General features: G+C 42.8%; 1 protein-coding gene and 1 long non-coding RNA gene across 5 annotated transcripts; one reads left to right on the forward strand and one right to left on the reverse strand.

Annotated features, from left to right (window-relative positions):
• The first annotated feature begins 8,809 nt into the window (after nucleotides 1–8,809).
• On the forward strand, nucleotides 8,810–116,802 carry LOC140198945 (E3 ubiquitin-protein ligase DZIP3-like). 3 transcript variants are annotated; one of them, XM_072260242.1, is made up of 32 exons: nucleotides 8,810–9,656; nucleotides 28,638–28,732; nucleotides 32,190–32,330; nucleotides 38,736–38,816; nucleotides 41,518–41,642; nucleotides 44,165–44,285; nucleotides 45,865–45,987; nucleotides 48,637–48,738; nucleotides 52,901–52,993; nucleotides 55,279–55,322; nucleotides 56,445–56,551; nucleotides 57,614–57,889; nucleotides 58,907–59,218; nucleotides 61,240–61,896; nucleotides 63,485–63,523; nucleotides 64,030–64,112; nucleotides 77,796–77,852; nucleotides 79,198–79,253; nucleotides 80,739–81,009; nucleotides 83,902–84,024; nucleotides 84,199–84,317; nucleotides 85,808–85,876; nucleotides 88,025–88,121; nucleotides 94,356–94,459; nucleotides 100,556–100,643; nucleotides 102,092–102,193; nucleotides 104,439–104,576; nucleotides 105,878–106,029; nucleotides 106,198–106,318; nucleotides 106,426–106,521; nucleotides 115,435–115,524; nucleotides 116,543–116,802. In XM_072260242.1, the coding sequence occupies exons 1-32, from the start codon at nucleotides 9,644–9,646 to the stop codon at nucleotides 116,651–116,653; spliced, it is 4,206 nt and encodes a 1,401-aa protein (XP_072116343.1). In that variant the 5' UTR covers nucleotides 8,810–9,643; the 3' UTR covers nucleotides 116,654–116,802. The 3 variants fall into 3 exon arrangements, with proteins under 3 accessions (XP_072116343.1, XP_072116345.1, XP_072116344.1); XM_072260244.1 differs by lacking the exon at nucleotides 61,240–61,896 and having other exon boundaries at nucleotides 8,814–9,656; XM_072260243.1 differs by lacking the exons at nucleotides 8,810–9,656; nucleotides 28,638–28,732; nucleotides 32,190–32,330; nucleotides 41,518–41,642 and having other exon boundaries at nucleotides 38,735–38,816.
• Nucleotides 14,910–194,369, reverse strand: LOC140198947 (uncharacterized). Of its 2 annotated transcripts, none has more exons than XR_011886296.1 (2): nucleotides 194,312–194,369; nucleotides 14,910–16,080 (listed from the first exon to the last, which is right to left on the reverse strand). It is a non-coding gene; the product is annotated as an uncharacterized lncRNA (long non-coding RNA). The 2 variants fall into 2 exon arrangements; XR_011886295.1 differs by having other exon boundaries at nucleotides 194,277–194,346.
• Between the last annotated feature and the right edge of the window lie 92,260 nt (nucleotides 194,370–286,629).

Here is a 286,629-nt window from a genome sequence, read left to right on the forward strand (position 1 = left end):
GATGTAACTAGTAGAGTGGATAGGGGAGAACCAGTGGATGTGGTATACTTGGATTTTCAAAAGGCTTTTGACAAGGTCCCACACAGGAGATTAGTGTGCAAACTTAAAGCACACGGTATTGGGGGTAAGGTATTGGTGTGGGTGGAGAATTGGTTAGCAGACAGGAAGCAAAGAGTGGGAATAAACGGGACCTTTTCAGAATGGCAGGCGGTGACTAGTGGGGTACCGCAAGGCTCAGTGCTGGGACCCCAGTTGTTTACAATATATATTAATGACTTGGATGAGGGAATTAAATGCAGCATCTCCAAGTTTGCGGATGACACGAAGCTGGGTGGCAGTGTTAGCTGTGAGGAGGATGCTAAGAGGATGCAGGGTGACTTGGATAGGTTGGGTGAGCGGGCAAATTCATGGCAGATGCAATTTAATGTGGATAAATGTGAAGTTATCCACTTTGGTGGCAAAAATAGGAAAACAGATTATTATCTGAATGGTGGCCGATTAGGAAAAGGGGAGGTGCAACGAGACCTGGGTGTCATTATACACCAGTCATTGAAAGTGGGCATGCAGGTACAGCAGGCAGTGAAAAAGGCGAATGGTATGCTGGCATTTATAGCGAGAGGATTCGAGTACAGGAGCAGGGAGGTACTACTGCAGTTGTACAAGGCCTTGGTGAGACCACACCTGGAGTATTGTGTGCAGTTTTGGTCCCCTAATCTGAGGAAAGACATCCTTGCCATAGAGGGAGTACAAAGAAGGTTCACCAGATTGATTCCTGGGATGGCAGGACTTTCATATGAAGAAAGACTGGATGAACTGGGCTTGTACTCATTGGAATTTAGAAGATTGAGGGGGGATCTGATTGAAACGTATAAGATCCTAAAGGGATTGGACAGGCTAGATGCAGGAAGATTGTTCCCGATGTTGGGTAAGTCCAGAACGAGGGGCCACAGTTTGAGGATAGAGGGGAAGCCTTTTAGGACTGAGGTTAGGAAAAACCTCTTCACACAGAGAGTGGTGAATCTGTGGAATCCTCTGCCACAGGAAACAGTTGAGGCCAGTTCATTGGCTATATTTAAGAGGGAGTTAGATATGGCCCTTGTGGCTACGGGGGTCAGGGGGTATGGAGGGAAGGCTGGGGCGGGGTTCTGAGTTGGATGATCAGCCATGATCATAATAAATGGCGGTGCAGGCTCGAAGGGCCGAATGGCCTACTCCTGCACCTATTTTCTATGTTTCTAAGAACGTTCGCTTGGAGACAGAAGAAATACTTCTCCCTTGTTGCTCGTCATATTCTTGTTTCAGTCACTATTTGGATAGTTGAATTCACCCATTATCACATCTCTGTAATTTCCCTGCAAATCTCCTCAATAGTCTTCCTGTAAATTGATGAATTTATGTAACAATCTCAGTAGTGTAGTTACACCTCTATTGTCTCCAAACTCTAAACAGCTTTATTTAACCTTTGGTCATTACCTCCCTAAAGCACTACAAAATTCTTCCGCATTAATTTGCCAGTCATCCTTCATTTCTTCCCATGTATACTTATACTTTTTCTGAACTCCTCATATCAGGAACATTTAGCACATATTTCTGCCCATTTTAAATACAGATCTGATATTGCCACATCATAATTCTATTGCTAATTGTGTCCTCATATCAGTGAACCTATAATACACTTTAGTGTTTAAGCACACATCTACAGTATTAGTTTTTTCTCAATATGGACCAGCTATAAACTCTGGACAGATCCCATACCCTCAGAACTGGTCCCAGTACCTCAAGAATTAAGACCCTGACTCCTGCAGTCACAATTTTATGATTTTTCCCCAACTCATCTGCACTCACTTGCCTGTGACAGAGTGACTAATCTTGTCAACACATGTGCTTAGGGTATACTCTGGAGTTAGGGTATATAGCTAACACTATAAACAACACTGAGGCTGTCTACAAGAAGGGTCAGAGCCGTCTCTATTTCCTGAGGAGACTGAGGTCCTTTAACATCTGTTGGACGATGCTGAGGATGTTCTACAAGACTGTGGTGGCCAGTGCGATCAGTGCGATCATGTTTGCTGTTGTGTGCTGGGGCAGCAGGCTGAGGGTAGCAGACACCAACAGAATCAACAAACTCATTCGTAAGGCCAGTGATGTTGTGGGGATGGAAATGGACTTTCTGACGGTGGTGTCAGAAAAGAGGATGCTGTCCAAGTTGCATGCCATCTTGGACAATGTCTCCCATCCACTACATAATGTACTGGGTGGGCACAGGAGTACATTCAGCCAGAGACTCATTCCACCGAGATGCAACACAGAGCGTTATAGGAAGTCATTCCTGCCTGTGGCCATCAAACTTTACTCCTCCCTTAGAGGGTCAGACACCCTGAGCCAATAGGCTGGTCCTGGACTTATTTCCTGGCATAATTTACATATTACTATTTAATTATTTATGGTTTTATTACTATTTAATTATTTATGGTGCAACTGTAACGAAAACCAATTTCCCTCGGGATCAATAAAGTATGACTATGACTATGACTATGCCCAAATATTAACTTCAGCAAACAATCTTCAGACCTGAATGTGGATTGTAGATTAAATTTAAAATGCAGCGCTAGGCAATAGTTTTCTTGAGCTACGGAGAGCAGTTAACTGAAGACCAGACAATACTGATTGACACGCACTTGGGAGGTCTGGAGTGTAGTTGCGAAGAAGGAGGTGTGAAACTATATGTAATTCAAAGGAAGCTTTGTAGGTACATTATAACTATAGAATTGTCTAGCTCTGCCTTTGATCTTTAGCACCTAAAAATGTCATGTAATATTGGGTCAAACAGGCCTCTTCCTCCGAGGGTGTCTCATGTTGTTGAATAAAGCTCTTCTGTATCCAACAGCCTCAGTGTCTCTCCAGTGAATTTATTCATGTTACAACAACACCTGAACTGCTGGAGGAACTCAGCAAATCAGGCAGTATCTACGGAAATGAATAAACAGTCGACGTTACGGACCAAAGACACTTAGTTTCCAGGACTGGAAAGAAAGGGAGAAGATGCCAGAATAAAAAGGTGAAGGGAGGGGAAGGAGGATTAGCTAGAACTAGGGTCTCAAACTTTTTTATGTCATGGACCCCTACCATTAACCGGGGGGGGGGCATGTTTCCAGGCTGGGGACCCCTGAGCTAGAAGGTGATAGTTGAAGCCAGGTGGGTGGGAAAGGTAAAGGACTGGAGAAGAAGGAATCTGTTAGGAGAGGAAGGTGGACCACGGGAGCAAGGGAAGAAAAAGGGGCACCAGGGGGAAGTGGGCAGAAGAAATCAGAGGCCAGAGTGGGGAATAGAAGAAGAGAAAGGAGGAAAGAAAAAAAAATTATTGAAAGGAGAAACTAATATTCATGCCATCAGGTTGGAGGCTACCTATGAGATGCTGCTCCCCCATCCTGTGGGTGGCCTCATGGCAGAACATGAATGGGGATGGGAATTAAAATGTTTGGCCATCAGGAAATACTGCTTTTGGCAGATGGAATGGGGATGCGCAACAAAGTTGTCCCCCAATTTACATCGGGACTCACCGATGTAGAGGAGGCCGCATCAGGAGCCCTAGATGACCCCAATGGATTCACAGGTGAAGTACTGCCTCACCTGAAAGGTTTGGGGCCTTGAATTTAGGTAAGGGAAGAGGTAAATGGGCAAGTATAGCATATCTGTCACTTACAAGGTATGTTCCAAGAGAGAGATTAGTGGGGACGAACAAATGGACAAGGGAATCACAGAGGGAGAAATCCCTTAAGAAAACTGCTACAAGGACCTACCCCCTCGTAATAATGATCAGGGAGGCACAGAGAGAATATGTAATTACTGACAAGTACTGTACCTTTATTGTCTCAACTGAAGTACATGTGAATTTACACAACCTCTGTGCACACCTACTAAGTTTTCCTGACCCTCCAACCAACAGAAAAGGTAATACCAGTAAAAAGGAGTCCCTGCTGGCCATGGACCCGTTCCAAAACTCCACATTTCTGTGGGACATGCCACATCCAGGATGGTGAGAGAGTCGTCACTGCCAGTGCACCTGAAACGCCTGCTGTTGTATTCATTCCTTACCAACTCAAATGTTGCATTTCAGTGCTATTGGTGAAGCATCATCTGACTGACCTTTAACACCACCTTACTGGTTCTGATCCAGACCAGCCCTACTTTCCACAAGTGACAACTGGTAATTTATGGCTCTTTGTTCTCAATCAGTAACCAGCTCAAATTACTCAGGGCAGACACGGCCCCTAACATTCACAAACCTGCATGAAATACCCAACCAAACAACACCTCACAAATAACTTTTTGAAAGTCATCTCTGGTTCAACAGGTTACCTGAAGCATCATTGTGTCCACTTTAAAACACTAAATAAGCAACTTCGGTTTATGAAGTGGCAGCCTCTATCTCCTTTGAACTCATGGCTAGAACAGAGACAATTGGTCTGTCTGCTTCCACTATCCTTGATTCATTCAAATTCACTGATTCGTAGACTGTAGTTCTTCCTGGCCAACAAAGCAGAGAATACGGGTGAGGGGGACAGGAGGTAAAGATGTGCTTGGTGGCAGAATCATGTTGAAGGTGGTGGACGTTGTGGAGAATGATGTGTTGGATACAGAGGCTCATGGCGTGATAGGTGAAAACAAGAAGAACTCTATCCCTGTTAAGGTGGCAGGAAGATGGAGTAACCACAGATGTCCAGGAAACAGAGATGTGGACGAGGGCAGCATCAATGGTGGCGGAAGAGAACCCGGTTCTTCGAAGGAGGACATCCCTGATGTCCTGGAAAGGAAAGTCATTATCCTTGGAAAAGCTGTGGCTGAGATAAAGGAACTGAGAAAAGAGAATAGCATTTTTACAGGAGACAGAATGGGAGAGTTATAGTAAAAATAGCAGTGGGAATCTGTAGGTTCATAAAGGATGTCAGTAGATAGTTTGTCTTTGGAAATGGAGAGAGAGATGAAGAAGGTGTCAGAGATGGACCAAGTGAATTTAAGGGTAGGGTGGAAATTGTAAGCAAAGCTGATGAAATTGACAAGCTCAGCATGGATGTGCGAAACAACACTAATGCAGTCATCAATGTAGCACAGGACGAATTGGGGAGAAATACCAGTTTGGACATGTGTTTTGAGAGGTTGGTGATAAAACATATCAGCTCCAGCCTGAGAGGGGCCTTGTATCTGCTCCATTTTGCCTTCCAGAGCAATAGGTCCACAGCAGATGCCATCTCATTGACTCCTCACTCAACCTTGGAACATCTGGACAGCAAAGATGCATACATCAGGATGCTCTTTATTGATTAAAGCATTTAATATCATCATCCCCTCAAAACTTATCAATAAGCTCCAAGACCTTGGCTTCAACACCTCCTTGTGCAACTGGATCCTGAATTTCCTCACTTGTAGACCCCTGTCAATTTGGAGTGGCAAAACAAAAACACCTCCTCCATGATCTCTATCAGCACAGGTGTACTACAAGGCTGTGTGCTTAGTCCACTGCTCTGCACACTTTACACCTATGACAAGCACAGCTCCAGTACCATAAACAACAGCAATTCTGCAGATGCTGGAAATTCAAGCAACACACATCAAAGTTGCTGGTGAACGCAGCAGGCCAGGCAGCATCTCTAGGAAGAGATACAGTTGACATTTCAGGCCCAGACCCTTCGTCAGGACTAACTGAAGGAAGGGTTAGTAAGAGATTTGAAAGTGGGAGGGGGAGGGGGAGATCCAAAATGATAGGAGAAGACAGGAGGGGGGAGGGATGGAGCCAAGAGCTGGACAGGTGATTGGCAAAGGGGATATGAGAGGATCATGGGACAGGAGGTCCGGGGAAAAAGACTGGGGGGGGGGAACCCAGAGGATGGGCAAGAGGTATACTCAGAGGGACAGAGGGAGAAAAAGGAGAGAGAGAGAAAGAATGTGTGTATATAAATAAATAACGGATGGGGTACAAGGGGGAGATGGGGTATTAGCGGAAGTTAGAGAAGTCAATGTTCATGCCATCAGGTTGGAGGCTACCCAGACGGAATATAAGGTGTTGTTCCTCCAACCTGAGTGTGGCTTCGTCTTTACAGTAGAGGAGGCCGTGGATAGACATGTCAGAATGCGAATGGGATGTGGAATTAAAATGTGTGGCCACTGGGAGATCCTGCTTTCTCTGGCGGTCAGAGTGTAGGTGTTCAGCAAAACAGTCTCCCAGTTTGCGTTGGGTCTCGCCAATATATAGAAGGCCACATCGGGCGCACCGGACGCAGTATATCACCCCAGCCGACTCACAGGTGAAGTGTCGCCTCACCTGGAAGGACTGTCTGGGGCCCTGAATGGTGGTGAGGGAGGAAGTGTACGGGCATGTGTAGCACTTGTTCCACTTAGAGGGATAAGTGCCAGGAGGGAGATCAGTGGGGAGGGATGGGGGGGACGAATGGACAAGGGAGTCGCGTAGGGAGTGATCCTTGCGGAAAGCGGGGGGGGGGAGGGAAAGACGTGCTTAGTGGTGGGATCCCGTTGGAGGTGGCGGAAGTTACAGAGAATAATATGTTGGACCCGGAGGCTGGTGGGGTGGTAGGTGAGGACCAGGGGAACCCTATTCCTAGTGGGGTGGCAGGAGGATGGAGTGAGAGCAGATGTGCGTGAAATGGGGGAGATGCGTTTGAGAGCAGAGTTGATGGTGGAGGAAGGGAAGCCCCTTTCTTTAAAAAAGGACATCTCCCTTGTCCTAGAATGAAAAGCCTCATCCTGAGAGCAGATGTGGTGGAGATGGAGGAATTGCGAGAAGGGGATGGCATTTTTGCAAGAGACAGGGTGAGAAGAGGAATAGTCCAGATAGCTGTGAGAGTCAGTAGGCTTATAGTAGACATCAGTGGATAAGCTGTCTCCAGAGATAGAGACAGAAAGATCTAGAAAGGGGAGGGAGGTGTCAGAAATGGACCAGGTAAACTTGAGGGCAGGGTGAAAGTTGGAGGCAAAGTTAATAAAGGCAACGAGCTCAGCATGCGTGCAGGAAGCAGCGCCAATGCAGTCGTCGATGTAGCGAAGGAAAAGTGGGGGACAGATACCAGAATAGGTATGGAATATAGATTGTTCCACAAAGCCAACAAAAAGGCAGGCATAGCTAGGACCCATACGGGTGCCCATAGCTACACCTTTAGTTTGGAGGAAGTGAGAGGAGCAAAAGGAGAAATCAGTTCCCCTCTACCACCACTCTGCTCTGTCTAGCGGAATTAGTCCTTACTCTTAATAATTTCTCCTTCTGAAAAGGATGCTTGTTGACAAAAATTGAGTGCCTTGGAAAACAGTTTAAAGAATGGAGGAAATTATTCCAAAGTTATAAAAGGAAAAAGGAATTGTAGCAAAGTGAATGATTTACATTCATTTTATTAAATGAAAACATGGAAACAAATTTAAAAGTTAAGCATGCAATAATTAATATTCTTAAATAAGAAGATTTTAGTCTTACAAATGATGCAGATGAAATCAATGTAATTGAGGTGATGCAATTACTTGACAACCATGTGATAAAAATTAGGGAGAACAGCAGTTTGTGACACTGCTCTCTAATGAGGAATTGCAATTACAGAGTGAAACAAATAGAGATATGTAGGTGGAACTAGGTTGTCTAAAGTAGGTTGGAAAGCGATTGAAAATAGAACTTACTACAAAATTCCAAAAGGAAAAGGTATTGTGGTAAAGTGAATTATCTACCTTCAGGTTGCAAAATGAAAACATGGAAGCAAATGAAGAAGAACTTCAAGATCTCAGTAAACCACGAGAGACTATGATTCAAAGGAAAACTTAGAAACAGCAGATAGATTTGAAAAACAGCAATTTTAAATGTTAAGCATGCGAAAATTAATATTCTTAAACAAGAAGCTTTTAGTTTTACAAATAATGCAGATAAAACTAAAAATGTAATTACTTGAAAACCATGTGACAAAATTAGGGAAGAAAAGCCGTCTGCGGCACCGCTATCTAATGAGCGTATACAGCACTCGCAAAAGGAATTGCAATTACAGAGCGACGTAAATAGAGATCTGCAGGCTGAACTAGATTGTTTAAAGCAGAGTACTCCAGGACCTATTTGGTTGAAGACGGAAGCCTAGCAGGTGGCGGTAATGCACCTTAAGGCTGGTTTGCCAACCGCCATTAATAGAAGCAGTGGTAGGGGGAAACACACAAAAAGACGAAGTTCAACTGGAGGTACTGACAACTTCATCCTGAGAGCAGATGCAGCAGAGACGGAGGAACTGAGAGAAGGGGTTGGGGATTTTACAAGTAACACGGTGGAAAGAGGTATAGTTTAGGTAGCTGTGAGAATCAATGGGTTTATAATAGACGTCAGTAGATAAACTGTTTCTAGAGATGGAGAGACCACACTCAGATTGGAGGAGCAACACATTATATTCTGTTTGGGTCGCGTGGTGCCTCTCTCCTTTTTCTTTCTTCCGTGGCCTTCTGTCCTATCCTATTAGATTCCCCATTCTCCAGCCTTGTATCTCCTTCAACAAACAACTTACCAGCTCGTTACTCCACCCCTCCCGGTTTCACCTATCACCTTGTGGTTCTTCCTGGCCTCCTCCCACTTTCTTACTCTGACTCATCTTTTTTCCAGTACTGATGCCGAGGTCTCGGCCCGAAACGCCGATTGTATTCCTTTTCCATAAATCCTGTCTAGCCTGCTGAGTTCCTCCAGCATTGTGGGTGGGTTGCTTTGGATTTCCCCATAAACAGATTTTTCTCTTGATTGTGATGGTCCTATTTTGTCTAGTCTGGCGATCACCAACCTCCGTCACTATCCAGTTTAAAAAAAAGTTTCCATCAATCACCTATTGACTGCTTCACCCTCCCTCTCACTTCCCTTCCCAGTCCCGAGGCAGGGGCACACAGCAAAATATGGACCCTACCAAAATGCCGGAGGAACTCGGCAGACCAGTCGGCATCGGCGTAGGATTAAAGACTCGGCTCTTCCATAATTGCAGCCCGACCTGCTGAGTAGCTCCGACATTTTGTGGGAGTTTCTCTGGGTTTCCCGCATCGGCAGTTTCCTCTTTACATAGACCGCCCTCCGCTCGACCCGCTGAATTCCTGTCGCGGTTTCCAGCCCCAGCGGCCGCTGGTGTAGCTGATCCCGATGGAGGGTCTCGGCCCGAAATGTCCACTTGTTTGCTCTTTTCCATCGCTGCTGAGTTCCTCCAGTAATCTGCGTGTGTAGCTCTTCCCTCTGCTTACTCGCGGGAGAGCCGCCCTTCCTGCACATCGCTACGCGAAGTGAATTGAAACTAATTGAACCTCGAAAGAACTCGATTCCATAATTCTGTAAAGAAAAACTACTTCCCCCCCCCCAATCCTTTCAGTTTGATTCTTACATAAAGCTTCAATCTACCACAAGCTTTAGAAGATCTTATTACAGTCGGGCTTTGCATCTGTGCTAGTGCAAAATTCCCCATGATATGCCGCTTTTCAATACCATATATCTGCGGGGCGGCTCAGTTTACATAAAACATGACTGGCTGTTGGGTTTGCGGCTCTTTCGCATTCGTTGTTCATGAGTCAAACGGGAAGCAAGAGTAACCCGGAAACAGTGGTTTGCTAACACTCTCTACGAAGGTCTCCGAGAGGAGTTATGGCTCGAGAAGGTAATAGCTTTCCGTCTTCTGTCGTAATTTTCCCGTGTACTTTTGTGTCAAATGGCGAGGTTTAACTTGCATAGTAACTGAATTGTTTACATGAGCTTCCTCTAACTCAACCAATAGCTAGTTGCAATTCGAATTAAGTATTTCTGCCTATATTTGGCAACTCAGCAACATCGGGGATGAATCACCCAACAAGGAAAAAATCTGCAGAGGCTGGAAATCAAAGTAATACAGTACACTCAAAATGCCGGAGGAGCTCAGCAGGCCAGGCAGACTCTATGGAAAAGTATAAACGGCGTTTCGCGCCGAGACCCTTCAGCAGGATCCAGTTTTGAAATTAATATGGAGGCTGGCCTTCAATTCTTGGAAGCGATCCAGGTTCCGCAAGGAGATCCTTTGTTCTCATCCGAACAGGAGCTTTCTGTTTCCAGGCTTGAAACTCTTCTTAAGCACCGTTATTGTACCGCTGGCGGCCAGAATCTTAAAAAGAAATAACTAAACATGTAGTTTAGTTTGCGGTGCTTCCGATTTAGCTCCCTTCTGAATGAAGAATAAAATAACTGGAGTATTTCCATATGATTTTGTTGATTATTTTGGTTCGTTAAAACAGTGCCGTTCCACCATAACTCCCACCCTTTCCCCCATTTACTTTTCCTATAATTCCCCCCCCACACATTACCATCAAGTGCACATCCTTCCCCCACCCCCCTTCCATTCTACCATTTGCCTGCGTGCAAGGAGCAATTTCCAGTGACGTTAATCAACCCACCAGCCCACATCCTTGTGGTATGACAGTAAAATCCACGTGGTCGCAGGGAGAGCTATCTGAATCTAGGTCGTCTGAATTGTCTGGTGGAAGCAGATCATTGGGGCACCACGGTAGAGCAACAGTGCAATTGCAGCTCGGGGCATTGGAGTTCAATTCTGGCGCCCTCTGTAAGAAAGTTATGCATTCTTCCCATGTGTGCGTGGGTTTCCATGTCAATGATTCAAGTGTTTGTCCAGAGGCTTTTTATGTGTTACCAGGGGTTGTACCCCCTATCATCCCTGTCATGTGGCTATTCACAGCAACCACCCCCCCCACCCCAACCACCACCACCTAGAATACTACCTCAGTTTTAATTTGCACCAGCCAAGGTGCAGCTGGATTTGTAGGTGGAAAGTACTATCCCAGCCCATGAGGATAATGCACAAATTATGCATCGGTGGTGACACCTCCCTGAGTAATAAGAAGATACAGATTCAACCAGAACCTAATGTAACCCAGACTGATGATTTAGTGTAGCTATGTGGAAGTGACTTTTAAAAGCCGTTCTCAGTTTTGAATTCAGTGTAGAGAAAGGTAGATCGTCTACATTTGAGATACTGGGCCAGTGAGCAATAATATGCTGTTTCCACGAACTGTGCTTTTATTTGATTTCATCACTCGCTTAATAAGTGTTATTTAACTTCCTTTGTAGTTAGTGGGAAATGGAAGATTAAAAAAAGGCGTAACCAAAAAAAAACCCCAGGAAGTACTGAAAATGCTCAGTAAGTAAAGCATCAGACGTGGATAGGGAAACAGAGTTAACATTTCAGACTGATGACCTTGCATCACCCGAGTAGTATTAGTGCGATCACTCAACCCAAGTAGTTGTCAATGGAGAATGCCTGTGCATGGCTTTGTTTAACGTGGGGGTCAGGGTCCAGCAGCATGAAATGCAAGATGTCTGTGGACCCTTCACTGCGGTAGTCTTCTGCTGCCATTCTAATGTGTAATCATCTTCGAGGGCTTGGTTGGATTGATCTTTGCTGAGAACCGCCTCCTTGACTTCATTGTTACCAGGTGCTAAGTGCCAGATGGCTGAACTCCAGACGGTATTGCTCTTGCAGTCTTGGGGACTCGCAATCTCAGAGACTCAGAAGTCTCCTCGCCACAACAAGAGGACGATCCTTTGAGAGGGTCTTCAGAACAGTGATTTTTGGCTGATCTGAGTTTTTACGATATCTTCTATTCCCTTGAATGATGGTAATTCAACAAGAAAATAAATCAGAGGCAGGACCTAGATGAAGTATAAGTAACAGTAGTGGAGTAATTATCCGTTACAGAGTAGACGAATGGAAAATATTTCTGCAATGCAGAGGGATCTGTGTGTCCTTGTACACGTTTTGCAGATACAGAGAGCTAACAGAATATATTGTGTATAGCTGGTGAAACTGAACTTCAGTGTGCTCCAGTTATATGGAGTATTTTTGATCCCACCCCTGAAATACACTGAAGTATCGATCTTCTTAAAGACGTTAACATTTAGGAAGTTCAGAGGTTTGCCACCCTGATGACTGAGGTGGTCAAGTTGCCTCCAAGCACAGACTCGATTTGTATCCATTAGAATTTAGATGACTGAGAGTGACTTGATTGAAATATCCAAGAATCTGAGGGGTCTTCGCAAACTGAAGGTGGATGTTTCTTGTGGGAGAATCAAGAACAAGAGGTCACTGTTTAAAAGTAAGGTATTGCCCATTTAAGATACAGCAGAAGTGATTTCTCTACCTCCCCTTCAACAGTGAGGCTTTAGAACTCGTCCTCAAAGGGCAGTGGAGGCAGTATCTTTGAGTTTTTAAGGTACTGTTAGTGAATTGATTGGTGGTGGGGGGGGAGAATTTTACTGGGGTAGATGGGAATGTGTTGAGGTTATGAACAGCTCAGACCTGATCTTTTTAAATGCTGGAGTGTGCTTGAGGGCCAGGTACCAGATTCCTACCATTATATGATTATATTATTGTTTATATGATTTTAATCTGAAATTATTGAATTCAGTGTTACAGCTGAATGTCTGTAGAAAGAGCTGAATTAACACAGTTTTGGAGACTATAGACGAAGGTTACAGTGGGGCATAATATTAAAACATCTGGAAAGACACTTAAAAACCCAATGGAAATTTTCCCCCTAGAAATTATGGAGTCTGTGTTTAGTCTCTAACACAGAGCAGACTATTGTGAGCGGTGAACACAGTACATGAAATGAAAAGTTCAAGTCCTGATAAACTTGAAACACTGACTGTTCATTTCCCTCCATATATGCTGCCCGAGCCGCTGAGTTTCTCCAGCATTTTGTGTGTGTGTGTATGTCTGAAAAGTACAAGGAAGTGACCAATTGGAGGGATGTTTTGGAGACTAAGTGGAGTAAGGGAAAGGTTTTACACCTTTTCTCTTGCTATGGGACGATGATGTATTTTTGCAGATCATTTGAAGTGTGAACTGTGGGTTAGGGAAGGTTCAGTCCCCTTTCTGAGTTTTTGGAGGGAAAGCGTTGGATGAAAATAAAGTGCATAAAATTGACAAATACAGAATAATTGTAAATGGGTGCCTCATAATGGACTTGGTGGCTTCAAAGGCCCATTTTTGTGCTGTGAGACTGAAGAGTCTGACTGTACAAATCCAGAAAAGAGATACTGCCAGATCTGTTAACGATTGTGGAGAATGGAAAAAAAGATCTGGTTAGAGTAAAATGAAGCATTACTTGGAAGGTAATGTCACTAATACACCTTAGACAGAAAAAAAAAAACACAACATAGTGGTTAGCGTGATGCTATTACAGCCTAGGACATTGGAGTTTGGAGGTCAATCTGAAACAGAACTGCAATGTTCCCTTCTGTTCAAAATTCACAGAAAATACAAATCAGAATTTTTAAAAAAGCTACGGAAAATACTCAGGACAGATAGCTTCAGTGGAGGGTGGAACAAGAGACTTTCCGTAAAAGAGTTATCAAAAAAATTAAAATGTAGAAAATTTAAAAAGGGCTGGAAAGAACAAAAGGAAAGCTCTGTGACACATGACTGTATGAATATAAGGGCAGTATTGTAATGACAATTTCTTCTGTTTGTATTTGCACAATTTATTATTTTTTGTAGATTGGTTGTTTGTCGTGTGTAGTTTATCATTGATTCTATTGTGTTTCAGTGTATTTACTGTGAATGCCTTGGGATAGGACATAGCGACATGTGTACTTTGATAATAAAATTGATTTGAACTTTTGATGATTAAAAACACAATGATAGAAGATGGTCACGAGCAGCGATTTCCAACCTGGGGTCCACAGACCCCTTGCTTAATGGAATTAGTCCACAGCATAAAAAAGGTTGGAAACCCCTGGCCCAGAGCAAGTTTGAAGGAAAAGCAGGTTGTATACTGAACTGAGTTTAGAAAGTCAAAATGCCTTTGCTGAAAGATTAAGTATGTTTCCTCAAACTTGCGTCAGACTTCGATGGAAGATTGCAGAAAGTGCACTTTGTGACTGAACACCACCCTGAGACAATAATTGCTTATTATTGTGGGTTCAAACTAAGATGAGGAGGAATTTATTTAGTCAGAGGGTGGTGAATCTGTGGAACTCATTGCCTCAGATGGCTGTGCCAAGTCATTGGGCATATTTAAGGTGGAGGTTGATAGATTCTTGATTAGTGAGGGTGTGAAGATTACGGAGAGAAGGCAGGTGAGTGAGTTGAGAAGGAAACTAAATCAGTCATGATTAAATGGTGGAGCAGACTTGATGGGCTGAATGGCCTAATTCTGCTCCTATATCTTATGATCATGAATGACCTAATCAATTTTATTTCGACCATCTCTATGGACAATGACTTCTAGGTCCTACCTAATATCTGGTTAAAAAGTAAAAGTTATCCTTTTATTCCCATTATATCTTTCCAGGAAAATTTCAAATGTGTCCCTGCAGTGATGGAGTCATACACTTATGGAATAATTCGTCACCATTTTATCTGATCTAAAACTAGTTAGATTTTGTACACTTTACCAAATCACCTTTCATCTCTCTGATCTATGGAGAACAGATCTCTGCTTGTCTAATCTGAAAGCTAATTTTCCTCATTGTATCTGCACTCTCTTGGACCCCTGTGTGAGAAACACTGAACACAGTATTTCCCATGTGGCTACACTGAGTTTTGTATATAGACTCAACCAAAATTTCCCAGGTGCTATGCATTTTTGCCCCAACATGTAGTAAAATTGAAAATGTTCATTATGAACTAGTACTTTCAAGATTTAATGTAAATACGCATATAGGCCCTGGTTTTCTGCACTGTTGTTAAATAATATGCCTTTTGCTTTATGTAGTTTCTCCTCCTTGTACCAAAGAGGATCTCTTCACAATTCTCCGTATTAACGTTCATTTGTCACTCATCTGTCTCCTCAGCCAACCTAAGGAGACTGCCTTTTCACAGTCTGTTGCTATGCTTAGTACACATTTGACTTTACTTCAGTTGTAAATTTTGGAAATTTTACTTTGTGCATCCATTTAAATTATTAATGACAATCAAAACACTCAAAATTTCCAGCACTGATCCCTGGGGAACATCAACATCAATCTTAGTTTGAGCAAACAACCATTCGCAATCACTCTGGTTATTTGACTTTGAGTCACTTCTCTGGTTGTGCAATAAAAATACGTTAGAAATACTCAGCAGGTCAGGCATTGACAGTTGAGAGTGAGCAGGTTCACATTTCAGATCATTATCCTCTCATCAAAGCTAGGAAAATTAGAAAGGAAATAGGAATAGGAGGCGGGGAAATGAAATGAGTGTAGTGGGAGAATGTGTGGTACCTCTGGGAGATCAGAAGATGAGAGAAAGGAACAATAAATCAAAGTTGGGCCAGTGAAAGTGAGAGGAGGATGAAGGTGAGAGGAGGTGTGGATAGGGTAAATGCAAGCAGGCTTTTTCCACAGAGGTTGGGTGGTACTGCAACTAGAGGTCATGGATTAAGGGTGAAAGATGAAAAGTTTACCGGGAATGTGAGGGGAAGGTCCCTGAAGTGTGGGACAAAATACCAGCGCAAGTGATGCACACGAGCTTGTTTTCAATGCGTAAGAGACACTTGGATAGGTACATGGATGGTAGGGGTATGGAGGGCTATGGTCCTTGTGCAGGCAGATGGGAGTAGGCCGTTTTAGTACTTTGGCATGGACTAGATGGACCAAAGGGCCTGTTTCTGTGCTTTTCTATGACTCTGTAAGTTACACACAAATTTAACCAGAAAGAACTGTAATGCAAAGTAGTCACAGTGTTGATGTAGAGAAGTAGTGATTAATGTTGTACAGACTGGTTCTGGATGTACAGAAGTTTGAAATTCCACACTTGGTGACATGGAACTTCAAGCTTTAGTATCTTCTGTCCAATGTTAACTGCAGGAAGATGGCATGGTCCCGATGATGGGGATCTAGGTGACAGATGTTGCCTTCTTGCAGAAGTACCTCAAAGACATTAGAGATGAAGGGGAAGGATACATATTGGCTGAGTCTACTCCATGAAGCTTCTTACATTCATGTGCATTGGAATACCTGTACCAGACCACGATGCAATTAGTCAGGATACTTTCAACAGTACATCTGTAGAAGTTCGTAGAGTGTTTGCTGACATGCTGAACGTCCTTAATCTAAAAAAGAAAAGATTTGTAACAGCTTTGTTGTGATTGCATCTACTAAATGTGCTGTGCCCAGACAGGTCATTTGATATGCTAATGCCCAAGAATTTAAAGCTGCTGACACTCTCCATTGCTGAACTACCAATATGGATTGGCACATTTACCCTCTTTCCTGAAGTCAACAATCCGTTCTTTAGTTCTACTGATAACTGAGCAAAAGGTGGTTGTTGTTACATCTCTTAAACCAGGTGTCCCATCTCACTCTTGTATGTGAGGCGTCACGACTTGTGGCTCATACACCAACACTGACGAGTTGTGAAAAAGTGTAGGAGGTGGCATTGAAACATTCATTTTCTTACTGAGAAATGGGATGAGAAAAAAGGGCCTGAATAGGACTGAAAGAAGAAATATTCTCACAGTCATGCACTTGATTTGGGGGAGGTGAATGGAATGTGAGATAAAGTAGTTTGGCATGAAAACAAGTTCAGCCAGGTAAATGGAGCTGGTGGTGGAGTGAACTGGTTGCGCCTGTTTGAGGAAAGGCCCTTAAGCTAACCTGCTGATGGGATGGTGGTGCAGAGGGATTCAATCTCCATGGTGAAAATAAGCCGACTGGAACTGGGAAAATGGTTAAAGTGAGGACAGTATCAGAAATGTAACTGAGAATTGGCTCAGAGGAACATTGTAGCCCTCAATAATGAGAAGGCATTTCACTGAACAGTTTAATTGATATGGACAGATTGGGTTCATTGTTTGTTCTAAAAGTTATAGACATCTCTCCTTTCAATTGTCTACCAATTTGTTGCCTGAGTACCGACCTTTCTATTAGAAGCATTGGATTATTTCTAACCTGTCTAAACATGCTTTTTCTTCCTGTCAACTATTTAAATTTTTATGAATTTTATATTTTACAACTAAATTTTTTTCTCAGCCTCCTCTGTTCTGAAGCAGACACCCCAGGCTAACCAGTCTTTCGTCATATCTACATTTTTAAATCCAGACTACACCTTTGTAAATGTCGTTGGTATCTTGTTTACGCAATCACAAGCTTTGTGAGATGTGTCAGATCAGACTTGTATGCAATATCCCAGTACTGGTCAAATTCGTGTTGTATATGTTTCTGTGTTTGCCAAATAAAGAAACCTTTTCCCCTTTTGTAACCACCTTATTGGTTATTCCCAATTTAGATGAACAGTTTCAATGATTGAAGTCAGATGGTCCTGAAAATGTTTATGTAATGGAGGGGAGGGGATGCTGGGCACTTGTTCTTGGAACCAAGAGGGCAATAACCCAAAAAGTTTGGGAACCACTTGCCTTAGCTTGAGCTCGACAATTTTACCAAAATTTCTTAGCAAAATCTATTTTTTCTTAATTTTTCTTGTGATTTTTCCATTATGTCTATTCTAGTTCTCAGACCGTTTCCATTAGTTTCCTTCCCCTACTTATTCAAAGTCGTAGTCAAGTTTATTGTTAATATGCCCAAGTACGGTGTATGCACAGGTACATTGCAAAACTTACTTGCAGGATCATAGGCACATAGCATCATTCTCAAGAAAAAACATAAAATTTTACAAGAACACAACGATAACAAAAAACAAAGTTTAAATTTTCAGTGCAAAATTATCAAAATGGTCCCAGTATTTCTAAACTGTACTGATTACAGTTGTGCCAGTTTGTTGAATGGAAGCAGCTGCTGTTGAATCTGTGGTGGGGGACTTCAGGTTTCTGTACATCTGGCCCTCCCTCTAAGCTACACTTCTGATTCGCCAGCCTTTTATCAATGGTTGAGGCAAGTTATAACAGCCATTTAATTTGCCAGCACAGCTTTGGGATCAGGGAAGCAGGTTGAGCACATGAGAGAAACCATAATGGTAGAATGCACAATCTCCACACATACACAGCAGTGGAGTTCAAACCTTTTCCACTGGCTGTGAGACAGTGGCACTCTCTGAAGCCGGCAGAGAGGGATTGAGTTAAAGGTCAACATCGTATAGCCACATACATAAAGAACATCTATGCCTCCTTAAGGAAAGGCAAGTTGACGGTGAAGAAGTGATAACTTTCCCCTTGGTTGCTCATTTACTGATTAACAATTTCTTGTGGTTTATTTTTATAAATCAGTATTGTCAATTTTATTATGAAATGTAGAAACGCATAATCAGAATCGGGTTTATTATCACTGACACGTCATGAAATATTGTTGTTTTGCAGCAGATTATTCTAAGTGATTGGAACAAATTAAACCAATAATTTTGAAGAATGTATTACGGCAGGCTGATTCAGATGATTGAAATATATGGGATCCACAGTGACTTGGTAGTTTGGGTACGCAGTTGGCAGGAGGTCTATGACTGCAGGGATAAGTGCTATGTTGTTTCTGAGATGTAGTGTGTTAAAAATACACATGGACTGAGATGTTAACTGTCTTGTCCTATCACCAGTGGGATCATCAGTTGATCTGCCACCTGTCTTCAGGAGTTTCGGCCCGCTTATGATCAAGACTCCCTCGAGGTGGTGGGCCAGCAGTACTAAAGCACCACCTCCTACTGGTGAGCTTAAAAACTTGACATCTGCCTCTATCAGAGTTGTTGGTCACTTCCATCCAACAGGTAGTCTGCTCTTCGGGTGTCTATGCAACTAATTGAAGGGTTTGCAAAAGATGTATACACTGTCTGACTATCTGCCCCTCTGGACATACTTGGTCCACACCCATGCTGATCCTTTCTCTGCTGCCTCAGCTACAGCCCTGCTGGTTGACTTGATCTCTCTTCTAGTGATGCCAAGGTCACGTAGCCACTTCTGGAGAGTGAAAGCAATAAACCCACGGCAGCCTACTTCGAATGGATAGCACGAGACCTTCCACCCTCTGTCCCTGCATTCTGATCTTAATTCTGCATACTTGGTTAACTTGCGCTCATGGGCTTCATTGATGTTGTCTTCCCAGGGGACTGTGAGTTCACCAATAACCGCTTCTGTGCTGGTGTCAGACCATACGATTATATCTGGATGCAATGTGGTGAAAGCTATTTGCTCCGGGAAACTGCTTTTCCTGTCCAGGTCAGCCTTGACACACCAATCATTGGCTGAAGAAAGTATGCTTGATCGTGAGCCTGCACTGTACACCCTTGACTTGGAGCCTTCTTTCACAAATGATATGTGATGTTCTGTGCAGCATGGGGCATGAGATAAGTTGTGCTGCAGTACTCTCTGCTCAACTGCTTCTGTTACAACTTTGAGAACGTTGTTATGTCTCCAGGTGTACATGCTGCTGGAGAGATTGACTCTGCATACACTCAAATTATGTTGAAGTGTTCCCTTCTCGTCACAAGCAGCACACCTGTCTGTCTTATCTTCATACCAGGTGCTGAGGTTGGCAGGTGTTGGGAGCAGATTGTACGCTGCTCTGCATAGAAAAGAAATGCAGAGCGGTTCCACCTGCCACAGAACATTCCAAGATAGATGTCGTTGTTCAGTACTTTCCCACCAGGTCCAAGCCCCTTGTTTGGCCAGGCCAGCTGTTCTAGCTAACCTCTTCTCCTCTTCTACCTCTCGTATTTCTTGTGTTACAAGCTCATGGCGCTCCTTACCTGTAAAAGATGACCACCACTTGTGGGTTGTCAATCCAAGTCCCTGGCGGCCTAGCCTGATAGTCTCAACCGTCTCCTTGTGCTTCAATTTAGACTCTGCCTCATCAACTGCTACACAGGCTGACCACTTCCTGCCTGATCTCACATCTGGCTGGGTGTTCTTGATGACAGGGTCTTTTGAGTCTCGAAGCATCAAGAATGATCTTACTTTGGCTACCTTGACCTCTTTCACAAGGAATTGCACTGGGATGGTAAGCTTTGTCTGGCTACTGTGGATTGCAACATTGGTGAGGCTGCTTGGTACTCCAAGCCACTTCTTCACATACTTCTTGATCTTCCATTCCATTGCCTCAACGTGGGACATTGCCACTTCATAGACAGTTAGTGGCCACATTATCCGTGGCATCAGTCCATACTGCAATGCACCGCAACTTCAACTTTCCAGGCAAGCCACTCTTGTCAACAGACATCAGACCTCTGCTGATCTGTTCTCCTGTCTCTTGAACCCTCTTGGTGTCTCTCAGCTCCTCTGTGTACCATTGCCCAAGGCTCTTAACTGATTGATCCTCAATGGATAGAATCTCCTCTCCACAAAGGGTGAAATGAAAGTCAACCAGCTTTCCCCTCCAAAGAACAAGGCTCCTTGACTTCTTGGTCTTGAACTTCATTCTTCCCCAATCCATTAGCTCCTTGAGTCTAGATAGTACATTTTCCACTGCCTCCGTGCTGGGACCCAAAAGGGTGAGATCGTCCATGAACGCTCGTATTGGTGGTAACTCCCCTCTGCCATCAAGTGCGACACCTGGTCCCACTGATTCTGCAGCCCTCACAATGACCTCCATGGCTAACACAAAAAGGATGGCTGAAATCGCACATCCCATTGGGATTCCAACATCCAAGCTCTGTCACCTAGTTGTAAACTGCTGAGTGGAAAACCTCATCCGGAAATCGTTGTAGTACTGCATAACAAAGTTCTTCACCTTAGCAGGAATCCATAGGAATTCCATCGCAAACTCATTTCGGACATGGAGAACAGAACCATATGCATTTGCCAGATCAAGCCAAACTACAGCCAGATTTCTTCTCAACCTTTTCGACTCCTGGATGGTATGCCATATCATACTAGAATGTTTAAGGCATCCTGGGAAGCCTGGTATTCCTGCCTTCTGCACAGATGTATTTACCAATCCATTCTCTGTCACAAATGAAGATATTGTTTCTGCCAGAATGCCAAATATAATCTTCCCCTCTACATTCAGGAGTGAAGTTGGTCGGAACTGATTCAATGTAGAAGAATTCTCTTCCTTCAGGATGTATACTCCTTCAGCCTCACTCCATGACAAAAGAACAACACCTTGTCTCCACACCACCTTTAACAATCTCCACAAGTATTTCCTCAGCTCTTCACACTTCTTGAACACCTTATACGGCACTCCATTAGGTCCTGGCACTGAGCCTGACCTTGCCTTTCTGATGAACCATTCAACTTCTGCCAATTTGGGCTCTGACAGATGGAACTTCACTCCTGGCTTGGTAGGCTTCACAAGCCTTGAAATGTCAAGTAAAGGAGCCTCCCGCTGTTCGTTAGAGTAAGTGCTTGCCAGGTGATCCTTAAGTTCTTGTTGAGAGATGTTAAGCTGCCCACTCTTACTTTGTTCAAACAGTTTCTTTGTGAACTCGTGAGAGTTCTCAAAGAACGACTTTCTTGCCTTCTCTCTCTTCTTTCTCTTTTTACGTTGTGACTCTGCACGACGGAGTGATGCTAACTTGATTCGAAAATGCTCTCGGAGATCAGCAAGCCCTGGCTTGTCACCCTCACTTGCTACCTTCCACCTCTGTCTCAATGATCTAAGCTCTCTCCTCAACCTACTAATCTCATTCTGGCACCTGCTTGGTTGCTGTGTAGGCTTTGCTTTTTTCAACTCAACCAAACCAAACCTGTGCTTTCCAACGTCGTAAATCATATCGCCTATCACTTCCAACTTTCTCTTTGATGTTTCCCTGAGCGTGTTCTCCAACATCATACTGATATCCCCATCAAATACACGCCAAGCCTTCTCATCTGCCATTGCTGGCCACTTGACCTTCCTCTTCTTCTCTACCTCCTCACCACCGCCATCATGCGAAGGATCTACCTGGGTACCGTGGTCTGAAACCTGACCTGGGTTATCTCTCGTCTGACCTGGAGTATGATGACTCTCTCCAGAGCCAATCGCTGTGGCTTGTGAATCAGTGGTTGAAAAGACCACATCATCTGTGCTTAGTGAAGTAATCTCATCTTCATCCACTGGGATGGAATAGCACCTCAACTTTGCTTGGTGGACTCATAAACCTTTAATGCTGGAAAATGCTCTCCCACACCAACACACTGGACACTCAGAGCCTCTTATCCTAGCTCTTGGTTGTAGTTGTTCCCTGTAATTAACTGTATCCGTTCGATTGGGTCCATCATTCTCCCTCCCTCTCGGAGGACCCCGAGGGTATGTTTCTCCATGTAAACTAGAAGCTTCAAGAGGTGGGTGCTCTTCTGAGCTGGTGCCCGGAATGCCAATCCTGACACCCCCGGTGCCAGTCTTTCCTGGCTGTCCACTGTCTATCCATGCTGTCACCGGACTATTCCGGTGACATTCCGGTATATATATAAATGACAAGGATGAAACTGATAGGTGGGTTGGATTACTGATTTTCTAGACACAACAATTGCTATAGTTATGGATAGTTTAGCGGGCTATCGAAGGATGCAGATCAGTTACAGTCAAATAAATGGGCAGAGAAATGGCTGACGGGGTCTGAGGCATTGCACCTTAGAGGTCAAATGTAAGTGGAACATGTACCGTCAATGACAGGACCTTTAACAGCATTCACACATACGCACAAATGCCGCAGGAACTCAGCAGGCCAGGCAGCATCCATGGAAAAGAGCAAAGAGTCGACGTTTCAGGCTGAGAGTCTTCATCAGGACTGGAATGGAAGGAGAGATATCAGAATAAGAAGGTGGGGGGAGGGGAGGAAGAAGTACAAAGTGGCAGGTGATAGGGGAACCGGGAGAAGGGGAGGGAGTAAAGTAAGGAGCTGGGAAGTTGATTGGTAAAGAGATAAAAGGCTGGAGAAGAGGGACCCTGACAGGAGAGAACAGGAGACCATGGAAGTGAGGAAAGGGGGAGGAGCACCAGAGGGAGGAGATGGACAGGTAAGGAGATAAGGTGAGAGAGGGAAACAGGAATGGGGAATGGTGAAAGGGGGGCAGTTTCCTGAAGTTTGAGAAATCGATGTTCATGCCATCAGGCTAGAGGCTACGCAGATGGAATATAAGGTGTTGCTCCTCCAATCTGAGTGTGGCCTCAATCCTGGTAGTACAGGAGGCCATGGACCGACCAACATGTCGCAATGGGAATGGGAAGTAGAATTGAAATGGGTGGCCACTGGGATATCTCGCCTTTTATAGGTGCTTCCCAATCTACATCGAGTCTCATAGATATACAGGAGGCCACATGGGGAGCACCGGATGCCGTAGATGACACCAACAGACTCGCAGGTGAAGTGTCACATCATCTGGAAGGACTGATAGGGGTCCCTGAAAGTTGCTGGGATAAGTGCCAGGAGGGAGATCAGTGGGGAGGGACAAGTGGATAAGGGAGTCGCATAGGAAGTGATCCCTGCAGAAGCAGAAAATGGGGGAGGAGGGAAAGTTTTGCCTGGTGGTGAGATCCCATTGGTGATGGTGAAAGTTAAGGAGAATTACATGTTGGACGTGGAGGCTAGTGGGGTGGTAGGTGAGGACAAGAGGAACCCTATCCCTGGTGTGGCAGCAGGAGGATGGGATGGAATGATAGCAGACGTGTGAAATGGAAGAGATGCAGGTGAGAGCAGCATTGATAGTAGAAGAAGGGAAGCCCTCTTCTTTGAAGAAAGAGGACATCACAGTTGTTCTGGAATGAAAAGCCTCAACCTGAGAACAGATACAGCAGAGATGGAGGAACTGAGAAAAGGGAATCGTATTTTTATAAGTAGCAGGGTGAGATGAGATATAGTGCAGATAGCTGTGAGATTCAGTGGATTTATAAAAGAGATTGGTAGATAAACTATCTCCAGAGATGGAGACAGAAATCGAGAAAGGGGAGAGAGGTGTCAGAAATGGACCAGGTAAATTTGAGGGCAGGGTGGAGGCTGGAGGCAAAGTTGATGAAATTGGTGAGCTCAGCACAGGTGCAGGAAGCCACACAAATGCAGTTATCAATGTAACCTAGGCAGAACTGGGGAGCAATGCAGGTGTAGGCTTGGAACATGGACTGTTCCACATAGCAGTCGAAAAGGCAGGCATAGCTGGGACCCATGTGAGTGCCCATGGCTACGCCTTGGCTTTGAAGCAAGTGGGAGAACCTGAAGGAGAAATTGCTGAGGTTAAGGATCGTTTCCAAAATACGGAGGAGAGCAGCGGTGGAGGGGAATTGCTTGGGTCTATTGTCCAGAAGGAAACAAGAGCTTTAAGGTCCTCCTGATGGGGAATAGAAGTGTATAGGAACTGGACATCCATAGAGAAAATGAGACAATCGGGACCAGGGAACTTAAAGAGATTGAAAAAATCGAGAGTGCTTGAAGTGTGGAGGAGGGTTGAAGACGGGAGAAGGGGTCATCAGTGCAGACAGAACGGTCTTTGCCAAAGAAGAAGGCATGGAGTTTGATGTCTTAGCAGGCGCAGAACTCGCTAAGGTGCAGACATGGGGACAAAGATAAGGCCCTTACTGATGACAAAACGTTCTGCCTCAGAAAGGGGAAGGTTAGAGGGAATTGTGTGAAGACCCGGCATGGATGAGAACTGGGATCAGAAGGGGGAAGATGATTGGTTGTTTTTCTGAGGAGAGAGGTGTGTTGGGTGTTCAGGGAAGGTGGGGTAGGAAGACGGTGGAGGCTCTGAGGACGCAAGAGCTGACGGTGGGGCCTGAGAGACACGGGATTGCAGGTTGATGGTGGGGTAAGGGGAGATTTGGGTTCCAGCAACAGCATATAAAGTCTCAACCTGGAGGCGCTGTCGGTGAAGGTCCAGGCTGGAGCCAGAGTTAGAGGTTACGCAATTAGCAGTTTGAAGGTGTCCTGGGTCGCAGGGACTGGCTTTGATGGCGGTGGAATCCAGGTTCTGAATCTGCTCAGAATCACTGGAACCGGTGTTGGCGATGGTAGTGTCACCACTACAGAGGTGTCTAGAGCTGTTGGGCTGGGGATATATTCAGAGAGATTTGTAATCTGGGTGCACTTGATGGAATTGAGGTCTAAGCGTGAGGCAGTAGGGATTGTGGAATGGAGACATTGAGGGCCACTGGAGTTGGAGGCAGGATCTGGAGGCTGGAGACAAGCAATCTTCCGATCCTTGCTGGACGTGAGGAAGGTGAAGTACCAGCAGTGAATCCGGCAGAGGATAAAGTATTGGAGAGGCCCATTGCATTTCGTTTAACAGAATTGATATACAAAGTGGTTTTGGGGTTCAAGTCACTAAAAGCAGCCACGCAAGCAGACAAGGTGGTAAGGAAGGCTTATGGCATGCTCGTCTTCATAGGTTAGGGCACTGACTACAAGAGTAAGGAAGTCATGTTGCAGCTGTAAAACTCTGAGGCCACATTTCAAGAATTCTTTGCAATTCTAGTTACCCGTTTCATGAAGGATGTGGAGGCTTTCGAAAGGGTGCAGGAAAGGGTTACCAGGGTGCTGCTTGGTTTCGAGAGCATTAGCTATAAAGAGAGGTTGGACAAACTTGGCTATTTTCTCTAGAGTACATCCAACTTCAGCATGGCACCAGCAATCATTGGCAACATTGGGTTGCACAAAATTGTTCCAGATTTCCTCTTTATACTTCTTTTGAATTACTTTTGCTGCAATTTGTAGCATGTAAAATTCCTCTTAACAATGGGCTTTCAAATTATCTCAATGATCTTCATATCTCACGATCAACTGAAGAACCTGGACCAGTCAGGTACAGTGTCTTTAAGGCTCATCACCATGGCTAAAAGCATGGCAGGAGATAGGGAATCCAGGCTAGGCTGAAATACAGAGGTGATGAGGCTCCTCTATCCAGCACCTTGTTGTTGAATGTGCAGATGCTGGAGAATAAAACTTGACAATCTGAAGGAAAGACTGTTGTATCAGGGGTACATGAGAAACATTTCAGTTGTTTGCCATATCGAAACTTGGTTAACTGCTGTCACAGTGGATGCAGCAGTCAAACCAGAGTGTATTTTATGGGCAGTTCTCGTTGGTGCTCTGACATGGCGGTTTTGTCAAACGCGTATTCCCCCAACTTGGAACACCTAATGGTCAAATATAGACCATTCTATTTGCCTCAGGAGTTCTCTTCTGTGATCCTGATCGCAGCTTATTTACTGCCAGCGGCTGACTATAAGTAATCACTCAAGACACTACATAATGTCGTCTGCAGACAAGAAACAGCTCATTCTGATGCATTTCAAATTATAGTCGGAGACTTCAACCAGGTTTGTGAAGAAAACCCTGCCTATTTATCACCATCACATAATCTGTAGCATCAGAGCTCCCAACATACTACATCACTGCTATACTAAGATAAGCAATGGCTACCATTCCTTGCCCAGACCGCATTTTGGTAACTCGGATCACTTGGCTATCCTCCTCCTACCTGCTTACAAGCAGAGCCTGAAAAGCAAGGCCGCAGACATTAGGACAACTAAGAAGTGGTCGCGGGAGGCAGAGCAACGATACAGGATTGCTTTGTGTCAGTGGACAGGGCCATGTTCAAACACTCATTGAGAGATCTGAATGAATACACCATGGTTGTAATGGACTTTATTAAAACAGCTATAGATGAGTGTGTCCTACAAACTTAAATCAAGCGATATGGAAGACAGCAGGGCTTCACTTCCAGATGAGCTCAATGCCTTCTCTGCTGGTTTTGACCATCACAACATGGAGGAACCATCACAAACCCCCACATGTCCTGAGGATCCTTTGATCTCAGTATCTGAAGCAGGCTGCCTTCAGGAGCGTGAAGCTAGGGAAAACATCCAGACTGGACGAGGTACCTGGCCGTGTACTAACTGACTAGTGCCCAAGAAAAGTGTGGTGAGCTGCCTCAATGACTATGGCCCCACTTGCACTCACATCCACAGTGATGAAGTGTTTTGAGACGCTGGTGATGAAGCACATCAACTCCTGTCTGAGTAGCGACTTGGATCCGCTCCAATTTGCCTACCGGAACAACAGGCCCACAGTAGATGCCTTCTCATTGGCTCTTCACTTTAAAGCCCTCCCAACCATTGAGTACATTTACTTGAAATGCTGTTGTAGGAAAGTAGTATCCATTATCAGAGATTCTCAACACCTAGGCCGTGCTCTTTCCTCACTGCTTCCATCAGGCAGAAGTGATAAAAGCTTCAGGACACGCATCACCAAGTTCAAGAACAGTTACTACCCCTCAACCATCAGGTTCTTGAACAAAGGGGATAACGACACTCACTTGCCCATCCATTGAGATGGTCCTACACCATAATCTCACTTTAAGCACTCTTTATCTTGTTATCACAAGTTCTCGTTATTTATTGCTATTTACTTATATTTGCATTTGCACAGTTTGTTGTCTTCTGCACTTTGGTTGATCTTTCATTGGTCCTGTTATATTACTGTTTCTATAGATTTGCTGAGTATGCCCACACAAAAATGAATCTCAGGGTTATATATGATAGTAAATATGCACTTTGATAATAACATTTACTTTGAACTTCGAAGCTAAGGGGAGACCTGATAGAAATATATAAAATTATGAAGGGGATAGATAGGGTAGATAGGAAAACCTTTTTTCCCGGAGTAGAAAATACCCTTTGTCTTTGGGAAACACGGAGAGGAGTAGATGTTGCCGAGGGTGGTACTGGAATGAGGTACAACAGTGATAATTATGAGGCTTTAGGATAGACACATAAATATAGGGGAGTGGAGGGATAGGGATCATGTACAGGCAAAAGAAATTTGCTTTGTAAAGGGAGTTTAATTTGGCATTATGTTTGGCACACCCATCATAGCTCAACAGGCCTATCCCTGTGCAGTACTGTTTTATGTTCTATGAAAAGGCAGGAGGAGAAGATGGCGACGCGACACAGCTCGCAGTGGCCACTCTGGTGGTGATATCTGTTATCTGTCAAGTAGGGTTCTGTGCACAATCCTGATTTGATGGAGACAGACATGAGAGCATGGAGGAACATCTGGTGAAACTTCTGAAATGCCTGCTTCACTGCCGCTGCTGCTGTGTAATCCAGAATCTCCGGAGGAGAAGGCCCCGAGTCCTCGGCTTTGCTTGTTGCTCGGCGGCCGGGACAGGGTCGAAGCGCTCGGCAGAGGATGGCAGTCGGTGTCGGAGGGCTGGTCGGGGGCTCGAAGTTTTCGGATGGACTCAGAGTCCGCTGCGGTCAGGTGCTTCCAATGGTGTGGCATCGGCAAGTTTGCAGCGCTTGGAGGTTCATGGCAGGGAGAATTTCTGCTTTCTACCGTCTGCATGAGATGATGAGGCCATCGGAACCTTGAGACTTTTTTTTACCGTGCCCATGGTCTGCTCTTTATCAAATTATGGCGTTGCTTTGCACTGTTGTAACTATATGTTATAATTATGTGTGTTTGTCAGTTTTAGTCTTGTGTTTCTGTGATATCACTCTGGAGGAACATTGTATCATTTTTTAATGTGTGCATTTCTAAATGACAATAAAAGAGGACTGAGTGTCCTCATGATCTAAATAAATAAATAAATGTTTTCTCGGTGACTAAGACCGAAATTTCCATGGGAAGAATTGCATTTGTTTATAAAGTATAAGTCTTGCGCACCAAGTCAATTCAATGGAAATGTGGAAGCAAATTTGCTTGTGGATTTGTGTTCTGCTGCAGAATGTCCTCCTGCCTATAGAAAGGTATTTCTGCTAGTCAGAACTGTAGAACTGAATTAAATTTTCACCAGACTAATTAATATCTTAACAGATTGCACAGAGTTTCTGAATGACGATGGTGCCACATTCAGACAAGGATCAAGTGCAGAGTATCAACCTGAAGATGCGGATTCATTTGGTTTTGAAGTAGGTCTCTTTTTTTTTTGCACCACAAACATTTTACAGTTAAATTGCAAAATATAAATGGAAGGTACAGGGCAAGACAGTTGGAAATCTAGAAAGAATGATATAATTAAGTATTTATAGTTTCAGTAGCTAACTGACAGTACATATGGTTTCCTTTATAGCTGCTAAATTTTTAACTGTCAATTCCAGCATGTTCTGTGCTTTTGTGATTCAGATTTGCAAATATTAATTTCTTACTTTACAAGTTCAATTGTTAGTGTTCACGAAACCATTTAATATGCCTGCTGCAGATCTAGCCATACGTTCTTCTATCCTGCAAATAGTACACTGTACTTAATAACTTTGTTCTGTTCTGCAGCCTGTCATGAATTCTGCCCCTTGGCTGCTCTTCGCTTTTTTCCCCTGAGTTCCCTTGCCCTTTGAGGTTCCTCAGTCAGTCTATTTTCAGCTGGACCAGGTACTGCTGCTTCTGCCATTTGGTGTCTTCATCCTGTCTCCCTGCAGTTATATCTTTCAGTACTCTTGTCTGCAATGATCCTGTTGATTATTTTCATTTTTATGTTCACTATTCTTGTTCATTGGACTTCACCCCCATTACATCGCACTTCTGTGCTGTCATTACTGATTGGCTAGCAAAACTGATCGTTTTGGGGATGCTTAGCGCAAACTAACCGTGGATTAATTGTGCCTGCTTTTCCACTGGGCTGCGTTTAGCGCAGAGGTTCTCAAGCTGGGGTCCACGGACCCTTCCGTTGGGGTCCATGGCATAAAAAAGTTTGGGAAACCCTGATTTAGCGCAATGTCTTGAAATGTTCTTTCTGATTTTACTTCCATTTCCCAGTCACCTTCAAAGTACACAGATTAATTTTTTCAAAGCCAAACTGACTTTTCATTGTCTGTGGGTCATTCCTGCACTCCACAGGACCTCAGATTTAAATCTGAACTCTGTCCTGGTTTTTCCCTTAATTGTACAGCCCTCATTACAAAAATGGAATGGCTTCACTGATCCAGATTGCCTTCATGCAATCCCATCATTATATCCTTCATGTTTGTTTACTTTTCCTTTACATACTCCAATGCTGTTTGCCTCAGTTATTCCCTGTGGCAGTGAATTCTTTTTTAAATGATTAGGTAGGTAAATGAACTACTTCCAAGTTCTCCTTAAATTTATTAGTAATCCCTGATCTCTTTCCATTTCCAGACAAGTTATAATAAAAGGTTAGGCTTTTCTGAAGGCAGCTTGCTTAACTATTTGAACATTTATTCTGTTGGTTATGCTATAATCTTTGTGAATTTTATTTTAACCCTTCCAGAAAGCTTCTATCTTTCTTTTATTATGGGTATAAGAAATTTTTTGTCATACTGTGACTGTGAGCTAGCCAGTATAGGTTTCACATAAGCTCTCTGCTTTTAAATCTATTTGTTTCTCCCTACCAAATTCTGATCTGAACTCCCTCTGCGTCTATCTTGAACAGCTAACAATAACCACACAAAATGCTGGAGGAACTCAGCAAGCCAGGCAGCATCTATGGAAAAGAGTAATCAACGTTCTCGGCCTGAAACGTCGACTACACTCTTTTCCATAGCTGCTGCCTGGCCTGCTGAGTTCCTCCAGCATTTTGTGTGAGTGCTGCTTGAATTTTCAGCACCTGCAGACTTTCTCTTGTTTGTGATTAGCTAACAGTTACCTTTGGTTTCTTCCGCTTTATCTGTGTTCATTACATGTAACCCCTGCCTCTCCCAAACATACTTTTATCTCAAATCTATTTGCCACTATTACTGATACTATTAGCCCAGCTGCCTCTATGACAATCTGTCTTACTTGCCTTGTCTGTAGGTGTTTCACTGATTGTTTTTGTACTCTCTCCCCCCACGAAGTCTCAGTTATGTTCTTGGCTCTTGAGCTCCACCGCTTCTTCTATTCCGAATATGCCACAAACAACCAGTTTCTGTTCTTATCCATAGTTCTGGACAAAACGGTAAATAATATCCACATCTCGGGAACTGTTTAATAATCTTTTCAAGAATTCAGTAGAAAACTCTGTCCCTTGGTAAAATCTAATTCTCAGTTATTATTCTGCACTCAGGGCCCTGCATCCATTATTTGTCCTCAACATTTCCATTTTAAAATTCTTATCATTGTATTCAAATCTCTTCACGGCACCACCCATCTCTCTGCAACTAACCCTCTCTATTCTGACTATTCCACAAACTGCTTTCCTCCAACTGGTGGTTTCTTATTTTTTCTACTCCTGCCTACCATTGTTGGTCACACCTTCAGCAGTTAGGCCCCGAACCTCACAATTTTCTCTCCATATATCTCTGCTACTCCACTGTCTGTCCTCCCCTATCAGATTCCTTCTTCTTCAGCCTTTTGCCTCTTCCACCTATCACCTCCCAGCTACTCACATCATTTCCTTTCAACCTCCCTCCCAACCCACTTACATACCTTCTATCTGTCTCCTGGACTCACCAGTTCATTGTGCTGTTTCCCCTCTTCCTACTGTCTTATACTGGCTTATCCTCCTTCCTTTCCAGTCCTGATGATACGTCTCAGCCTAATATGGCAACTCTTTATTCCTCTCCATAGGTGTTGCCTGATTTACTGAATTCCCTTAGCATTCTGTGTGTGTTGCTCCAGATTTCCAGCATCTGCAGAATTTCATGTGTCTCCATGAGTTCTTCCAAAAATTCAGTCCCGCTAACCAAGATACTGGTTCTTCATCCTAGTATTCCTAATTGGATTTGTTTGAATTTTAAAAAAGTAGCAAGATAATTAAAAGTCTTGGTTACATTAAAGCCCATCAGAATGCCAGCACTAGATGGTTTATATTTCCAGTACTGCAATAACACATGCTGTTTAAAATTGAAAGGGTGGTTTTCAATTTGATTCTAATGAAGATGTTAGTCATCTAACATGCCTTTAAGCAAGGCAGGAAGTCCTAGAGAGGGTACAGAAAAGATTTACAGAATAGTTCAAGACATGAGGCATTTTAATCGGTTTAGATCGGACAAATTTCTTATGTTCTCCTTGGGGTAAAGTTTAAGATGAGACTTAAAAGTTGCACAAGATCAAATTGGTTTAATTGGGATAAATAGAGAGGAACTGTCCCATTAGCAAACGGTTCAAGGACTATTTGGGGAGATATTTTTGAGTAAAGCATGTTTGAGGGAACTTCTTTTAACTCAAAGTAGTTACAAGCTGGAATGTGCGGTTTCCTCAACCCAATGTAAACAGTTATTTGGAGCTTTTAAAAGGGAATTGAAAGGTAGTTGAGAGAGAATTTGTTGGGCATTGGGGATAGAACTATGGGAAGGATTTGGCAGGATTGTTGTATTAGGAATTAAGATAATGAGCTAAATCCTGCTGTGCTGCCATTTTGTTTCTAATTAAAACCTGCTGAATCTCATTGACTGTGCAACCTTTTGATTCTGTTACTTGATGCTTGTTTCACAGCTGGAAGGTAAGAATGTTGAAGAAATAATGAATAATCCACTGAACATAAACAAGACACTTGGTATCTTCCCGTCCATGAGTACAGATAGACAAATTCAACAGTTCCAAGTTTTTCTCACAGCTGTAGTGAAAAATGATTTGGTGAGTATTAATCTAATATAAAAGGAGTTTTTTTCAGTTTAGTGCTCCCAAAATGAAGTGAATAATTTATCAATGTAATGGGAATCTATTTCTAAGTTTACAGTATTTTATCATCTTAATGTTAACTCATAGGCAACAAATATTAACTAATTAATGAGTGAAGTGTGGGCACGTGGCCAAGTGGTTAAGTCATTGGACTCGCGACCTGAAGGTCGTGAGTTCGAGCCCCAGCCGAGGCAACGTGTTGTGTCCTTGAGCAAGGCACTTAATCACACATTGCTCTGCGACGACACTGGTGCCAAGCTATATGGGTCCTAATGCCCTTCCCTTGGACAACATTGGTGTTGTGGAGACGGGAGACTTGCAGCACAGGCAACTGCTGGTCTTCCACACAACCTTGCCCAGGCCTGCGCCCTTTCCAGGCGCAGATCTATGGTCTCGCAAGACTAACGGATGCCTTTAATGAGTGAAACAGCGCAGAGTTGGCCCTTTGAGCCATGCCGCCCCAGCAATCACTGACAAACCTATTTAGTTCCAACTTTTCCATCACTCCGAAGCCGTCTCTTGTGGACAGTGCCCTAGTTCTCCTAGAGGCTCACTGTCAACCTCTATTGTCAGGGGTATTGTTATGCAGTAGGAGCTGATTGGGAGCGGATGTTTGTAGATGTTTAGCATGGGTCTCTTTTACGCTTCCCAGTACATATTTATGGTCACTTAAAGCTTGATTTATGGATATAATGCACAAGCATCATGTGCATAATGCAACAGAAGGTTGAAATACCTCCGTTCAGTCTAAATATGGTTACGGAATCTTGGTCTTAATGTCAAGGTACTTTTTAAATGTATGAGCACATCCACCACCACTCAGGAAATGTGCTTCAGATTGTGTATAGTTTTTGACACCTCTGCTTTGAAGTAAAATTTCCTATTTTCTACCCTAAATCTGCCCTGTCCTACAAGCATCTTCTTCATCACTGACTTTAGACTCACAGACCCATTATTACCTGGCTTATCCTTGGTGCTCCTCTTGAACAGCGGTACTACCTTTGCTGTCTTCCAGTCATCTTGGCTGTGGTCAGTGATGAATTAAAATGTTGTTGCGTTCTCAGCATTTAGCATCTTAGGATAAATCTCATCAAACTATGGAGATCTATTCATGATAAAGCCTGCTCAGACATCTAATACTTTTAATAGTTATATGATCATTGATTGTATCTGATCATTGTTTATTATATTTGGCTTGCAAAGCTATAACCATTGGCAAAATTGTAGAAGTTTTGGAAGTTTTTGGTCTAGAAACTTGAGATCTGCAACAGGAACCTCAGGACTCACACCACCAGGTTCAGGAACAGTTATTACCCCTCAACCATCATGTTCATGAACCAAGGGGAATAACTTCACTGAACTGTTCCCACAACATATGGACTCACCTTCAAGGACTCTTCATCTCATGTTCTTGAGATTTATTGCTAATTTATTTTTTTTTCTCTTTGTATTTGCTCAGTTTGTTGTCTTTTGCACAGTGGTGTTTGTCAGTCTTGTAGTGTGCAGTCTTTCATTCATCTTATTGTGCTTATTTGTATTTACTGTGAATGCCCCCAAGAAAATGTAACTCAGGGTTGTATATGGAGACGTATATGTACTTTGATAATAAATTTACTTTGAATTTAGAAGTTCAGGTATAATGTCAGACAGAGGTTCTATCTGCACTTTGAGATGGGTGTGAAATCCCCATTGCATTACTCAAAGATAGACCAGACAGCTCATTTCTACTATGATTAGATTAGATTATGAGGACACTCAGTTCTCGTTTATTGTCATTTAGTAATGCATGCTTAAAAAAATGATACTATGTTACGCTGGTGTGATGTCACAGAAACACAAGACAGACCAAGACTAAGATTGGCAAAAACCACAAAATTATAACATCTAGTTACAACGGTGCAAAGCAATACTGTAATTTGATAAGAGCAGACCGTGGGCACGGGAAAAAAAAGTCTCTCAGTCCCGATAGCCCATCATCTCACGCAGACTGTAGAAGGGAGAAACTCTCCCTGTCATGAGTTTCCGGTGCCGCAAACTTGCTGATGCAACGTCCTGGAAGCACCACAGTCCAACTCTGAGTCCGTCTGAAAACTTGGAGCCTCCGACACCGAGCACCGAACACCACCTCTGCTGAGTGCTTCGACCCCGGCCCCGGCCGCCAAGCAACAGGCAAAGCCGAGAATTCGGGGCCTACCCCTCCGGAGATTTCGGATCACACAGTAGCGGCGGCAGCAAAGCAGGCATTTCAGAAGTTTCACCAGATGTTCCTCCGTGCTCTCACGTCTGCTTCCATCAAATCGGAATTGTGCACGGCCTCCTACTTGACAAATAACAGATATTCATCACCGGAGAGGCCGTGCACGCTGCGTCGCGCCGCCATCTTCTCCTCCCAACATCTTCTCCTCCCTCCATCTTCAACAAGCGATTACCAATACAACTACCAATTTTGTTCACAAATACAAATTAGTAGTAATTTGTCTTGTGGACTTTCTGAGAATTCTCTGCACATATAGGCAGAAGCCTTTTATTATTATAAGACCATACGACCACAATATATAGGAACAGAGTTAGGCTATCTGGCCCATTGCCTCTGCTCCGCCATTTCATGATGGCTGATCCATTTTTCCTCTCAGTCCCAATCTCCTGCCTTTTTTCCATATCCCTTAATGCCTGACCACTCAAGAATGTATCAACCTCTGCCTTAAATATACTCAGTGACTTGGCCTCCACAGCCGTCTGTGGCAACAAATTCCGCAAATTCGCGACTCTCTGGCTAAAGAAATCTCTCCTCATCTCTGTTCTAGGAGGATGCCCGTCTATTCTGAGGCTGAGTTCTCTGTTCTTAGACTTCCCCACTCTAGGAAACATCCTCTCCACATCCACTCTATCAAGGTTTTTCAGCATTCAATAGGTTTCAATGAGGTTACCCCTTGTTCTTCGGAATTCCAGTGAGTACAGGTCCAATGTTATCAAATGCTCTTCATATGACAAGCTTTTCGTTGTGGGAATCATTTTCATGAACCTCCTTTGAACTCTGTCCAATGTCAGCATATCCTTTCTTAGGCAAGGGTCCAAAACTGCTTACAACACACCAAGTGAGGCCTCACCAGTGCCTTATAAAGACTCAAAATTACATCCTTGCTTTTATAATCTAGTTCTCTTGAAATGAATGCTAACATCACATTTGCATTCCTCACCACAGACTCGACCTCCAAATTAACCTTTAGGGGATACTGCACAAGGACTCCTGAGCCCCTCTGCGTCTCCGATTTTTGAATTTTTTTTCACCATTTAGAAAGTACTCAAACCTTTAATTTCTTTTTACCAAAGTGCATGGCCATACATTTCATGACATTATATTCCATCTGCCTCTTCTTTGCCCATTCTCCCGATCTGTTTTTTCTGTAGCCTGTCTACGTCCTGAAAACGACTTGCCCATCCACCTATATTTGTACCGTCTGCAAACTTCGTCACAAAGCTATCAATTCCATCATCCAAGTCATTTACATATAACATAAAAAGAATCAGTCCCAACACAGAGCCCTGTGCAGCACCACCAGTCACCAGGAGACACCATCAGAAAAGGTTCCCTTTATTCCCATTCTTTACCTCCTGCCAGTTATACACTTATTATCCATGCTAGTATCTTTCCTGTAATACTTAAATCGTTAACCTGTTAAACAGCCTCATTTGTGGCACCTTGTAAGAGGCTTCTGAAAATCCTAGTAAACTCCATCCACTGATTCTTCTTTGTCTATCCTGCTTGTTATTTCTACAAAGTGTTCCAACAGATTTGACAGACAGGTTTTCCCCTGAGGAAACCATGCTGACTATGGCCTATTTTATCTTGTGCCTTCAAGTACCCCAAAACCACATCCTTAACAACAACTTCCCAAACACTGGCTAACTGGCCTATAATTTATTTTCTTCTGCGTCTCTCCCTTCTTGGAGTGACATTTGCAATTTTCCATTCCTCTGGAATCATGCCAGAATCAATTGATTCTTGAAAGATCATAGCTAATGCCTCCACAATCTCTTCAGCAACCTCTTTCAGAACCCTGGTGTATATACCATCTGGTCCAGGTGACATTGTGTGGGCATTGTGGTTAAGGCATTGGACTAGCTATATGAAGGTCATGAGTTCGAGCCCCAGCCAAGGGAACGTGTTGTGTCCTTGAGCAAGGCATTTATTCACACATTGCTCTGTGATGACACTGGTGCCAAGCTGTATGGGTCCTAATGCCCTTCCCTTGGACAACATTGGTGTCGTGGAGAGGGGAGACTTGCTGCATGGGCAATTGCTGCTCTTCCATACAACCTTGCCCAGGCCTGCGCCCTGGAGAGTGAAGACTTTCCAGGCGCAGATCCATGGTCTCGCAAGACTAACGGATGCCTTTAAACCAGGTGACATCTACCTTCAGATCTTTCAGTTTTCCAAGAACCTTCTCCCTAGTAATAGCAACTTCACACACTTCTGTCCCAACACTTTCGAACTTCCAGTCTACCGCTAGTGTCTTCTACAGTGAAGACTGATGCAAAATACTTATTCAGTTCGTCCACCGTTCATTATTTTCCATTACAGGTTTCCCCTGCTATCCGAAGGTAGAGCGTTCCTATGAAACAGTTCGTAAGCTGGAATGTCGTAAAGTGAATAAGCAATTACCATTTATTAATATGGGAAAAATTTTTGAGCATTCCCAGACCCAAAAAATAACCTACAATTCATGCCAAATAACACATAAAATCTAAAATAACAGTAACATATAGTAAAAGCAGGAATAATATGATAAATACACAGCCTATATAAAGTAGAAATACTTTTCTGCAGCACTGTCTAGCGCAGCGAAAATCTCACGGAAGCGCTCTCGGCAGAAACACTCTCTCCAGTAACCTTTAAGCTATGAAGCTGCCAAATCGTTCCAAATAACACATAAAAATACACAGCCTATATAAAGTAGAAATAATATATGTACAGTGTGGTTTCACTTACGGGAATCGGGAAGACTCTAATAAACTGCAGTTTCGTCACAGTTAAACACTTGCTTATACGAATAACCACCTGACGCAATGGCCTCTGATCTGGGCCGACATTTACATGCCGGGCGGCACCTAATTAATTAGCTTGTTTATTTCAGCTTTTTTCTTAAAGATGTGCTGGGTGCTTTCCAACTACCGCTGCACCGCTGCATTCTTCACGGCAATGTATCGGTCCGCGGCCCAGAGGTTGGGGACCACTGCTTAAACTATGAAGCTGCCCTCACCTCAGAAACCGATCAAACCACCCATGACTACCTTTAAATTCCACTTTCACAACACTTTCATCACCATCGTCCGGTGCTTTCTGTTTCAGCTTATTAAAAAGACTGACTGATTTCTCCTCAAGTATAAGAAAACTTAATGGAACACTACGCTTTCTACAACCATCAATCCATTCAAGCAATAGACTTTCCATTTATCCATTATTGGATGCCGACTGAGAGAGACCACTTTGCTACGAGCAGAACCAACAGAAACATCGGCAGTTTTCAAAATTCTTTCTCTCTGCGTATAAATAGTGTGAATGGTGGACACAGGCAAGTTCAACCCGTGGACAATGTCCTTACTTCGTTCACCATGATCGAAACGCTTAATTATATCTAGTTTTACGCTAAATGTAACACCCTTACAAGCTCTTTTAGGCTTTTCCGATACCTTAGAACTCATCTTGCTAACGGATATACAAAATAAATCGAGATAAAGCACATGTTTAAGCAATGCCGGGTAGAATACAGTTCCGAGGGAAGAGCTTGGCTGCTCGGGGCGCGCGCTGCCTTTTTTCCTAATAGTAAAAACACCTTCTGTTAGCCAAAACAGGGTACTAATGTAGGTCTTTCGTAACAGTGAGGTGTCGTAAAGCGAACGTTCGGAAAACGGGGGCCACCTGTACTACGTCTCCAGCATTATTTTCCTGCAGCCCAATATCCACTCTTGCCTCTCCTTTACACTTTATGCATTGGAAGAAACTTTTGGTATCCTCTTCAACATTTGCGTATTCCATCTTTTCCTTCTTTAGGACTTTTTTAGTTGCTGTCTGTTGGTTTTTAAAAGCTTCCTGATCCTTTAACTTCCCACTAATTTTTGCTTTATTATATGCCCCCTCTTTGGCTTTTATGAGGGCTTTGACTTCTCTTGCAAGTCATGGTTGTGTCATCTTGCCTTTAGAATTATGAAAACAACTTTAAAATATAAATGCACTTAATTGGCTTTAATCTGTTTTGGGATATTCTTTGCTATCAAAGTATAAATTATTTTGTGTAGTGGAAGCTTATTCAAAGGCAAAGTGTAAATGCGATTAAATGACTTGACCTCTCTTGCTCCTAGGTATGTCGAATAAGTCAAGTGCAGTACCTGTTGTTGCTGCACTACTTTGTTATGGCACTCTGCTCCAGAAGCAAGGCACAGGTACCATTTTTCTGGTAGTTCTATTTGTAATCTTAAAAAAAAATGTTTGAAGGTATTGTGGCTTTTATTAAACTGATCAACATGCTTTTGCTTCTTAATCCAAATGATTTGTTCCATCAATTTTACAAAGCTTTACGAATGGTTTGATAGAGACCTGCTGTTTAGTGCATTGATGTGGCATTTTGAATTGAACTGACTTTATTTCTTACATCCTTCTTATACATGAGGAATAAAAATCTTTACGTTACATCTCCATCTGAATGTACAATGTGCAATCATAGTAATTTATAATAAATACAACAGTCAATGTAATATAGAGTATACTCAAGTCAGCGTGAATTCATCACTCTGATGGCCTGGTGGAAGAAGCTGTCCTGGAGCCTGTTGGTCCTGGCTTTTATACTGCGGTACCGCTTCCTGGGTGGTAGCAGCTGGAATAGATTGTGGTTAGGATGGCTTGGGTCCCCAGTGATCCTACAGGCCCTTTTTACACACATGTCCTTGTAAATGTCCTGAATCATGGGAAATTCACAGCTACAGATGTGCTGAAAAGTGCTGCATTCAAAATAGCATCGGGGCAACAACAAGCATGCAAACTTCTCTATTTGTGTGGAAAAATTTCCAGGGTACTTCACAATGAATACAAGTGAATGCTGTACCAAACAAGACGATACTAAATTCAACGATGAAATTCTGATGTGGATCTTAAAAAGGGAGTTATTTGAAGAGAGGAATCTCAAGGGGACTTGACAGACTTGGGCTTTATTCCTTGGAGTGCAGGACACACAAAGCTGATGTTGTAGAAGTTTAGAGAATCATGAGGAGCAGAGATAGGATGAAAGCAATTCACCTTTTTCCCAGGTTTGGTGAATCAAGAACTAGAGAGCATAGGTTAAGGAGGGAGGGGAAAGATTTAAGAGGAACTTGAGGGGTAACCTTTTTACACAAAGGGTGCTATCTATGTGCAATGAGTTGCCAGAGGAAGTGATTGAGGCAGCTACAATTACATCTTTTAAAAGTGAGTGGACAGGTACATGGACTGGAAAGGCTCAGAAGGTTATGGAGAAATGCTGGAAAATAGGACTAGCTTGGGTAGGATATTCTGGTCACCTTGGACCAAGGGACCTGCTTCCGTGCTACTTGACTAGATGCTCCTAAATACATGTAGCTTTGATATGTGGAACTGTGCTTGTTTCAGACTTATTCAGCCCCTTCATATTTTCCGCCCCAGGAGCATTGACTAATGTATTGATGATGCTCCCTGCACAAAACTTGAAAATTTCATAACTTAGCTGTTACTTTCCAACCTGCTCCCACTGATGCACAATCCATCTCTGATTTCCCCTCCCCTTCCTTCACCCTGCTCCCAGTTGCATACAGTCTATTTCTGATTCTCCTTCCCTTTCTCTATCCTGCTCCCACTGACACACAGTCCATCTCTGATTCTCCTTCCCTTTCTTCACTTTATTATCATGTTAGATTGGTGTCCAATATCTATTCCATGCTCTGGGATTCCCACAGCTAACCCTCCTTTGCTTGATCCCTTTTCCTGCTGCTGTATTTATTATCCATCCTATACTTCACTGGAGCAATGTGGTGACAAGTAGTCAGTTCAGCTAACCTGCATGCTGTACATTTGTTTCTTGTGCCAGAAGCTGCTGGGTCTGAACCATGAATATCAAAATGAGAACTTATTCTATTTATATTTCTTCATCAGTGCTGAGGTGGAATTCCTGAATTTCCCACTAAACATTAACTTGAATACACTATTGCAAGCAGTAAATCAACTTTCAGGTTAACTAAGAAACAACAATTAAGAAGTTCTTGCAATGCATTCTGTATGCTTGGAGCAAATGATAAAAGGAACCAGGCACGTGGCGTAGAGTTTTACGTTAATATGCTATCTGGATGACAGACTTGAGTGGAGCACCAACACAGAGGCTGTGTACAAGAAGGGCCAGAGTCACCTCTACTTCCTGAGGAGACTGAGGTCCCTTGGAGTATGCAGGCCTCTCGTTCAAGTGTTCTACCAGTCTGTTGTTGCCAGTCCAATCTTCTAAGCGATGTTGATCTGGGGCGATGGCATCAACACGGGTGATGCCAACAGATTCAAAAAACTGATTAGAAAGGCTGGCTCTGTTATAGGAGTCAAACTGGACACACTGGGGGCTGTGTTAGAACAAAGGACCCCACAGAAAATCCTGGCGATTCTGGACTATATTTCTCACCCTCTACATGCCACCTTTGCTGAACAGAGGAGCATTTTTAATAATAGACAACTGAGTTGCTCCAAAGAGTGCTCTATGAGGTTATTCTTACGCTCAGTCTCTATAATGAGTCAACCTATAGCCGGAGAAGTGAGGACCCCTTCCTGTTAGACTATTTGAGGTAACTTTTTTAAAATTCTTTCTTACTTCTCTTCTACTATTTGTATATCTGTGCACTTGTAATGCTACTGTGACACTGTAATTTCTTTTGGGATAAATAAAGTATCTGTCTATCTAAAGGAGCAAAGTAACTGGGAGAGAACATGACGGTAAGCTTGACTCTGCTGGGTATGTAATCTTGTGTGCTTTCTGACCACTTGTTTCGAAATAGGGTGCAGTTTACATGTTCCGAGGTCCGGTCGAAGACGTAGTTTCTAAAGACTTGGTGTTGTTTGTCCTGCAGCTATTTTACACTCTTTATACTGTATCTCTAGGATCTGGCTGAAGCCAAAAAGCAAGTTAAAACAATTGAGAAAATGACTAAGGAGAAAGCTGAATGCCAGGATTTTTTGTATGTGGCCTATCACACTTTAGGCTGTTTATACTACAAGCAAAATAGGTAAGGAACCTCAGCTTGAAAGTGAATATGAAAAATTAAATAGTCTTTAGAACAATTTAAATTACATTGGAAATAAATGTTCAGTGATTATGGGACAACCTGTGTTTGCATTCAGTTTTGCTCTGTTAGTTACTGTTATAGACAGCCATCCTCCATTGCAACATGAACTGTGCAGTCTCCTGATGAACAAGTAAACAAGAGAGGAATTGTTTTATGATCACCATTACTCATACTCCTCTTTATTCCAAGAAATAATTTAAACAGCTAAATCCCCTTCCAGTGTGGACTTTGGACGCCCATCACCCAGGACATGCCTTCTACTCATTGCTAACATCAGGAAGGAGGTGGAGGAGCCTGAAAGCACACACTCAATGATTCAGGAACAGCTTCTACCCCTCTGCCATCCGGTTCCTGAATAGACATTGAACCCATGAACACTGCCCCACTTCCTTCTTTTTCTCTTTTTGCACTATTTAATTTAACTTACAGGTATACTTACTGTAAATTAGTTTTTTATTAATATATATTACAATGTACTGCTGCATAACAACAAATATCATGGCATAATGCCACTGATATTAAACCTGATTTTGATCCTGGAATCTTAGTCCAGGTCCAGGTGGTACGTATGTTTAGATGATAGCTAAACTCTATATCAGTCTGGACCTTAATCTTAGTCTTGTATTACTTTATCACAATAGTGCACACTGTTAAAAGCAAAAAAAAAATGTCTAGGATTTCCAGGAATTTAAAAAGTACGAAAAAGTCATTCCATTCATTTAATCATAGTTCTATATTATATGAATGGATATTTTGTTCAAATTCATATTTCAAATATTTAAGTTAATGAAGCAAAAGTAGAACAGTGATAAGTGTTGTTAAAAACCTTGGGCCAGGTGTAGGGTAGATAGTTTATTTGTGTGAATTACCTTTTTAATATGAATCTCAGTACTTGTAGCATTTAAAAAGACAAGTATGACAAGACATCAAGAAACCTAATTTTGTGGAGGAAGTTCATGATTTCAAGATGGCGCAGAACATTGATTGTGTGATACACTGTTAAGAAATGCTGTGGTGTTAGAGATACTGAAAGAAAGTGGAGCTGTCAAGACCACCCTGCTTTAAAACTTTGAAATACAGGAGGTTGAAATTATTCCACTGTCCAAATAACCTAATGTGGCATTGTCACCATTTCTTAAATTTCATTTTTTCTGATTATTGTAGATGGTTCCAGCAACTAATTTGCAGTCTCTCTCTCCTTTCCTTTTGCCTGTCATTTGCTTTCTCTCTCTATATTAGATTATAAGAACAAAAGAGATGAGTTCTTGAAAGTGAGTCCATAGGTTGTAGGAATAGTTTGGTGATGGTGAGTGAAGTTACCCTCCCTGGTTCAAGGGCCTGATGTTTGAGGGGTAATAACTGTTCTTGAACCTGGTGGTGGAGTCCTGAGGCTCCTGTACCTTCTTCCTGAAGGTAGCAGTGAGAAGAGAGCATGGCCTGGATGGTGGGGGTCCTTGATGATGGACGTTGTGTTTTTTGCAACAGCACTCTTGTGCGGATATGCTCAACGGTGGGGAGGGCTTTATCCATAATGGACTTGGCTGTATCCACGACTTTTCATGGATTTTTCTGTACAAGGGCATTGGCGTTTCCATACCAGATCACGATGCGATCAGTTAGTATGCTCCCCACCACACACCTATAGAAGTTTGCCAGTGTTTTAGATGACATGCCAAATCTTCGCAAACCTCTAAGAAACTAAAACTCCTGCCATGCTTTCTTCATGATGTCACTTACGTCCTAGATCCAGGACACTCCTCTGAAATGATAACAACAAGGAAATTAAAGTTGCTGACCCCCTCCACCTCTGATCCTCCAATGAGAACTGGCTCATGGACTCCACCTGAGGTCAATAATCAGCTCCTTGGTCTTGTTGACATTGAGTAAGAGGGTATTATTGTGGCACCACCCAGCCAGATTTTCAATTTCCCTCCTATATGCTGATTTGTTTCCATCTTTGATTTAGCCAACACCAGTGGTGTTGGTGGCAAACTTAAATATGGCATTGGAGCTGTGCTTAGCCTTACAGTCATTAGTATAAAGCAAGTAGAGCAGGGGGCTAAGCACACAGCCTTTGTCCCTGTGCTGTTGGTAATTGTGGAGGTGTTGTGGCCAATGCAGACTGACTGGAGTCTGCAAGTGAGGAAATCGAGGATCCGGCGGAACAAGAAGGTCTTGAGGCCTAGGACTTGAAGCTTATTGATAAACATTTGATAGTTTATCACCATTTTAACAAAAAGGAAAGATTTTGAATGGTTGATTAATAAAAGGAATAAGTGATCCAAATTCAACTCAAAATTTGCAATTCTTAGTTCATGACGAGAACTGTTATTTTAAATTTCCTTATGGATATATTTCACAAGTTTGATCTATCCTTTCGATTATGTTACAGGTTTTCTGTCTCCATTCAAGCCAAGTATTATAAAAATAGCTCATAACGAGATTTTAAAATCTTTCTGCAGGTTTGAAGATGCCATGCAGTGGTTTCAAAAATCTAAACAAGAGTTCGCAGAAAACCCCCCAAACATAGAATGGAGCAATGTGATACTAAAAGCAGAAGAGATTATACCAGAATATTTTGAAGTAAGAATTTTATCTCAAATACTAAGAATAAGTCACTCAATATGGTTAAACAAATTTTTATCTTAGAAGCATAATAGGAAAACAAATGTGTAAGAGATATATTCGGGGAGTGGGTGGTAGTGCAAGATATATTCTGAAATGTTTCATGTTTTTAAGGTAATTCTTTTGCTTACGTAATAGTGGTTTTGATAGCTTTGTAATAAGAAACATTAATTTTTTTCACATTTTTTTTGGGTGGTAACAGTGGCACTTCAAATTTATGCCATTTACCTTTCTTTGCACTACCCAGAGATCCGATGTATTAGACGTTAATAGTCTTTTGGGAACACTACAAATATTAAAATTCAGTTCATGTTTCATTCATCCATTGTGGCAGATCTCTAGATTTTAAATGTAATTAATTCAAGCTCCAGAATATGTGTGACCAAAACTGACTTCCTGCACGAAACCCACACAGTAGGCAAAAGTCCTCATGCTGTTGGGATTTTTCAGAAAATTAATTCAAGTCATATCAAGTTCTTGGTATGCAAATTATTGGCCATCTTCTTTAAATTTAGTGTTTAGTTGTCAGATTTTCCGATACCAGAAAGATGAATGTTGCCTCAGGCATAATCTGAATTTAGGTTCCATTGATTTTTGCTGTAAGTAACTGATGAACTAGAAACATAGAAAACCTACAGCACTATACAGGCCCTTCAGCCTACAACACTGTGCTGAACACGTATTGACTTTAGAAATTACCTAGGATTACGCATAGCCCTCTATTTTTCTAAGTTTCATGTACCTGTCCAAGAGACTGTTAAAAGACCCTATCGTATCTGCCTCAACCACCATCGCCGGCAGCCCATTCCATGCACTCACCGCTCTCTGTGTAAAAAAACTTAACCCTGACATCTCCTCTGTACCTACTTCCAAGCACCTTGAAACTATGCTCTCTCGTGATAGCCATTTCAGCCCTGGGAAAAAGCCTCTGACTATCCACACGATCAATGCTTCTCATCACCTTATACACCTCTACCAGGTCACCTGTCATCCCCTGTGGCTCCAAGGAAAAAAGGCCAAGTTCATTCAACCTATTCTCATAAGGCATGCTCTCCAATGCAGGCATCATCCTTGTAAATCTCCTCTGCACCCTTTCTATGGTTTCCTTCCTGTAGTGAGGTGACCAGAACTGAGCACAGTACTCCAAGTGGGGTCTGACCAGGCTCCTACACAGCTGCAACATTACCTCACGGCTCTTAAACTCAATTCCACAGTTGATGAAGGCCAATGCACTGTATGCCTTCTTAATCACAGAGTCAACCCGTGCAGCAATTTTGAGCGTCCTATGTAGTAACTGTTCTTGAACCTGGTGGTTAATTGGCTAAACTTGCAGTTTGTTATAGAAGTGCAGAACCCAGATGACATACAAGGCAATTCAGCCCACCAAATCTTTTGTGATTTTTTTTTTTTTTACAGCTTTTGTTCCCTCACTCTTTCCCTCAGCCCAGTAGATTATTTTTCGTCACATGCCTATCAAACTGATCAGCCAAAACCGAAATGATGTTCATGTCATTACTCTGCCTTTCTCATCCTTTAGGTGAAAATAAATGAATATATTGAAAAGTGCACTGATCCTCCTGACCCCATAGCAACCTGCCAACATTTAAATTGTCAAGGATACTACAAGAAGGAAATCTATCCATCTGACCCTGATTACAAGGTATGGCTTCATACATGTAGAATGCTTACATGCAATGAGCCAAACTTAAAATATCTCTTCTGTCAGTTGATGCTTGTTTTTGACTTGCTAATAAGGATTGTTGCCAGATAATCTCATTAATCCGATGGAAGTAGTAATGGGATGCTGTTTCTGAATGTAAGGAAGCAATTTTCATGTAAGGATTAAACTGGAATTTAGACTAGATTGCAAGCAAGAATTGGTAATTTTATTTGGGCATTAATTCTTGTTCACTGTTGAAGAACTAATTCCAGATGGAAACTGAGCATTTTGATTGTCTAAACACGAGATCCTGCAGACGCTGGAAATCCAGAGTATCACACTCAAAATTCTGGAGGAACTCAGCATCTATGGAAAGGAATAAAGAGTGATGAAGGGTCTTGGTCTGAAACACCGACTCTTTATTCCTCTCCATAGATGCTGCCTGATCTGCTGAGTTCCTTCTGCATTTTTGTGTGATATTTTGATTGTCTGGTAATTTTCCAGTTGTTTTGATCACCTAGTGAGGATTTGATTGTCTCAAAAAGCATATTAGTTTAAGTATATGTTTATGTATAATAATGTGATTCACGCTGCTTTCTGTCTGATTTATTCTCCACCCAGTTAACCTAAGTTTTGGTATTGATTCTGAATGGACCCACCCAGTTACCCTCCACCACCACTCTTTGTCTGGCGGAACTGGTCCTCACTCAATAATTTATCTTTCGGCTCATCCCACTTCCTCGAAACCAAAGGTGTAGCCATGGGCACTGGCATGCGTCCCAGCTATCCCTGCCTTTTTGTCCGCTACGTGGAACAGTCCATGTTCCAAGCAGACAGCAGTATTGCTCCCCAACTCTTCCTACGCTACACCGACTGCATTGGTTCTGCTTCCTGCACCCATGTTGAGCTTGTCAACTTCATCAGCTCTGCCTCCAACTTCCAACCTGCCCTCAAATTTACCTGATCTATTTCTGAGAGCTCTCTCTCCTTTCTCGATCTTTCTGTCTCCAGAGGTGGAGACAATCTATCTATTGATATCTTTTATAAACCCACTGATTCTCACAGCTACATGGACTATACCCTGTCACTTGTAAAAATTTCATTTCCTTTCTTAGTTCTTCCATCTCCACTGCATCTGCTCTCAGGATGAGGCTTTTCATTCCAGAACTAATGAGGTGTCCTCCTTCTGCAAAGAAAGCGGCTTCCCTTCCACCAGCATTAACGCTGCCCTCACCCGCATCTCTTCCATTTCACACACATCTGCTCTCACCCCATCCTCCTGCCGCCACACCAGGGACACGGTTCCTCTGGTCCTTACCTATCATCCCACTAGCCTCCACATCAGTACATAATTCTCCTTAATTTCCGCCATCTCCAGCGGGATCCCACCACCAGGCAAAACTTTCGCTCCTCCCCACTTCCCACTTCCACAGGGATCGCTTCCTACGCAGCTCCCTAGTCCACTCGTCCCTCCCCACTGATCTCCCTTCTGGCACTTATCCTTGCAAGCGGAGCCAGTGCTACCTCTGCCTCTACATCTCCTCCCTCACTACCAGTCAGGGTCCCAGACAATCCTTCCAGGTGACACCACACCACTTGCAGGGTCTCTTGGGGTCACTTATTATACCTGGTGCCACCAGTGTGGCCTCCTGGCTATCAGTGAGACCCGATGTACTGTAGATTGAGAGACTGCTTTGCCAAGCACCACTCCTCCAGAAAAAGCAGACTCTCCCTGTAGCCATCCATTTTAATTCCATTTCTCATTCCCATTCCAATGTGTCAACTGGCATGATGAGGCCTCACTCAGGTTGGAGGAGCAACACCTTGTATTCCATCTGGTGGCACGAACATTGATTTCTTGAACTTCCAGTAATTGCCTACCCCCTTCACCATTCCCCGTTCCTGTTTCTCTCTCTCAGCTTTTGTCCTTATCAGCCCATCACCTCCCGCTCGTGCTCCCCCCTTTTCCTTTCTTCCATGGTCTTCTATCCTTTTCTATCAGATTCCCACTCCTCCAGCCATTTATCTCTTTCACCAATCTACTTCCCGGCTCTTTACTTCGCCCCTCTCCCTGTTTCACCTATCACCTGCCACCTTGTACTTCTTCCTCCTCTCCCCTACCTTCTTTGACTTCTCCCCTTCCTTTCTAATCCTGAAGAAGGGTCTCGGCCTGAAACGTTGACTGTTTACTCTTTTCCATAGATCCTGCCTGGCCTGCTGAGTTCCTCCAGCATTTCTGTGTGTGTTGCTTAGATTGCCAGCATCTACAGATTTTCTCTTGTTTATGATTTAAAGTAATTAATTATGCATGCTTTTCTTCCTCAACCACCTGTTCTTCCCATCCCTGGTAGATGTGCCTTGTTCCCATTTCGTCTCCTGTCAACTAAATATACCCTGTTCTTGGAATGAGGACAAGGAAGTGAAGGCGTTGAGGCTTCATCAGTGTAGGTGTCCCTATAGAGTGGTGCACAGAGCCAGGCATATCAAGGGATGGTGTCTCAAAGAGCCACTTTGAATTAGTTGCACTGCATGCTGCAGGGACACTGCAAAGGACCTTTCTATGCATTCTATTATAAATGAGATAAGAAAATGTAGTATTTATTCTATGAAATTTCAGAGGTCTGTACCTGCAATTTTGTTACCTTTCAGGGTTATGTCGAACTTTCTTGTGACAATAATTGCGTCATGCAATATCATACGACCTGCTGGAAAAAGTTGAGGGATTCTAACTACCAGGGGCAATCGAATCAGGTGAGATATATTCTGATCGCTCACTCCTCTTATTTCCTCTTTCCCTACCCCATCTTGTCATCTTCCTTATTTTGATGAATTTTCCATACTATCGCTTTCTATTTATTGTTAAACAGATGAAGAGAGGAAACCCAATGCTTCTGTTATATTTATTCTATAAAACAAAAATATCCATAAGATTGAAAGAGTGCAGAGAAAATTTACAAGGATGTTGCCAAACTTGAGGACCTGAGTTATAAGGAAAGGTTTAAAAAAGTTAGCACTTTATTCCCTCGAGAGTAGGAGATGTGATAGAGACATACGACATTATGAGGGGTTTTGATAGGGTAAGTCTAAGCAAACTTTTCCCACTTAGGTTGGGTGAAACTAGAACTAGAGGTCATGGATTAAGGGTGAAAGGTTAAATATTTAAGGCGAACAATGAGGGGGAATCATTTCACTCAGAGGGTGGTTAGACTGCGGAACGAGCTGCCAGTGGATATAGTGGATGTGGATTTGATTTCAACGTTTAAGAAATGTTTGGATGTGAGAGATATGGAGGGTCTACTGGTTCCCCTCTTCCTGCCTCCTTCCCACTCTCAGTCTGCAATAGAGACTCAGGTTGGAGGAACAACACCTTATATTCCACTTGGGTAGCCTCCAACCTGATGGCATGAACATTGACTTCTCTACCTTCCGCTAATGCCTCACCTCCCCCCCCACCCCCGTACCCCATCCGTTATTTATTTATATACACAGTCTTTCTCTCTCTCTCCTTTCTCCCTCTGTCCCTCTCACTATACCCCTTGCCCATCCTCTGGGTTTTTCCCCCCCTCCCCCTTTTCCTTCTCCCTGGGCCTCCTGTCCCATGATCCTCTCCTATCCCTTTTGCCAATCAGCTGTCCAGCTCGGCTCCATCCCTCCCCCTCCCACTTTCAAATCTCTTACTAACTCTTCTTTCAGTTAGTCCTGACGAAGGGTCTCGGCCCGAAACATCGACTGTACCTCTTCCTAGAGATGCTGCTTGGCCTGCTGCTTTCATCAGCAACTTTGATGTGTGTTGCTTGAATTTTCAGCATCTGCAGAATTCCTCGTGTTTACGTTTTTAAAGCCACACATTTTAATTCCCCATCCCATTCCCATTCTGACATGTCTATCCACGGCCTCCTCTACTGTAAAGATGAAGCCACACTCAGGTTGGAGGAACAACACCTTATATTCCGTCTGGGTAGCCTCCAACCTGATGGCATGAACATTGACTTCTCTAACTTCCGCTAATGCCCCACCTCCCCCTCGTACTCCATCTGTTATTTATTTATATACACACAGTCTTTCTGTCTCTCTCTCCTTTTTCTCCCTCTGTCCCTCTGACTATACTCCTTGCCCATCCTCTGGGTATTCCCCTGCTACACCTTTTCCTTCTCCCTGGGCCTCCTGTCCCTTGATCCTCTCGTATCCCTTTTACCAATCACCTGTCCAGCTCTCGGCTCCATCCCTCCCCCTCCTGTCTTCTCCTATCATTTTGGATCTCCCCCTCCGCCTCCCACTTTCAAATCTCTTATTAACTCTTCCTTCAGTTAGTCCTGATGAAGGGTCTTGGCCTGAAACATCAACTGCACCTCTTCCTAGAGATGCTGCCTGGCCTGCTGCGTTCACCAGCAACTTTGATGTGTGTTACCCATACCAAAATCTGGTTTATCATCACTCACATACGTCATGAATTTTTTTTTTTTGCAGCAACCGTACTCTTTACCACAGTACTCTGCAAAAATCTTTGGCACCCTAGCTATATATACTGTATATACCTAAGAATTTTGTACAGTACTGTATGTTGATGGACTATATCTGACACCATCTATATTTGCAGATGTTCTTTATCTACTCGGTAAATGAAATGAGGTTCACTTTTAAAAAGCAGCATGTGGATCAGTAATCAGTGACACTTTAAATCACTCCTGGTACTGCGTGTAACAATATTTGGAGCGTCAAATAAAATAGGGACTGCAGAATATACTGAACAATTCTGAAATAACTATAGAGAAAGAGGCAGAGTTAATGTATCAGGTTGACAGTCCTTCATCAGAACTGTGAAAAGTTAGAACTGAAATTGTAAGTTGTAGAGAAGGGGAATAGAGACTGAATGAATTACATAGTGGTGATACAAATCGAAAGAAAATCCATTCACAAGAAGATAATCAAGTGGAAATAAGGAAAACTGAAATACTAGTGAAGGAGAAATGAGAAATACTGAAAGCTGGATACTCTTAACGTTGAGTCTGACTGCACTTGTAATGCTGTGAGCAGTTTTGATCTTATCTAAGAAAAAGATGTATTGGTATTGGTGACAGTCCAGAGGAGGTTCACAAGAATGCTCCAGGAATGAAAGGGTATGCTAACCATTTGATGGCCCTGGATCTGAACTCACTGGAATTTAGGAGAGTGAGGGGGAATCACATTGAAACCTATCAAACATTGGAAGGTCCAGTTAGAGTGGATGTGGAAAAGACGCGTCCTGTAGTGCAGGGGTTCCCAACCTTTTTTGCAACGCGGACCGGTTTATTATTGACAATATTCTTGTGGACCGACCGACCTGGGGGTGGGGGAGGGGGGAAGTAGGGTTGCCAACGGACAAGAGTAGCAGTCAAATACGTTTTTAACCCCAGGAAAAACTACAATGACCATGAAGCCTTGCGCGGGTGCCAGTGTGCATGCGTGACTTACGTATGCGTGTAAGTGCCGATTTTTTTCTGCAAATCGTTTTTGGCGATTCTGTCCAGGGAGGGGGTGGTGTTAATCACGACCGGAATATAGGTGATAAGTAGCTAATACGCTCAATTTCATTTCTAAAAGGGTTTATCTAATGAATTTAATATTAAACACACAGCGCATATTTTCCTCGCATGAATATAGTGATAATTCAATTATCAGGGGAGCTTGAAGTAAGTGTTGAACGAACTTCCAGTAGAAGTGGTAGAGGCAGGTTCGATATTATCATTTAAAGAAAAATTGGATAGCTATATGGACAGGAAAGGAATGGAGGGTTATGGGCTGTGTGCAGGTCGGTGGGACTAGGTGAGAGTAGCGTTCGGCACGGACTAGAAGGGCAGAGATGGCCTGTTTCCCTGCTGTAATTGTTATATGGTTATATAAGTAAGTCAATAGCATCATAACATATTAAGTAACGTTTGGATATTAAACACACAGCACATATTTTCCCCGTATGAACATATAAAGTCATTGCAACATACCAATATCGCCGAATTAGTGGGAGCCCTGGGCTGAATACTTGTTTCCCTGCAACAAGACGGTCCTATCGAGGGGTGATGGGAGACAGCGATACTCGAAGGAGGTTCCTTATGTCCAGTCTATTCCACAATTTAGTTTTCGTTGCATTCATTGCAGGGATATGTTGGAAATGGAAGCAACATTTTCAGTGCCTTTGTGGCTATCTCGGGATATTTAGCCTTGACTTTGATCTAGAATGCCGGCAGAGATGTTATGTCAAACTTACTTTTCAGCCCGCCGTCACTTGCAAGCTTGAGGAGTTGATCTTCTTCCCGCGCTGACATGGATGACGCGCGGATAATGACCTCGCGTGCGTTCAAGCTCAACAGTGCGTGACAGGGAATGGGGAAAGGTGCAGCTGACTCATATCGCCAAATCATATCGTTTCCTTGCAGCCCAGTAGCACATGCTCTGCGGCCCAGTGGTTGGGGACCGCTGCTGTAGTGGGAGGGTCTAGGATGAGGAGGAAATTCTTAAGCCAGAGGGTAATGGATCTGTGGAATTCATTGCCGTGGAGACCAGGTTACTGGATATATTTAAAGCAGCGGCTGATAGGTTCTTGGTTAGGTAGGATGTTAAAGATTAGTGGAGAAGGCAGGAGAATGGGGTTGAAAGGGATAGTAAGTCAGCCATGATGGAATGGCGGACCCTTTGGATCGAATGGCATAACTCTGCTGCTTTGCCTTATGGCTGTGGCCCAGGTTTAGGGTCGATGGGCCTAGGCAGAATAATAGTTTGGCATGAACTAGGAGGGCCCAAGGACCTGTTTCTGTACTGTAGTGTTCTGCGATTCCTCTTCCAGATTTTTGTAGACCATATCTAGTAAAGGGTGAAAATGTATGTCACATTTGTTTGATAAACTGTATATTCAAATCAATGTGTTTTTCTTTCTCCACAGGATTTCTGTTCAATGAATTGTATAAACAGTGGTTGTAAAGGGATAATCATAAAACTTACGATACACAGTGCTGCAGGAAGCACACAAACAGAGGTAATTACCAGCAATATTGCAGTGTATTTTCGACTGTTATGGCCAGAGTGGTGTGGATGTGTTTTGAGCATTGACCTTTGGCATTTTTTAAACACTATGAACCACATTATTTGTGGTGGGAAAGCTGTTGGAAAAGATTCTTAGAGATAGGATCTATGCGCATTTAGAGAATCATGGTCTGATCAGGGACAGTCAGCATAGCTTGTGAAGGGCAGATCGTGTCTAACAAGCCTGATAGAGTTCTTAGAGGGGGTGACCAGGCATATAGATGGGGGTAGTGCAGTGGATGTGATCTATATGGATTTTAGTAAGGCACTTGACAAGGTTCCACACGGTAGGCTTATTCAGAAAGTCAGAAGGCATGGGATCCAGGGAAGTTTGGCCAGGTGGATTCAGAATTTTCTTCCCTGCAGAAGGCAGAGGGTCGTGGTGGAGGGAGTACATTCAGATTGGAGGGTTGTGACTAGTGGTGTCCCACAAGGATCGGTTCTGGGATCTCTACTTTTCGTGATTTTATTAACGACCTGGATGTGGGTGTAGAAGGGTGGGTTGGCAAGTTTACAGACAACACAAAGGTTGGTGGTGTTGTAGATAGTGTAGAGGATTGTCGAAGATTGCAGAGAGACATTGATAGGTTGCAGAAGTGGGCTGAGAAGTGGCAGATGGAGTTCAACCCGGAGGAGTGTGTGGTGGTACATTTTGGAAGGACAAACTCCAAGGCAGAGTACAAAGTAAATGGCAGGATACTTGGTAGTGTGGAGGAGCAGAGGGATCTGGGGGTACATGTCCACAGATCCCTGAAAGTTGCCTCACAGGTAGATCGGGTAGTTAAGAAAGCTTATGGGGTGTTAGCTTTCATAAGTCGAGGGATAGAGTTTAAGAGACGGGATGTAATGATGCAGCTCTATAAAACTCTGGTTAGGCTGCGCTTGGAGTACTGTGTCCGGTTCTGGTCGCCTCGCTATAGGAAGGATGTGGAAGCATTGGAAAGGGTCCAGAGGAGATTTACCCGGATGCTGCCTGGTTTAGAGAGTATGGATTATGATCAGAGATTCAGGGAGCTAGGGCTTTACTCTTTGGAGAGAAGGAAGATGAGAGGAGACATGATAGAGGTGTACAAGATAATAAGAGGAATAGATAAGAGTGGATAGCCAGCACCTCTTCCCCAGGGCACCACTTCTCAATACAAGAGGACATGGCTTTAAGGTAAGGGATGGGAAGTTAATGGGAGATATTAGAGGAAGGTTTTTTATTCAGAGAATGGTTGATGCGTGGAATGCACTGCCTGAGTCAGTGGTGGAGGCAGATACACTAGTGAAGTTTAAGAGACTACTAGACAGGTATATGGAGGAATTTAAGCTGGAGGGTTATATGGGAGGCAGGGTTTGAGGGTCGGCACAACATTGTGGGCTGAAGGGCCTGTAATGTGCTGTACTTTTCTATGTTCTATGTTATTAGCTAGTGCAAGAGAGTTTTATGGCATTGCTAACCCTGCTTTGGTCATGTGCTTCCCTGTATGGTTGCATTAAATCTTGAGATATGTAAGGTTGAAGGAATGGTGAGATTGTTATCATGCAATGTTCTTTGCTGAATCCTATAGACTGGATTGTACTCGACCTCACTCAAGTCTTGCTTTCACCACCTCCGCCCTTTCCTGGCCTTTGCAGTTTTCACAGCCACACAATTCCAGCAGAATTCCGTGAGGCAGGGCAGTCCCTAAGCAACAGCCCGGCCCCAGGTAGCAGATCCTGGGTCCTCACTCACAGTCTACCGTGCAAGGATCAGAAACGTTTATTTCCATCTCTTGATATTTGATTGTTTAAATCTTACTCTTCCTGACTTGTCCTTCAAAGCCTTTTGCTGTAGGATAACTCATTTATCTAACTCCTGTCCCAGTCTCTTATTAACCACCTTTTATCACTACTCATGAATCAAATTCATGATCCTCATTGTCACAATCATTCACTGTCTATCTCCATCCTTTAGCACCTTCCAGACAGCCTTTTCTTTTCAAACTAGATTAAAACCGATCTAACTTCATCTTTTGATCTACTGTAGATAATCAGTTACAATTAAATGCTTCGAAAATAGAAAGATTAATGTCAGCACAAGTTATCATATTACTAATTTGTGATCTTTTAATAGCTATTAGTTCCTTATCTGAGCTTGGCTTTCATATTTTTTGACAGATTCCTTGCTGTGTAATGTCAAATTATTGTAGTCGTTGAGGTGAAGGTCTTTATTTTTAAATACACCTGTTTTTTTTTCTCAATGTTTTCTTACAGTTTGAAGTGAAGATTCCAGCTCAGCAACCACAACTTTCCACTATGTAAGTATTTAAAAATATTTAAAAGCATCTGTACTTAGTTTATTATAATAAACTTCCCTGGGGAACTTCATATGCTGAAAAAAAGTTTGCAAGTTAAGATAATTTGAATAAGTGGCTTGAAGCACAGTTGTTTGGTTAAATTTTGTAGAGATTTTGCAAGTCTTAGGATGTAGCAGAATGTTTAAGTTATTGGAATAAAAGACGTATGCAGTACTCGTGACATTATTTTCAAACTTGGTGCGTCACCCGGGGAAACTACACTAAAGCTGGAATAATAAAAAAGCACTTCACTCTAATATAATCAGAGAAACTGCCATACTAATATGAATTTTATTTTAGTTCACTAATATTAAATGAAGAAATGAATGCTTGATTTGTCTGGTTTGTATATGACTGTAAACCCACCAGAGTTGTCTCTGTCTTCTGAACTGATCTAACATGCCACACATTGGAGGGAGGTACGGATCATAAGTCATAAGATCCATACAGCACAGAGAGATGCCCTTTTAATCACTACGTCTATGCTGTCTGTTGTCCCTATCAACACTAATCCCATACCACCACTTTGAGCTTTGCCCTCTGTGCCTTGGTGACTTCTGAAAAGTAATGAGTATCTGCTTCCATTGCCACATTCCAGAATCCAACCCACCTGACTACAAACTGCTAAAGAGACAAACAGCATCAGGAGTCCTACATGCAGCTCTGCATTCCGTATTTAAGAAAGAATTTATGAGTCGGGGCACTTCATAGCAGGGTTATGAGGGTAACTCCAAGAATGAAAGATTTTCCTATAAGGAAAGGTGGAGCAATTTGGCTCTGTGCTTATTGTAGTTAAGAAGAATGAGAGGTGAATTTATCAAAACATATATGATTGAGGAGACATGACAGGATAAATGCTGAGAGAATGTTTCCTCTGGAGAAATCTATGACAAGTTTCAAATGAGGAATCACCTTTTTAACATAATAGGGAGGAACCTCATCTGAGAGAGTTATGAATTTTCCCCATAGATAGTAAGTATGACTGAGATGAAGCGATAATAGGCAGATCAGATCTATGATCTTATTGAATGGTTGATCAGGCTCAAGCATCCACATGACTTACTGCTGCTCCTAATTCTAAAGGAAGAATAAAACAAAGGATACCGATATTCCTGAAGAATCGAGTAAGTGCCCCGAGGAGAAGAATACTGAGATGGCAAAGGAAGGACTACATCCATTTTGTTCGACAGGTTTGTTTGGGTTGTTAGTTGTCTGCCCGTCTGTCTCTAACAACCCTGTTTTTATCTCTACAAATAATGCCCCGTGAGCTACAAATTCTCAGATTTTGTTTGGTGGGATTTTTTCCTCTCTCTGTACAGAGCACCCTTGTTGTACAGATTACCATGAAATTCTAAATTAAAGTTGAACAATGCTCATCATATTATGTATATTTATTTTGTTTGTTCATTATGTGTCATGTCGTATGACATGGTGATCGTGATTGTCCTCAGCAAATTTTTCGACGGAGGTGGTTTTCCATGGCCACCTTCTGGCCAGTGTCTTTACAAGACAGGTGACCCCAGCCATTATCAATACCTTTCAGAAATTGCATAACCAGGACTTATGATATAGACGAGCTGCTCATACAACCATCCACCACCTGCTCCCATGGATTCACGTGCCCCTGATCAGGGTGGAAGGCTAATCAGGTGCTACACCTTACTCAAGGGTGACAGGCAGGCTAGTGAAAGGAAGGAGTTCCTTACACCTCCTTTGGTGGAGACGTATCTCCACCCTGCCACCCACAAACATTTTACAGCTTGTATGTGCACATTTGGTCACATTTTAATCCTTTGAAATATGACACCACAAGGTTATGAATTTGTTTATTATTTTCTAAAAATAATGCCCATCCAAATCACTGGAGCATAATACTTGTTAGAGCATAACACTCATTCCAGATCTTGTTGGGTCCAAAACTAATAGCTGACCTCTGCCAATTTCAGCTTGAAGACTTGTACCTGAGCCTGATGAAGCCCCCCGGTTTTGGCTCCAGTCATGATTGGCTGACTGGCTTCTGCAGTAGATCAAGTAGGGAGCCCTTCCTATGCTACCTACATTCCCCTGGCTTTTTCAGCTGGTCCTACACAGCCCAGCCTGATCTAAGCTGAGCCCAGGGAATTATAAATATAACTTTGTTGGGGTTCTCTTGGGATTCTATTAGCCGATCTCTTCTTGATGGAAAGGAATGTTAAATTACAGGCTACCTTTATTTTTATGTTTATGAAATCTTGTATTTTTTTTCCTAACAGTCAAATGTCGCCTATTTCAAGAAATAGCTAAGAACAGAAAGCTGATTGAAAATGCAATCTGTGAAATTGAAAACGTGTCAGAACTGTTAACGTTGTGTAACTTGAAAGAAGTACTTGCCGAGAAGAGCAATAAGATTTCCGCTGAAATCATTGTAGACCGTATTTTGGAATGGAACTGCAATATTAAGATGCGCCACTTCCTAAGTGTGCTTAGGAATCAGGATATCGCTAAACACCCAGAACTCTTGGAGTGGCTAAAGCTCATCTTGGAATTGAGTAAGATTTGGACTTTAATTTGCACTGAATTATCACCGCAGACAGATTATACCACAAACATTTGGAGATACAGATAGCATTCATCGACTTTAATTCATAAATTAACTCTTGAAATATTTTTCTGGACCTCGGGTTGACTCAAGTGTTCAGGACTTTGCAGAAGTTGGGCAGTAGGAGACAACTTGTGATTCCACATAATCTTGGGGGCATTTACATTTTGCTCAACTGTCACAAAACCAGATTTATAAAAAAAATCCATTGATATAAGACACTTTAATTTTCCAGCTCTCTTCATTATCACAACGTGTTTAATTACAGGTTGACCTTCACTAATCCGACCAACTACCTGTAATCCGGTTCCTTCGATAATCCGGCACTGATTATGCTTAATGTGATCCTTCTGTAATTCGGCATTTTCACTAATCCGGCACTCCTCAGGTCCCAATGGTGCCGGATTAGTGAAGGTCGACCTGTACTAGCTTTAGAGCTGGGTTCTTTCCTATTCATGTATGAACATTTTTAATTTCCATTATTTTCACAATTTGAGTTCTCTTTATCATTGCTATGAACTCCCTTTCATCAACTCCCCTACTCATGTTCTCAGTATTATTTATTCACTTGTTTTTTTCGTTTGTCTCCTTTTGCACATTAGTTGCTTGTCAGTCTTTGTGTGTGGATTTTCACTGATTCTATTTAATTTCATTGTTCTACAGTGAATGTCCTCAAGAAATGAATCTCAGGGTAGTATATGGTGTCATATATGAACTTTGATAATAAATTTACTTTGAACTTTGATTTAAGTTGTTTTGATTGTCTTTCCATTATTTTCATGGTAATGACACAGCCTGATATTTTAGTGCACTTTTCAAACACTACAGAGCTTATCCATATTTTAAAATGATAACAAAACTTGTAGATTAACCAGCAAGGTCTAAAACTGAATCCACTGTTTTATGTCTGAATGAGATTTTCTTCTCAATTATATACAAGTATTGCGTGTTTGTTTTCTCCTTTCAGGTGACCAGTGCAGTTTGTACTTCTTATTTAGTTATAAGAAAATCTTAATTCAAGTCCTTAATGAAGCAGGAGATCTCGTTATCAACATTGCTGTAAAGCTGCTGTCTAGGAAAGCTATAAGTCAACAGGAACTGAAGATATTGACTGTAACTGTGCCTGACCAAAGATCACATACTTTGATGGAGCAAATGATCACCAGTAAGATGCTTTGGCAAATTGGTGAGCTAGTGTTTCTTCTGGCTGAAGAGCAAGATGCAATTCCAAAACTGAAGCCTTTATTTGAAGAGTTTAACCAGGAGTTTGATAAGTTCAGTAAGTTGGAGTTATTTTAGTTTGGTACATTTATTCAAACAAATGCAATTTCAGTTTTAAAAATGTCAAAAGCAGCACATGAGGACACTTTTACTTCTGTGGAGGTTCAGGTGATACCAGCTACCGATGGACATCTGACAGTTCTTTCTTTCAAGCAAATTGGTTCTTGTCTCCAAACTTCCCTGCAAACTGCACGCCTTTTTTGGTGAACAAAATTTTAAGAATGGTTTGCATAGTGAATTGGAATCATCAAAATGCTCCCTTTACGCTTGACTTAGCCAGGAGGGAAATAGTGCTGGAGTTAGCCTGAGTGACTTTATCTTTGCATTGTAAAGAATGATTCCCCAGTTGAAAAAAAGTTGTAACTGTAACTTATTTGTGGAATTTAGAGGGCTTGCTTATATAAAAACAAAATGGAGTCTAACCTGTGTCCAGTCTAAGTTGCAAACACAAGAAAATCTGCAGATACTGGAAATTCAAGCAATGCACACAAAATGCTGGTGGAATCTGATGCAACATCCAACCTGATGGCATGAACATTGATTTCTCTAACTTCCGTTAATGCCCCTCCTCCCCTTCTTACCCCATCCCTTATTTATTTTATCCCCTCCATTTTTTTTCCTCTCTCTCTGTCCCTCTCACAATCACTGTTTGCCTGCTCTGTATCTTCCTCTGGGCTCCCCTCCCCTTTTCTTTCTCCCTAGGCCTCCCGTCCCATGATCCTCTCCCTTCTCCAACTCTGTACCCCTTTTGCCAATCAACTTTCCAGCTCTTAGCTCTATCTCTCCCCATCCTGTCTTCTCCTATCGTTTCAGATCTCCCCCTCCCCCTCCCACGTTCAAATCTCTTACTGTCTCTTCTTTCAGTTAGTCCTGATAAAGGGTCTCAGCCCGAAACGTTGACTGTACCTCTTCCTAGAGATGCTGCCTGGCCTGCTGTGTTCCACTAGCATTTTTTTGTGTGTTGCTCCAGTCTGGTGCTTGCTTCACCCTCTTTTTTGTACAGATGTTGTATTACTCCTACCCTATGACAGGTGGTACTGCAATTGACTGCCCTTGCAACTCCTCTGAGTATGTCCTGATCCTGGCCATATTTCTCGCTTAGCATAATATTGCAACTGAAGGACATTTGGACAACTTTCTCCAATTGATGAGATGTGCTGCTACACTCTTGACAGTATAAAGCCATCCCTATCTGCTCAGAATCTCTCTCAATCAGTCTTGCAGCTCTGGATGTCAATGCCTGACAGATCCTGAGTCCAGTAGCTTAGGCTTTCAAATGGAATTTTATAATGTGGCCAGCCTGAGGTAGTGGAAGACCAAATTCAGCAAAATACCGAGTCGCATTCTGGTTCTACCAGTCTGCACTAAATCTGGGGGTAGAGTGGGCGGGGAGAAATTATAAGACTGACAGTCCAATGATGCTGCTTTAAGAATTGTAAGGATACACATACTATATTATAAATTGCGGTCACCGTAATTTATGATCTGGGCAAGCAGCAGTACTATGATTTGCGGGTTCTAATCTATTTTATTCATGGGACAACCAACAGATCTTATATGGATGAATGTAACAACAGTAACTTGTTTAATTACCTAAATAACTGGGATTTATAACAAAAATAACAGCATGTTTATAGCCATTCCTGTAGGATTTAATTTCCGAACAAGTAAATGATAAAAATAGAAAATGCTGGAAATAAAAATGATTGATTATGAAAGGTCATTGTCCTGAGTGTTGAATCTTTCTCTCTCTGTGGCCACTGCCTGATATGCTGATTACTTCCAGCATTACTTCATTCAAATTGACATCTCTGGCAATCTTCTGTAGATACAGATAAATTAACAGTTTAAAATGGTACAATTTCAAGCTAAAATTATGGATTTGTTAATGATCTTTTCATGGTTGCAGATTTGTAATTATGCTTTTAATAAAACTAGTGTTTTGTATGTGTAAGATATTTTACAGTTAACTACAGATTATATACACAGTAGCATTAACAATTATGTGTTGACTTTTAGACAAAGGCAGTGTCCCTAATTTTGGAAATGCTTTGCCCATGGATTCCTTTTCCAAGGACCTGGATTATTCATTATTTTACCGCCTTCTTCATCTGCTCATAATAAAGGGCACTGAAGTCGTTTTACAGATATTTGATCGGGCACTACCACCTCAAGTATTAAAGAGGGAATTACTTAAAAATAAACGCATTTTAGAACCTTACCATAAAGGTACCTCAAAGGCCATGGTAAACACAGGTGAATGGAGTTTACTTTTTCCACCTAACAACGAGCAACCCAACTCACAGAGATTTGACATCACGTTGCTGGCCTCACTTATTAGACACTTGAAGATCCTTCCCTCCCCCCGTAGAGGGTGGGATACTGAGCCTGCGAGTAATGACCACAGCAAAAGTGCAGCTATAATACACCTCTGCAACCTCCGAAACAAGCTTCTTTTCGAAACTCTGAACACTGGAATTAATGAATCTGAATTTACTGTGATGTGGGACAGAATGACAGAAATCCTTGTGAACCTTGGGGCAGATAAGCAAGAGTTACAGGAGCTGAGGAGTTTTCCTGTTGAAAAACTGTGGGAGGATCACCATCGACTGGCCGGTTATCTGGGAAAACCTGTGGCAGATGTCATGCAGCTGCTCTTGTCATTTGTTCAACAAGGTACACGTCAACAGAAGCAGAATACTCTATTTTTGTAACAGAAAGTATCGTAGCATATTTTGCACCTGTCAAGTACTAAGTGTTGCTGAATAGCCCCAATAATTACTATGGCGGAGATCATTAAATCTTTTGTTTCTTTGATTTCTACTCAAAACTTTCTTCTATTCATCCTGTTCCAATGAATAATTAACTTTTTTAAAAATAGTGTTGGTCTTTTCACTATAAACTTCTCTGTTTATTCTATTAACCTTGCTAGAGGAAACATTCTTTTAAACTAGTCATTAATACAGGCTGAGTACCCCTTATCTGAAATTCCAAAGTGCAAAAACCTCCAAAGTCATAAATCTTTTTGAGCACTGCCACAATGTCATAAATGGGAAATTCCATAAGCTGCTGGGCAGGTTCCCTGGCACTGCACATGTCTCTGGGCACCTCGGACAGTTCTGAGAAGTGACCTTGTGTAATAAACAGAAATTAATGAAAAATAGAAAAATACTGCATAAAGTGAAAAACTAAGATCTCGATCATGTATGGTAACAATGGATTCGGCCGAGTCAGGGTGAAAACATGCTGATTATGAAACAAGCTAAGATCTATCATGACAAACTGAAAATTGAAGGTAATTGTGAATATTTAGCAGGCTAGTTGCAGAAATTTAAGAAAAGGCATAGCATTAAATTTTTAAAGATTTAAAAAGTTTTAAAGACAAAGCATCTACTGATCACGAAGAAGCAGAGAAATTCATTGGAGTTTGTGAAGACCTAACATCAGAACAAGTCTACAATGCTGATTGTTCTTATACCTTACATAAAACCTGAAAGAAATTTAAAATACAAGTACAGAAAACTGCATTGTAGGTTGAGACTGAAAGCCTGCCGTTGGTTGCTGTTGTTCAACAGCTGATTCAGGTATTCTCTCGATGCTGCTTTCGTTACCCTACACACAAAGACTGCTTACCAGTGGCATAAGTTCAGAGTTGGAAATGATGGCGATCCCAAGCTAGTTTATAATTTATTCCAGAATCTGAAAAATTTTTAAATCTGAAACACTCTGGCCCCAAGCGTTCAACCTGTATTTATAAATTCATGATGTTGTCGAACCAGATGCAGATTCCAAACTAGTCTAAATTGAGCAGTCTAAGCTAAGATTCTTTCAAATGCCCTTTGCAAGCACATTAATTAACATTGCACTTACATTTTCTTTGTTATAGTAAATAGAATAAAGGATTGGGAAAGTGATACTTGTATTTAAACTAAAGCCACAATTACATAAAGAAGTAAAATGGATTTGGTCCTTGAGCCAGCTGACTTGAAGTATTGTAGGACAAGTCTCCTATCCAAACTGAATATGGGCTTTGTTGTTCTGTTGGTGTTTAGGGTGTTCAGTAACTAATCTCTTTGGATAACTCGGTGATATCAAGCAGTTAATTTAAATGTCCAAACTAAGTACAGAACTAAAAAGTAACTTGTGGAATCCAATGTTAACAATTAATTCAAGAACACTGATGTGACTTGTCGGCCATTATTCATCTAGATAACACTGTACAACCCATCAAACTTAAAACTCACTCATCCCTTTCCTTCTATAGGAATGACTGTACAATCAAAAGAAGCAGCATCGACAAACTGTAAGTAAATTGGTTACACTGATACATTTTGGAATAACATGAATTTGCCAATTTTAAAATATTCAGTATAGGTATTGAAACAAAGTATTTGAGATTCGATAAAACTGCCATCAGTTTCAGGCTGTGTTCACATTCACTTTGAATTTTATTTTCTACTAATGCTATTCAAGATGTATTTTAAAATGAGTGCAACCTTAATGCCGACTAATTCTCTCTTGATTACTGCCTACCAAAGAAACTCCTGGAAGAAAGCTGTTGTCCCTAAGTAATTTTTTGGACAAGGTGTTAAATGGAAGTCCTGCACACTTTCAAAGGACTGGGGTACAGCAGTCAACAATGCAACTCAGAGCCCTATAACCCATTGCTGTCATGCAGAAATGAACAGCATGATGCAAGTTAGTCACTCTTACCCTAGTCTAAGGGTGGGAAATTGGCAATCAGTAGGCGGTCTATCTCACTATGATTTTAAAAAAGTAATGTTAACCAATGTCTATTTCTGTTACCAGCTGTTTTACCTGCACTTCCTCCTCCACAAGAGATAAAAGAAAAAATAATGGAGTCAGAAGATCTAATTGATGATCACTCAGTGGTAAGAACATCTGCTTGCAAACTATCATTAATTTTGGAGACTATATAGACCAGTCTTTAATAATGAATGATATGTTTCTTTCCACTCCTAGGATCCAGAAAAAGAGATGGAATGTTTTTAACAGTTGCCAAAGCCACTTTTCCAATTTGGTTGCGTTGGTTAGGACTTTCCTGCTGGCTTAATACCAATTAACACATTTTTTTTGCAATGCTGGTGAAGCTGATAATGTGAACAAATGCTTCACAGACACCATTCCTCATTGCATTCATTCATGCAATACCAATCTGCAAAATATCTTTATATAAACCTTCCATCATTCAGATATTTAATCAGGTGCAGTGATCAAAACCTGAATTTCTATCTTTGCATTGTTCACACTTTTTGTTAATCCTTGTAATGCCCAGTTTGCTGCTCAGTGCGATATGAACATCACCTTGCTTATTGTTAAGTAAGTTGTTTGTAAAAGAAACATTTCGGAGGTCCATTTAGAGGATCATATAACAGGTGAAAGGTTTATGAAATTGTTTACGCCATGGAAGTAGGCACTCGCCCATGCTGACCAAAAGCTTGTCTACACTAATCCCATTTTATTGCATTAGGCCCATATCCCTTTACTCCTTTTCCAAACAGGTACCTGTCCAAATACCGTGACTATAACAACCTCCACCACCTCCTCTGGCAGCTCGTTCCATATACCCATCAACCTCTGTGTCGGAAAAACTTAACTCCCAAATCTCTTTTAAGTATTTCCCTTCTCATGATAAATCTATCCTCTCTAGTTCTTCCTCTACTTTTGTTGGGTGGGGGGAGGGGAGACTATGACCACCCACCCTATCTATGCCTTTCATAATTTTATAAGGCCATCCCTGAAATTCTGACATTCCATTCAGATCATCCCAGCCCATTGGATATCTCCTTGTAACTACAGTCCTTTATGACAGGCCTCATCCTGGTGAATCTCTTCTGCACCTTTCATAGTGCACCTACATCCTTTCTATAGAAGAATGGGATTGGGGGGGGATTCAAAGTCTAGGTAAATTTATTATCAAAGTCCTGATATGTCACCATGTACTAACCTGAGGTTCATTTTCTTGCGGGCATTCACAGTAAATACAAAGAAACACAGCAGAGTCATTGAAGAACTGCACACAACAAAGTCGGATAAATGACTAATGTGCAAAAGATGACAAATTATGCAAGTACAAACAATTAAAAACAAACTAATAATAATAAATATTGAGAACATGAGTTGTATGGTCCTTGAAAGTGAAGTCCATTGGTTGTGGAATCAGTTCAATGTTTGGGTGAGTGAAGCTATCCACTCTGATTCAAGAGCCTGATGATTGAGGGTTCTTGTTGATGGCCAAGGGAGGATCTCATTGAAACCTACCAGATACTGAAGGCCTGGATAAAGTGGATGTGGAGAGGATATTTCCATTAGTAGGAGAGTCTTGGAACCCTGGGCACAGCCTCAGAATAAAGGGACATCCCTTTATAAATGAGATGGGGGATATTTTTAATTCAGGGGGTAAATCTGTGGAATTTGTTGCCACAGAGGGCTGTGTAGGCCAATTGTTGACTCTTTATTGATAAAGAGATTGAGGGCTATGGGGTGAAGGCAGAGAATGTGGTAGAATGAGAGAGCAATCTCTAAGCCTAATGGCCTAATTCTACTTGAATATCTTGTGGTATATATCAATGGCTCTCAAATTGGGTGATATCATGTCCCCCTCCCGAAAGCTGAGGGAGTAAGTAGAGGGGGCGCTCGGTAGCAAGCAGGGCAGTTGAGGAATTACAGGCTTATTTTAAGAAAACTACCTATTTTGAGCATTTGATCCTCAGTGCCTTATAAATGATTACATTAACCATGTAATTCCACCCCGCTCTGGTCTTCTGCCTGCTCTGGATCTCTTTATCGCTAATTGCCGATGGGACATCAACCGTCTCGACTTCACCGCACCTTGTCCCCATTCCAACCTCACTCCTTCGGAACGCTCTGCTCTCCACTTCCTCCACACTAATCCTAACCTTATTATTAAACCCGCCAATAAGGGGGGTGCTGTTGTAGTCTGGCGTACTGACCTCTACCTTGCCGAGGCACAGCGACAACTCGCGGATACCTCCTCTTATTTACCCCTCGATCATGACCCCACTAAGCACCAGGCCATTGTCCCCCACACCATCACCGACTTTATCCGCTCAGGGGATCTCCCATCCACTGCTACCAACCTTATAGTTCCCACACCCCGCACTTCCCGTTTCTACCTCCTACCCAAGATCCACAAACCTGCCTGTCCTGGCCAACCTATTGTCTCAGCTTGTTCCTGCCCCACCGAACTCATTTCTGCATACCTCGACACTGTTTTATCACCCCTTGTTCAATCCCTTCCGACCTATGTTCGTGACACTTCTCACGCTGTTAAACTTTTCGATGATTTTAAGTTCCCTGGCCCTCACCGCTTTATTTTCACCATGGATGTCCAGTCCTTATATACTTCCATCCCCCATCAGGAAGGTTTCAAAGCTCTACGCTTCTTTTTGGATTCCAGACCTAATCAGTTCCCCTCTACCACCACTCTGCTCCATCTAGTGGAATTAGTCCTTACTCTTAATAATTTCTCCTTTGGCTCCTCCCACTTCCTCCAAACTAAAGGTGTAGCTATGGGCACCCGTATGGGTCCTAGCTATGCCTGCCTTTTTGTTGGGTTTGTGGAACTATCTGTGTTCCGTGCCTATTCTGGTATCTGTCCCCCACTTTTCCTTCGCTACATCGACGACTGCATTGGCGCTGCTTCCTGCATGCATGCAGAATTCGTTGACTTTATTAACCTTGCCTCCAACTTTCACCCTGTCCTCAAGTTTACCTGGTCCATTTCCGACTCCTCCCTCCCCTTTCTAGATCTTTCTGTCTCTGTCTCTGGAGACAGCTTATCCACTGATGCCTACTATAAGCCTACTGACTCTCACAGCTATCTGGACTATTCCTCTTCTCACCCTGTCTCTTGCAAAAACGCCATCCCCTTCTCGCAATTCCTCCGTCTCCGCCGCATCTGCTCTCAGGATGAGGCTTTTCATTCTAGGACGAGGGAGATGTCTTCCTTTTTTAAAGAAAGGGGCTTCCCTTCCTCCACTATCAACTCTGCTCTTAAACGCATTTCCCCCATGTCACGTACATCTGCTCTCACTCCATCCTCTCGCCACCCCACTAGGAATAGGGTTCCCCTGGTCCTCACCTACCACCCCACCAGCCTCCGGGTCCAACATATTATTCTCCGTAACTTCCGCCACCTCCAACGGGATCCCACCACTAAGCACATCTTTCCCTCCCCCCCTCTCTCTGCATTCCGCAGGGATCGCTCCCTACACAACTCCCTTGTCCATTTGTCCCCCCCATCCCTCCCCACTGATCTCCCTCCTGGCACTTATCCGTGTAAGTGGAACAAGTGCTACACATGCCCTTACACTTCCTCCCTTACCACCATTCAGGGCCCCAAACAGTCCTTCCAGGTGAGGCAACACTTCACCTGTGAGTCGACTGGGGTGATATACTGCGTCCGGTGCTCCCGATGTGGCCTTTTATATATTGGCGAGACCCGACGCAGACTGGGAGACCGCTTTGCTGAACATCTACGCTCTGTCCGCCAGAGAAAGCAGGATCTCCCAGTGGCCACACATTTTAATTCCACATCCCATTCCCATTCTGACATGTCTATCCACGGCCTCCTCTACTGTAAAGATGAAGCCACACTCAGGTTGGAGGAACAACACCTTATATTCCGTCTGGGTAGCCTCCAACCTGATGGCATGAACATCGACTTCTCTAATTTCCGCTAGTCCCCACCTCCCCCTCGTACCCCATCTGTTACTTATTTTTATGCACATATTCTTTCTCTCACTCTCCTTTTTCTCCCTCTGTCCCTCTGAATATACCTCTTGCCCATCCTCTGGGTCCCCCCCCCCTTGTCTTTCTTCCCGGACCTCCTGTCCCATGATCCTCTCGTATCCCCTTTTGCCAATCACCTGTCCAGCTCTTGGCTCCATCCCTCCCCCTCCTGTCTTCTCCTATCATCTTGGCTCCATCCCTCCCCCTCGAACTTTCAAATCCCTTACTCACTCTTCCTTCAGTTAGTCCTGATGAAGGGTCTCGGCCTGAAACGTCAACTGCACCTCTTCCTAAGAATGCTGCCTGGCCTGCTGCGTTCACCAGCAACTTTGATGTGTGTTACATTAACCATGTAATCGCCTCATCTCTTGGTAATCTACCATTCTCTTGTCTTTGCTCAAAGCAATATGTCGAAAAGCGATGTGACACTTCTGTATCTAGCATATCGTGAGAAATCTGGACTGAAGAAGTCGTGTTATTTCCGGGCTCAGCCCATGCATTATTGCCATTCACTACTATAGGGTATAGTGTTAGCTAGTACCATGCCCATATTCCAATCATGCAGTTATGCCATTCCTGTGAATTAGGGTATGCTGTTTAATGGGGTAAAGTTCAGAATTTGCTCTTTTAGACCATAAGATATAGGAACAGAATTGGGCCATTTGGCCCATTGAGTCTGCTCTGCCATTTCATCATGGCTGATCCAATTTTCCTGTCATCCTCAATCTCCTGCCTTCTCCCCATATCCCTTCATGTCCTGACCAATCGAGAATCTATTACCCTCTGCCTTAAATATAAACAAGGACTTGGCCTCCACAACTGCTTGCAGCAAAAAATTCCACAGATTCATCCCTCCCCGACTAAAGCAATTCCTCCTCATGTCCGTTCTAAAAGGATTCCCATCCAGTCTGTGTCCTCTGGTCTTAGACTCTCTCACCATAAGAAACATCCTCTCCACATCCACTGTATCAAGGGCTTTTCACCATTCAATAGTTTTCAATGAGGCCCACCTTCATTCTCCTGAATTCCAGAGAACACTGGCCCAGTGCCATCAAATGCTCTTCATGTGACAAGCTCTTCAATCCTGGAATCATTTTCGTGAGCCTCCTTTGAACCCTCTCCAGTTTCAGCACATCCTTTCTTAGATAAGGGGCCCACAACTGCTCACAATACTTCAAGTGAGGCCTTGTCAGTGCTTTATAAGGTCTCAACATTACATCCTTGCTTTTTTTTCTAGTCCTCTTTAAATGAATGCTAACATTGTATTAGCCTTCCTCCCCACAGACTCAAACTGCAAGTTAGCCTTTAGGGAATCCTGCACAAGAACTCTCAAGTCCCTTTGCACCTCAGGTTTTTGTATTTTCTCTCCACTTAGAAAATAGTCAACCTTTTCATTTCTTCTACCAAAGTGCATAACCATATGCTTCCTGACATTGTACTCTATCTGCCATTTTTTTGCCATTTTCCTAATCAATCTAAGCACTTCAGTTAGTCCTGACGAAAGGTCTCGGCCTGAAACGTCGACTGTACCTCTTCCTAGAGATGCTGCCTGGCCTGCTGCGTTCACCAGCAACTTTGATGTGTGTTGCTTGAATTTCCAGCATCTGCAGAATTCCTGTTGTAAGCACTTCTGTAGCTTACTTCCTCAAACCTATCTGTCCCTCCAACTATTTTCATATTGTCTGCAATTCCATCATCCATATCATTGAATTGGTCCCAACACAACCTCTGTGGAATACCACTTGTCACTGGCAGCCAAGCAGAAAAGGCTCCCTTTATTCCTGGTCTTTGCCTCCTGTGAATCAGCTATGGCTTTAGCCATGCCAGAATCTTTCTTGTAATACCATGGGCTCGTAGCTTGTTGAGCAGCCTTATGTGTGGCACTTTGTCAAAGGCCTTCTGAAAATCCAAGTACACAACATCACCCAATTCTCCTTTGTCTATCCAGCTTGTTATTTCTTCAAAGAATTCCAACAGATTTCTCAGGCAAGATTTTCCCTTGAGAAAACCATGGTTTATTTTATCAAATCCCTCCAAGTGCCCTGAGAACTCATCCTTAATAATGGACTCCAACGTCTTCACAACCACTGACGTCAGACTAACTGGCTTATAGATTTCTTTCTTCTGCCTCACCCCCTTCTTGAATTGTGGAGTGATATTTGCAATTTTCCAGTCTTCCGGAAATATTCCAGAATCTAGTGACTCTTGAAAGATCATTTTTAATGCCCACATGATCTCTTTAGCCACCTCTTCAAAACACCATCTGGTCCGTGTGATTTATCTACCTTCAGACCTATCAGTTTCCCAAGAACCTTCTCTCTAGTAATGGTAACTTCACACACTTCATGACCTCTGACCTGGAACTTCCACCATACCGCTAGTGTATTCCACAGTGAAGACCGAAGCAAAATACTTATTCAGTGTTTGCCATTTCGTTGTCTCCCATTACTACCTCTCCAGCATCATTTTCCAGTGGTCCAATATCCACTCTCGTCTCTCTCTTACACTTTATGTATCTCAAGAAACTTTTGGTATCCGCTTTAATACTATTGGCTACCTTACTTTTGTACTCCAGCTTTACTTTCTTAATGACTTTTTTAGTTGCCTTCTGTTGGCTTTTAAGAGCTTTCCAATCCTCTAACTTCACGCTAAATTTTGCTCTATTATATTCCCTCTCTTTGGCTTTTATGTTGTCTTTAACTTCTCTTATTAGCCATGGTTGTGTCATATTTCTTCCTCTTCGGGATGTATATATCCTGTGCCTTCCGAATCGCTTCCAGCCATTGCTGCTCTGCTGTCATCCCTGCCAGTGTTCTTTTCCAATCAATTCTGGCCAACTCCTCTCTCATGCCTCAGTAATTTCCTTACTCCACTGTAATACTGATACATCTGACTTTAGCTTCTCCTTCTCAAATTTCAGAGTGAATTTGATCATATTTTGATCACTTTCCCCTAAGGGTTCTTTTACCTTGAGTTCTCTAATCAATTCTGGTTCTTGCACAACACTCAACCCAGAATGGCTGATCCCCTGGCAGGCTCAACCACAAGCTGCTCTAAAAAGCCATCTCGTAGGCAATCTAGAAACTCCCCCTCCCGGAATCCAGCACCAGCCTGATTTTCCCCATCTACCTGCATATTGAAATCCCGCATGACTATTATAACATTGTCACTTTGGCATGCATTTTCTACCTCCCATTGTAATTTGTAGAACACATCCTTACTACTGTATACAACTCCCATCAAGGTTTTTTTTACCCTTGCAGTTCCTTAACTCTTATCTTCAATGAGTCAACAGCTTCCTACCCTATGTCACTTCTTCCTAATGATTTGATTTCACTTTTTATGAACAGAGCAACACCTCCCCCTCTGCCTTCCTGTCTGTCCTTTTGATACACTGTGTATCCTTGGACATTAAGTTCCCAGCTATAATCCTCTTTCAGCCATGATTTAGTGATGCCTACAACATACTTGCCAATCTGCAACTGCGCTGCAAGTTCACCTACGTTATTTCACATACTGTGCGCATTCAAATATAACATGTTTTGCTAGTACTGAGATATCGCTGTCCCACTTTAAGTACTTTCAAGTAGAGAGTCAAGTTTTGCTGGAGCTATGATGATGTCATAATTTTCGACTTTATTGAATGCAGCGCTTGAGGTTGGACTTAGACTACAGGCAATTGACCATGGTCAGTAATCTATAACAAAAATGACAGTAGCAGACCAAATGAAAAAGAAATTTAGACAATATAGTGTGAAGTATAGATTTATGCCAGTACCAAGCAACAAATGTGTCTGTTGTGTGGAAAAGGTTTTTTCAAATGAGGCAATGAAATCGCCCAGGCTTCATAAAAATTTGAAGAGAATACACTCTACAAAAGCAAACAAGAACTTAGCTTATTTTCAATCACTTTGTGGAAACTTTCAAAACAGAAAACATGTCAAAACATGTTTGCCAGCGCTTCACAACAAAACAGTTTTGGTTTGCGTGTTTCATATATTTCTTTGCTCATTGCTAAGTCTAGGAAACCCCATACAATTGGAGAAGAACTGATTCTGCCAGTAGTAAGGGTGGTTCTGAGTATGATTTTGCTTAAGTCCTCAGTCCAAATAATTAAAGCGATACTGCTCAGTGACAATTCTGTTCAAAAACGAATAGAAGGAATGTCTGAGAATGTGGAAGGTACATTGTGCAACATGCTTAGGACAACAGAATTTGCTCTACAGTTGGATGAGTCAACTTTGCCAGGCAATGAATCTTTGCTTCTTGGTTATATTCATTTCATAAAAGATGAAAGCATGATTCAAGAGTTGTTATTTGCAAGGGGACTAGAAACAAGTATGAAGGGAGAGTCAATATTTTGGGTGGTTGAGCAATATTTCAAAAAGAAGGACAATCTGCTCACCAATATTCTTGCTCATTCAACGGATGGGGAACCATCAAAGACTGGACGCCAACGTGGGATTATTACTTTCTTGAAAAAAGCTGTACCTAACATACTTACCATTCACTATGTAATTCACAGACAACATCTTGTCACAAAAATCTAAGTGATTGGCTGCAGAAATCATTAAATATTGTTATCACAGCGGTAAATGAAATCAGGTCCCAATTATCGACAATTTCGAGATCTTTGTATTGAGAATGATGAACAATTTGAACATTTGCTGTTGCACGCAGATGTCAGGTGGCTCTTTAAAGAGATGATTTTATGTGCTTTTTGAAACTGTGATAAAGTTATTTGAAGACAATGGTGTTTCGTTCCATAAACAATTCAAGAATGTTTGGCAAGATATTCCTTATTTGTCAGAATTATTTGCAAAGCTTAATGAAATCAGACTTCAATTGCAAGGAAATTATGTGAATCATATCAAAATCAAATTAGTCATCTCCACATTTCTGTTCAGGTTAACCCTATTTAAATGCAACATTGGCTGTTGCGGCCTTTTCCAATTTCCGCGCCTCTCTGAGTTGGAAGAGGAAGAAAGAATACCAGATGATGATCTTCAAGTATACTGCGCCCACCTGGGTGAGCTGTATGTGAAAGAGATTTCAGACTCTTTCCTCGATCCAAATTCCACATTGGGTAATAAATCCATTCCTGAACACTTGTAATGAAGAATTCACAGGAAGGATGGAGAAAGAACTGATCGCGCTGCAAAATGACTTTGCACTGAAGCCAAGGTGCAAAAAAATCATTTCAAGACTTCGGGTTGCAGAAAGAAATTTCTAAATGCCATCCTGCACTGTGGATAAAGGTCAAGATGTTCTTTATTGGCTTACCAACATCATACTTAGTGGAGTTCAGTTTCAGTAAGTCGCCCAGCAACTTTCAAAGCAACCAAACAGACTGCCAATTACTGAATGTGGGGATCTGAGGTTCCTTCTGAGTGACACTCAGCCCGATGTTGAGAAGCTGATCTCACTGCACCAAGCCCATCCATCTCATTGAAAGGTGAAAAAGCAATGAAGGATCGATAATTGGCCTACTCTAAAATTTTATGCTCTAAAATTGTTGATAAAAATCCTTTTTACTTTAATTAAATAGTTTTATTTGTACCTTTTAAATAGATTTAAATCTGCTTGGATTTTTGCAATTTGTCACTGATTCCAATTTGCACTTCCTATTTTCTTTCACTGTGCATCGTAAATCAAGGTTCTTTATAGTTGTTATGCAATGACTAAAAAGAGAGAGAGGGGTGCTGAGAGCCAGGTGAAGGTAACCCAGAAAAGCTTGGGAACCACTTGTCTGTAATATGGTGACCAGAACAGCACACGATTTTGCTTCTTCATTTTCCTATCCACTTGTATTGCCATTTTCAGCGAGCTGTGAATTTGCACACCATGGTCCCTCTATATATCAATGTTCCAATGTCCCTCCACTTACTGTATATAACCAGCCACTGTTAGATCAGTATCAGATTTAATATCACCAGCACGTGTTGTGAATTTTGTTAACTTAATGGCAGAGTACAATGAAATACATGATAAATAAATATAGAGGGAAAAAACTGAGTTAAGTAAGTGTATGTATGTATGTATGCACATATATATAAAATAATGCGAGGGGTGATTGATAAGTTTGTGGCCTAAGGTGGAAGGAGATGAGTTATTAACTTCAAACTTTCTGCATAACCACTCAAAGAGTTGAACTGCATGTGCATGTAACGAGAGCTGTATAACTCATCTCCTTCTACCTTAGACCATGAATTTATCAATCACCCCTCGTATACACGCACACAAATATATACACATACACATGTATATCTACTAACTGGGTAGGATCCTTAATGATGGATGCTGCCTTCCTAAGGCACCGCTCCTTGAAGATGTCTTGGATACTATGGAGGCTGGTACCCACGACAGAACTGACTAATTTTACAAGTTTCTGCAACTTATTTTGATCTTGTGTTGTAGTCTTGTTGTTGTTAAGTGCCATCGAGTCATCGTCGACTCTTGGCGACCCTGTGGATAATTGCCCTAGAGTTTTGATCCTTACAAAGGCGGCTCATTGTTAATACACTGTGTTCATAGCTGTCCTTACTGTGTCCATCCATCTGATTGTTGGCCTTCCACCGAGCATGATATCCTTTTCCAGGCAGATGTTTTTTCCCATGGTGTGCCCAAAGTACGGAGTCTTGTCATTTCAGCCTCCAGTGGGAGATTTGGTTTGATCTCCTTGACGATTCGTTTGTTCTCTGAGAAGTCCTTGAGATGTATAGCATTTTTCTCCAGCACCACAGTTCAAAGGCGTCAATAAGCTTCCTATCCTGCTTTACCGTGTGACTTTCACATCCACATAATGTCGTTGACAACACCATCGCCTGCACAAGTCGAATCTCTGTATGTAGAGCTAGATTCCTGTTTCTGAGGCTCTTCTCTAGCTCCTTCATGGCTGCTCTAGGGTGATTCTTTGTTGGATTTCTTGACTGCTGACCCCTTTGGTTTTAATTATTGATCCAAGTAAGCTGAAACTGTAAATCACCTTAATTTCCTCTCCATTGAAATTAAAATTGGGAGTGCTGCCAGTAGTCATAATGTTAGTCTTCTCCAGGTTAAGGTGCAGGCCCATCTTAAAACTAAGTTCCTTGATGTTGGTTAGCAGTTGCTTCAGGTCTTCTTCGTTTGCAGCCAGTATTGTCATGTCATCAGCGTAACGAAGATTACTGATGATTCTGCCACCAATTCTCACCCCTCGTATACGCCTGCTTCTTTGAAGATTTGTTTGGTGTACAAACTAAACAGGCGGGGGAGAGAATGCAGCCTTGTTGTACCCCTTCACGGATGCCGAACATTCTGTTTCTCCTCGTTCCATTGGCACTGCTGCTTCTTAATTGATGTAAAGATTGCGCACACGAACGGTCCAGTATTCTGGTACAGCCACGTGTCTTCATGTGTCATGATCGACGCAAAGGCCTTGCTGTAGTCAATCAAGCACATATAGATGTCCTTCTTGTATTCTTTTGTCTTCTTGAGAATCCATCTCCCATCTGCAATGTCTCCTCTTCTCCCCCTTCTTTCATGAAACCTGCTTGCACTTTTGGAAGCTCCCGCTCTACATAAGTATGAAGTCTTTTCTAAATGATCTTTAGTAAATCTTGCTGGTGTGAGGAATGAGGGCAATTGTATGATAATTTCCGAACTCCATTGGACCACCTTTCTTCAATATTGGTAAAAACACTGATTTCCTCCATTCACTTGGCTATGGCATTGTCTTCCAGATCAGCTGACAGAGCCTCATCAATATTGCAACAGCTGCATCTGATTGCTGTAGTATTTCAATTGGAAATACTCTTCTTCATCCTACCTTTCCTGAAGTCCACAATCAGCTCTTTGATCTTGCTAGGTTGTTGCTGCGATACCACTCTACTGGCAGGTATATCTCGATCCTCTACGCCTTTTCGTCACCATCTGAAATTCTGCCAATAGTAGTTGCATCCTCAGCAGGTTTACCATAATACACTACCTCTCAACTCAATATGTTCATTTAATGTCAGAGAAATGTATACAATATACATCCTAAAATACTTTTTCTTCACAAACATCCACAAAAACAGAGTGCCCATAAGAATGAATGACAGTTAAATGTTAGAACCCCAAAGCTCCCCCTTCCCACGCATAAGCAGCAGCAAGTCAACAATCCCCCCCACCAGCAAAAAGCATCAGCGCCATCCGCCGAACACTCAAGCGTGCAGCAAAGCATCATTAAAGACACAGACTTGCAGTACCCCAAAGACTACTTGTTCATACAGTAATTCAACATAATTCGAGAGGCTCTTTCTCTCTTCCCCGAATAAGGGGAAAAGAGTTGTCTCTGTTTCACAGCGAGAGGGGAGACATAACAAACAACTCGCTGATTTATGATGTTAAAATTCAGTTGCGTCGCTTTTTCCGAGTTCTGTGCCCCGAGCTTTAGCTCGAGACACATAGCTCCCGATGTTCTTTGTTCTCCCGCAACGCTTCAATCGGGGACACCGGCCTTGAATCAGCCCGTCTCCAGAGCCACAAAAATCTGGCACCCTGAAGGCGCGCTACTCTTCCAGGCTGTATCGTTGACATATCAAAAAGCAGCTGGTTGTGAGGCCCTGAGAGTGGGTCCCATTTCCGCAAAGAACTGAAGTCAACGTGTAACTCCAGGTCAGGGTCTTCCAAAGAACCTTGAAAAGGGGAAAAAGGAGATATCAAAGACAGAAATGGAGCTATTTCCAAAGATGCAAGCAAAGGAGCGGCTGTTTAGTGCCATCTTAACTTTGCACCGCCCTCCAATTTTGGATTGATTTCCAGCTAATCTACTACATAATCCATATGTATCTTTAAGCACACGGCCCTCACTATCAACAATTCCATCAATCTTCATGCTGTCAGCAGACTTACTAATCTACTATATAATCCATATGTATCTTTAAGCAAACGGCCTCACGATCTACAATTCTGCCAGTCTTCATACTAACCAGACCACATTCTTTCTCTACAGGTTTTCCCTGTGCTACAGTCTTATGGGAAATTCACCCTTACAGAATTCACCAGTCACCATAGAAAAACCTGAGATACAGAATGAAATTCACTCGATATTCATGTGGAGAAAGGTTTTTCATTTATTTAGAGATACAGCACAGAACAGGCCCTCTCAGCCCAACGTGCCGCACTACCCGGCATTCAACCAAGTTAACCCTGGCCTAATCACATTACAATTTACAATAACCTATTGACCTACTAACTGGTATGCCTTTCGACTGTGGGAGGAAACCCACACTCACCTGGGGAGGATGTGCAAAACTCCTTACGTTGGACTCCAGAATTTAATTAGGAACTCCGACACCTCGACCTGTAATAATATCAGGTGAACCGCTGTGCTACTGTGGCGTTTATTTCTTTTCAACTCACATTTCTTGACGCAAGTGCAGAAAGTGCAACTTTGCATTTTCTAGTAACCAGTTGCATCTCTGTGCTCACAGATTTCCGATCAGAAAAACGAAACTGCCACTGCTTCCCTCTGCCTCTACTCACCAAGCCAAGTTTTTATCCAATTTCACCTTCCACCCCAAATGCCCTTTGTTGCCGGAAGTTTTCTTCAGCCCATCTATACAATGTCTACTGCCTGGCCTTCATCTGTTTTCTTAGAGATGTGTGAAGCAGGGATTCCCCTACACAAAACCACCCCGACTCTACCTAATTAGTCCCTGCTTTTCTGATTGATCACAAATCTAGGTCCTTCATAATTCTGGTAAATATTAAAATTATATTCAATTCTAATTAATATTAAAATTACATTTAAAAGGTTTATTTTCTTTTCATTGCAGATGCTGAAAGCCAAAACAAAGTCTAAGAAGAAAAAGAAAAAGACTAAAAGTAAAAAAGTAAGCTAATGTTACAGTATACTGATTTGGGGGCCCAAAAGAGATATATTTTTTAATCAAAAATTCAAAATCCCAATCAATTATAAATATTGTTACGTTAGCTGCTGATGCAAGGGGCCAGCATTTAGTTGTGCTGGGAATGCTTGTGTAAAGCCCTATCTGTGTAGAGAGAAGCTCCCTGCATGTGCTGCCTGACCTGTTAAGTATTTCCAATAATTTCTCAGACTGAATTAATTTTACTGAGAAATCCATTGCAGTGAGACATAGAATACAGTAAACAGTGAGGCAGAATCTCACGATCAACATCTGGTTAGCATCAATGTGAGAAAGTAGACATCGCACTGTGAGCTGGTCCTGAGCACAGAGCAAACTGGTGAGGATGTGCTGAGACAGACAAATACTGAGATGTGTAATATCAGCCTGATAAATTGTGAAAAACCACAATGGACTCTGAAATTTCAGAATGTATGGTCTGGAACAGAGTAACACACACAGAGATGATGTTTTGGGCCAAGACCCTCGGTTCCAGCATCAAGCATATCTTGATTCAGGGATCTAGCCAGGTTCACCTAGAGTCCAAGCATTAAGTTTTTGGAATTATTTGAAACCAAATAGTGATTTTTGGTATTGTTTAAAACTAATAGCAATTAATAAAGTAACATGGTTGTTAGGCTATAGACGTGCTCAGCCCTGAGACGCCAGGCAAGGTCACTTGATTCCAAACAATTGGTTTATTGATCATTACAGGAAGTCTCTCCTTTCCCCTTTTTCCAACCATGATGGCTCCTTTCCACTCTCAGTCCACAATGGAGACCCATATCAGAATCAGGCTTACCATCACTCAATTTGTGATAAAATTTGTTTTTGTTTGCAGCAGCAACAGTACAGTGCAATACATAACAGTACTGTGCAAAAGTCATAGCTATGCATATGTGCCAAAGACTAGCACAGTGCTATAGATGGTGACGTTTGATATGTGCTTAGTCATACAGTCATGTACGTTAGCAGTGCACCTTGTGATCTGAAACAGCAGTAGCAAAAGATAAACCAATAATGGACAGAATACAGGAACTATGAAGCAATTCTGGAAAGTCACCTATAATTAAGTGGTGTGAAGCACATGGCAATGCAATAACTAATCAGAAGCACAAGTACGTGCAAAATAATTAAATGCACTTGCTTAAACTGCTACTGGTCGGATAGAAAGAAGCCCAAGGGTGCAACGTTATCAACTTAGGTCACTGAATTTTATTAAAGATGTCATACTACTTTGATGGAAAATAAGAGAAAATTTACCAGGCATCAGATTCACATGAAATTTCCTGAAATAATTTTCTGTTTCCAGGATATAGGTACTGAGGACGATCATCAAACAATGCAAGTTGCAGTTCCTAAAAGATAGTAAGTTCTTTTTCTATAAACAAAACTTATTTGCAGGTCCCTTGATTCACAGACTACCTGTACTGACCATCAAGCATACGTTGAGACTATTCCTATACGTCACATTTTATTCCTCCACCCAGTTCTGCCACACTCAGGAGAATTATCTTGCCAGTCTTCATGTCCCTGGGATGTGGTTGGAAACCGAGGCACTCTAAAGAAATGCATCAGGAGAAAGTGCAAACTGAACACACACACACAGCATAGGAGGAGGTGGTGTGTGTAAGGATCAAACCGGGAGCTGGGACCTCCACCACCTGCACTAGTTGTTGCATCATTGAATGAGCAGCTTCACTTTCAGCTTCTATGCCATGGGATAGAAGCGTACTTAGACCTGTTAATATTATACCTTAATCTCATTTCCAATAATTGCTTCACTTGTGTATCCTGCTTTTATCCATGCCTATTCATGCATCAGTCTGTTGCTAAGGACTAACGTTTGCTAATGTATTATAAAGCTATATGTATAGAAATCTAAGGGAATACATTTGTGAACTTGCAGTGAGCATGTCAAATTGAAATATATGGCAAAGTTTCTAAACACTCCTTAGTTTGTAGATCTGTATCTTATTTTTTGAGCATTTCAAGTTTCCTGTGCTGGTCTCAGGGTGCAGCGATCTCATGAGCACCGGAACAGATGTGGGGAGACAAAAAAGTGGTTCATTGTAGAACTGTGGGAGACTGGAGGTGGTAAACTTAGCATTTGCAAGAGTAGTTAAATATGGGTTCATGAGTTCTTCAGTTCTTCCTGGCTGTAGAATCTGAATAATTTATCATTCATTACTTGTTGCAAACGTTTTGTTGGATTGAACAAGGATGAACCAATCTTGCAGCAGGTTTTGAACCCCTTAGTCTTATGTGCATCCTGCATGTTTTGGAATTTGGGACTAAAATCTGGGGTACTTTTGCACATCTCGAGGTATTAATAATCCAGTCTTCAGTATTTGGAAAAGATTCACTGTGATTACAGAAGCTATGCAATATTAAACTTGTGTTGGGAGAAAAGAAGTTAGAGAATTTCCATACTCATGTTATCAGGGGCGTATACAGATATAGTCATTTTAGAATCTTTCTGTAAAACAAAACATAATGCACTGAACATTGCAAGATAGATTCCAGTTTGCCATTTCTTATTCATTGACTTTTCTGGCACCTGTGCGTACATTTACTTTGCAAAGACTGAAAGTAAAGAAGAGCACAATGTCTTTATCTACAATATATGTTAGGACATTTAGATAACCCATCTGAAACTTCAGGGTCTACGGTACAAAGTACATAATTACGAGCCTTTGATTCTTCTGATAATCATATTTGCCAGTTTGAATGATTTTAGTAAAGCTTCTGTAAAGTTTAGTCCTTGGCAAATTCAAGGAAACTTCACAATTATCTCTATACTGCATACTAATTTTAGTCACATGTTTAATTGAGCATTTATTTCTGTAACAGTGAGGTGCTGTCAATTCCTGTGCAAGAAAACCAATCAAATAAGAATGAGGGAAGTGAGCTTATGGCAAATACCATCTGTAACGTTTCTACATTTGGAGTCATTCCCCCAGACTCTTCGTTATCGGTTTTGCACACTGCAACTGATGGCAGTCATACTGCACCCCTTTTTACAAGTCATGAAGTTAACCAATCAGCTGATTTGCCTGATCTGACCTATCAGAGTGACGGAGAACTGGATGACATTGATTTCATCATCAAAGATTCCAATGTAGTAAGTTTGAATTTCCTTTTTTTTTCCCCCAGAGGTACTATTGTATAAATAAAATAAATTGAAATCAACTTTGCTTCTGAGTATTTGTATTCGTTGCAACTGTTCAGTTCTGGTTATTTTTTACAGGAAGAATGTGAAAACCTTGGGTAGAGTAGGAACAGAAAATATTCATTTCAGGAACCAATTCTGTAAACATTTTATGGTTCTATGAAAATGTCAATCATTGCTTTCTGCTTCGATGACTGAGATGCTAACTTTCTCCTAAATATGTCCTTTTATGGTAGTACGTGACTGGACCCATTCTGGTCTTTACCTCAAAATGAAATATTTGCCTTTTAACTATCCATGATGAGTTGAAACACATAGGCTGGACCTGAACCTAGCAACTGTGACTGGAAATTATTACATCAGCTCTTCAGACATCGGTGAATAGCTAAATAATGCATACTGGTACAGATCTGAAGTACCTACAGTGGACTTGTCAATCTTCACTACTGTTTGGAACACTCGGACAACCTCACACTCTTACAACTACCTCAGACTGCTTACCCAATGATGTTGTAAGATATTGCAAAGTCTTATCAACTAGTAAAGTCAAACGTTCTTTCCCCATACCCCTTCAACGTATCTTAAAGTCATACGAGGCCTTAGAATCTTTGCCTTTAAATTTTGACAGTGCTGCAAATTATCAAAGACCCACTGTAAAAGATCCCTTGGTTTGTTCTTCAGTGCAGCTGATGAGTAAAACAATAAACCTCACTTATACGAACCACAAGAGATATTTGATGCACAACTGGGAAGTTTGAAAACTCTCTGCCTGCAGGTATTGTTACCCAGAGAATGTAGCTTCAGGCTCATAAATATGGAAACTTCGATAGACATCTACGGAATATTGAAAGGCATAGGTAGAGTGGATATGAGAGGATGTTCCCAATAGTGGCAGAGTCTAGGATCAGAGGGCACAACTTCAGAATACAAGGCGTCCCTTTAGAACAGAGATGAGGAAGAATTTCTTTAGCCAGGGAGTGTTGAATCTGTGGAATTCATTGCCTCAGAAGGCTGAGGAGGACGGTAATGGGTGTATTTAAAGCGGAGGCTGATAGGTTATTGATTAGTAAGGGCACCCATCAGGGGTCCCCAACTTTTTTTACGCCATGGTCCCCAACCATTAACTGATGGGTCCACGAACCCAGGTTGGGAATCCCCTGTTGCCAATGGTTACGGGAAGAAGGCAGGATAATGGAGGTGAGAGGGAAAATAATCAACCATGATTGATCGGCAGAGCAGTTTCAATCCAAATGCCCTAAATCTGCTTCTATGTCCTATTGCCTTATGGAGATATCACAGCCATTCATTCTGTTTCCAACTAAGTTGTCCAGCCCAATCATCTGAATGTATGGTTTAGTAAGCTGTTAGGTTCAAGTGATGAGAAACACCTTTGACTTTTACAGTCCCTTGAAAAACTGTGCAAATAATACTGTTGGTTCTATATTTTTATAAAAATGGTTACAGAATCTAAATGCAGCAATAGATTATTTTCAGCTGTGCTTTCAAAAATAATATTAATTAAGTTCTCTTCTAGCAACTGAATCTCTTGGGCCAGATATAATTATTGAAAAGCTTGGACATAACGAGGAACATAAAGGGTATAAATCAGAACAAACTCTGGAAGAATGGGTCGATGGAGAGTATGAAAAGACTTCGTGATGGTGGAGGCAGCGGCATGACTGTTGAATGAAATATGCACTTTGCATTTGCCCAAGTGAAAGAGAGCAAGGTTAAAACAGGATGAAATTAGAGTGGATAGATCAAAGGCACTCAGAAATGACTTGCTGTAACCTAAGAAACTGAGAGACATTAGAAAGGCTCCAGAAATGTCCATAATCAATTTTTCCTGGGTGTGGGTTTGGTGGCAGAAGTTGGGCACTTCTGTTTAAAACAGGGAAAAGATAATTAAGCAATTACAAAATCATTTTAAAAAATGTGGACTGATAAATGAAGGTTAGTATGAATTCATTAAAAATATAATTACTAAATCCTTTATTCAAGTAATAGAGAAACTTGTGTATATTGACTTTCAAAGGGCCACTGAAAAAGTTCCACATAAATGGTGATAACAAAATTAAAACCCATCAGATTGAAGAGAGAATGATTGTTTGGATATGATATTGACCAAGGAACAGAATAGGGATGTTTTCGGGCTCCACGGTTCCAAGCAATATCTCTCTGGTGTCATTAATAGAACTGCTCTTTTTGATGTATATTAATGACCCAAACTTGGAAAATACAGGCCATAATATGTGTTTACGAATGATAGAAGTGTGATAGGGTGGTCAATGGTCTCAGCCAGTTTTAAACTAGTGAAATGACAGATACAGAGCAAATGAAGTTCAACTACAATAAGTAAAAGGCGAGGCAGTATGAACTAAGTGGTACATTTAAAGGGGTTATAGGGCAAGTGGCAGAACAGGTTGAGCTGGTTCTAAAAGCACCAGTGCGTGGAATTGCACTTACTGAGACAAGAACCTATCACATTCATTAGGCCTCTGCTAAAATATAGCTTAATTCTGTCCACAATTTTAAAAAAAAAAGATGCCAAAGCCTTGGAGTAAGTGCAAAGGTATTTTCAACCCTGGATCAGTTTTAACTTTTTGAGCTATGGAACATCACTGCTTTTGGCACATTTAGAAAAGCCTTTAAATAATGAGGGCAAGCAAATTGCATACAAAGCTGGATCACTGTCTACTAAGGATTTTAGCTCTTTTGGCGAGAATATTTGTTCTGAATGGACAGTGTGGTGTTATATTCTGAACTACCAAAGGACAGTAATGGAGTCAAATATTTCAGTACAGGAAAAATCCTTGATGGTTTGATGTTTGATTTTCTTCATAGGATTTGTATTCTTCCCCATTGGAAGCTGATGGAGCCACCAAAGCACAGGAGTACGTTTGTCAAAATAGCAAAGGAGATTCTGAATTCAGGCAGAAATTGATTGATCTTGAAACTGAAAACAAAGTAAGTGTTTAAAAATTACCTTTAAATCATAGTAAACCCTAGTGTAATGTGACCTTAGTCTTTTGGTGTAATATGGGTATTTTCAATGGTTGCAGTTTGCAAAGTTAAGTTTCAGGTTTCAATACACAAAATTTTATTTTGATAATGATTTGTAAATACTTCAATTTTTTTCAGGTTCTTAAGAAAAACTCAGAACTTTTGATGATTCAATTCAAGAAAGAGCAACAACGGAGAATTGATGCAGAAAGCCTGATTTCAAAACAGCAAGAACATTATCATCAGGAAATAACCCGGTATGCCTATATTTAGAAGTGCAATGTACATTCAGGTTCAAATCTCTAATAATCATACAGGAACAGGCCCTTTGGTCCACAATATCAGGGCCTGTAGATGATGCCAAATTATGCTAATTCTTCTCTGCCTGTGTTTGATCCAAATCCCTACATGTCTTGCATATTCCAGCGTCTAACCGCCTTGTAAATACCTTTATCGTATCTGTTGCCACTGGCAGCACATTCCTGGCACCTGCCACTGTCTTTCTTTATTAAACAAAACGTTTTCTCTCCCCCCACCCCCAATTCTTAAATGCAAAGCCAGGAAAAAGCTTCAAATTGTCTACCGTATCTATACCTCTAATAGTTTTATCAGGTCTCCTCTTGGCTTCTGACACTTCAGATAAGACAACCCAAGTTTGTCCAATCTTGTCTTATGGGTCATAACCTCTCATCTAGGCAGCATCCTAGTATCCCTCTTCTGTACCTTCTCCAAAGCTTTATCACCTTCCTGTAAAGGGGTGATAAGAATTGCACACAGTACTCCAGTTGTGACCTTACCAAAGTTTTGCATAGCTGCAATACCTCTCTTGTTCTCAATGCCTCAGACAATAAAGGCAAGCGTGCCATACGTTGCCATTACTTATCCTATCTACTTGTGTGACCACTTTCATGGACTTGGACCCCAAGGTCCCTTTGCACATCAGTACTGTTAAGGGTCCTGCCATTAACTCTATTCTTGCCTCTTCGTTAGGCCTCCATGGTATAACAGCTCACATTTGCTTGGATTAAACTCCTTAGAATCAGAATTAAGTTTATTATCACTACCTTAATTATTTCTGAATTATTTGGGCAGAGATTTGCTTTGTTATTGGCCATCAATATGTCAAACAATAAATTTGATATCACTACCTTATGTGATATCAAATTTATTGTTCCGTGGCAGCAGTACAAAGGCATAAAATTATTATAAATCACAAAATAAATAAACAGTGCACAAATAAAGGAATAATGAGGTAGTGTTCGTGGGTTTATGGACTTCAGAAATCTGATGGTACAGGGGAAGGAATTATTTTTGAATTGTGAGTGTGTGTCAATATAATACACGTCATTAATTATCATTGAGAAGATGGGTGGTGTGCCAGAATCCTGACCCACTGCAGTGCATTTGTTGACAGCTTTCTTACAGTATTGTGACGTATTTCCAACTTCTGTTGGCATATGAAGAGGGGGAGTTTGCAATTGGTTAAATTCTCAATAGTATGCTGTCCTTAATAGTCCAGGAGGTAAAGGCAAAAGTTTTGGGATTTTTGTTTCTGACTGAGCAAACTGTATCACTTTTGTTAATTTAATGCAACCAAGATGCTTTATTTCAAAGTTAAAAATCTCTGTAGTTGGGGACAGAAAATGTTGATATGTGGATAATTTGGCATTTTAATTTGTTTATGTATCACAAGTCTAAGAAATTAGATTGTGCTTTGCTTTACAAACAACTGTACTTTTGCCCTTAGATTAAAGCGACAACTTCAAAGGAAAGAAGACGAGATAAAGAAGGTTACCACACAATATGCAAATGAGAGGTATGTTCTCCAATAAATCACAGGTTCAGAACAATGTTTGATTAACAGATACTCAGATCTAATAGGCTATGAAAACAAAGGATCAGTCTAGAGACAATTTGTCTCAAATATTAACGTAAAGGATTAGCATCTCAAATGTTCTCAGAAAGATGAAGTAAAAGGCTTATAATTTGTATTCAATGATGAATACAAATGGTCACCACTGGCCTATATTTAAAATAATAACTTGCCTTGTGCAGCCCTATGGATAGGAAACTGCTGAGAGAAGTTGGCTGCAACGCCCCCTGTTATGACAGGACCATCCACAACATCATCACCAATTTGGCTGTCAACACTGCCAAAACATCTGAATGTTTCATTTTTCTGAATTATTTGGGCAGGGATTTGCTTTGTTATTGGCCATCAATATGTCGAGCTAAAATACCTTTTAATAATACTAGGTAATTAAAAATATTTAAAATAAAGTATGTAGTTGTTTTATTGACAGTGTGAATGCTCAGGTGTTCAAGTTTATCAGCACCCAGTCTATGAGAATCCGTTACTGGTGGTTCAATGTAGCATCTCAAGCTACATTTCAATATCCAAAATAAAAAATATTCATCAAATGATCAATATCATACTCATCTAATTCTGGGCTGAGTTCGACAGAAGCACAAACTTTAATGTTAATGAAACTTTACCTGAAATGAACAAACATCAGTAATTATTATCAACAAAGTGCCTGATTCTTGGGTGGCTACTTCCTACATTACAGATCCTCACCTCAATACAGCCTTGCCACGTGGACCATTGAGTCACATGGAACTATAATCTAAAAGCTACAGAATAAAATGCCAACTATTATAGCTGTTACTTAATATTCATTTTGAAGTATAACGATACTATCTACTACTGGCAACACAGAGCTGGTCCACCAACATTGAGGTCTTATTTCTGATTTTAGGTGCCTGTCATAGACTGCTTAAGCTTAACATTTGTGATAATGATTTCAAGTCAACTTCTTGGTTGAAGGGCTGTCTCCTCCTAGTGTATGAATATATATGGAAGGTAAAGTCTTGTTACTTGGACTGCAGGGGAAAAGCAACTCGCCGAAGACGCTGAAACAGCTATAGGTGCCGAATGTCAGATGTTACCTGATGGTCAGCACCCAGCAACTGGAGAGGTCCTCATAAATCACTGAAAATCACTGATATTATGTTGAGGACAAGTTGATAGTTTGAAAAAGAACAACATCTTCCCCAGAATTTAACAGTAATTTCTTGACTACTGAGAACCAACCAACAAACTGGAACCTTGAGTGTGACTTGACCCAAACTTTTCATCAGGAAAGTTGCGAGGCCTGGCCAGGCGTAGCTGAGGTGTATTGAAACCCGATGCTAGTAATTATCACCGATGTACATATGAACTGAGAGTGTTTTAGTGGGTGAAAAGACCTCATAACTGTTTCAGTGTTGGTGACTAATGCTTCCATGCTACTGTTTAACTTTTTGTGTGAGCTCCCCAAATCAGGCTTGGCAGAATTCGATTTTTTAAAATAAATTTAACGGAAAAAGTGTTTAGTTTTTAAAAATCTGAATACATAGAATTATCCAACATTATGGGATTTGGAGAATTCAGTTTATCAGTGGAAGCTGCAAGTTTCATTCTGTCTATTTTAAAGCTAAATAGTCTACCTGCTTCAACCACTGATATACTGGAAGACAGGGTTTGAGGGAGATATGGAAAGTATAATGGAATTTCCCGTTGCTGGACCTTGGCGATTCTTATCCTCTACTGGGTGAGATAGAAAGCCTTGTCTGCATCAGTGGAGAGGTCTCTTCCTCATCGCTACACCAGGAAATACTGAGTGTCTCTTTTTTGGACACACTAACACTGTGATTCTGGCCAAGCAGTTTATCGTGGCCCAGCTCTCTGCATGCAGCAAAGCTCTGCTGTTGCATTGGCCTGCATTTTGTGGAGGTGCTGATCAGTTTGAAAAGTCGAGATAAAATCTGCACTTAGCAACATTTGCTTGCTGAAAAATCGTTTTTACCAAGCCTAAGTAAAACTAACTGCATTTGATTGAATCCTCATACTACAAAATTGTTAAAGTTTACACAGAACATTGGTTCAGTTTGTGATATGGATCTGTTACTAATCCTATGGCAGGATGCTGTGGAATAAGGATAAAGCTAAACTCGAGGACGTAACTGCAAAGAACATTGTGAAGTTGGTAGAGGCAACAAAGCGAGCTGTTGCTGCTGAGGTAATCTATGAGTAACAAAAACTTGTTAGATGCACTCAAACTTTCATATTTGCAAAGGTTCAAAGTACATATATATGGTAAATCCTATGGTGATACAGTCCATGCATTAATATTGTCTTGTTTATTTGAAAGATATTGTAGAAATTTTGACTGACTGGGGGAAGAAAATATATCCAGTCTCATGGAAAACATGCATCTATTTTGTGTGCTGATAACTTTAATCAGAAATAGCATGTTTTAATTTACAGAAAATTTTCGAAGTTCAAGTTAAACCCATTTTTACTTGAGAAACAAAATGACCAACCACAATTGAAAAGACAATTTATTGATTTAAAGACTAGCATCAAATTAGTTAGCAGAATTTAAAACCATTCAAAATGAGAATAACAGAATTGAAATGTTGAGCACATACTTCATTAGCTTAATTGATTACGGACCTTTTTGTACCACTCATATTTGAAAATTATGCTAAAATAAATTCAAAATCAATACTCTAGAGCACAACCTATTGAATCACCCAGTATTAATCCAGAACTACGTGTATAACTGTAGTCACTGGAGAAATGTGATAAATTCTCAGCCTGAATTGAAAATGCATTTTGTGGTTAATTATTCTTACATTTACAGATAGCAAGAGGTTACAGATTTTAAAAAACTGTCACGAAAATTAGAAACTGCTAGAAATGCTCAGTAGGTCAGGCAGCATCTGTGGAGAGGGGAACAGAGTAAACAATTAGAGTGGTTGACTTTTCATTAGAACTCTTAAATTGGCATATGACAATGTGTACCTGAAGAAAATGTGGGGAGGGGAGAATCAAAGGGCAGTTCTGTGGCAGGGTGAGTTGCAGCTGAGGTTATGTAAATAATGCTATGATAATTAAAGAAAGATATTAGTGACACCAAGAAGAAATGTGTAAGAGACCAAAGTAAAATTATTAACTGAAACTGCTGAATTCATTGTTGTAATATGTCCGGACAAAACATGAGCTGGTAATTTTGATCACAATGGAACTATTTATGAGACAACACACAGAGAGGCCAGAGTGGGAATGGATTAAAGTGACTTAGATAACTCAATACTGAGTTTAACTTACGAACTGTGTAGAGATGGTACCCAAAAAGAAAGTGACCTGGTCCAATGAAGAGACGTCATCAGCTATAAGTACAATTTTCTAAGTTGAAAAAGGACTAAGTAAATCACTACGTGAGCTGGAAAATGTGTTTGGAGTCCTGGAAAACTGAAATAAAAATGCCGAGAGGGCAGGTATCAATAGATAGATACCTTATTGATGCCAAAGGAAATTACAGATGTTGCCACTCTTGTGGTTGTATGGAAGGAGAGGAGCCAGTGATGGAAGATGACACTTGTCCGTCAGCAAGGCTGTATAATCGGGATCAGCTGTGCTTTTACAGATTTATTCAGATTTCTTCCAAATGTACAGGATCAAGGATGTTTCAGAATTACAAACTTGTGTAGCAAAAATTTCCCCATGTCTGTTAGTTGTAGGGATATCCTAACCATCAATATTCACTCCTGGAGGGGATAGTAAACCAAAACAATTACTCTATTTCCCACAATTATCTATATAAACTATTACTTTGGATGTAATTGTAGGAAAACTCTTCAGCGTGTCAATGCAGGTTTGCCCATGGTTTTTATATTAAAGTGTCCAGGACTCTGATGTAGACTGTTGTCTTTTTGCATTAACTCACTGGCTGTGCTGACTGGATGAGAAATAAAAGCAACCTTTAGCTTTTCTCCAGAATTGCCATATACACACCTTTGGGAAAGAATTACTTAATTTTGCAGAATTTTGTTGTACAGAATACTTTCTCAAAAGTATCTAATTAAGTGCTGGGGGAATTCAATGAAGTCTCTGCTCTGCTACTGGAGAGGGAAAGGCCCGCTGATGTGCCTGGAGAATGTTACCCAGCTTTTCTGCATTTTGGTTAGGGACTTTTTTTTCCAGTCTTATAGTTTTTCACTCTTTCTCTCGTTTTGTGCATGAGGGAGGGTGATCTGGGGGGTCAATGTGCCTTTTCCATTTTTGTTCGTTTTTTTGTGCAGGGAGGAGAGATTTGGCATCGATGATCATGCTGCCATTCTTTTCTTTCTTGGTTTCATGGCTATCTAGAGAAGAAGAATTTCAGAGTTGTATAGTTTGATAATAAATGAACCTTTAAAACGAGAGTGTACTTTCAAACTGAAGGCCAATAAGCCTAACATCGGTGTTGGAAAATTTACAGGAGTGAGTTCTCGGAGACAGGATCTACCAGGATTGGGCAAGGCAGGGATTGATAAGGAATAGTCAGCATAGCCTTGTGTGTGGGAAATTCCTGTGATTTTTTTTTTTGAGTTTTAGAAGAGGAATAATGAGGGCAGTATGGTAGATGTTGTCTACATGGACTTTGGCAAGGACTTTGACAAGGTTCCAGGTGGTAAACTGTTCTGGAAGGTTGGATCACATGGGATCCAGGGTAAGCCAACTGGATATAAGATTGGCTTAGTGGAAGAAGTCACTGGATATTAGTGGAAAGTTGTTGTTTTGAAAGGAAGAGAGTGATCAGTGATGTGCCACAGGGATCGGTACCAGGTCCACTGTAGTTTATTATTTAAGTGATGGATATAATGTTGGCAATGTCATTAGTAAGTTTGCAGATGATGCAATATTGGTGCAGGAGACAGTGAAGATGTTTTAACCAAGAATACAACAGGATCTCCATGAATGGGAGAAGGAAGGCAAGGAATTTATCTCTGTCAAGTGCAGTAAGTTGCATTTTGATCAGTTAAACTAGAGCAGGACTTCCAGAGTAAATGATCTGGATGAAGTCAATGCTACGTGCTCATTCCCACCCATATGAAGAGGTTCAAACCATTCTCCAGTGATTTTCAATGATTGTTCCTCTAAGCAATGAATGGCTACTGGAAAATCATCACATCAACATCCATTTTGTGCACAAGTAAAAACCAAGGGTAGAAGAAACCAATGGTTTCTGACACATCCATGCTCGCAATGAGCTAGTGGATGTAGGCTCAATCATCAGTAGAAGCTTCAGCAAGCCAGACTAAATTGAAGGGGTATATGTTTCCTCCATCCAGTATCTTGTTTGCAAATGCATAGTTGCTGGAGAGCAATACTGAAGACTTAAGGGCGAGATTGCTATATCAGAGGGAAATGAGAAATTGCTGTGTTCTGTGTTTCATGGAGACATGGCTCACTACGGACACACCAGATTCGGTGATTAGACCTGCGGGCTTCTCGATACACAGGATGGACCAGTCTGCTGATTTGGAGAAGGCAGAAGGTGGGAGTTTGTGTTTCATGATAAACTCTTTGTTCCTCCGATCTGGAACATTTAGTGATTAAGTGCTGACCATTCTATTTACCAGGAGAGTTCTCTTCATTCCCCCAAAGGCCAATGTTAAGTAGTCCCTCGCAGTAATAACTGCCACCATCAGCAAACAAGAAACAGCCTATCTTGATGGCCTTCAAGTAATTGTCAGGGACTTCAATCAGGCTTGATTGAAGAAATCTCTGCCCAGTTATCACCAGCATATCACCAGCAACACCAAGGGTTGTAACACACTCAATCACTTGCTACTATGATGAGGAATGCCGACTGTTCCATCCGTAGAGTGCATCTCGGGATTCTGATCACTTGGCACTCCTCCTCCTACCTGCATACAGGAGTGGTCGCAGGAGGCAGAGGAGTAGCTAGTTGGACGGGCCGTGTCCAAGGACTCATTGGAGAATCAAAATGAATACACCATGGTTGCCATGGACTTTATAAAAACAATCATAGATGACTGTGTCCCCACAAACTCATTCAGAGTCTTCCCCATTCGCAGCGCGCATGGCCTCTCTGGTGAATGATATCTGTAATCTGTCAAGTAGGGGACCATGCACAATTCTGATTTGATGGAGACAGACATGAGAGTACGGAGCAACATCTGGAAAACTTCTGAAATGCCCGCTTTGCTGCCACTGCTACTGTGTGGTAACCGGAATCTCCGGAGCAGAAGGCCCCGAATCCTCGGCTTTGCTTGTTTCAGTGGCCGGGGCTAGGTCAAAGGCGCTCGGGAGGCTGTATTGGAGGGGCTGGTCAGAGGCTCGAAGTTTTAGGATGGATGGACTCAGTGTCGGCTGTGGTCGGCTGCTTCCAAGGCATCGGCAAGTTGACGGTGCCTGGAGGTTTATGGCAGGGAGTTTCTCCCTTTTGCCGCCTGCTATCGGGGACTCGGGAGTCGATCGACTCGGGGACTTTGAGACTTTTTTTACCGTGCCCATGGTTTGTTCTTCATCAAATTATGGTATTGCTTCACACTGCTGTAATTATACGTTATAATTATGTGGTTCTGTCAGTGTTAGACTTTGGTTTGTCCTGTTTTCTGTGATATCACTCCGGAGAAACATTGTATCATTTCTTAATGCATGATGCATTTCTAAATGACAATAAAAGAGGACTGAGTGTTCTCATAATCTAAGCCCTGGATGAACCATGAGATCTGCAATCTGTTTAGGACCCGACCAATTGCATTCAGGTCTGGTGACCAAATAAGATACAAGAGGTCCAGGCACAATCTTCGGAAAGCCATCTCACAGGCGAAGTGGCAACTGCAGACTGCAAGATGCTTGACAGCTGTGGCAGGCCTTGAATGCAAGCACTTCCTACAAGGTGAAACCAAGTGACGTAGGTGACAAGATTTCACTCCCAGATGCCTTTATGCTCTCTTTTACTGTCAAAACATGGAGGCACCTTCGTGAACTCCCACTGCCTCCGATTTTTGATTTCAGTCTCTGAGGCCAACGTGAGAGTATTCTTCAAGAGGGTTAACCCAACGAAAGCATCCAGCCCAGATGGGGTACCTGGCAAGTACTAAAGCCCTGTGTTGATTAACTGACTGGAGTATTTGCCAATATATTTCACCTCTTGCATTGGCAATCTGAGGTACTCAGTAGCTTCAAGCAAGCTCCAATTATACTGGTGCCTACAAAGAATACGGGAACCTGCCTTAAGTATGGTCGTCCAGTAGCACTTACAACCACTGTGATGAAGTGCTTTGAGCGGTTAGTGATAAAACATTTCAACTCCTGTCTGCGAAGTAACTTGGATCTGTTCCAATTTGCATACCATTACAATAGGTCAACAGCATATGCAATTTCATCAGCTCTTCACTCAACCCTGGAAAATCTGGGCAGTGAAGATGCATACATCAGGGTGCTCTTTAGTGACTACAGTTTGGCATTCCATACTATCATCCTCTCTAAACTAATCACTAAGCTTCAAGACCTAGGTCTCAATACCTTTTTGTGCAACTGGATCCTCGATTTCCTCACTTGCCGACCCCAGTCAGTTCAGATTGGTAACAATTCTCTTCCTCAAACTCCATCAGCACAAGTACACCAGAAGGCTGCGTGCTTAGCCCCCTGCTAATGCTTTATAAATAATGAGGACAAACAGACTCAGCCTTTTTACCAAGATTAGAGAGTCTAAAACTTCTGGGCATGATTTTAAGGTTGGAGGGGAAAGATTTAAAAGGGATCCAAGGGGATGACTTTTTCCACACAGAGGATGGCGGGTATGCAGAATGAACGGGGAGAGGAAGTTGAACAAAACAGGTGCATTAATAACATTTCGAAGATATACACACAACCAATCTTCCGTCCTCGGACTCACTTTACACCGCACGCTGTCGGAGCAGTGCTGCCAGGATAATCAAGGACACGACCCACCCAGCCAACACACTTTTCGTCTTTCTTCCCTCCGGGAGAAGGCTTAGGAGCTTGAAGACTCGTACTGCCAGATTTGGGAACAGCTTCTTTCCAACTGTGATAAGACTGCTGAACGGATCCTGACCCAGATCTGGGCCGTACCCTCCAAATATCCGGACCTGCCTCTCGATTTTTTTTACACTACCTTACTTTCCATTTTCTATTTCCTATTTATGATTTATAATTTAAATTTTTAATATTAACTATCGATTTGTACTCCAGGAAGCACGAAGCGCAGAATCAAATATCGCTGTGATGATTGTACGTTCTAGTATCAATTGTTTGGCGACAATGAAGTATAAAGTATATATGCACAGGTACATGGATAGAAAAGACCTAGATGCATATTGTGCACTTGCAAGCAAATGGGACAAGCTCAGATAAACAGCATTGTCAAGTTGGGTTGAAGAGTCTGTTTCTGTGCAAAACTATAACACTTCTTGTGCACTGCTTATCTCAGGTTTTGGTTCTGGAGTGTCGGAGGGATAATGGTCTCTTCCAGCTCCAGCAGGCCGAACAGGATTGTACAGTGCACCTTAAGGCAGCAGAAGAGAATATGGGGAGGTGAGTGGATTTAACATACAGAATGTTGGATTTGTATTTTGGCACAGTTTTATCATCACTATTTATGTAATTACACTTCAGTGCCATGTTATAATTATAAAGGGGTGGGCTCCCTGGCCTCTGACGTTGGTACACACGTGCAATGTTCCCTCTGAGGTGCATGCACAAACACATCTTTTGCTGCTGGCACCCGAAGGAATTTAAACTGCGCACAAAAGGTAGTCACCCTCTACCTCATTGGCACGTTAAGTTATTTCCCCTACAATTGTACACCATCACATTTTGTTTTCCAGTTTCTGGTGTGAACGGTGTTAACAACATGAAGTTTGCAATGATTTGTCTGCAGATTTTAGAACTGGCTTTTATTATACTTTTTTTTAATTGAAGAAATTATTCAGTGCGTACATGTTGATGTCACTGGGTGAAAAATTGCGCAGCACAAGATTTTGCACCCACTGGTCATTTCGCATTAGGGGGAATGAATGTTGTACACATGACTCAGCCAGGATCTATTGAGGAGCTGGGATGCACTCCTGTGCAGCAGCCTCAGCTGCTTCAGTGAAAATTTATTTCCGAGGACTCAGTACAGTCACTTTTAGTGGGAAGTTAGTCTATTCTGCTGAAATCTGAATACAATTATAGTCAGTTTACCATTGAAACAGCAACTCAAATCTTATTCATTTTATTTATTTAGTGATACAGCCCGGAGTAGACCCTTCTGCCCTTTTGAGCCGTGCTGCCCCAGCAACCCCACGGCCTTCACTTAATAACGGGACAGTTTACAATGTCCAACTAACCGACTAACCAGTACATCTTAAGACTGTGGGAGGAAACCAGAGCACACAGGGAAAACCCAGGCATTCTACAGGGAGGACATACAGGGACCCCTTACAGAGAATGCCGGGACTGAACTCTCAACTCCAATGTCCCAAGCTGTAATAGTGTCACACTAACCGCTACGCTACTGTGGCACCCAATTTTCAATTACGTAGAACATAGAAATGTACAGCGCATTACAGGCCCTTCGGCCCACAATGTTGTGCCGACCATGTAACCTACTCTAGAGACTGCCTAGAATTTCCCTGGCGCGTAGCCCTCCATTTTTCTAAGCATTCAGTGAATACGCAAGTCTCTGCCACACACAGTCCCTGATACAAGAAAAATGCGAACTACTACAGAAAAAGCCCTTGATAACAACCGCCTTCACTTGTAACACCATTATTGTCCATATGAATGGTAGTAAGAGGGTTTTCACCAAAGCTTTGACAAATTTTTCTCTGGAGCTCACAGTCACAACAGGCAAGATTTATACATGTGATTATTTTTTGAAAAATTCTGTATCTTCCGACCACAGCAACATATCCACTATGAGCTCTGTTTTTTTGCTGAGGTACTTTCCATTTCTGTTCATTATATTCAGTTTTATTTTCTTTAGTCACAAACTTATTTCCACCATGACTGTTTGTAAACTAATAAAGAAAATAAATGTTCCACTTTAATTTCCCACTCTTTTGTCATTAGTCACGTGTTGGTCTTGTTTTTAGTTCTTGGAAAAATCTGTTTCACTTTGTTTTCCAGCCAGTAAAAGGGGGACCTCTCGGTGGCCACCCATATTAGTTCCACTTCCCATTCCCACTCCCATTCCGATATGTCCATCCATGGCCTCCTGCACTATCGTGATGAGGCCACATTGAGGTGGAGGAACAACACCTTTTATTCTGTTTGGATAGCCTCCAATCTGATAACATGAACATCAACTTCTCGAACTTCTGGTAATGCCCCCCCACCCCCCTTCACCGATTCCCACGTCCTTTTCTCTCTCTCACCTTATATCCTTGCCCACCCATCACCTTCCTCTGGTGCTCCTTCCCCCTTTTCTTTCTTCCATGGCCTTCTGTCTCTTTCACCAATGAACTTCTCTTTACTTCATATTTCCCCTATCACCTTGTGCTTCTCTCTCCCCTCTCCCCACCTTTTAAATCTACTCCTCAGCTTTTTACTCCAGTCCTGCCGAGGGGTTTCGGCCCGAAATGTTGACTTCTCTTTTCGTAGATGCTGCCTGGCCTGCTGAGTTCCTCTGGCATTTTGTGTGTGTTGTTCACTTGCTTGTGTTTAACATTGCTGCACCAACTTTTCCTTTCTTCACCACTGTGTTGTTTGCTCTTTAATTAAAGAGCCGATATGTAGAAAACTGATCATTTTTTTTTACTAGGATCATATAAACTTGTTTCATAGGTTTGTCTGCAAATTTGGAAACTCGTTTAGTTAAATAAAACTTTTTGAACACTGTATTTTCAAAAAAAAGTTATTTAACAGTTATTTAATATGTCCTCTTTCTTCTAAAATATATCATTTCAATTGAACTTAGTCGGACATATCATCCCTAACAGTAATCTGGTCATTTGTCCAAATTTGTCTGCTGCTCTTGACACAGAGTCGTAGTGTACTATAGCACAGGTAAAGGCCACTAGGCTCATCTAGTCCTTGCCAAATTGTAATTCTGCCTAGTCCCATCAACTCACAACTGGAGCATGGACCTCCGAACCTCTCCCATCCAAACTTCTTTTAAATGCTGCCGATGAATCCACAATCACCATTTCCACTGGCAGCTTCTTCCACTTTTTACCCTTAACCTATGACCTCTAATTCTAGTCTCACCTGTGGCCGATTTTGCTCACTCTCCCAAGATTTTCACTCTTCGCTCCATGTTGCTGAGGCTGTGAGACTGCCCTGGCTGCCGGGGTTAGTCTCTACAAGCTTCGTGGCAATTTGCCCCGCTAATAGGATGAACTCAGACTCAGGCTTTGGGCCTACACCGGCTACTCTGCAGATTCGGATCCAAGGACACACTTTGGTTCAGAATACTGTTGCTCGCTTTTTATTGTTTCATGATGTGTTTTTCTTTTCTCTCTCTGCGCATAGAGCATTGGTCTTTTTTTCTTAAATTGGGTTCTTTTGGGTTTCTTGCTTTGTGGCTACGTGTAAGCATACAAGGAGCTGAGGGCAATACAGAGGGACCTGAAAGCCAGGATCAGGGAGGCTAAAGACAGGTACAGGAGGAAGCTTGAGTGGAAACTCCAGCAGAACAACATGAGAGAGGTCTGGATGGGGATGAGGACCATCACTGGGTTTTGGCAAACTAGCAACAGAGGAGCTGAAGGCGGTGAGGACAGAGCCAACGAACTTAACCTGCTCTTTAACAGATTTGACATTGTGACCCCTGCCCATCCCCCACATGAGCCATCTGTTGTCGGCCCCCAACCAACCCATATTCCACTCTCCCCTCCTACCCCTCCTCACAGCCCCCCACCCTGCTCTCATGACTATACCCCTTCCCCACACGAAACCACCATGGTGGACTTCACGGCTGAACAGGTGAGAAGACAGCTGAAACGTCTCAACCCAAGCAAGGCTGCAGGACCGGATGGTGTCAGTACCAGGGTGCTCAAAGCCTGTGCCCCTCAGCTATGTGGAGTACTTCACCATGTATTCAACATGAGCCTGAGGCTCCGGAGGGTTCCTGTGCTGTGGAAGACGTCCTGCCTCATCCCTGTGCCGAAGACGCCACGCCCCAACGGCCTCAATGACTACAGACCAGTGGCATTGACCTCCCACATCATGAAGACCCTGGAGAGACTTGTTCTGGAGCTGCTCCGGCCTATGGTCAGGCCACACTTAGATCCCCTCCAGTTCACCTACCAGCCCCGACTAGGAGTTGAGGATGCCATCGTCTACCTGCTGAACCATGTCTACGCCCACCTGGACAAGCCAGCGAGCACTGTGAGGGTCATGTTTTTTGACTTCTCCAGTGTGTTCAACACCATCCACCCTGCTCTGCTGGGGGAGAAGCTGACAGCGATGCAGGTGGATGCTTCCCTGGTATCATGGATTCTTGATTACCTGACTGGTAGACCACAGTACGTGTGCTTGCAACACTGTGTCCGACAGAGTGATCAGCAGCACTGGGGCTCCACAGGGGACTGTCTTGTCTCCCTTTCTCTTCACTATTTACACCTCGGACTTCCAACTACTACACAGAGTCTTGTCATCTTCAGAAGTTTTCGGATGACTCTGCCATAGCTGGATGCATCAGCAAGGGAGATGAGGTTGAGTACAGGGCTACGGTAGGAAACTTTGTCACATGGTGTGAGCAGAATTATCTGCAGCTTAATGTGAAAAAGACTAAGGAGCTGGTGGTAGACCTGAGGAGAGCTAAGGCACCGGTGATCCCTGTTTCCATCCAGGAGGTCAGTGTGGACATGGTGGAGGATTACAAATACCTGGGGATACGAATTAACAATAAACTGGACTGGTCTAAGAACACTGAGGCTGTCTACAAGAAGGGTCAGAGCTGTCTCTATTTCCTGAGGAGACTGAGGTCCTTTAACATCTGCCGGACGATGCTGAGGATGTTCTACGAGTCTGTGATGGCCAGTGCTATCATGTTTGCTGTTGTGTGCTGGGGCAGCAGGCTGAGGGTAGCAGACACCAACAGAATCAACAAACTTTTTCGTAAGGCCAGTGATGTTGTGGGAATGGAACTGGACTCTCTGACGGTGGTGTCTGAAAAGAGGATGCTATCCAAGTTGCATGCCATCTTGGACAATGTCTCCCATCCACTACATAATGTACTGGGTGGGCACAGGAGTACATTCAGCCAGGGACTCATTCCTCCGAGATGCAGCACAGAGCGTCATAGGAAGTCATTCCTGCCTGTGGCCATCAAACTTTACAACTCCTCCCTTGGAGGGTCAGACACCCTGAGCCAATAGGCTGGTCCTGGACTTATTTCATAATTTACTGGCATAATTTACATATTACTATTTAACTATTTACGGTTCTATTACTATTTATTATTTATGGTGCAACTGTAACGAAAACCAATTTCCCCCGGGATCAACAAAGTATGACTATGACTACTATGACAAATCTCAAGGCTGCATAATTTATACACTCTTTGATAATAAATGTTCTTTGACTTTGGACAAAGCCTATCGTCATTGTCGATTAACTTGACTCTGAAAACTTGCACTCAGTCCTCAATCGCACTTTATTTACTTGTACACCAGGAGAACAGCACGGCCTGTCACCAAATTGTTCAAAAGTTTGAACAAAGAAATGCCATTATTTTATACAGAAGTTGACTAATTGGACACACATTAACCAATTGGTAACTTTGTGGATGTTCAAATTCCTTATTCGCATAATCAGTCACACCACGATAATATAGGTATTAATAGCCAATGGAATCTGCACGTTAAAGGCCAATAATACTTCATAATTAGTAAAGTAACTGACCAATAGTAAGTGTCAAACTAGAATCCTTAGTTTGCATCTTTATCTTGCCTTTGTATGCCAAATGGCTCCGGTCCCCTGCTCTGCAAAGTGAAGCTATGCTTTTCAAAGACCTCTGTTGCCTGGGTTGACTGCACACCATCTGTAAACTATTCTTGCCTGGACATTACCTTAACCCTTGCCTTGCCAGAACTTCCATGCTGTATGCCTTTATCCTATCTACACCCTCTCACAATTTTGTATACCTCTATCAATTCTCCCCTCATTCTCCTACTCCCAGGGAGCAGAGTCCTAACCTATTCAACCTTTCCCTACAACTCAGGTCCTCAAATCATGGCAACATCCTTCTGAGTTTTCTCTGTTCTCTTTCAATCTTTAAAGTATGTAAGTCACCAGAAAACTAGATACAGTTAAACAATTTCTCTATTTCAGTCATGGGAAATTTTATGACAATTTCCCCCTGTACAAACTGAGAAAAACAGGGAACAATGCTAACGTTTCAAAAATAATTTGTCCATTAACCAGTTTCTCTATACTATACTGCCAATTTTTATTTTACTCTACAAGTTGTAATTTAAACTTGCTTGCTCAATCACCACTTGCATTTTCACTTGTGATGGTGTTCTCTATGACTTTTATCTTTTACGGCCTCTAGAAATTTGGCCACCATCTTTCTGAAGTCTGTTTATTCAATGTCCCAATGTGGACAAGTTTTCCATCCAGCAAGAGCTATTTTGACTTTCTGATCACTTTAATAGGCACTGTTTGTTTTTTATCTAACAAAATATTTTTGGTGTCTAGGAATCCTACATCTGCTTCTGCCTGTGCAACAGTTGATGGTTGGCAAGCAATTGTGGCTGATATAAGAAACAAAATTGATTTTACAAAGGTGAGGTAAATGTGTTTGTGCAAGTTAAATACAAGGACCTGTGTTAAGCTTGAAATCAGTATTTGTCTGATATGTAGATGTGTCTGATTTTTAAATTGCTGAGCTAATGGTGTGGTCTTCGAATAACTCTTTCCTCAACAACTGCAGATTTAAACAAAAAAAACTGGTACAATTAAATAGAAATATCAATTGCTGGAAACACCACGTAGGGATGACACAGTCTACAGATAGAAGTTATATGAAAACGTTTTGGCTGTGGGACGATGACTACTGAAACCTGATTGAGGTCATTTCTAGTCCAGGAGGCAAAGGGGATTAGAAGATCTCAATGTGTTGTAGACTTGGAAAATCACATACAGCAATCAGAAATCTGTCACTACGAGTAAATATGGTCCTGGTCTTGTCAATGCACAGACCAAAGCTGTCCTCAGTGAGAAAATGGAAAGAACGAGAGGAGTAAAATGGTAAAACCCAGTTTGTGTGGGGCAGGTGGGCAATGACCTGAAATGGGAAAAGCTGGGGAAATTTTAATCAGTCTTCCCTTTCTAAAAAAAAATAAAAGTAGTTCAAACAAACGTACATAATTCAGCACTGTTAAGTCTTCTGTCATGAGCGTTTTCACCTGAAGAAACATTTTGCTTCCTTTCCCTTTGCACCAAATATGCAACAGACATTACTCACAAGGAAACAAGAGATGCATGTGGGATATTCATAATATTCACAAAGCTCTGCTGAGCATAGGAACTCTAGTGTCTGCCTCCAAAAGGCTAAAGTTTCCCTGGAAGCACAGCTTTCACCTAGAAGGATATCCTTTTCCTTTTTAACCCTGAGATACATGGGCCACTGGGAAGTTTGATTCTTGGCTTGTGATGAGTTGCCCCAATCTTCAGTAGGTGTTGTAATTGCCCATGGTGTTCATGGCAGTGGAGGGGAAGTTTAGTTACTGCTTTATGAACCTTCCCTCATTTTGTACTGGCCACTGGTCATGACAGACTAATCTTTTAATCATTCCCTCTGTGATCATTGTTGTCTGATTAACTCTGAAAAAACATAATTTGCACATAATTCTATTTTTTAAAGTGCTGTATAAATGCAAGAATTTTGTACATATCAATTAGTTCATGTTGAGGATGAATGTTACGGAGTGTGACTTGTGCCTATGGAATCATAGTTGTGTCCACCGAGTGCTTGAATCTTTGTGACCTGTATGAAAGGATGGAATTGCTTCATTCAAATCAAGTACAACACTTATGGTTTGATTCAACATTCTTCCTTTCAATTTTCCTTTTCCATCAGAAAGAAAATGCTTTGTAGGAGAAGAAACTAGTACAAGAAACTTGCACAATATATGTATTGTTATTGACAAGACTTGTTTGCATGTGAAGTGCCAACGTAAGTTCCCGATGATCTGAGTTCAGTAATAATTTAGACTTTTTTCTTCTTCTTAGAATCAATTTGATGAACAGATAGCTTTGTTGAAAAGTGGAACTAAGCTGAGCATACTTCCACAAATAAAGGTCCCACCACCGCCTCCACATCCTAATGCAGTGGTATGTTCTTTCAATTATACTTGTTTTACACATTTACTGCTATATTCATTTTGCTCTGAAATCATAGGCTTGTGATCATAGATGGCATCCTATACAAATTGCCCAATATTGCAAGAAATTGCAGAGATATGAACACAGTCCAATGGATCACAGAGATCAGCCTTCCCTCCATAGACTGCATCTACACTACATAATCTGTGAACCCTCACACCCCAGTTATTTTCTCTTCTCTTCCCCCCCCCCCCCCCCCCAGTTAGGCAGAATATACAAATGCTTGAGAACACGTGCCACTGGATTCAAGGGCAGCTGCTATCCCTCTTATTCAGCATCATCATCAGGTACCATGCCCAGATTGAGCTTTGACTGCCATGGCCCACACACTCCTGTTTCGGGTCAAGTGGATCAATTCATTGGTATTCATTTCCAGTTCTCTGGCTGCTGTCTCCATCATCATTTGTCTTTGTCTTCCTCTTGCTTTCTTCCCTTCAATCTTTCCCATAATTACCGTGCATTCTAACTCCTCTTTCCTAATCACATGTCCAATGAAGTTACGTTGCCTTTTCATGATCTCATACATTATTTCTCTTTTTGAGTTTGCTCTGTTCATGACATCCTCATTAGATATTCATTTTGTCCATGATATTCTTTGCATCCTTCTCAAAAACCACATCTCTGCTGTTCAATTTGTTTCCTCATGTTACTAGATATTGTCCAGCATTCTGAGCCATATAACATAAATGGATAAACGTAACATTTCAGTACTCTGAGGCGGGTTGTCATGCCTAGTTTAGTGTTGGACAGTATACTCTTCATTCTCGTAAAGCTGTCTTTTGCCATCCCTATTCTTCTTTTGATGTCCATGTCGCACCTGCCATCTGATATCACCCAGCATCCTAAGTAGCAAAAGTTCTGTACTTGTTTTATGTCTTCCCCATTTATTCTCAGCCTGCAGATAGGATTCTCCTTCTTTTTGGATATCACCATACATTGTCTTTTTGCGATTGATAGACAGACCCATTTTTGCACTTGTCTTCAACAACTATATCAATTAAGTTTTGTAGTTCTTCCTCCATACTTGCAATTAACACAGTGTCATCTGCATATCTGAAATTATTGATGTTTTCACCGCCAGCTTTGATTCCCAAGATGTCTCTTATTTTTTGTAATATTGTTTCACTGTACACATTAAATAAATCAGGGGAGAAAACACACCCTTGTCTAACGCCTCTCTTGATTTTCGTGAACTGACTCACTTCTCCATCTATTCTTACAGTGGCAGTTTGTTCTCAGTACAGATTTCTGATTAGGCGGAGGTCTTTCGAATCTAGATCTAGAGTTTTCTGTAATATTTCATTTAACTTATTGTGCTTCACTTTATCAAATGCTTTTGTGTAGTCGATAAAACAAACAAATCTTTTTGCACTTGAATAGCTCGTTCTGATAGTATCTTTAACATCAATATTGCGTTTCTTGTACCTTTGTCGTTCACAAAACCACATTGTTCTTTACCTATTTCAGCTTGTATCTTACTTTTAGCTCTTGTCATCAAAATTCTTAGAAGTGTCTTGGTGATATGACTCATTAAACTTATGGTCCTATGTAATTCACATTCTATTGCTCCAGGTTTCTTAGGAAGACTGATGATTACTGATGTTTTATCTCTTCTGGTATTATTCCAGTCTCATAAATCCTTATTAGGCTCTTGAAATGAATCATTCATATGTTAACCATTGATCTCCCAGTTTACATTGTAAAGGCATCTGGACTTCGTGTTGCCTGCACTGTACTTTCTCAGTGACTATAACACAATAATCTGCATTCTTATAGAGTTGCAGAGTCATACACAATGGAAGCAGGGCATTCAGCCCAACTAGTCAATGCTATCCAAGATTCTTATCTAAACTGGACACATTTTTCCATGTTTTGCTTATATTCTTTTAAACCAGGGGTTCCCAACCTGGCGACCACGGACCCCTCAGTTAATAGTAGGGGTTCATGGTGTAAAAAACACTGGAGGCCTTTGCTTTAAACCTTTTCTACCCACATGTCTGTGTAAGTACCTTGTAAGTGTTGTTAATGTGTCTGCTATTCTATTTTCACTTTTCACTATCTTGATGTATTTATATATGGGATAATCTGTCTGGATGGCATGTAATGTAAGCTTTTCACTGCTTCTTGGTAATGTGACAATAATATACTAAAGATTCAGTGAAACCTCAAGTGCTGTTTTTCTTCTGATTTTCAGATGAAGCACTTTCTGGAACAACATTTACAAATGAAATCAAACTATTGGCAGGCTGGATCTGGACAATCCAGTTCTGCTAATGGAAGGTCCACAGTTGTCAAGGCACAGCCAGAAGTTTCTATGTCTGGACAGGAACAGGTGTGCATGTTACCCTCATGATGATGGAAAAACTCTGCAAATATTCTTATGGTCTTTAAAGCAGTTGGTGGCAAATGACCCACTGACATTTTTCTCTAAGTTATATCCTGCCATGGTTAACAGTCTTCCAGAAGTGTCTCCAACAGGTCCTTAATAATAAACACAAGAAAGTCTGCAGATGCTGGAAATCCAAAGGAAAAAAAACAAAAAAATGCAACAGGTCGGGCAGCATCTGTGGAAATAAACTAACAGTTGGTGTTTTAGGCCAAGACCCTTTCTCAAGACTTAGGAAGGGTCTTGGCCCAAAACGTTAACTGTTTATTCAGTTCCATAGAGGATGCCTGACCTGCTGAGTTCCTCCAGCATTTTGTGTGAGATCTTCAGTAATGTCTTTTACTTAAATTTTAGCAGAATGCTTCTGATCCTGACTGATGTGCATGCCATGGATACTTCGGTGTGTGACGAATGTTTGAGATTTACTGCAGCAAGTAACCTCTAGTTTCAGTGGCACTACCTGGATGACAACACTGAAGTAATAGGCTTGAAAAGAGGGGAGGGTAATCTCATACATTCAATAGTTTAGTTAACATATATGCAGGTTACTTTTGTTAATCCTGTGAACAGCCTGCTTGGTGCAGAGATGGTGATGGTTTAGAGCTTCGAGTTCCTAGGCATAAACGTTAACAACAGCTTGAGCTGACCCAGTTATTTAGACAGTTGGACCAAGAAGGTACACCACTACTTCGATTTGCTCAGAAAGCTGAGGGAATTCAGCATGTCCCTGTTGACCACCAGAGCTCGGTTTTGCAACTGTTCTGCCCAAGACTGCAAGAAATTGCAGTAAGTTGTGGACACAGTTCAGTCCATCGCAGTAATCAATCTCTCTTCCATGGACCCTGTCGACACTTCCCACTGCCTTGGACATTTTCACCCTGGACATCCTCTCTTCTCCCTCCTTCCACGGGGCAGAAGGTAATAAAAGTTTATAAGCACGCACCACCAGGCTCAAGGATGGTTCCTATCCCATTGTTATAAGATTATTGACTGGACCACAATAAAGATGAACTCTTGACATCACAATTCTACCTCAGCATGGCCCTTACACCTTATTGTCAACCTGGAAGGCATTTTCTCGGTAGCAATAGCACTATGTTCTGCATCCCGTTTTTTTCCTTAGTACTACCTTCATGTACTTCATGTTTTGAAATAATCTGTATAGATGGAATGCAAAGCAGTGAAGTTTTTACTCTATCTCGGGACATGTCACAATACTATTAACTACCAATTACATGAATCTGTAGATTCAAGTGACTGCCCCAGCATCCAATCAAGTTGTAGCTTGGCACACCGGAGGAGCAGCAAGGGACGTTGCATCAGCAGGAGGAATCCGTGGGAAAAACAGCTTTGAAAGAATTATGGAGAAACTCTCAACATATTACCCACAATTTACAAGGTAAGTATCAGAGGCAAAACTGCGAAGTTCAGAGAATTGCATCATAATAGTTTCAACAAATATTTACTTTACTCCCACCACTGCACATTCGATTCTAGCCAGCGGTACATTGTTTGTGTTTTATCTCAGAAACTTGCAAAATTATTTAATTTTGTGTTTGTGTTTTAGAAATTCACTGACAGATTATCTAAAGGAAGTGAGGCTGTCGAATGGTGGATCCCTGTCTGGATTATCATATGATGAAATTATAAATAAAGTAGCCCGATTAGTGGAGTCAAAACTGTCTGAGGTAACTGTGTGATTGCTATTGAGGCAACAGTGGAGTAATATACATCTTTATTTTATTTATTTAAAGAATTAACATTTATCTTTATCCTTTGTCTTTCTGCATTTCAGAGGAGTAACAGAGGTCAGAATAACCCCTCTAAGACATCTGTTTGGCATTCATCTAGACAGCAGGGATTTAAGCCCTGGGAAGGAGCTGCAGCCTTGGTAATCTGCTAAATGCTGTGTTTATAAAGTTAATTTCCACCCCCCCCCCCCCAAAATATAACCTTTCTTTAAATAAAGTTTTTACTATTCTCCTCGCCTTTCCACATAAAAAAAGGTTTCTATTGAAAATCCCACCAATGCCAGTTTTAGCAATAAGAATTCCAAAAATTTATATTAAAGTAAAGGATGAAGGAAACCCACAGGGTGCAAATATAAATTCTAATCTGTACTCATGGAGAACAAGGTTAATCACCTGCATGAATTGTTTTACAAATTACAAAGCTTAAAGTGAATTTGATGCATCAGAGACTATGCATAGATGTGAGTTCATGTGACTGAGCAGGATTGCCACAAGTGATTTCATCCTCTCCCCTTCCCCCAGCAGCCCTGTAATTCTCATGAGTTCTGTCTGGCAGTGCTGATGCTGTGCTTAACGGGTGCACATGCTCAGTGAGAGAGTTTTCATGTTGGGGGATGGGGAACAGTGCTGGCTCCTGCAAAGTGGCTAGTTGATCGATTTCATTGCGCAATGCCATTGTGAGCTTATTGTGACAAATGTATTTGTGAACATTTGTGATTGTGAAGGAGGATGTGAATTCCTGTATTTTGGTTTTGTGTAATTGTTCCAGACCCACATCGCCGCATTCCAAAGAATGGTCTATCCCTTTTTTTCCTAAAGTAAGGAGATTCCTTCTTAAAGTTTCTTGTGAGTGAGAGAGAGAGCGAGTGAGTAAGAGAGAGAGCGATGCATTACTTCAGACTGATGTTTTGCAGCTGAAGTCCTAAAGGTCTGATTCTCTGTATCTGTACTTTCTCTTTTGCCATTTTTTTTATTGTACTTATGTTTTCCACCTCTTGCACACAATAAACACCTTTGCATTGAATGTGCTATTGTGGCCTGTCAGCTGATTTTTTTTTAAGTCCACACCTTTGTAAGGGCACGCGGCCCTCTCTAAAACCCAACGGCGTGATAGCTGATGCAGTGGTGGGATGGTAAACCGCAAGAAAATGAGGGTGTTTTTTTAATAAAAAAGGACTGGTTTGCGCTCACAGACAACAGCTCCTTTTTCAGCCAGGCGTGAAGGATCTGATGACGAGCGACGGGATCCCGCGGAGTCAGAAAGAGAGGAGCATGCAGCCTCAGGTGCTGGCCCACGACTCTCTTGGATAGATTCCTGATTGACCAGCAGGAACGGCTGATTGAGGGGTTCTGGGAGCTGAAAACCCATCTAATGATGCCACCCCAGCCAGAGGAGGGCGAAGAGAATTGGTACAGTTCTTGCTATGGGGAACACCCAGCGTTCACTCACGAACTGCAGAAAGTTCCAGCCCAAGGCTACCCCTACCAGCTCCCAAGTACCCTCTCCAGGCAGGTGAAGGAGGCCTACTCTGCGATGGACGAGGAGGCGTCCAACCAGTATCCTCAACTGAAGGAAGCTCTCCTTGCCAAGCTTGACGTCCATCTGTAAACCTACCAGTTGAAGTTCCGAGCTTGGTCGACACCACCGAGGGAGTCACCGAAGGAGACCTACCATCGCCTGAAGAGACTGTATCGCCGGTGGGTGAAGTCAGGGCCCAGGACCAAGGATGACATCAGAGAGGGAGGTCATCGTGCTAGAGTAGCTGCTACATGTCCTGCCAGGAGATGTCTGTATATGGTAAAGGAACATGAACCTGTGAATGGTTTAGCCGTGGCCCACCTGTACATGAATGCCTGGCGAGAGTTGGTCTAGCCAGTTTCGATCCAGCCACGGAAGGAGAGTACAGCTGCTGTGAGTAAAGCTACTCTGGGACCTACGAAAGTTACACCTGTGTCTACACAAGAGAAAGACAGTGGGAAGACTGAGCCTTTGATTTGCTGCTTCTGTCAACAGCCAGGCCACAAAGATTCTTCTTGTCCCCTTAAGCACTCAACCATCTACATTGCCTTCAACCACATCTCTTCCATTTCATACATGTCTGCCTTCTCCCTTCCTCCTGCCACCACACTAGGGATAGGGTTTCTCTTGTCCTCATCTACCACCCCACAAGCCTCCGTGTCCAGCACATCATTCTCCATGAAGTTCAACCACTTCTCCAACAGGATCCCACCACCAGGCACATCTTTCCCTCCCCTTCATTTTCCGCAGGGATCACTCCTTATGCGACTCTCTTGTCCATTCGTCCCTCCCCACTGATCTCCCTCCTGGTACTTATCCTTGCAAGCAGAACAACCTCCTCTCTCAACACTATTCAGGGTCCCAAAACACTCCTTCCAGGTGAGACAACACTTCACCTGTGAGTCTTCTGGGTCATCTGCTGTATCTGGTCCTCCCAGTGTGGCCTCCTCTATATCGGTGAGACCTGACGTAGACTGGGAGACAGCTTCGCTGAACACCTAAGCTCCATCTGCCAGAAAAAGTGGGATCTCCATGTAGCCACACATTTCAATTCCACTTCCCATTCCCATTCTGGGAGGTCAGTCCATGGCCTCCTCTACTGCCATGATGTGGCCACATTCAGGTTGGAGGAGCAACACCTTGTATTGTGTCTGGGTAGCCTCCAGCCTGATGGCATGAACATCAATTTCTCGAACTTCTGGTAATAGCCATCCCCCACCCCTTCACCATTCCCCATTCCTGTTTCCCCTTCTATCCTCATCTCCTTACCTGTTCATCATCTCCCACTGATGCCCCTCCCCTTCCCTTCCATAATCTTCCAGCCTCTCCTGTCAGATTCCCCATCCTCTAGCCCTTTATCTCTTTCACTAATCAACTTCCCAGCTCTTTACTTCACCCCTCCTTGTTTCACCTATCACCTTCCACCTTGTACTTCTTCCTCCCTTCCCTCCACCTTCTTCATCTGACTTTTTTTTTTCTTTCATGATGAAGGGTCTCAGCTTGAAACGTGGACTGTACTCTTTTCTGTTGATGCTGCCTGGCCTGAGTTCCTTCAGTATTTTGTGTGTGTTGCTTTGGATTTCCAGCATCTGCAGACTTCCTGGTGTATATGACTGTCAAAATACTGTTATGTTCCTCAAGAGGGGGAAGAAACAGAGCTGGAGGCTTGTGAACACTCTAAGGGGAAGGGAGAGTATATGAAGGAAAATGAACTTTCTGTGGAAGTAACACACATCAAAGTTGCTGGAGAACGCAGCAGGCCAGGCAGCATCTCTAGGAAGAGGTACAGTCGACGTTTCAGGCCGAGACCCTTCGTCAGGACTAACTGAAGGAAGAGTGAGTAAGAGATTTGAAAGTGGGAGATCCGAAATGATAGGAGAAGGCAGGAGGGGGAGGGAGGGATGGAGCCAAGAGCTGGACAGGTGATAGGCAAAAGGGATACAAGAGGATCATGGGACAGGAGGTCCGGGAAGAAAGATGGGGGGGGGGGGGGAGACCCAGAGGATGGGCAAGGGGTATATTCAGAGGGACAGAAGGAGAAAAAGGAGAGTGAGAGAAAGAATGTGTGTATAAAAATAAGTAACAGATGGGGTACGAGGGGGAGGTGGGGCATTAGCGGAAGTTAAAGAAGTCGATGTTCATGCCATCAGGTTGGAGGCTACCCAGATGGAATATAAGGTGTTGTTCCTCCAACCTGAGTGTGGCTTCATCTTTACAGTAGAGGAGGCCGTGGATAGACATGTCAGAATGGGAATGGGATGTGGAATTAAAATGTGTGGCCACTGGGAGATCCTGCTTTCTCTGGCAGACAGAGCGTAGGTGTTCAGCAAAGCGGTCTCCCAGTCTGCGTCGGGTCTCGCCAATATATAAAAGGCCACATCGGGAGCACCGGACGCAGTATATCACCCCAGCCGACTCACAGGTGAAGTGTCGCCTCACCTGGAAGGACTGTTTGGGGCCCTGAATGGTGGTAAGGGAGGAAGTGTAAGGGCATGTGTAGCACTTGTTCCGCTTACACAGGTAAGTGCCAGGAGGGCGGTGAGTGGGGAGGGATGGGGGGGACGAGTGGACAAGGGAGTCGCGTAGGGAGCGATCCCTGCGGAAAGCGGGGGGGGGGGAGGGAAAGATGTGCTTAGTGGTGGGATCCCGTTGGAGGTGGCGGAAGTTACGGAGAATAATATGTTGGACCCGGAGGCTGGTGGGGTAGTAGGTGAGGTCCAGGGGAACCCTATTCCTAGTGGGGTGGCGGGAGGATGGAGTGAGAGCAGATGTACGTGAAATGGGGGAGATGCGTTTAAGAGCAGAGTTGATAGTGGAGGAAGGGAAGCCCCTTTCTTTAAAAAAGGAGAACATCTCCCTCGTCCTAGAATGAAAAGCCTCATCCTGAGAGCAGATGCAGTGGAGACAGAGGAATTGCGAGAAGGGGATGGCGTTTTTGCAAGAGACAGGGTGAGAAGAGGAATAGTCCAGATAGCTGTGAGAGTCAGTAGGCTTATAGTAGACATCAGTGGATAAGCTGTCTCCAGAGATAGAGACAGAAAGATCTAGAAAGGGGAGGGAGGTGTCGGAAATGGACCAGGTAAACTTGAGGGCAGGGTGAAAGTTGGAGGCAAAGTTAATAAAGTCAACGAGCTCAGCATGCGTGCAGGAAGCAACGCCAATGCAGTCGTCGATGTAGCGAAGGAAAAGTGGGGGACAGATACCAGAATAGGCACGGAACATAGATTGTTCCACAAAGTCAACAAAAAGGCAGGCATAGCTAGGACCCATACGGGTGCCCATAGCTACACCTTTAGTTTGGAGGAAGTGGGAGGAGCCAAAGGAGAAATTATTAAGGACTAATTCCACTAGACGGAGCAGAGTGGTGGTAGAGGGGAACTGATTAGGTCTGGAATCCAAAAAGAAGCGTAGAGCTTTGAGACCTTCCTGATGGGGGATGGAAGTATATAGGGACTGGACATCCATGGTGAAAATAAAGCGGTGGGGGCCAGGGAACTTAAAATCATCGAAAAGTTTAAGAGCGTGAGAAGTGTCACGAACATAGGTCGGAAGGGATTGAACAAGGGGGGATAAAACCGTGTCGAGGTATGCAGAAACGAGTTCGGTGGGGCAGGAGCAAGCTGAGACAATAGGTTGACCAGGACAGGCAGGTTTGTGGATCTTGGGTAGGAGGTAGAAACGGGATGTGCGGGGTGTGGGAACTATAAGGTTGGTAGTAGTGGATGGGAGATCTCCTGAGCGGATAAAGTCTGTGATGGTGTGGGAGACAATGGCCTGGTGCTCCTTAGTGGGGTCACGATCGAGGGGTAAATAAGAGGAGGTATCCGCGAGTTGTCGCTGTGCCTCGGCAAGGTAGAGGTCAGTGCGCCAGACTACAACAGCACAGCCCCTTATCGGCGGGTTTAATAATAAGGTTAGGATTAGTGCGGAGGGAGTGGAGAGCAGAGCGTTCCGAAGGAGTGAGGTTGGAATGGGGACAAGGTGCGGTGAAGTCGAGACGGTTGATGTCCCGTCGGCAGTTAGCGATAAAGAGATCCAGAGCAGGCAGAAGACCAGAGCAGGGTGTAAATGATTTTGCCAATCACCTGTCCAGCTCTTGGCTCCATCCCTCCCCCTCCTGTCTTCTCATTTTGGATCTCCCCCTCCCCCTTTCAAATCTCTTACTCACTCTTCCTTCAGTTAGTCCTGACGAAGGGTCTCGGCCTGAAACGTCGACTGCACTTCTTCCTAGAGATGCTGCCTGGCCTGCTGCGTTCACCAGCAACTTTGATGTGTGTTGCTTGAATTTCCAGCATCTGCAGAATTCCTGTTGTTTCTGTGGAAGTAAAGGGGCAAACTGTTTAGGCATTATTGGTCACTGGGAGTGTAATTAGGAGAGAGTTAGTTTTCCCTGACAATGTTAACTACTCTAAATGTGTGAAAGTGGAATGTGTGTCTGGGGATGTTAAGCTATATCCTACCACAGATCTTACCCTTGGCTTTGATGATCAGGTCTTTCTTTTGTGGGTGGGAGTGGTTAGCAAATTGCCAAAAGTTATGTTCCTTGGGTGGAATTTGCCTGTGTTGTCCGACTTTTTGCAGAAAACTGAACCTGGTAGCACCGTGAAGCTTTCAAGAGAGCTCAGACCAAGGCAGGGTTTGACCGCAGGCTTCTTTTACCCATCTCCAGCAACAAGTAGCTGGCCAGATGATAAGATCCTTGAGGTTTTGAGGAAGATAGGTCCTATGTCTTACAAAGTGTCCTATCCAAAGAGGGGCTAAATGTCCCAGGTCTACCCTCTTAACCTCTTGAAGGAATGGAAGGAGAGGGAGGAGGCTTAGATGTTCCTGATGATCCCAACTTGTTTAAACTACAACCTGGACGTACCAACTTGATCAAACACACCATCCATATAAAGGATGACTAATCCATTCGTCAGAGACCATACAGAGTTGCCACAAGTAATTTCTTCCTCCCCACCCCTTGTAGCCCCATAGTTCTCATGATCTCTGTCTGGCAGTGTTGACGTTGTGCTCGTTGGATGCACATGCTCAGTCGAAGAGCTCATTTCGGGGAATGGGCAAGAGTGCTGGCTCCTGGAAAATGGTTCATTGTTGATTGATCTTATTGTGCAATCTCATTGTGATGAATGTATTTGTGGACATCTGTGACTGTGAAGAAGGATGTATCCACATTTACAACACAGTCAGAATGGATGAGCTTTTCTCTCCTAGAGGGAGGCGATTCCTTCTTAAAGTGAAGAGCGAGTGAGTGTGGTGAGGTGTATTACTTCAGACTGATGTTTTGGAACTGTAGTCTTCGAGGTCTGATGCTCTATATCTCTATTTTCTCATGTCATTTTTGCTAGTTCACCCTTTTTTTGCACTATAAATATTTTTGTACTTTCCTAAAAGTTTTCCACGTCTCGCACACAATAAACACCTTTGCAGTGAATGTGACTTGTTTTTTTTTAAGTCCACACTTTCAGAAGGGCACGACCCTCACCAAAACCCAATGGTGCAACAGTTCCTATTCAGACTGAGTTATCTCCCACTCTGAAATGACATGGGAATTTGGTTTCCCCAATACTTGGGCACTCAACAAAGACGGTGTTCCTCATCTTCCATTTGGGCAGATAAAATATTTCTGTATCTAGTAAATAATTAGAAAGGCAAATGGAATTTTGGCCTTTATTGCAAAGAGAACAGAACGTAAAAATTACTAGAAGTGTACAAAGAATTGTAACACCATGCCTGGAACATAGAAATTGAAGAGATTTCAGTGAATAATCGCAAAGCTCAGTGTCTTACCGGATTTCTAATCTAATATTATTTGGCTTCTGGGTGATGGGGCTATTTGAGGAGAAGTGAAACAGGTCATTGGAATTTATTTAAGAAAAGGGAATTGATTGTTTTGAAATGTAAGGTTTTGGAGGGAGTTTGATAGGATAAATACTGATAGGGTGTGTCATATCACGGGAGAGTCATTTCAGAGTAAGGAGACATCCACTTAAACCAAACTGAGTGATAAGTTCCTGGTTGTGCTGAATTTTTGGAATTCTTATTACCAAACCTGCCATAGAACGGGAACTGAGCCTATAAACGATATTAGATCAGCATTGAAAAGTTGGTGGTGGAAATGTGAAGTGAAAACAGAAACTGCTAGAAGCAATCAGCAAGTCAAGCAGCACTTGCAGAAAGAGGGCGGATTAGTTAATGTTTCAGAACTGAAATGATAACTGTGTTTCTCTCTCCACAAATGTTGTCTAACCTGCTGAAAGTTTCCAACATTTTTCTGTTTTTATTTGGATGAGTTATGACTGCTTTGAATTAGCTGTTGAGCCCTCTCCTACTTCTGTAGAGTTTAGGTGGTGGGGGGGCAGGGAAGGAAGAGGATAAACCAGCAGTTATAGCCAAATAGAATCAGCTGATGACGCAGTTATTGAGAACTAGAAGAAATCTGTCATCTAGATATTATGCACTACCTAACTAAAGGGAGATAACAGAATGACAACTTTATTAGTGAAGGCCATCATATCAGTGTAAAAGTATCTTGAAGTCTGTAGTCTTTTTCAAGTGGCAAGAAGAAAGCTGAGAGCACAAAACTCCAGCTTGTGAAATAGGTTTTCACTATTTTTTTTCCAATCCAAACCTGAAAGAGCAATGTTTAGAACAGGACTAATACATGACGAAAATTCATCTGTTTCATGTGACCACAGGGCATTGTGATGCAAGTACGATCGCAATTTCCCAAAAGCTTGAGCAAACAACAAAATGCTGGAGGAACTCGGCAGGTCAGGCAGCATCTATGGAAAAGAGCAAACAGTCGACGTTCCAGGCCAAGACCTTTCCATAGGACATTTCTTTCCACTGATGCTGCCAAGTTTCACCAGCACCTACAGTCTCCCAAAAACTTGCTTCATTCATATCTACCAAACGTAAAGCCATTCCTCTGCAGTTCTACATTAGCAATTCACTGAATAAACCAAGGTTCTTATTATTGTCAAAGTATGCATGCATAATACAACTCTGATATTTGTCTACTGAAGACAGCCATTAAATACAGAAAAGACCATAGGCGGTGCTGATAGAAAAGACATCAACTATCCCCCAACCAGCATGAAAAGAAGAAACAAAACTCGCAGACACCAAAATTCCCCCCTCACCCACAGCAAAAAGCAACCACAAATACAACAATCCTCTATACATAACAATCCTCTATACATAACAATCCCCAACTCATTCACTCGCAGAAAAGTGACAGTAGCACCAAACCCCCAAACCCCACTTACACGCAAAAAAATTAATAGATCACTCACCCGCCAATCGACCACAAAAAGAAAACACCAAAAAACTGAAGGACCAATATGAAGCACAGTCCAGTAATCTCATTATATTGGCTTCCTGTATATTCACTGCTCTGTATATAATAGTGCTATCGAATGGCACCTCATCTTATAATTTTAATTTCTAATACTGAACTACTAGTCTGTTACCAAGTACAATTATTAGGGATAGAGAGCTTTTTGTAATGCAAAATCCTTCTATTTTCTAGAGTGAAGAAGATCCTTGTGTGATCTGTCATGAAGAACTCACTGCAGAATCCATGCTTATTTTACCGTGTGCTCATAAGTTCCACTCACAGGTACTATAAAGAAATTTATTTTTATTCATGTTTTGTTTTCCTACTACAGCAAATGAAGACTGAGTCAATACATTCAAAGCAAAGTGCCATTGAACAAGACTGTATCCATGGTAGAATAAATCTTTATAGCAGTAAATTGCATTCCCAACAGCGTTGCTGAATATACAAAATAAAATTCTAGTTAATAGAACATAAAACAGTACAGCACAGGCCCTTCAGCCCACAATGTTGTGCTAGTATAAACCTACTCCTCCATCAATCTAACCCTTTGTACTTGTTTTACTGTTGTGTAATATGGAAAAAGTTTCTATACATCACTGAATGACAGAATATTTCGAAACTATTCTAATACATGCCAGGGAACCAAATGAACAAAAAGACTATGGTAGCTGACAAAGCGTGTATTAAAGATATTGAGCTCATCCAGGAATGATGAGTCATTGCCACGTAGGAAGTTGCATTGTGCAAGCCCTGTCACAGCTGTCAAGCGTCCAACTATTATTTCAGTTCAGTCTGAAATTGTCTCTTTGTGCTCACGATGACCCAGCAGATGTCAAATGTGGACTTCTTGTATAACTCAGTGTTGTTAACCCTAAACTCTTTAATGGTTGCATTAAAGATGGATTTAGAGTATTACAAGATCACTCCATATTTGAGATTTTCAGATTCTTAGAGTCTGGAAATCCCACCTCTAAACAGTTCACAAATACTTTGCACCTCCCTTTTATCAATTCAATGATCAGGATTTCACTATGTCCCATACACTGTGACACTTAAAGCATTTCCCTTTTCATAGTCCGGAATCTATCCAGAAATTGTGCTTTTCTTGTAGAAAAGAAACGAACTAATCAAGTAAGTTCTTCTGTGCACAGTACAGAATTCACCAATGAAATATGGCTGTATTTTAAGTGTGGATATTAAAATTGCAAAACACCTTGTTCATACAAGTAATTTTAGTTATAGACTTAAAGCACTGATTAAAGCAAATTGATTGTTAATTTATTTTTTCCCTGTATAGTGCATTGAACCATGGCTGAATGAACAGAGAACCTGTCCGACTTGCAGACTTCATGTTGTACTACCGCGAGAATTTCCAGACCTTCCCAGTCGGAAAATTCCTCCATTGTAGTGAGGAGAGGAGAAGATGGCATGACGCAGTGCGCACGGCTGATCTGAAATGATATTTGTATTTGTACGTGGGTACCATGTACAATCCTGATTTGATGGTGTCACGTACCCCGTGATGGGAATAAAGAACCAGCAGAAATAGAAAATACTTTGGAGTCCAGTATTGCTATTAACTAATAATACTTATTAGTAACTACGCAATCCGTTAGTCTTGCGAGACCATGGATCTGCGCCTGGAAAGTCTTCACTCTCCAGGGCACAGGCCTGGACAAGATTGTATGGAAGACCAGCAGTTGCCCATGCTGCAAGTCTCCTCTCTCCACGACACCAATGTTGTCCAAGGGAAGGGCATTAGGACCCGTACAGTTTGGCGCCAGTGTCGTCGCAGAGCAATGTGTGATTAAGTGCCTTGCTCAAGGACACAACACCTTCCCTCGGCTGGGGCTCGAACTCATGACCTTCAGGTCGTTAGTCCAATGCCTTAACCACTTGGCTATGCAATACAGTAATAAATGTAAATTACAGAGTTTGAAACAATACAGGTGAAATCATCAGATGACAGAGCAAAAATGTGTACAATTTCCAACTTGATATCTGGATAACTAATCAGCTATAATATTGTCAGTACCTTTCACATGTTTGATTTTTAAGTCACATTCTTGCAATAGCAGACTCCAATTTAACAACCTTCGATTCTTATTCTTTATCTTAATTAGGAACACCCACGGATTAAACCCCATGTAAACCACAAGTGGTCTCTGAGCAACAGAGAGATTTTGAGGTCTCTGAACATAGACCTTAAAATGTTGTAAAGCCAGAATAAGTGCTAGTAATTCCTTTTCAACAGTTAAACAATTTTTCTGGTGCACATTAAATTTCTTTGAGAAATAAGCTACTGGGTGCTCAATATCATCCACACCCTTCTGTAACAGTACTGCCCCAGCAGCTTCGTCACTAGCGTCGGTTGCTATCGAGAATGGTTTTGAAAAATCAGGTGCTTTGAGCACAGGATGATAACACAGGATGGTTTTCAGACATTCAAATGCCTCCTGGCAAAGGTCATTCCATATAAATCTTTCACCCTTCCCTAGGAGTTTTGTTAGGGGGAGAGCGATGTCAGCAAAGTTCTTATATAACTTATGACAGAGGTCCCCAACCTTTATCGCACTGCGGACCGGCCGAAGGTGGGGGGCGGGGGGGTTGAGACTACAATGACCATGAAGCCTTGCACGGGCACCAGTGCGCATGCATGTACGTGCCGATTTTTCTCTACAAATCGTTTTTGGAGATTCAGTTCAGGGGTGGGGGGGTGTTAATCACAAACACAATATAGGTGATAAGTGGCTAATACACTTAATTTCGTTTCTAAAAGGGTTTATCTAACGAATTTAATATTAAACACACAGCGCATATTTTCCTCGCATGAACATGGTGATAAGTCAATTCTCTGCCACAGGAAACAGTTGAGGCCAGTTCATTGGCTATATTTAAGAGGGAGTTAGATATGGCCCTTGTGGCTACGGGGATCAGGGGGTATGGAGGGAAGGCTGGGGCGGGGTTCTGAGTTGGATGATCTGCCATGATCATAATAAATGGCGGTGCAGGCTCGAAGGGCCGAATGGCCTACTCCTGCACCTATTTTCTATGTATGTTTCTATCAGGGGAGCTTGAAGTAAGTGTTGAACGAACTTCCAGTAGAAGTGGTAGAGGCAGGTTCGATATTATCATTGAAAGAAAAATTGGATAGTTATATGGACAGGAAAGGAATGCAGGGTTATGGGCTGAGTGCAGGTCGGTGGGACTAGGTGAGAGTAGCGTTCAGCATGGACTAGAAGGGCAGAGATCGCCTGTTTCCATGCTGTAATTGTTATATAGTTATATAAGTCACTTATAAGTCAATAGCATCATAACATTTTAAGTAACGTTTGGATATTAAACACACCACATATTTTCCCCATATGAACATATAAAATCATTGCAACACACCAATATCGCTGAATCAGTGGGAGCCCTGGGCTTGTTTTCCTGCAACAACACGGTCCTATGGAGGGGTGAGGGGAGACAGCGATACTCAAAGGAGGTTCTTTATGTCCAGTCTATTCCGCAATTTAGTTTTCGTTGCATTCATTGCAGAGATATGTTGGAAATGGAAGCAACGTTTTCAGTGCTTTCGTGGCTACCTCAGGATATTTAGCCTTGACTTTGATCCAGAATGCCGGCAGAGATGTTATGTCAAACATGCGTTTCAGCCCACCGTCATTTGCAAGCTCGAGGAGTTGATCTCCTTCCCACGCTGACATGGATGACGCGTGTGTAATGACCTCGCGTGTGTTCAAGCTCAACAGTGGACATGACAGGGAATGAGGAAAAGTGCAGCTGACTCCTATTGCCAAATCATATCGTTTCCTCGCGGCCCAGTAGCAAATGCTTTTCGGCCCGGTACCGGTCCGCGGCCCAGTGGTTGGGGACCGCTGACTTATGATAAGACCCAACCATTCCTAAAAACCTTCTCAAAGCTTCCTTGCTGGTCAGAACAGGAACTTCAGCAATAGCTTGAACATTGGCCTGTACAGGAGCCAGGTAGCCCTGGCCTACTACGTAACCCAGATATGTAACTGTGGCATGGCCAAACTCACTTTTAGCGAGGTTCACAGTAAGGTTGGCCTTAGAAAGTCTGTCAAACAGTTTTTCTACTGCTGAATTATGCTCTTCCCACGTGTCATTCCAGACCACTAAGTCATCAGTATAAGCCCCTATGTTTTCTAAACCTCTAATCACAGAATTGTTCATTCTTTGAAATGTCCCTGGTGTACTTTTCACCCCGAAGGGTAAAACATTGTATTCATACAGTCCTGAAGGTGTGACAAATGCTGAGATTTCTCTGGCCCTGTCAGTCAATGGAACACACCAATACCCTTTTAACAGATCACTCTTTGTGAGGTACTTAGCCTTTCCCACTTTATCAACACAATCATCCACTCTGGGGATAGGATAAGCATCTGTCTTGGTTATAGCATTAATTTTCCTGTAGTCAGTACAGAATCTCATGCTACCGTCCGGTTTAGGGACAAGGACGCAGGGCGACGACTAGTCAGAGGTAGATGGCCTAATAATACTGGTTGCTAGCATGTAGCTAATCTCTTTTTCAACCTCTTTGTTTTTCTCAAAGTTCGTTGTGTAAGGATGCTGTTTGATAGGCTGGGCTGAACTTATAACGATGTGATGGACGACACCTCTGCACCATTTCAAAAGGTCAATGAGTCCTTTCATTTGTTTTTGCGGTCTAGGGTCCAACTGATGGACCTTATCAGTAACATTTTCCAGAACAATGGAATTCTGACGTCTTGGTGAGACTAGATTCAGTGGGTAACCATGTTTCTTCACTCCATTATCAGATTCCACGACTCCATTTTGTTCCATAACAATTCCCCCAGCTGTAATTCTAGCAAACAAGTGTTTTATTTTTATTTGACCATTTTGTAAACTTCCCTTGGAAAGGACACAAAGCCTATTAAATCTTTCCCAGAATTTTAACATACTTAAACACACTGACACATTTTTCTAAATCAGACCATAGTTCTCTGAGTAGGGTCAAAGGTTCTTTTGGCCTGTAACTGAATACAGGTTTCAACAAACTACCCTCCAATGCCTTCTGAATCGTATCTCCAACAATAAATAAGAGGAGGGGAAACTCCTCATCCCAATTTTTCTTATTTCTCACACCATATGCTTTAATCATGGTCCGTATATGGCAAGTCCTGTTACACTTCACAACATCCTTCCTTAAACTAGGCCAGTAAGATTCCTTCATAATCCTGTCCACTGTCTTTCTCACTCCATGAGGTCCACCTAAAGTCATACTGTAAGCCATGTTTAAAATTTCAGCCCCGTAAACTTTCAGAACCACCACGTGACTTGCAGGCGTAGTGGCTGGTCTCCACTTCCTCATCTACACCCCATCTTTAAGGTAATATCCCACTGATCCTCTCTGAACCTCCTCTCCTGTGAGACCTATTTCCTTTAAAGCCACCATTTCAGAATCTCACTTCTGTTCCTCTATAAATTCCTTCCTCAATCAAGACAAATCTTTCTCATACACCTTACTCTTACCAACTGTACTACCCTCTAAGTCCTGCTGAAATCTGGAAGGTAGAAAAGTCTGTGACACATCCTCATATTTTAAACCTCTGGTTTTGCTATCATAGGCCTCAACAGCAGCTTTGCTCATACATTGAACAGCTATACCAACCTTACCTTGGAGAGGTGTCAACATGCCTCCATTGTTTACTAAACTTAGCACCATCATCAGGCTTATAAGAACCATGTGTACATTATGGAAGAGACCAAACAATCCCTTTATCAACTTTTTCCGACCTTCTCTTCGACTTTCTTCCATAACATTACACTGAATAACATGATGATGGCCTTGCAGGTGCTTTTCTCCAAATATCCAAACAAAATTCAACAGAGTAGCACATCCTTTCCCAGCAGTCCTTTGTCCTGCAAGCAGGGTCAAAGGTTGTGCAAACAATCCAGTCTTTTCCAGCACTTTTGCCATTATTTTCAGCAACACTGACCTCACCAATTTCCACCCCATCACCAACTTTTAAAACACAGTCTAATACAAGTGACTGAGAATCCTTACGTTCCACTGGTACCAAGGATAACCCCTTATTCACTAAACCAAGATCATCTGACACAAAAAAAACTCCATTCCTTTTCAACCAAGTCAGATACTTCAGGCTTTAACTGAGTCTCAACACAAGGTTCCGATCCCTGTGAATTCACGGGTACTTCCACAACCTGAACACATTCAATCAGAACAGCTGCCTCTTCTGGGCTGTCATCACTTGTCCCAGTTTCAAATTCAAGGTCATCCCGAACCTCCCAGCTATTCTCTGGCAAACTCTCATCTGGAGTAAACTCAACCTCGTGGGTTAAAACCTCTGGGTATGCCCTTACATCATCAGGAACACACCTTTTAAATTCATCACACAAAACAAGCCCTTCCGAGCTGCATAAATCATCAGGGTCTGAAACTAAACTTCTTTGCTGCAACTTCTCTATCTTTTCCAGCTCGAACCACCTCTGCTTGTCTGCCACGTGATCTTCACGTTGTCATTTCTCCCTCTCGAGCTGTCTCTGTCTTTGTCTCTTCTCTCTGTTTTGCTGCCTCTCTAGCCTCTCTCTTGAACTGCTTAAATTTCAATTCATGCTCCATTCTTAATTTTGCTCAGCCTCAGTAGGTTTACCTTCTGCAAACATATTCAACACATCCTCAGTAAATTCTTTCGTCGAAACATAATATTCAACTATTTTTCTTTGAATTTCTACCTTAGTCATACCCTTATTTACCGTCGTAAGCTTTAATTCCTTAACAATGTCCCGCAACTCATACTTTCCAGCTTTCTTCAAGGACGCGGGGTCTGGCAATTCCAGAAATTCCGCAACATCCATTTCTGCTGATTTTCCGAACAACCAAATCAAAAGGGATTTTCCCCAATCAATTCAAACAAGCCTCCCAACCAATTTATTCATATCACGGACGCAGGCCCCAATTTTGTCACATACCCCGTGACGGAAATAAAGAATCAGCAGAAATAGGAAACACTTTGGAGTCCAGTATTGTATACACTAATAATGTTTATTAGTAACTATGCAATACAGTAATATAAATGTAAATAAATCAAATGGGTTAGCAATGATTATATAAAAGTAAGTGTGGAATATATATGTATGGAAAAAAACCAAGCTTCTTTAAGTCTAGGGGTAAAAAGGTAGTCTTACGATGATGAGTAAAGTTCAGTTCAGTTCATTTCGTGGTATTGAGTTGAGTAGTGATGGAGAGAGAGAGGGAGAGATTTGAATCTTCAGGTGAGCTGACGCCGTCGATCTTCTCGTTGTCCTTCAAAATCCTTTAAAAGTCACCGACTGTGACTTTAACAAAGGGGACCGGTTTTCTGTGGTGGAGCTATCCCCCAGGCAAGGGTGGACACATGGACAACTCCCCACCAGTCAACCCCTTTTCCATTCCACTGCAAGAGTGACGGATCGATCCGCCTGATCGATCCTCTAAAACCTGCTTTTCCTGCGGGCACAACAATGCTCATTCATTGTCCAAACATATGTCCGAGGTCTATCATCTGACCTCCTATTTTATCTTTCTGTGCTGAGCATCAACTGTCATTCAAATAACTCTTCCTTCCTCTCTCTAAGAAAATCACAAGCAGGCAAACTGTCCTTGAGAAGTTTCAACACACTGCTGAAAATCATAACATTGAGTGTCCATCCAATAATGCCCTCAGTCACCATAGCAACTTACGAGCTGCTCGGTGCTGTCTCCAACTCAGCAGAAAGCCGAAAGTTACATCCAGTGCCTTAAAGTGACAGTCCAACAGTTCATCTCTCTCTCTCGCTTTCTCTCTCTCTTCAAAACACAGTTAATAGGGGGTAAATGAGCACAGTTCATAGGGGTAATTCAGGACCCTGTCACAATGGAGACAGACGTGAGAAGCACAGAGGAACATCTGGAGAAACTTCTGAAATGCCCGCTTCGCTGCCGCTGCTACTGTGCGATCGAGAATCTCTGGAGGGAAAGGCCCCAAGTCCTCGGCTTTGCCTATTCCGTGTTGCTGGGGCCGGGGTCAAAGCGCTCGGCAGAGGTGGTTCTCGGTGCTTGGTGTAGGAGGGCTGGTCGGAGGCTCGAAGTTTTTGGACAAACTCAAGGGTCGACTGTGGTCGGGTGCTTCCAGGGTGCTGCATCGGCAAGTTTGCGGTGCTGGAAGCTCATGGCAAGGAGATTTTTTCTTCCTTCTACTGTCTGCGTGAGATGATGGTATTTTCGAGAGACTTTAAGACTTTTTTTTTTACCGTGCCCATGGTCTGTTCTTTATCAAATTACGGTATTGCTTTGCACTGTTGTAACTATATGTTATAATTATGTGGCTTTTGTCAGTTTTTCAGTCTTGGTTTGTCTTGTATTTCTGTGATATCATTCTGGAGGAACATTGTATCATTTCTTAATGCATGCATTACTAAATGACAATAAGAGAGGACTGCATGTCCCCATAATCTAATCTAATTGGCTGGATAATCTTCCTGGCTGATTAACTATCATAGATGCTACAGAATTATATTTAGAATTAAAACCTGGTGAACGTAGCAGGCCAGGCAGCATCTCTAGGAAGCGGTACAGTTGATGTTTCAGGCCGAGACCCTTCGTCAGGACTAACTGAAGGAAGAGTTAGTAAGAGATTTGAAAGTGGGAGGGGGAGGGGGAGATCCAAAATGATAGGAGAAGACAGGAGGGGGAGGGATGGAGCCAAGAGCTGGACAGGTGATTGGCAAAAGGGATACGAGAGGATCATGGGACAGGAGGTCCGGGAAGAAAGACAAGGGGTGGGGGAAACCCAGAGGATGGGCAAGGGGTATAGTCAGAAGGACAGAGGGAGAAAAAGGAGAGTGAGAGAAAGAATGTGTGTATAAAAATAAATAACAGATGGGGTATGACGGGGAGGTGGGGCATTAGCAGAAGTTAGAGAAGTCGATGTTCATGCCATCAGGTTGGAGGCTACCCAGACGGAATATAAGGTGTTGTTCCTCCAACCTGAGTGTGGCTTCATCTTTACAGTAGAGGAGGCCGTGGATAGACATGTCAGAATGGGAATGGGATGTGGAATTAAAATGTGTGGCCACTGGGAGATCCTGCTTTCTCTGGTGGACAGAGCGTAGGTGTTCAGCAAAGCGGTCTCTCAGTCTGCGTGGGGTCTCGCCAATATATAGAAGGCCACATCGGCAGCCTTGCCAATATATAGAAGGCCACATCGGGAGCCTCGCCAGTATATAGAAGGCCACATCGGGAGCCTCGCCAGTATATAGAAGGCCACATCGGGAGCCTCGCCAGTATATAGAAGGCCACATCGGGAGCCTCGCCAGTATATAGAAGGCCACATCGGGAGCCTCGCCAATATATAGGATATATATATATTACTGTAAAGATGAAGCCGGACTCAGGTTGGAGGAACAACACCTTATATTCTGTCTGGGTAGCCTCCAACCTGATGGCATGAACATCGACTTCTCTAACTTCCGCTAATTCCCCACCTCCCCCTCGTACCCCATCCGTTATTTATTTTTATACACACATTCTTTCTCTCACTCTTTTTCTCCCTCTGTCCCTCTGACTATACCCCTTGCCCATCCTCTGGGTTTCCCCCAGCTTGTCTTTCACACCGGACCTCCTGTCCCATGATCCTCTCATATCCCCTTTGCCATTCACCTGTCCAGCTCTTGGCTCCATCCCCCCCTCCTCCTGTCTTCTCCTATCATTTTGGATCTCCCCCTCCCCCTCCCACTTTCAAATCTCTTACTAACTCTTTCTTCAGTTAGTCCTGACGAAGGGTGTCAGCCTGAAATGTCGAATGTACCTCTTCCAAGAGATGCTGCCTGGCCTGCTGCATTCACCAGCAACTTTGATGTGTGTTGCTTGAATTTCCAGCATCTGCAGAATTCTTGTTGTTAGAATTAAAACCTGATCAATTAATTTCATCTGACTGTGAGAATAATGTTAGAAGATAACTAATGAACAAAAAGAGTGCTTGTGCATGAGAGAGCTGTTTTGTGTAACTACTTATCAAGGATGCCTGGCAACAATCACAGGATGTATGCGATAATGAATGTTTAACAAGCAGCACCAGATAGTTCTTGGGGCTCACTCGAGCGCAGATTTTCCCAGGCTCTATGAGCGGTGGCTCTGTTGTGTCAACTGAGATGCAAGCTTGCTAACAAATAGTATGTCATTTTAAGTAAATAGTGTTTGACAGTTAGTCCCTTGGTCTGAACCTAAAGTCCTCTGGTAGAGAGGCAGATCGACAGTGCAAGAGGTGTAATTTGGTGTTTGGTGACAGCGCTTCTGGTCTTTAGATTTTTTTCTGCATCTTAAGTGCAAAATCAAGCATGAGATTTTCTTGAGTTTCTCTTAATACACCGTCCACCCAGCTGTGTGGAACATTTGAGACAGCTTTCTCAAGTGTAAACTTGATGTATAAGAGGTCCTTTAAATTGAATAATAAGAACAGACACAGCAGAGGAATTAGGGCATTGAGTCTGCTCTACCATTTCATCATGGCTGATCCATTTCCCTAATAACTCTATTCTCCTGCCTTCTCCCTAATAACCTTTCACACCCAGATTAATCAAGAACCCAGCAATCTCCGCCTTAATTGCATCCAGTGATCTGGCCTCCGTAGCCGCTAGTGGCAACATATTCCATAGGTTGACCACCCACTGGCTAAAGGAAGTTCTCATCGCTGTTCTAAATGGACATCCCTCTACTTTGAGGCTGTGCTCTCTGGCCCTAGGCTCTTCTACCAAAGGAAACATCCACCAGGCCTTTGACTTCCGACAATGTTGAACAATGGTCATAAAGTACGAAAAATAACTGAAAGGAGAATGGAAGTTGTCAAGTTGGGCAACTTTGTAAATCTAAATTAGGCAGCTATTAGTTTTTTTTAAATAAATGTCTTGGAACGATTTTACACCTTTTGAATTAAGTAACTTATTTGTAGGTGCCGCCACCATTTCATTAAAGTCAAAGTCCTTGCAGCTTCTCACACCTGGCACCAGATCTTTAGATGAGCAGAGGCCATTAAAGAACATAGAACATAGAATAGTACAGTACAGGCCCTTCGGCCCACAATGTTGTGCCAACCCTCAAACCCTGCCTCCCATAAACCTTCCTCTAATATCTCCCTTGAACTTCCCACCCCCTACCTTAAAGCCATGTCCTCATGTATTGAGCAGTGGTGCCCTGGGGAAGAGGTGCTGGCTATCCACTCTATCTATTCCTCTTATTATCTTGTACACCTCTATCATGTTTCCACTCATCCTCCTCCTCTCCAAAGAGTAAAGCCCTAGCTCCCTTAATCTCTGATCATAATCCATACTCTCTAAACCAGGCAGCATCCTGGTAAATCTCCTCTGTACCCTTTCCAATGCTTCCACATCCTTCCTATAGTGAGGCAACCAGAACTGGACACAGTACTCCAAGTGTGGCCTAACCAGAGTTTAATAGAGCTGCATTATTACATCGCGACTCTTAAACTCTATGCCTCCACTTATGAAAGCTAACACCCCATAAGCTTTCTTAACTACACTATCCACCTGTGAGGCAACTTTCAGGGATCTGTGGACATGTACCCCCAGATCCCTCTGCTCCTCCACATTACCAAGTATCCTGTCATTTACTTTGTACTCTGCCTTGGAGTTTGTCCTTCCAAAGTGTACCACCTCACACTTCTCCAGGTTGAACTCCATCTGCCACTTCTCAGCCCACTTCTGCATCCTATCAATGTCTCTCTACAATCTTTGACAATCCTCTACACTATCTACAACACCACCAACCTTTGCGTCGTCTGCAAACTTGCCAACCCACCCTTCTACACCCACATCCAGGTCGTTAATAAAAATCACGAAAAGTAGAGATCCCAGAACAGATCCTTGTGGGACACCACTAGTCACAATCCTCCAATCTGAATGTACTCCCTCCACTACGACCCTCTGCCTTCTGCAGGCAAGCCAATTCTGAATCCACCTGGCCAAACTTCCCTGGATCCCATGCCTTCTGACTTTCTGAATAAGCCTACTGTGTGGAACCTTGTCAAATGCCTTACTAAAATCCATATAGATCACATCCACTGCACTACCCTCATCTATATGCCTGGTCACCCCCTCAAAGAACTCTATCAAGCTTGTTAGACATGATCTGCCCTTCACAAAGCCATGCTGACTGTCCCTGATCAGACCATGATTCTCTAAATGCCCATAGATCCTATCTCTAAAAATCTTTTCCAACAGCTTTCCCACCACAGATGTAAGGCTCACTCGTCTATAATTACCCAGACTGTCCCTACTACCTTTTTTGAACAAGGGGACAACATTTGCCTCCCTCCAATCCTCCGGTACCATTCTCGTGGACAACGAGGACATAAAGATCCTAGCCAGAGGCTCAGCAATCTCTTCCCTCGCCTCGTGGAGCAGCCTGGGGAATATTCCGTCAGGCCCCGGGGACTTATCCTTCCTAATGTATTTTAACAACTCCAAAACCTCCTCTCCCTTAATATCAACATGTTCCAGAACATTAACCTGACTCATATTGTCCTCACCATCATCAAGTTCCCTCTCATTGGTGAATACCAAAGAGAAGTATTCATTGAGGACCTCACTCACTTCCATAGCCTCCAGGCACATCTTCCCACCTTTATCTCTAATCGGTCCTTCCTTCACTCCTGTCATCCTTTTTTTTCTTCACATAATTGAAGAATGCCTTGGGGTTTTCCTTTACCCTACTCTCCAAGGCCTTCTCATTCCCCCTTCTTGCTCTTCTCAGCCCCTTCTTAAGCTCCTTTCTTGCTTCCCTATATTCCTCAATAGACCCATCTGATCCTTGCTTCCTAAACCTCATATATGCTGCCTTCTTCCACCTGACTAGATTTTCCACCTCACTTGTCACCCATGGTTCCTTCACCCTACCATTCTTTATCTTCCTCACCGGGATAAATTTATCCCTAACATCCTGCAAGAGATCTCTAAATATCAACCACATGTCCATCGTACATTTCCCTGCAAAAACATCATCCCAATTCTCACCTGCAAGTTCTAGCCTTATAGCCTCATAATTTGCCCTTCCCCAATTAAAAATTTTCCTGTCCTCTATGATTCTATCCTTTTCCATGATAATGCTAAAGGCCAGGGAGCGGTGGTCACTGTCCCCCAGATGCTCAACCACTGAGAGATCTGTGACCTGACCCGATTCATTACCAAGTACTAGATCTAGTATCGCATTCCCCCTAGTCAGCCTATCCACATACCATGACAGGAATCCGTCCTGGACATATTTAACAAACTCTGCCCCATCTAAACCCTTGGAACTAATCAGGTGCCAATCAATATGAGGGAAGTTAAAGTCACCCATGATAACAACCCTGTTATTTTTGCACCTTTCCAAAATCTGCCTCCCAATCTGCTCCTCAGTATCTCTGCTGCTACCAGGGGGCCTATGGAATACCCCCAATAGAGTAACTGCTCCCTTCCTGTTCCTGACTTCCACCCATACTGACTCAAAAGAGGATCCTGCTACATTACCCACCCTTTCTGTAGCTGTAATAGTATCCCTGACCAGTAATGCCACCCCTCCTCCCCTTTTTCCGCCCTCTCTATCCCTTTTAAAGCACTGAAATCCAGGAATATTGAGAATCCATTCCTGCCCTGGTGCCAGCCAAGTCTCCGTAATGGCCATTTCATCATAATTCCATGTATGTATCCAAGCTCTCAGTTCATCACCTTTCTTCTTGATGCTTCTTGCATTGAGGTACACACATTTCAGCCCTTCTACCTTATTGTCTTCATACCGTTTATTCTACTTCTCTTTCCTCAAAGCCTTTCTATATGTTAGATCTGGCTTTACTCCATGCACTTCTTTCACTGCTCTATCGCTCTGGGTCCCATCCCCCTTGCAAATTAGTTTAAGCCCTCCCGAACCATGCTAGCAAACCTACCTGCAAGGATATTGCTCCCCCTCGAGTTCAGGTGCAACCCATCCAATCTGTACAGGTCCCACCTTCCCCAGAAGAGATCTCAATAATCTAAAAATCTAAAACCCCGCTCCCTGCACCAACTCCTCAGCCACACATTCAACTGCCATCTCCTCCAATTCTTACCATCACTGTCACGTAGCACTGGCAGCAATCCTGAGAACGCCACCCTTGAGGTCCTGTTCTTCAGCCTTCTGCCTAGTTCTCAAAACCCACACTTCAGGACCTCATTCCTCTTCCTGCCTATGTCGTTGGTCCCTACATGTATCACGACTTCTGGTTGCTTTCCCTCTCGTACCAGGATGTCGTGCACCCAGTCAGAGACATCCCGGACCCTGGCACCCGGAAAGCAACAAACCATGCGGGTGTCCTTCTCACGTCCACAAAATCTCCTGTCTGCTCCCCTGACTATAGAGTCTCCAATGACATCAGCTGTCCTCTTCTCCGTCCCACCCTTCTGCACCACAGGGTCAGACTCAGTGCCGGAGGCCCTGCCACCGTGGCTCACACCTGGTCGGTCATCCCTGCCAACAGTATCCAGGATGGTAAACTTATTATTCAGGGGAATGGTTACAGGGGTGCTCTGCACTACCTGTCTGCTCACTTTTGCTTTCCCCCTTCTGACTGTCACCCAACGACCTGCTTCCGACAGCCTAGATGTGACTACCTCCCTGTAGCTCTCATCTATGACTGCCTCTTTCTCCCTTATGAGTCGAAGGTCATCCAGCTGCTGCTCCAGATTCCTTACATGGTCTTGCAGATCACCCAGCCGTATACACTTCTGGCAGATGTGACTCTGCAGGGGAGGGGCGTTTCCCCCAAGACTGCCACATCTCACATAACAGGCACATCACCATCTCAGGAGGCATTGTGAAGACTGACTGTGAGCAAGCTTGTCATCTGCCTCTTCTCATCGAAGCCTCTCGAGTCAAAGCTCCACTCCTTCACTGGCCGCTTTGCTTGAGCTCTCCCCCTATTTATCTGTTTGAGCTTTTCAAAATGCTTGGTCACCTGACCTCGATTGCCCAATCAGTCGCTTTCTGTTGAGTCTAAGCTATTCAAATCTTGATTGTCTAATCAACGGCTTTCTGCTGATCTATTCAAACCTTGATTGACTTGATTGCACAGACCAAATCATTGGCCATTAGCCCGTCTCAGTCTCTCTTTCACTGAATTTTGCATTACAGACGGCAAATGCAGCCACCTAATGGGTATTGCTGGAATTCCATGTTTGAGCATGTGCACATAGAAATCCCAAAGCAGATTTCCAGGAGTGTATTGTGGAAGCAGATTCACAGGTTCGGTGAGTGAGACAGAAAACAGTGACTATAAATGAACGTATTAATCATTTAGTTACAAACAGTAAAAAAAAATCGACCAAACATTTAAGTTGCACAAGCTACAGAACTAAATAATTCAACCAATAGATATTTAGCTAAGAGTTCACGCGGAGCATACCTTCCCGGTGGTTTTGTGTAGCATGCTCTGGGAACAAACGAAAGAGGGAGAGAGCAGAGCTCCTACACGTGCTATTTTATCCCCCAACGAGGTGCCCGGAACCAGAAATTGATGCTGTGGTGCGCAAGCCAATCAACGGGAAAGGGAAGATGTAGCGTTTAAACTGACCAATCAATGATCAACAAGGCAGAAGTGGCTTTTGACTGACAAATATGCCACAGCCCCACCTACAAGGAGTGATGGCAACCAATAGTGGACTTCCTGCTGTCTTCGTTGCCACAAAATCCAGGCATTGCCGCTGACAAATCAGAGTTGTGAAAGAATTTGGAGGCTCTTTGAGGACTCATGAAGTTCATGGGCATGTTCAAAAGAATGAAGGAAGCTGCCTGTATTTCACTGGTCTCTCTACTTTTCACTCAATGCTGCCAGAGGATGGTGCCAGAGCCTTAGGCCTTGGGAAAGGTTTAATCGGAATGGTTTGGTGGATTGGACTCTGCAGTTCACGTTATGATATGTTCCTGGTTACTTTTTTTTATTGCCATTTTGTGTGATTTTGATGGGGGTGGACTGGCTCTGGGGCCTGGAGTCACAGCTCCAAATTGAACTGAACTGAACGTTCCCAGTCTGTTTCAATGTCTCTGATTTGATGTTTTATGTTCTGTGTTGTTGCTGGTTTTTTTTTTTTGCGCGTTTGGTGTTTGATGTTTTCTTTGGACAAGTGCCATGGTTTTGTTTCGTGGCTGTCTGTGGGAAGACGAATACTGCATACATATTTTGATTAAAAAAATGTACTATGAAAAGTAATCAAAAAGATAGAATGCAAAATTGACCTTTAATCACAAGAGAGCAGGAATACAGAGGAAATCATGGTATTCCTTACTTACTAATTCTTAAGAATATTATGTTCAGTTATGGTAGATTCTACTGACCTCCCAAAGGTCTCCCAAATAATATTTTGATTAAAAGTATTAAACAAGAGGTCAGCTTGAAAATTGAGGTGTGATCGATGATTTAATTCAGAAAACTGACAAAGATTACATAGTGTGCATTAAAAAGATACCATTTTCTCAAATGAGGACTTAAAATAAATTAAGTAATTAAGTATATTTCTTTAAGAAGTTAAAGTAAAATAATGAGATACATTTCAGACAATGTACTGGAAATCTGAAACTGTCCCACCTCCACACGCCCCCCCCAATAAAAAAAGACTCCGGGGTAGCCTAGACTTTACCTTTTGGTTGGGTAAACTTACAAAAGCTAAGTAACAATGATGAACAAAATGAGGTTGTAAAGAAAAAGCAGATGGCTTACAGATGATCAGTGATCATTTCGAATGGGCACATAGAACAGAGTAGACCATTTGAAATGGATGCTAAAAAATAACAATGATAGAAAGTGCAAATGTATAATTGTTAGTACTCTTAACATGCAGTACTGTGCAAAAGTCTTAGGCACATATACCGTTTGTATATAGCTAGGATGTCCAAAACTTTTGCACAGTACTGTATTTGTCAATGTGGAGTAGAGAGAGAGTTTGTAAATCTGGTGGGTGTAAAGGCTGTTGGGAGTGGTGAGGGTGGAGCACCCCACCATGGGAGGGGTGTGGGGTGAATAGCAGAGAAGTAGTGCCAGGGCTGGTAGGTGGTACATTTGCAAATACACACACCCCTGAGACATGAGACAAGGACACTTGATTTCAAATAATTGGTGAACTGATCATTACAGGATGTCTCTCCAGTGTTTCCCACTCCCTTCCCCCTTTCCCAATCATGATTCCCCTCTCCCTGCCCCCTTCCCACTCTCAGTCCGCAATGAAACCTCATATCAGAATCAGGTTTATCATTAACATATGTCATGAAATGTGTTTTTTTATGTAGCACATAGTACAGTGCAATACATGAAATTACTGCAGTACCATGCAAAAATCTTTGGCACCCCAGGGCTAATATATATAAACTGATACATTTTACCCCTCATTTTCACCATTTTCTAAAGCAAAACAATAAATTGAGGTTATTAGCCATTATTAATGTTTAAAATTATTGCTTCAACAATGTCGGGATGGGTATTGGGACTGGTTCTTTTCATGTTCTACTGTATATCAGTGATTTGGATGACAAAATTGATGGCTTTGTTGCCAAGTTTGTGGATGATATGATAGAACCAATAAAGGCATAGACTATTTTCTAAATGGGGAACAAGTTCAGAAGTCAGAATGCATGGGGACTTGGGAAACCATGTGTAGGGCAGTGTCTAGTTAACCTACAGGTTGAGGCGATGGTGAGGAAGGCAAATGCAATGTTAGCATTCATTTCTAGAGAATGAAAGATAGTTTCATTCATTTCTAGAAATGAATGAAACTATCTTTCGAGAGGAGACATGATAGAGGTATACAAGATATTAAGTGGAATAGACAGAGTGGATAGCCAGCACCTCTTCCCCAGGGCACCACTGCTCAATACAAGAGGACATGGCTTTAAGGTAAGGGGTGGGAAGTTCAAGGGGGATATTAGAGGAAGGTTTTTTACTCAGAGAGTGGTTGGTGCGTGGAATGCACTGCCTGAGTCAGTGGTGGAGGCAGATACACTAGTGAAGTTTAAGAGACTGCTAGACAGGTATATGGAGGAATTTAAGGTGGGGGGCTAAATGGGAGGCAGGGTTTAAGGGTTGGCACAACATTGTGGGCCGAAGGGCCTGTACTGTGCTGTACTATTCTATGTTCTATTAATATAAAAGCAAGGATGTAATGCTGAGGCTTTATAAGGCATTGGTCAGACCACACTTGAGAGTAGCGTGAGCAGTTTTGGGCCCCAGTATCTAAGGAAGGACATGCTGGCATTGGAGAAGGTTCAGAGGAGGTGTCATCGCAGGTTAACTGGACTCTGAACACATGCACTCGTTTCTCAGTCAACTGTCTCATACTCCTGCACAAGGAGAACAGCACGGCCCTTGTCACCGCACTGTTCTGAAGTTGGGACAGAAAATGCTATTTTTATACAGTATTGACTAGAAGTTAAGGATATTTGACTATTTGGTAAACTGTATGTTTGAATTCCTTACTTGCAAGGTCAATTGCTATTCACAATAGAGGTGTTAAAAGTCAATAGAAACTACAAGCTAACAACCAATGATCATCTGAAGTTTGTAAAGCACTTGCCTATAGTTGGTTCCTGGCCTTCCATATCCTTCCATTATATTTTTTCTTATCCTCTCTCCAGTAAATGAAAATGGCTCTGGCAATCTGCTCTGTAAAGGGGAAATATGCTCTTCCAAGACATTTCTTGACTGGGCTGTCTGCACTATTTGTAATCTATTCTTGTCCTGACATTGTTAACCCTTGCCTTGCCACAATTGCCACAGAGAATCATGAGAATTAGCCTGCAAATGAAATGGTTAACATATGAGGAGCACTTGACGCCCTGACCCTGTACTCTCTGGAGTTTAGAAGAATGAAGGAGAAGTCACATTGAAATCTATCAAATATTGAAAAACCTAGAAAGAGTGGACATGGAGATTATGTTTCCTATGATGTAGCCTCAGAATAGAAGGATGTCCTTTTAGAATAGAGATGAGAAAGAATTTCTCCAGCCAGGGAGTGGTGAATCTAGGGAATTCATTGCCACAGATGGCTGTGGAGGTCAAGTAATTGCATGTATTTAAAGTGGAGGTTGATTGGTTCTTGATTAGTAAGGATGTCAAAGGTTATCAGGAGAATGGGGTTGAGAGGGATAATGAATGAGACATGATGGGATGACAGAGTAGACTCAATGGGCCAAAAGGCATAATTCTGTTCCTATGTCTTATGGTCTAACTCTTCCAAACCCAAACACTCAACTTGGTTTCCTTCTCCAACAACCCTAACTGCAGTGCATGGGAAGTAATGGGTTTGTCTTTAAAAGAGACCAGTACTACCTCGCTAAAGTGCATTTTAAGTGACATTGCACATTATTTGATGGAGTGGAAAGTATCTGAAGTACCAGGTAGACTGGACGTGATTTTTATTTAAGAACGAGTAGGACTGGACAATAGGGAAATGACTTTGAGGGAAAAAAAACGTATAAGAATTCATAATTAATAAAATATCTAACCTTACCTAGAATACCATTTTTAATCTAAGCCTCAATAAACTGCAGGATTGCCTCATTTCTGATAACGTGTCCAACTGGTTAGACAATATGTTTCTAAAATATTAAGTAAAAATTTTTGCCAACAGACACATTTCTATGACAAGAAGGCTTAGGCTACTAAAATGTTACATCTGGTCAATCTTGCTGTATGCTTCCACTATAACACCAGAACTCCAAAGAAACTTAGAAGCAACAGAAATGGGGTTTCTTAGAAGAATGCTGAAAATATCACATAGAGATAGGGTAACTAATGAGACAGTAATCCAACGTGCCCATACAAAAAGATCTTTAATGAAAACATTAAATGAGAGGAAACTTAAATTCCTGGGCCATGTCATCAGAAAGGGAGAAATAGAATGCCCTACATTACAAGGCAATATGCATGGGAAATGCGGAAGAGGAAGGCAAAGGAGAAAATATCAGGACACTGAAAGAACTAACAGATCTAAGTGTGCGAGATATCATTGACGCTGCAAGGGATTGTTCGATGTGGAGAGCCATGATCGCCCAAGCGTGTAATGCACAAGGCACATGAAGAGGAGAAGATGTAAAAATGACCTATATTAATAAAATATACTTATAAAATTATGTTCATTTGTGGTTAAATATAAAATATTTAACTTCTCTGCATTACATGTTGTTCTGGCTCTTTGTCACACTGGGTTGCAAATGAGGATGGAAATTTCTTTATTCTCCAAATCAAATTTGCATAATGTTGGACCGTGTTTAGGCATATTATAACTAAAAACACAATGCACTTCAGTGAAGTACATCTACAACTGGTGATTTCCACTCTGAAAAGCCACGGTAGACCATTAGACACAAGCTTGAAACTCAAAGCAGTTGGAACATATTCCATGGCCTATACATAGAACATAGACATTGACAGCACATTACAGGCCCTTCAGCCCACCTAGCCCTTGTGGCTACGGGGGTCAGGGGGTATGGAGGGAAGGCTGGGGCGGGGTTCTGAGTTGGATGATCAGTCATGATCATAATAAATGGCGGTGCAGGCTCGAAGGGCCGAATGGCCTACTCCTGCACCTATTTTCTATGTTTCTATGTCTACTCAAGAAAATGTCTAAAATTTCCCTGCTGCATTGCCCTCTATTTTTCTAAGCTCCATATACCAATCTAAGAGTCTCTTAAAAGACCCTATTGCATTCACCTCCACTACTGTCACTGGCAGTGTATTCCATACACCCATCACTCTCTGTGTGAAAAACTTACCTCTGACATCCCCTCTGTACTTACTTCCAAGTACTTTAAAACTATGCCCCCTTGTGTTACCCATTTCAGCCCTAGGAAAAGGGCTCTGACTATCCACACGATCAATGCCTCTTATCATCTTATACACCTCTATCAAGTCATCTCTCATCCTCCGTCACTCCAAGGAGAAAAAGCCAAGTTCACTCAACCTATTTTCATACGGCATGCTCTACAATCCAGGCAACATCCTTGTAAATCTCCTCTGCACTCTTTCTATAGTATCCACATCCTTCCTGTAGTGAGGTGACCAGAACTGAGCACAGTACTCCAAGCAGAGTCTACCAAGTCTTATATAACTGTAACATTACCTCACAGCTCTTGAACTCAAACCCACGGTTGATGAAGGCCATCACACCATACGCCTTCTCAAGAACACTGTCAACCTGCACAGCAGCTTTGAGTGCCCTATGGACATGGACCCCAAGATCTCTCTGAACCTCTATACTGCTAAAGTCTTACCATTTTCTGTCTTACTATTTTCTGTCTTCAAATTTGACCTACCAAAATGAACCACTTCATATTTATCTGGGTTGAACTCCATCTGCCACTTTACAGCCCAGTTCTACATCCTACTGATTTCCTGCTGCAACCTCTGACAACACTCCAGACAATCCACAACACCCCCAACTTTTGTGTCATCAGCAAACTTACTAACCCACCCTTCTACTTCTTCATCCAGGTTATATATAAAAATCACAAAGTGGGGCGGCGGGGGGGTGGGTGGGGGGGAGTCCTTTGCCTCCTAACTTTCTCAATAAGCCTTGCATAGGGAACCTTATCAAATGCCTTACTGATATCTATATACACTACATTCACTGCTCTACCTTCAATGTGTTTTGTTACATCCACAAAGAATTCAATCAGGCTCGTAAGGCATGACCTGCCATTGACAAAGCCACACTGACTATCCCTAATCAGATTATGTCTCTCCAAATGCTCATAAATCCTGCCTCTCAGGATCTTCTCCATCAACTTGCCCACCACTGAAGTAAGATTCACTGGTCTATAATTGTCTGGGTTATCTCTACTCCCTTTCTTGAACAAGGGAACAACATTCGCTACCCTCCAATCTTCTGGTACTTCTCCTGTCTCTATTGATGCTGCAAAGATCATCGCCAGAGGCTCAGCAATCTTCTCCCTTGCTTCCCACAGTAGCCTGGGATATATCTCATTTGGACCCAGTGCCTCATCTAACGTAATGCTTTTCAAAAGGTCCAGCACATCCTCTTTCTTAATGTCTATATGCGCAAGCGTTTCCATCGCTACAAGTCATCTGCACAATTGCCAAGTTCTTTTTCCCTGGTGAATACTGAAGCAAAGTATTCATTAAGTACCTCCGCTACCTCCTCTGACTCCATGCACACATTTCCACTATCACACCTGATTGGCTCCTTTCTCACACGGATCATCCTCTTGCTCTTCACATAATTGTAGAATGCCTTCAGGATTTCCTTAATCCTGTCCGCCAAGGCCAACCCTTCTAGCTCTCCTAATTTCATTTTTAAGCTCCTTCCTGGCAACCTTGTAATTTTCTATATCGTTTGTACACCATGTTATTTTATCATATCATTCTTTCCCTGCTCAACGGAAACTACCTATGCAGAGCGCCGTGCAAATGTTCCCCGAACACTTGTCACATTTCTGCCATGCATTTCCCTGAGAACATCTCCCAATTTATGCTCCCAAGTTCCTGCCTAATAGCAACATCATATTTCCCCCAACCGAATTAAATGTTTTCCCAAATTGTCTGCTCCTCTCTCTCTCTCTACTGCTGTGGCAAAGGAGATCGAGTTTGATCACTATCTCCAAAATACTCTCCCACCAAGAGATCTGACACCTGACCAGGTTCATTTCCTGATACTAGATCAAGTACAGCACTCCTCTAGCTGGCTTATCTACACATTGTGTGAGGAAACCTTCCTGAACACACCTAACAAACATCTAAACCCCTGGCTCTGAGGAAATACCAGTCAGCATTAGGAAAGTTAAAATCACCCTTCACAACAACTCTATTATTATTGCACCATTCCAGAATCTGCCTCCCTACCTGCTCCTCGATGTCTCTGTTACTATTGGGAAATCTATAAGAAACACTAGTAGAGTTATTACCCCTTTCTTGCTTCTGACTTCCATCCATACTGACTTGGTAGACAATCCCTCCATGGCTTACACCTTTTTGGCAGTTGTGATACTATCTATGATTAGTAATGCCACGTCCCCACATCTTTTGCCTCCCTCCCTGTCCTTTTTGAAACATCTAAAGCTCAGTACACTCAGCACCTATTCCTGCCCGAGACATCCAAGACTCTGTAATGGCCACAACATCATAGTTCCACGTATTGATCCATGCTCTAAGTTCATCCAACTTGTTTATGATACCCCTTACATTAAAATGAAACCATACAGCTGAGTGCATCTTTGCTCTATCATCTGCCTATCCTTCCTCACAAACTCTCTACTTGTGCACCAACCACCTCATCCTCTGCCTCTTCACTTTGATTCCCACCCCCCTGCAAATCTAGTTTAAACCCTCCCCAATAGCAAACCACCCCTCCCAGGATATTGGTTCCCCTCCACAGGTGCAACCCGGCCCGCTTGTACAGGTCACCCCTTCCCCAGAAAAGGTTCCAATGATCCAAGAACTTGAAACCCTGCTCCCTTCACCATCTCGTCAGCCACTCATTCGTCTGCGCTATCGTCCTGTTCTGATCTTCACTAGCTCGTGGCACCGGGAGTAATCCAGAGAATACCATGTTCAAGATCCTGCTCTTCAGTCTCCTTCCTAATTCCCTAAACTTATTGCGCAGGACCTCTACCCCTCTCCTACCTATGTCATTGGCACCAACATGTACCACGACCTCCGGCTGCTCACCCTCTGCAACTACTCAGAGACATCCTGGACCCTAGCACCCTAGCAACACACTATCCTGGTTTCTCTTTTGCTGCTGCAGAATCTCCTATCTGTCCTCCTAACTATTGAGACCCCTATGACTATTGCTCCATCTGACTTCACCCTACCCTTCTGAGGCTCAGAGCTGACCACAATGCTATTGGTTTGGCTACTGCTGCCTTGCCCAGATAGGCCATCCCCCTGAGCAGTATCCAAAGGGGTCTGCCTGTGGCTGAGGGGAATGGCCACAGGGGGACCCTGCACTGACTTCCTTCTCCCTTTTCCTCTCTCGGTCTTCACCCATCTACTCCCTGAATTCTGCACTCTGGGTGTAACCACCTGCTCCAAAGTCTTATCTATCAATTGCTCTTCCCCCTGGATGATCCTCAGTTCAACCAATTCCAACTCCAGCTCCTTAATGCCGTCTTTCATGAGCTGGAGTTGGCTGCACTTCCTGCAGGTGTAGTCATCTGGGAGACCATCAGGTTCCATAAATTCCCACATCCTACAGGAGGAGAATTCCACTGCCATGTCTGCCATCCTGTCTGCACTGTACAATGGGCAACCAAGACCAAATCAGCAATAACGAAAGGAAAAACCTACCCTTCTTACCTGTTTCTTTGGCCTCAGCCTCTTTTCATGCAAGCCTTTTGAGTCAAAGCCTCGAAGTTCCCACTCTGACTGTAGCCACTCCGCTAGACCCTCTTTCTCTTTAATGGTTAAAAAAATAAGAAAAGCCACCACACAAGGAGAAAGAACTCATCGCATTTGGTGGTGCTTTGCCTGCCTTCCACTGCCTCTGACATTTCCTGTGTACAATCAGCTTTCTATAAATTGACAGAATTTTTAGAATGTTTTGTGAGATCCACAAGGTTTGAAATGGAATTGTGAAGGTAATCACTGATTTAGTATAGCAATTTTTCATTAAGGATAAATGAGACATGGCTGGCTATGACAAACAAAGAGTTTCCTGACAGTTATTTACAAATATGTGAGACTTGGCTCCTGTGGAACTTCCAGCCAACAAAAGGAATTGTAAACAATAAGGGCATGAGATATAGGAGCAGAATTAGGCCATCTGGCCCATCGAGTCTGCTTTGCCATTTCTTCATGGTCGATCCAATTTTCCTCTCAGTCCCAATCTCCTGCCTTCTCCCCGTATCCCTTCATGCCCTGACTCAATCAAGAATCTATCAACCTCTGCCTTTAAATATACATAAAGAATTGGCCTCCACAGCTGCCTGTAGCAAAGAATTCCACAGATTCACCAGCCTCTTGCTAAAGAAATTCCTCCTCATCTCCATTCTAAAAGGATGCCTCTCTATTCTGAGGCTGTTTCCTCTGGTCTTGGACTTCCTCATCTCTCTTTTATACTTTCTGTATCTGAAAATACTTTTGGTTTCCTCTATAATATTATTGGTTAGTCTACTTTCATATTCCATCATTAATATTAATGACTTTTTAATTTGCTTTTTGTTGGTTTTTAAAAGCTTCCCAATCCTCTAACTTCCCCACTAATTTTTGCTCTATTATATGCCCTCTCTTTGGATTTTATGTTGGCATTGACTTCACTTGTCAGCCATAGCTGTGTCATCCGGCCTTAAGAATACTTCTTCCTCTTTGGGATGTATCAATCCTGCACCTTCAGAATTGTTCCCAGAATTTCCAGCCATTGCTCTGCCGTCAACCCTGCTTGTGGTTTTTCTAAATTCTCCCTCCTATAAACCAGTACCAACCTGATCTTACCAATCTACCTGCATATTGAAATCACCCATGACTATCGTAACATTGCCCTTTTGGCATGCATTTTGAATCTCCTGTTGTAACTTGTAGACCACATTCTTAATACTGTTTGGGGCTCTATATAAAACTGCAGCCTCTTTTTACCCTTGCAGTTCCTTAGCTCTATCCACAATGATTCAACACCTTCCGATCTTATGCCACCACCTTCTAATGATTTGATTTGATCTTTTACCAGCAGAGCAATGCCGTCCCCTCTGCCTTCCTGCCCATCCTTTCAATACAGTGCGTACCCTTGAACATTAAGCTCCCAGCTATAATCTTTCACCATGATTCTGTGATACCTGCAACATCATACCTGCCAATCTGCAACTGTGTTGAAAGTTCATCTACCTTATTCCATTGAGGACAAATCGGCCATGAACGGAGCATAAAACGTAATTATTTCCTCACCAATAAACTTAAATATAGGAACTTGCTCAGCAACATTTTTTTGTCATGCACAACACAAAAAACCCAAAGAACAGCACTAATTTGAGAAAGTGTTTAATGCAATTTGTGGTATAGACCTATTAGGAACATGAATCTGTTTAAAATATAACTACACTTTGATCAGTTATGTTTAGACCGTAAGACCATAAGACAAAGGAGCAGAAGTCGGCCCTTCGGCCTATCGAGTCTGCTCCACCAGTTTATCATGAGCTGATCCAATTCTCCCATTTAGTCCCACTCCCCCGCCTTCTCACCATAACCTTTGATGCCCTGGCTACTCAGATACCTATCAATCTCTGCCTTAAATACACCAAATGACTTGGCCTCCACTGCCGTCCATGGCAACAAATTCCATAGATTCACCACCCTCTGGCTAAAAAAATCTCTTCGCATCTCTGTTCTGAATGGGCACCCTTCAATCCTTAAGTCATGCCCTCTCGTACTAGACTCCCCCATCATGGGAAACAACTTTGCCACATCCACTCTGTCCATGCCTTTCAACATTCGAAATATTTCTATAAGGTCTCCCCTCATTCTTCTAAACTCCAAGGAATACAGTCCATGAGCAGACAAACGTTCCTCATATGCTAACCCTCTCATTCCCGGAATCATTCCAGTGAATCTTCTCTGTACCCTCTCCAACGTCAGCACATCCTTTCTTAAGTAAGGAGACCAAAACTGCACACAGTACTCCAAGTGAGGTCTCACCAGCGCCTTATAGAGCCTCAACATCACATTCCTGCTCCTATACTCTATTCTTCTAGAAATGAATGCCAACATTGCATTCGCCTTCTTCACCACCGACTCAACCTGGAGGTTAACCTTAAGGGTATCCTGTACAAGGATTTCCAAGTCCCATTGCATCTCAGAACTTTGAATCCTCTCCCCATTTAAATAATAGTCTGCCCATTTATTTCTTCTGCCAAAGTGCATAACCATACACTTTCCAACATTGTATTTCATTTGCCACTTCTTTACCCATTCTTCCATTCTATCCAGGTCTCTCTGCAGACTCTCTGTACCCTCAGCACTACCGGCCCCTCCACCTATCTTCGTATCGTCAGCAAACTTAGCCACAAAGCCATCTATTCCATAATCCAAATTGTTGATGTACAATGTAAAATGAAGCGGCCCCAACACGGACCCCTGTGGAACACCACTGGTAACCGGCAGCCAACCAGAATAGGATCCCTTTATTCCCACTCTCTGTTTCCTGCCAATCAGCCAACACTCTATCCACATATGTAACTTTCCTGTAATTCCATGGGCTCTTATCTTGTTAAGTAGCCTCATGTGTGGCACCTTGTCAAAGGCCTTCTGAAAATCCAAATATACAACAACCACTGTATCTCCCTTGTCTAGCCTACTTGTAATTTCCTCAAAAAATTGTAATAGGTTTGTCAGGCAGGATTTTCCTTTAAGGAATCCATGTTGAGTTCTGCTTATCTTGTCTTATGCCTCCAGGTACTCTGTAACCTCATCCTTGACAATCGACTCCAACAACTTCCCAACCACCAATGTCAAGCTAACAGGTGTATAATTTTCTTTTTGCTTCCTTGCCCCCTTCTTAAATAGCAGAGTGACATTTGCAATCTTCCAGTCCTCCGGAACCATGCCAGAATATATCGACTTTTGAAAGATCATCGCTAATACCTCCGCAATCTCCACAGCTACCTCCTTCAGAACACGCGGGTGCATTCTATCTGGTCCAGGAAATTTATCTACCTTTAGATTATTCAGCTTCCTGAGTACTTTCTCTGTCGTAATTGTGACTGCGCACACCTCTCTTCCCTGCCACCCTTGAGTGTCCGGTATACTGCTGATGTCTTCCTCAGTGAAGACTGATGCAAAGTACTCGTTCAGTTCCTCCGCCATCTCCTTATCTCCCATTACAATTTCTCCAGCATCATTTTCTATCGGTCCTATATCTACTCTCACCTGTCTTTTACTCTTTATATACTTGAAGAAGCTTTTAGTATCCTCTTTGATATTATTTGCTAGCTTCCTTTCATAGTTAATCTTTTCCCTCTTAATGACCTTCTTAGTTTCCTTTTGTAAGCTTTTAAAACCTTCCCAATCCTCTGTCTTCCCACTAATTTTTGCTTCCTTGTATGCCCTCTCCTTTGCTTTAACTTTGGATTTGACTTCTCTTGTCAGCCACGGTTGCATCCTTTTTCCATTCGAAAATTTCTTCTTTTTTGGAATATACCCGACTTGCACCTTCCTCACTTCTCGCATAAACTCCAGCCACTGCTGCTCTGCCGTCCTTCCTGCCAGTGTTCCTTTCCAGTCAACTTTGGCCAGTTCCTCTCTCATGCCACTATAATTTCCTTTACTCCACTGAAATACCGACACATCAGATTTCGGCTTCTCTTTTTCAAATTTCACGGTGAACTCAATCATGTTATGATCACTGCCTCTTAAGAGTTCCTTCACCTCAATCTCTCTAATCACCGCCGATTCATTAACAATACCCAATCCAGTACAGCTGATCCCCTAGTGGGCTCAACAACAAGCTGTTCTAAAAAGCCATCTTGCAGACATTCTACAAATTCTCTCTCTTGAGATCCAGTGCCGACCTGATTTTCCCAATCCACTCGCATGTTAAAATCCCCCATAATTATCATAACACTGCCCTTCTGACAAGCCTTTTCTATTTCCAGTTGTAATTTGTAGTCCACATCCCTGCAGCTGTTTGGAGGCCTATAAATAACTGCCGTCAGGGTCCTTTTACCCCTGCTATTCCTTAGCTTCCGATACACCGTGTATCCTTGGATGTTCAGCTCCCAGAGACATGCATCCTTTAGCCAGGTCTCAGTGATGGCCACAATATCATACCTGCCAATCTGTAGCTGTACGACAAGATCATCCACATTATTCCTTATGCTGCGTGCATTTAAGTATAACACCTTAAGACCAGTATTTGGTACTTTTCGCTTTGATTTCACTGCAACTTTATTTCACTGCAACTCATCCCAATGGCTAGAAATTTGCCCCATCACCTTTAATAATATTCTGATGAGTTAGATGAGCTAGTCTTTTCCTGCTGAGATTACAACCCTCTTGCTTTTCTTGGAGCCTCCAAGAATTATACATTCATGCACAAATAACTAGAACTTTTAAAATAGTATTTTTTTTAAATCCCTGCTCATTGCATTAACTGGTGCTAACCCCAGTCAATTTCAGAATCTAAAAATGCTCACTCTTGTTTTCAAATCCCTCATGGCCTACTTTCAAATTTAAAACTCAATTTTTGCTTATTTCTTGATCATGCCAGACTTAATTGAGAGCAATACCTTCAGCTGCCTAGGACGCAAGTACTGCACTGGAATTCTCCCCCTAAACCACTGTTTCTCCCTTTTTGAGATATTTATTAGCCTTTGGCCAAGCTAATGAGATCTGGTGTCAAATTGTATTCAACAATGCTCTCCTTAAGTTTGTATTTTGAACCTGCTCTGCTTTTCAATACAGCCATGGCTGATGCTTTCAATACCACATTCCCACTCTGTTACCGTACCTCTTGAAGTTGTTAGTGCCAAGACATTTATGTACCTCTTCCTTAGATATACCCAGCAATTTACCTTTGACCACCTTCTCTACCAGACAATTCCACGGGTTTGCCAGAATTAACAAGTTTTTACCTCCCTTTAGTCCTAAATGTCTCACCATAGCTGATTATCTAGATCCATCCCCGGCTAAGGGAAGCATCCTCTCCACGTCCAGTCTGTCTAAGCGTGAAACTATTTTGTACATTTTAATAATAACATTTTAGAGCGTCTGAAAAGCATTAAGTTAGATAAGTCACCGGGAGCAGACGAGATGTAGCCCAGGCTACTGTGGAAAGCGAGGGAGGAGATTGCTGGGCCTCTGGCGATGATCTCTGCAGCATCAATAGAGATGGGAGAAGTACCAGGGAAGAGGAGGATTGCAAATGTTGTTCCCTCGTTCAAGAAAGGTAGTAGAGATAACCCAAGAAATTATAGACCAGTGAGTCATATTTCAGTGGTGGGGAAGATGTTGAAGAAGATTCTGAGAGGCAGGATTTATGAGCATGCGGAGAGACATAATCTGATTAGGGATAGTCAGCATGGCTTTGTCAAGGGCAGGTTGAGGTTGTGCCCTTTAGTTCTGGATACCCCCATCCTAGGAAACATTCTCTCCACATCCACCTTATCCAGTCCTTTCAACATTCAGTAGGGGATCTACTGTAGGGGATCATTTATCAATAAGATCCCCATGCATTCTTCTAAATTCCAGTGTGTACAGGCCCAAGGCTACCAAACGCTCCTCACATGTTAACCCTTTCTTTCCCAGAATCATTTTTGTGAACCGCCTCTGGACTCCCTCCAAAGACAATGCATCCTTTCTGAGATATGAACATAGAACATAAAAATCTACAGCACATTACAGACCCATTGGCACAAAATGTTATCCTGACCACGTAACCTACTCTAGAAACTGCCTAGAATTTTTCTACCGCATATAGCCCTCTATTTTTCTAAGCTCCATGTACCTATCTATGAGACTCTTAAAAGATCCCATTGTATCCACCTCCACTACTGTCGCCAGCAGTGTATTTCATGCACCCACCACTCTCTGTGTGAAGAACTTACCCCTGACATCCCCTCTGAAACTACTTCCAAGCACCTTAAAACTATGCCCCCTCATGCTAGCCATTTCAGCCCTTGGGAAAAGCCTCTGGTTATCCACACAATCAGTGCCTCTCATCATTTTATACACCTCTATCAAGTCACCTCTCACCCTCTGTCACTCCAAGGAGAAAAAGCCAAGTTCACTCAACCTATTCTCATAAGGCACACTATCCAATCTAGGTAAATCTCCTCTGCACTCTCTGTATAGTATCCACATCCTTCCTGTAGTGAGGTGACCAGAACTGAACACAGTACTCCATGTAGGGTCCACCAAGATCTTATCTAGCTGTAACATTACCTCATGGCTCTTTGTTACATGCTCAAGGAGATCTGTATTTTTTTTTGTGAGAATGACGTAATGGTCTTTTGGAGGTCACCTGATGTGATTTTCCCACCGATGTGAGGTCACGTGATGACATGTGCCCCGTGACTATATAAGGGTCGACCCAGGTGACGCAGGGTTTTTTTCTTAGTTTGTAGATTTCCAGGTAGAACGTGCTGTATCTCCGTTTCTGTTGCGTGTTTGTTTTTGGTGACGCAGTTTCATTTTTAAAACGGAGTGTGTGTTCTGTTGCAAAATACCATATTATTTGGACCGGAAATTTTTGCTAGATGTGTTGATTTACTCAAATCCAACATTAGAAGGGAGAGTGAAGAAATTATCAAAGTTACAGGATCGAAGGATCAAGAGAAGTCGGCATCGTCTGGCAGTTTAATGAAGGATTGACTTATTGAGTCTTCGTTGGAGGAGTAGCTACCTGCATCTTGCCAAAAAGAGAAAGGAGTTCATGCAAAAAGGTGCTCTCCCTCTCTAAAGGAATTTAAGGTCAGTTGATTTAAACTGTTTACTTTTGGCATCGTGAATCCTGTGGACAGAACCAGCAGTAAAGTTACGTCTGTGAAGAAATCCTTCTCCAGAGAAGTCTCTCCCAATTGAACTTGTAAATCTGTTGGACTTTCAAAGTTAGTGCTTTAAGAACTATATCTGACTGTATCACTTTAAGAACTGTTTTCGCATTTAATGCTTTAAGAACCAGAGCCGAGTGACGAGGTGTTGAATGGCTGCATATCTGTTAACTTCCGGTTAAAGTTTTCGTTTGTTTTTTTTTCTTATCGTTTATCTGTGTTTAATAAATGTTTGGTTGTTTTTATATAACCTGTCTCGATTGATATTCATTGTTGTCATTTACGTAACACTCTTGAACTCAATTCCATGGTTGATGAATACCAACACACCATTCCCCTTCTTAACAACACTGTCAGCTTTGAGTGTAGATCTCTCTGATCCTCCACACTGCCAAGAGTCTTGCCATTAACACTATATTCGGTCTTCAAATTTGACCTACCAAAATGAACCACTTCACACTTATAGGGATGAAGTCCATCTACCACTTCTCAGCCCCATCTGCATCATATCGATGTCACGCTGTAACCTCTGACAACCCTTCAGACTATCCACAACACCTCCAACCCTTGTTTCATCAGTAAACATACTAACCCACCCTTCTGCTTATTCATCCAGGTCATTTTTGAAAATTACAAAGAAGAGAGGTCCCAGAACAGTTCCCTGCTAAACACCACTGGTCACCAACCTCCATGCAAAATACAAACCATCTACAACCACACTTGTCCTTCTGTGGGCAAGCCAATTCTGGATCCTCAAAGCAAGGTCTCCTTGAATCCCTTGCTTCCGTACTTTCTGAATGAGCCTTGCATGTGGAACCTTATCAAAAGCCTTACTGAAATCCATATAAACCACATCTACTACTCTATATTCATCAATGTGTTTTGTTACATCCTCAAAGAATTCAGTCAGGTTTGTAAGGCATGATCTGCCCTTGACAAAGCCATGCTGACTATCCCTATTCAGATTATGGCTCTCCAAATGCTCATAAATCCTGCCTCTAACGATCTTCTCCAACAACTTGCCCATCGCTGAAATAAGACTCACTGGGGTATAATTTCTACTCCCTTTCTTGAACAAGGGAACAACATTTGCAAATCTCCAGTCCTCCAGTACTTCTCCTGTCCCCACTGATGCTGCAAAGATCATTGCCAGAGGCTCGGCAATCTCCTCCCTTGCTTTCCACAGTAGCCTGGGCTATATGGGGCCCAAAATTGTTGACAATACTCTAAGTGTGGCCTGACTATAGTCTTATAAATCCTCAGCATTATCTCCTTGCTTTTATATTCTATTCCCCTTGAAATAAATGCCAACATTGCATTTGCCTTCTTTACAGCATTACATCCACTTTTCTCACAGCCAACTCTTTGGTTTTTGGAATGCAGTTTATCAAATATTTATTTTCTATTAATTTATTTAGCACTAAATAGTTTTGAACAAAATTGTCATTTGACTTTTTGTTCCTTATGTTTCTGGAAAGTTACTTGTGTACTCTTCCCTAAAGACAGGGCCAAAGTATTTGTTTAAAAAATTTCCAGGTTTCTGACTCAGGAATACACATTAGACTATACATTTTCTTTTTACTTAGTTTTGAATCTTTTACAGTACATATTTCCCAAGGCATAACAGAAAGCCATTCATTTCATTGTGTGTAACAGCTGTGAGACTATATCTGGAGAACAATAGATTGCAATGGTCTCCTTAGTTAAGAAATAATTTAAATATTGGATGATGTTCAAAAGTTCACAGGATTAGTACGTGGAATGAACAAGATGCAAAAAGATTGGATAGGCTAGCCTTGTACTGGTTAGAATTTAAAAGGACAAGAGGGGACTTCATTGAAATACTAAAGATCCTGATACTTCTTAACACAGTGCAAGTAGAGATAAAATTTGGTAGATACAGTATGCATATGGAAATGCATTTCCTTTGCACTCCCCATTTAAAACTGAGTTGAGGAGACTGTTTTTCCCTCTCAAGACCAAATTTTTGGGACACTCCCTCAAAGGGCAGTGGAAGCAGAGTTTTCTTCTAATGTCTTTTAACTGGAGGGAGATGTAGCGTTGATAAGGAAGCAGGTGAAGGGTTTTGATCAGATCAGCCATGACGTTACATTGATTGCTGTTCAAATACAACAGAAACTGATTACAGTCAAACTCTGATAATCCAACGTCTCCATCTTCAGAAATCATGGCTTTCCGCATCTGCCTCATCAGGCAGATGTTTCCTGTGCTCTGTTGAAACCTTCTGGGTTCACTTCAAATGTTATCAGTATCAGGCTGAGTAGTCAAAAAAATGAACTAAACTTGTGCTGAGGTACCAAATGGGGTATCGTACACTTGTCTGGAAAATCCACCAGTCCGGAGTGTACCAGATTATCGGAGTATAAGAAATCACTGCCATCTAATGGTCATTGACATATATCTGACATTATTTTTTTATCTTCTGCCAGCGTTGCTGCTGGAGTACTGACTGAAATTTATTTTCTATACACACTGTGAAGCAACAGTGAACCCAAACGCCCAGCTCCAATAATTCTACAGTAATTCATTCTGCAGTGCTTCACATTAACATTGTATCTTGTCCTTTGGTTCTTTCTACGCGCCCCCCCCCCCCAAACTCAGTTCTCTTCCTACAAAATATAAACAAGGACCCTTTTTACACAATTCCATGTCAGGAGAGGTGTTGCTTCCACTGTTGTATCTGACATCATTCAAGGGTAACTGATTAGCCAGCAAAGAGACAGATTAATAAAAATAAATTAGACTAAGTAAAGGCATCCGTTAGTCTTGCGAGACCATGGATCTGCGCCTGGAAAGTCTTCACTCTCCAGGGCGCAGGCCTGGGCAAGGTTGTATGGAAGCTCATACTGCAAGTCTCCCCTCTCCACGACACCAATGTTGTCCAAGGGAAGGGCATTAGGACCCATACAGCTTGGCACCAGTGTCGTTGCAGAGCAACGTGTGATTAAGTGTCTTGCTCAAGGACACAACACGTTCCCTCGGCTGGGGCTCGAACTCACGACCTTCAGGTAGCTAGTCCAATGCCTTAACCACTTGGCCCACACAAATTAGACTATTTACTAAATTAAAAATGAGTTGATCGATTCCTTCCAATTTCCAAAGGGAGGATTAGATGATTACTCCTCCAGCACAATGGTAAGAGTAAAGACAGAATTAACAATTAACCTATAATTGTCAACGCTACCTAACAGTGGTTGATTAAAAAGCAGAAATGAAAAAGTAGCTTTAGCAAGTTGAGGCTGACCTGTTTATGTATTTATTTTCTACATATAATTGTTGAGGCACAGAATGACACCATTCAGGTCTGTGTCAGCTTCTTGTAGTGCAGTCCCATCAATGCTGCTCCCTGTTCTTTCCCCATAGCCCTCTACGAGACATTAACTCAAGTGCTTAACTCAACTCCTTTAAAGATCAGGAAGAGAAAAGCAGTTATTATTTTCAGTCATTGCCCTTTCTTCAAAGATTCACATGAAACACACAAATTGCAAATCTTAACTGTTTCTCTCAGCGTATTTGACCTGCTGAGCATTTCAAGCATATATTGAAGGGTCTCGGCCCAAAACATTGACTGCTAATTCCCGTTCATACAGTAGATGCCGCCTGATTGCTGAGCTCCTCCAGCACATTGTCCTTTTTCAGCTTGCGAGTATTTTGTCTTTGAAGGCACTGACTGGTTCCGTTTCCACCAGCCCCAGCATAACTTCAAAACTATATTAGTCTGCCAAATGACATTTTGCTAATATTGCGTTAAATCAACAGTTGTTTCCCATGTGCCAACTTAAACTTCTGTCTCTCAGCTGCTGCCAGAAGCCGAGGGCCTCACAGAGATACAGCATCTCGCCCTGTGGCCACACAACTCTGGCGATCTGTGTTAGGTTCTGATTTTAGAGACGGCCTGTAGAGTTTGTAGGTTTTCACTATGGACGTGCCAATTTGCTCTGGTATCACAATCCGTCGCAGAAGTGTGCTGGTTGGTTAAGTGGCTACTGAGAGTTAATGCCCCCCATATAGATGGACAGCAGGAAATCAGTGGCTGTCAATGGACATCGGAAGGTACAAGTTACAGGGAAATAAGTATGGGAATGGGATTGTCAGGAAAGAACTGAAAGGCAAATGGATATTTTTATGTCAGAAAATATGAAAACCTTCCTCCGTAATTTGCTGGGTCATTAATTCCATCAAGCTTTAGATGAGATTCTTGTCCTATTCTGCCAAAATTAAATTTAATACTCTCTCTTCAAAATACCCATGTCAGGATGCTGTTTATTTACGACAGCTCAACATTTAAAGTTCTGATTGAAAAGCTCCAGAACCTGGGCCTCTGTATCTCCCTCTGTAACTGGATCCTCGACTGCCAAACTAGATGACCACAATCTGTGCAGATTGGAAATAACATCTCCACCTCACTGATAATCAACACTGGCACACCACAGGGATGTGTGCTTAGCCCACTGCTCTATACTCTCTACACACATGACTGTGCAGGTAGGCACAGCTCAAATGCCTTCAGATGCCCACGAGAGGGCTTACAGGAGCGGGATATATCAGCTAGTTGAGTGGTGTTGCAACAACAACCTTGCTTTCCATGTCAGTAAGACCAAAGAACTCATTGTGAACCTTAGAAATGGTAAGATGAATGACAACAGTCCTCAGAGGGATCGGAAGTGGACAGAGTGAGTAGTCTCCAAGTTCCAGGGTCTCAGCATCTCTGAGGACCTGACCGGGACCCAATATATCAATGCAGCTATAAAGAAGGCAAGACAGCAGCTGCAGAAAGTTGTAAAATTAGCCGGCTCCATCTTGGGCATTAGCCTCTGTAGTACCCAGGATATCTTCAAGGAATGGTGGCCCAAAAAGGCTGTGTCCATCATTAAGGTCCCCCACTACCCAGGACATCTCCTTGCTACCATCAGGAAGGAGGTACAGAAGCATGAAGGCACACACTTAATGATTCAGGAACCGCCTCTTCCACTCTGCCATCCAATTTCTGAATTGACACTGAAACCATGAACACTCCTTCATGATGTTTTCTTAATTTCTATTTTTTGCTAAATATTAATTTAGTCTTTTTCACTCTATTATCATGTATTGCATTGTCCTGCTACTGCAAAGTTAACAAATGTCACAACATATTCTGATGATATTAAATCTGACCCTGACTCTGAGAAAGTGTTTGAACTGTTTGCACGAGGAGTCTGCCACAAAGGACAGTTTGGGACAGGAGCACACCACGAGCAAATTTCAGCTTCCATCTCAATTTCCATGCAGGCCTCCGTTTATCAAGCAGATGGGAACCTTAAAAAGCCCATTATTCACAAAGGTAATGATTACTGGGTTAAGGTTGAGTCACAAGTTATTATTACCACAAGTATAAACTTTGATGCAAGCCCTACAAATTCTACACTGCATATCCTGTGACTCTGTGTCGCTTAAAAAAGTTGTGGTTAACCTCTCTGACTACATCAAATTTCCACCTTATATTTGTAAGTGGAAACATTTCATACAAAACAAACCTGCTCTTGGTGATCTCATAAGAAATGATGTACAAGTGGTAAAACCCCATGGTGACAAGGATATCACTTTTTTTTGACCAGCTACTTGATCACTAAGCCACGCTCAGTGATAAAAAGGAAGATAAGTATATTGTTTAAATGAAAAGTACTACATAATCCTGCAACAATATTATGTGGGGGGGGTGGAGTGGGGGGAGGAGATAGGGTGGAGGGAAGAGGGTGGAAGGGAGAGGGGGAGAGGGGGAGAGGGGGAGAGGGGGAGAGGGGGAGAGGGGGAGAGGGGGAGAGGGGAGAGGGGGGAAGGGGAGAGGGGGGAAGGGGAGAGGGGGGAAGGGGAGGGGGGGAAGGGGAGGGGGGGAAGGGGGAGAGGGGGGAAGGGGGAAGAGGGAAGGGGGAAGAGGGAAGGGGGAAGAGGGAAGGGGGAAGAGGGAGGGAAGAGGGAGGGAAGAGGGAGGGAAGAGGGAGGGAAGAGGGAGGGAAGAGGGAGGGAAGAGGGAGGGAAGAGGGAGGGAAGAGGGAGGGAAGAGGGAAGGGGGAAGGAGGTAGTGCAAGAGAGGGATGGGCAAGAGATATAGCTGCTGTCATGCTTTCTTTGTAACTGCATCAATATGTCGAACTCAGGCGAGATCCTCAGAGATATTTGTTATAGTCGGAAACATTTAGATAACTTTTTCTTCTAGTTAGTGTTTTGAGTTATTGTTCTGCGGTAATCATTAAAATGCTCAATAATAAGAAACCCACTGCTCAGCTTTCATTATGAATGTACAGAGTTTCAAAATCTTTTTCCAAATTAAAAAAAAAATCAATCTTCATACTGACACAGATGAGCTGCAAAAAAGTGCATTTCCTTTGTTGAGCTGGTTTACCACAGGATATGAAGATGTTGTTTATGAAAAGAATTCTGGGCAGAATTTCATGTTATCTGATGTAGGAGCCATGCACCTGTTTTCTATCTGCATTGTACTCTGGGGTTGCACGTTTATCAAATAACTAGCCATATGAGTGGGAGCATGGTAAAAGTGAAGGGAGTGAGTTAGGTATTCGTGCTTTGTTCTGGGCAGTTTAGTTTTCATACTGGGGACCGACAGGTGTCATATCTTTTGTTTGTCACTCCACTGCATCGCTTCAAGAGTGTACATTTTGCTAGCTACAAGTAAAATATCAAACATAGTTCTTTGACTTTCTGGAACATTATTATTGGTTTGATTAGAGGGTGTATCATACAATGATAACAGCCCATGCTAGGTCACCAGCAGTGGCATTCATTGGTTTCTTAGAATAGCCCCTACATTCTGTCAACAAGAGATTTCGACAGTTATACCAAGTGAACATCAGCATTTGGACGTGCCTGCAAAATGAGAAGCACCACAACTAGGAGCAGCTTGTGACAAGTAATGACCTTCTGTTGATTCACGCTATGTGATCAGGATTGGAACATAGTTTGGAATGGTCATCGCTGACTGTAGTGTGGTGTTCGGTACCTGGTTCTGTTGACATACTGAAATATTTCAATTACCAACATCTGATTTGAGTGTCATTGTTTTCCCTGGTCCATGCACTTGGAAAACAACATGAGTCAAGCTGGAAGCAGTGACCTTCAAGTTAGGACTAAAAGAGAAATTAAACTTACTGGCAAAGTTTTATCATCTAGAATTGGTGATGTTTATAAGGAATATAATAACATTGTTAAGAAGATTAATGACTTTATACCATTAATTGAGAGTTTCCAGGTACCAGAAGAGCAAGATGTCTTGCAAGTGCAGTCTCATTTGGACAATTTTAAAAAACCTTTGTGAAGATGTTGCCAAGTAACATAACTTGCTGTTGTCTTTAATGCCTATTTCAGAGCAAGATAAACAAACCAAAAACTTTGCAAATATTCAGACGCTTATTAATACTGTCACAACAGAAGATAAACAATGGTTGAAACAAACACGTGATGTTGAAGGCCAAGCTGCTGGCGTAAATGAAAATATTTATAAAGCCACAGAGCATGCTTTGACTGATGATTTTCAGGATGACGTATACTCTGAAGAAAGTGCTTCTAACGTGCATGCAGCAGGTTCTTTAGCTAGCAGAACATCTTGTGTGTCTTGATACTTCTTCGGCACGCATTAAAACAGAGGCTGATTTAGCTGCGTTATGCACAAGGCAACAACAGGATGGAAGAACAGCTTCAGAGAAATGAGGAGCAACTTCAGAGAGGAAAGGAGCATCTACAAAGAAAGATAGAGTAGCTTACTTTGCAGGAGGAAATTGCAGTCAAGATGGTCAAGGCAAAAATGCTGAAGGTTTCAAAAGCTGTGGGTGCTACAGATGCTCCAGCAGGGCGATTCTATGGTGAGAGTTCCAATGTCGACATGGCACAGAGAAAATCAACATACTCAATGTCAGTGTGGATACAGTTATTCCTCAAATATCTATGAGCCACAAGTTTGGACCCGAAAGGTCAGTTCAGGGTGTTCACTCTCAGCCTGCACCTAGGGGGCACTCTGAACTGATGCCATATCCAAATTGCTTCCGAGGACATTGACTTACAGCATATTGACACTCGTGTTCCACATTATAGAACTCTAAATTCTGCGCTGGAGGCCATAGGACGCAAAAGGAAATAGCAAGCTTAGTGGCGTGGTAACAATGCACTATGTCTCTGCCTAAAAGAGAGATTCAAATCTTTGATAGCAATCCATTGCAGTATCATCTACATATGAGGGCTTTCCAAAATAACGTTGAAGGCAAGACGGATGATTATGGCGACTGGCTATATTTTCTCAAACAGTTCACTGGAGGTTATCCTAGAGAGTTTGTCAAAAGTTGCCAGCAAGCCAGCCTGGAGCAGGGATATCTAAAGGCCAAAGCTTTACTACAGGAACATTTTGGTGATGAGCAGAAACTTGCTGCATCCTACATGGATTACATTCCGACACGTCTCATTGGCAGGGCAGAGCATGGTCGCATTGTTTATTCCAGGGACCAGTGGACACCCCAGCTGAAATCTGGAGGAAAACACATAGCGGATGCAGAGGGGGATCACAAAGGCGAGGAAAGAGGACCAGGTCGAGACAGCAGAGACTTATGGAGAAGAGGAGTTCGGTGGGTAATAAAATGGACGAGTTCACAGCGCTAGCCAGGCATCAGAGAACATTTCGGGAGTGCAGTGTTATGTGTTTTCCTGGAACGGGGCTGCACGAGGACATACCTGATCAAAACTTTTCCATGGACGGCTTCCAGACCAGAAGTGCACTGACAGCGGTAAGCGTAAAGGAGTTGGGTGCTTACTGTTCTGGTTAACAACGAATGGTGCAATTTGGGTCATATTACGATTGAGGAATGTGTTTGTAGACCGGATATTGAACTTTTTGCTGTTGGTCTCTGGCCATATTCCACCGAGATACAACACTGGGCGTCACGGGAGATTGCTCCTGCCTGCGGCCATCGAACTTTGCAGCTCCTCCCGCAGAAGGTCAGACACCCTGAGTCAATAGGCTGGTCCTGGACTTATTTCCATCTGTCATAGTTTGCATTTTGTTGTTTGATTGTTTGTGGTTTTTGTATTGCTATATTTACGCTCTATTCTTGGTTGGTGCGGCTGTAACGAAACCCAATTTCCCTCGGGATCAATAAAGTATATCTATCTATCTATCTATGGAAAAGGCTTTTTCCTTGGCCGCATATCAAATCAGAAGACATGAAAGCTCTTCAAGACTACAGTCTACTGCTTAGAGGCTGTTGCAATGCCATGAAAGTAGTACAGAACATGTTAATATGACGATTGTTGTAAAGAAATGCCCCATAAACTGAGAGGAAAATGGAGGTTGGTAAACCACAAGGAATGCACAACCATAAGTTTACTTTCACTGATATTCATAAAAGTTGCTGGTGAACACAGCAGGCCAGGCAGCATCTCTAGGAAGAGGTACAGTTGACGTTTCAGGCCAAGACCCTTCGTCAGGACTAACTGAAAGAAGAGCTAGTAAGAGATTTGAAAGTGGGAGGGGGAGGGGGAGATCCAAAATGATAGGAGAAGACAGGAGGGGGAGGGATGGAGCCAAGAGCTGGACAGGTGATTGACGAAAGGGATACGAGAGGATCATGGGACAGGAGGCCCAGGGAGAAAGAAAAGGGGGCGGGGGGAAGCCCAGAGGATGGGCAAGGGGTATAGTGAGAGGGACAGAGGGAGAAAAAGGAGTGAGAGAAAAAGAATGTGTGTATATAAATAAATAACGGATAGGGTACGAGGGGGAGGTGGAACATTAGCAGAAGGTTGAGAAGTCAATGTTCGTGCCATCAGGTTGGAGGCTACCCAGATGGAATATAAGGTGTTGTTCCTCCAACCTGAGTGTGGCTTCATCTTTACAGTAGAGGAGGCCGTGGATAGACATATCAGAATGGGAATGGTCTTTACAGTAGAGGAGGCCTCTCATATCCCTTTTGCCAATCAACTGTCCAGCTCCTGGCTCCATCCCTCCCCCTCCTGTCTTCTCCTATCATTTCGGATCTCCCCCTCCCCCTCACACTTCCAAATCTTTTACCAACTCTTCTTTCCGTTAGTCCTGACGAAGGGTCTTGGCCTGAAACGTCAACTGTACCTCTTCCTAGAGATGCTGCCTGGCCTGCTGCGTTCACCAGCGGCTTTTATGTGTGTTGCCAGAAATTCCAGCATCTGCAGATTTCCTCGTGTTTGCGTTTCACTGATATTGTTGATTTTATTGAAAGACAAGTAAAGATTTTCACACACCCAGTGTTTGGGAATGTATATGATGCTACATCACCAGCAATAAGCAAAACTGTGAACAAGACTATATCACAAATTTTTTCCAAAGCTAAGGGAAACAAGCTTTGCTACTACTGTGGCTACTGTGAAAAGTGAAGTTAAAACTGAGCTCGGAACTGATGAAAAGGGTACAGCTTCAAACTGGTTAGGTCTGGAATCCAAAAAGAAGCGGAGAGCTTTGAGACCTTCCTGATGGGGGATGGAAGTATATAGGGACTGGACATCCATAGTGAAAATAAAGCCTCACCAGTTTCCCTCTACCACCACTCTGCTCCGTCTAGCGGAATTAGTCCTTACTCTTAATAATTTCTCCTTTGGCTCCTCCCATTTCCTCCAACCTAAAGGTGTAGCTATGGGCACCCGTATGGGTCCTGCCTATGCCTGCCTTTTTGTTGACTTTGTGGAACAATCTATGTTCCAAACCTATTCTGGTTTCTATCTCCCACTTTTCCTTCGCTACATCGATGACTGCATTGGCGCTGCTTCCTGCATGCATGCTGAGCTCGTGACTTCATTAACTTTGCTTCCAACTTTCATCCTGCCCTCAAGTTTACCTGGTCCATTTCCGACACCTCCCTCCCCTTTCTAGATCTTCCTGTCTCTCTCTGGAGACAGCTTATCTACTGATGTCTACTATAAACCTACTGACTCTCACAGCTATCTGGACTATTCCTCTTCTCACTCTGTCTCTTGCAAAAATGCCATCCCCTTCTTGCAATTCCTCTGTCTCCGCCGCATCTGCTCTCAGGATGAGGCTTTTCATTCCAGGATGAGGGAGATGTCCTCCTTTTTTAAAGAAAGGGGCTTCCTTTCCTCCACCATCAACTCTGCTCTTAAACGCATCTCCCCCATTTCACATACATCTGCTCTCACTCTGTCCTCCCGCCACTCCACTAGGAATAGGGTTTCCCTTGCCGTCACCTACCACCCCACCAGCCTCCGGGTCCAACATATAATTCTCCATAACTTCCACCACCTCCAACGGGATCCCACCACTAAGCACATCTTTCCCACCCCCACCTCTCTCTGCTTTCCGTAGGGATCGCTCCCTACGCGACTCCCTTGTCCATTCGTACCCCCCATCCCTCCCCACTGATCTCCCTCCTGGCACTTATCCGTGTAAGCGGAACAAGTGCTACACCTGCCCTTACACTTCCTCCCCTACCACCATTCAGGGCCCCAAACAGTCCTTCCAGGTGAGGCGACACTTCACCTGTGAGTCAGCTGGGGTGATATACTGCGTCCGGTGCTCCCGATGTGGCCTTTTATATATTGGCGAGACCTGACGCAGACTGGGAGATCGTTTTGCTGAACACCTACGCTCTGTCCGCCAGAGAAAGCAGGATCTCCCAGTGGCCACACATTTTAATTCCATGTCCCATTCCCATTCTGATATGTCTATCCATGGCCCCCTCTACTGTGAAGATGAAGCCACATTCAGGTTGGAGGAACAACACCTTATATTCCGTCTGGGTAGCCTCCAACCTGATGGCAAGAGCACTGACTTCTCAAACTTCTGCTAATGCCCCACCTCCCCCTCGTACCCCATCCGTTATTTATTTTTATACTCACAATTCTTTCTCTCTCTCTTCTTTTTCTCCCTCTGTCCCTTTCACTATACCCCTTGTCCATCCTCTGGGTTTTTTTCCCCACTCCCCCTTTTCCTTCTCCCCGGGCCTCCTGTCCCGTGATTGTCTCATATCCCCTTTGCCAATCACCTGTCCAGCTCTTGGATCCATCCCTCCCCCTCCTGTCTTCTCCTATCATTTCGGATCTCCCCCTCCGCCTCCCACTTTCAAAACTCTTACTAACTCTTCTTTCAGTTAGTCCTGACGAGGGGTCTTGGCCCGAAACGTCGACTGTACCTCTTCCTAGAGATGCTGCCTGGCCTGCTGCGTTCACCAGCAACTTTCATGTGTGATGCTTGAAATTCCAGCATCTGCAGATTTCCTCGTGTTTGAGTTAAGTAATCTAATGGGCTTATGGGGGCTGGTGATCATGATAGCAGTTCCAGTTGCAGTTCAGGTGAAGTCTAAGAAAAGTAACTAGACAGTGTGTTACTTATGGTTTCCAGGATCAAGGAAGTACAGCAGTGTTCTGCACAGTGAGCCTCATGAACAAGCTCAACCTAACAGAAAAAAGAACATGCATTCTCTTACACACCATGGTTTAAAGGAACATTGTGAGTAGCTACGTCGTTTCAGGATTGGAAATGGATGATTTAGATAGTGAATGCTACTGTGAACTCCCTAACATCGACACGCAGAACCCTACTCCTGTCTACAAAGGGGACATTCCACGACTGAGAGATCTTCAGGAATGGTCTCACCTGAAGCATATTCATTCGCTGGTAATTGAGCTGCTGATAGGAGTGAATGTGCCTAAAGCATTAGAGCCGTTGTAAGTGATTTACAGTGTGTTAATGATACCACTGCGCAATCAGAACAGTGCTGGGTTGGACTGTTAATGGATCATTGAAAGGAGACCGTGGTGGTGGAAGAGACTAAGCTCAGCCATATGGTGAAAGTTAACAGGATTTCAATGTTGAAATTTGATGAGCTTCTGCAGCAGAAATTGAAGACATATTTTCCTGTTTGGAGTCAGGAGGAACAACCTGGTTTGTCAAGAGAAGATCACGATCCAAGATAAATTGCTTACCAGAAAGAGGACATTTGTGTGAATGTTAAGATTTCATGTTTCCTGTGTTTTGGTAGTATGTAGTTGTAATTACTCTAGTATAATAATTAGGGAGCTGGGCTGTAGGAGCTTTGTATTCTTTGTTGTGCATTTATTATGGTAACTAGTCACGTGAGTGGGGGTGTGGTAAAAGTGAAGGAATTAAGTTATATGTTCGTGTTTTGTTCTGGGTAATTTAGTTGTAGTATTGCGCACCGATCGACAGATGTCATATCTTCTGTTGACCACTTCAAAATTGTATGTTTTGCTAGTTGCTGACAAAAGATTGAATACAGTTCTTTGGCCTTTTTGGAACATTATTATTAAATTGATCAGAGGGCATGTCATACATCGATAACAATCTGTGCTAGGTCACCAGCAGTGGCATTGGTTTGTTCAAGTTGCTACTACATCTGATGAAAGCAGCATTTGTGGTTTTGCCTTGAATTTGATACCGACCAGTATTACGAGCATCTGCTAGATTGTACTATGCTACCACACTACATGATGTGCAAGCTAAACATACAGCAATCAGGAAATGTCATTTGACAACTAATCTCTGTATAAAATGACTACTTAATTTCAAAAATTACTACAGTTGATTGGCAAACTGAGAAAAGTTGTGTTTCTTTAATAATGAGAGGGAAAGTGGTGTTCTGTTTACATCACTGAGCTGGTCATTTTTATCACCATCTGGGACATACTCTTTTCTCATTACTGCCATCGGGAAGGAGATACAGGAGCCCGAAGACCCACCTCAACTTTCCAGGAACAGCTTCCCCTCTGACATCAGATTTCTTAATCGTACATGAACGCTACCTCATTATTCCTCTTTTGCACGACTCAATGCAGAAAAACATGCAGACATGTCAAGAGGTTAACAGGTTATTCACACCTAACATCAGAATAGGAAAGAAATGTGACCTAAGTGATGTTGACAGTGAAATGACTGTTGGTGCCAGTTGGGGTGATTTGAGTATCTCAGAAACTGCTGATCTCCTGGAATAAAGAGTCATAATGGGGTTGCTAAGCCATATTCAAAATATTATCTTTTTAAAAATTGTGTGTTTATGATTTTAATTAACAGTTGCTTTCTGTATTTATTTTTCAATACTTTGCTACAGGCAGCTGTGGGGGCCAATTCAATACTTATGCATTTTAATAATGTTTACATTTTAAAGCACCTCTGATAATCACAGTGGTTTGTGGGCCAGACCTTATACTATGTGGTTTACAGCCCAGTTGCTACATGCCATGTTGTTCATGTCACAATACTACCAGGAGTAATGACAGCAGGAGCTTAGGAGCCACATGACTGTAATAGGTTAATATGGTCACAGGGTGACCATCCAGTGCAGGCAGGGTTAATACAATCTGACCCAGTAATTGCTCCAACACCTGAATAGAATATCTAATGTTCAAGTTTAATTGTCCTTCAACCATACATGAATATCCAGGAATACAGTGTTACTCTGGGGCCAAGGTGCAAAACGTAGGACCAACAGAAACACAGCATGAGGCACATATAGCACATATAAGATATCAGTAACATACAGTCAACACACACAAAATGCTGGAGGAACTCAGCAGGCCGGGCAACATCTATGGAAAAGAGTATAGTCGACATTTCGAGCCGAGACCCTTTGGGTCGAGTATGATGTTCCCTTGTGGCAGGGGTTCCCAACTATTTTTATGCCATGGACCAATACCTTTAAACAAGGGGTCATTGGTCCCAGGCTGGGAACCCCTGGCCTAAGGGGTTGTCTACTGGTGGATCCTTGGGTAGCTGTAGAGGCTGATCTGGTGTCCCCAAATCTTGGTGCAGTGTGAGCAAGAGTAGGTGGTGGCTGTGGTTAGTGGTTGGGTGTTTTGGTTGTTCAGTCGCTCCTTTCACAGCTGCTGTTTATGTCCTCCCAGTTTTTTGATGTAAGGTTGTATTTCTTCAGGCTGATTTTGATATTATCTGTGAAGCATTTCCTTTGTCCACCAGCGGCTCACTAACCTTCCTTCAGCTGAGAATAAAGGACCTATTCCGGGAGATACGAGTTAGACATGATCTACATATAGGAGTTGGTGCTGCTTAATCATGGTGGAAATACTGATAATGTTGGCCTCTGGCAGTATGCTGGTGTTAGTGCATCTGTCCTTCCAGCTGATCCTCAAGATCTTTCACAAGGATCTTTGGTGTATTATTCCAGGACTTTCAGATGCCTACTATAGATAGTCCATGATTCAGCTCCTTAGGAAGGTTGACTGCTCCATAGACCAAAAGTTTTATTTGGACCTGTAAGTTGCAGTCTTCAAAGACACTTTGCCTTAACCTTACATCGGCTCCACAAGCTCTATTCAGCTGGTGGTTGCTCTCTGAATTGATGACTGCTTTTGAGGAAAGAATGCTCCCATATGGGGAAATGGTCTACATTTTCAAGGGCAATATTGTCAACTTTTGCAGAGGGCTAGGAAAATAGGACCTCGAGGGATATCCAGTGACTTACTTCAGTCCCCATAAATGTTCCATACACAGTCATGTCTACTTATGCCTATTGACCAATCAAATTCATTATCTGACTCGCCTGGGTCCTGAATCAATCTGACCACAGAGTTCATTCCCCACCTCTCCACTCCCCCCCTCCCAACCCAACGACTTTATGCTTTACAATGCAATGCACAGATGGACACCCTCAAGATTGATGTCGTCGTTTGAGATGTCACTGGCCTACACTGACCTCCCAGGTTACCAACCCAATCAAATACGGTTTTGATCAACTCAATTCGATGAGGTTCATATTCATTTACTATTCAGCTTGTATTAACTAATTGGTTTGCCTACAAGCTTTGTATTTAATATATTTTCTCAAATTGTTTAACTGACAATTAATTAAACTGACACTAATATTGTTTAACTGACAGGAGAGAAATTAGGCCTCACGTGCCCAAGTCTGGTCATACCCTCTCTGAGTTTTTTTAAGCAACTTCTGGCTATTCCCTTCTATCTGCTCCAGGTCTCCCTCAGACAACTATGATCTCCCAGCTGCCTACTTTCTTTTGTTACCTTCTCCAATTCTGAGTCACGTCTCTTATCTCACAGTACATACTCAGCTCTTGGGGTTTCCTGTTCCTTCTTTTGGGCCTGTTCCATCCTCTAGCTTTCATCGGTTCATTCTCTCTCTCTCCCACTCTCTCCTCAGTCCTCCCCACTGTCCTTTTTGGACTACTCTCATTATCTCTCACTGTGCTCTCAGCTCCCTCTATCTCCTCATCTCTTATGGACATCTCCTTTCTCTCAGCTCCATGCCTTTGCCTGTCATTTTCTTCTGTTCTTTTGGCTTTTTTTTAAAAACCAGTCTGAAATCTTCTTTCTTGCTTTCTATAATTTTAAGGAACTGCCATTGTCTCCGTGCCTCATGTTCTCGGTAGGTGAGGCCTGTCTCCCACTCTTGGGTTCCTTTATCTCTGCTTCATCCTCTGAGCAATGACGACTTTCACCATCTCAGTAGACACACTATACAATGGTAATTGACTCCTTGACTCCACAACAAAGTGCCTACTAAAATCCCTCAAAACCGCATAACCCTCTCAATCCCAACACATTTCAAATCATAGTCAGCGACTTCAACCAGACTTATTTGAAAAAAAATGCCCAATTACCATCAGTATATAACCTGTAGCAGCATAGGTCCCAAAACGCTAGGCCACTGTTATACTAAAATAAGGAATGCCTACCGCTCCATGCCCAGAGCACATTTCGATAAATCAGATCACCTGGCTGTCTTTCTCCTACCTGCATACATGAGCTAAGGAGCAAAACTCCAGAGATTAGGACAACAAAGAGGTGGTCACGTTCACCTGTGGATCTGAATGAATACAGCAAGACTGTCGTGGATTTGTTTAAAGCAGCTGTTGACGAGTGTGTCATTCAGAGTCTTCCCAAACCAGAAGCGCTGGATGAACCATGAGATCCAGAATCTGCTGACAGCCACATCAGAGGCATTCAGGTCTGGTGACCAAAAAAGTTACAAGTAGTTCAGGTACGATCTCTGGAAGGCCATTTTATAGGCAAGGTGGTAATTCTGGACTAAACCCATATCAACGAAGGATGCTCAACAGTTATGGCAGGGCTCGAAAACTATCACCTCTTATAAAGTTAAATCAAGTGACATAGGCGACAGCAGGTCTTCGCATTCAGATGAGCTCAATGCCTTCTATGCTCGCTTTGCTCATGAAAATATGGAGGCACCATCACAATCTCCCACAGCACCTGATGATCCTTCGATTTCAGCTTCTCAGGCCAATGTGCAAGCAGCTTTCAGAAGGGTGAACCCACGAAAAACATCTGGCCCAGACAGGGTACCTGGACAAGTACTAAACACCAGTGCTGATCAACTGACTGGAGAATTCACTGAGATCTTTAACCTCTCACCTGCTTCAAGCAGGCTTTAATTACACCAGTGCCCAAGAAGAATGTGTTGACCTGCCTCAAAGACTATCGTCTAGTGGCACTTCCATCCACAGTGATGAAGTGTTTTGAGGGAATGGGGAAGAAACATGTCAACTCCTGCCTGAGAAGCACCTTAGATCTGGTCCATTTTGTCTACCAGAGCAACAGATCCACAGCAGATGACTCCGCATCGGCTCTTCACTCAACCCTGGAACATCTGGACAGCAAAGATGCATACATCAGGATGCTCTCGACTACAGCTCAACATTCAATACCATCATGCCCTCAAAACTAATCAATAAGCTCCTAGACATTGGCCCCAATACCTCCTCATGCAATTAGATCCTTGATTTTCTCAATTGCAGACCTCAGAGAACTTGGATTGGCAGCAACATCTCCTTTTACGATCTCCATCAGCACAGGTGCACCACAAGGCTGTTTGCTTGGCCCCTGCTCTACTAACTTTACACTTATGACTGTGTAGCTAAACACAGCTCTAATGCCATATTCAAGTTTGCTGATGACATCGCTGCAGCAGGCTGAATCAAAGGTGGTGATGAATCAACATATCGGAGGGAGATTGAAAATCTAGCTGAGTGTTGCCACAACAACACCTCTTACTCAATGTCAGCAAGACCAAGGAGCTGATTATTGACTTCAGGGAAAGGAAACCAGAGGCCCATGTGCCAGTCCTCATTGGAAGATCAGAGGTAGAGAAGGCCAGCAACTTTAAATTCCTCGGTGTTATTATTTTGCAGGACCCGTCCTGGGCCCAGCACACAAGTACAATTACAAAGAAAGCACGGCAGCGCCTCTACTTCCTTAGGAGTTTGCAAAGATTCACCATGACATCTAAACTTTGACAAGCTTCTATAGATGTGCAGTGGAGAGTATATTGACTGCCTGAACCACCATCTAGTATGAAAACAATGATGCCCTTGAATGGAAAATCTACAAAAAGTAGCGGATATGGCCCAGTCTGTCACAAGTAAAGTTCTCCCAGCCATTGAGCTTATCTACATGGAACACTGTCACAGGAAAGCAGCATCCATCATCAGGGACCCCCACCACCCAGGACATACTCTCTTCTCTCATTTGCCATCAGGAAGAAGGCACAGGGGCTGTGGGGCTCATACCATCAGGTTCAGGAACAGTTATTACCCCTCAACCATCAGGCTCTTGAACCAAAGAGGATAACGTCACGCAACTTCACTTGCCCCATCATTGAAATGTTCCCACAACCAATGGACTTACTTTCAGGAACCCTTCATCTCATATTCTTGATATTTGTTACTTAATTATTTATTATTATAATTTCTTTTTATGTTTGCACAGTCTGTTGCCCTTTGCTTTTTACTGGTTGAACACCCAAGTTTGTGCGGTCTTTTATTAATTCTAGTATGGTTATTATTCTATAGGTTTATTGAGTATGCCCGCAAGAAAATGAATCTGAGGGTTGTATATGGTGACATATATGTACTTTGATAATAAACTTACCTTGAACTTTTGAACTAGAACCTTCCTGAGACCTTCAGCTTTTCACACATGCCCTTTGCTTGATTTGAAGATTGAAAGGATTTAGAAGGAGTGGATTGGGACAATTTATTTTATGGGAAGGATGTAACAGAGAAATGGAGGTCATTTAAAGGTGAAATTTTGAGGGTACAGGATCTTTATGTTCCTGTTAGGTTGAAAGGAAAGGTTAAAAGTTTGAGAGAGCCATGGTTTTCAAGAGATATTGGAAACTTGGTTCAGAAAAAGAGAGGGATCTTCAATAAATATAGGAAGCCTGGAGTTAATGAGGTACTCGAGCAACATAAAGAATGTAAAAAGAATCTTAAGAAAGAAATTAGAAAAGCTAAAAGAAAATACGAGGCTGCTTTGGCAAGTGAGGTGAAAATAAATCCAAAGGGTTTCTACAGTTATGTTAGTGGCAAAAGGATAGTGAGGAATAAAATTAGTCCCTTAGAGAATCAGAGTGGACGGCTATGTGCAGAGCCAAAAGAGATGGGGGGAGATTTTGAACAATTTCTTTTCTTCGGTATTCTCTAAGGAGAAGGATATTGAATTGTGTAAGGTGAAGGAAACAAGAAGGGTAGTTATGGAAAGTATGACAATTAAAGAAGAGGAAGTACTGGAGCTTTTAAGGAATATAAAAGTGGATAAGTCTTTGGGTCCAGACAAGATATTCCCTAGGACCTTAAGGGAAGCTAGTGTAAAAATAGCAGGGGCTCTGACAGAGATATTTCAAATGTCATTAGAAACGGGGATGGTGCCGGAGGATTGGTGTATTGCTCATGTGGTTCCATAATTTAAAAAGGGTTCTAAGAGTAAACCTAGCAATTATCGGCCTGTGAGTTTGACGTCAATGGTGGGTAAACTGATGGAAAATATTCTTAGAGATGGTATATATAATTATCTGGATAGACAGGGTCTGATTAGGAACAGTCAATATGGATTTGTGTGTGGAAGGTCATATTTGACAAATCTTATTGAATTTTTTGATGAGGTTACTAAGAAAGTTGACGAGGGTAAAATGGTGGATGTTGTCTATATGAACTTCAGTAAGGCCTTTGACAAGGTTCCACACGGAAGGTTAGTTAGGAAGGTTCAATCATTAGGCATTAATAAGGAAGTAGTAAAATGGATTCAGCAGTGGCTAGATGGGAGAGGCCAGAGAGTAGTGGTGGATAACTGTGTGTCACATTGGAGGACGGTGTGTAGCGGTGTGCCTCAGGGATCTGTACTGGGTCCAATGTTGTTTGTCATATATATTAATGATCTGGATGATGGGGTGGTAAATTGGATTAGTAAGTATGCAGATGATACTAAGATAGGAGGTGTTGTGGATGATGAGGTAGGTTTTCAAAGCTTGCAGACAGATTGAGGACAGTTAAAAGAGCGGGCTGAAAGATGGCAGATGGAGTTTAATGCTGAAAAATGTGAGGTGCTACATTTTGGTAGGACTAATCAAAATAGGACATACATGGTAAATGGTAGGGCATTGAAGAATGCAGTAAAGCAGAGGGATCTAGGAATAATGGTGCATAGTTCCCTGAAGGTAGAATCTCATGTGGATAGGGTGGTGAAGAAAGCTTTTGGTATGCTGGCCTTTATTAAACAAAGCGTTGAGTATAGGAGTTGGAATGTAATGTTGAAATTGTATAAGGCATTGGTAAGGCCAAATTTGGAGTACTGTGTATAGTTCTGGTCACTGAATTATAGGAAAGATGTCAATAAAATTGAGAGAGTACAGAGGAGGTTTACTAAAATGTTGCCTGGGTTTCATCTCCTAAGTTACAGAGAAAGGTTGAACAAGTTAGGTCTTTATTCTTTGGAGCATAGAAGGTTGAGGGGGGACTTGATAGAGGTATTTAAAATTATGAGGGGGATTGACAGAGTTGACGTGGATAGGCTTTTTCCATTGAGAGTGGGGAAGATTCAAACAAGAGGACATGAGTTGAGTTAAAGGACAAAAGTTTAGGGGTAGCATGAGGGGGAACTTCTTTACTCAGGGCGTGGTGGCTGTGTGGAATGAGCTTCCAGCAGAAGTGGTTGAGGCAGGTACGATGTTGTCGTTTAAGATTAAATTGGATAGATATATGGACAGGAAAGGAATGGAGGGTTATGGGCTGAGTGCAGGTCAGTGGGACTAGATGAGATTAAGAGTTCAGCATAGACTAGAAGGGCCAAGGTGGCCTGTTTCCGTGCTGTAATTGTTATATTGTTATATGGTTATATGGTTAAACCAAAATATAATGAATTCAAGCAAAAAGGACAGTAATTATGGCAGAAATCTGTCATCATATGGATTGGAGTTGGGGGGTTGGGGAAGTGGAAGTATGGAACGGGGCAGATTATTGTATCAGATAATCCATCATACAGCAAAGTTAACATACTGAAGAGATATGTTCTTTAAAGAGCAGAGGGAGTGATGTCCCTTAAACATGATTGATGTATAGGTACTTTGTGGTTGTAGTACAGTGTAGTCTGATAAGGTTCAAATTCAAGCTTAATTATCACTCAACCATAAATGAATATAGCCAACGAAACAGCATTCCTCCAGGGCCCAAGGTGCAACACACATTACCAGCAGCGCACTGCACGTATCACAAATAGTACCTATGGTTATTATTTCAGAAAAAAATACAGTCACAAAAAAAAATCGTCCTAGTCCCTGAGTGGCACGACTGTAGAATTGATGGTAAGTTGTCCTGGTCCTGCTTTTTCTTCCACTGAGCGAACACTGGAGGGCAGCACAGACGGGCGAGGCCAGCCCCTAACCCAAGTACAGATTCCATCACGCCCCACAGAGGATCTCCCAACCTGCCTCAGCACCAGTGATCCCTGTCTTGGAGGCAGACATCAAATTGTCTTTCAAGACGGCGAACCCACTCAAGACGTCTGGCCCCAATATCTTCCCATATTCCCGTAGATGTGCTGACAAGTTAACTTTCTAATGCAACACAAGCCAAGGCCCTTCCTGAAGAAGGGACTTGGCCCAAAATGTCGACTGTTTATTCATTTCCATAGATGTTGCCCGACCTGCTGAGTTCCTCCAGCATTCTGTGTATCTTGTGTTGGATTTCGAGCATCTGCAGACTTGCTAGTTAATTTTCTATTACATATTATCCTAGATGTATGTAAGCAGCTGAAATAATCAAAGGTGGAGATGCTGAGCATGCAAGACACAATAACTTGTAGGGCTAGAGGGGAAGTAGAAGGGAAGTGGGACTGATAGGTTCGCTCTGCTTCCACCTGCATTGTAATGAATCAGTAAATTAGTTGATATTATTCCGCTGCATGTGGGGCAGTGGGTGCACACTCACAAGCTTGAAGTCTAAGATGAGTCTAATCTACATGGTTAGCCTCCTGCTCAGACAATAAGAACAGTGGTGTACAATTCTTTCATGTGGAAAATCCATATTGACATGCAAAGTAATTTCACTGGTCACTCAAGTGAATTGTGCTTTAGTTCAATCACATCCAGTCAGACACTGGTACTTTTCTAAAAAGGCAAATGCAAGAATTTAGTAATTACTTAGTTGTTGTTCAAACTGCCAAAAATAAACGGCAGCAATCTAATACAGAAACCTTATCTAAAATGTGTGGAATTATGTTGTGTGATTTTATGTATTTGCTTAAAGTTTTTTTCCAGCCTTTACAAGTCCTGGTGACACAACAGTACTTGACATCAACTTCATAATGGCATCCCATCGCCAATGCAAACATTCACTGCTTTACAATTAAAATTTAGATTATTAAAACAATAAAATGTCAACATCCTCCTACTCAAAATGCCTGCACATTATTTTCATCTCTTACCCAAAAACGCCTGCACGCCATTTCCACATTCTTGTCACTATTAGCTCACACTTCATGGTTTTTAGAAATAGTCCATTGATCTTACAACAGGTTAAGAGGGCATTTAGTGCCCATTGCGTATGCACAGGCCAACTACACGCATTGAGACAGCAGAACATCAGTGGACTTGCAGGTCCAAAGGACATCACAAAACACAGCACAGTACAGGAACAAGTCCTTCAGCCCATAATGATGTCAAATTATACGAATCCCATTTGCCACAATGCAATCTATATACTTCCATCCTTGAGAATTCATGTGCCAATCATAAAAAGAGTGTCTTAAAGGCTATTATCCGATCTGCTTCCACCACCAACACTCATGGAAGTGCACTCCAGGAACTCACCACTCTGTGTAAAAAACATTTGCCTTGCACATCTCCTTTAAACTTTCCCTTTCTCACCTTAAACCAATGTCCTCTTGTGTTTGACCTTTTAACCCTGGGCAAATGCTTCTGACCTCCTACCCTACCTAACTTCTCATAATTGTGTACACCTCAATCAGGTTACACCTCAGCCTCCGACACTCCAGGGAAAACAATCCTAATCTGTCCAATTTCTCCAGATAGCTAATACTCTCTAATCCAAGCAGCAGCATCCTGGTAAAACTGTTCTGCACCCTGCCCATAGCCTCCACACCCCTCCTGTAATGGGGCAAGCAGAACAGTACACAATACTCAAAGTGAGGCCTGACCAGTTCTACAAGATTTCCTCACTTTCCTGACCAATGAAGCAGACCACACACCTTCTCTACCACTCTAACTACTTTCAGGGAGGTAGAGACTTGGACTCAAGATTCCTCTGTACATCAAATGCTGAAATGGCCCTTCCACTCACTGTCTACTTCCCTTTACATTTGATCTCCCAAAGTACAACACCTCATACTTATCCAGATCTTACTACATCTCTCTCTTTAGAAAACCCTCTTCTGCAAACTTACGAACAACCCAACTCAAATTTAGTCCAACTCAATTATTTATGTTACAAACAACAGAGGCCCAAACAATGATCCCTACAGAGGACCACTGGTCATAGACCTCCAACCAGAATAACAGCTTTCTACCACTACCACCTGTCTTCTTATGTCACCATACCACATCTTAAATTTCTGCATCAGTCTACCATGAGGGACCAAGTCAAAAACCTTACTAACATCCAGGCAGACAACATCCATTGCCCTACCCTCACCAACCACCTCTGTCACCTCCTCAAAAAGCCTCCATCAAGTTAATAATCATTAAAAAAAGATGGCGCCGGTAACTGGCGACTTCGTGCGTGCTCTCCTGAGCAAACTGCCCTCTCCACTATCCTATACCCAAGAAACCCTTCTAAACCTCCAACTTAGCAAGATAAAGATCAACAACACCCTGGCGAAGCTACTGACCCAGCTAGAGACCACTGCGCCAGAACTGCTTCTTAAACTCCGGACCGCACCTAGACCCGACCAACGAGACACACCATGTTTCCGGAGACCCGCGGTCTGCTACCGTGCCGGAGCGCTTGGAGACATGGCCCATTCCAACCAGCACCTCTCCGGAGCAGACGATCACACAGAAGTGACGGCGGAGACCTCAAGGTGCCCCAGACGCTTCCCCGGAGAGACCACCGTAAAGCCCCGTTGGTGGCCATCCACAGTTGCTAGAAGTGAGGCCTCTGCTGCCGACCTCGGAAATCGAGCCTGAGGCTCGGCTGGAGCGGAGGCCTCTGCAACCATGACTCGGTTTACCGACTTGTTTCAGCAAGGGGCCCGGCCATCCGGGATTAAGTGTCGGCTTCGAGGCCCAACCCAATCGACAGCCTGGGCCCCCAGCAGCTGGAAGTGGCAGCGGAGCCTCCCCAGTTACTTGGCCCAACCCAGAGTGCACGACGACGCGACCTGAAAAGATGCACTACTTACCAAGGAAGCGTGGGAAAAGAGCTGGGCTGCTGGTCAGATTGAAGCTGAGGGGCTTCAGGGTACCTATGCTCACCATCCTGCTAGCTAATGTGCAAGCCATAGAGAATAAGGTGGATGATCTTAAAGGGAGACTCACCTACTGCAGGGAGCTGCAGAACTGCTGTGTATTCTGTTTCACCGAGACCTGGCTCTCCCCTGCCACCCCCGACTGTGCCATCCGACCGGAGGGATTTTCGATCCATCAGATGGACCGCACAGCGTCTTCGGGCAAGACGAGGGGAGGTGGTGTCTGCCTACTGATCAACACTGGGTGGTGCTCGGACACAGTGGCACTGACAAGCTCCTGCAGCCCGGACCTGGAACACCTGTGGGTGAAGTGTCGTCCCTACTATCTGCCACGGGAATTCACCTTGGTTATGCTGACAGTGGTCTACATTCCCCCCCAGGCGGACATGGAGTGTGCTCTGAACATACTGTATGCCAACATCAGTGAACTTGAGACCAGGTATCCGGAGGCTTTGCTCATTACAGCCGGGGACTTTAACCAGGCCAACCTCAGAAAGGCGCTGCCAAAGTTATACCAGCATGTCTCCTGCCCCACTAGAGGCCCGAATATACTTGACCACTGCTACACAGCAGTCAAGGATGCCTACCGTTCCATCCCACGACCTCACTTCGGAAAATCGGACCATCAGGCTTACATCAGACTCCTCCTCCCGGCTTACAAACAGAAACTGAAGCGGGAGGTCACGGTGTCAAAAGCAGTGTCGCGTTGGACGGAGGAAATGGATGAGGTCCTCCGTGACTGCTTTGAATCGGTGGACTGGTTAGTATTCAAGGACTCGGCAGCTAACCTCGATGAGTATGCCTCAGCTGTCACGGACTTTATTTGGAAATGCACGGAGGACTGTGTGTCTCTCAAGACGATCCGGGTATTCCCTAACCAGAAACCTTGGATGAATTATGAGGTCAAGTCCATTTTAAAGATTAGAGCTGCCTTTTAGGTCCAGGGATACCAGTCGCTACACGGAATCCAGGCGTGAACTCCGGAAAGCCAGTGAGGGCGCCAAGAGGCAATATCGAGCCAAATTGGAAGCCCAGGCTAACCAGAGGGATACCAGTAGACTATTGCAGAGTCTAAATGAGATCACTGGGCGCAAAGAAAAGGCTGGGAATATCAATAACTGTGACGCTTCTCTTCCTGACGAACTTAACGTATTCTATGCAAGATTCGAAAAGAAGAGGAGCGTACCACTCCCTCCGGATGAACCGAACCTGGTGGTGTCAAGATTCATTGTCACCGAGGAGGACATTAGAAGGGCCTTCCTGAAGATAAATCCAAGGAAGGCAACGGGCCCAGATGGCATCCCAGGACTGGTTCTCCGGGCCTGTGCAAGCGAGCTAGCTGGAGTGTTTGCTGACATCTTCAACTGCTCCTTGCTTCAGTCTAAGATCCCCTCGTGTTTTAAGAAGGCAACGATAATCCCAGTGCCAAAGAAGAGCAAGGTGGCATGCCTGAATGACTATCGACCTGTGGCTCTGACATCAATTGCTATGAAGTGCTTCGAGAGATTGGTTATGGCACACATCAACCACAGCCTACCAGTCAACCTCGACGTTTTGCAATTCACCTACCAGAGCAACAGGTCAATGGCAGATGCCATCTCTCTGGCCCTACAATCCTCCTTAGAACACCTGGAGAATAAAGACGCATACGTAAGGCTCCTTTTCATTGACTACAGCTCTGCCTTTAATACCATCATTCCAAATAAACTGATTCCTAAGCTCCGGAACCTGGCCTTAGCACTCAGATCTGCAGCTGGATCTTCAACTTCCTCACAGACAGGACCCAGGCTGTAAAAATAGGGGACAAGCTCTCCTCTACAATCACTCTGAGCACCGGTGCCCCACAAGGCTGTGTACTCAGCCCCCTGCTGTACTCACTGTACACCCATGATTGTGTAGCCAAGTTTCCATCAAACTCAATATATAAGTTTGCTGATGACACAATTGTAGGCTATATCTCGGGTAATGACGAGTTTGAGTACAGAGAGGAAATTAAGAACCTGGTGGCATGGTGCGAAGACAATAACCTATACCTCAATGTCAGCAAGACGAAGGAATTGGTTGTTGACTTCAGAAGGAGTAGCGGACCGCACGACCCAACTTACATCGGTAGTGCGCAAGTGGAACAGGTCAAAAGCTTTAAGTTACTCGGGGTCAATATCACAAATGAACTGACTTGGTCCAACCAAGCAGAGTTCACTGCCGAGAAGGCCCACCAGCGCCTTTACTTCCCGAGAAAACTAAAGAAATTTGGCCTGTCCCCTAAAACCCTCACTAATTTTTATAGATGCACTGTAGAAAGCATTCTCCTAGGGTGAATCACAACCTGGTATGGAAGTTGTCCTGTCCAAGACCGAAAGAAGCTGCAGAAGATCGTGAACACAGCGCAGCGCGTCACACAAACCAATCTTCTGCCCGTGGACTCACTTTACACCGCATGCTGTCGGAGCAGTGCTGCCAGGATAATCAAGGACACGACCCACCCAGCCAACACACTTTTCGTCCCTCTTCCCTCCGGGAGAAGGTTCAGGAGCTTGAAGACTTGTACGGCCAGATCTGGGAACAGCTTCTTTCCAACTGTGATAAGATTGCTGAATGGATCCTGACCCAGATCTGGGCCATACCCTCCAAATATCCAGACCTGCCTCTCGGTTTTTTTGCACTACCTTACTTACCATTTTTCTGTTTTTAATTTATGATTTATAATTTAAATTTTTAATATTTACTAATTTTAACTATTTTTAATATTTTTAATATTTGATATTTGTAATCCAGGGAGTGTGAAGCGCAGAATCAAATATCGCTGTCATGATTGTACGTTCTAGTACCAATTGTTTGGTGACAATAAAGTATAAAAGTAAAAGTAATATACACAGCCTTCCACTACAAAGACATGCTGAGTGTCCCTAATTAGCAGATACTTTTCCAAGGTAGGACACATACTTTAATAAACAGATGGAGCTTCTTTTCAGATCAACAATCCCCTGGACCTCTCCCGGGACACACAATGACCTTGTGGGGAAACCTATAGGTGTGATTAATAATGTGTGCAGCATATCAAGCAAAAGTAAATTTGTAAATTCAGCTGACAGCACACAGCCAAAATGAAAGAAACCTCCCACCCATTGCACCCTCTCTCCATGCACCCAACTAATTCCCAATATAACAATAGCACCCAGCATTACTGTCTGAATAGTGTGTGAAGGACCCAAGACCAGATGAAACCTTCCCAGTTACAGAATCTGTGAAGAGGGTAAAATGGTATTTTATTAATCTTAACTTATCTAACTCTCCTCACACTTAAAAACAAACATTCAATGACCAATCTACCTGGTGAGGTGCTAATGAAGGGCAAGGATCCATCAGCAGCATGGTCTGTTGTGTCTCGGTGGACGAGCTAGAGTTATTCAGCAGAGAATCTGACAAGGTACGGACATCATGAGGTCACTGGCTAAATTTTTTGGAGTGGTCTAAGTACTTCAATACAACAATGATAACGATTGCTGCTGGCAGATTCAATTAACTACGGTGCCTTGAATACGCAACACCATCTTCACATTTTCCTGTCTTACCTTCTAAATTTAAAATATATTGAAGTAGGATTTTTGAGCTAACTTAAAATACATTGTGCATCATGTCAACCCAAAACCTGTCAAAATTAACTAAAATTAAAAACCAAAATTGTGAAGCTGGAAAAGTATTCACCTCCTTTGTGATTACTACACTATCTTCTCTCAGGTGCAACATCCTGCATTACCTTACCAGCTCACCCAATTAGGTGTATAGAATTGAAGGATCACATGTTTACAATGAATTCTTAAGAATAAATACCGCCTCTCGCTGTAACATCCAACATTATGGTAGATTTTCAACAACCAAACCAAAATGAAGACAAAAGAGCATTCAAGACAAGTCAGTGAAATGACGATAGAGAAGCACAAGCTCAAGGCCATCACAAAGGCACTGAACGTACCTCGGAGCTCAGTGCAGTCCATCGTGAAAAAAAATTGGAAAGATATGAAACCACAGCCACACTGCCTAGTGCACCCCTCTAAACTTAGTTGCCAGAGAAGAATGGAACTTTTAAGAGAGGCTACTGTGACACCAACAGTCACTCTGAATGAGCTGCAGAAGTCAGAGGCTGCAACTGGAGATGAGGTTCATAGCTCCACAATCTCTAAGGCCCTGCACAATAAGGGTATTTATGGAAGAATTTTTGGCCTCAACACTAAGTGATACCTGTGGCATAAATCTCATACCACACATCAGCTAGGTAACACCATCCCTCCTGTAAACTATGGTGGAGGAAGCATCATGCTATGGGGAAGCTTTTCAGCAGCACAGACTGGAAATCTGGTCAGGTCCGATGGGAGATGAACGCTGTTAAATACGGAGAGATTCTGGATAAAAACCTGCCAGCCTCTGCCAGGAAGCTTAAACTGTGGAGGAAGCTCATCGTTCAGCAGGACAACAACTCAAAGCGCACTGCCAGAGCAATAATGGGGGCAGCCTCAAATGAAAAAATCGATGTCCTTGAGCGGCTCAATCAGAATCCTGACCTTAACCTAATCAAACATCTCTGTCGAGACCTCAAGATTGCTGTCCACCACTGCTCCCCAATTAACCTGGCGCGACTTCAGCAATTTTGCAAGAAGGAATGGGAAAATCTTTCTCTGTCACGGTGTGAAATGCTAATAGAGACTTATCCAAAAAGACTACGGGTTATAATAGCTGCGGGAAGTGGTACAACTAAGTACTGAGCGGGGGCGGGGTGTGAAATGAACACTTTTGAACTGGCTGACACTTCAGGTTTTGAATTTTTAGATTTTCATGCTTTATGATTCTCCCTGTGCTCTGGGCTTTACTGTGAAAACAGCAGCATGCGATTCACAAGTAAAACTGTTTCCCATGGGTTCAGGTGCAAGTGATACATCACTGAAGATTAAAAGAAAGTTACTAAACTCTAATTGCCCAGGTCAATTTTGTAAAATTAGTTCATTTTTATTTGTCAAAGCAATTTTGCATAAATATTTAATTTCAATTTCAAGCAATGAGGATTAGTAAAGGATATAAAGCTGGTAATATGGAAATCATTATTTATCTAATTTATGTAACTGCCCCATTTTTACTTAATATGAATCATTTTGATGAAAACCATTACTTGTTGGGTAAAAATCCAACAAAAAAAACTCTCTGATACTTTGTGGTTTTCTTGAAATATGAAGAGTTTCAAATAGGAAGTTCAAAATAATGACTGGCAATGAAATGATTAAGAGACAGCAAGTAGCACACAGGATGGGGAAAGAATCTGACAATAATTTCAGAGAATATTAATTGTGATAGTGTGGCACAGCGCCCGTCAGATCTGAAAAGTTTGTGGTGAAATGTTAATTTCCTTTTTTTCCTGAGAATCTGATAAACTTTACAGGGTGAAAAACACAAATGTTTACTGTATGTCCAGTCATACATTCAGTTTGGTAAGTGGTACCATGAGAATCTTTGCAAGCTAGCAAGTTTATGTTACTTATTTCTTCATGGACACCACCAAACTATTCAGCATTTTAACAAATCGTTTGCACAACTAACCTGCCACAATGCATATTGGACAGCAGATCTCGTCTCTGGAGCAAGATCTGCAAGAAGAACATGCAGCCAGCAAGGGAGAGTCAATTCTTCCACCACCACAGAGGTACAAGGTTAACAGGGCATTTAGTGCCATTGAGTACGCACAGGCCAACCACACACAACATCGAGACAGCAAAACACCAGTGGACTTGCAGGTCTAAAGGACATCACAAAATAGCACAGTACAGGAACAAGTCCTTCAGCCCATAATGATCACGAGATCACAAGACAGAAGAGCAGAAGTAGGCCATTCAGCCCATCGAGTCTGCTCTGCCACTCCACCATGAGCTAAACTATTCTCCCATCTAGTTCCAATTTCCGGCTTTTCCCCCATATCGCTTGATAACCTGACTAATTAGATACCTATCAATCTCCTCCTTAAACACCCTCAATGATCAGGCCTCCACAGCTGTATGTGGCAACGAATTCCATAAATCCACGACCCTCTGGCTAAAAAAAATTTCTCCTCATCTCTGTTTTAAATGGGTACCCTCTAATTCTAAGACTGTGGCCTCTTGTCCTGGACTCACCCACCAAGGGAAACAGCCTTTCCACATCTACTCTGCCCAACCCTTTCAACATTCGAAATGTTTCTGTGAGATCCCTTCTCATTCTTCTATACTCTAATGAATACAGTCCAAGAGCTGACAAACGCTCCTCATATGTTAGCCCCTGCATTCCAGGAATCATCCTCGTAAATCTTCTCTGAACTCTCTCCAACCTCAGAACATCCTTTCTGAGATAGGGGGCCCAAAACTGCACACAGTATTCTAAATGAGGTCTCACTAGTGCCCCATAGAGCCTCATCAACACCTCCTTACTCTTATACACTATTCCTCTTGAAATGAATACCAACATAGCATTCACTTTCCTTACCGCCGATCCAACCTGGTGGTTAACCTTTAGGGTATCCTGCACGAGGACCCCCAAGTCCCTTTGCACTTCTGATTTTTGAATTTTCTCCCCATCTAAATAATAATCTGCCTGATTATTTCTTCTTCCAAAATGTACAACCGTACATTTCTCAACATTGTATCTCATCTGCCATTTCTTTGCCCACTCTCTTAAACTGACCAAGCCTCTCTGCAACTTTTCCACTTCTTCAACACTTCCTGCTCCTCCACCTATCTTGGTGTCATCCGCAAACTTAACCACAAAACCATTTAATCCATAATCTACATCATCGATATACATTGTAAAAAGAAGCGGCCCCAACACCGACCCCTGCGGAACACCACTAGACAAATTATACTAATCCCATTTGCTACAATGCAATCTATATACTTCCATTCCTCTGTATTCATGTACCAATCATAAAAAAGTGTCTTAAAGGCTATTATCCGATCTGCTTCCACCACCAACACTCATGGAAGTGCACTCCAGGAACTCAACACTCTGTGTAAAAAACATTTGCCTTGCACATCTCCTTTAAACTTTCCCCTTCTCACCTTAAACCGATGTCCTCTTGTGTTTGACCTTTTAACCCTGGGCAAATGCTTCTGACCTCCTACCCTACCTAACTTCTCATAATTGTGTACACCTCAATCAGGTTACACCTCAGCCTCCGACACTCCAGGGAAAACAATCCTAATCTGTCCAACTTCTCCAGATAGCTAATACTCTCTAATCCAAGCAGCAGCATCCTGGTAAAACTGTTCTGCACCCTGCCCATAGCCTCCACACCCCTCCTGTAATGGGGCAAGCAGAACAGTACACAATACTCAAAGTGAGGTCTGACCAGTTTTACAGGATTTCCTCACTTTCCTGACCAATGAAGCAGACCACACACCTTCTTTACCACTCTATCTACTTTCAGGGAGGTAGAGACTTGGACCCAAGATTCCTCTGTACATCAAATGCTGTTAAGGGCCCTTCCAGTAACTCTCTACTTTCCCATTACATTTGATCTCCCAAAGTACAACACCTTACACTTACCCAGATCCTACTACATCTCTCCCCTTAGAAAACCCTCTTCTGCAAACCTACTAACAACCCAACTCAAATTTAGTCCAACTCAATTACTGTATATATGTTACAAACCGCAGAGGCCCGAGCAATGATCCCTGCAGAGTACCACTGGCTGTAGACCTCCAACCAGAATAACAGCTTTCTATCACTACCCCCTGTCTTCTGGCCAATTCTGAATCTAAACTACTTCGTTACCATACCACATCTTAAATTTCTGCATCAGTCTACCACGAGGGACCAAGTCAAAGACCTTATTAACATCCAGGCAGACAACATCCATTGACCTACCCTCACCAACCACCGCTGTCACCACCTCAAAAAGCCTCTATCAAGTTAATATACACAGCCTTCCGCTACAAAGACATGCTGAGTGTCCCTAATTAGCAAATACTTTTCCAAGGTAGGACACATACTTTAATAAACAGATGGAGCTTCTTTTCAGATCAACAATCCCCTGGACCTCTCCCGGGACACACAATGACCTTGTGGGGAAACCTATAGGTGTGATTAATAATGTGTGCAGCATATCAAGCAAAAGTAAATTTGTAAATTCAGCTGACAGCACACAGCCAAAATGAAAGAAACCTCCCACCCATTGCACCCTCTCTCCATGCACCCAACTAATTCCCAATATAACAATAGTACCCAGCATTACTGTCTGAATCGTGTGTGAAGGACCCGAGAGCAGATGAAACCTTCCCAGTTACAGGATCTGTGAAGAGGGTAAAATGGCATTTTGTTAATCTTAATTTATCTAACTATCCCCACATTTAAAAACAAACATTCAATGACCAATCTACCTGGTGAGGTGCTAATGAAGGGCAAGGATCCATCAGCAGCATGGTCTGTTGTGTCTCGGTGGACGAGCTAGAGTTATTCAGCAGAGAATCTGACAAGGTACGGACATTATGAGGTCACTGGCTAAGTCTTTTTGGAGTGGTCTAAGTACTTCAAAACAACAATGATAACGATTGCTGCTGGCAGATTCAATTAACTACGGTGCCTTGAATACGCAACACCATCTTCACATTTTACTGTCTTACCTTCTAAGTTGAAAATATATTGAAGTAGGGTTTTTTGAGCTAATTCAAAATACATTGTGCATCATGTCAACCCAAAACCTGTCAAAAATTAACTAAAAATTAAAAACCAAAATTGTGAAGCTGGAAAAGTATTCACCCCCTTTGTGATTACTACACTATCTTCTCTCAGGTGCAACATCCTGCATTACCTTACCAGCTCACCCAATTAGGCGTATAGAATTGAAGGATCACATGTTTACAATGAATTCTTAAGAATAAATACCGCCTCTCGCTGTAACATCCAACATTATGGTAGATTTTCAACAACCAAACCAAAATGAAGACAAAAGAACATTCAAGACAAGTCAGTGAAATGACGATAGAGAAGCACAAGCTCAAGGCCATCACAAAGGCACTGAACGTACCTCGGAGCTCAGTGCAGTCCATCGTGAAAAAAAATTGGAAAGATATGAAACCACAGCCACACTGCCTAGTGCACCCCTCTAAACTTAGTTGCCAGAGAAGAATGGAACTTTTAAGAGAGGCTACTGTGACACCAACAGTCACTCTGAATGAGCTGCAGAAGTCAGAGGCTGCAACTGGAGATGAGGTTCATAGCTCCACAATCTCTAAGGCCCTGCACAATAAGGGTATTTATGGAAGAATTTTTGGCCTCAACACTAAGTGATACCTGTGGCATAAATCTCATACCACACATCAGCTAGGTAACACCATCCCTCCTGTAAACTATGGTGGAGGAAGCATCATGCTATGGGGAAGCTTTTCAGCAGCACAGACTGGAAATCTGGTCAGGTCCGATGGGAGATGAACGCTGTTAAATACGGAGAGATTCTGGATAAAAACCTGCCAGCCTCTGCCAGGAAGCTTAAACTGTGGAGGAAGCTCATCGTTCAGCAGGACAACAACTCAAAGCGCACTGCCAGAGCAATAATGGGGGCAGCCTCAAATGAAAAAATCGATGTCCTTGAGCGGCTCAATCAGAATCCTGACCTTAACCTAATCAAACATCTCTGTCGAGACCTCAAGATTGCTGTCCACCACTGCTCCCCAATTAACCTGGCGCGACTTCAGCAATTTTGCAAGAAGGAATGGGAAAATCTTTCTCTGTCACGGTGTGAAATGCTAATAGAGACTTATCCAAAAAGACTACGGGTTATAATAGCTGCGGGAAGTGGTACAACTAAGTACTGAGCGGGGGCGGGGTGTGAAATGAACACTTTTGAACTGGCTGACACTTCAGGTTTTGAATTTTTAGATTTTCATGCTTTATGATTCTCCCTGTGCTCTGGGCTTTACTGTGAAAACAGCAGCATGCGATTCACAAGTAAAACTGTTTCCCATGGGCTCAGGTGCAAGTGATACATCACTGAAGATTAAAAGAAAGTTACTAAACTCTAATTGTGCAGATCAATTTTATAAAATTAGTTCATTTTTATTTTCAAAGCAATTTTGCATAAATATTTAATTTCAGTTTCAAGCAATGAGGATTAGTAAAGGATATAAAGCTGGTAATATGGAAATCATTATTTATCTAATTTTATGCAACTGCCCCATTTTTACTTATTTTGAATCATTTTGATGAAAACTGTTACTTGTTGGGTAAAATTCCAACAAAAAAAACTCTGATACTTTGTGTTTCTCTTGAAATATGAATAATTTTGAATAGGAAGCTCAAAATAATGACTGGAAATGAAATGATTAAGAGACAGAAAATAGCACACAGAATAGGGAAAGAATGTAAGTATCTGACAATAATTTCAGAGAATATTAACTGCGATAGTGTGGCATAGCACCAGTCAGATCTGAAATGTTTGTGGTGAAATGTTAGTCTCCTTTTTTCCCTGAGAATCTGATGAACTTTACAGGGTTTCCTTTCTTAAAGGTGTGAAAAACACAAATGTTTACTGTATGTCCAGTCATACATTCAGTTTGGTAAGTAGTACCATGAGAATCTTTGCAGGCTAGCAAGTTTATGTTACTTTTTTCTTCATGGACACCACCAAACTATTCAGCATTTTAACAAATCGTTTGCACAACTAACCTGCCACAATGCATATCGGACAGCAGATCTCGTCTCTGGAGCAAGATCTGCAAGAAGAACACGCAGCCAACAAGGGAGAGTCGATTCTTCCATCACCACAGAGGTACAGGGTGTAGCTTATGGTAAGGGCAGTATAGAGTTAACAGAAAGGTGGCTCCTTGAAGATAGTGAGTGACTACATCTCTCTGGATTTTCAGGGAAGATCTCAAAATGCACTGTGCAATCAGTTCACAGAAGGAGTAGTCCTCAGTTTAATTTGGACTGATCACATATTAAGACTTCCTTAAAATAGAATTTTACTGCCAAAACTGGATCTCTGCCAAATCCATTGAGATGTGGCATTGTGGATTGCAACAAACTAACATGCTAAACCAGGGTGTGGACGACTCCCAAAAACGTTTCTCGCCGGCCCCCCCTCCCCCGATGTTTTACTGGTGATGCACTATCAATTGCTCCAAAGGACTGAAAGTAGAGTAAATACTGAAAGGCTTTTATTAGCAGTAAAATGTGACCTTGACCATGCTGAGTATCTGCCCTGGACTGAGAGGAGGAGCAGTGGCACAATCACCTTTATACAGGACTCTGTGGGAGGAGCCACAGGGGCAGTCAGCAGAGGGGCGTGTCCAGACAGGTAACCCAGTTACAACATATATATATATATATATATATATATATATGGTTTACCACATTCACCCCTCCTTTTTTAAAAAGATTCCCACGGGATGAAGTGACTGACAATATTTAAAACAAGTATATTTACAGGTCAAGTCTATCAGGTGGTCGAGTCCGTCGCTGTGATCTATGTAGCACCGGTGGTGATTGCACCGGCGAAGGCGGTTGTGCTGGCTCCGGCCTGACTTGAGGTGTTAGCACGTTAGGCATTGTTAATCCCTCATGCGTGTGCGTCGCGCCCGGCATGGGAGTGTCGTGTGGTGTCTGTATAGGGCTTGGAGTGCGCGGTGTCTGGTGGGTACATACATCGGTGGGTACAGGGTTAATAGTAACCACGGAGTGTTCAGGGTAGGGGCCCGGAGCTCCTGCGGGCGCCAGGTCGTGGATGGAGACCGTGTCCTCCTGCCCATCAGATAAAACCATGTAGGCATACTGGGGGTTCGCATGAAATAAGTGAACCCTCTCGACCATCGGGGAGTATTTATTGCTCCTCGCATGTTTCCGGAGCAGCACTAGCCCCAGGGACGTCAGCCAAGTTGGTAGGGTGGTTCCAGTGGTCAACTTTCTGGTAAAAGAAAAGAGCCGCTCATGAGGGTTGGCATTGGTGGCTGTGCATAACAGGGAGCGGATGGAGTGGAGTGCCTCGGGAAGGACCTCCTGCCAGCGGGAGACCGGCAGTCCCTTTGACCTGAGGGCTAAGAGTGTGGTTTTCCACACCGTGCTATTCTCCTTCTCCACCTGTCCATTCCCCCGGAGATTATAGCTCATGGTCCTACTGGTTGCAATTCCCCTAGCCAGTAAGTATTGGCGCAGCTCGTCACTCATAAACGAGGACCCTCTGTCACTGTGGATATAGCATGGTTATCCGAACAGAGTGAAGAGCTTGCGCAGGGCTTTTATAACTGACGTGGTAGTGGTATTGGGGCAGGGGATGGTGAAAGGGAACCGCGAGTACACGTCGATTACGTTAAGAAAGTACACATTGCGGTTGGTGGAGGGAAGGGGGCCCTTAAAGTCAACACTCAGTCGCTCAAAGGGGCAAGTGGCCTTGATGAGTGGTGCCTTTTCGGGTCGGTAGAAGTGCAGTTTGCACTCTGCGCAGATTTGGCAGTCCCTGGTCATCACCCTGATCTCCTCAAGGGAGTAAGGCAGGTTCCGGGCTTTCACGAAGTGGAAAAACCGGGTGATCCCCGGGTGGCAAAGATCTGCATGTAGGGCGTATAGTCGGTCGACCTGCGCGCTGGTGCACATTCCCCAGGATAGGGCATCGGAGGGCTCATTGAGCTTCCCAGGCCTGTACATGATGTCATAGTTGTAGGTGGGGAGTTCGATTCTCCACCTCAGAATTTTATCATTTTTGATTTTGCCCCGCTGCTGGTTACTAAACATGAATGCGACTGAGTGCTGGTCAGTCAGCAGGGTGAACTTTTTGCCAGCGAGATGGTGCCTCCAATGCCTAATAACTTCCACTATGGCCTGGGCCTCTTTCTCCACCGGGGAGTGCCGAATTTCAGGGCCTTGAAGAGTACGGGAGAAGAACGCCACTGGTCTTCCTGCCTGGTTGAGGGTAGCAGCCAGCGCGAAGTCGGAGGCATCACTCCCTACTTGGAAGGGAATGGCCTCATCCACCGCATGCATTGCTGCTTTGGCAATGTCCCCTTTAATGCAGCTGAAGGCCGCGCGGGCCTTGGCTGAGAGGGGGAATGTGGTGGACTTGACCGGGGGCGGGCCTTGTCTGCGTAGTTAGAGACCCATTGGGCGTAATATGAAAAGAAGCCCAGGCATCTTTTGAGGGCTCTGAGTGTGTTGGGAAGAGGGAGTTCCAACAGGGGGCGCATACGGTCGGGGTCAGGGCCAATGAGTCCGTTCTCCACGACACACCCAAGGATAGCAAGTCGGGTGATTCCGAACACACACTTGTCCTTGTTATAGGTGAGATTGAAAGCTTTGGCCGCTTGGAAAAAATTTTGGAGGTTGTTGTCGTGATTCTGCCAGTCGTGACCGCAGATGGTGATGTTATCCAGATATGGGAACATGGCCTTCAGTTGGCACTGGTCCATCATCCGGTCCATTGCCCTCTGGAAGACAGATACACCATTCGTGACACCAAAGGGGGCGCGCAGGAAGTGATAAAGCCTGCTGTCTGCCTCGAAGGCGGTGTAAGGGTGGTCCTCCCGGCAGATGGGGAGCTGATGATAAGCGGATTTTAGGTCTATGGTCGAGTACACCTTGTACTGTGCTATCTGATTGACCATATCCGCGATGCGGGGTAGAGGGTACGCGTCGAGTTGCGTGAACCTATTGATGGTCTGGCTATAGTCTACGGCCATCCTATTCTTCTCCCCATTCTGAACAACGACCACCTACGCCCTCCAAGGACTTGTGCTCGCCTCAAAGACCCCCTTCCTAAGCAGCCGCTGCACCTCTGACTTAATGAAGGCTCTTTCCCCCGCGCTGTACCTCCTGCTTTTAGTTGCCACAGGTTTACAGTCGGGGGTCAGGTTGGCGAACAGCGGTGGGTGAGGGATCTTGAGGGTGGAGAGGCCACAAGTGGTGTCGGTAGTGCGGCAGTTGGCATGGTGTTGGGTGGGATGTGCGGGTCGGTGTGTGTGTGTGGTCAGTAGCCGGGTACGTGGCATATCTCTACAAAACTGGGGATTTACGACAGTGATTGGTGGGAGGGGCCCGTCATACTCCATTGTCACGCTTTTCAGGTGGTTCTGGAAGTCGAGCCCCAATAGAACAGGGGCACACAGTTGAGGCATGAGCAGTAATGTAAAGTCTCGATATTCTGTGCCCTGCACCACTAGCGTCACTACACAACCGCCCCGGGTGTCTGTTGTATGCGACCCGGAAACCATGGCGACCCTCTGACTTACCAGCCGTATCATGAGTCCACAACACTGCACCGTGTCCGGGTGGATGAAACTCTCTGTGCTGCCCGTATCAAACAGGCAGCTTGTCCTGCACCCCTCCACCAGGATGTCCATCATTAACATTGCGAACTGGTGGGGAGCGCTTTGGTCGAGGGTCACGGAGGCCAGAGTTGAGTCGCTGTCTTGGTCCGGCGCCGTGGGGTGCCTCGTGAGCACCCGTGGGTCGTAGGCGGTGCGAGGTGGCGCCAACCAAGATGGCTGCCCCCATGTCTCACACGTGGTGACAGCGTGCAGGCAAGACGGCAACCCCCTATGCCTCGCAAGTGGCGCTGCTCAATCCCGCTCGCGGTTTGGACTTACAGGCCTTGGCGAAGTGGCCCTTCTTTCCACAGCTGGAGCAGGTAGCTTCTCGGGCCAGGCAGCGTTTCCGGGGGTGCTTCTCAAGTCCGCAGAAGTAGCACTTTGCGGACTCGCGACTGGCAGCAGCTGTGGTCGATTCGCCGGTGGGTTGCGGGGTCTGCTGCATCCACGAGGCAGTCGGGAGATCGCGTGCCTGGAGAGTGTCAGAGTTGTGCAGAGCGGCCTCCAGCGTGTCGGCCAGCTCAATCGCCGAACGTAAGGTAAGATCGGCCTGTTCCAGCAGCCGCTGGCACACATACACTGACCTGGTCCCTGTGACGAAGGCGTCTCTGACTAGGAGCTCCGAATGCTCTTTGGCCATCAGCTCCCGGCAATCACAGGTCCACACGAGTGTCTGTAGGGCCCGGATGAACTCAGCATTCATCTCTCCGGGCTGCTGCTGCCGCGTTGCTAAGTAATGTCGTGCATAGACAGTGTTTACCGGCCGCAGGTATTGTCATCTGAGTGTGCTCATCGCGCCGTTGTAGCTCGGCTGGTCTCTGATCATCCAGTAGACCCGTGGACTGACCCTGGAGAGGAGAACTCTGCGCTTCGCAGTGGGCTCGGTCACTTCAATCTCCTCCAGGTATGATTTGAAGCAGGCCAGCCAGAATTCGAAAGCATTTCTGGCTTCAGGTGTTTGCGGGTCGAGGTCTAGCTTGTCGGGTCTCAGGACGTGTTCCATGCTTTAAAATTACTGCTAATAAAATTGATGCACTATCAATCACTCCAAAAGACTGGAAGTAGAGTAAATACTGAAAGGCTTTAATTAGCAGTAAAATGTGACCTCGACCATGCTGAGTATCTGCCCTGGACTGAGAGGGGGAGCTGTGGCCCAATCGCCTTTATTCAGGGGTCCCTGGGAGGAGCCACAGGGGCAGTCAGCAGAGGGGCGTGTCCAGACAGGTAACCCAGTTACAACATATATATATGGTTTACCACAACTGGGCAGCAGACAGAAAAGGGAGCTAGCTCTTAACAACAAACTTTTCATGAGAATGTCACGGCAACACCACATATCTAGCATGAAGTCCACAGAGGCTGAAGGGAAAAGAGAAAGAGTTCCCTTCACTCAGAAAGCTACACAAGTTCCCCACCAGAAAGGAACTCTGTGTGCCAGGTCATAGTCATAGTCATACTTTATTGATCCCGGGGGAAATTGGTTTTTGTTACAGTTGCACCATAAATAATAAATAGTAATAAAACCATAAATAGTTAAATAGTAATATGCAAATTATGCCAGGAAATAAGTCCAGGACCCGCCTATTGGCTCAGGGTGTCTGACCCTCCAAGGGAGGAGTTGTAAAGTTTGATGGCCACAGGCAGGAATGACTTCCTATGACGCTCTGTGTTGCATCTCGGTGGAATGAGTCTCTGGCTGAATGTACTCCTGTGCCCACCCAGTACATTATGTAGTGGATGGGAGACATTGACCAAGATGGCATGCAACTTGGACAGCATCTTCTTTTCAGACACCACCGTCAGAGAGTCCAGTTCCATCCCCACAACATCACTGGCCTTACGAATGAGTTTGTTGATTCTGTTGGTGTCTGCTACCCTCAGCCTGCTGCCCCAGCACACAACAGCAAACCTGATAGCACAATTAAGTCACAGCTTAATTCCCCAGTTCTCTTTGGGAGAAGCTGTGATCAGAAAATGTTTTAGTCTGAGGTTCGGTCATTTTACCTGGCCATAATATCAAACATTATCTCCTTGGTACTCACTGTGCTGGATTTAAATCTGAGATCCACCTATCTACACTTACTAAGCTCCATCGTACATTTGCCAAATGACTGAACCGAACGCAATGCTTGGGGCTCAGTGTCTCTTCACGCTTCTCCACAAAGCAACACATTCAACTAGCAATGTGAAAGTGGCACATTGTGAGAAGCTGTTATATTAGGCATGCAATGTTTAAATGCAATTTAAATTGTTTATTCTGGAAATGTTCTCAAGGGTGGGGTGTTTTGTTAAGACCAACCCTCACAGTACAAAAATGGGAAGGAGGATTGGAAAGGATGGCGGAAAGGATGGCAGAAAGATGCACTGGGACTATTCAGACCTGGTCTTGGTCTGAGCAGCCCACAGAGAGTCTCTGCCCCCTCCTGTGAAAGTGAGCGATTAATAAAAGGAAACGTGAAAACCTTCTGTATCAGTAATTCTTTTTATTCTAAGCAGCTTGCTGCTGCCATACTTTTACCCCCTCCGCAAATCAGTGACCAAAGTCCTGGTCACGTAGTAGAAGCAGAAAAATGTCAGACATTGATTAGCTTCTACCTCAAATATTTCTCCATGGATTGTACTGTGGAAACAATTACACTATTTATGTCTTGCCTTAGATGTTTGGGTGTCATGTTTTAATCTGTGTACTGTGTACTGTAATCGATGTAAGCACGTGCCCTGTCTGACCAGGCAATGACAATCAATTGTGTGGGCAGAAGGTAGAATACCCACAGAGCCCTACGTCACACTGGTTATGCCTACAAATATCTATTTTCTGTCAATTACATTTAGCAATCAAGTGGTGACAAATCAGTGAGCACGAAACATCTTTTGCTCTGTTTTCCTTTTAACTGTATCTTCTCATGTTAACTGCAGTGAGAGAGAAGCGCACAGAATCTTCATATTTTATAATGGAAATGAGGATCTCAAATGTCAATGACAAACTAAGCTCTTTTTGTGTTGTACAAGTGGCAAAAATAACTCAGACACACCCACAAAACTTTTACATCACTGGGAACCCTTTCCTGTCCTTCCAGAAAAGTAAATTCATCATTTTTAAAGGTAAGACAGAGCAAAAGTTTTGGGTTAAAATTGATGCAAACTGCTGGAAGAACTTAATATTTTGTGTGTGTTGCTTGGATTTCCAGCATCTGCAGGTTTTCCTTTGTTTGGGGCTGAAATTTATTTTTTTCTTTTCGGTGAACTGTCACTAAGAAGCTATGTGCTAAAGTCTGAAATAGTTCAGAAGATTCACCTGAAGTCTGTGTCATCCCTCCTTTAATTCGTTGGTATGTATCCATCCTGTGCCTCCCAAAATTGCTCTCAGAAACTCTAGACATTGCTGTTCTGCCATCATCCCTGCTGGTGTCACCTTCTGATCAATTTTAGCCAGATGTTCTCTCAAAAATCTCTCATGCACAACAGTCTCTAGGGTTTACAGAGCATCGTGTGAGAAACAGAAAAACAACCAGTGAGTGGCAGTTCTTTGGGTGAAGGTGCCTGTTAAAAAGAGTGGCCAGACTCGCTCAAGCTGACAGGAAGATGACAGTAACTCAAATAACCACATGTTACAACTGCGGTGTGCAGGAGAGCGTCTCTGAACGCACAACACACCGGACCATGAAGAGTAGGGGCAATAGCAGCAAAAGACCATGAATATATACTTAGTGGCCACTTTATTAGGTATAGGAGGCCCCAGCATTCAAATGTTCTCACAATCTGTGAACTCACTTTCAAGGGCCCTTCATCTCATGCTTTTGATATTTATTATTTCTTTCCTTTTGTATTTGTAGAGTTTGCCTTTTGCCCACTGGGTGAACACCCACCTTGGTGCGGTCTTTCATCGATTCTGTTATGGTTATTATTCTATTATGGATTTACTGAGTATCCCATAAGAAAATGACTCCCAGCATTGTATATGGTAACATATATGTACTTTGGTAATAAATCTACTTTGAACTTTGATTTTCAGAGACTGAAAACCTTACCGGAGAATGAGATAAATAAAATGAACGACAGGTTTACACATTTTAAATGCCTTCATCCATTAAGATAATAGGATGAGATAACAGTATCATTCAACATAAAAACGTAGCATTGATAGTGGATCCATGCAGCAGCTTTATTGACGAAGAGATTCGTTCTTCTCATTGTGAAGAATCCCAGCCTGAAACTGTCATACATGCTCAGTTCTTAGAAATTCTTTCTAACTAAATTCCACCTAAGCCTTCAAGATGCTGGCTTGGGTGAACACTACAAAAGGAGGAGAATATATGGTCCCTTATTTCCAGTTAAGTAAAAATATGACCAATTTGATCTTGGACATATTATTTTTCCTTGATTTCACTGCAATCCATTTCACCTCTGAAATGCACCCTCAGCAATACAGCTCTCCAAAGTAGAGAAATCGAAAGAATCACAGCCTTCTGAGAGAAGAATTTCCACTTTACCAATATCTTAAATGTTCCAAACTTTATCTCAAGAGAAGACGCCCCTTGGGTTTAGATTGTCTCCTCGAGAGAAACATCAATGCATCTACCCTGTCAAGAAACTTCCCCACCCGAACAGAATTCACTGCAATGAGCTCATCTCATTTTTTTTTTACATCAGTGAATATCAGCCCAATTGGCTTCATCTTTCCTCTTAAAACAACAGCCTCATCCCAGGAATTGATCTAGTGAAGCTTCACTGCATTGCTTCTGCAATATCCCTTAACTAAGGGAAACAAAACTATTTGTAGTGTTCCAGCCCTGATTTTGGAAACAAACCCCCTTAAAGCACAGGCTGAACAAAGGAGCATACACTTCATCTGCTTTGTCTTTAGGATCTTGATATGCAACACTTAATTATCAATATGATATAACAATACTGTGCCTTGTAATAGGTGCTTCGATTATAACCTTACTCGCATTAGCTTGTTGGCATCATCTTGGATGAAGATACTAAGAACATACTAATTGAGAGCAAGTATTTTATTTCGAGATAGAGCGCAGAAAAGGCCTCGCTGCCCAGCAACCCATCTATTTATCCTTAGCTTAATCACAGGACAATTTACAATGACCATTTAACCTCCAAACCGGCACATCTTGTCAAACTGCCATCAGGGTGATGCAACAAGTCCATCGCCACCAGGACTGCACACCATCTCTGAAGCTTCTTTCTTGCAGCTAGCCAGCTTCTCAAAAATATTCACTCAGGCGTAATACCCTATCTGACCCTGCACAACACCTATTAAATGTTCTTTCCTGCTCTCCTTGTTCTGCTGATAGTTATTTAACCCTCTCAGGTTTTCAGACTTACTTAAGTTTGGTTATTGACATCGTGCATGTTACCGTACTGCTGTCTGTTGATTGTGCTCATGGCTATTTGCACTATTGTAAGTTGTTGGTTGCCTGCTATGGTATTGTCCTGGTGTTTTACGGTTGGCACCAAACCACAATCAATTCTGGTATGTCTCACATATTGGCAGCAAAGCGATTCTGATTCGGATACTGATTCAAATCATGATCCAGAGTTTGCACATCAGTCATTATTCTCTTCACATAGACATGTAATATATAAAGAAATATCCGTTACTCTGTGGCTTCTAATATGTTACTAAGGCCATATTTTTCAATATGATGACTAAAGCTGTGCATCTCTGATCAACATTAGAGGAAATTCATGTGGTCACGGAGAGAAAGTACAGATAACGGCTGGGATTGAATTTAGGTAGCCAGCTCTGTAATAGTGTTATGCTAACAGCTACACCACAACTAGTCCCCAGTTTATATTGCACCCATTTGATTTGCCAGGAGGGTTGATTATTGTCAGGTCACTAATTTCCCCATTCTCTTCTATGTAATTTTCTTCAGTATGGAACATGTATCACAAATGATTCAATTTATAGTTATCAAACGATAATTATTTTCGGGCGTGCTCCTTAATGGCAAAGCTCTTAATTGTAAACATCACTTGAGAGGTAATGGTTTGTTTTACCTAAAAGCTTGTTTACTTCAAAATTGAATGAAACCCATTCTTTTACAGGCATTTAACATCTTACTTTCAGTAAAAAAAAGGATATGCATCATTATTTTATTCTTTAGAAACTGAAAATGCAACGTATTTTCACCAATATTTTTGGGTTAGATTTAACATTCACAGTTTTTTTTTAAATCAAAAAACAAATTTATCAAAGAAGATCAGAAGAGCCACTGATATACAGACATGAGAAAGCCTCCAATAACACATGTGAAACCAAGACTCTAGGGTCCTATAGTTCTTGGAAATATTGCCCTTCGTATACCAATGAACTAACATCGGACATCCTCGCCAGTACATCACCTAAACTTATTAGTTTATGCACTCGGTATATGGTGTTACAATCACAACCTACACACAAACTGCAGAAGTACAGCAATGTGTCAAAAATTATGAAAAGAATAACAATGCTGGGGATGTGAAAGATGGACACTAAACACAATGACACCACTCCTCATTTGCATCTTAGTAAAAGTTGACAGCAGACTTCGAGGAGGAAATTTCACTAATTAATCATGATCTAGAGTCATTATTCTCATCAAATAAAGTCAAACGTGTAGCAGATAAGGAAATATGGGTTACTCCGTGGCTTCTTATGTGTTACTAATGTTATTTTTTTGAATATGAAGACTAAAGCTGTTTATCCCTGATCAACAACATTTCTTGAAAGGAACCCGACCCCTGCCTTTGAAATGTACTCCATGTCATTTAGCCAACAGTTTATAATAATGCTGGTTTACTGATTTCCGCTCATTATAGGAATATGGGAAGAGTAAGCTGATTAGTCTTTTCAGCCTGTCTGCTCTATGTTTAGATTCCCTAGGCTTAAACCTGTAAATATTTTATTTCTGTCACCCAAGCTAAGAGGTGGAGCTGATATGTGCAACATTCACAATAGGTGCTTCAAGAGGCAAGTAGATCAATGCTCCTGAAAAATGATTAGATAGTTTTCCATGACCCGAGGTAGATTCATGTAACTGGTTAATATCTTTTCAGGTGATTACTTGCAAAGGAAAACACATCACAATTTACTTGCTCAAGTTGTTTCTACTAATTAGGGTCTACTAATAAGCACCTTTCATGGTCTTAAAATGTCCTTAGGGATCCCAAAGTCGATGACACTTTGTTTGTGGTTTCGGTACCGTGGGCAAACTCACCAATCACATTATACTTCGCGAAGATTATTACCATAGGAGCAGAATTAGGCCATTCATCCCATCACTCTGCTCCACAATTCCATGATGGCTGATTTATTTTCCCTCTCAATCCCATTCTCCTGCCTTCTCCCTGTGACCTTTGACGCCCTGACTAATCCAGGACACCCTCAAGGAGTGATGCCTCAAAAAGGTGGCGCCCATCATTAAGGACTCTGTCACCCAGGCCATGCCTTGTTCTCACTGTTACCATCAGGAAGGAGGTACAGAAGCCTGAAGGCACACAGTCAGCAATTCTGGAACAGCTTCTTCCCCTCTCCCATCTGATTTCTGAATGGACATTGAACTCATGAACGCTACCTCACTACTTTTTTTATTTCTATTTTTGATACATATATAATAAAATTTCCTCCACACCTCTGTTCTAAAGGGAGACCTACTATCCTGAGGCCCTGCCTTCTGGTCCTAGACTCTCTCACTATTGAAAACGTCCCCTGCAGGAGATCGTCACTTGTTCTTCTGCTCATTGTTTGGAAACTGACCTCATTAAGAATATTGTGAAGATTTAAACAGTATACTACTTTGACAATACATTAATAATAAATATTTTATACAAACCTTGATGGCCCCATTTTACATTCAACCTGACTAATATGGATCATTTCCCAACTCTAAGTGAAGCTGACAACAGTGTAAAAATTCACCACAGGCTCCAGAGACCAGCACAACCTTCAGCATCAATGGGGAAGAGAGTGCAAAGATTTCAAAGCTGTAATGAAACTCATGGCCTACAAAACAGTAATTCCTCCCTGCAGGAGGTACCTCAAAGCACTGAAGTAAGACCACCATTATTGCCCTTGAACCCTCATAAAATATCTTCAACTCCAAAGGACGCTAGAAAACAACATATTTTCATGCTGTGAAATATTATGGAAAGGAATTTATCTGTATCAGACTATTTTTATAATATCTTAAATATAGCACAAAACCAAAAGTTTGCTTCCAACAAGAAAATTTGCAGCCTTTACTGAGTTAGGACATAATTTGGCGCAGATTAGGCAGCTTCTGCATTGAAGTCTACAGCTAATGATATTCTTCAAGTTGAAGTACTTTCTGCAGGAACTTGCCTTCTGAGGAACCTAATACTGTCTTATTTCTAAAAATAGCTTATATTTTGCTGAACCCTCCCGACGCAGCTACATATGAACCAAAATGAAATTGGTTCTTCTTACCTTAGAAAGTGAGCATAATATTCGTCATTACTCACCGAGTGGCTGGAGCTTGGGAAGTGTGAAAGTAAATCAAGCCTCTGGAGCTTTTAACAGGATCCACTAGAGGGAGCACTGAGAGAACAGATCATAAACAATGTGGTAAGATCTTGCCTCCTCCACAATTATCAGTACGTCAGAGTAGAATTCGGGCTGTAGAGAAAACGTGAACTGATCACATTACTCCTCCAGTAATACAGAGACATTGATTGGAATTCCTCTTCAACCAGCTTGTTATATAAAAAGTACAGGGAGAGATACCAAACATTGATCAAATTGTGTTCTTCCTATCATTTTTAAACTGTTTTGGTCAAGTAAATCCTGAGGAAGTTACAAAATGTTAAATTTCATTGTCTAGCTGCTCGACTTACTGAACCTCTGTTTCATTTTTAAATCTGCATAATTCTATTCCTCTCATCAATCTGATCAATCAGCAAGCATAGGGATTCTGACAAAAAAATGTTAAAATTTGTCTATGCCCATGATTGTTCACACCACAGTTTCTGAATCTAACTTCCTGTTGGTTCTTGTTTATCTTTCAAATTAAATCAGTTCCTTAGATTTGAGAGTTCAAAGTAAATTTATTTTATTCTCAAGGTAGCATATTTCTTGCAGGCATTTACAGGGAAAAGAGATACATAAGATTTTTGCAAAAAAAAACTGCAGACTATGACTGACAACAACTAACGTGAAAAGAAAACAAACTCCAAATCAAAATAATACTGAGAACAGGAACACGAAGATATTCTGCAGATGCTGGAAATTCAAGCAACACACATCAAGTTTGCTGGTGAACGCAGCAGGCCAGGCAGCATCTGTAGGAAGAGGTACAGTCAACGTTTCAGGCAGAGACCTTTCCTCAGGACTAACTGAAGGAAGAGCTAGTAAGAGATTTGAAAGTGACTAGTAAGAGATACGTTGATGCTGGAAGAAGGGAAGCTCCTTTCTTTAAAGAAGGAGGGCATCTCCTTCATTCTGGATTGAAAAGCCTCATCCTGAGTGCAGATGCAGCAGAGACGGAGCAGCTGGGAGAAGAGAATGGCATTTTTACAAGTAGCAGGATGGGAAGAGGTACAGTCCAGGTAGCTGTGAGAATCAGTGGGTTTATAAAAAAGCTCAGTAAATCAGCTGTGTCCAGAGATAGAGACAGATAGATGGAGAAAGGGGAGGGAGTGTCAAAATTAGGCCAGGTAAATTTGAGGGCAGGGTGGAGGTTCGAGGCAAAGTTGATGAAGTCGTCGAGCTCTGCATGGGTGCAGGAAGCAGCACCAATGCAGTCGTTGATGTAGCATAGGAAAAGTTGGGGAGTGATATCAGTGTAAGCTTGGGACACAGACTGTTCCACATGTTCAACAAAAACACAGCTGGGACCCATGTGAGTGTCCATGGCTACATCTTTTGTCTGAAGGAAGTGGGAGGAGCCAAAGGAGAAATTATTGTGAGTGAGGACCAGCTCTGCCAGACAAAGGAGAGAGGTGGTGGAGGGGAACCGGTTGGGTCTGGTGTCCAGTAGGAAACAGAGAGCTTTGGGGCCTTCCTGGTGGGGGATAGATACAGGAATCAGACATGCATAGTGATAATCAGATGATCAGGGCCACGGAACGTACTATTGAAATTATTGAAAAGATCAAGAGAGTGTGAAGTGTCACGGATGTAGATAGGAAGGGACTGAACCGGTGGGGGGTGGGGGGGGTGGAATAAAATTGAGTCAAGATATCCAGATAAAAGTTCAGGGGGAAGGAACAAGCAGAAACAATGGGTCTACCTGGACAGGCAGGTTTGTAGACCTTGTTAGGAGGTAGAAATGGGAGGTGCAGGGTTAGGGAGCTATGCGGTTTTACAGGTGACAGCGTGGGAAGAGGTATAGTCCAGGTAGCAGTGATACAGGTAACAGAGTGGGAAGACATATAGTCCAGGTAGCAGTGATAGGAGGTAACAGGGTGGGAAGAGGTATAGTCCAGGTTGCTGTGATACAGGTAACAGGGTGGGAAGAGGTATAGACCAGGCAGCAGGGATACAGGTAACAGGGTGGGACGAGGTAAAGACCAGGTAGCAGCGATACAGGTAACAGGGTGGGAAGAGGTATAGACCAGGTAGCAGCGATACAGGTAACAGGGTGGGAAGAGGTATAGACCAGGTTGCAGTGATACAGGTAACAGGGTGGGAAGAGGTATAGACCAGGCAGCAGCGATACAGGTAACAGGGTGGGACGAGGTAAAGACCAGGTAGCAGCGATACAGGTAACAGGGTGGGAAGAGGTATAGACCAGGTAGCAGCGATACAGGTAACAGGGTGGGAAGAGGTATAGACCAGGTTGCAGTGATACAGGTAACAGGGTGGGAAGAGGTATAGACCAGGTAGCAGGGATACAGGTAACAGGGTGGGAAGAGGTATAGACCAGGTAGCAGGGATACAGGTAACAGGGTGGGAAGAGGTATAGACCAGGTAGCAGGGATACAGGTAACAAGGTGGGAAGAGGTATAGACCAGGTAGCAGGGATACAGGTAACAGGGTGGGAAGAGGTATAGACCAGGTAGCAGTGATACAGGTAACAGGGTGGGAAGAAGTATAGTCCCAGTAGCTGTGATACAGGTAACAGGGTGGGAAGAGGTATAGACCAGGTAGCAGGGATACAGGTAACAGGGTGGGAAGAGGTATAGTCCCAGTAGCTGTGATACAGGTAACAGGGTGGGAAGAGGTATAGACCAGGTAGCAGGGATACAGGTAACAGGGTGGGAAGAGGTATAGACCAGGTAGCAGGGATACAGGTAACAGGGTGGGAAGAGGTATAGACCAGGTAGCAGGGATACAGGTAACAGGGTGGGAAGAGGTATAGACCAGGTAGCAGGGATACAGGTAACAGGGTGGGAAGAGGTATAGACCAGGTAGCAGGGATACAGGTAACAGGGTGGGAAGAGGTATAGACCAGGTAGCAGTGATACAGGTAACAGGGTGGGAAGAAGTATAGACCAGGTAGCAGGGATACAGGTAACAGGGTGGGAAGAGGTATAGACCAGGTAGCAGGGATACAGGTAACAGGGTGGGAAGAGGTATAGACCAGGTAGCAGGGATACAGGTAACAGGGTGGGAAGAGGTATAGTCCCAGTAGCTGTGATACAGGTAACAGGGTGGGAAGAGGTATAGACCAGGTAGCAGGGATACAGGTAACAGGGTGGGAAGAGGTATAGACCAGGTAGCAGGGATACAGGTAACAGGGTGGGAAGAGGTATAGACCAGGTAGCAGGGATACAGGTAACAGGGTGGGAAGAGGTATAGACCAGGTAGCAGGGATACAGGTAACAGGGTGGGAAGAGGTATAGACCAGGTAGCAGGGATACAGGTAACAAGGTGGGAAGAGGTATAGACCAGGTAGCAGGGATACAGGTAACAGGGTGGGAAGAGGTATAGACCAGGTAGCAGTGATACAGGTAACAGGGTGGGAAGAAGTATAGTCCCAGTAGCTGTGATACAGGTAACAGGGTGGGAAGAGGTATAGACCAGGTAGCAGGGATACAGGTAACAGGGTGGGAAGAGGTATAGTCCCAGTAGCTGTGATACAGGTAACAGGGTGGGAAGAGGTATAGACCAGGTAGCAGGGATACAGGTAACAGGGTGGGAAGAGGTATAGACCAGGTAGCAGCGATACAGGTAACGGGGTGGGAAGAGGTATGGTCCCAGTAGCTGTGATACAATTAACCGGGTGGGAAGAGGTATAGACCAGGTAGCAGCGATACAGGTAACGGGGTGGGAAGAGGTATGGTCCCAGTAGCTGTGATACAATTAACCGGGTGGGAAGAGGTATAGACCAGGTAGCAGGGATACAGGTAACAGGGTGGGAAGAGGTATGGTCCCAGTAGCTGTGATACAGGTAACAGGGTGGGAAGAGGTATAGACCAGGTAGCAGGGATACAGGTAACAGGGTGGGAAGAGGTATAGACCAGGTAGCAGGGATACAGGTAACCGGGTGGGAAGAGGTATAGACCAGGTTGCTGTGATACAGGTAACAGGGTGGGAAGAGGTATAGACCAGGTAGCAGGGATACAGGTAACAGGGTGGGAAGAGGTATAGACCAGGTAGCAGGGATACAGGTAACAGGGTGGGAAGAGGTATAGACCAGGTAGCAGGGATACAGGTAGCAGGGTGGGAAGAGGTATAGACCGGGTAGCAGGGATACAGGTAACAGGGTGGGAAGAGGTATAGACCAGGTTGCTGTGAATGGAGCGGAGTCTGTGGTTCTCCTGGATTATGGAGGTTATGAGGGGTATGGGTGGAGATTTAATATCGTGTAGGGTAGGGACAGAATAGAGAGAAGTTGTTGTCAAAGCTGGATCAGTCATCAACTAAGAAATAAAGAATGAAGGCAAAGAAACCAAAAATGTATCATCAGGGAAAAGTTTTCTTTTAAATACACTGCAATGCTTTAGAACGCACTGGGAAGGATTGTACTGGAGGTAGATTGAGCCCTCATCCAAAAGGCGGCTGGATGAGTATTTTAAGAGAGAAAATATGCAGAGCGATGGGAATGTTTACTTGCCAGTACAGAGCTGAGTGCTCGCCTTCAATCCTGCAACCATTCTAAGAACAGAAGAGTTCTGCTAGTCATGGAATCAGAGAGCACAACAGCACAGAAACAGGCCGTTCGTCAGCTTGCTCTTCTGCATCGTCCCACCTACCTGCACCTGGACCATAGCCATCTATACCTCTCTCATCCTGGCTCTGGTCCAAACGTCCTTAGATGTTGATGTGGACCCTCATTTATCACTGATACCGGCGGCAAGTTTCACATTCACACAGAGTGAACAAGCTCCCCCTTAAACATTTCACCTCTCACCCTAAACCCATGACCCCTAGTTCTCGTCTCACCCAACTTGAGGGGAAAACACCTGCATGCATTCACACTCTCAATTCGCCTTATAATTTAGTATACCTCTGTAAGATTTCCTCATTCTCCTGCATTCTAAGGAATGAAGTCCTAACCTCTTCAACAGCCTTTTTCAGTAACTCAGCATAAAGTAAAATAGTTTCTCAATGTCGAAGCTATAATCCATTGTTAAATTAGGAGCCATACATCCAGTTTTGTTCTTGTGCCCCTCTCTGACAATGTACCAGCATTCACTGAGTTCTGCTGGAAATTCCATCCGGCTGGACCTCAATATTCCTGTCAGTAGCCAATACCATCTAAATGTTGTTACATAGGAAGAATAGATAACCTCTAGAATAAGCTTCCTTTTCAGTTTGGCGTAGAATATTTTAGTTAGATTGCTTATAATACCATGTACTCAACAACCTGGGTTTCATAGCTACAAAGACATTCAATATCATTAGACTATGGAGCCATCAGCAACTGGCCCAGAAGCTGCGGCCAGTTATTCCCCGCTCCACTCCTCCTCCGCATCGTTCACTGCCTTGTAATATCCTCAAAAGTTACCTTCAGAAATCAGCTTATTAAAAATTCACTGCAAAGACACCTAGAAAATGTTGCTTTTGCCACAAGTGCTTTAGTAAAATAGTAATTAAAGCACGAAGATTTAATTACTGTTTCATCACTTTAAAAAATTTAAACGTTCGCTCCTTCCATCACTGACATACTGTGACTACAGAGTGTGCTTTCCACAAAACATGCTGTACTCCCTTGCTTCAGCTATTTCACAAACCTCCAAGCTCACAACTACTACCACCAATGTAAAGACATCAGGCACAAAAAGCAACATCACCACCTACTGGTTCCCTTAAAAATCATATTTCATCTGGCATTCACACTGGGTCTAAACCAGTATTTCACAAACTTTTTGGGGTTACCGCTCCCTTGGCTCCCAGACCACATCCTCCTGCAATTCCTCTCCCTTTCCAGCCACTACATGAAAACTATAAAAAAATTTAGATTTACGGTACACATTGAAAGAAAATAGGAACTTCAAATTCAAAGCAGTGACAAATAATTGCAAAAAATATTCAAATCTATTCAAAGCTACAAATAAAATTATTTTATTTAATTACATTTAAAAACAATTTTCATCAACGATTTTAGAGCGCACATTGGTAGTCCAGCTATTCACTGCTTCATTGCTTTTCACCTTTCACCAGATGGATGGGCTCGGTGCAGTGATACCAGTTTTTCAACATCAGGCTGAATGTCACTCGGGAGTGTCAGACTCCCCCACCCCCATTCAGTAACTTGCAGTCTGTTTTGTTACTTTGAAAGTAGTTGGGCGACTGCACTGAAACCATGCTTCGTTAAGCATGATGTCAGAAAGGCAATATAGAACATCTTGACCTTTTCCAAAGTGCAAGATGGTATTCAGAGATTACTTTCTGCAACCAAAAGTCTTGATGTGATTCTTTGAAGCTTGGCTTCAGCTCAAAGTAATTTTGCAGCAAGATCAGTTCTTCCTCCAACCTGCCTGTTATTCCTCATTACCAGTGTTCGGGAGTGGGTTTATCACCTAATCTGAAAATCTGGATTGAGAGAATATAGTGAAATCTTTCTGATATGTCTTTATGCAGCTCACCCAGGTGGGCACAGTACACTTGAAGATCATTATCTGTTAGCCTTTCCTTCTCTTCCAACTCAGACAGGCTCGGAAAATGAAAAAGGCCATGGCAGCCAATGTTGCATTTAAATAGGATTAACTTGGATAGAAAAGTGGAGCTGACAGATTTGACTTTGATAAGATTCACATTACTTCCTTGCAATTGAAAACTGATTTCATTAAAATCTGTAAATAATTCTGACAAATAAGAATGACATGCCTAATATTGTTGAGGTGATTACTGAATGCAGAATTCAAGTCTTCAAAGAATTTTATCACAGTTTTGAAAAGCATGCGTCTTGAGTAGTTTCCTTTCCGAGAACCATTTGATTTCTGTGTGCATCAGCAAGTGTTCAAGCTGTTCATCATTCTCAATAAAAAGCTCTCAAAATAGTTGAGAGTTCATAGCATGGGACTTGATTTTATTTGCTGCTGCGATGACAGTATTTAGTAATTTCATGCAGTAGATCACTGGGGTTTTTTTTGCAACAAGATGTTGTCCGTGAATTACACAGTGAATAGTAAATATGTTAGGTTCAGCTTTTTTCAAGAAAGTAGTAACCCCACAGTGTTGTCCTCTCATTTAACAGTGCCTTATCTGTTGCAAAAGCAAGAATATTGGTGAGTGAAATGTCCTTCATTTTGAAAAATTACTCAACATCATGAAATATTCATCCCCCCTTCATATCTGTTTTTAGTCCCCTTGCAGTTAACAACAGTTGAACTATGCCTTCATCTTTTATGAGTAAACATAACCAAGAAGCAAAGATATATTGCCTGTCAAAGCTGACTCATCCAACTGCAGAGCAAATTCTGTTCTCCCAAGAACGTTGCATAACGTGTCTTCCACATTCTCGGGCATTTCATCTATTCATCTTTCAACAGAGCTGCTACTGAGCAGAATTGCGTTAATTGTTAGGTCTGGTGACTTATGCAAAATTTCAAATACTTATGCAAATACTTACAACCTCCCTAACTGGTGGCAGAATCAGTTCCTTGCCAACTGTATGGGACTTTCCAGGTTTAGCAATGAGCAATGAAATGTTGCATGAAGCACCCAAACCATCACTGCTTTGTTCTGAAGTGCTGGCAAACATGTTTTGAAGTGTTTTCATTTCTGACAGTATCCATGAAGTGACTGAGAATAAGCCAAGCTCTTACTTGCTTCACCCGAGTGTTTTCTCTTCAAATGTTCAAGGAGCCTAGACGATTTCATTGCCTCATTTGAAAAAACTTTTTCATACAACAAACACATTGGCTGTTGTTGGTTGCTTGGTGCTGGTATAAATCTATATCTCAGATACTCCACACTATACTGTCCACATTCCTTTTTTGTTTGGTCTGTTTCTGTCATTTTTGTCATGTGTTAACAACCACGATCAATTGCCTATTGCTGAAGTCCAACTTCAAATGCTGCAATCAATAAAGGGAAAGTTATGACATCATTGTAGCCGGGGCAAAAGCTGATTCTCTACCTGAAGATACATAAAGTGGGACCGTGATACCTCAGTTGAGGTGTGGGTGAGAGAAATGAGGTCAAAATCATTCAAAAGGGCAGATTCTGAACTTTACCCCATTGAACGCTATACCCTAATTCACAGGAATTGTGTCACTATGTGATTAGAGTACAGGAATCGTACTGGCTAACACTGTACCCTGCAGTAATGAACGGCAATAAAGCACAGGTCGGACTCAGGAAATAAAACAATTTCCTCAGTCCAGATTGCTCACGATATACCAAATACAGAAGTACGTATCACATAAGTTTTCAACAAATATAACACGATTTGAGCAAAGTCTAAGAGAACGGTGGGAGAGCAAGAGTTGAGTTGATTACGTGATCATTGTAATCAATCATGAGGCACTGAGGATCAATAAGTTATTCAATTCTTAAATTAAACCTCAAAAACCCTCAGCTGCTCCCCTTGCTCCATCCCATTTATTTTTATTGTCCCCTTAGGAACTCCTCCTGCCCCCAGAGGGCGATATTGCCCACTTTAGGAACCACTGGTCTATATCCTTGAAGCTCTGACCCAACAGTACTATGGGAGCAGAACTATAGTGGTTCAAGGAGTTAAATTATCACATTTGCAGGGGTACTTAGGGGCAAAGAATAATTGCTAGCCTTACCAGAAACTCCACACATCAAAACATGCTAAGAAAGTTTGATTTCTTCAGATAATTATTAAAACAAAAATAAGCCAAGAATTTGGCAGATTTGAATTTTAATTTCTACTCAATCTCTTGCGTGTGTTCCTTTCCTTCTTTCTCACTTAGTAAAGTGTTAATTAACAATTGTGCTGTTAGTCACAGGATTTCTGTTTTGAGAATGTTTAATATGAATTGCTTCTCAGTATTGTGATTATATTACTTTTGTTGAATGGCTTCAACCTGTTACCCAATGGCCAGCAGGAAAAATCTAGACTGCAGAAATCACTATGTCCTGGAGGACAGCAGTTAGTGAAATTAATTTATTGCTGATGGCAACATCCTGATCTCTGGTTTTCGATTTGCAATTGTTTTTGTATACTGATAAAGCACATTCTTTAGGTTCAAAAGGTTCAAAGGTTCATTTTCTTGTCGAAGTATGCATGTACAATACAACTCTGAAATTTGTCTATTCCAGATAAATACAGAAAGACCATGGATATGGATTAAAGAAAAGACATCAACTCCCCCCACTCCCACCCCCAAAAAAGCAAAGGAACAAAACTTACAGACCCCCAAAAAACCCCTCCCACAACATAAAACAGTCGCAATAATAATCACTGGCCCCCTACGCATATAATCCCCGACCCTCTCATTCATGGAAAAGAACAGCGACAGTACCACCAAACCCCCACCCCCACACAAAAAATTAACAGACCACCCACCGGTCAATAGTCCGCCAGAAATAAAACACCGAAAACCTGAAAGAAACCAATATAAGGCACAGTCCAATGATCACATAAAATCTCAGAATATGGGAAACGCTTTTTTGATCAGCATACGAGGAGTCCTCAGTCCTTCCGCAAAGAGTGACCGCTAACCCGGCTCCTGGCTGCTGACCGTCTCCGCTGGGAGCCATCGCAGACCCCCTCTGCATTCACCTCGATGCTTCAGTCTTCCTCGCGGCTTCGAGATGGAGTTGTCCATGACCCCGCGCCTCATCCACGAGTCAGCTTGTATTCTCAGTCCTTTTTGGGCCCCCCCTCCCGTGTCTGAACTCCATGGGGCAGCTCTCCAGACTCAGCACAGCTCTGGATCCTTCAATCGAGATTCAATCTGTACATCACGGGCTCCAACAGTTTCCCTAACACAAACAAGACAAAAAGAACAAGCAGAAGGTGTAGAAAGAGTGAAATAATTGGAGAGATTTGCTATCTCAAGGATGTTCCTGAGGAATCATTGTTCACTGGCACCATCTTTTTCTGTGGAAAAGTGTAATGAAAGCAAGTTTCTGAGGATCAAATATATAATATACACACACTATACAAACACACACACACATAGCACTGTGCACATGTAAAAAATCTGTAAAGTGAAGATGCATTCAAAAGTAATTACATATAAAGTTTCTAAGTATCAGAATATTTACTATAAAGAGCAGAAAACAATAAAAAACTAAATCAAACCAATATTTGGTGAGACTACCTTTTGCCTTTAAAATTGCATCAGTTGTCTTGGGTTCACTGCCCAGCTGTCTTATAAGAAAAATGTCTGTTAGGTTGTTACAAGCATCTTTGGAGGAGAATAAACTGTTGACCTTTTGGGCTGAGACCCTTCATCAGGGCTAGTTTGCTGAGATCCTTCAGCATTTTGTGGGTGTTGCTCAAGATTTTCAGCATCTGAGCAATCTCTTGTGTTTATGATCTTCCTGTCTTCCCTATAGGTTTCAGCCATTTAACAAAGTGAATGACAGATCTTGTTGATTGTATAATTGTGGAGCTGATGGGCAAGGATATTGAATAGACAAAATTGGTAAGCTCAATTAATTATCTGAACGCCTGATTGGTGCCACAAGACCCATGATTTGGATGAGCAGCCACACACGAGCATGTTGACTGTCGACTGGAACTCCTCAGAAAATGACGCAGAGCGAGCTGCATGCAGCAAAATCAAACACTTAATAAGTGGTGGGTAACATTTATATTGTAACACTGGCAGATAATGGCCTTCGCCAACCAGAGAGTCTGATCACCCATCCTCAATACTCAATGGCAGTACGTGTCACACGGAGCAGTTTGGGATTTTCTCTCATTGTATCGGAGAAGAATGAGGGGTAATTTTATAAGAAGTGTATAAAATTGTGAGAAGCATAGATTTAAGGTGAGAGGGGAGAGATTAGATAGGAACTGGGTGTGCAATATTTTCACCAGGGAGTAGTCAGTATGTTGTATTGTGCGAGTTCATAGTCATAGTCATAGTCGTACTTTATTGATCCTGGGGGAAATCGGTTTTCGTTACAGTTGCACCATAAATAATTAAGTTTCAGCAAGACAAAGGTTAAATTGGTGTTGACCCAGACAATCTGCAGACATTGTACAGGTACCCTAGCTGAACCCTAACCTGGAGAACTTAGCTCCAGTTAATCAGCAATGGCAGTATGAGTTGCCAGAGGAGGGTACATTAACATCGTTTATACTTCAGTCCCCATGTTACACGGATAGAAAAGGTTTTGAGGGATATGGGCCAAACGTGGACAAATGGGTCAGTCAGTTGGACCTAAGGAAGGGTTTGCATGCACAATGACTCTTTGACAGAATCTTTGTCCAGACCCCACCATAAACGTCATGGGAAAGATCACAATCGACCAAGATATTTAACTGAGGCAGTCACATGAAACCATGGCTAGAAAGGAAGTTTAGTGACTGAGTATCTTGCAGTGAGTGACTTACCTCTTGCGTCTTAAAACTTTCCCACCCTCCACAAGGCATACTAAAAACAACACTGGGATCCTCACCAATTTCCAGAGGAAATGACCTCCAACAACTCATGCATCTCCAGACAGCCTGGGACAACCAATGCATTAGGCACCTAGTGTTTACTCCCTCCACCAAAGCTGCCCTGGGGCTGCAGTAAATACATTTACAAATCTTCCCAATGCACTGAAGTTAATGACTAAATCTACCATGCAGATTTCTATCTTCTGCTACCCTACCCAGAAAAAGGGCAGTAAATACCACCATCCCATGAGCCTCTGCATCCAACTTCCACCATCCTGAATGGGATCCTACCACCAAACACATCTTTATCTGCCCCACTCTCTGCCTTCCACAGGGTTTGCTCCCTCCACGATCCCCTTGTTCAGTCGTCCCTCCCCCACTACTCTCCCTGCTGGCACATATCACTGCAAGTGAAGAAATGCTACACCTGCCCATTCCCCTCCTCACTTACCTCCATTCAGGGCCTGAATCAGTCCTTCCAGATGAGGTAACACTTCACCTGTGAATATGTTGCGGTCATCTACCATATCCAGTGCTCCCAATGCAGCCTCCTCTACACTGTTGAGACCTAAAGTAAATTGAGGGATTGATTTGTTGAGCACTCCATTTGCAAAAATCAGAATTTCCCAGTGGCCAAACATTTCAATTTCTATTCTAATTCCCGTTCCAACATGTAATCTACAGTATGTCCTCCTCATCAGTCACAATGAGGCCACTCTCAGGGTGGAGGAGCAACACCTCATACTTTGTCTCGGTAGCCTCCAACCAGACAATATGAACATTGATTTCTCCTTCCAGTATTTATTTTCCTCGCTCTTCCCTTTTCTTCTATTTCTCACAGAAGTCCATGAGCCAGTCCTCATTGGAGAGCCAGAGGTGGAGAGGGACAGCACCTTTAAATTTCTTGACGTTATCATTTCACAAGACCTGTCCTGGACCCAATATGTATTGCAATTATGAAGAAAGCTCGGCAGCACCTCTACTTTCTTAGGAATTTTCAAAGGTTCAACATGGAATCTAAAACTTTGACAAACTCATATATACGTGTAATGGAAAGTATATTGACTAGCTGCATCACAGTCTGGTATGGAAACAAGGCTCTTGACTGGAAATTCCTATGAAGAGTAGTGGATATAGCTCAGTCCCTCGTGGGTAAGGCCCTCCCCACTACTGAGCACATCTACATGGATTGTTGTTGCAGTAAAGCAGCATCCATCAGGGACCCCCACCATCCACGCCATACTCTAGTCTCACTCCTCCCATCAGGAAGAAGGTACAGATGCCTCAGGATTCACACCAGCAGATTCAGGACCAGTTATTACCCCTTCATTGAAATCTTCCCACAACCATGGACTTATTTTCAACAACTTTTCATCTCATGTTCTTGATATTTATTACATAATTAGAGTTCAAAGTACATTTATTATCAATGTATGCATTATACAACCTTGAGATTCATCTCCGTATAGGCAGCCACAAAACAAAGGAACCCAAACCCCAAAAAATAGAAGAGCAACAAACACCCAATGTGTAGAGAGAAAAAAAAACAAATCATGCAGACAATAAAAGCATTCAGAACAAAAGTAAGTCCTTAGACATGAAGCCCAAGGCGGGCTACAGGCTCAGCTTCAGTTCAACGCAGAGCCAAGTGAACGTCACAGAGCAGCAAGCAGAACCAACTCGACCCGATCCTTGCCTCTTGTCCCAACACCCTGTCCTTTGAATTCACCTGGCCCGGCATTTAAATCGTCCAAACATTGGGTCATTCCTCGCAGTAGGACCTGGGCCCTGCTGCATCGATGCACTCTGGGCATGGACAACATCGCCATGTTTTAGCCTGTACCTGACCTTTCCAAATTAGCCTGGTGTTTAAATTGATCAAACCTCACACTTGGTTTGGGTGGATGGGCCTCAGATCTTCATCTCCTTCATTCCAACTTTGCCCTGTTCCTCTCACCCCAATTTTGCTTCGAACATGCCTCAACCTTGCTTCACACCCACACCCAGACACTTCAAGCCTCGACTCAGCCTCACCTTCAGTCACCTCTCCATTGTTTGCGGGGTTCGTTTACCATAGATTTTACAAGGGAAGGTGTTATTAATAAAGTATTCGCAGGGCTTCACCAGCATTATCTTAAACCAGAAGGTTATTATTATTATTTCTTTATTTTTGCATTTGCACAGTTTGTTGTTTTTTCACACTGGCTGTATGCCCAGTTGGTGAGGTCCTTCACTGATTCTATTACGGGTATTATTCTATTACAGATTTATTGAGTATGCCCGTTGGAAAATTAATCCAAGGTTGTATATGATGACATATATGCACTTCGATAATAAATTTACTTTTCACTTTTAATTCTTCCATCTTCTCCTCACCTATCACCTCCCTCTTGTGACCCTCCTCCTTCCCTTTCTCCTATGGTCCACTCTCCTCTCCTATCAGATTCCTTCTTTTCCAGCCCTTTGCCTTTTCATCATATCTTCTTACTTCATCCCCCACCCAGCTGGCTTTGCCTTATCACCTTCAAGCTTGTTCTCCTTCCCCTCTCTCCACCTTTTTATTCTGGCACCTTCTCCAGCCTTTCCAGTCCTGATGAAAGGTCTCAGCCTGAAACATGGTGATATCATATGAAGAGCATTTGATAGCTCTGGGCCTATACTCGCTGGAACTTACAAGAATGAGGAGGGATCTCATTGAAAGCTATCGAATGTTGAAAGGCTTAGATAGAGTGGATGTGGAGAGGATGTTTCTTATAGTGGGGAGTCTAGGGCCAGAGGGCACAGCCTCAGAATAGAGCAATGACCATTTAGAAGGCGTATGAGGAGGAACTTGTTTAGCCAGAGGAAGGTGAATTTGAGGAATTTGTTGCCACAGGCAGCTGGAGGCCAGGACATTGGGTGCATTTAAGGCAGAGTTTGATAAGTTCTGATTAGTCAGGGCATGAAAGGCTATGTGGAAAAGTCGGGAGAATGGTGTTGAGAAGGAAAATAGATCAGCGATGATGAAATGGCAGAGCAGACTTGATGGGCCAAATTACTTAATTCTGCTCCTCAGTCTTTTCACCTGGCACCTACCAGCCTTCTCCTTCCCACCCTCCCCCCACCTTCTTTATAGGGCCTCTGCCCCTTCCCCCTACAGTCCTGATGAAGGGTTCCAGCCCAAAACGTCGACTGATCGTTTCCACGGATGCTGCCCGACCTGCTGAGTTCCTCCAGTGTGTTGTGAGTCTTATGGTTGACTGTTCGTTCCTCTCCATGGATGCTGCCTGACTCTTTGAGTTCCTCCAGCATCTTGTGTGTGTTGCAGGGAACGTCGGCACTTCCCAATTCTCCTTGCATACTTTTCCAAACTGGGAACCTAGTGCAAGTTCTTAACTCTCTGTGGATCTTCATCCCAGGAATGCTCTTCAGCAACAGTGTGGACCTTGCTTCACCAGAAGGATTGCTGCAGTAAAACAGGTGGCTCATCAAATTTGCAAGCAGCTGGGAATGGACAGTCACATGGTACTTAAATTAATCGTCTGGGAACCAACGGCCTGGCCTATTGACCATGTGTCATGCACAGCATCTCCTCCTCCATTCAAACTGAGAATTTATAAACACTGGTGCTTTTAATAAAATTGATTCTAATAATTGAAATGATAACCTTGAAAAAAAGAATTATGAAAACATTCAATTTTTAATACCCCTCCGAGAAGAAAATCTGCCATCCCAAGCTAACTATTAGGTTACCACAGTTACCACATTAATGGCGGAGGAGGAGAAGATGGCGGCGCGACGCAGCGCACAGCGGCCACTCTGGTGTATGGTATCTGTTATCTGTCAAGTAGGGTGCCCTGCACAATTCTGATTTGATGGAGACAGACATGAGAGCACAGAGGAACATCTGGTGAAACTTCTGAAATGCCTGCTTCGCTGCTGCTGCTACTGTGTGATCCAGAATCTCCGGAGGAGAAGGCCCCGAGTCCTTGGCTTTGCCTGTTGCTCGGCGGCCAGGGCCGGGGTCGAAGCGCTCAGCAGAGATGGTGCTCGGTGCTCGGTGCTCGGTGTTGGAGGGCTGGTCGAAGGCTCGAAGTTTTCGGACGGACTCAGAGTTGGCTGTGGTTGGGTGCTTCCAACGCATCGGCAGTTGTCGGCGCCTGGAGGTTTATGGCAGGGAGAGTTTCTCCCTTTTACCGCCTGCTATCCGGACTATTGGGAATTGATTGGAACTCTGAGAATTTTTTTTACCATGCCCATGGCCTGCTCTTTATCAAATTATGGTATTGCTTTGCACTGCTGTAACTATATGTTATAGTTATGTGGTCTTGTCAGTGTTAGTCTTTGGTTTGTCCTGCAACACACATAAAAGTTGCTGGTGAACACAGCAGGCCAGGCAGCAACTCTAGGAAGAGGTGCAGTCGACGTTTCGGGCTGAGACCCTTCGTCAGGACTAACTGAAAGAAGAGATAGTATGAGATTTGAAAGTGGGAGGGGGAGGGGGAGATCCAAAATGATAGGAGAAGACAGGAGGGGGAAGGATGGAGCTAACAGGTGGAAAGTTGATTGGCAAAAGGGCTATGAGAGGATCATGGGATGGAAGGCCTAGGGAGAAAGAAAGGAGAAGGGGGGAATCCCAGAGGATGGGCAAGGAGTATAGTGAGAGGGACAGAGGGAGAAAAAGAGAGAGAGAAAAAAAATATATATAATAATAACAAATAAATAACGGATGGGGTACGAAGGGGAGGTGGGGCATTAACAGAAGTTAGAGAAGTCAATGTTCATGCCATCAGGTTGGAGGCTACCCAGACGGAATATAAGGTGTTGTTCCTCCAACCTGAGTGTGGCTTCATCTTGACAGTAGAGGAGGCCGTGGATAGACATATCAGAATGGGAATGGGATGTGGAATTAAAATGTGTGGCCACTGGGAGATCCTGCTTTCTCTGGTGGATAGAGCGTAGGTGTTCAGCGAAACGGTCTCCCAGTCTGCGTCGGGTCTCGCCAATATATAGAAGGCCACATCGGGAGCACCGGACGCAGTATATCACCCCAGCCGACTCACAGGTGAAGTGTCGCCTCACCTGGAAGGACTGTCTGGGGCCCTGAATGGTGGTGAGGGAGGAAGTGTAAGGGCATTTGTAGCACTTGTTCCGCTTACAAGGAGTCCCATGATCCTCTCATACCCCCTTTGCCAATCACCTGTCCAGCTCTTAGCTTCATCCCTCTCCCTCCTGTCTTCTCCTATTATTTTGGATCTCCCCCTCCCCCTCCCACTTTCAAATCTCTTACTAACTCTTCCTTCAGTTAGTCCTGACGAAGGGTTTCGGCCCGAAACGTCGACTGTGCCTCTTCCTATAGATGCTGCCTGGCCTGTTGTGTTCACCAGCAATTTTTATGTGTGTTGTTTGAAATTCCAGCATCTGCAGATTTCCTCGTGTTTGGTTTGTCCAGTTTTTTTTTGTGATATCACTCTGGAGGAACATAGCATCATTTATAATGCATGCATTTCTAAATGACAATAAATGAGGACTGAGTGTCCTCATAATCTAATCTAATCTAATCCACAGAAGTCTGATTTTTTAAAACTATCCTCTAAATAGGGTTGAAAACAACCCAGACTGGGGAAAACTAGGGAAGGCAACAAACGACAACTTTGCCAGCCACATGCTCATCAATAAATTATGATTAGCTTTAACCTCAGTCAATACACCTGCACTCTCCACCAAAAGTGCCTGTCAGATTATTTTACTTGTAACCTGAAGGAATCTGGTTTGGCATCCATGCTGTAAGTCTGATTTATTCTGCACTAATAATGTTCACAGCAGAGTGACGCCTCGTTGCTGAATGCAACTGGATGCATTACAAAGTATCAATAGAGACATCTTTCCTACCAAAAAAGCCTCTGAGCCATCTTGGGAAACAGTGTAACTCTGGTCGCACAACTAAAACCCCAGTAAGTTTATGAACCTGTAGAGATTATACAATATTAAACTGTTTTCCCTACATAAAAACTGTTTTCCTTGTCTCTATCCATACAGTGCTTTGTTTTTTATATATATTATGAAAATAGTCAAGCTCTCTAACCAGTATTGGATATCAATATCTTTTCACTGCATCACCATGATATTCATGATTTCACAGCAAATCGCACCAAAGCAAAAGTCCTCAAATGACTCCCAAGGTTAAATGTCTCTAATCTGTCCTTCAAGATTCAAGATTCAAGATTGTTTACTGTCATTTCCAGTACCCAGGTTAAAGATGAACAAAATAATTGTTACTCTGGATCTGATGCAGCACAAAAAAAATCATAATAAGGTAAAGAACACAGTAATTATAAGTACATAAGATAGCTTACGTACATAGATTGTTTGTATGCACTGTACATAAAGAGATACTAGGTACAGGACTCTGACAGGAAACGATAAAGTAGTGGTGGTTGGAGGTATGGAGGAGTTGGTTAGTGGCTGGAGGTGTTGATCAGACTTACTGCTTGGGGAAGTAACTGCCTGTGACTCCGGTGAACTTAGCGTGGATGCTACGTAGCCTCCTCCCTGTTGGGAGTGGGGCAGATAGTCCATGAGCAGGGTGGGTGGAATCCTTCATGATAACTGCTGGCTTTTTCAGGCACCTGTCTGTATATATGTGCTTCATGGCGGATAGGCTTGTGCTAATAATGTGTTGGGCATTGTAGAGCCTGTCCACTGCAGAGCAGTTTCCGTCCCATGCGACGATGCAGCTGGTTAGGATGCTCTCTACTGCACATCTGGAGAAGGTCATGGCATCGATGTGCAGAGCATAGCTGTCTTCAGCCTCCTCAGAAAGCAGAGGCGGTGGTGAGTCTTCCTGATTGTGTAGGATGTGTTCTGGCACCATGAGGAGTTGTGCAAGGTACACACTCCCAGCAGTACGAAATTACAGTTTCCACTGCTGTGCCTCCGATGCAAAGAGGGGTATGAGTGGAGTGAATTTTTCAGAAACCAATAATCAGTTCCTTTGCCTTGTTGACACTGAGGAAGAGGTTATTTGCCTGGCACCAGGCTTTGAACTCTTCCATCTCCTCCTGTAGGCTGTCTCATTGTTGTTGGTGATGAGTGCCACCACTGTCATATCATCTGTGAATTTAACAATGTGATTACTTGGGTGTTTGGCCATGCAGTCACATGTGAGCAGCGTGTACAGCAGTGGGCTCAGCACACAACCTGGGGCGGGGGGGGGAATGTACCTTTGTTGAGGATGATGGGGAGAGAGGAGCAGTTGTGCACCCTAAGTATCTGAGGTCTGTAGGTTAGGAAGTCCAACACCTAGTTGCACAGTGATGTACTTAGACTGAGGAGTAGGAGTTTGTTCACCAAGGTCTATGAGACAATAGCGCTGAATGCCAAACTGAAATCCAGAAACCCATTTTTGCCATAAGTGTCTGTATTTTCTAGGTGTGTCAGGGCCAGATGCATGAAAGATGCTGTGGTATCTGTTATAGAGTGGTTCTGGTTAGAAAGCATATTGGTGAGTGTGCAGAGCGGCAGGAGTGAAGTTTTTGATGTGTGTCATTACCTGCTGGTCAAAGAACTTCATGGTGCTACCAGGCAGTTGTCACTGAGTTCTGAAGGTGTAGACTTCTTTGGTACAGTGTCATTGGTGGCTGATTTGAAGCATGTGGGGATAGCAACCTGGATTAGTGAAGTGTTGAAGATGTCCGTCAGCTGGTGTACAACCTCCCTGAGTACTTACATCCCTCGTGGTCTTTAAGTGGGACTCAAGATTGGACAAGGATGGTCAAGGAAAACTTCCTGCATTGTAGATTTCAAGATAATTTAGAATAGGACCATCTAATCCAATTTTATTCCTCCAGTCAAAAAATCCCTAATTTCTACATACTTCAATGATTTCAGGGTTTACTTAAATCTGTTCTACTAGATCTGGATAGGCATTCTATATATCAGTTGTGTGAATTGCCTTATTTCCTCTGATAGATTGTAAGCTGTGTTACCTTATTCTATTCATAGATTAACATAAAGACTTGTATAATTTTACATTTTGTCCCATACAGTCTCCGATAACGTAGTCCATTGGCTCCAGAGATCACAATGTGTGCTCATCTACACATCCTCTGATGTCTAAATAGTGTCTCTGTGTCTCAGTCATCAGCAGCTGATACACTATTCTGGTCCAGTCACAGTACATTCTTAACATCTTTCGTCTGCCATAAGCAGCCACCTTCAGCAAGAAATAAACAAGGACAGCAAGACCTGGTGTACTGCACACTGAATGATTTGCTCTACGTTTAGTGAAATTTCAAAGTTGCTTAAAATATATTACTCCACTCCTTCTGGATCTGCTTCTCTTTTGTTTCACTGAGATTTTAATGTTTAACGCTAATACCTTAAAGACTCCATTCTTATAGAAAAAATGGCTATTCCCTGCAGAGAACATCATCTGAAACAAATGTAACATTATGTGCAGCTCAAATACAGCCGAATAACCTCCCCCTACACTATCTAATGAAGGAAGCACGCACTTGCTGAGAAGTTGTGATCATAACTCTGCAATACAAATCTTGTAAACACCCCCATGCAGTTTTTTTTTGTACTTTAATAAAATCTAAGGTACAAAATAACTGTGCTTCGCTGTTTGAAACGAAATGTATTAAGATCTTTTTGCCTCACTGGTGTTTGATAGATGCTGATCATCTTTGTGCTTCAAAAGCCTGAAAATCTCACAGCACCAGGTTCAGGAGCGTTTACCACTCCTCAACCATCAGACTCATGAACCAGAGAGGATAACCACTCTACTTCACTTGCCCATTGCTGAAGTGTTCCGTCAACCTTCATCTCATGATCTTGATATTTCTCCTTCTTCTTATTATTTATTTATTTTTGTATTTGTGCAGTTTGTTGCATTTTTGTTATTCTATTATGATATTGAGTATGCCCACAAGAAAATGAATCTCAGGGTAGTACATGGTGACATATATGTACCTTGATAGTAAATTTACTTTGAACTTTTAATGTTGAATCAGTAAAGTGGTAAACCTCTTACTCAATTTCAACAAGACCAGGGAGCTGATTATTGATTTCAAGAGAAGAAAACCAGTGATCCATGAGCCAGTCCTCATTGGAGGATCAGAAGTGGAGAGGGTCAGCAACTTTAAATTCCTCAGTGTGATTATTTTGGAGGACATGTCCTGGACCCAGCACGAGTGCAATTACGAAAAAGGCACAGTAACGCCTCTACTTCCTTACGAGTTTGAGAAGATTTGGCAGGACATCTAAAACTTTGACAAACTTCTTTAGATTTGTAGTGGAGAGTATAATGCCTGTCTATATCACAGCCTGGTATGGAAACACCAATGCCCTTGAATGAAAAATCCTATAAGAAGTATTGGATATGGCCCCGTCCATCATGGGTAAAGCCCTCCCCACCATTGAGCATATCTACATAAAACACTGACGCAGGAAAACGGAGTCCGTCACCAGGGATCCTCACCAGCCAGGATATGCTGCCGCCTTCAGGATGAAAGGACTCACACCACGAGGCTCAGGAGCACCTACTACCCCTCAAACATCAGGTTCCTGAACCAATGGGGATAACTTCACTCAACTTCACTTGCCCCATCATTGAAATGTTCCCACAACCAATGGACACAATTTTATGGATTCTTCATCTCATGTTCTTGATATTCATTTATTATTATTATTTCTTTCTTTTTGCAGTTGCAGAATTTGTTGTCTTCTGTTGAAGCAGTCTTTCTGTTACGTTTATTATTCTATAGATTTATTGAGTATGCTCGCAAGAAAATGAACTTCAGAGTTGTATATGGTGACATATATGTACTTTGATAATATATTTACTTTGAACTTTGACACGAGCAGAGAAACAAGAAAACCCAAGCCTAATCAGCAAGCTGTTGTTGCACCAATGCACCTTTAAGAGCATAAATTCTGCACAATTTGTTAAAGTCAAACTACAGCAGTATTTTGGCTGAATAAAGCAGTCCTGCCACGACTAACACTGGAAATGTAAACCACAAACTTAGTTTTAATCTGTACAACCAAATAACAGAAGTTCGTTCGTTAAAAACTCATATTTTGAGTTGCTGGTCATTTTGCAGATGAGTAGAAAATACTAGGGTTCTGCTTGTTGTTATTTCAAGTTAAAATATCATTATTTTGCCAGGTCATGGTTACAAAATGATGTATCCATCTGCATTAGACTCCCTAACAGGCAAAGTGTTCTTTGATAACACATTGTCCGTCTGGTATGTTGTGCTCAGAAGCAGGCTCCAAGTTAAAAGTAATAAAATATCCTAAATTTACAACCTGAGTTTGCAAATGTTCTCCAAATTAAGAATTCAAAATCTTATGTACTGACCTCACAACTCACACTTTGTGCTATTGTGCCATTTATTTTTATGCCATTTCTGCAGGGTATATCCTGAAAAAAAGCGATTATGAATTGCATTCACATTTTGAATATTTCTAAAGAGCAAATTTAGTGGGTATTTTTGCATTAATTGGTCTCTGAACACAGAATGAGCTAACATGTCTAAATGCAATGGATAAGTGTGTACAAAACCTTAAAGTCATTTATATAATATTAAATCATCCTATCAAAAAGCTCACAAGGAATATTTGTACAAAGAACTAAAGCATTGGGAAATTACCTGGCCGGGTCCAATATCACACTAACTAACAAGATTCAACACACATCAAAGTTGCTGGTGAACGCAGCAGCCAGGCAGCATCTCTAGGAAGAGGTACCGTATTTCCAGCATCTGCAGAATTCTTCGTGTTAACAAGATTCAAGGTGTTTTCCAATAGACTTAAAGAAGCAGACAAATGTAAAATCATTGTGATCACAATCATTTGGAACAATCCATCTGGTTTAATTTTCATAATCCTATTAATCATATGATTAAGCACAATAATCAATATCCAACTCAGGAGGTAGGTTAAGTCTAGTGAAGAAAAGTTTTGGAAACCGTAAGATGCTGTGTCAACAATGCACCTCCCAAGCCTGCTTACTCTTACTATATCCAACTGATCATAATGTTTTTCAGATTTGGTACTCCTTGTTAAAAGCTGAGGACATCAATTTCACAAACAACTTTACTGTTTCCCCCAGCTTCACCCAATCCCACTTTTATTGGCCCCAACCTAGCTGTTTATAACTCTTCTTTTTAATGCAACAAAAGTATAATCGCCAACAACTGGTTTCAATTTACTAGTCCTCCGTCATTTTGATACATCTTCAGCTTCATGTAAACCTATTTTATTGAATCCACCATTATTCACAGCTTTTCCTGTTTTCAATTTAAAATTCACATTTTCCTTTTTTCTATAAATTGTTTGGTAATCTTGTGTATGCAGGGCATAATGGCTTAAAGCTCGGTGAACTTGCATTATACAAATACACTTTAGTTTGTGTCATTCAGAATCATTGCCTTAAGGGAATTTGACAGTTCCTCTGCACTCCTAGGCTTCTTCAAATCTTTGCGACCCCATTCAAACTGATATAAAAGTTTAAAGTAAATTTATTATCAAAGTACATATATGTCATTGTATACAACCCTCAGATTCATTTTCTTGCGGGCACACAACAAACCTATAGAGTAATCATTGAAAGAGCCCAACTAGGGTGTTCAACCAGAGTACAGAAGATAACAAACTGTGAGAATACAAAAAGAAGAAATAATAATAAACAAACAAACAAACAAACAATAAGTATCAAGAGCATGAGATGAAGAGTCCAGGAAAGTGAGTCCACTGGTTGTAGTAACATTCCAATGGTAGGACAAGAGAAGTTGAGCGAATTTATCCTCTTTGGTTCTGCAGCCTGATGGTTGAGGGGTAATAACTGTTCCTGAACCTGGTGGTGTGAATCCTGAGGCTCCTGTAACTTTTTCCTGATGGCAGCAATGAGAAAGGAGCATGGCCTGGACGTTTGGGGGAGAGGGGTTTCTCTGATTATGGTGCTGCTTTCCTGTGACAACATCTCACATAGATGTACTCAATAGTTGGGACGGCTTTACTCATGATGGACTGATTTTGACAATTTTATACTTTGATGACCTCTCACATTCTTATATTGTCTGCTATATCTTGTCCATGTGGCCTTAAAGATTTGTATCTAAAACTCCAGAATTTTATTTTTTGTTTTTTCCACTTGCTATTTTATGGGCAAGAACCTTGAGCCTACTTCAATGCTCTAAATAATATGTTTTTTTAATTGACCTTTATATGGAGAAACAGTGAATGAGACTCTGTGTTCAACTGTTGCAGCTGTGTTCATATCTGATATGTAATTGTTGCTCACTATGTATTTTTAGTTCACATCTGTAGGGGTATGTTCACACCACACAAATCTGTGCAACTTGGCAATGCTTTGTGCTGTGCTTCTCCTAGAGTATACTCACATTCATCGTCTTGTTTAGAATTAATACCAGAACACAGCGCAACATAGGTGTTGTTTCAGAATCAGCTTGGGGTTTCAGTATTCAATTTACACAAGCCTACCATCAGTTTAAGTTTGCAGCTTTGGAGCAACACAAAATGCATTTAATTGCACGTGCTCCTCTGTCACACCAGTCACAAAAATCACTAGATAATTACCTTTGTTCAACGTCAATGAGTTCATTATTGCTCAATGATGCTGCATGTTTTCTATGTACCCTCTTCAATATCAAATAATTTGGTTGGGTTGAGTTGTCCTCCAATCTTGGCAATCCATTTGCAGACATTTTGTCACCAAACAAGGAGACATCATCAGTGCACTGTTCATTTGAGGTGTCATCCGAATGCTCAGCCTTTACATACATACCAATCAGCTGATTGGCCGTCATTACGGAAGCTCCATTGTGACATAGGGAGAGGTTCTCGTCGCTGATTGGTGGTGTGGGGAACTCTGTGCAACGTGGTCTGGCATTTTGCTGCATTGGCTCGTAAATAGGATCCAGGTCTATGCCTATTGACAGAATTGTTTGTGGAAAATCATGCTTCTAAGAATTCTCTTACATGCCGTGTGTTTGCTTGCGCTATGACTGTTGTGTCACAGCCAGATCACGGATCCTCGTGAATGGTTTGGCCAATGTAGTATTTGTTGCAGTCCCTGCATTGGATTTGTAGACCTCATTTGTGTTGTCCAATAGCTTGGTTTGTTCTTTTGGTCTGCAGAGTACTCTCCTCGTCGTGTGACCGAAATTCTGTGCTCTCAGAGTAGTGAGTCAGCATGACCAACTCTCCTATGGAGATCGAGAGGGGCACAAATTCGACTGGGCATCAGTAAAAGTCATGGCACAAACAAACACGCAATGTGCAAGGAGTTCCTGGAAGCATGGTTTTCTGCAAACAATTCTGTAAACAGACACGTAGACCTCAATCCTATTTATAAGCCAATGTGGGCAAAATTCCAGACCACAACCCACAGAGTTTGCCACACAACCCATCAGCGACAAGTCGCCCTCCAGACATCATCACAATTGAGTCTCTGTAATGATAAGCAATCGGCTGATTGATAAGTATATAAAAGCCATGCATTTGGAGGACACACCACAAATGAACAGTACACTGATGATGTCTCCTTGTTTGGTGATGCAAAGTTTGCAAATGGATTGCCAAGATCAGAGAACAACTCAATACAACCATCAACCATCCAGGCTACACTTTTTCCGAGTTATTTCATCAAATAATTTCTTCAATAGTTCCGGCAGCTTGGTCTGTCTGGCTCCAAATGTGATCCATCATGTATTGATCTCTCCATCCAAGAAACTTGCCAATATCAAACCCATCTTCGCTATTTTTTACTTTGAATCCTGACCTGTTGTTATAATTTAAAACAGTTGTGGAGATGTTTCTACCTTTTCCCCTTTTTACTGCTTTCTCATCATACATAGAAACATACATAGAAAATAGGTGCAGGAGTAGGCCATTCGGCCCTTTGACCCTGCACCGCCATTTATTATGATCATGGCTGATCATCCAACTCAGAACCCCGCCCCAGCCTTCCCTCCATACCCCCTGACCCCCGTAGCCACAAGGGCCATATCTAACTCCCTCTTAAATATAGCCAATGAACTGGCCTCAGCTGTTTCCTGTGGCAGAGAATTCCACAGATTCACCACTCTCTGTGTGAAGAAGTTTTTCCTCATCTCGGTCCTAAAAGGCTTCCCCTCTACCCTCAAACTGTGGCCCCTCGTTCTGGACTTCCCCAATATCGGGAACAATCTTCCTGCATCTAGCCTGTCCCAATCCCTTTAGGATCTTATACGTTTCAATCAGATCCCCCCTCAATCTTCTAAATTCCAACGAGTACAAGCCCAGTTCATCCAGTCTTTCTTCATATGAAAGTCCTGCCATCCCAGGAATCAATCTGGTGAACCTTTTTTGTACTCCCTCTATGGCAAGGATGTCTTTCCTCAGATTAGGGGACCAAAACTGCACACAATACTCCAGGTGTGGTCTCACCAAGGCCTTGTACAACTGCAGTAGTACCTCCCTGCTCCTGTACTCGAATCCTCTCGCTATAAATGCCAGCATACCGTTCGCCTTTTTCACCGCCTGCTGTACCTGCATGCCCACTTTCAATGACTGGTGTATAATGACACCCAGGTCTCGTTGCACCTCCCCTTTTCCTAATCGGCCACCATTCAGATAATAATCTGTTTTCCTATTTTTGCCACCAAAGTGGATAACTTCACATTTATCCACATTAAATTGCATCTGCCATGAATTTGCCCACTCACCCAACCTATCCAAGTCACCCTGCATCCTCTTAGCATTCTCCTCACAGCTAACACTGCCACCCAGCTTCGTGTCATCCGCAAACTTGGAGATGCTGCATTTAATTCCCTCATCCAAGTCATTAATATATATTGTAAACAACTGGGGTCCCAGCACTGAGCCTTGCGGTACCCCACTAGTCACTGCCTGCCATTCTGAAAAGGTCCCATTTATTCCCACTCTTTGCTTCCTGTCTGTTAACCAACTCTCCACCCACACCAATACCTTACCCCCAATACCGTGTGCTTTAAGTTTGCACACTAATCTCCTGTGTGGGACCTTGTCAAAAGCCTTCTGAAAATCCAATTATACCACATCCACTGGTTCTCCCCTATCCACTCTACTAGTTACATCCTCAAAAAATTCTATGAGATTCGTCAGACATGATTTTCCTTTCACAAATCCATGCTGACTTTGTCCGATGATTTCACCGCTTTCCAAATGTGCTGTTATCACATCCTTGATAACTGACTCCAGCAGTTTCCCCACCACCGATGTCATCATCTCTCTGTGACCCTGTTCAAAGCTGGAATACATCTATGCTTTTTTTAAACAAAATATAAGAGACGTGACACTGGGAGCAAACTTGAGTTTCTCCTTGTTGTCTCTCTTTGTCCCAGTAGTTTGAAAAGAACTCACTTTTTAAAATTAGTATCGTGTACAGTATTCCGATTAATTGGGACACGATGGGACCAGTACATTTTGGCCCAATTAGATTAGATTCTGAGGACACGCAGTCCTCTTTTATTGTCAATTAGTAATGCATGCATTAAGAAATGATACAATATTCCTCCAGAATGATATCACAGAAACACAAGACAAACCAAGACTGAAAAACTGACAAAACCACATAATCATAACATATAGTTACAACAGTGCAAAGCAATACCGTAATTTGATAAAGAACAGACCATGGGCACGGTAAAAAAATGTCTCAAAGTCTCTCGAAATGTCCCATCATCTCACGCAGACGGTGGAAGGAAGAAAAACTCTCCTTGCCATGAGCTTCCAGCGCCGCAAACTTGCCGATGCAGCACCCTGGAAGCACTCGAAGTAGCTGCCGAAGTTTCATGGAAATAGTTTTAAAAAGTCAGTAACAAATTTTGAAGAAAGCTGTAACAAGTCCTGCTGCCTTATGATATTCTTCCTAAATCTTTCCAATCTTCCTAAATTCTTCCAGAGGACACAGCCTCAGAATAGAGGGCATCCTTTTAGAATGGAGATGAGGAGGCATTTCTTTCACCAGAGTGTGGTGAATTTGTGGAATTTGTTGCCTCAGGCAGCTGTGGAGGCCAAGCCTTTATGTACATTTAAGGCGTAGGTTGATAGATTCTTGATTAGTCAGGGCATGAAGGGATATGGGGAGAGGGCAGGAGATTGGGACTGAGAGGAAAAATGGATCAGCCACAATGAAATGGCGGAGCAGAATCGATGGAAATAATGGCCTAATTCTCCTCCATATCTTTTGGTCTTATGGTCTAAATACAGAACAAATTATACCACGACCAATATTAGTGCACTACAATGAAACTGTGTTCTAATTGGTAATACTCATCGACAGAGGAATTCATCCAGGATATGCTGCCATGTTCTTTTCATTCATTGCAAATGAACATGATCAGTGCAGACACCTAGTGCAGATACTATACTGACGTCATTGCCTTCCTGCATGAAAGAGCGTCAAAAATCACTGCTTTTTAATTCGGCATTGGTCAGCCCAAATGGATAGCATAGCAATAACATAACAAGCAAAGGCAATCGACTTTCAATTCGCTTTAAGCACAGTGTGATGTCAAAGTGCCACACAAATGCACACGACTGACGCTTTTTATAAATTATTCAGCAACTCTCTCGCCTCAATTAAGCAGCATGGTGTCCCAAATAAACAAAAGAAAATCCCGGCTATTTTCTCATTAGTTTTTTTTGTTAAGAGTTGTCCCAAATAATCGGCTGTCCCAATTAACCGGAATCCACGGTATTGCTATCATTTGGAATTACCGCAAAGGCTGGATTGTGTCCGTACAGACCATTTTGAGCAACGCCCAGGCACCCCTTTCGATAATGCATGCACTATTGAAAGCTTTTTCTTGTTTTTTAAATGTTGCAGACTTATTCATTAACTCGTTGGGATACATAACCTTAGATTTGTGGACATTCATGTACATAAGTCAAAGACTATATTAACACATAATGCTAAAATCTTTGGTTTCACTTCCATGCACGTCATGGATTACATTAAATAAAAACTCTCGTTTTATTCCCTAATGCAGAAGAGGGGATATCAAGTGCAGTACGTCACTAGCCACAGTCGTTTAATGGACAAGGAACCGAAATATTTATCCTGTTTCTTTTTCTACAGGTGCTCGGGGAAAGTACTTGGAGAAAGATCTGTTTTTAATAGCGTTAGCAGGCGCAAGCCTCGTTTACCCGTAACGGTGAGTTTCACCGTTTACATGTTATTAGTGATGATTTTGCAAATCTATGGTCACGAACAACACGCGTCAATGCGTGATCTTTGGGTGAGTAACCCCCTTAGTGTTCGTGACCTATGAGTTCACTTGCACCAAACGGCTATTCTGGGCCATCGAATGCATGGAAAGTACAAGTGCGAAGGATGCTTTGGAAAATGCAAAGCAGAAAACGCAGCTACTAACTTCACATACCGAAAGACTGTAACGGTTAATCACTCTATTTGCAAACTTTCCATTAAGACCTAGTCAATAGAAGCACAGGGCCGGGTCGCACTTCATCGAGTGGGCTCCGAATTCAGGGCTCCAGCCAGGACCCTGACTGTGGGCGGTGACGCTGGCCTGGATTCCGGCTCGGGAGGCGCCGCACCTTCACACACGTGTCACCGAGCCGCGCACGTTGTCCGGACGGCGACCCGTGTTCGTGCACTTGCTCCGTCAGCCCGTTCAGTAAATCGGATGGGTTCAACGGTTTAAAAGCCGCAGAACGAAGGCTGGGAAGAAATCCGAGGGAATTAGAGGGCCAAGGAAGTTAGCCGAGAGGGGAAGAGCAGATGATCGGTGGGAAGTCGTGGTAGGTTGGAGTGCTACAAACTGGGAGTTGGGATAATCCGAGAAGCAGGAGCATTAGAGCTCAGATGATGAACTAGGGCTCAGGTGAAATAGAGAGTCCAGATTTGTGGACGTGGGTTGGGAGACAAGGGGTTGGTAACAGACGTGAAGAGGAAAGGGGAACTGGGACGAGATGTTGCATTGGAGGCATTTAGCATTGAGCTGTGTGTTCCTAGCTCTGTGGGTTCCTGTCGGTCGGGCAAAACCCAACAGTCCGGGGCGCAAAGGTACAAGGTGGAACAGAAGGGCGTTCGACTCGCTGAACGGCAAAGTCGTTTGCCAGAGGCAGGCGGAACAGGGACTGGTCCGCGATCTTCTCAGGAAAGGTGATCTATCTATTGACACCTACTGCAGGTACTCAGGCTCACTTGGAAAGAAAGGAGATGACAGCAAAGGTAGAGTGTTTGCAAAGAAGCTTGAAGATGGGTTAGATCTATTGACTCAAGTGAGATCTCCGGATTGTCTGGGTCCCTGGGAGTGGGAAATGCTTGGAACAGTTTTGCAGGCAAGAATGCCCCTTTCCACTTACAGCCGGTGTCAAGCCGAGAAAGGAGCGCCTTTGCAGATTCTCAAACAGCGTTTACATCTTAATCTGCTACATAAAATAATAACACTGCCATTAATACAAGGTAGGCTGAAAATCCACTTTCTGCTTTGTTGCCATTGTAAATTGAGAGTGTGTGAAATGGAAGTGATACTGTGCGAGGAACAGCAAGGCCAACAAAAACCGATCCATCGGGAACGTCGCTTAAAACGCAATAGCTCTCTTAGCCAATAAAATTGGTTTCAGCAGAACATCTTCCCACATACATAATCTTAAGAAGAAATAAGAGGGGAAATCTATCCAAAATAATTTCAGACACCAATTTAAACTTTAACATTGCTATTCCTGGAAAGAGACACGAAAGACGAGTTCATTTTATACTAGGTGGATCAAAAAGGCGTGCTCTTAAATGCAAGTGCATATTTGGATATTTACCACGTGCTTGACTTCGGCCCTCTAGCACTGGCCTTGTTCATAATTCAAAATAGATTGATAGTGGTACCTCACTTAATGAAATATCAGGTCACCCCACACTCTGGCATTAACTGGTAATCCTTTGAAAGTTACTACTGAATCTGTTCCTGCTGTCATTCAGGCAAAGTAACTACATATGAACATTCACTTATCTGTAAGGAAAACAAATAACATTTATTTATTGAGATACAGCGTGGGATAGGCCCTTAGGGCCTTTCGAGCAGCAATGGCCAGCAACCTCCTTTTTAACCCTAGTCTGATCACTGGACAATTTACAATGACCAATTAACCTTCGGACTGTGGGGGCAACCTGGAGGAAACACAGAAGGTCATGGGGAGAACGTATAAACTCCTTACATATAGAGGCGTGATATCAATTTGAGCAACACTTTATTTATCCCGGACTGAATGTGCCAGAGCAGTACTTTGTGATTTAGAATTAACATGGACTGACAATCCATGTAGAGCTGTGGAACTGCTGCACTACTCCATGTAGAACTCCTGCACCTATTTTCTATGTTTCTATGTCATGTAGAGAGGCATTTAACAAGGTTCCTCATGGGAGGCTCATTCAGAAGATTAATTGCATGGTGGATTGGCTGTTCAGGTTCAGAATTGACTTGCCCATAGAAGATAGGGGATGGTGATCTATGGTACTTACTGTGGCTGGACATCTGTGACAAGTGGTGTTCTGCAGAGATCTGATACTGGGACCGCCACTGTTTTTTAAATATATATGTATAAATGACCTGCATGAAAACATTTGTGGATGGGTTAGTAAGGTGGAATATGATATGAAGATTGGTGGTGTTGTGGATAGCACAGAAGACTGGCAAAGGATACAGTGAGAGGTAGTGCAGTTACAGGTGTGAGCGGAGAAAAGCCAAATGGAGTTCAACCTGGACAAATGTGAAGTGTGGCACTTTGGAAGATCGAATGTAAAGAAACAGTATGTTTTGTGGCAAGGCCCTTAACAGTGTTGATGTGCAGAGGGATCAAGGGGTCCAAGTCCACAGCTCCGAAAAGTGGCTGCTGAAGTTGTTAGGGCAATAAGACATAGGAGCAGAATTAGGCACTTGGCCCATCGAGTCTGCTGCGCCATTCAAACATGGCTTATCCTTATTTTTTTCCTTCCTCAGCCCCACTCTCCGGACTTCTCCCCGTAACCTTTGATGCCGTGTCTAATCAAGAACCTATCAAGCTGTTCCTTAAATACAGCCAACAACCTGGCCCCCTTAGCTGTCTTTAGTAATAAATTCCACAAATTCACCACCCTCTGGCTAAAGAAATTTCTCTGCATCTCTGTTTCAAATGGATGCCCCTCTATCCTGAGGCTGTGCCCTCTTGTCCTAGATTCCCCCACCATGGGAACATCCTTTCCACATCCACTCTGTCTAGGCCTTTCAACATCCGTAAGGTTTCAATGAAATCCCCCCCCCCATCCTTCTAAATTCCAGCGAATACAGATCCAGAGCCACCAAACGTTCCTCGTATGATAACCCTTTCATTCCCAGAATCATCCTTGTGAACCTCTGAACCCTTTCCAATGCCAGCACATCTTTAATGGAGGCATATGGCATATTTACCTTCATTAGTTAAGGCACTGAGTCCAGTGTCAGGAAGTTATGAACAGCTTTATGAAACTAGATGGGCTGCATCTGGGGTATTGTGTTCAATTTTAGAAGAAGGATATGGAGGCTTTGGAGATGGCACTAAAGAAGTTTACCAGGTAAAAGAGGGTTAGAAGGCATGGACTATAAGGAGTGGTTAGACAAATTCGAATGGTTTTCTCTGGAGTGGCAGAGGCTGAGTGAAGATCTTGTAGAGGTTTATAAGATTATGGGAGGCATAGATAGACAGTCAGTATCTTTTCCTCAAGGTTGAAATACCAGACAGTATGCGTTCAAGGTGAGAGGAGGTAAGATCAAAGGAGATGTGTGAGGTTTTACAGAGTGATGTGTGTCAGAGGTGGTGGTGAAGGCAAATTTGATAGGGCTGCTTAAGGTGCTCTTAGTTAAGCATGTGAATTGTGTAGGCAGAAAAGATTAGTTTAATTACTAAATTAATTAGTTCAGCATAGGGCTGTTCATGTGCTGTGTTGTTTTGTGATCTATGCTGCTGCTCGAGACTTCTTTTAGCTACCACCCCTGTCGTTCAAATCATCGTGCAAAGAGGTCTGCTGTTCCCTGAAGAGGAATTCTTGAGCAATGGTACTGCCTTCTGTACAGACCTTCCACAAAGAAAAATGCAAAGCTCTAAACATAGTTGCAAAACTTCAATTAAAGGGCATCTTGCAGAGCGCGCGCACACACACACACACACACACACACACACACACACACACACAGAGGACAGCAGAAGGTAGCAGAAAGCACTGAAGAACTTCAACAGTTAGAATCAGAATCACATTTATTATCTTCGGCATGTGTTGTGAAATTTGCTAACAGCAGCAGCAGTGCAATGCAATACATGATAATATAGAAAGAGGAAAAAATATATAGATTACAGTAAATATGGAGGAATCTAAGGTGGGGGCTTATATGGGAGGCAGGGTTTGAGGGTCGGCACAACATTGTGGGCCGAAGGGCCTGTGCTGTGCTGTACTATTCTATGTTCTATGTTCTAGATATGTATATTAAATAAGTTTAAAATAGTGCAAAAACAGAAATAATATATATTTAAAAAGTGAGGTAGTGTTCATGGGTTCAATGTCCATTTAGGAATTGATGGCAGAGGGGAGGAAGCTGTTCCTGAATCACTGAGTGTATGCCTTCTTCCTGATGGTAACAATGAGAAGAGGGCATGTCCTGGGTGATGGGGGTCCTTGATGGAGGTTGTAATCGTACTTGTATAAAACTACAATGTAAATAATAATAAACAATTGAATCTTTTTTGATAGATTAAACCCTAGATCACATAGAAATGAATGATGTTCCACATTAACTACCAAGTGATTTCATTTTTATTCTTCATTTGTAATTTACACTGTCCTTGTGGCTGTATGATTAAACAGTGAGCTGGAAAGAAATTATTGAACTGGAGTTTCGAAATTCATTGGGGAAAGAAGCTCTGAAGGAAGTCAAACTCTATCGTGTTTTCCTGGTCTTCTTTCTGGGTGATGAAAAGGATTGGCTTCCTTCCAAACAGAGGAACTTCAGCATCGTCATCAGAAAAGGCAAATGGTCTAAAGACAAGGTTAGTAAATGTTACTCGGTGCTGGGTGGATTGTAAGAGATAACAAAATGTTTTTGCCTCATGCAGGGATTCTGGTATCCTTCCTGCAGAACAAGAGTCTTTGGAAGATTCTGGATACCCGCATCTTGCAAGTCCCTGTGATCTTGAAATGTTGCTGCTTTAAAATTGCATGTAGAGTGCTTGTGGAATGCCTGTTTTGGAGCCTGTAACATGTTAATAACTGACCATGTAGTGTGTGTCAGGTTTAAATGTTATGTTTATAATATTTTCAAAGCTCTGGTAAATCATAATAAACATTACAAAGGGTGGTTTATGAACATTGTGGAAGAACTATGGATATTTTTGTGTGCTGCCTAAAGCAAGTAAATGAGGTATAATCGTCCATTGACAATAGCCTAAGTAAGACATTCCAGTGTATACCCCACTGACAGATATTTGACTGTAAATGGACTGTAATTCTGGTATTGGGTACTGTTTGTTGGTGGGCGGGAGGCGGGGTGGTGGTGAGTTGCAGTTCAGTTCAATATCTTGACGAATTTGTTATCACAAACACTGTTCTCTCTAAGCTGCTAAACAGCTGTTCTCTCTAAGGTGCACAGCCACGCAGTAACTGAAATGCTCCCACGCACATAGCCTTTGTTGCCGTGCAGCTGAAATTTTCTTTTATATAATGTTAATGCTATCATTTAAAGTGCCGCTGGTTTTCAGGTCGTGTAAAAATTTCCTGCTCAGAGGAATGGTTGTTCCACAGGGCTGTAAAAAAAATTAGGGGGAAACATTGATCACAAGGGAGCTTCTGGTTCTCATCACTGTTCCAGGAGTTTTGTCAGAAATTATGTGGGAACATTGAATATTAGCCATGAAGTTGAAAGATCAAATCTTTATGTGTACTTTTTTCCCTTAACATTAGAATGAAACTTAAAGGATATTTTATATTTTATCAATCTTTGGGAGAAAGCCAAAGAGAATGATACTTATGAAATGTTTACAAGATAACTAAGGCTTTGCATACGGTCAGCCATGGATCCACTGCTGTATACTGCATGCTCTTGCGTTTCTTTCAGCTGCCTTTTGTGATACTTTGATCCTCATTCTTCCAGCCAGTGTGTGTTGCTGATGACTCGAAGTATATTGTACTAGAGCTGCCAGCCAAAGCCTGCAAGTGGTTTTGTTCCCGAACCCTTCATCTTTCACTGCAGATCAGCCCTGTAGCTGGTGACAGTAAGTGTTGCATCCTTGTTGTCCTCCAAACTGATGCCACTCTAATCCTTTAATTGTTAACATTTTGAATTAAAGTTCATTGGACTTCTGCTGAACAGTCACTTTCAGTTTGGAGTGCATGGCTCCCATCACAAAGCCATCAAGGTTATAAATGGATCACTGCTGTTATGAGCTGAGCTTGGATAATTTTCAAGTGCCCAGTGTGCTGGCTAGACCATGGGTGGAATTTTGGAAAAAAAATTGCATTCATGCAGATCTTAACATTTGTTCCATGTCCAGTCATTGTAAATGACATTTCTGTTCTTAGTGAACATCACACCTAATACGCCACGATATTCTTAACATGGATGTAGTGAGCAGGCAACTTTCCGTAAGTGAGTTTTTTTTTTTGCTAAGATAAAGCCAGGGAGTGTACAATGTTCTTGTCTACGCAACACTCATAAACTGGAGAATAACAACCATGATTGGAGGGCTCGACTCTGGATCAGAGATCTTGAATTATGAAGAGACACTGGATAGGCTGTGTCTGTTATAAAAGGTGGTTAATTATCTATTTTCCATAATAGGGGGTATCAAAAACTAGAGGACAAAGGTCAAGGTGAGAGGGAGGAGTGTTAAAAGGGATCATAGGGCTTTCACACGAAGAGTAATGGGCATTTGGAATGAGGAGGTGTGGGGACAGGAAGAATAACTACATTTTAGAGGAATCCAGGCCAGTACTTGAATGAGCAAAGCATTGAGGAATATGGAATGAATGCAGGCAAGAAGGATAGACATGATTTTCAGCATTGACATTGTGGGCCAAAGGGCATGTTCTATACTGTACATCTTTATGACCGTCAGCAGGCTGCCATGCCTTCCCCATCTCTCACTGGTACTTAGAGACACAATTCTTGAGACAAACAACCTGAACTCCAAACCAGCACATGCACGATGAACAGGGGAAGGGGCTACTAAGCCTTTTAATCTTGCTCTGGTATTTAATAAAACAACTCCGTTTCCTTCTCTGTCTGTAGGAATGCTCCATATCCAGCTCAACAATCACCTGTACATTGAAAAATACTGACACACAAAAGTTCCAAAGATAGATGACCCTCAAAAAATACTTCATATTTGTTTTAGATAGGAATCCTGTAGTTTTGAACAAACAACTCCTAGTTCTTCATTCTCCCACAAGAGGAAGCATGCTCTTCTTATCCACCCTGTGGAGATTACAAGTTTCATTCAAGGCCCCTCTTAGTATTCCAAATTGCATCAATTAGAAGACAGTTTATCTGATCTTTCTTTACAAGGAAGCTGCGTAGCCCATACATTAGTCTTGTGTGAACAGTTTTCTACATGCTTATTTCCTTCCTTCCTTAAAGAAGGAGGCCTACACAGTATTCCATGTAACAAGAGCATATTGTCTCTACCTTTTGTATTGAACAATAACACTCAGTTAACTTTCTCAATTACTTGTACCCTTGCAGAGAGATCTGAATGCCCTGGTACATCCACACAAAAGTCTTACTGCATTAAAGAACTCAATAATTCAACTTGACAAATCCATCAAACTTTCACATAACCATGTTGACTTTTTCTGATTATCATGAATTTTCGTAATTTCCCCGCTATAACAAGTTTAATACTGGCTTTTGAAATTTTAAAGTTCAAAGTAAATTAATTATTAGCAGACCTAAGGTCACTTCTCATGCAGGAGCTGAAGTGTTTCATCACCGACCTCTCAAAGCACTTCCTCACAGTGGATATAAGGGCTACTGGATGATCGTCTTTGAAGCACATTACCACATTATTCTTAAGCATTCTTAGGCCACATTCTTCTTAATTTTCCCTCTGACAGATGTTAAGCTAACCTAACTTGGGCAGGACTATCCAACTTTCTGTCTTCCTATTTTGAGTAATGGAGTTTATTATCATTTTAGAATTATATAATTGGTATCTTCCAATCATATTAATCTTTCTTCAGTACTGGGAATTTGAAAAATTAAGATCCATGTATCTGCTATCTCACCTGCACTTCCCTTATGTACGGATATAATCTATTAAAAGCCTTTGTAATTTCCCCCAAGTTTCTCCCTCTTAAATTCAAAATTCATGATGATTTCCAAGGTGCTTATTCTTTCCTCTGAAATGAATTAAATGGGTATTATGCATCATTCTCCAAATGCCATTTCTTTGTTTATCCATGTTAATTCTCTGCGCATTTTCTATGGTACCAATGCTAATTTCATTTTAATTACCCTTGTTGTCTATGTTTATATGTCTGGTTAGTCTTATTATGTACACCGAATTTCCCTTTCAGAAATTATTTGCTTTTTAAAATAATCCTCTGTCAAGCCACCTATTTTTGTGCAGTTATTTTACTTCAATTAGTCTTGAGTGACATATCCTTCACTTGAAATTTTTCGTTCTCATATCTATTTTCTGTAATCTGAAAAATTCCTTTAACTACCTGCCAATGCTTCTCAGGTGGCCAATCTGTTAGTTTGCCAATTCACTTTAGTTCGCTTTGCTTACGTGCCTTTACATTTAATTTTAGTTTAAAATATTAGTCTTGGACCCATGGTTCTTTCCCTCAAACTGAATGTACAATTCAATCAATTATGAACACTGCTAACTGTAGACGCTTTCACTATAAGGTCATTAATTATTCCTATTTCATGGCACAGTACCAGATACTGTATCCATCTGCTTAAGATATCTGCACTGTCTGTAGAGTCCTATATGCTCTAATATATACTAAAGAAAATACTTAGTCATTGGATGTTTCCTGAGACACATTTATACCACAGGGCATCATCTGGAATTTAACTTCAATCAAATAAATCCGAAATGAAAACCTAGGATCAGGAATGGTGAATAAGCGACCATTCCCACAACACATCCAGTCCATCAATATTTAGTAAAGAATGAAATCTGCCATTCCTATCTGATCTGCCACATAAGCAACTCAAGACTCGTGGTTTCCCATTACTAGCCCTCTGAAATGGGGCACAAATGAACAGATCAATAGCCATAATAGGTAATAAATAGTGGTGTTGACAGTGAAACCCATACCTATGAATATGGATTTCCAGATGACATTTAAAAAAACATAAATGCAAGAAAGTCTGCAAATGCTGGAAATCCAAAGTAACACACACAAAATGATGGAGGAACTCAGCAGGTCAGGCGGCATCTGTGGAAATGAATAAACAGTGGACGTTTTGAGCTGAGATCCTTCGTCAGGACTGAGAAGGAAGAGGGAAGGTGCCAGAATAAAAGATGGGGGAGCGGAAGAAGGCTAAGTAGAAGGCAATAGGTAAAGCCAGGTGGGTTGGAAAGATAAAGGACTGGAGAAAAATGAATCCGGTTCAGAGGAGAGTGAATCACGGGAGAAAGGGAAGGGGGAGGGGAGGTGATAGACAGGTGAGATGTAAAAGGCCAGAGTCGGGAAGAGAAGAAGTTGGGGGTGGGGGTAATTTTTTTACTGGAAGGAGAAATCAATATTCATGCCTTCAGGTTGGAGGCTACCCAAAATGGAATGTAAGGTGGTGCTGCTCCATCTAAGGGTGGCCTCATCTTGCCACAAGAGGAGGCCATGGACTGATATGTTGGAATGGGAATTAGCATGTTTGGTCACCGGGAAGTTCTGCTTTTGGCAGGTGGAGCGGAGGTGCTTGACAAAGCAGTCCCTCAATTTACAATGAGTCTTGCCAATGCAGAGGAGTCTGCATCAGGAGCACCAAATACAAGAGAGGTGAGGGAGGAGGTGAATGGGCAAGTGGAGCACTTAGGCTAAGTGCTGGCAGGGAGACGAGTGGGAGGGTCAAATGGACAAGGGAATCACCAAGGGAACAATACCTGTGGAAACGGAAAAGGGGGGTGTAAAATATGTTTTAAAAAGAACATATGCCCCATTCTGTAGCTGCATGATATTGATCCAGAAAACGTGTCAGGTTAACACACTCCTGTTTGGAAAGCTTCTGAGCACAGTTAAGAATTAACCACAGGACTGTGGTTTCGGGCATGACAACACTGTGCAAATTTGAGCTCTTAGAGGACCAGTTTGATCAGGTACTGCAGAATCAGTGGTACGAGAACCTGGGAAGTAGATGGAGTGGACAATTTGCCGCACCATTTTATAAGGTCGTGGCTGATCTGATCTTGGCCTCAGCCCCACTTTCCTACCTGCTTCCTAAAACCCTTGACTCTCACAAACTCCCACAAATCTATTTATCTCAGCATTGACTTTGTTTAAAATTAGCCCCTGCAGATCTCTGGGGTGAAGAATACAGGCTCCTGAAATAATAAATCTAGGTCTGCATCCCAGGGTTCTTAAGGAGGTGGCTTTAGAAATTGTGGACGCATTGGTAATCATTTTCCAATGTTCTATAGATTCAGGATCAGTTCCTGTGGACTGGAGGGTGGCTAATGTTGTCCCTCTCTTCAAGAAGGGAGGGAGAGAGAAAACAGGGAATTACAGACCAGTTAGCCTGACGTCAGTGGTGGGAAAGATGCTGGAGTCAATTATAAAAGATGAAATTACGACACATCTGGATAGCAGTAACAGGATTGGTCCGAGTCAGCATGGATTTACAAAGGGGAAATCGTGCTTGACTAATCTTCTGGAATTTTTTGAGGATGTAACAATGAAAATGGACAAAGGAGAGCCAGTGGATGTAGTGTACCTGGACTTCCAGAAAGCCTTTGATAATGTCCCACATAGGAGATTAGTGGGGAAAATTAGGGCACATGGTATTGGGGGCAGAGTACTGACATGGATTGAAAATTGGCTGGCTGACAGAAAACAAAGAGTAGCGATTAACGGGTCCCTTTCGGAATGGCAGGCGGTGACCAGTGGGGTACCTCCAGGTTCAGTGCTGGGACCGCAGCTGTTTACAATATATATTAATGATTTAGATGAGGGAATTAAAAGTAACATTAGCAAATTTGCCAATGACACAAAGCTGGGTGGCAGTGTGAAATGTGAGGAGGATGTTATGAGAATGCAGGGTGACTTGGACAGGCTGGGTGAGTGGGCAGATGCAGTTTAATGTGGGTAAATGGGAGGTTATCCACTTTGGTGGTAAGAACAGGAAGGCAGATTATTATCTAAATGGAGTCAAGTTAGGAAAAGGGGAAGCACAACGAGATCTAGGTGTTCTTGTACATCAGTCACTGAAAGCAAGCATGCAAGTACAGCAGGCAGTGAAGAAAGCTAATGGCATGCTGACCTTCATAACAAGGGGGATTGAGTATAAGAGCAAAGAGGTCCTTCTGCAGCTGTACAGGGCCCTGGTGAGACCACACCTGGAGTACTGTGTGCAGTTTTGTTCTCCAAATTTGAGGAAGGACATTCTTGCTACTGAGAGAGTGCAGCGTAAGTTCACAAGGTTAATTCCCGGGATGGCGGAACTGTCATATGTCGAAAGATTGGAGCAACTGGGCTTGTATACTCTGGAATTTAGAAGGCTGAGAGGGGATCTTATTGAAACATATAACATTATTAAGGGATTGGGCACGCTGGAGGCAGGATGCAAGTTCTCGCTGATGGGTGAGTCCAGAACCAGAGGCCACAGTTTAAGAATAAGGGGTAGGCCATTTAGAATGGAGTTGAGGAAAAACTTTTTCACCCAGAGAGTGGTGGATATATGGAATGTTCTGCCCCAGAAGGCTGTGGAGGCCAAGTCTCTGGATGCTTTCAAAAGAGAGATGGCTAGAGCTCTTAAAGATAGCGGAATCAAAGGTTATGGGGATAAGGCAGGAACTGGATACTGATTGTGGATGATCAGCCATGATCACAGTGAATGGCGGTGCTGGCTCGAAGGGCTGAATGGCCTACTCCTGCACCTATTGTCTATTGTCTATTATTCAAAAATAGTGACTCCTGGTTCTGAATTCTTCCATAGGGGAATGTCTGTTCAGAAACTATCCATTCAAGACTCCACGGAATTTCAGCCTCTCATTCCTTGTAATGTCTAATAAGTAAATGCCTAACCTTCTCTCAGAAGACAACCACATTGTCCCCAAAATCAATCCTTCATGAACCATCCCCAGTGCAAGTACAATACTCATTAAATAAAGACAGCCAAATGGCTGAGCGATACTCCAGGTGTGATCCCATCTTTAGAAAGGAAATGGAGCATGTCCCATGGTTGTCCATGCACAGTAGTGTGGCACGATATTTTAGCAGTTAGTGCACTGTCTCTCCAGCGCCAGCGAGCTGGGTTCAATTCCGCTGCCGTCTATAAGGAGTCTGTAAGTTCTCCCTGTGACTGTGTGGGCTTTGTGTGTCACACTCTTGAGGAGACACCCGATTGCATAGAGGGCAAGAGAGAGATGAAAAAGAAGTGAGCAGGGTAATCGGTACATGTCACGGACCACAGTCCTAAGGAGTCATTGGATTGCTTAGAGGGAGAGAGAGTTTAAAGGAAGTAAGCGGGGGCAGTTGGCACATTTTGCACGCCACAGTACCCAAGGAGACATTGAATTGCGCATAATTGGGCGCTTGGCAAGCACCAAAAAAATGTTAGTTTTAATTGAAGTGGCCATTGGTTGAGTGGGGAGTTGAGGATTTGGCTCATCAAACTTTGGCGAGGAAAAGCAAAGGACATAGGTAGATTATTTTTGATATTTATTCCTTATTTCTTTCTTATTGCACATTTAGAGCAGTGGAGATGCCAGATAGGATACTGGAATACTCGCCTGGTAGGATTTGGGAAGGCAGGGAGATGTCCAGTATCCCTGACCACTACACCTACAAGAATTGCATCCAGCTGCAGCTTCTAACAGACCATGTGAAGTAGCTGGAGCTGGAACTGGATGAACGCTACGTCATTCAGGAGGTTGAGGGGGAGGTGGTTACACCCAAGGTGCTGGACACAGGTAACTGGGTGACCATCAGGAGGGGGAATGGGGATAGGCAGCCAGTAAAGACCGTAAGATATAGGAGCAAAATTAGGCCATTTGGCCCATCGAGTCTCCTCTGCCATTTCATCATGGCTGATCCAATTTTCCTCTCAGCCCCAGTCTCCTGCCTTCTCCCTGTATCCCTTCATGCCCTGACCAGTCAAGAATCTATCAACTTCTGCCCTAAATATACATAAAGACTTGACCTCCACAGATTCATCACTCTCCGGCTAAAGAAATTCCTCCTTATCTCCATTCTAAAAGGACGCCCCTCTATTCTGAGGCTGTGTCCTCTGGTCTTAAACTTCCCCACCACAGGAGACACCCTCACCATATCCACTTTATTAAGGGCCTTCACCATTTGATTGGTTTCAATGAGGTCGCCCCTCATTCTTCTGAATTCCAGTGAATACAGGCCTAGAGCTATCAAATGCTCTTCATATGACAAGCCGTTCAAATCTGGGATCATTTTTGTGAATCTCCTTTGAACCCTCTCCAGTTTCAACATATCCATTCTACTATTCTAAGAAAAGGGGCCCAAACCTGCTCACAATACTCCAGGTGAGACCCCCCCCCCCCCACCACCACCCCGGGTTGCGATCTCAGGATTTCTACCCGTGCCATGTGCTTGTGTAGCCAGAAATAGGAAGGCCATACAGATTAAAATGTGGCTAAGGAGTTGGTACAAGAGTGAGAGCTTCAGATTTTTGGAATATTGGGCTCTCTTGCAGGGAAGGTGGGACCTGAACAGAGGGGACTAAAATCCTAGCGGGAAGATTTGCTCATGCTGCACTCGAATGAGAACCAGAATGCTACAACAGATAGGTTGTGGAGAAAGATATTGTTAAGCCTACATAGGAGGTCAGGAATCAAGGCGATGAGCATGGCGGGACAAATGTTCTGAGCAGCATATACTTCAATGCACGAGTATTGTAGGAAAGGTGGATGAGCTTAGGACATGGATCAGCATGTGGAATTATGACATTGTAGCCATTAGTGAGACTTGCTTGCAGGAGGGGCGGGATTGGCAGCTCAGTCTCCTGTAGTTGTGTTGTTTTAGACATGATAGAGCAGGAGGGGGTTAAAGGGAGGCTTGGCATTACTAATGAGGGAAAATATCACGGCAGTGCTCAGTTAGAACAGACTGGAGAGCTCACTCATGAGGCTTTATGGGTAGAACTGAGGAATAAGAAAGATATAACCACGTTAATGGGATTATATTATAGACTGCCCAACAGTCTGCCCGAATTAGAGGAGCAAGTTTATAGAGAGAGACACAGACTGCTGCAGGAAACATAAGGTTGTGATAACAGGTGAGTTTATCTTGCCACATAAAGACTGGGACTACCACGCTGTAAAAGGGCTGGATGGAAAAGAGTTTGTTCAGGAAAGTTTCCGTAATCAATACATCAAAGTCCCAACTGGAGAGAGTATGATTCTAGATCTCCTATTTGGGAATAAGAATCATAATCAGAATCAGGTTTAATATCACTGGCATATATCATGAAATGTGTTGTCTTTGAGGCAGCAATATAATGCAATCCAAAATAATAGAAAAAACTTTAACGTAGTGGAGTAGTGTTGATGAATTCAATGTCCATTCAGAAATTGGATGGCAGAGGGGCAGGAGCTGTTCATGGCTCATTGAGTGTGTGACTTCAAGCTCACGTACCTCCTTCCTGATGGGAGCCGTGAGAACAAGGCACAACCTGGGTGATAGGTAGAGAGAGTAGACCAGTGGGCTAAGCACGCATCCCTGAGATGTGCCAGTGTTGATTGTCAGCAAGGAGCAGATGTTATTTCTGATCCGCACAGATTGTAGTCTTCTGGTTTGTAATTTGAGGATCCAGTTGCAGCCAGAGGTACAGAGGCCCAGGGTTTGGAGCTTTTCAATCAGAACTGTAGGAATGTGTGTGTTAACCACTGAGCTGTAGTCAATAAAAAGCATCTTGACATAGGTATTTGTGCTGTCCAGGTAATGTGAGGCCGTGTGGAGAGCCATTGAGATTGCATCTGCTGTAGACCTATTGTGGAGACAGGCAAATTGCAGTGGGTCCAGGTCCTTGCTGAGCAGGGGTTAATTCTAGCCATAATCAACCTCTCAAAGCATTTCATCACTGTAGATGTGAGTGCTACTGACAGGGCAAGTGACAGAAGTTTATGTCGGGGAACATTTTGCATCTAGTGATCATAATGCCATTACTTTCAGGGTAGTTATGGAAAATTAGGTCTGGTCCACATCTGAGATTCTAAATTGGAGAAAGGCCAATTTGATGGTATCAGAAAGGATCTGGCAAGTGTTTATTGAGATAGGTTGTTTTCTGGCAAAAATGTACTTCGAAAGTGAAATTTTGAGAGTACAGAATTTGTATATTCCTGTCAGGATAACAGGTTTAGATTAGATTAGATTTTGAGAGATATTGAGGCCCTGGTTAAGAAGAAGAAGGATATCAGCAGTAAGGAACAAAGGAGGTATTTGAAGTGTATAAGAAATGCAAGAGAACTCTTGAGGAAATCAGGACAGCTAAAGGAAGGCATGAGGTTGCTCTAGCAGACAAGGCTTCTACAGATATATTAAGACCAAAAGGAAAGCAAGGGACAAAATTGGTCTACATAGTGGTAGTCTGTGTGGAGCCGAATGAACTGGAGGAGATCTTAAATGGACTTTTTGCATCAGTTTTAACTTGAGTGACGAACTCAGAGTCTGTACGTGTGAGGCAGTGGAGCAGTGAGGCCAGGGATCCTATGTAGATTGAGGGAAATTAGGCTGGATAAATCCTCAGGGTGTGAAAATGTGTTTCCTTGGACCCTGTGGGAGGCTAGTGCAGAAATTGCAGAGGCCCCAGTAGAGATATTTAAAATATCCGTAGCCGCGGGTGAGGTGCCAGAGTTTAGAGAATGGCTAATGTTGGTCTTTTGTTTAAAAAAGGCTCTAAGAATAAGCCAGGAAATTATAGGCTGGTGAGTCTGACATTAGTAGTGGGAAAGATATTAGAAGGTATTCTAAGGGATCAAGTATACAGTACAAGTATTTGGATAGAAGGGGACTGATTAGGGATAGTCAACATGGCTTTGTGTGCAGTAAGTTGTGCTTAACTAATCTTACCGAGTTTTTTGAGGAAGTTACCCAGGAAGTTGATGAAGACAAGGCAGTGGATGTCTAATGGACTTTAGCAAGGCCTATGACAAGGTCCTGCATAGGAGGTTGGTCAGGAAGGTTCATTCCCTTGGCAATCAAGATGAGGTAGTAAATTGGTTTAGAAAAGGCTTCAAGGAAGAAGCCAGAGAGTGGTTGTAGATTGTTGCTCCTGTAACTAGTGGTGTGCCACAGCGATTGGTAGTGGGTTTATTGTTTGTCATCTATGTCAACGATCTGGATGATAATAGAGTAAACTGGATCAGCACATTTGCGGATAACACCAGCATTGGGAGTGTAGTGCACAGCAAGGAAGACTGTCAAAGCTTGCAGTGAGATCTGGACCTGCTAGAAAATTGGGCTGAAAAATGGCAGATGGAAGTTAATGCAGACAAGTGTGAGGTGTTGCAGTTTGGGAGGACAAACCAGGGTTCGTCTTATATGGTGAGTGATAGGACATGGAGGAGTGTGCTTGAACAGAGGGATCTGGGAATACAGATCCAAGTTTCCTTGAAAGTGTCATCACAGGTAGGTAGGGTAATAATGAAAGCTTCTGGCTCATTGGCCTTCATAAATCAAATTGAGTACAGGATCTGGGATGTTATATTGAAGTTGTATAAGACAATAGTGGGGCCTAATTTGGAGTATTGTGGGAAGTTTTGGTCACCTACCTACAGGAAAGATGTAAATAAGGTTGAAAGCGCAGAGAAAATTTATAAGGACGTTGCCAAGACTTGAGGCCCTGAGTTGTAGGGAATGTTTGAATAGGTTAGAACTTTTATTTTGGTTGGGGTAAATACAAGCAGGCTTTTCCCACTGAGGGTGGGTGAGACTACAATGAGAGGTCATGGGTTAAGGGTGAAACATGAAATGTTTAAGGGGAACATGAGGGGGAACTTCACTCAGATGGTGAGTATATGGAACGAGCTGCCAGCACAAGTTGTGGATTTGGGGTCAATTTCCACATTTAAGAGAAATTCGGATAAGTACATGGATGAGAGGGGTATGGAGGACTATGGTCTAGGTGCAGGTTGAGGGGACTAGGCAGATTGATGGTTCAGCAGAAAGCAGATGGGCCGAAGGGCTTGTTTCTCTGCTGTAGTGTTCTGTGACTCTGACTCTTCTATGTGGATACAGCACATTTTGTCCCTTTGTGCAAGTCTGATGTAGACTGTCAGTAGTGGAGGCCCCAGTACTAATTTAGAAAATGCTTCAATTATCACCACTCTTAGTTTTCTGTTTGCTGGCTCTCCAACTAAGCCATACTACTAAAAGTGCTTATTTTGGCAGTAACCTTTTATACAGGACCATATCAAATGCCTTTTTAGAAATCTCAATCTGCATCCCCTGGTTCTCCTTGATTTCTTCTACTTACACATTTTCAAATAACTCATAAATTTGTCTTAATTTGCATAATTGATACTCCAGTTGTACTATGACTATCTAAATGGTTTGCTACCACTTCCTTAATTATAGATTCCAGCATTCTCTGATTGAGAGATACCATGCTAGCTCTCTTATGGTTTCCTGTGTCTGTCACCCTTCTGTTCAGATTTGGAAGTGTTACATTATGGTTTTTCATTCTGCTGGGATCTTCCTGAACTTGAAAACTTTGGAAGACCATGATCAGTTGATCCACTATCACTACAGATACTTCTTTTAGAGTTCAATCGGTATGCAGTCATTTCCAGGAGACTAGTTTCAAGTCTCATTACTTTTCCAAATTATCGTTCCTCTTGTCTTCACACAAGTATACCAGACACTGTTTAACTGGATGTTGTTCACATTGATCAGACTTATTCCATATCCTAGGTCACTCAACAACCTTGTTTTTAAACTAGCAGGGAAGAATTGGACAGCAGCTTCACAGCAGGATTGTGCCAGAGTGCCTGGAGCCACTGAGTGCCAGGAGTCTCTACCACAGAAACTATTGTTTGGCTGGGATAAAAAGCGATACACACGCATTCCGCCCACCATTCTTGCAGTACTAAAACGCAGAAGATCAACCAAAAATAAAGATCATTAAAGTTTTTTACTATGGACTCACCCAAAGAAGTGCGGGAGAAAGACACTGGAAGAAAAGCTAACGGGAGAAACGTCATATCGGCTATCTAAATGTGGTGCTACTCATGTGAACCAGGTTTCATGCCAGTATTTTCTTTGTTTCTGAAAGATGCTTGTATATCTCTCTTTATTTACATGTGCACATCCTCACATTAGTAAATGCATTCAGTACTTTCGCTGATGAGCTGTAATTGTGGCATGAAAGCACTGGAGGATTAGGAATATTTTAAGTTGAATATTATACAGTTTGTAGATTTATTTTAGCTGTTTACGGATGCTTTTTACACACTCTCAGTTACATTGAACTTGTCAGTAATGATGCGTCTAAAATACAGAAAATAGTTATTCGTTAGAATCAAGTTTGAAAAAATGCAAGAGGTCATTTGGATCAATAAAGAACAAGGCCTTTGAGGTGTTCCATAATTATTTGTAGGTGTCCCATCAAGAAGTCGATGGATTGTTTACAGACTGCAATAGCATCTGCTTTTTCCATCTGAGTAATTATAAGATCTTTCTCTATTGTGGAAGTATTGTACCAAGTATTGGCATTACTTCTGAAAAATATATATTCCTTTATTAGTTCATACCTACTTAAATATGTATTTGGAATTTGGTGTAAGAATTCAGGGAAGGATTGTACTCAGTTGGTCCCGGATATGGCTTAACCATTTTTCTACCGTGTCTGAAGAGCCATCCTGTTCCACAACTGCAATAAACATTGAACTGGTAACAAGATTGCTGTGGTGATTTAATTTAGTAGCGTACATCAAAAATTCTGCTTTGGGATAACTTACTATCAGGTCACTTTCCTCATTCTTCACTAGGGGGTGGGTTGTAAAGTGAGTCACAGTTACTAGTTACAAGATCACTAAATTCACATTGAACCCATTAGCACAGAAGCCGACCATTCGGCCATATTGGCCCCTGTCATCATTTACGCTCCACATGAGCTTCCTCCACTTTTCCCATTTGGATCATTCGAAATTCTTAACTTTGTTAATAACGGTGCGCAGTATTTTACCAAATTTAACAAACTGTTCAGATTTAGCTGATGAACGATGCACTATTTCTTAAAAAAAACGACAGGCATTAAGTTTAGTACAGAATTGTAATTTCTCTGCTTGTGCATGGTACATTCTGGAGAAAACATGAGCACTTAAAGGGTTCCTTCCTTAGCTTGTCTGTACACTGATCATACTCGTGCCCAGTTACATTTAACAGCTTAATAGAATTCCAATAATTTTTTTGAAGAACTAGTGAATCCAGTTGGGTAGTGTTTATATTACCAGAGGAATACTTTACCTCAGAGATCTATGTAAATAATCCAGAGAATGTGACCTTAAGTGCCAATAAATGAAAGTTTAACTCAGTACAAATACTACGAAGATAAAAATAAAGCTGGTGCAAATCAACATGGGCTTTTTTGGCTCATGGAAAAGTAATCACTAGTTTATCACAAACAACAGGAATTCTGCAGATGCTGGAAATTCAAGCAACACACATCAAAGTTGCTGGTGAACGCAGCAGGCCAGGCAGCATCTGTCGGAAGAGGTGCAGTCGACATTTCAGGCCGAGACCCTTCGTCCTGACGAAGGGTCTCGGCCTGAAACGTCGACTGCACCTCTTCCGACAGATGCTGCCTGGCCTGCTGCGTTCACCAGCAACTTTGATGTGTGTTACTAGTTTTATCACAGTACTTTTGGGGGAAAAACCCTACTTTTTCTTGCTTCCTCCAGACTTAGTATTTAACAAAGTGTTCTGCATATAACAATCTACATTTAGACGTTTCAATTTGTCTGTGATTTGCTTTAGATATTTGAGGACATGAATTGTCTACGTAGACAATCCCTTGAGAATGAGGACGACTTTTTTCCACTCTATTTCCATAGGTTCCATGGTATCCGATAAGACCAATGTTGGATGCCGTGGATGGTTCCACAGGTGAGCAGGAGGTGCCCAAGTGGCTGACAGTGTGTGGTTTGGGAGATAGTGCTCCTTTTATTTCCAACAAGTAGATTAGAGATTTTCAATGCCATTTGCAGATTCTCCTGCAAATCGTCAACTTTAAACCCTGAACTGTGGGATTGACAAATACTTCTAAGGTAGCAGTCACAATAGACTCATCATGTCAGAGGTGGGAGACAGTTTGAGTCAAGTTCTTATTTGAGAGGTTGAAGATTCTACCTGCCTTCTCCAAGGAGGGCAATTGGTGCAAGGACAGAGATTAGCCTCACTCCAGAAAAAGGAGGCAGTTTTACATAGGACAAAAACTGACTCCATCACTGAAGGATTTCTGGTTTGCTTCATGGGTGAGCAGCTCCTGACACGGACACCATCAAGTAAAGGTAGAGTACATTAACGTTACACTGGAGCAGGCCTACTCCTGCACTCGAAGCTCCCAAGCAGTTCCAGAAACAAATACAAGTGCTTTAATATTGCATCATTGAAAGGGCATTGCACACATACTTACATAATTTCTCAACACCCAGTGGCCTGTGCAGAAGAGCAACACATGCTGATGATTGCACTAGAATTTATCATAACACACTAAGCACGCGTGCAAGTAAAAGCCATTCATACTGCTTCTAAATGGTTGCGAAGCTAGTTGAAAAGCTTAATTTGCATGACGAACTGCGAGCCATCTTCGCCTTTTAACTTTTGCAAAAGAGGTAACTTTGACAATATTCTGCACTAAGAGTGGTAAATATGTAGCCACAAAATCCTTCCTTTGCCGACAGTGAATGGAAAAAAAACAGTTGTCTATCTTTATCACAAACAGGAAGCTGTCTCTGGAATCCACAGAACCCACATTTATTACACCCCAGGTGTTACAATGCAACATTGCATTAAATACCATGTCACTGCACAAAATACATTAGAGTTGAATCACTTAGTATGCACAAAAATTTAATTCAGAATTTAGGTTACTACAGTAACAGGAATATACACAGATAGTGCAGTAATTTAGAACATAATCATGAAATCATTCTAGGCTACCACAACACTGTGTGTTTATGCCAACATAATTACATATGGAGGATGATGCAGTCAATTCATGTGTGCCAGTCAGCATGGCAATGCCATCAAGTATCTTCAACATTCAGAGTGTTCATGTCCAAGGTTCCCACTCTCTAGGTACCTTCACCCTCCTGACTTCTCTCCTCTATCACATTAAATCCACCTCCACTTAACTCCTTTTTATTCTCTGTTTAATTTATTCCACATCCGCTAAATTGTTGCACTGCCTGCATCTTTGAAAGTATTTTTAAGCATCTTGTTTATTGAAATATCACTTTTTGCATTTTAACGTCGTCGTGATTGTTGCTGTTTCAGATGGGACGTTGAAGGAGTAGGGATACCCTATGGATCCTGCCAGTGTCTCTAATATTAACACCATCAAACATACCAAATCTTTGCAACACACATCAAAGTTGCTGGTGAACGCAGCAGGCCGAGACTGTACCTCTTCCTAGAGATGCTGCCTGGCCTGCTGCGTTCACCAGCAACTTTGATGTGTGTTGCTTGAATTTCCAGCATCTGCAGAATTCCTGTTGTTTGCATACCAAATCTTTATTGCTTTAGGATCTCTCGTTGCTGATTCTAACCTAGGAAGAAACATCAGCTCTTCATCCCTGTGTGGAGACCCTTCTCGATCTTGTGAATGGCAATCTAGTCCCTTCTTGCTGTTCTGAATCTTAGAGGAGAAAGAGCATACCTTTGCCTCATCAACGTATTTAGCAAATATACCTTCAGTGCTATCATCCATGTGATTTACATAAATGATAGAAAGTTGAGTGGTCCTGTTCTCTGATCTGAATGAAACCAGCATCGATCCCGAGCAGCGCCGTCTCTGCAGACAGCCCTGGCAGTGTAGTGTTTAATCACGGTAACATCCTCAGTGCATTTTCTTATGTAGCCAGTCACTGCTCTCACATATTTATCAATGCCGACGTGACTATCATAGGTAGCCACCTCTCCTTTCCAAGAAGTCCTGCAGCACCAAGGTGGCACCTTCTGACCGAGTCCTGATCTCCCTGTAGAGTGGCTTGACTCGTTTAACCGGCAGCCAGGATATGTGGTCCGAGTATTCAAGGTGAGGGTAGAGGGCACAAACGTTGGTACAGACCAGGCTTAATATATCATCTGGTTGCAAAGTTGACATGCTGGTAGAACTTTGGCAGGACTGTTTTTAAGTTGGCATGATTGAAATCACCAGCAACAATCAAGAAACCATTGGGGTGAGTGGCTTCAAGGTCACAAATGATGCCGTAGAGCTCCTCCTGTGCCTCCTCTACACCAGCTCAAGGGGCGATGTAAACAGCAACAATCACAACGGCAGTGAACCTGCTTGGTAAGTAGAAGGGCCTACACTTCGCCGATAAAAACTCCATCTGTGGTGAGCTGTGGGCTGTCACTACCAAGGCATTCACACACCAGTTCTTACTGTCACAGACCTCCTCTGCATGTCTTGCCAGAGGTCGCAGCATTTCTGTCAGCCCGAAAGGAGATTAGGCCTTTCAGCTGATGGGCCAAGTCTGGAATGATGTCCTGGAGCCACTTTTCTGTCAGGACAACTATACAGCAGTCTTTCATCTCCCACTGGTTCAAATGCAGATGCAGGTAATCCATCTTATTTTCTAGCGTTTGGACGTTAGCGAGGAGAATTGTTCGGAACGTGTGCCTGCGGGGATCTGCTTTATTCTCGCTGAATACTAGCTTCAGAGCGCTTGCTCACCGCTTCCAACATCCGCTTCCCCGAGTAGTGGTAGTGGGCTGCGGCACAGACTGAGGGCTGCTCCACGCCTTAGGCCGTGACTGTCCAGCACTTCCGTTATCTCACTTGCTAACAAGGTAGATTTGAAGATTTTAATGTTCTTTATGATCAGCAGTATTTTTCAATCATAGAGAAGACCAACAGGACAAAATGTTTCACCATTGACTGGAGCCAGAGAGGTTGCTGCAACCGTGCATGCTGCCATCAATTAAGGGTCAGCCAGCCAATTCATCTACTAGAGCACGACAGATGAAGCCAGGTGGTTGGGGGAGGGAAGGACAATGCGAGAAGCTGGGAGATGATAGGTGGGAAAGGTAAAGACCTGACACAGAAGAGAGTGGACCATGGGAGATAGGGAAGGAGGAGGGACACTAAGGAGAGACGAAGAGAAGAGCTAAAAGATTTAAAGCACATTTATTATCAAAGAATGTATACACCTTGAGCTTTGTCCACTTACAGGCAGCCTCAAAGCAAGAAACCCAAATAACCCAATTAAAAAAAAAGAAAGACCAAAAACCACTTGCAGAGAGAGAGAGAGAGAGAGAAGAAAAACACAAATCATGCAAACAATAGAAGCAAGCCAAGGGCAATCTGAGCCAGACTGATACCCAGATCCACAGCCGGAGTAGGCCCAAGCCCTGGTCCCCAGTTCATTACACCAGCAGGGCAGATACACAGAGCAGCCGGATAAGTTCAGCGCTGTGGGGAAAGGAATGAACATTCGAAGGAGAGTGAGTGAAATCGGCTCGAACCTCGCCTCCGTTCCCACAACTCGGGCTTCCAGACTATTCTGCTGGCATCCAGATTGTCCAAGCTGCGACCTCTGGCAAGACCTGCTGAGGAGGTCTGTGACAGTAAGAACTGGTGTGTGAATGCCTTGGTAGTGACAGCCCACAGCTCACCACAGATGGAGTTTTTATCGGCAAAGTGTAGGCCCTTCTACTTACCAAGCAGGTTCACTGCCGTTGTGATCGTTGCTGTTTACATCGCCCCTTGAGCTGGTGTAGAGGAGGCACAGGAGGAGCTCTACGGCATCATTTGTGACCTTGAAGCCACTCACCCCAATGGTTTCTTGATTGTTGCTGGTGATTTCAATCATGCCAACTTAAAAACAGTCCTGCCAAAGTTCTACCAGCATGTCAACTTTGCAACCAGATGATATATTAAGCCTGGTCTGTACCAACGTTTGTGCCCTCTACCCTCACCTTGAATACTAGTAGTGCCTTGCCCTAGGACCTGGACCCTGGTGCCATGATGGGGTTGGGCCGCCCAGCCCGAAGCCGTTCTCGAGCTCACCGAGTCAGCTTGGCAGTCCAACCTCACACCCTGGTTAGGTGGACGGGCCTTGAAACTCTTCCATGTCGACTCCTCTCCAAATTGCTCACTAAATCTCCGGCAGTGACACCACCCACTCCATCTGCAGCCCCAGTTTGAACAGGTTGCACCTCGCAATGCCCCAGCACAGCTCATACCCCAAACCAGCCTTGCCTCTGCCAGCCTCTTTTGCTTCAGAAAAGGTTTATAAGTAATGCTTTTCGTTAAAAGGGAGCCAGAATGGGGAATGCAAGAAGAGGGAAAGAAGAAAGGGAAATATTACTGGAAGTTAGAGAAATCAATATTCATGCCATCAGTCGGAGGCTACCCAGAAAGAGTAAGAGATGTTGCTACTCTAACCTGAGAGTGGACTCATCATAGCAGTTATGGAGGTCATAGACTGACATGTTGGAAGGGAATGGGGACTGGAATTAAAATTGATGTCCACCAGGAAATCCTTCTTGTTGTGGATGGAGTGAAGGTGTTCAGCAAAGTGGTCCCCTAAGCTACATCGGGTTTCACCAGTGTAGAGGAGGTCACATCGGGAGTACCAGATACAGTAGACAACCCCAGCAGACTTGCAGCCGAAGTGCCACCTCAGCTGGAAGGACTGTTCAGGACCCTTAGTGATGGAGGGGGAGGAAGCAAATGGGCAGGTGTAGCACTTTTTCCACTTGCAGGGATGAGTGTCAGGAGCAAGATTAGTAGGGAAGGACAATGGGCAAGGGAATCATGGAGAGAGCAATCCCTGTGAAAAGCTGAGAGTGGCGGGGAGGTAAGGATATTTTGGTGGTAGGATCCCATTGGAGATAGCAGGTGTTGTGAAGAATGACGTGTGGATATGGAGCCTGATGCATGGTAGGTAAGGACATGAGGATCTCTATCACTGTCAATGTGGCAGGGAGATGGGGTGATCATGGATGTCCGGGAAATGGAGGAGATGCAGGTGAGGACAGCATCAATGGTGGAGGAAGGAAAACCCTGTTATTTTAAGAAGCAGGACATCGCTGATGTTATGGAAAGGAAATAATAATCTCCACCAGCACATGTGCACCACAGGGCTGTGTGCTCAGCCCCTGCTCTAATCACTTTACACCTACAGCTCCAATGCCCCATTCAAGTCTGCTGGTGACACCACTGTTGTGAGTTGAGCCAAGGGTGATGATGAATTGGCAGACAAGAGGGAGATTGGAAATCTGGCTGAGTGGTGCCCTAACAATAATTTCTTACTCAATGTTAGCAAGGCCAAGAAACTGATGATAGACTTTAGGAGAGGGAAACCGGAGGTCTATGAGCCAGTTCTCATTGGAGGATCAGAGGTGGACAGAGTCAGCAACTTTACATTCCTGGCTGTTACTACTTCAGAGGACCTGCCCCGGACACAGCACATAAGAGCAATTGCAAGGAAAGCACGGCAGTGCCTCTACTTCCCTAGACGTCTCCAGAGATTCAGCATGACATCTAAAGCTTTGACAAACTTCTATTGATGTGCAGTGGAGGTATATTGACTGGCAGCATCACGGCCTGGTATGGAAACGCTAATGCCTTTGAATGGAAAATCCTACAAAAAGTAGAGGATACAGCTCAGTACTTCACGAGTAAAGCCCTTCTGACCATTGAGCACATCTACATGAAATGCTGTCATAGGAAAGCAGCATCCATCATTAGAAATTTTCACCACCCAGACCATGCTCATTTCTCACTTCTGCCATCAGGTAGAAGGTCCCAGAGCCTCAGGACTCACACCACCAGGTTCAGAAACAGTTACTACTCCTCAATCATCAGGCCCTTGAACAAAAGGGAATAGCTACACTCACTTGCCCATCAATTGAGATGTTCCCACAACTAATGATCTCACTTTAAAGACTTTTTATCTGATGTTCTTGTTATTGATTACTTTTTTAATTTATATTTGCGTATGCACAGTTTGTTGTCTTCTGCACTCAAGTTGATCTTTCATTTATCCTGTTACAGTTACTATTCCATAGATTTGCTAAGCATGCCCACAGGAAAATGAATCTCAGGGTTGTGTATTGTGAATACTGTATATGTACTTTGAAAATAAAATTTACTTTGACTTTGAAAGCCTCGTCATAGGAAGAGATGTGGCAGAGATGAAGGAACTGATAAAAGGGAATAGTATTTTTACAGGTAACAGAGTGGAAAGATGTGCAATATAATCAAGAGAGTATAGTCAAAATGAATTACTGGCTTTTTTATCCCATCTCCACACAAACCACTCCTGAACTTGGAACAATGCTCTGTATTAACACCATCATTAATTGACACAGTCCTCCGTTATTTCCTTACTTCCAGTCCTTCCGAGATGTGGTAAGATTTTATTAATCACAATCAAGAGAAAATCTGCAGAAGCTGGAAATCCAAGCAACATACACAAAATGCTGGAGGAACTCTGCAGGCCAGGCAGCAATTTTATTACTATTAACCATTGTAAAATGAGATGGGCAATGAATTCTGAATTCATTTAATGTTAATGAAGTTAAAATAGATCTATACATTTATAAACCATATACCAAATATTTATTTGTTAAAACATTGTATATTCCAGTGCAACGCTGTATGTTAAAATGAAGCATTTTAAGCCTGGAGCAAAGCATGGATTTGGGTGCGGCCTAGAGAAGGTATAGTAATGAAAAAAATATCTTAATCCAGAAATTGACCAATAATAACACCAAGGAGGTGTTGATGACGAAGGTTATTGCGATTACAGGGGAGATTTTAATCTGTTAGGTAAGTGGGCGAAGGAGTCACAGATGGATTTCAATATAGATAGGTGTGAGATGATGCATTTTGGAAAGTCAAATTTGCACAGGGTTTTACTACGAATGGTAGGGCACTGGGGAGTGTAATGGAGCAGAGGGCCCCAGGAGTACAAGTGCCTAGTTTGTGACAGTGGCATCGCAGTGGTGAGAAGAACATTTAGCACATTGGCCTTTATCAGCCAGAGCAGTGAGTAGGTCATAGTCATAGTCATAGCCATACTTTATTGATCCCGAGGGAAATTGGTTTTCATTACAGTTGCACCTTAAATAATTAAATAGTGATAAAACCATAAATAATTAAATAGTAATATGTAAATTATGCCAATAAATAAGTCCAGGACCAGCCTATTGGCTCAGGGTGTCTGACCCTCCAAGGGAGGAGTTGTAAAGTTTGATGGCCACAAGCAGGAATGACTTCCTATGACGCTCTGTGTTGCAGCTCGGTGGAATGAGTCTCTGGCTGAATGTACTCCTATGCCCAACCAGTACATTATGTAGTGGATGGGAGACATTGTCCAAGATGGCATACAACTTGGACAGCATCCTCTTTTCAGACACCGCCGTCAGAGAGTCCAGTTCCATCCCCACATCACTGGCCTTACGAATGAGTTTGTTGATTCTGTTGGTGTCTGCTACCCTCAGCCTGCTGCCCCAGCACACAACAGCAAACATGATCGCACTGGCCACCACAGACTCATAGAGCATGCTCAGCATCGTCCGGCAGATGTTAAAGGACCTCAGTCTCCTCAGGAAATAGAGACGGCTCTGACCCTTCTTGTAGACAGCCTCAGTGTTCTTAGACCAGTCCAGTTTATTGTCAATTCATATCCCCAGGTATTTGTAATCCTCCACCATGTCCACACTGAACCCCTGGATGGAAACAGGAGTCACTGGTGCCTTAGCCCTCCTCAGGTCTACCACCAGCGCCTTAGTGTAATGGTTGGATGTTACATTGAGGTTGAACAAGTTGTTGGTGATGCTGTACTTGGTGAAGCTGCGTACAGCATTGGTTGCACTATCATAGAACAGACGTGGTTAACCTGGAAAGAGTGCAGAGAAGATTTAAAAGGACATTGTCAGGACCGGAAAGCTTGAGTTATAAGGAGAGGTTGACCAGGCTATTTATTCATGCCTTGGAAAGTAAGAGAATGTGAGGTGACTCTATAAAATTTAAAATTATGAGAGGCTCAGATAAGATGGACAGTAACAGTCTTTCCCCCAGGATAGGGGGAGCCCAAAAGCTAGGTTTAGGCGGTAGAGCAGAAAGATTTAATAGGGACCTGAGGGGCAACTTTACATGCAGAGTGTGTTGAGTATGTGGAGTGAGGTGGCAGAGGAAGTGCCCAATGAGCTGCAGCAGGTTTATCTGGTGGTTTAAATGGTCACCTTACCAGGAGATAAAAGGTTTGGTGTTCAAAACGAGCAGATGACATCCACAAACAGCAAAAAAAAACACCACAACAAACAGCAGAAGATAGGTAAGTGATGGGCTAGTAAGATTCAAAAGAGGTGCCTGGCCACACCTGGAGATCTTTCATTCTCACCAGCCAGGGTCATAATAACAATAGTAATGTGCTGCACATGGTACTTTGTTGGGAGTTTTGAATGAGCAGTTGGGCAGGGTATGGACATTCACCTCTGATCTCCGGGAGGTGGAGGAGGAACCTGGGCAACCCCAATGCAGCACCGCTTTGCTGCCTCTTTGTCATGGCTTTCTTCACCAGTGAGGGGTCATTATTTAACACCGCCAGGTCAATGTGACATGACCAAATCCAATGAACACTCATCACCACCAGCCATTTCATTCCACTCCCCTCCCTCCACCAATCTTCTTCTTCTTCTTCTTTGGTTGTCCATTGAAATCTGATGACGACGTCCACTCCTTTAACGGTGAGATCTTTGATGACTATACAGTCCTATCCTGGACCCACAAGCTCTATTGCAGGTGGGACATGTATATGTGGTAGTGGTGGTAACCATGGCTGCATTTCTCCTGACTCTCTTCTGCTGTCTTCTGGTTGTTCTTTCCATCTCCAGAATATGAACCCCGTCCCTACACAGCTGTCGCCAAGTGGTACGGTCAGCAGCAACCTTTTCCTAAGGTGATGCTTCAGAGACTCATTAGCAACATCGCCGAGTCAATGCTGCCTGAATCGCAGTGTGGATTTAGGAAGAACGGGAGCACGATCGACATAATCTTTACAGCCCGACAGCTTCAGGAAAAGTGCCAGGAGCAACATCAGGACCTACTTATGGCCTTTGTCGACCTCTCCAAAGCATTCGACGCTGTGCAAGGAGGGCTCTTATGGGATGTCCTCCTTAGGTTTGGCTGTCCCAATAAATTTGTTAACATCCTCCGCCAGTTCCACGATGGGATGACTGCTCGGATGACCATAGGAGGACGAGAGTCTGAGCCCTTCCTCGTACGCACAGGGGTGAGGCAGGATTGTGTACTAGCGCCAGTGCTCACACCCCTAACCATAAACCTAATGCGCCAGTACACCTTCCTCCACCAATAACACAGGTAGAAAAAACAACCTTGTAAGTAACTCCCGGTCACCACACTTGGGGTGATCAGCAACCCAATTCACTATGAAGTAAGTTATAGGAATCGCACCTCCTATTTCTACCTCCTACCCAAGATCTACAAACCTACCTGCCCAGGTAGACCCAGTGTTTTAGCTTGTTCCTGCCCCACTGAACTCATATCTGCATACCTTGACTCAGTTTTATCCCCTCTGCTCAGTTCCTTCCCACCTACATCCGTGACACTTCACACCCTCTTGATCTTTACAATGATTTCAAGTTCACTGGCCCTGAGCATCTTATGTTCACTATGGATGTCCAGTCTCTGTACACCTCCATCCCCCACCAGGAAGGTTTTAAAGCTCTCCATTTCAATCTGGACACCAGGCCCCACCGGTTCCCCTCCACAACCACTCTCCTCCATCTGGCAGAACTGGTCCTCACTCTCAATAATTTCTCCTTTGGCTCCTCCCACTTCCTTCAAACAAAAGGTGTAGCCATGGGCACTCGCATGGGTCCCAGCTATGCCTGGCTATTTGTCAGCTACGTGGAACAGTCTATGCCTAAGCCTATTCTGGTGTCAATCCCCCACTGTATGTAACACCGACAACTGCATTGGTGCGGTTTCCCGCTCCCATGTGGAGTTTGTCGACTTTATCAACTTTGCCTCTGACCTCCACTTTGCCCTCAAATTTACCTGGTTTGTTACTGACACTTCCCTCCCCTCTTTTGGTTTTACTGTCTCTGTCTCTGGAGACAGATTACCTACTGATGTCTATTATAAACCCACGGACTCTCACAGCTACCTGGACTATACCTCTCCTCACCCTGTTACTTGCAAAAACGCCATCCCCTTCTCTCAATTCCTCTGTCTCTGCCATATCTGCTCTCAGGGTAAGGCTTTTCATTCCAGAAAAAAGGAGATGTTCTCCTTCAAAGAAAGGGGCTTCCCTTTCTCCACCATCATCACTGCTGTCAACTATATCTCTTCCATTTTGCTATCCTGAACCCATCCTCCCTCCATTCCACCAGGGATAGGGTTCCTCTTATCCTCACCTACCACCCCACCAGCCTCTGCGCCAGCACATAATTCTCCGTAACTTCCTCCATCTCCAAAGGGATCGCACCACCAAGCACATCTTTCGCATCTCCAATGGGATCACCATCAAGCACATCTTTCTCTCCACTGCCCACTTTCTGCTTTCTGTAGGGATCACTCCTCACACGACTCCCTTGTCCGTTCATCCCTCCCCACCCATCTCCCTCCTGGCACTTATCCATGTAAGCGGAACAAGTGCTACACCTGCCCCTACGCCTCCTCCCTCACTACCATTCAGGGCCCCAAACAGTCCTTCCAGGTGAGGCGACACTTCACCTGCGAGTAGGTTAGGGTCATATACTGTGTCCAGTGCTCCTGGTCTGGCCTCCTGTATACTGGTGAAACCCGACGCAGATTGGGAGACCGTCTCGCTGAGCACCTACACTCCATCCACCAGAACAAGCAGGATTTCCCAGTGGCCACCCACTTTAATTCCAATTCCCATTCCCATTCCGATATGTCAGTCCATGACCTCCTCCACTGTTGTAATGAGGCCACACTCAGGGTTTGAGGAGCAACACCTTGTATTCTGTCTGGGTAGCCTCCAAAGTGATGGCATGAACATCAATTTCTCAATCTTCCGGTAATGCCTCCCCCTTACCATTCTCCAATCCCTTTTCCCTCTCTCACCTTATCTCCTTACCCACCAGCACCTCCCTCTGGTGCCTCCCCCCCTTTCTTCCATGGCCTTCTGTCCTCTCCAATCAGATTCCCCCTTCTCCAGCTCTGTATATCTCTTTCACCAAACAACTCCCAGGCTCGTTACTTCACCCCTTCCCCCTCCGGGTTTCACCCATCACCTTTGTGTTTCTTCCTCCCCTCCCCCCACCTTCTAACTCTGACTCCAGATCTTTTCTTCTCCTGTCCTGAGGAAGGGTCTCGGCCTGAAACGTTGACTGTACTTTTTTTTTCCATAGATGCTGCCTGGCCTGCTGAGTTCCTCCAGCATTTTGTGTGTGTTGCTTGGATGTCCAGCATCTGCAGATTTTCTCCTGTTTGTAAGAAGATATACTTCCAGCTGACAACCAAGAACACCAGGAGGAAACAAGATGCTAAATTTTACACAATTCTATTATAGAATAGAAATAATTTCTCCTTCACTTGTATGCATACCCATGACCTGTACAAAGCTTTATTTCCCCTTGTTCTTACTACTCTTCCTGCAACTCCTTGTGGCCTAGAGGAGGTACAGGAAAGTTGTTCAGACATCAGGTGTTCCTCTGACTGTTCAGTCTAGATGTTGGATTCAGTGAGGACCTGACCAAGCTGGTTCAACTGCAACCGCACAGATCAAACGGGGTGACCGGACTTCACAACAAGTGCTAAATGCACTTCTCTATATGTCTGTGTATTCTGACAAAGGGGCTTCAATCCCAAGGACTATGCTGCCTGACTGGTTGAGCACAAGAACAGGATTTCAGGACTTTCGGCCCACAATGCCTGTGCTGGCCCCAAAGCCAACTTAAACGGCACATCTGCATTTCATTTCCAGGATCAGCGATTGTTTCTTTATCAGTTTATTAGCTGAATTTCAGAACTGCACCCCAATACTAAAGATCGCCATTATATGACCTACATTGTACCGGATTTGCTTTGATCGTTCTATCTCATAACCATTGGAAAGCAATCATTATCAATTTTTGAAACAGTAAAATCCACTTCAGTTATTATAAAGTAGTTGTTCTGCTTTTCACCTGACAGGGGCTTTAAGCTGACAAATCTTGCAGATCACCAGAAAGATAACAAAAGTAAACATAACCTATCTTGTCTCTGCCATCTGGCACTTCTATCTTTAGACTATGTTACAGTACTTCTTTCTGCAGTGCAGATGCAAATTTCTTTAGCCAGAGGGTGGTAAATTTGTGGAATTTATCACCACAGGCAGCTGTGGAGGCCAGGTCGTTGAGTGAATTTAAGGCAGAGCTTGGTAGGTTATTGATTGGGTACGGCATCAAAGGTTATGGGAGGGTTTATTTTTACTTGTTTTGCTTCTATATTATGCATTCCATTGAACTACTGCAGCTATGTTAACGAATTTCACAACACATGCCAGCGATAATAAGGCTGATTCTGATTCTGAGAGGCTGGGGAATGGGGCTGTGAGGGGAAGGAAAAAGGGTCAGCCATGATTGAATGGCAGAGCAGGCCCGATGGGCCAAGTGGCCTAATTCTAGTCCTGTGTCTTATGGCCTTAAATTGTGAAACAGCTTTTCCTTCACTGAACGTCCACTAGCACTATTCCCAAGCTGGCGACTTTAACTAAACCCAGACTTGTCTTCCATCAGTGCACTCATTTCCAGCACATCGGTAAGAAAGGCAACTCACTCGGGGACATCAATCACTGTCCCACACAATATTATTTTAACTCAGCACCTAACAGGGATTGAACATTTATTCCTTAGTCTATAAAGTTCAGTGCCAGAGTTGCCCTAAGAAAGAATGCTTTATTTCAGATGCATCCCTAAGAGCCAATCTGCCTGAGACTTATGGTCAAGTGCACTTGGTTAATTGTATGCTGAACGCCCTTCTCAGTCATCTATCCAGCCCCCACTTTGGTAAGTACTCACAACCTTGCAAATCCCCATTGCAGCATTTCACCTGAGTACCCCCTCTGAGGAGTGTTGTATATCACAGTTTGTTTTGTACCACATACACCATTTCACTTACTCACATGGACACCAGCTCGGCCCTGAGCTTGCCGGCCTGACTCAGTTCCTTCATTGATTCCTGTCCTGGGTAGGCCATGTCCTCCTGCTTGGTCTGAATCAAAGTGGTCTACTTACTGCAAATAATCCTCAGAAACACAGTTAAATAGTCCCAACCTTGGTAAAAGGAAGTTCCTATTCAGCTTGGATGCAATCCCCAGCTGTGTCCTTAGATCCTGTGTGGATCAGCTGGTGGGGGTACTTGCAGATATCTTTTACCTTCCCCTGCTTCATTCTGAGGTTCCCACCAGATCTGAGAAGATCACTATCATCCTGGTACCTAAGAAAACAAGGTAATGTTCCTTAATGACTATCACCTAGTGGCTCTGACATCCACCATCATGAAGTGCTTTGAAGAGGCTGGTTCTGTCACACATTCAGCCTCCCAGACAACCTCGACACACTGTAATTCACCTACTGCTGAAGCGCTTAGACCATAAGACATATGAGCAGAATTAGGCCATCTGGCCCATCGAGTCTGCGCCACCATTTAATCATGGCCGATCCCTTCTTTCTGTCTCCTCCGCAACCCCAGTTCCCGGCCTTCTACCCGTAACCTTTGAAGCCCTGTCCAGTTAAGAACCTGTCAATCTCTGCCCTAAATATACCCAATGACCTGGCCTCCACAACTGCATGTGGCTACAAATTCCGCAAATTCACCACCCTTTGGCTCAAGAAATTTCTCCACTTCTCTGTTTTGAAAGGGTGCCCCTCTATCCTGAGGCTGTGCCCTCTTGTCCGAGACTCTCCCACCATGGGAAACATCCTTTCCATAGCTACTCTGTCTCCAGCCTCCTAGACCTCCCTTTGCAAATGGCTTCTCAGTTTCCTGACCAACAAACTGCAACCAGTAAGCAGTAATACCCACACCACGATTATCCTCAATGCCACATCCTGCTTTACTCCCTACACACTCACAACTGTGGACAGATTCTGTTCTGTCCATCTACTAGTCCACAGGTAACACCGCCATGGTAGGCAGGATCTCAAATAAAGATGCATCAGAGTAGAAGAAGATAGGGAGGCTAGCAGCGTGCAATGCGGTCAAGACTACAAACTTTCTATCAATGTCAGTAAAGCCAAAGAGCTTGTCATTTACTTCAGAATGAGGTGTGAAGCACAGAGCCTCATTGTAAATATCACCATAAAACCTTGTGTAAATAGCAGCCCTAGGTGTAAATTTCACCAAAAGTTTGTCCAACTAGGTAGACACCATGGCATTAAAAGATATATCAGTCCTTCTTCTTCTTCAGAAGGCTAAGGAAATTTGGCAGATCCACGTTGACACTCACCAATTTTTATAGGTGCACTGTAGAAAGTATGCCATGTTGACACACCATAGCTTGGAATGGCAACTGTTGTGCCCAGGTCTGCAAGAAATTACAGAGTTGTGGACACTTGCTTAATCCACAAAAAACAGCCTCTCTTCCTTGAACCCTGTCTATACTTAACAATACCTCAGGAAAGCCGCCAACGTAATCAAAGACCCCGACCCACTCTGGTAATTCTCACTTGTTCCCCTTTCTATTAGGCAAAAGATACAAAAGGTTGAAAACACGCCTGCAGGCTCATAGTCAGCTTTTATCCTGCTGTTATAAGACCGTTGAATGGACTTGTACAATAAAGATGATCTGTTGATCTAACAATCTACTTTGTATACCTGCACCGCGCTTTCCCTCCAGGTTCATTGCCAAATTCTGCATTTTGCTCTTGCTTTCCCCTTTGCACCACCTTGATACGCTAATGCTTTGAAGGTATCGGTGCGGATGGCCTGCAAAACAAAGTTTTTCACTGTCTTTAAACGTAAACACAAGGAATTCTGCAGATGCTGGAAATTCAAGCAACACACATCAAAGTTGCTGGTGAACGCAGCAGGCCAGGCAGCATCTGTAGGAAGAGGTACAGTCGACATTTCAGGCCGAGACCCTTCGTCAGGACTAACTGAAGGAAGAGCTAGTAAGAGATTTGAAAGTGGGAGGGGGAGGGGGAGATCCAAAATGATAGGAGAAGACAGGAGGGGGAGGGATGGAGCCAAGAGCTGGACAGGTGATTGGCAAAAGGAATATGAGAGGATCATGGGACAGGAGGCCCAGGGGGAAGGAAAAGGGGGAGGGGGGAAAAACCCAGATGATGGGCAAAGGGTATAATACACAAACAACTACTTGCAGCCATAGGTGAGAGCTGCCCCAGTATGGACATCACAAGTCCCCTCACCGGAGGTGCTACCCTTCCCTGGGGACCCCACGGACCTCATGTCTATTTTATGATGATAATAAAACAATTATCAACTTTTCGATCCATTTATATTGAATCGTTGATGTTAGGTATAAACTATAGCATGCAAAAAAACTATAGCAATCGCAAATATTGTCAAAGATGAAACAAACCTCAAGTCCATTTGGTCACCAGCTGGCCAGATTGTGGTTTTCTTCACAACCAAACTGTTTTACAAAACGAAAGGTGTTAGAAATAGCAATTGTTTCTGCGGCCTCTATAACAATTGTAGTGGTTTGAACTGAAAGTGGGAATTCTAATCAATTCCAGTGAGAGATCGTTGATCTTAAACATTAACTTGGTGCCTTTGCAATTCTGCCTAATCCACAGCTTTTTTCTCTCTGATGTTCTTTGCTTTAATTTCCACAATTTCAGGCGTCCACTTTGCAGGAAGTAGGAATTAGTTTAAATGATTCATTATCTTTATTTAATTTTGTCAAATATTTGCCACAAAATGATAACAATACAGATATCAAGACAAGGGCTTGCACCTATGAAGTCAAAAGCAATAATGAGTATCTCAGCATCTTTAGCCCTTTCAGGCATGGTTCTCCCATACATGGCTAAATCATCTTTATAGCTGCTGTTTCCATTAATTGAAAATAACCATAAAACCATATAAAGTTTATTTTTAAAAAACAGGAATCTTTTTGGCCTACAGTGTCAATGCCAGTAGAAAAACTACCCAGCCAAATGTCACTTGCCAGCAGCTGGCTCATTGCATATATACCAGGGGTGATTGATAAATTCATAACCTAAGATAGAAGGAGTCAATTTTAGAAAACCTAGCGCATTTATTTTTCAACACAGTCCCCTCCTACATTTCCACACTTAGTCCAGCGGTCGTGGAGCATATGGATCCCTTCTTTGTAGAATTCGATGTCTTGGACCTCCAGAAAGTGGTCCACAGCAGGGGTGATTGATAAGTTTGTGGCTTAAGGTAGAAAGAGATGAGTTATACAACTCTCGTTACATGCACCTGAAGTTCAACTCTTTCCGTGATTATGCAGAAAGTTTGAAGGTAATAGCTCATCTCCTTCTACCGTAGGCCACGAACTTATCAATCACCCCTCGTACTTCCTAGTCTTGTTTAAACTTGAAGATTTTCTGCCTCTCCACCCTTCAGACAGTGAAGCTAGATTCCTGGTACTCTCTGAGTGATTTTCATAATCCTTCTCTCGATTCTCTAAATCATAGTCACGTGATTTTTGATATCCATGCTAAGGGAAATAGGTACTTCCTATTTCAACAAAAAAAAGTAACTGTTAATTTAAGGTAGATACAAAGCCCATGATGACTTTATACATCTCCAGTAGGTCTTCTCTCTACCTTTTCTGTTCCCAAGAAAACAACTCTTAGTTATTTTCTGTTTCCAAACAGCTACACATTTCCAGTCCTCAGAAAATCTTTGTAAATATCCCATGAACCAAATCCAGCACTATCACAGATTTTCTATAAAGTGGTAACTAGAACCATACATAGTATTCCCACTATGAAGTCTAACTCGCCTTGTATATAGTTCTAGTATAATTTCCCTGTTTATACATACAGTATGTATCCATATAACCAAAGACAGTATATTTTTTTAAATCATTTCAGGATTTCAGGTGTTGGCATCCGTCATGAAGAAGCCTCACCATCCAGGACATGTCCCCTATAGGAGTCTAAAGACTTGCACTCAACAACTCAGATTTTACATGAAAACTCTAAATAATTATGAGCAACACCTACTCAGATGTCTACAAATTAATCAGGCAACAATAAAGTGACTTATATCAAACACTAAATCTTAAAATCATTCATTGAAATTAATTATTCACCCTTGCGTTTTGTTATTAGTGAATTAATTTAACTCTTGCAGAGAGTGAACACTGCAGCGCTGGATGTAACTCATGAAAGTTGACTGCTGAGCATTCCAGACCCTTTCCAAATGCAGACTGTTCTCCTGCTGACCAACCACAAACTGCCTATTCCTCTTTCAAGAGTGTTTCATAGAGGTTCACCTAAGCTTAGTCCAAGCAGGCTGCTGTTTTACATGTTTCAGTTAGTATTTTACAGAATCACTTGTAGGTTACTTAGAGGCATTTTTTAAAGTTTGATCATAGACATACTTAGCACACTGCTCTCCTCTCTACACTCATGACTGTGTACCTAAGGTTCGTCCATCATCATCAATGAACACCTCAACACCATTAGTACTTTTTTCTACGAGGTCGAGTTGCTAGTTTGACACTCAACCCGCCACGGATGGAAAACGTGCCTGGGAGCGGCTCGACTGGATTCGAACTCAGGAACCTTTGCTCTGGAGTCCGGCGCTGATGTCACTGCGCCACCAGCTGGCTTGATGGTGTCGAGACTAGCGCTTGATTTGGATTTAAGTGAGGGAGAGTTGCGCAGCGTCAGCCTCACTGTCTCTTCCCAATTCCCATCTGGATCCAGTGGCAAGACAGAGTTGAGACAGCTGGAGATGGGACTAGGCGCAGTGGATGACCAGGACGTCTTCTGTGTCTTGTCATGCTCTATATGTTCCACGACGCTTGCAGAGACCGCCTTCTTGACCGTTGGACCTTCCATTGGTCTCGTCTGCTCAATCCGCCGGAGTTTGTCTTCACATGCTGGGATAGACAACTCCCTATCTCACCGAGGGTTTCAGACCCGTTGGCTACCCTCACCTGGTTTAGCCGGCTTGTCGAAGCCGTTGCCCGGGGTGTGGCCGTTGTCGCATGCAAACAGCTATGGGGAGCCACAGGTGAGAGCTGAGTTCCAGGTGGGGACCAAAGGTGGACAAACCACCTTGAAAAGGACACGACATGTTCGCCCACCAGAGGTGCTACCCCTCCCTGACGCCCCATACACCCCTGTGACTGTGTACCTAAGCACAGTTCAAACACCATCTATAGGTTTACAGATGCCACCACTATTGTTGGTAAAATCTCAGATGATGATGAGGAGATGTACAGGAGTGAAATGGACTGGATAGTTAAGTGGTGTCACAACAGCACCCTGACCCTGACACAAGACCAAAGAGTTAATTGTGAACCTCAGGAAGGGGAATTTGGGAGACCACATACCTGACCTCATTGAGGGCTCAGCAATGGAAAGGGTGAGCAGCTTTAAGTTCCCAGGTATCAACATCCCTGTGCCCACAGCAGCAACGCAATCACAAAGAAAGAGCCCCAGTGGCTCTGCTTCATTGGAGCTTGAGGAGATTCGGTATGTCATCAAAGACTTGCAAATCTCTGTAGATGTATGGTGGACAGTATTCCAACAGGTTCCATCACCACCTCCAAAACACAGGCTCGCAAGAGCCTGCCCAGGGTTGGAGACTCAGCCAGCTCCATCACTGACACAACCCTCCCCACCATCAAGGACATCCTGAAGAGGCAGTGCCCCAACACGTCAGCATTCATCGCTGAGAAAGCTCACCATCCAGGGCATGTCCTCTTCTTGCTAAAGGGGTCTAAAGACTTGCACTCAACAACACAGAAGCAGGTTCTCTCCCTTCACTATCGGATTCCAGAATCGTCCATGAATTCATTAACACAGTCTATTTGAGCCATTTATCTACCCATACAAAAGAACACTTGGTTCTAATTCTGATATCCTGAACATGTGGCGTCAGGGCATGTGATGAGTGATCGCATCGTGTTCTCTAACTTTACCACATTTATCTGAAAACATTTGGTCTATTTTACTTCTTTTTATTTCCCCCCTTGATAGTTTTACACCAATAACTGACTTGTGAGAAAAATTCAGACAATACTGAAGAAAAATGAAGTATAGGGAACAGGAGTGCATTTTATTCAATGTCTCTGGTGCATTGTTGCAGTATCATGTAACTCACTTAAACCAGGAGAGTGAAATGTCTGCTTATTGAGGCAGTCAACAAGCACAGTCCGCTGGTTAACCCATGTGACATAGTCCTTACCGTGAAAGCACTTAAGTTAAAAAAACTACAAAAAGGTGAAGAATCCATACCTATACAATGCTGTCATTCTGAAGGAGCCTCTGTGATCGTCTGTTTTATGCACCTAATAGTGTACATAGAATCTTCTTCCTCTGAAAATCCCCGAAAGATGGCTGCCGTTGTAAAGTCAGCGTCCAAATCAGGATACGTCAATAAAAGGAATGATTGATAAATGCAGACCGGAACGACGTTATGCAGATACGTGTTTGGGAGTTGGTGTTTCGTGAGCTATTTTTGCTTTGAGAGGGATTAAGTCAGCAGCAGAGGCCCCATCTGTTGCTAGTCTGTAGGTAAGTTTTAACAGCTGAATATATGTTCATTCCAGCCCGCAGATCAGTCTAGCTGTATTGCTTAGATACTGTGTGGCCTTTCCTCTGAGAAAAGCAGCATGAAAACACTATTACCTTTTAAGTACAATGGAAAGAAATAACACTTTTGTGTTATTGAAGATGTCGCAAGAGACCACAAATGCAAAAAAATAACATTCTTGATTTGCAAGATCTAATCTCCATCAGGTCACGGTGGTGTATATTTAGTTTAGTTAAGGACTTTATCCCAAACTGCTCAGCTTCGGTTTCTCAATGTGCTGGAAACACTGCTTGAAATAGAAGATATATTGACACAAATGATGGAAAATAGGTTGTCTTAACTTTTCTGAGGTTCTCTTTCAGTGAAAAGGGACTGTAACAAGGATCTTCAAGAAAATACAGGCATTCCCAATGTTTGGTGTCTTACTCAAGTGAATGTTTATCATGAAGCTATTTTGAATATGGGTAATCACTTCATTACAGCCATTGGGTAACAGAAATTAGTTCTTACAGAATTCACAAATCATCATGCAAAAAAATTGAGAAACTTGCACTTATTGACACTTACACAGATGATGCAGCTTTGCACTATGGAAAACACAATCCAGTATGGAGCATTTTCTTAGAATGGTATCCTACCACACACCACCAACAAACCACCCAGCCCCCACCTGCCCCAGCAATGCTGCAGTGACGGTTGACAGACTTCAATTTTGGTTTAAATATTAATTCCAGGTTTGAAAGTATTATCAAAGAAAAGGAAATGGAGAAGAAAGAGCCTCTCCTGTAGAACTCAGAAGAATGAAAAGTGATCTCATTGATGCATACGTTTTTGAGAGGAACTGATAATTCAGATTTGATGAGACTATTCACTTTGGTGGAGGGTGCAGAGCTAAGGATGATAGAATTAAATGGTGTCATCTATATAGAGTTGAAGAGAAAAGACTTTTTCCTACTCCATGTTGTGAGTCTTTGGAATTCCTTAATGAAAAAGGCTGTGGATGCCTGCACTCAGGGCTGTGATTGATGGAGTTTTGGACATGAAGCGGATTTTTGTATAAACAGACAGTGAAATCAATGCTGAATGTCAGCCATGATACTAAGTGTTGGAGAAGGTTTCATGAACCAAAAGGCCTTCTTTTCATATTTCTGTTGACAATAGTGTTTTATTTTTATCCAAGTGAGCTTGTATTATAAGGCCATAAGACAAAGGAGCAGAATTAGGCCATTCAGCCCATCGAGTCTGTTCCACCATTCCATCATGACCAATTTATTATCTCTCTCAATCCCGTTCTCCTGCATTCTCCCCACAACATAGAACATAGGACATAGAAATTTACAGCACATTACAGGCCCTTCAGCATTTCCAAAACTATGCCCCCTCATGTTAGCCATTTCAGCCCTGGGAAAAAGCCTCTGACTATCCACATGATCAATGCCCCTCATCATTTTATACACCTCCATCAGGTCACCACTCATCTTCCATCGCTCCAAGGAGAAAAGGCCAAGCGCACTCAACCTATGCTCATAAGGTACACCCTCCAATCCAGGCAACATCCTTGTAAATCTCCTCTGCACTCTCTCTATAGTATCCACATCCTTCCTGTTGTGAGGTGACCAGAACTGAACACAGTACTCCAAGTGGGGTCTGGCCAAGGTGTTATATAGCTGTAACATTACCTCACAGCTCTTGAACTCAATCCCATGGTTGATGAAGGCCAACACACCATACGCCTTCTTAACAACACTGTCAACCTGTGCAGCAGCTTTGAGTGTCCTATCGACACACACCCCAAAATCTCACTGATTCTCCACACTGCCAAGAGTCTTACCATTTATATAATATACTGTCTTCAAATTGGACCTACCAAAATGAACCACTTTACACTTAGTTGGGTTGCAGTCCATCTGCCACTTCTCAGCCCACTTCTGCATCTTATCAGTGTCCTGCTGTAACCTTTGACAACCCTCCACGCTATCCACAACACCCCCAACCTTTGATACTCTTATTAATCACAAATCTATCAACCCCTGCTTTAAATATACCTAATGGCTTGGCCTCCACAGCTGTCTGTGGCAATGAATTCCACAGATTCACCAATCTCAGGCTAAGGAAATTTCTCCTCATCATGGCTCTAAAGGAACGTCCTTGATTTGTGAATCTGTACCCTCTGTCCTAGACACCCCCACTATAGGAAACATCCTCTCCACATCCACTCTATCTAGGCTTTTCAATAATCAATAGGGTACAGTGAGATCCCCCCCTCCAGCGAGCACAGGCCCAGAGTCATCAATGCTCTTTATACACTAGCCCTGTCATACCTGCGATCATTCTTGTGAACCTCCACTCGACCCTCTCCAATGTCAGCACTTCCTTTCTTAGATAAGGGGCCCAAAATTGCCCACAATGTTCCAAGTGCAGTCTGACCAATGCCTTATAAAGCCTCAGCATTACATCCTTGCTTTCATACTGTAAACTAGTCCATTCAAAATTAATACTAGTATTTCATTTGTCTTCCTTATCACTGACACAACCTGCAAGTTAACCTTTAGGGAATCTTGCATGAGAACTCACAAGTCCTTACACTCTATTCCATCTGGCACTTCTTTGCCTATTGTCCTAATTTGTCTAAGTCCTTCTGCAGACTCACTGCTTCCTCTACATTACCTACCTCTCACCTATCGTTGTATCTTTTGCAAACTTGGCCACAAAGCAATCAATTCCATCAACCGAATCATTGACATATAACATGAAACAAAGCAGTTTCAATATCAACCCCTGCAGAACACCACGAGTCACTGACAGTCAATGAAGAGGTCTCCTTTATTCCCACTCTTTGCCTGCTGCCGGTCAGCCAATCTTCTATCATGCTATAAGAGAAAACTTGCAGATGCTGGAAGTCCAAGACAACACATACAAAATGCTGGAGGAACTCGGCAGCCCAGGCAGCACCTATGGAAAGGAATAAACAGTCAATGTTTTGGGCTGAGACCCTTCATCAGCTCCTGATAAAGGGTCTTGGCCCTAAAAGTCAACTGTTTATTCCTTTCCACAGATGCTACCCGGCTTGCTGAGTTTCTCCAGCACTCTGTTGCTGTCGCCTTCTATCCATGCTAGTATCTTTCCTGTAATACCATTGGCTTTTATCTTATTAGGAAGCCTCAGGTACAGCACATTGTCAGAGGCCTTCCGAAAATCCAAGTAACCAACCTCCACTGACTCTCCTTATCTATTCTTCCTGTTATTTCCTCTAAAATTCCAACAGATTTGTCAGGCAAGATTTCCCCTTAAGGAAACCATGCCAACTTCGGCCTATTTTATTATGTTCCTCCAAGTACCCCAAAACCTCATCCTTAATAATGGACTGCAACATCTTCCCAACCATTGAAGTCAGGCTAACAGGCCAATAATCTCCTGCCTTTTGCTTCCCCCAACCCTGCTTTCTTAAAGCATGAAGAGACATTTGCAATTTTCTAGTCCTCCAGAACGATTCCAAAATCTGGTGATTCTTGAAAGATCATTACTAATGCCTCTTTCAGAATCCAGTAGTGTAATCCATCTTTTCCAGGTGACTTGTCTACCTCCTGATGTATCAGCTTCCCATTCACTTTTTCCTCTGTAATAACAACTACACTCACTTCTGCCCCCTGACACTCGAATTTCTCACATACTGCTAGTGTCTTCCACAGTGAAGACTACTGCAAAATATTCACTATTTTCATTGTCACCCATTACTACCTCTCCAATGTCATTTTCCAGTGGTCCGATATGCACTCTGTACTTCACTGTAATACTGATACATCTGATTTTAGCTTCTCCCTCTCAAACTACAGGGTGAATTCTACCACATTATGATTGCTTCCTCCAAAGGGTTCCTTTATCTTATGCTCCCTAATCAAATCTGGTTCATTACACAATACCCAATCTATTACTGTCTTTTCTCTAGCAGTCTCAACCACAAGCTATTCTAAAAAGAACACTCCATTGGCATTCTACAAAGTCCTTCTTTTTGGATCCAACATCAACGTGATTTTCCCAATCTACCTGCATACTGAAATCCCCCAAGACTAACCTAACATTATCCTTTTGACAAGCCTCTTCTATCTCTCATTGTAATTTGCACCCCATATCCTGGCTACCGTTCAGAGGCCTGTATATGACTCCCAACGGGGTCTTTTTACCCTTGCACATTCTGCTATCTGATACCTACATGATATCTAGTTATACATATTTTCCAGCAGATATCACTGGAGTAAATTCAAGACACTCCTTCAGATCACTCAAGGATCTCTGCTGTTCTGCTGGCTCACTCCTGTACTGAAGCAGGAGATACAGAAGCCCGAAGCCCCTCACCACCAGGTTCATGTGCAGCTACATGCCATCAACCATTCTGTTGTTGATCAACGAGCAAAACCCTGATCATTGCAGTACTATGACCAGCTTGATCATTTTGCGGTAAGAGGGACTTTGTGGTTTTTTTTTGTTTTTATTGTGTCCTTTCTTGCAAATAGAATTTGTAGGATTTATGTGTGTTTATGTTTTCTTGTGAATGCTGCTTCTATGATGCTAAGTGCCTGTGATGCTGCTGCAAGCTTCTACTGCATCTGTGCATACATTTACTTGCACTTGTGACAACAACCCCATCCACGTGTATGATTTCCCTGAAATCAATCAATCCTGTTGTCAGCAATCACCTTTAGCTGACTTTATTCTGATTCCTGCCAACTTTTCACAGAGTTCCCTTGAAGGACCCTGAGCTAAGATACCTGTATCATCTTTGGATGTGTTTCGGGACTCCCTTTCGTTGCCATAGCAGTATTCCCAGAAGCCCACCGTGTAGACTGAGCAAACACGAATTGAGGAAAGTGGGCTGTGGATGTGCATAACCCAGTGGGGGTGCATATAAATATAAATTCTAGCACAGCTAAACTCTGTCCCGAGAGAAGGACCTGTCCATGTGGTTAGGAAAGAGGTGCAACAAGCAGTGTTGTTGCCTCACTACTCAAATAGCCCAGGTTCACTCCTGATTCCCAGACCCGTTTGTGCAGGGTTTATTCGTTCTCCCTGTAACAGCGCTGGGTTCCCCTAGCAACACAGGTTTCCTCCCACCCCTCAAAGACGTGCTTCTTGGTAGATGAGTCAAGCACACTAAATTTCCCTTAGGATCCATTGTGGAAAGAGAAGCAGGTTACAGAGGATTCATGGAAAGAATGGGGTTACTCTGAGAGCTGGCAGAGAGACGAAGAGTGAAAGAGAATGTCATCAGAAATATGAAATAACATGACATAAAAAGTGAAATAATATATTGACAGAATGTCAAATATATGCATTACTGATGTTGCTGAAATCTTCTGCTGATTCATTTTTAGTGTCTAGCAATGTCTTAATTATTTCCACTTTCCTTACAATGCAGAAAACTATTTCTGTCCATCAAGTCTATCACAAAGCAAACCCATTCCCTACTAATTTTCCCTGTAATTTATATGCCCCATGTTATATTAATTCACCAGACTCCACTGGGGGCAACTTACAATGGCCAAGTAACCGGCCAAGCTGCGTATCATTGGGATGATGAGAGGAAACCAGAGCTGCAGAAGATCCCACTGCGAACATACAAATACCACACAGACAGAATCAGAGGTCAGGATTTAACCTGCGACACGGGGGATGTGATTTATCAGAAACAGCCGCACTACTCACTGCATGAGTGTGCTAACCTTGTTTACTGATTCCCTTGTTTTCGAGGACAAACTTGAAATTATATGGCCATCAAAGAGAAAGTAAAACATGTTGGCTTCTGAGAGATAAGCTCTGAATCTGGTTCTCAGGTACTCTGTTGGAGTTAAGTTTTATTCTGAACTCATCCTAATCTGGCACTGTTTGTTGCTGACTGGTTGGAAAATAAGCTGAATACTCTGTTCTGTTATACTAACATGCTCCAGTTTGATGAACAAAAAAAAAACAAGTATCAGCACTGAAATAGGTATGGAACGTACGGTTCTGAGGCACAAAGGATTTTAATGAAAATTTGGATAAGCAGGAAAGGGGGAAGTCCAATAGAGGATTAATCTGATCGTGTCAGATAAAGAGGAATGGAAGGAGGCTGATGGGGAGAAAAAAATGAACATGATGATTATTTCTGCACTATAGTCTCTGATATTTTAGGTTCAAATTTTGTTCAGTGTTGCAGACAATCTACATGAGCCAACAATTCACCACAGCTAATTCAAAAATACTTCTCAAATTCATCGAACTCTACAATCAAAAAGGAAGTAGGAACACAAGCAAGTTCACCACAAGTCACATACTGTACCAATTTGAAATCTGTCACCATTACCTCATCGTTGCTGGGTTAAAATTGTAGAGGTCTCTATAATATTGTAAGAGTACACAGATGATGGTAAATTTGGACAGAAGGTAATCATTTTTTTGCAGATGTTTGGGCAATAAATGCTGATTTGTCCTCCATGCACACATCCAGTTAGTAAATAAATATATTTATTTTCACTGGTAAATCGGCAGATATGTCACTCCATCAGTTAGTTGGACACATATTCTCAATGGCTCAACAATAATAATATGCATTCTAATCAGTTGGAATCAATGGAAAATAGTATGAAGTGATAAAGAAACTTAATAGTCCCATTCTATCTGTTTGGTGTACACCTATCATATATCATAGTGTTTGTATAACCATTTCTCGTTTACTCTGAGGTCATTCAAACCTTATTTGCTCATATCCGAACTCATAACATCTGCTCATCAACCATCACTCTGCTTGCTGACCTACATTAGCTCCTGGTTATCTGATGTCAAGTTTTTAAGACACTCAGTTTTGTTTTTAATCCTTTCATAGTCTCAGTCCCTTATTATCCCTGTGACTTCCTCCATCCTTACAACATTCTGGGCACTTGTTCATCAACAGATTCAAGTACTCCACTACTGAGGCCTATATGTTCAGCTATCAATACCCTAAACTCTGGAATTCTCTATAAAGCTATTTCTATGCCTCCCTTTCCTCCTTAAAGTACTTCTTAAAACTTAACTCCTCAACCAAGCCTTGGGTCATCTAGCCTAATACCTTGGTAACCAATTTTATTTGATAATACCCTTGAGATAAGTTACTGCAAATAGCAGTGTTAAATAAATAAGAGTTGTCTTATTTTTGCATTATTGAACTCCTATTGTGAGTATGACCATGGTAGATCATTCATTTCTTTTCTTCTTCCTTAGGATAACATTACCAGAAAGTTAGAAGAAAATGTCCCCCTTCTGCAAGGATCCTTTGTGAAATGTAATGGGTAGTCTCAGTCTTACAGAGGTTACTTGGAATGACATGAAAGCAGTTCTTCAGGAAACGTTCCAGACCTGCTTGCAGTAAACCAAGACGAAATTTAAAAAGTCAGTAAATAAGTGGCAAGTAATGCTCAAGTCATGAAGGTGCCAGACCATGAACATCTCCAACAAGAGCTTAATAACCATCAATAACATTCAAATGGAGTTCAGTGATATTCCCGTTGCCAATCACTCATCATCAGCAAAATCTAAACTGGGCCAACCATAGAAACACCAGGGCTACAAAATCAGGTCAGATATTGGGTACTCTGAGAAAAGTGATTCACCTTTTGACTCTTCAAAACTTTTCCACAAGGTACAAGGCACAAGTCTGGAATGTAGTAGAATACTCTCAGCTTGCTTGGATGAACTCCAGATACAGGTCAGCCCAGGTAACGAACGGGTTATGTTTATGCGGACACTCATTTGTCGATTTTGTCCATACACCTGAAAGTACACAGAAATCTGACAGTATGGTAATCGTACTCCACAGCATTGTACTAAAAGTGGAGAGAGGGAGGAACCTAGATTTGCCATTCATGGGAATGAACATATGCATGTAAGCTGGAATTTTGAATTTAGTAATGGTATGGGTGCCCCGTATTATATTCAGGGGACAATATGTCAGGTATTTGTAACCCATTGACTACCGAAACCAAACAAGCACTATCCAGAATTTGATTAGCACACTGGCAACCACGCTAAATATTTGTTCACACCACACCAACTCACCGTGAATGTAATGTGCACAATCTGCAGATACATTGCATAAACTGACTAAGATTTGTTCAACAGGACCACTTCCCTCATCGGCCATGGCAGAGTTTTATCAACATCATCTGCAACTTCAAACAATATCATATCATAACCGTTCTTTAGCATTGCAAGGTCAAGATCAATGAACTCCCAACCTAAGAGTATGGTAGGATACTTTAATTACAAATACTGATTTGGTCAGAAAGGCAACTTCACTTTCTCACAATCAAGTAGAATTGTCAAGGGCACTACATGCAAGCCTTAAAAGCTGAGTCCCACACCCTTCAACTCTTTCAAGACCAAAATTGTTTCTCCCACTGGCAGAGATAACAGAAGTCAACAGTGACTAAAATAACAAATCTTCACACTCAAACCCACAACCATAGTGAAGAGGTTAACAATTGCTATATCAGGAACTACATACATATATATATTTACTCTTCCTTCCTTTCTTTACCACATTTCAAAAAGTTCTGTCTTTTGTTTTATTACTGACAGCACAGCAAATGCACAGCATTTGGCTAGAAAATTCCTGAAAATCAGTTTGCATTTGCAGCACAAGGCTTGTGAAATTTAAGAAAGCATTTATTCATAACTATGCAACACTGAAATAAGGTTAATGAAACCTTGCACATATAGATGCTATGTCTCTGCCAGGTGTATCAACAAAATGCATACAATCATAACCAAGCAGAGTAGCTGCTGATGTTTCTCAGACAGTGCAAGTGATGCTAAATTGAACTGCAGAATTCTATGGTTTTGGGTCATGTTACTAAAAGTCATGCCATTGACTGTACTCATTTTGTAAGCTGCTGAAGATTTCTGTCAATTATGAAAATTTCTAGGTAATGATCATTCCTATCCACTTTTCTGTCTTGTTTGTGGGATGTGGGTGTTGCTGGCAAGGCATGCTATCTACTGCCTTTCCTGATTGCCACTGAACCAAGTGCCTTCTGACACATTTCAGACAGCAGTTAGAAGTGAAACACGCTGGCGTGCTACTTACAAAGTGTGCAAGTCATACCAGCAGCTTTTCCTCTCTATTACACGTGTTCAATAGGCACATCCATTTGTAAAGAGAACACAACCTCTGAGTCAGAATTCCATCCCAGTTTCAGACAGAAAGTTCACAGGATCTGAATCTATGTGATGTAAGAGACCAGTCAACAGTATTGTACATTTCTCACCTAAATCCACTTTCTCTTCAACCTCACAGGTACATCTACATGTAACTTTGAACTTTGGTGTATCTGCTAATATTCATGCACAGGTTGCCTAGGGCTTCCTTGCCACCGGATCAAGGATGTGGATGTGGTGAGGACCTACAAGTACCTGGTGGTGCACCTGAAAAGGCAGACTTGAGTGGAGCACCAACACAGAGGCTGTGTACAAGAAGGGCCAGAGTCACCTCTATTTACTGAGGAGACTAAAGTCCTTTGGAGTATGCAGGCCTCTCCTTCATGTGCTTTACCAATCTGCTATCACCATTATCTTCTATGCGGTGGTAAGCTAGGGCAATGGTGTCAACACAGGTCGTTCCAACAGGCTCAATAAACTGATTAGAAAGGCTGACTCTGTTATAGGAGTCAAACTGGACACATTGGAGCTGTGGTAGAACAAAGGACCCTACAGAAAATCCTGGCAATTCTGGACGATGTTTCTCACCCTCTGGATGCCACCTTGGCTGAACAGAGAAGCACTTCTACTAATAGACTAAGACAACTGTGCTGCTCCAAAGAGCGATATATCAGGTCATTCTTACCCTCAGCCATTAGGCTCTATAATGTGTCAACTTATAGATGGAGAAGTGATAACGCCCTCCTGTTAGACTGTTTGTGGTAAGTTATTTTTTTCTACTTCTTTTCTAATATTTATATTTGTGCACTTGTAATGCTACTACGACGCTGTAATTTCCTTTGGGATCAATGATGTATCTATCTGTCTATCTATTTACATAGCTGGAGTTTTTCCACATTATAAGCAACCATGGATAGATGACTTGCTTTACCAGAATGGGATTGGGAATGTCAGGACTCTAACGGACAGTGCGTTGGCATTCAGATACTTCAGCATTAACCAAGTTGCCCTGAGAGAGATGAGCGGGAGGTGTCTATTTCAAAGGACAACATGCCATCTGAAAAGGCAATTTTGGAAGAGGAAGAGGAATGCTGTTACCATGAGATGAGTTTTGTCATTAAGAAATGAGCTAATTTAATGTCTTAGTGACTGCCACAAGATAAAGAAAATCTTGTGACCTCTGTCCTTCTATGGATAGAACAGAACCCCCTCAAAGACCAAAATGGACATCACTGATTAGAGCTGTGGAAGGTAGGCAAGGTCCTTAATGAATAAACCCCCTCTGTTTTTACCAAAGAGAAAGACTTAAGAACTAGTAAAAGTAAATTGGTAGGTTTAGGGACAGGCTACATTACAGCAGAGTAGGTGCTGGATCTTTTAAAAGGTATAATATTAAGATAGACAAATGTCTAAGGCCTAAGAATGTGTATCCAAGAACACTGTGGGAGGCTAGAGAACAAAACGCAGGATCCCTGGCTGAGATATTTGAGACCGTGGTGAGGTGCTGATAGACTGGAGGGTGGCAAATGGAGTGCCTTTACCTGAGAAGGGCAGCAAAGAAAAATTTGAGAACAATTGAGCAGTAGGTCTAACTTTTGTGGTAGGTAAGTTACTGGAGAGTATCCTGAGGGATAATATGTACTACAAAGCTTTAGAAAAGTTTCTACAAAATCCTCCAAATCTACTAACATCAGCACCCACTCCCAGATCAACATTTTCTGCACTGAAGTGCTGATATTCAATTGATACTGATGCACAGGCATCGTTCATGTTCCAACACAAAAACACTCTACATATTTGCTTAAGGCAAGTAGTAACTTGGCAACAGAGGAAATGATTTAAGGATGTTATCAAAGCTTCTATGGAAGAATGTAATTTCACCACTTACTCCTGGGAATCCCTTTCCTGGATGAACATGTGGGATGGCATTGAGAGCCTTGAGTTGATGCATCAGTAGCACACAAAAGGTGGAACTAGCTCCAAGTACCCACCTGACAAACACCATATATGGCAGAGTTTGTAGTCCCCACATCAACCACCAGGGAAGCTACTGAAATGGAATGGAAACAAATTATCCTCAGTGCTGAGGAAATACCCAGGAAGAGTAAAAGAAACACACTTATTGTGTGCACCCAGGTGAATGTACACTGAGAAAACTGAGCAGTATTTTGAAGCAAATGAAATAGCCAATGAGAAGTCCATCCTAATTTTGCTGAGTGCATTGGATCTGAAGGCGTACACATTTGCTTCAAACTTTAACTGCTCCAACCAAACCAGTCAAAATGAACTTTGCTGATATCATAAAAGTAAAGCAGGAACATTTAGAACTGAAACTATTATTGATTTCATGATCCATAAGCAGAATCAAAAGAAAGGGGAGTCTATTTCAGCGTATGTGGTTGGATTGGAAAAGTTGTCTTGAGCACTGTCAGTTCAATGCTGGGCTTAATAATGCACTGATTGATAGTTTAATTTGTGGAATGTTAGAAAAAAGCAGTGAAAACTGGCTCCTAATTGAAGCATATTTAAAAGAGCAGTTGAAGTAGCTATATCAATGGAAACAGCAGACTGACATACAATTGAGTTGCAGTCAGAAATTAAGTGAGCATGAACAAAATTGCAACAGTTAGACAGAGGCCTGCCTGGCTGAACAATTGGGTTACCATTGCAACAGGGACTCACATACACCAGATTAACACAGATTGAAAGGTGAAACTTGCAGAAAATGCAACAAAGACACATACAAAGAACGTGTCAGGCAGACAAATACAAATGGACTGCCGGGGAAGAGAAAAAGATAAAAAGTCAATTTGCAGTTTCAAAAAAGAGCAATGATCGGTGTGCTGTTGATGAAAAATCTGATAATGATGAGAGTGATGCAGAACTGGGTACTCCTGAGATTTGAAGTGTGAAAACTAACAATACACAAGCAATATGGCTTACACCAAAAGTGAATGGTAAATTAATTTAAATGGAATTGGACACTGGTTCAGCAATGACATTCACAACAGTGAAATGCAGCAACCAACAACCCACATCGAACTTGTATGTGGTGAAAACAGGAGGACCAGCATTGTGGGGTTGTGATTGGCTGAGACAATTACAACTTGATTGGAGATCCATCCAACATTTGCACGCTACATCTCCTGCAAAGAAGCCAACTGAAACCGAATTACTGGATGATGCCACAACTGTCTCCATACTGTACAGTACATCATGAACTGTTGCCCAACAGAGGGCAAACAGCTACTGGTACCAAGCTCTGTGCCTCTGGTTGGAAAGCATATTGGACTAAGGAAGAACCATGCTGTTCAGAGGGATTGTGAAAGTGATGAAAGCAGCAGTCTGACTACCACAGTTTTTGCCAGCAACATATCTAAATTCCAATTCCCTGGCCTGACCACTTCATTTTCACCATGGATGTGCAGATATTTCTACCTCCCATCAAGAAAGCCTTGAAGCTTTCCACTTCTTCCTCAATAAAAGAACCAACCAGTTCCCCTCCACCACCCTTCTCCATCTGGCAGAACTGGTCCTCACCCTCAGCAATGTTTCCTTTGGCTCCCCCCACTTTCTCCAGACTTGAGGGGTAGCCACAGGCACCTGCATATGCCCCAAGCTATGCCAGCCTCTTTGTTGCTACATAGAACAGTCCACGTTCCAAGCCTTCCCCGGTAATGCCCCCCCAACTCTTCTTCCACTACATTGATGGCTGCTTTGGTGGTGCTTCATGCACCCATGTTGAGCTTGTCAATTTTATCAACTTTGCCTCCAACTTCCATCCGGCCCCTAAATTCACTTGGTCCATTTCGGACACCTTCCTGAGCCTTCTGAATCTCACTATATCCATCTCTGGAAGGAAATTGTCAACCGGCATCTTTTATAAACCTACTGATTCCCACGATTATCTTGACTATACCTCTTCCCACCCTGTCTCCTGTAAAAATGCTATGCCGTTTTATCTCCACCATATCTGTTCCCAGGATGCAGCTTTCTTTTCCAGGACATCAGAGATTTCTTCTTCTCCGAGAATGAGGTTTCCATTCCCCACAATTGATGCTGCCCTCACCTGCATCTCCTTCATTCTGCCTATGTCCATGCTCACCCAATCTTTCCACCACTTAACAGTGATAGCGTTCCTCTTATCCTTACATACCATCTCATGAAGCTCTGCATCCAACACATCTTCCTCCGCAACTTCCACCATCTCCAAAGGGATCCTACCACCAAAGATATTTTTACCTTCTCCCCCTCCATCACGCTTTCCATAGGGACCACTCCCTCCGTGATTCCCTTTTCTATTCGTCCCTCCCCAATAATCTCCCTCTCTCTCTCAGCACATATCCCTGCAAGCAGCCAAAGTGTCACACCTGCCTTTTCACCCCTTCCCTCACCTCCACTCAGGGCCCCAGACAGTCCTTCCAGGTTAAGCAACACTTCACCTGCGAATCCGCTGAGGTTCTCTGTTGCGTCTGGTGCTTCCAATGCAGCCTCCTCTGCAGTGATGAGATCTGTCGTAATTTGTGGGAACACTTCATCAAACACCTCCACTCCATCTGCCATAAGTGGAACTTCCCAATGGCCAAACATTTTAATTCCAATTCCCATTCCTCTCCTGACATGTTGGTCCATGGTCTCCTCTTGTGCCAAGATGAGGTTACTCTCAAGGTCTGGGTAGCCTTCAAAGGGATGGCATGAATATTGATTTCTACTTCTGGTAAAAAAAAATTCCTCCCCCTTCCCTCTTCTTGTATTCCCCACTCTGCCCTCTTACCTGCCTATCACCTCCCCCTGGGTCCCACCTCCTTCTTCCCTTTCTCCTGTGGTCCACTCTGCTCTCCTTCCTTTCCAGCCCTTTATCTTTCCAACCCACCTGGCTTCACCTATCACCTTCAAACTATCCTCTTTGCCTCCCCCCACCTTTTATTCTGGTGTATTCCTGTTTCCTTTTCAGCACTGAAGAAGGGTTTCGGCCTGAAACAAGTGACTGCTTACTCATTTCCGTAGATGCTGTCTGACCTGCTGAGTTCCTCCGCTACTTTGGTTTTCCAGCATTAGCAGGCTTTCTTCTGTTTATGATATCTGAAAAAGCTTCTGATATGTTAATCAGACAATTACTTACAAAATGTGGCTTGGTTTTAAGTGGAAGAGAGTTCAAGGAGCTTCAGGAAAGTTGCAAACTTTCAGCTTTTGTGAATATGAAGAACTAGAGTCTACTCTGCATGAACTTCAATTTCGGGAGAAAAAAAGCTGCCTTTAAAAGTAGATGCAAAGAGCAAAGTCCAACTGGATGATTAGAAGGCCAAAAAGAGAGGAGTCAATGAAGGTACAAAAATGGAGGATTTATCAGATGATGTTGTGAATGAGGAAAACAACAGAAGAGATCAGATTGTAAAGGGAGCAATAGGAGGATTAATAAGAGAATACTCTTATTACTGTCACCGACGTGGCAGTTTTGTCAAACTCATGTACCTGCAAGCTTGAACACCTATTGATCAAATCAATCAAACTCAAAGTTTTCCTTCATAATCCTGACCGCAGTTTACCTACTACCGGTGGCCAACTATAATCAAGTGTTTGAGATACTGCATGATGCCATCTCCAAACAGGAAAAAAGTCCATTCTGACACATTTCAGATCATAGTTGGGGACTTCAATCAGGGTTGTTTGAAGAAAACCCTGCCCAATTGCCATCAGCATATAATCTGTAGCACCAGAGGTCCCAACACACCACAGTACTGTTACACTAAGATAAGGAATGCCTACTGCTCCAGGCCCAGACCGTATTTCGGTAAATCAGAGCACTTGGCTGTCCTTCTCCCTGCATACAGGCAGAGGCTAAAGAGCAAAGCTCCAGAGATTAGGACAGTAAAGAGGTGGTCACAGGAGGCAGAGGAGAGGCTACAGGACTGAGTTCTGTTCAAGGACTCATCTGTCGATCTGAATGAATACACCATGGTTGTCATGGACTTTATAAAGCAATTGTATATGAGTGTGTCCCCACAAAATCATTCAGAGACTTTACCAGTCAGGAGCCCAGTATGAATCATGAGATCCGCAATCTGCTGAGGGCCAGAACAAATCAAGTCTGGTGACCAAGAAAATTACAAGAGGTCCAGTTATGATCTCCAGAAAGCCATCTCATGGACGAAGTGACAATTTTGGACTAAGCAAATCAACAAAGGATGCTCGACATTTCTGGCAGAGCTTGAACGCTATCACCTCTGATAAGGTTAAATCAAGCAACATGGTGTAGCTTCCAGATGAGTTCAATGCCTTCTATGCTTGCTTTGACCGTAAAAACAAGGAGTAAGTATCACAAACTCCCAGAGGCCCTGATGATCCTATGGTTTTGGTCTCTGAGGCTGGCGTGCAAGCAGCCCTCAGGAGAGTGAACACACAAAAAGCATCCAGCCCAAATGAGGTACCTGTCTCAGTACTAAAGACCTGTGCTGATCAACTGGCTGGAGTGTTCACTGATATCTTTAACCTCTCAATTTGGCAGTCTGAGGTACCCACCTGCTTCAAGCAGGCAACACACATCAAAGTTGCTGGTGAACGCAGCAGGCCAGGCAGCATCTGTAGGAAGAGGTGCAGTCGACGTTTCAGGCCGAGACCCTTCGTCGACTGCACCTCTTCCTACAGATGCTGCTTGGCCTGCTGCGTTCACCAGCAACTTTGATGTGTGTTGCTTGAATTTCCAGCATCTGCAGAATTCCTGTTGTTTGCTTCAAGCAGGCTTCAATTATACTGGTGCCCAAGAAGAATGTGATAACCTGCCTCAGTGACCATCGTTCAGTAGCATTTTTATTCACTGTGATGAAGTATTTTGAGAGGTTGTTGATGAAACAGATCAACACCTGCCTGAGAAACAACTTGGATCCACTCCAATTTGCCTACCAGAGAAACAGGTCCACAGCAGGTGCCATCTCATTGGCTCTTCACTCAACCTTGGAACATCTGAACAGCTATGATGCACACATCAGGGTGGTCTTTATTGACAACAACTCTGTATTCAAGACCATCATCCCCTCAAAACTAATCAATAAGCTCCAAGACCTTGGCCTCAGTACATCCTTGTGAAATTAGATCTTTGATTTCCTCACCTGCAGACCCCAGTATGTTTGGATTGGCAACAACATCTCTTCCACAATTTCCATCAGCACAGGGGTATCACAGGGCTGTGTGCTTAGCCCCCTGCTCCAGTCATTTTACACTTATGACTGTGTGGCTAAGCACAGCCCCAATGCCAGATTCAAGTTTGTAGATGTCGTATGCCAAAGATCAAAGATGGTGATGAATCAAAATATAGGAGAGAGCTTGATGAGTGGTATTAGTATAATTGAAGCCTGCTTGAAGCAACAAACTCTTACTCAATGTCAGCAAGACCAAGGAGCTGATTATCGACTTCAGGAGAAGAAAAGCAGAGGTCAATGAGCCCATCATCATCAGAGGACCAGAGGTAGAGAGGGTCAGCGACTATACATTCCTTGGTGTTATTATTTTGCAGGACCTGCCCTGGGCCCAGCACACAAGTGCAATTATGAAGTAAGCAAGTCAGTGTCTCTAATTCTTTAACAGCTTGCAAAGATTTGGCATGAAATTTAAAACTTTGACAAACTTCCATAGATGCCTGGTATGGAAACACTGATGCCCTTGAATGGAAAATCCTACAAAAAGTAGTGGATATGGCCCAGTCCATCATGGGTAAAGCCCTCCCCTCCACTGAAATGCTGTTGCAGGAAAGCAGCATCCATCATCAGAGACCCCCACTACCCAGGCCATGCTCTCTTCTCACTGTTGCCATCAAGAAGAAGGTTCAGGAGCCTCACAACTCACACCACCCAAATTCAGGAACAGTTATTGCTCCTCAACCATCAGGCCCTTCAACCAAAGGGGATAACCACTCAACTTCACTTGCCCCATCATTGACATGTTCTCACAACCTAAGAACTCACTTTCAAGGACTCTTGATCTCATGTCTCTATATTTATTGCTTATTTATTTATTTTTATTATTTCTTTCTTCTTGTATTTGCCCAGCTTATTGTGTTTTTGCACAGTGGTTGAATGCCCAGGGTGGTGCGATCTTTCATAGTTTCTATGATAGAAACATACATAGAAACATACATATTTCTTCTGATGGATTATTCTTCTGTGGATTTATTGAGTTTTCCCACAAGACCATGAACCTCAGGGTTTTATATGGTGACAAATCTGTACTTTGAACTCCAGTGAGAGAGAGAGAGAGAGAGAGAGAGAGAGATATGGAAAGAGAGAGAGAGGGGAGAGAGAGAGGGAGGGGAGGGAGAGAGGGAGAGAGAGGGGGAGAGGGAGAAAAAGAGAGGGGGAGAGGAAGATGGAGAGAGAGAATGGGAGAGAGAGGGGGTGGAGAGAGAGAGAGAGACCTGCTTAAAGTAAAAACAAAACTGGACTTGCATTCCGGGCTCTTTTGTTTTCCTTTCAACTGGTTTAATATATTGAAGTTACTAAACATAACACTATAGATAAATGGGACCAAGGAAGATGACCAGCAGGCTTCGACAAGATGGGCCAAAGGGCCTGTTTCTGCACTGTGGTGCTCTATGATTCTAAAATGCATTAAATCCCCCTCCTTCTTCTTCTGCAAAGAGAAATACATTAGTGTTTCAACAGGCCATGTATTAGAGTTACAGTCCAGAGGAAAATCATGCAAGCTCAGAGTTTCCTTGATCGAAATCAGTTGCAGAAACTTGTAAAATTAGTCGACTCCATTATGCATACCAGTCTCCGTAGTATCCAAGACATTTTCAAGGAGCGATGCCTTACGAAGGCAACGTCCATCATTAAGGATCCCCACCACCCAGGACATGCCCTCTTCTCATTGTTACCGTTGGGAAGGAGGTACAGAAGCCTGAAGGCACACACTCAGCGATCCACAAACAATTTCTTCCTCTCTGCCCTCTGATTTCTAAATGGACATTGAACCCATGAACACTACTTCACTACTTTTTAATTTCTGTTTTTTCACACTACTTAATTTGACTTAACTATTTAAATAGACAAACACACACACATATATAAACTCAGTTTTTCCTCTATATTTATTTATGCATTTCATTGTACTGTTGCCGTACATTAACAAATTTCACGACATATGCCAGTGACATAAAATCTGAATCTGATGGCATTTTTTCACAAAATCTAGTCTAACAAACTTATGAGATTAAAATGTCTCTTTCCTATAAACTCTGTTCTGATATTTCATGATAAGTGTTCTTAATTGTTGATTACTTTATTAAGGCCAGATGCCTATCTGTGAAACACACCACTTCCGTTGGGTTGACCACATGGCTTTTTCTATAACTTAAAAAAAATCGTATCTAATAGGTATTGATTGAATAGTATTGCTTCTCCCTCTTCCATTACCGCCATGAGAATCTGCAAAAATACTTTTCAGACTTTTCATTGCTTCTCTGTTGCATTACAAGACCATGGCAGGAGTCACAGGCCATGTATCATTTACAGCACTAATTGAGTTACTGGGTCACTTGAGACTTAAGCCAGTCAGCAAGTTTATTGCTTTCTATTTCGTTCATTCATTGTCCTAATTTCTTAGAAAGATTAATTCACTGAAGCTGCACTGTTGAAAAACAATACATTCCACAGAGCTCAGCAAAGAGGATGCTCATCATGCTTTTGGCATGTCAATTGGAACTTCAACCACTGGCTGACATGAAATCTACGAACTTTTATTTTAATTTCTTAGACCACCTGCCCTTTACCTCCCTTTTCTTTGCATTGTCCAGGTCCTCAAACTCAGTTTAGTATTGGCTGATCACAATATGAAATATCACTTTAATTCACTGTCTTACCATTAATCTGACCCATATCTCCTCAGCCTCTCACACTGTTGCAGTATAAAGTCAAGTGACAACATTTCATCAATAACCAGATCTATTCACATCCTTCTAAACCCAAGAATGAGTTTAACAGTATAATTTTTCATTGGTTATATTGTTTTTCTCTATTCTGTAGTGAATGCTTGCAATTAAATGAATCTTAGGGGAGTATATGGTGACATATTATACATAGTCTGTAAATAACTTTACTATGAACTTTCATAAAAGTTGCTGGTGAACGCAGCAGGCCAGGCAGCATCTCTGCAGATTTCCTCGTGTTTGCGTTACTATGAACTTTGAACAGTTTCAGCTAACCAGCACTTCCCAGAGTTTTATTTTTTCTCCAGTAATTTCGGGACATTGTTTTAATTTATTTAATTGGAACAGTTTGAGTGTGAACACCACAGAACTAAAACAAGTGTCTTCAACTAAAACAAAGACAATCACAATGGCAGCAAGATGGAATTGTCTGAGGTGGACTGCGAAAATAAACTCAGAGACGGATAAGTAGATGAACAGTAGAAGGAACTCAAGCAGCCATACATAATGCTCAGAAGGAATCTGTCCCGATTAGAAAAGGATTCCCTGAGAAAGTGGAATGATCTGTGGTTAACAAATGAAACCAAGGGTAACGGTAAATTTAAAAGTAGGACATACGAAGAGACAAGGGCTGGTAAGTGTAAAAGCAAACAGTAGGAATCTCTATGGGCCAGACTTGAGGGGCCCGATGGCCTACTCACGTTCCTCCTCTTGTGTTTTCCCAGTTGCGACCTCAGCCAATTTGTCTTTTGTTTCCTTACTTACCTAATACCATAATCTCCCTCCTTTACGAGTGCAAATTCACTCCTTTCTATCATTTTATCCACTCTCTCATCCATATCATTGTGAGCTGCCTTAATGACTATCGCCCGGTAGCACTCACATTGACAGCGATGAAAATGCTTTGAGAAGTTGGCCATCACCAGACTGAACTCCTGCCTCAGCAAGGACCTGGACCCATTGCAATTTGCCTGTCACCACAATAGGTCAATGGCAGATGCAATCTCAATGGCTCTCCACACAGCCTTAGACCACCTGGACAAAACAAACACCTATGTCAGGATGCTGTTCATCGACTATAGCTCAATATTCAACACCGTCATTCCCACAATCCTGATTGAAAAGTTGCAGAACCTGGGCCTCTATACCTCCCTCTGCAATTGTATCCTTGGCTTCCTAACCAGAAGACCATAGCCTGTGCGGATTGGTGATAACATCTCCTCTTCGCTGATGATCAACACTGGGGCACCTCAGGGGTGTGTGGTTAGCCCACTGCTCTGCTCTCTCTATACACATGACTGTGTGGCTAGGCATAGCTCAAATACCATCTATAATTTACTGATGATACAACCATTGTTGGTAGAATCTCAGATGGGACGAGAGGGCGTACAGGAGCGAGATATACCAGCTAGTGGAGTGGTGCCGCAGCAACAAACTTGCACTCAACATCAGTAAGACGAAAGAGCTGATTGTGGACTTCAGGACGGGTAAGACAAAGGAACCCATACTAATCCTCATAGAGGGATCAGAAGTGGAGAGAGTGAGCAGTTTCAAGTTCCTGGGTGTCAAGATCTCTGAGGATCAAACCTGGTCCTAACATATTGATGTAGTTATAAAGAAAGCAAGACAGTGGCTATACTTCATTAGGAGTTTGAAGAGATTTGGTATGTCAACAAAAACACTCAAAAACTTGAATAGATGTACGTTGGAGAGCACTCTGACAGACTGCATCACTGTCTGGTATGGAGGGGCCACTGCACAGGACTGAAAGAAGCTGCAGAGGGTTGTAAATCTAGTCAGTTTCATCTTGGATACTAGCCTACAAAATACCCAGGACATCTTTAAGGAGCGATGTCTCAGAAAGGCAGCGTCATTTATTAAGGACCTCCAGCACCCAGGGCATGCCCCTTTCTCATTGTTATCATCAGGTAGGAGGTACAGAAGCCTGAAGGCACACAGCGATTCAGGAACAGCTTCTTCCCTCTGCCATCCGATTCCTGAATGGACATTGAACCCTTAAACACTATCTCACTTTTTTAATATATATTATTTCTGTTTTTGCATGATTTTTAATCTATTTAATATATGTATACTGTAATTGACTGATTGATTTCTTATTCTTCTGTTTTACGTATTGCTTTGAACTGCTGCTGCTAAGTTAACAAATTTCACGACACATGCTGGTGATCATAAACCTGATTCTGATACGATCAAAAGGCTCAACTTTTTAAACCTCCATCTTCCCCTTTCTCTTTTACATCCATGCAAAACATCGTTTATCTCTAATGTTGCCATTTAATTCTTGATGCTTTCTGACCTGCTGTGTATTTCCAACATTTTTTCTTGTTACTTAAGAGCTCTGAGTTGTTTTCAGAAATGAAATCTTTTCAACTACATCTTTTAAACTGTAAACTGTCAAGTTTACCAAGATATAAACAAGCTTCACAGAGCAGCAATCTCAAGTTGGCAGTTACAAACCATGATATTTGTAAAAGATTATGCTAGCTGCAACTATTTCAGTTATATTTGAAAATTGATACTTTATGTAAAAATATGTGCAAATAGAGTTGTCACTAAATTTAAGCCCCTTTGAATTGTGTCTCTCTGAATTTGGAATACCTCAACAAAAAACTACAAGTAGTTAATCCCTGATAAAACATCAATTGTCAATTAAATTGTAAACCCCACAAAATTTCCACCCATGCTAGTCATAGAGACAGCAGCTAATTATAACATGCTTGAGTTAAGACCACAAGGTAGTGTGGTGTTAATCCATTTGACGATATCAGCCCTCAGTCTGGAAATCATGCTCAAAGGACAGATGCTTCCGGTCTTTAAATGATCATAGATATCACATCACTTCAACAATACTCTTTAATTATGGTGTTTTTTAAATTTCTTTGCTCTTTATATATAACGTTTCAAACCAGAAATGAACACTGTCTAGTGAGAAGATCTTTACAATCAGTTGGATTCCATTTCTTTGGGGAAAGACAACCCAATAGTTTGATAGATTTTATATGTGTTGCTGTCTAGGCCCCACTACAGTCACTAATGAACAAACTGTACACACATAGTTCTGAATGTTGAAACTTTCTTAGAACCTGTAATATATACGAACCTAAATTAGGTAACAAAATATAGATGTCCTTTTCTACATTGCCTTGACACATTACTTTCCTGAGTTATATTTTTAAACGCAGGATGCAAAGAGAAACATTGGTTATTTTAGCAAGGCAGTTGATAGTAATCATTTATTTCATTTTTTTGATTTATAAACATCCCAGAGGCTGATAACTACACAGGAAAATTCCACAAGGAGAAGGAAGAAAGTATTGAATCCGCATTCATTACATTACTGAATAAATCAGATAATGTCATGCAGTTAACTCTGCCATTATCCACAGACAGATTTAGCAATCCCAGTCACAAAATCAAAATATTATAAATGATGCAAAGCTGAAATGAAAACAGAAAATGCTGAAAAACTTAAAACAGAAGATATCTATTGTGGAGAAGGAAAAAGAGTTAACATTTCAGGGAGATGAATTTCTGATGAAATATCACCAACCTGCAACATTAGGTTGCGTGTTCTGTTACTGGCAGTTACTGGTAGTTCTGTGCCAATCCAAAGTTTCCTTGGCATTCAAACCTGTGGAAAGTCCCAGCTCCTAGCTGCAGAATTTGTCCAAGGTGGTGGACTTGGCCCAGTACATCATGAGTGAAGCTCTCCCAATCATTGAGCACATCTACATGAACTGTTTCCTTGGAGAAGCAGCATCCATCATCAGAGATCCTCACCACCCAGGGCATGCTCTTTCCTTGCTGCTGCCGTCAAGTAGAAGATACAAGAGCTTCCAAGACTTGCACCACCAAGTTCAAGAATAGTTACTAATTTCCCTCTAATTTTTAGTAGTCAGTGTGCGCAAAAATCTTATGTTGTGCAAATTTTTTTCCTGTGACAAAAGTATGTGCGCACTGAATGCACACATGGCACAGTTTATGTAGGTTTACAAAATATTTGACATAAAACTGCACAGAATAACAACAAAATAACATACATATTTAAGACACTCAGTTATTTTTTCTCTCTCCTGTCTTTGGCATTTACCCATTCTTTGTAAACTCTATGTAGGCTAATAGAAGTTTCATCCAATTGATAGTTTTTGATTCTCATTAACATATCCAAATGACATTCACCTAAGCGGTTTCTCAGCTTGTTTTTGAGTTGATTTATTAGGCTAAAACTTCGCTCACGGTCCGCACTAGACGCAAGAAAGGTTCCCCCAATGTCCATCAACTGTGCAAGGTTGTAAATCTGTTCATTTTGAAGTACAAATGCCACCATTTGAGCAAAGTTTGAAATTAGTTTGGGTTTAATTTTTTCTTGCACAGAAAATTTGAAATCATTAAACTGTCTAACTATTACAGTATTTTCAGCTAGAAAATCATGATATTTTAGACATAAGGCATTAACTTGTTCATCGCCAAATGTGAAGTCACAATCTGTAAAAGCTGACCATTCTTGTACCTCATCTTCAGGAAACCTTTCTTCTAAATGAACACAAAGACTATTTATAAAAGTCAACAGCGAACTTGTATCTACTGTGACGTTTTCTTCACGTTGTTGGATTAGCAAAACTTTAACTTTGTCACTCCACGAAA

This window comes from Mobula birostris, chromosome 6 (genome assembly GCF_030028105.1).
Source record: "Mobula birostris isolate sMobBir1 chromosome 6, sMobBir1.hap1, whole genome shotgun sequence".
Classification (NCBI taxonomy): Eukaryota; Metazoa; Chordata; class Chondrichthyes; order Myliobatiformes; family Myliobatidae; genus Mobula; species Mobula birostris.

Bases quoted from the DNA above. Each gene is read 5' to 3' on its own strand.
- LOC140198945 (XM_072260242.1), top strand. The intron at 32,331-38,735 runs GTGAGTATTAAT...TCTTGCTCCTAG, and splicing joins CTGTAGTGAAAAATGATTTG to GTATGTCGAATAAGTCAAGT. The intron at 81,010-83,901 runs GTAAGTTTGAAT...TTTTCTTCATAG, and splicing joins TCATCAAAGATTCCAATGTA to GATTTGTATTCTTCCCCATT.